The sequence below is a fragment of the Rhinolophus sinicus genome, chromosome 2 (genome assembly GCF_057876585.1).
Source record: "Rhinolophus sinicus isolate RSI-liver-muscle chromosome 2, RSI-T2T, whole genome shotgun sequence".
Classification (NCBI taxonomy): domain Eukaryota; kingdom Metazoa; phylum Chordata; class Mammalia; order Chiroptera; family Rhinolophidae; genus Rhinolophus; species Rhinolophus sinicus.
Genome location: NC_142502.1, coordinates 177,601,845 through 177,890,202, shown reverse-complemented (window position 1 = coordinate 177,890,202; position 288,358 = coordinate 177,601,845). Strand labels below are relative to the sequence as shown.

The following is a 288,358-nucleotide window of genomic DNA, read 5'->3' as shown; positions in this document are numbered from 1 at the left end:
TCCCTCCATGTTTATGGCCTGGCCTTGGAAACTGAATTTTGTAGGCCCCAGCCCTGGCCATTTCCCCCCAATCCAGCAGGAAACAGGCATCCGTTCCAGGACTCTGGAGCAAAAGGTCACTTCCTGGGCCAGGGGAATCACAGCAACACCATTCCCCAAAGCCTCAGACTACCAAAGTGTCCTCATAAACTCTAATTTTGTCCAAAGTTACTGTTTTAGGCTAAGGAAGGACTTGGGCCAGCTTTCGAGCCCTGGACAGATTTCCAGGTCTCCTGCGCAACCTTGGATCTTCCAGTGACTTGTTGGGGGGCTTTAGCGGCAAGCCCCCCCCCCCCCCCGTCTGCCAGCCTCCTACCTCCCTTTTCTTAGCTACAAAAGAAGGAAGATGATTTCAATGAGAGGGGATCAAAATTGGACTGTAGTAATCTTAGGGTTCCCATAGACACTAGAGTACTGTTGCCAAGCAAAATACTTTGCCTGGAGATGGCTTCTCTTATTGATTTTATATGTCAGACATATTAAAGGCCTGGGTATGATTTTGGGCTTGAGAAGAAAATAAAGATTTTTACTGATTCAACAACAACAACAACAACAAAAACCCTGAAAACTGCTGGATATGATTTCCACGCATTTAGAAATCTAAACTGAAATTGTGGTAGATTCTCAAAGACTAGGACTGGCAGAATTCAACGTAAGAAATAAGAATTTCCCTATTGAAAACAACAATAGCTGTAAACTATTGTTGTTTTCATGATTCTCATTATATTTCCCTGCAGCCTCCTTAGCCCAGGGCCTCACTGCCTCAAAGTCTGGAACAGGGCTCAGACCCAGGTGGTTAGGCAGCCAAAAGTGGGGGCCCTAAGGACCCCCATTTGGTGTGAGGTAGGTGTGCGAGGAAAGCCTTTTTCTTCCTTGTGACTTGTCTTCCACGCTAGGCTGTCTCTCCTGTAAGACTAACTTCTTCAGATATATCTGCAGAAGTTCTTTAAACTCTTCTTTCAAACATTTTTCTTTCTTCTCCAGTGGGTCCTGAGATGGGCAGCTGAGCTGCTTCCTGGCAGAGGATCCCAGCTGCTCGGGAGGGAGGGGACAGATTCTGGGAAGGTAGGGTGAGGGTTGGGGAGTGGCGGGTATGGGTGCTAGTGGAAACCAGAGGCGGGCACAGGAAGCTGAGCCCTGTCCCTTGGGGCCTGCGGCTACTGGAGAGATTGCTAAGCCCTGCTGGAAGAAGTTCTATTTTTCTGCTCAGACTCCTGGCATCAATCCAGGTGAGTAGCAGGGACTACTGGGATTCTGAAACAGGAACTGGGGCAAGAAGATGGAGGAGCTGTCACAGACCCAGGCTGAGTGAGGGCACAGCAGTGCCAGCCTGTCCCATACTCCCAGCAGCACTGGGACCAGGGGGATGCATCCCAAGTGGGCATTCCTGACACCACAGTGAGACGCCTGGGCTCATGTCCAGTGAGAGACATGGACCTTCGTCTCCCCAGTTGTCCTGGCCACCCAAGTCAAGCAAATGAGATTTGGGTCCTTCAAACCCAGAGAGTACTGGGATTGGAGACAGAGGCCAAAGGGGCTTTGAGACTTCTCTGCAATGTCTAACATCTTTTTTTTTTTTTTAAAGGAAAATGTATTCATTGACTTCTTGGGTAATAACAAAATAATAATAATAATAAAGTTTGTTTTAAAAATCATACTTAAAGAACTTACCGTAAAATATCAACTGTCTTGCACGAGACCCCAAACATGTTCCTTTTCAGAGATGGGGCTGGGATCACCTGCTACAGACAGCGCTCCCGACTTGCCTAATGGTTTGGTGTCAGATCTGGCTCTTTGGGCCTCAGTTTCCCCATCTGTACCACAGGGAGATGGACCCAATAGTCTCCAAAATCCTTCCAGCACTGACATCAGGTGACAAGAACCTTCACAGTGTGAGGTAGCAGACAGCCTGTCTGTCTGGGCTCCTCTGGCTCTTCTCTGCAGTGGTGAGGGCTCCCTTCAGATGCAGTGTCCTCTGAGAGAGTGGGAAGTGGTCCCAGAGCCATGGAGTGACAGCAGAACACCCCTGGGGCTCTTGGGGCAAGTGAGCTGAGCTGTTTTCCTGAGGACAGTTTGACAGGTCCCCAAAAGCCTTTGGGGTCCCCCAGCCTCAGGGCAATCAGAGCAAATGCTGTCATTGGAGCAGCTTAGTCATGTCTCTCTCCATGTTTGGGATTTAACAGCCGTGACCGGCATGTGTCATTAAGACAGAGATGCTCTGGTTAGGGCCATTGCCCCTGTGACCCTGCCCCCACACCAATCACTATGACAACAGCTCAATAGAGTCCCAAGGGCCTAAGAATCCTGCTTCCACTGAGAGTGAGGTTGGCTGAGGTCAGACAAAGAGGGATTAATAGAGCCCTGTTCTCATTAATCCACAAAGCGCCATTATTACAAGTCGCCACAGCCCTACCAGCAGATGCATCAGGCTTTCAAGTCCCTGAGAGCCCAGGACACTGAAGAGAGTGGTTCCAGCATCAGCCTCAAAGTGACCCTGAGCCCAGATCAGAAGAGGAGGAGGAAAACTAGAAACAACCCAAATGTCCAGCAGATGGTTACATAAAGTGTGGTACAGCCAAACAATAGCACAGGTTGCAGTCACTCAAATGACAATGTTGATTATACTTATTACATTAAAGTCTTCATGATACACAGAAACAAGGTCACAGAAACTGTCAAAAAGATGCCATTTTTATAAAAAAAAATCATATACATATATACACACAGTAAAAATGTAGAAGAAAATATTTCAAAATGTTAGCAGTAGTTATCTGGAAAGTGTGATCATGTGTAATAGTTTTTCTGCGTTTTCTATAATGAACATATAGAACAAAAACTTTTCTCTCGTATACCTAAAAACTTTTATTTTCTTAAAAATTGGTGCCAAGCATTAGAGGGTGGTCATTCTTTTTCCCCCTGTCATCAAACTTTAGTTAATGAAACCCATGAGAAGGCAGTTTTGGAGACTCAAGTTTTCTTGATAACAAATATTTTATTAATTCAAGGACTATTTTTTTTAAAATTTGTTTTACATTAACCAGTGTTTAAAAAAACTATTCTAAACAACTGTGCATATTCACATGCCCTCTTACAACAGAATACAATGAAAAGAATTTGCCTTTTGTCATTGTGAAGGGTCCACATTGTACTATATCATATAAAAGGCTCATGTTTGGGCTACTGGATGATAAGAAGAATTTGCGCTGCACTAAATAGCCAGAGATTATTCTACTTATTGAGTATTTAGATTTAGTATTTAGAGTGTAGACTTTATCCTGAGGGCCATTGGGAGCTATTGAAAAATTTCAAGAAGGGAAGGAAGTGAGGTGCTCGTATCTGTGTTTTTAGAAGATTACTACAACCAGGAGAATTTTATTGTGTGGCAACACTGTTGGCAGGAAGAGATGTGGGTCTGGAAACAGAAAGAAAAGGAAATTTTGCTGTGAAAAGATAGGTCAGCAGGGACATTACATATGTGACTTCTTCTAGCTGGTAAACCCAAACACATTTCCCTTCCAGAGGAGCCATAGGAGAAATTTATTTCTGGCTTCTGTGCCAGGAAAAGTAATGCCTCCCCTAAGCAATAGATATATCTTTATGTCACAGGCCTGTGAATCTTATAAAAAATTGCATTTTCCTCTTTGCTTTGGCCACTATGAAGCCCTGTATGTAGTAACTCTACATGCTGATCTTACTGTTGGTTCCAACTCAGATACATACTTTGATTTTGCCTAGAATTCTTTATTTATGGTATCCTGGTTATTATTTGAATTTTTATAAGCAACACCAACTCATTTTTGGAATGAAGTGGAGTATAATAAAGTAATGATTTAAATGTCTCAGCTTGAAAACACAACAAAAAAGAATCAATTGCTGTTTTGGTATGGGCATGGTTCTCTATGTTAAATATGTCTTTAAAAACTGGGACATCTATGACTTCCAAAAGCATAAACTACCAAAGAAAAAATGGATAAGTTGGATTCCATAAAAATTTAAAACTTTTCTGCTTCAAAGGACACTATCAAGAAAGTGACAAGATAGCTCACAATGGAGAAAATATTTGTAAATCACATACCTGATAAGGGACTTGTTTTAAAAGAATATGTGGACCTCTTATAGCTCAACAATAAAAATCCAAATGACCCAATTTAAAAATGGACAAAGGAGCTAAACAGCATTTCTCCAAAGAAGATATTCAAATGGCTAACAGGCACATGAAAAGGGGCCCACTCTCAGTAGTCACCGGGGAAATGAAACTTAAAGCCACAATGAGCTATCACTTCATATTCATGAGGATGGCTATAATAAAAAAGACAGATACTAACAAGTGCTGGAGAGGATGGGGAGAAATCCGAACCTTCATACAGGGCTGCTGGGACTGTAAAATGATGCATCTACTTTGGAAAACAGTCTGGCAGTTCCTCAGAAAGTTGAACATAGAATTACCCTATGACTCAGCAATTCTACTCATAGGTATATACCCAAGAGAAGTGAAAATATACGTCCACACAAAAACTTGCACATGAATACTCATAGCAACATTAGTCATAAAAGCCATCAGCAAATGAAAAGATAGACAAAATGTGGTACATCCATATAATGGAATAGAATTCAGCCATAAAAAGGAATGGAGTGAAAGCACTGTGCTAAGTGAAAGAAGCAAGTAACAAAAAGCCATATATTTTATCATCCCCCTTATATGAAGTGTCCAGAATGGGCAAATATATAGAGACAGACAATAGATTAATGATTGCTTAGGGCTGGGGGGAGTGAAGGGATAGGAACGATAGCTAAGGGGTGTGGGGTTTCTTAGGTGATGAGCGTGTTCTTAGGTGATAAGCGTGTTCTTAGGTGATGAGCGTGTTCTAAAACAGAGTTTGATACTGGTTGTGTAACTGTGAATATAATAAAGACTATTGACTTACATACGTTCAATTGAATTTAAAGTTAAGTGAATTTTAGGTGTACAATTTGGTGCCTTGTACAGTATGTGAATTAGATCTCAATAAATCTGTTAAACAAAAACGACTGGGAAGTCACCATGCTTGGCCCACTCAGCAGACTGAATATTAATGGGAACTCAGGTCTACGTGACAGCACAAAGACAGTTTCCAACTCCAGCCCAGCCACTTCCCAGCTGTGCAACCTCCTCAGACAAATAAATTCATCTCCCTACAATGGAGACAATGATGTGTGATGCACAGTGGGCTTATGCTGGGCCTGAGTGTCCGCACTCGTAGGAACTGAATGCGCTGCTCCCCAGAGGGCGGTCCACAGCCCCTGCCCTTCCTTGGAAGGTGCCAAACGTCCTTAATGCATGGGACTTGCATATTCTCTTTGTGGGGATTGACTAACATCGATCTGTTGTGTAACATTGATCTGTAGTTAAATAATAATTCATCAGATCTTCCTGATCTGGGAAACTCAGAGAAGGTACTGGAAAGCAGGAGTATAGCTGGGGCCACCTCTTCCATCTTTGTTTCCAGGGAGTCTGGGTCAGAGTGGGGCTGGGTCTCATTGTCTCTGGAATGGTCTGAGAGGCGGCTGTCCATCCACCTTTCAGTGGTCATTTAACTGCCTGACCCTCAGCTGAGGAATCAGAAGGTTTTTAGTCTACACCCTGCACCCTGCTTCTCTCAGCCCCTGTATAAGCCACCACACTTTTACACAAGGGGCAGCCTTGGGTCTGGAGTTCTTAGTTATAAAATCACAGAAAGTCAGTGCCAGGCCCCCTTGTGTCCAAGACAAGGAGACTGAGCCCCACAGACAGGCAGGCCAGGCCACAGTGGCCTCTCAGCCCAGTCTCTGCAGGGCTCGGGAGCAGTTACGAGCCCCTCTAGTGCTACACTCTGCTTATGGGTCACATGCGTTCCCTCACTCAGTCCCAACAACCCTGTGAGGTAGCTATGATTTCACACGTTTGCAGATGAGAACACAGACTCACCCAGCGTCACTCAGGGAGAAGCAATCTGGTATTCAAGCCCGGACTGCGAGATGCCACAGCCCGTGCTCTTTCTCCTGGACCAGTCCCCCAATTTCTCTATTTCAGAAGTCAAGCAGGTCACAGAGGAGAGACGTGTCCTCCACCCCCATCCCCCAAGGGGGACTCTGCTCCAGACTGTGGATTTCCACGGCATTCTCAGGCCTCTTCTGTTTGTGCTGCCTGCCCTCCCATTTCCCTCCACCCTCCGCCCCCGCCCCCACTCATTTCTCCCCCAAATTTGGATTCTCTGCAGCCCAGGCTCCTTGGGTCTGACCTTCTCTAAACTTGATCTTGTGAGCTTCCGTTTAAACTCCCATGCGAGAAAAGGAGAAGAATTATGGATGTTCCCAATTCTAAGCCTTGAGTCTCTCTCTCTCAGGATGCCTTTTGTTGCCAAGGAAAATGAAACAGATGTCTTGGCAACAGCTTCAAGCGTTTCCTGCCAAACCAGGGGAGAGCTTGTCTTCAGTGTAGACGCAGCCAAGAAAGACAAGTCCCAGCCCACACCATTCCCGGGAAAGACACAAACACACATGGGCTTCTGAAACCTGGGAGGCCTGTACTCCCAGCAGCCTCTCTCACCAGCACTTCAACATCAGCTGTAGAGATGAGTTGCCGCCCTTTCCCTTCTCTTGCCTCACACCTTCCATCCTCCATGGGCCCCCAGATTTCCCACCACCCCCCTGCTCCCCATTATCCAGTGACTCCGCAGCCTCTTGGCCTGGCAAGCAAGGCCACCTTCCTTGCCGGGCTTGTCCCTATCATGCCCTACGTACCCTTTTGTGTGTGTGGTCAAATACACATAACGTAAAATTTACCATTTTAACCATTTTAAAGTGTACAATCCAGTGGTGTTTAGTACATTCACAGCACTATGCAACGATCACCACCATCTACTGCCAGAACATTTCATCGCCCTGAAAGGACAACCCATACTCATTCACTCCCATGCTCCCACGCTCCCATCCCCGGGCAACCACTAACCTGCTTTCTGTCTCTGAATTTGCCTATGCTGAACATTTAATATAAATGGCATCATGCAATATGTGGCCTTTGGTGTCTGGTTTCTTTTGCTCAGTTTAATGTTGTCAAGGTTCATCCATATTGGAGCATGGTATCCGTACTTCATGTGCTGACATTCATGGCTGAATAATATTCCATTGTGTGGATGTACCACATTTTGCTTATTCATTCATCAGCTGATGGGCATTTCAGTTGTTTCTAACTTTTAGCTATTGGGAATGGTGCCAGTATGAACATTCTTCTGCAAGCTTTGTTTGAACAACTGTTTTCAATTCTGTGGGGCGTACACCTAGGAGTGGAATCGCTGGATCATATGGTAAGTCTATGATTAACTTTTTGAGGAACCACAAAATTTTTGTCCACAGCAGCTGTACCATTTTATATGCCCACAAGCAGTGTATGAGTGTTCCAATTTCTCCATATCCTCACCAACACTTGTTATTTTCCAAAGTTTTTTTATTATAGCCATGCGAGCAACTGTAAAGTGGTATCTCATTGTGGTTTTTGATTTGCATTTTTCTGATGACTAATGATGTTGGCATATTTTCATGTGCTTGTTGGCTATTTGTATATCTTCTTTGGATAAATGCCTATTCAGGTTCTCTGGGCATTTTAAAATTGGATTACTTGTTTTAGTTTATTGTTGAGTTATAAGAGTTCTTTATATATTCTAAATACTAGACCATTATCAGATATATGGTTTGCAAATACTTTCTCCCATTCTCTGAGCCTACTTTTCACTCTCTTGATGGTGTCCTTTGAAACAACATTTTTAATTTTGATGAAGTTAGTTCAATTTGTTTTTTTCTATTGCTGCTTGTGTTTTTGGTGGCTTATCTATGACTCCACTGCCAAATCCAAGGTCATGAAGATCTACCCTTATGATTTTTTCCCTAAGAGTTTTATATATTTAACTCTTTTTTTTTTTAATTTTAATTTTTTTCTCTTATTAGTTTCAGGTGTATAAAACAACATAATGATTAGACATTTACACTCCTCATAAAGTGATGACCCCAACAAGTCACCTACCCATCTGACACCATACATAGCTATTACAATACTGTTGACTATATTCCCTATGCTGTACTTTACATCCTGTGACTATCATGTATATTTAATTACAGTTGACATTCAGTATTATTTTATATTAATTTCAGGTGTACAGAGCAGTGGTAAGCATTTATATAATTTATGAAGTGATCCCACAAATCTGACACTATACATTGTTTTTACATTATTGACTATGTTCTCCATACTGCATTTCATATCTCCATGACTATTTTGTGACTACTAATTTGTACTTTCTAATTCCTTCACCTTTCTCACCCAGCCCACCAGTTCCCCTCCCATCTAGCAACCATCAGTTTGTTCTCTGTTTCTATTGATCTTGTTGGGTCATTTATTCTGTTCTTTAGATTCCACATATAAGTGAGATCATATGGTATTTGTCTTTCTCAGTCTGATTTATTTCACTTAGTATAATATCCTCTAGGTCCATCCATGCTGTTGCAAATGGTAAGATTTCATTCTTTTCATGGCAGAATAATACTCCATTGTATAAATGTACCACAATTCCTTTATCCAATCAGCTATTCCAGTTGTTTCCATGTCTTGGCTGTTGTGAATAGTGCTTCAGTAAACATAGGGGTGCATACATTTTTTCAAATTAGCATTTTGGATTTCTTTGGATAAATACCCAGGATTGGGACGGCTGGGTCATAAGGTAGTTCTATTTTTAATTTTTTGAGGAAACTCCATACTGTTTTGCATAGTGGCTGCACCAATTTGCAATCCCACCAACAGTGCACCAGGGTTCCCTTTCCTTCACATCCTCGCCAACACATCATAAAACAGTTTTCTATAAGCAGCCAGACGTTTAGAAGCCAGAGTCTTGGTAACATGATAGAAGGTAAGTAATGCTCTGTGCTGTCAAAGATCATCTTGGACTTTCACAGAGTCTATTAGAGTGGGAATTAGCTCAGGCCACTGTCTGGGACAGTCCAGTCGAGCAACTTTTGCAATCCGCACGGCCATCTGAGTTGCAATCTGGTTTACTGGTTCATTGAAGTTGGTGATCAGCCCTGCACTCAATGTAGATTTCTCCTCCTCTGAGAGAGCATGAGGTGCTATGCGTCTCCAGCAATGATCAATTCCATTTTTAAAATATAGCACAGCAAGCCACCTTACATTTATATCCAGAGCATGGTTTGTGAAAATATTCAGCAACACTGAATAGAAACCTGGCTGTGTCTCCCGTTGTTTCAACTGCTCCTCAGCTGATTTTAACACAGCGGTATCCTGACTCGTGGCCTGCATTAAGACCTGGAGAACAACAGTGCTGGCACTATTGAGATCCATGGAAACCACTTAGTTCAATCTGGAATAGCCCGGCTCTCTGGTTTCCACTCCCCAACACCAAGCGGCGTCGGTTCGGCCCGCACCCCACGCTTCCAGTCCACACGCCGCTGCCTACTTATATTTAGCTCTTATACTTAGGTCTTTGATCCATTTTGAGTTAAGTTTTGCACATGGTGTGAGGTAGGGTCCAATTCCATTCGTTTGCATGTGGATATCCCCTGTGGTACCATCTGTTGAAAAGATTATTCGTTCTGCATTGAATGATATTGGCACTTCTTTCAAAAATCTTGACCATAGATGTATGGGTTTATTTCTGGACTCTTAGTTCCTTCCACTGATCTATATGTTTATCCTTGTTCCAGTACCATACTATTTTGGTTACTATAGCTTTGTAGTAAGTTTCGAAATCAGGAAATGTGAGTCCTCTAACATTGTTCTTGTTTTTCAAAATTGATTTAGCTATTCAGGGTTCTTTGCAATTTTATGTAAATTTTAGGGTTAGCTTTCCCATTTTTGTAAAAAAAAAAATAAAAGGCATTTGGGATTGCACTGAATCTGTAGATCAATTTGGGAAGTACTGCCATCTTAACAATATTAAGTCTTCTAATCCATGAGTATAGGACTTTTTTCCCACTTATTATTTCCATCTTCTTTTATTTCTTTCAACAATGTTTCAAAGTTTGCAGTGTGTAAGCCTTTCATTTACTTGGATAAATTAATTTCTTAGTATTTTATTGGTTTTGATGCTATTGTCTATGTAATTGTTTTCTTAATTTCCTTTTTAGATTGTGTATAGAAATAAAACTAATTTTTGTGTGTTAATCTTGCATCCTTCAACTTTGCTGAATTCATTAGCTTTAATATTTTTTTGTGTGAATTCTTTAGGATTACCTACGTACAAGATCATGTCATCTGCAAATAGAGATAATTTTATTGCTTCTTTTTCAATTTGGATGCCCTTTATTTCTTTTTCTTGCTTAATTGCAGTGGCTAGAACTTCAAGTACAAGGCTGAATAGTAGTAGTGAAAGCGGCATCCTTGTCTTGTTCTTAATCTTAGGGGAAAGATTTCAGTCTCTTGGCTCTTGTTGGCTCGTCTCCCCACTGTCTCCAGGGTGTCCAGCTCCCTGCCTTTGCTCACCCTGCTGCCCAAAGGGAAGTCACTTTCCAGTCTTTGCCACGTCCTTCAGTCTCCACCTCTGTCTTCTGCATGCCAGTTGAGTTCCCCATCCTTCAAATTAAGAGTTTATTGAGGAATTCCCTGCGCCTCAGTCATGTGGTCCCACCTAGGCAGGTAGCGTCTCCTTCCCTGGCCTTTACCCTCAGTCCTGAGTATGGAGAGGGCAGGGACAAACTTCATAAATGCTGAGGTCTTGAAAAGCAACTGGTTTTCAGGAGCCTAAGAGGTCAGGCTTGCTGAGAGGAGCTATGTCTGGGTCTGCTTGGCCACTAGAAAATCAAATCACTAGTTCTTGCTGGCCTGATTGGCAGGATCCCAGAGAGAACTGATGGCCATCCAAGAAACCCGGGTGTTCTGGGGCCCCTGGCTCCTTGGGAGGTGGAGTCTGCTGACTTGGCATGGAAAACCCTATTTGTGGGCAGGACCTTTTGCTCACTTCTCTCTTAGCTGGAGGGGAATCCTGTAAGCGCCCACCTTAATGCCCATGACCCTGAGACCAGGCACCTCTGTGAAGACAATGACTTCAGCCACACAAAAAAAGTGGGCTTAGAGCATAAGTCCAGAGACAGAAGCCAGATGAGCCCAGGAACGTGAGCACCTTTGGCTAATGTGAGGTCATACTGTCACAGGAGCCCACAGCATCTCTCTGAGACCAGGCCAGAGACTGCTGAGGACCTGCCGCCAGGACTGGCACCAAACAACTCCCAGTAGAATTGGACAGTGGGATTTCTACAATCCTCCCTCAGAAATGAAGGGTCAAATGAACTCAGAGTAAATAAAAATACAGAATGCTGACAAACTAATTAATAATTTAACAATTACATGTATTCTACAAACAGAATATGTATTTTAAAATATCCATTGAACATTTATAAAAATTGGTTATGAGCTAAGCTGTAGAGAAAGATTTTTAAATTACAGAAAGTAGAACACATACAGATTCCCATGCTCAGACCATCACACTATGAGACTAGAAATAAATTACAAAGGGATAATAATAATAAATGATAAAACCTTGGAAACAAAAGCACAAACATACCAACACTACTAGAATTTAAGATACCTTTTCAGTTTTAAACAGGTAATAAAAACTACAAATTTTGATTTCTTAAAGATTAATGAGAACACTACATGATAAAATCTAAAGGAGGAGGCCAAAACTGTGCTAGAGGAAATTTTATTGCCTTAAGTGTTTTTTAAAATTAACAACAAAAAAGGGAAATAAAAACTTGATGTGATTCTAAGGAAAGAACTAAAAAGAACCAAAAAAAAACTGAAAAGGAGAAATGGATAATAAAGTTAAAATAGAAAGTAGTTAATTAGATGGAAAATATAGTGAAATAGATCTTTAAAACCAAAAACTGGTTCTTTGAAAAGATGAATAGAATAAATTTCTGACAAACCTAACCAACAAATAAGATTTTTAAAAAACCCATAGGAATGAAAATTAGACTTATAACCACAACTATGAAGACAATTTTTAAAATTATAAGAGAATATGCAACTTAAAAAATTATAACAGAATAGGCTTAGATTAGAGGAAACTAAGTGCCCTGTGCAAAGCTCTTAGCCTGTAGTGTGTCCACTCTTACGTGACCTTGGGACAAAACAAAGCCTGCCCCTTCTCTGTCCATAGCCTGCAGGAGGATGAGATTGTACTGGGAGCCAGAGGCCAGGCCTGTCCCACACCAGGACCCTGACCTGTTGCTTTATCAGGGCCTGTGAGCACTCTTGGCTCTCTGCCCCTTGAGAACAGCACTTCCTTGATCCCAGCAAGCAAAGTTCTATGCACTTTCCAACTCAAAGGGAGAGCTGGTGGAAACCTTTAGCAGGACTGAGACTTCAAAGCCTGTTTCATGGGTCCATATGGACTGCTGAGTCTCCTATGGGAAAAACTCATTCTCTTGAGGACCACTGTAGCCCAAGCCCCTGGGACTTGATGAGGCATTTGGGAGCACCCTGGGCATCACCCATGGGGAGGTGTTATGAAGACCCTCAGCTTCATTCTACGAGGGCAGAGAGGAGGGAAGACCGGGCTGGGCTGCTCTGTGGATTTGCTCAGGGCATATCACCCACCTCAGAAAGGCCGTGAGCCACCTTGCAATAAATCCTCTCCATCTCCTGTCCTATCTGGACAACACAGGACAACTACAGGGGAAGAAACAGAGAAGATGGAACTATACAGAGGAAGAAAGATAGGCTTTGGATGAACCAAGGCCAGTCAGTGTCCTGGGGCTTCCAGGCCAACTGGGGATTCTGACCCCTCCTTTCCCCAGAGGACTCTCAGGCAGGTTCTCCCCTTCATTGGGTGGTCCCCCTACCCGGCGCTTACCTACCATTTTGCCCATCCGCTGGACCAGAACCCTCTTCCACCATCAGTTGAATGTTTGGGAGCCTCAGCTGGAGCCCAGGGCACCCTGGAGACTGTAGGGGATACCCCTGAAGCTGGAGTTCGGTCTGAGGGGGCAGGGGTGGCGTCTGGGAGTGGTGAGTACTTTTGGGCTAAGGCGCCTCCTCCTTGTGGTTTTTTTGTTTTTGTTTAAATAAACTTTATACTTTAGAGCAGTTTTAAGTTCACAGCAAAATTGAACAGAAAGCGCAGAGAGTTCCCCGTCCCCACACATACACAGCCTCCCCCATTACCAACGTCCATCCCCACCAGACGGGCCATTTGTTAGAATCTATGAACCTGCACTGACACACGCCGCCCAAAGTCCATGGTTTACAGCAGGGCTCCCTCTGGGGGTTGCACATTCTATGGGTTTGGAGAAATGTATAATGACATTGTAGTATCATACAGTCCTTTCATGGCCCTAAAAATCCTCTGTTCTTCACCTATTCATCCCTCCTTCCCCGGCAACCCCTGATCTTTTCAAGGTCTCCATAGTTTTACTTTTTCCATAACATCATATATTTGGAAGCACACAGTACACGTGGCCTTTTCAGGTTACCTTCTTTCACTCAGTCATATGCAGTTCAGGTTCCTGAATGTCTTTTCATGGCTTGATAGGTCAGTTCTTTTCAGCACTGAACCATATTCCACTGTCTGGATGGGCCACAGTTTGTTGATTCTCTCACCTGTTGAAGGACAGCTGATTACTTCCCAGTTTTGGCAATGATGAATACAGCTGCTATAAGCATCTGTGTGAAGGTTTTTGTGTGGACAGTTTTAATTCACTTGGAAGTACAATGACTGGATCGTATGGTAAGAGAATGTTTAGTTTTGTACTGTGGTTCCTTTTTCAACGTCTTTATTGCGGTATACTTTATGTGCAATGAAAAGCCCCCATTTTAAGCATATAGTTCAATGATTTTTCTTTGTAGTCATGCTCACATTAGAATGTTTCTGTCCCCACAAAAAGGTTCCTCATGACCTTTGCAGTCAATCTTCCCTTCCCTCCGGCCCCTACCAACTACAGATATCATTTGTCTCTCTAGTTTTGTCTTTTCTAGAATTTAACATAAATGGAATCATGTTAGCGTAGAGTTTTTGGAATCTGGTTTTTTTCACTTAGACTGTTTTTGAGATCCATCCGTGTCCTTATTCCTATCAGAATTTTCCTTTTCATTTCTGAGTAGTATTGCACTATATGAATGAACCTATTTATCTGTTGACCACTGATGGAGAGTTGAGTGGTTTCCTTTGGTTGGGGGCAGGGGCTGTTATGAATAACGTTGCTATGAACATTTGCATATCAGTCATTGTGGGTGTGGCTTCTTTTCAAAGGGGAATGGGGGAACACCCTACCCTGCTCCCATCCATCCTTCTACCCCTAATCCTTCCCAGAGTGAACAGGGAGATGGTGAGGAAGCTGGGGAAGGCCCGAGGCCTAAAGAAGAAGTGGGATCAGTGCTGAAGCATCTCCAGACCCCCTCACTGTATGGCCACGAGGCTGCCAGAAACCTCTCTTTACTGGACCTTCCCTTCTCAGCCCCGCCGAGTCAGGCGCTCTGAACAAAAGGTCAGGGGCCAACAGAAGGAAGCATGTGTTTATTTCCTTGTCTCCAGGGCACTAGGAAAGCTGTACTTGGGGTGGACTGTGGGGTATGCTGGATGAGCTCCCTGCTGCCACGGCCCCTGGTGTTATCAGTAATCCTCATCAGAATGATGTCTTTTTCAGAGGCTCGTTTCCAGCATGTTCCATCTACCCTCCCTCCGGAATCCCTCCATGGCCCTTGCAGACCTAGGGCCCTGGTCACATCCCAGAGCCCCCAAACACCAGACCTCTCTAAGTGCCAGGGACCCTGTGTGGATCTCAACTGGTTTTGCAGGTGCCATCTCCTGTAATCCCCACCCAATGTGAGGCAGCAGAAGCAGGCTGTGCTACCCCACTTGGCAGGTGAACAGAGAAGACAAGTGGCTGGCATAAAGTGGCACAGCCTCTCATCTTACCTACAACCACCCTCCATACAGCAAGCCTCACTGGCTTCCCTGTCCACCCAAAGGTCTGGCTGTCATTCTTAGATAAAGAGAGGGAGCACTTGAATCCTGGAATTCCTCACAGTACACTAAACAAGTGAGTAACAACCCAACAGAATTTTAATTATTTACACATAATGTATACCTAGGCACCAGGTGTTGATCAAAGGACTTTACAAATGTTAACTCATATAATTACCCTAATGAAGCAGGTACAATTATCATCCCCATTTCATAGATGAGGAAACTGAGTCACTGAGAGAGTAAGTAAGTGGCCCAGGGCCACACAGCTAGGAGGCCAGAGAGTCAGAAGTTGGGCCACGCTTCTAGCCACTGCACAATGCTGCCCACAGAGTTTTCTGTTTGTTTCATTTTCCAGCCATTAATTTTAACAGTTTTATTCAGGTACAATTCAATGGTATAATTTAATTTAAAATGCACCTATTTTAAGTGTACATTTATATGACTTCAATACATTTACAGAACTACCCAACCACTACAACAAACTAATTTTAGACATTTCCATCACTCCCCAGAAGATCCTTTGTGTCCACTTGCAATCATGTTTATTTCGATTTCCAACCCAGGGCAACTACTGGTCTACTTTCTGTCTCTGCCAATTTGCCTCTTCTGGAAATTTCGTATAAATAGAATTATACAACGTGTGGTCTTTGGAGTCAGGCTTCTTTCACTTAGCTAATGTTTTTGAGGTTGATCCATGTTGCAGCACGTGTCAGTGCTTCATTCCTTTTTAGTACTGAATAATAATATTCCATTGTGTGGCCATCCCGCATTTTGTCTATCCATTCACCTGCTGATGGACGTTTTGGGTGTTTCTACTTTTGGCTATGATGAATGAAGTTGTGAGCATTTGTGTACAAGTCTTTGTGTGGACATATGTTTCCTTTTCTCTTTGGGTATAATTCTAGGAGTGGACTTGCTGGATCGTATGGTAAATTTTTGTTCAACTTTTTTCAAAACTGCAAAACATTTCCCCCCAAGATGCTGCAGAATTTTCCATTCCCGTGCCCATGGATTTTATAGTCTGTGAGGCCAGGGTTCCAATGCCAGGGCCACCCGTGCAACCAGACATAGCCTACTTAGAGTCCTAACCATCTGGGCAGTAAAATGAGGACCTTGGGGGGCAGTGGGTCGGGCTCAGCCTCTCTGCTCCTCCCGATGGTCTGTCTGAGAAATAGGTGGCCAAGACATCAGCTGTTCTACTTTCGCATCTAAAAAAAATCGCCCTCTGGGACTAGCTGCACTTCATGGGGGAAAATCAGCAAAGTGGCTATTAAATCAAAAGGAAAAACAGAAACATGCACATGGAGAAGTCAGGAGAGTTCTCACCAAGGGAAGCAAACCAACCTGAGAATGCAGAGGGGACCCCTTAAGTGCCCGGGGAGTCAGCCAGCAGCGATCATGCTCTGGAGGCTATTCCCACCGCCAGGTTTGTCAGAGCCTTTTCCAGCTCCCTCAGAGGCCCAGGGAGAGGATGACGGGTGACAGTGGGAGGGTAGCCCCAAGACCATCTGCCTGGGAAATCCATCAGACCATTCCTGAGCCAAGGCTCTGAGCAGGAGGCACTGCGGCCCCCCGAGGAAAGGCCTTCTCCAGAGCTGTGTGACCCTCTAGGAAGGAAGAAACAGCCTACTGTCAGGACGTCTCTGAGCACCACTGACCCTCCATTTTGTGCCACAGGTTGCTCTAGAGTCATTTTTAGTGATATTTGAAGTTTCACTATCTAATAAAGAGATGCAATTTTTGGTTAAGAGTTTCGACATTTCTGCCGGCAGCTGCAAATGAGAAAACTCTAACACTGGCACATGCTGGGGGTCCAACAAAGGCACTTTTCTCCCAGATCCCTCCTGACACGTTCTCTCCTCAGACAGAGTGGGAGATGACAGGGTACTGCTGAACTCTTCACAGACCCCACAGGGATGGCACAGAGGCCAAAGCTTGGACACTGCCTGCCTGAGCTTACTCCTGAAAGCCAACCACTCAGGACAGGAGGAAATTAGACCCATCTTGGGCCTGCCATTGCCCTGGTGACAGGGGATAGAGTCGCCCGGGGGTGGGGTGTCAGTCCACACCTAGGCCACATGGGGAAAGGCCTGGTGCTCCACGAGTCACATACTCAGTAATCTGGCTCCCACCATCAGTCACAAGCAATGTCCAAAGGCTGGTCCTATTGTCTGCGGCAGGGTGATTCCAGCACCTCCCAAATCTTGTAAGATAACAAGGCCACAAGACTACCTGGTACCTGATGGCGCCCAGCAGGCCCTGGAGCAGAGATAGGAGATATGCAAGTCATGGCTTTTACTCTCAAGTGACTCAGCCTTCTAGAAGGTAGAAGACCCTTAGTGACTGACCTGGGTTGAACAGTGTTCCCCCAAATTCATGCCCATCTGGGATCTGTGAATGGGAACTTATTTGGAAATAGAATCTTTGCAGATGTAATTAAGCTAAAGTGAGGTCATACACTGGATTAGGGTGGGCTCTAGTCCAATGAGTGGTATTCTCACAAGAAGAGGGAAATTTGGACACAGACCCAGAGGAGACAACTATGTGAAGATGGAGACACACAGGGAGGTGGCCATGTGAAGACAGAGGCATATTACAGTGATGTAGCTACAAGCCCTGGAACTCCAAGGATTGCCAGCAACCACCAGAAGCTGGAAGAAGCAAGGAAGTACTCTCAGAGAGAGGGTGGTTCTGCCAACACTTTGATTTCAGGCTTCTGGCCTCCAGAACTGGGAGGGAACACATTTCTGTGGTTAAAAGACACCCAGCTTGTAACACTTTATTATGGCCACTCTAGGAAATGAATTCAGTGACCAAGAGCTGGGCTTGGGTCGCATACAATACACTGTATATGCTGGCAGGTGTTAGAGGGGGAAGCAGAGAGGGCTGCATGGAGGAGGAGGTGCCTCTTTCAGTTGTGTCTGATGTTTGGGCAGGAGGCCCCCAAAACGGAACTGAAACTAAGGGCTCAGCCTGGCTCCTAGTAGATTCGGCTTTAATCATTCGTATTTTTTCATCTTTGTGTCCTCTATCATGCCTGGTACAGACACGGTATCCAGTGGGTGCTCAGGAAATGTTCACGGGCTGCGCTGGCCTGATGCCTTCCCTGTGTTCCCTGAGCCCCAGAGCAGTGCCTACTACATAGCCCTCAAACTTTCTGCTATACATTGTATTGTTCATGAACTTGTCTTGCTCCTAACAGCTTGCATTCACTTACCAAATTGTGACTGATGCCCAGTGTGATGGGGAGCTTCTAGACCAGAAGGTCCGAGCTGCATGTTTCCTGCTTCCCTCTGCCTCACCCCACCCGATTCCCCACTGTGCTCGACATGTCACAGTGCCTGTACACAGTAGGTGCCACTAGATGCTTAGTATTTTTGGATGAGCTGTGCATGTGAGGAGACAGTGTGGTTGGCCAGCTGGGGGGGAGGGAGCTAACCCAGCTTTACTGAAAAAGAGATGTCGAGGCTGCTCTCTGCTGAGCTGGCAGAGGAGCAGCAGCACCTCCAACTTGTGCGTAGGGATTCTGCTCACGGAGGCCACATGCTGAGCCCCTAATCCAGGCTCCAGGAGCTGCAGCTTTATTCTCAGTGCGACCTGACCAATGAAATGCCTGGGCTCTCGCCTGTGGCCGGAGCCATGAGAAACAAGCGGCAGAGGCCGCAGTGAGGAGAGGGACCAGTATTTGCACTCAGGCTGTGCTCACTATGCTGCACACTTAAGTCATGCTGTGCTGTACGTAGCACAACACTGGAAATCAAGGGTCAGTGCCCGGGGCTGGAGGCGAGGCTGAGCTGAAGTTGACAGCCCCTTCTGACCACCCGTCCAACAGCCTGCCACTTCCCATTAGCACCCAACTCGCTCTGGGCACAGGTCCCTCTGTGACAAACTAGAGTGACTTGACTGTCATGCAGGGTCTCAGCTCCCGCTCCCCGCACAAGAACACAGGACATGGTGAGGCCAAAAAGGAACACCCACGGAGCCATAGGTAGGGGAGTCATACCACTATGGTCTCGCTGGGGACTGGGTGGGAGACACAGGAAGCAGGAGCCACACGATCCACAATCTGCCGTCTGCTTCTCTGCCAACCAACCCCACTTGCTAGCTGCAATCCGTGCTTGCTAGCTTAGCCACGGCAGTTATATCAGTAGCTAATGGCTAACTGGTAACAGCTGATAGCCAACTAGTCACAGCTGATGGCCATCTACTACCCGAGCCAGCACCTTTCCACGTGAGGCCGAGAGCATGGAAACTGCTCTCTGGGACTCTGTCCCCTTATTAGCCCATGGAAACCCCTTCTGGCACGAAGATGACGTTAGTCTATGTGGGGGCAGAGCCCCAGAAAGTAGTTTCCAGGCTCTCGGCCTCACATAGACAGGTGCTGGCTCAGGTAGTAAATGGCCAACTGTGATTGCATGGCCGTCAGCTGTGGCTAGTTGGCCGTCAGCTGTAACCAGTGAGCCATTGGCCACAATATAACTGCTGTGGCTATGCTAGCAGGGAGAAGGAGAGAAAGAGAGAAAAATGGGGGCTAGCAAGAAGATGGCGGCTGGGCTGGCAAGTGTGGATGGCGGTTTGTGGACAGTGTGGATCCAGCCTCCAGTGAGAGTATAGTGCCGCCAGAGAGAATATAGTGGTATGACTCCCCTACCTATGGCTCCGTGGGTGTTCCTTTTTGGCCTCACCATGTCCTGCGTTATGTGGGGAGCGGGACCAGAGACCCTGCAGGCCGCCCCGCACGACAGTCTACCTGGCCTCTTCACAGGAGGCCAGGGAAGTCTCTTCACTTGGCACAGAGGCGAGGGGACGTCACAGAGACAAGCTGGACTAGAAACTAGACCCTTCCGTGTTCACAGAGCCTGAGAGCTGATTCTTCCCCTGGCCGTTTGGTCAGTCACCCCAACCGTGAGGACTCAGGGTGCTGAGTAGGGAGCGGTTTGGAGCAATCAGTTTGCCCGAAAGGCACCATCCAAAACTTGACACTGAAAGGTCCACCACTCAAATGGGGTCCTGAGTGTGGACCACATCTGGTCGGGGCAGCCAACAACCCACAGGAAGACCCAGCAGCAATCTAGTCACAGCCACCATCCAGGGGATAGGAGCTCTACTGTCCTTCTCTCTACCCAGGATATGCTCAGCTAGGCAGTTGGTGAATGAGAACTGAGCATGACCTTCCATGTCAGGTTTCCCTGGAGACTGTAGGTGTGGAGACAAAGCAACGCCTAACACTGGGTGTTAAACCACTGCACAAAGTGGGTCGACACAACACCAAGGTGGCAGCCTGGCATTAAGGCCACAATGCCCCCAAGAGTGGCTGGACTTTTGCTATCTTGTCTGCGTCCGGTGTGAGGGCTCGAGCTGTGGGGCAGTCCCCAGCTCACGTGGTCACCTGGGTTCCAGACGTCTTGCGCTGCGCTGGTCATGGGATACCAGAGCTTGGAAGGGTGGGTGCGCTCTAGCGAGCCCCCTGCCTGGGCTGGCCAGGACAGGCCCAAGGATCGGGACTTACCAGGGGGACTGGCAGGAGCCGGCTTCCTGAGAGGAACTGCTGGAAGGCAGTGGGACCCCTGCCACGGACGGCACATCCTGTCCGCGGGACTCACAAGGGCTTCAAAACAAACAGCTGCGGCTGCCCCCAATTAAACTTTTGTTTTCCTTCTATGGTGAAAGCTCCAGGCTCGTGCGCTGACTGGTCCTTCTCAGAACGATCCAGCTGCTGGTCCGTGGGAGCCAAGACCCCAATTTGAGCTTAGCTACAGAGCCAGAGCTGAGTGGTGGGGGAAGTGGGCCAGCTCCAACCACCCCCGCACGGGCCTCCCTGGCTCCCAGGGACGTCAGCTGGCAGAACCGTCTGCTCAGAACCTCAGGGTTCTGGGCACAAAACAGCATCTGGGCTCGGGCAGGAGTGTGGAGGCCAGGGCAGGTTTGTGTCCGGATAGACAGGGCCTCTGGTGTCAGAGCTGAAAGGGCCTGGACCCATCCCCACGTGGAGGAGACTGCAGGTGAAGAAGGGAAAAGTCCTCATCCCCTATAGGTCTGACTGAGCAGTTACTGACCGGATGACTCCCCCTGGGCCTGGGCGCCCGGTTCCTCTGCCTCAGTTTACACAGTGGAATTCTCCCTTTGCCCTCACCCTACTCTACTGTGCAGCAGCCTGGGAGACCAGGCAGAGCCTCCAAAGACACTGGGCCCTTCAAGGGCAGCTCCTCTCTTTGGGCCCACTGTTATAGAGATAATCCCCTCACTCCACCATCCTTAACACAGAAAAGAATGCCACCAACAAATGCTGGAATGAGTAACTGACATAGGCTTTACTGCATGACAAAGTGTCATCAATTCGCGAGGAGGTCACAGACCTGCAGTGACAAACAGCCACAGTTCAAGGAGCAGCACCTGGGACGTGCACATCCTCGCCGAGCTGTCTAGAGAGCACTGGGCCACAGTGGATGAACCCACACCAGAGGGGCAGGTTCCGTCTGTGACCCCCGCCAGAAGACCAGCCCCCCACGGGCACCAGGCACCTGCTGGCTGCACCCTCTGCTCCCACGTCACACGTTGGTGACAGGTGGTGGGGGGAGGCAGGCATCAACGGAGGGCCAGGGAACTGGCATGGGGCGCAGAGGACACAACAGGGTGGGAAAGAGCCCAGGCAGAGCTGGCCCATCACCTCACCACTCGCTCCTTCCTGCAGTCAGCAAGGGAGGGCGGCAGGGCTGGGTGGGGCATGAAGGCCTGGCAGTGAATGCAAGTGGCAGGTGCTGGTCCCTGGGGCTGAGGCTGTCCCAGAGCCAGCTCAGGGCCAGGGAGACGGGGCCCTCAAAGCTTGGGTAAGGCAGAGAAGAGGAATTCAGCTCTCAGACCCCAGAGCTGCCTCTTTCCTGTCCCCCTAGCACAGGTGGAGGGAGGCGGGGCAGCCTTTTCAGGACTGGGCAGCTGACGAGGGTGAGTGGGACGCAGGACGGATTAGACAGAGTGCTCCCACCCTGCAGGTCTTGGCACAGGTCCTGCCCAGCCCAGGTCCTGGCAGCAAGCACTTAGCCCGGGTTAGGGAGGCCTCCCCCAGGGTTGGCTGTTGGTCCCAATCAGAAAAGGGTCTGGGGTCTGAGTCCCAATTCCCTTTCCAATGCCTCTGTCAGGCAGGACAAACCAAGGAACAAGAGTGATTTTCATTAAAAACTAGGTCTGCACATGAAGAATGTATTAAAAAAGAGACATTCTTTGCTCCATTAAAATCATTCATTCACTGAGAATTTCCTGAGTACTGTGCCAGGCCCAGACCGTGTGCCAGGCGTGCGGGGTCCAGAAGTGTAAGGCACTGGCCCTGCCCTGCACAGGGTTCCTTCTCCCTGGGAAGGCCACTCCCACAGTGAAAGGCTGGCGAGCAAGTCCAGACCTGGAGCACAGGGGAGCCTGGCAGCACGCACCACTGGACAGACTAGGCCTTCGAAGCAGCAGCCGGAGAGCATTCTGTCTGGGTCCATTTGAATACAAGGGATCCTCCAGGCTGTAGGCCCGGGCAGAGCCCTGGGGGATGCTGTGGCCATTCTGCTTGGATCTGCAATGGCAGATACGGGCCCTGTGGCCAGAGGCCCAAGGGGGCCACGGTCTGTCCAGGCCTTCCCTGGGAAAGGAAGAGAGGAAGGAAGACCTGGGTTGTCAGGCCGTGCACACTACAGAGATGGAGGCTGGGCCTGAGGTCTCTAAGTTGAACAGATGGGAAAGCACCCTGCTTAGCACCTGGTAACCAAAGGCAGCTCAGGGACATCCCACCCAGCCAAGCTCTCCCAGGTACCCATTCAATATCCCTGTCCTGGGGGACCCTCCCCAAGCCTACAGGCCCCAGGAGCCATGCTGCCCAGAAACTGGTTCTACCAAACCCACCTCAGGATGGCAGCCCCTCCCTCCTGTGCTGGGGCTGGCAGAGCTGGTGGGCACAGTTTCCCTGCCCCAAGGAGCCTCCCTGGGTAACCCCTGTCTCACTGTATCCTGGGGGCTGGGCTCCTGGTTAGCAAGGTACCCCACATGCTCTCCCCTCCACTTGCATGTGGCTGAGACAAGTAGGCTCCAACTCCTATGGTGACCTCTCTGCGCCCTGCAGGGTTCCACGACCCCCAGGCCGGAGAGAAAGGAACAGGGTAGTACAGGGGTGGAGACCTGGGCTTCCACCCTCCTTCCCTGGAGGTAGAGGTCCTGGCCTGCAGGGCACAGTCCCCACTCGCTACATGCCCCACCACAGGACAGGGGCTGCTGGCCCAGGGCCAGCACAGGGGTGGGCGGGTCAGAAGAGGCTGGGAGCGGCCTGGCCAGATGTGTCGTGGTCCTGGATGTACTGCAAGATGTCCATCTCATCCATGGCTTGGATTTGCGGCTGCTGCTTCTGCTGCCCAGCCACAGCCTCAGATGGGCCCGCTCTGGGGGTAACAGCTGGCTTTCTGGGTAGCACTGGCTTAGCTGCCACTGGCGGTTTGGGCTTAGGCTGGGGCTGGGGTTTGGTCTCAGTCCTCAGGTTCAGAATCTGATCCAAGTCCTCTTCAACTCTAGGGAACCAGAGGGAGATGCCCTGAGTATGACCTCTTGCAAAACGAGCAAGGCCACCTCCCAACCCCAACCTGCCCTTCCACTACCTGCCCCAGGGAAGGAATTGAAAGACAGGCTTCCCTTCCCTGCAAGCCCGCAAAACAGTGGGGGCAGAGCCTGCCCCTCAGCAGCCTCCGGGGAGCTGCTCTGCAGATGGCCCCCGGGGAGCTGCTCTGCAGATGGCCCCCCTCGACAGACACTGGCCTCTTTAGGTGACTTTTCCTTCAATCCTCAAGAAATAACAGTAAGAGCTGCCAGATAAGGAGCCCCTGCTCTGTGCCAAGCACTTTAGACACATTATGTGGTTTGGGGGGAGCATGGCCAAATCTTTACCCTGCAGATGCAGACACTCAAGTCCCAGGAGGCCAAGGGGCCGGCCTGACATGACGCTGAGCATGTGCGTTGAAACCAGGACGTCTGACTTCAGAAGCAGAGCTCTCCTCTGACCCAGTTCAGCCAGAGCGAGAAGAAATGAGGGGCTCTGTGGTGGGGTGGGGCTGTCTCATCTGGGACACAAAGGGCAGCATGAGCACCCGTTTCCACCTGGGCTCCTGAGTCCTGGCTAGAACAGGTCCACAAGCGCCATGAAATGCTGTGTGGTGCTTCCTCTTCAAGCCATCACGTGCACAGGGTCCTGCTTCCCACTGGTTTTGCCCCGGCCATCTGGCCACAGAGCCCTTTGAAGGCAGCACCTTTGAACACGCCCCAGAGCGATGCTCTGTAGAACTCAGGTCTGCGAGTGCTGGGGTCACGGATTTAGGAAGATCCCACTGGAACTGCCCCCTTGGGACAAGCTGAGTCCTGGAGACAGCAGAGGCTCCCCGGGGGGGGACACGCTCCGCTGGGCCCTGCCACTCCCCAGGGCTGACCCTGTACCCCGCTTCCCTGTGCCTCAGTTTTTCTCCTAAACCTGTAATAACAATCCTGGCTTCTCCCAGCCGGCTGTGATGTCAGGGGCGAGGACACAGGAACATGAACAGATGCCAGGGGCCATGGGGAGATGTAAAGACAAGAAGCCGGCCTGTGACTCAGGCACGGCGGGCGCTTCGAGGGCTGTGTAATCGCCTGTGGCTGCTAACAAGGGTGCAGATGACAGCCTCCTGGGACTGCACGCCTCGGCGCCCTGAAACTGTTCCTGGAAAGAGACAGACAGCTCAGCTTCCTATAAATCGCCAAGCATGGCCTGCATTCTAGGGGGCATGAGTGACGTGATGGAGAGATGCACAGTGCCACGCACGCTCAGAGCACGGGGCGCTGCAGAAACCCCAGGCTGTGGAGTGGGGGAGGGGAGGGAGGCACATGTCCCAGCCTCTCCTTCTCCAAATGCTCGGAGAGTCCTGGACGGGGTGGGGAGGACAGGACACAGGCAGGTGGACCTGGGTTCCAATCCTGCTCTGCCACTTGGGAGCTGTGGTCTTGGGCCAGTTACCTCTCCCACACTCTCTGTTTTCTATAAAATGGATGTAACAGCACCCACCCACGGGACTGTTGTGAGGATAAAATACAATCACATGGGAAGGGCCCACATGCTGTGGGACGCACGGCAAGCGCTCCACAAGCAGTGGCTATCACTTCTGCACAAGTTCTGCCTATTGCCCTCCACGTAACAGGTAAGCCTCACTCCCTCCTCTGAAAAACCAGCAGATGGGACCCTGCTGGCGACCAGCCACTGTCCAGCACATCTGCCCTCTGCTCCTTCTGAGTGGCTGCACGTTGCCAAGAGTTAGTTGTTTTTGTTCCCAAACCTGTTTATCCCAGTTATACTTGCTCTTGCAATTATATAATTATTCTTTACATAAACAAAATGTGAGTGTGGAAGGAAAAGAAAAAGACTTAGATACACACAGTTCTCTCTTTCTAGAAACGTCTGAGCTGCTGGACCCCGCCCCCTCATCCAATCCCCACTGCTGCCTCCTGGCCAGCTCCCACCCACAGGCTCCTGCCTTCCCAGGGCCAGGATTCCCTCCCTCAAAGGCCAAGGCTGGTGAAAGATCCCATGTTGGGACAGGTCCCTGGCTCTGTCCAGGCCACTCTCGGAGCTGGCAAAGCACTGCTGGGGACAGGTGGTACCTGAACAGATCTTCAGAGGCCTCCCTGTGGCCTGCGCGGGACGTGGGCCCTCCACTCTCACAGGCGGCTGGCAGCAATAAGGGGTCATCCAGGGGGACGGCCCCACCGAGGTCAGGATCATCAAACAACTTCAGGGCTGTGGAGAGGGCAGCAGCAGAGTGATCAGAGGATGTCCTGACCCACCCTCAGCGGCCTGCAGTGTAAGGTAGAGACGCCTTGGCCCGGTCTCCGGGCCCCACTGGGAGAGAGCGAGCAAGGGACAGGCCGAGTGCAGAAGAACCCCAGGAATAGGGCGAGGTGGGGGCCAGGGACAGGAGCTGGGCGGGGCCTGCACCGTGGTGTCCCCAGCCCCTCCCCCACCTCTCTGGACTGGGCCAGTCACCAGATGGCATCACTCGGTTCAAGCCCTCGTGGTCTTTCCCCTGCTTTTAGGAGGAAAAAGCCTCTTCATGTGCCGGCCTCCCCATGACCCAAACTCAGCCCTCATTACTACACTCCAGACTTCTAATAAGCGCTTACTGAGCGCCAACCACCGGCCAGGGGCTGCTGCCTGCGGGGAGCAGTGGTGAGCTGACTCCGTTCTAAGTGCAGTCCCTGCCTTCCAGGAGCCTGGGTCTATCCCCACCCTCTCCTCATCTCCGCTGCTCAAAGCTGCCCTCGAGGAAAGGAGATCGCAGCCTCCTCACCTGGAATAGCCTTCTTCAGCAGGCCAGGCAAATGCGCTTACCTTTCAGGATCCAGCTTGAGAGGAGCCCCCACTGGACACCCACCCCAGGAAGCCTTCCCTAGTGTCCCCACAGGCACGACGTTCTGCTCAGACCTGTTACAGATTCAGGCTACCCTGTAATTGTCAGGAGATGTACTGTCTCCCTTGAGAGGTCCTGAGGCCAGATTGTGCCTACTCAGGGATATGTTCTCGAGCCCAGCACAAAGCCTGGCCCTTGGTGGGTGGTCACCAAGTGCTGGCTGGAATTAACGGGTGACATCAATTCCTGGCCTTGGACGAGGGCCTGGGCAGGGTGAGGAAAGGTCAGACTCAGGGACAAGTCCAGAAGTCCTCAGGCTGCTGAGTGTTCCCCTTTCCATTTCTGTACAGAATCCTCCGATGGGATCTATGAGGTGACATAAAACCTCCTGTCACAAACCAACCCTACAGTCGCAGGGCGTCTGGGGTCCCCGTCTGGTCACGACGATCCCAATCCACACTTCTCAAAGCAACAGAGAAAACTACCCTCCCCTTTCAACGGATGATGGGAATAACATATAGCCCCAGAATGTTCCAGGCTGTGGGAAAGGAGGCATGAGACTAGACTTCTCCAGCAGAAAAGCTCCATGAGTGAGTCTGTATCATGTCAGACTTCCAGACTGCTCACGTGTGGCAGGTCCAAAGCCACTCACAGGCGGTCGGGTCACCGAGGGGACACCACGCGTGATGAACACCCAGGGGCACTACTTACGGTCTCTGTGGAGCATGTCCTCTGCGGGGTTCTGGGGCTTCCTGCCTGGGCCAAAGAGCTCCTCGTCAGGGTCTACTTCCTCGTCAAAGATGGTGAGCCGCGGCGAGGGTCTGGGCTTCACGGCCACGTCAGGCCGTTTCTTGGGCTTCTTGGAGCTGGAGAATCACAGACAAAACTCAAGGTTAGGACGTTTCTGGACAGCCCCGCCAGCTGGCCCAGGTGGCCTGGTCAGACCCACACAAGTGCTGGGTGGGCCTGAGCTTGTGTCCAGAAGGAATTTTCCAAGGATCTGACACTGGAGGTGGTGAGACCCTGCTACTGGACTGGACAAGCCCTGTGCCCAGGAAACCACTGCTGTCGGGACGTAAGGGGGGGACAGGTGGGCGTCTGGACTACAAGGCCGACAGCCTGCATGGTCACAGGTCAGAGAACGCACTGTCCGCCCAGAGGCTGTGGGGGCGGCCTGACCTCAGCACCCCCTGGGCCCAGACGCAGAGTCACTCCACGCTCCACGCCAGTTGCAAATGGGTGTGGATGCAGTCTGAGGCTGCAAACCTCAGGGCCTGGTCCCAGGGGAGAGCACAAAGCAGCTGCGGTAAATGCTCCCTGTTTCTCCACATACATTTCCCCATCCCTTGAGTGGTGTAACCTCCATCAACCTAGAAAGCACTTCAGTCGCACTGAGCAAACCCTACGTCCTTCAGGAAGCCTCTCAGCTACTCAGAACCCCACTCAACTGTCACCCTTAAGGTGGTCCAGGTCCTGCTCTGGACCAGACACTGCTGCGGAAAACAAAAAGGGGGCAGGAGGGAAGCTTCTGGGCCGTGGGAGGGCTTCATTTCCTGGTCCGGGTGGTGGTTACGCAGGGCACACGTAAACATTCATGAGAGCTGCAGATGTGCACACGTCACTGTAAGTCACACCCCAGTAAATACACTTGGTTTTAGTTTAACAGGTGATCCAATCCCTGGGGCTGATGCCTAAATTAGCCATTTCAAGGCTCCCGCAAACCAGAATTTTTATCGGAAACAGGATTTCTGCTTTGCTTGCCTTCCTGGCAGGCAGTTCCATTGGACCAAGGTCACCGTCTGAGCTCATGCTGGCAACACTATGTGGCTAAAGTGCGCCGAGAGGCTGGTTCTACCCCCAAACATTGGCACAGATTAACCAGCAGCAGATAAAAATAGCAGCAGGACGGCCCGGCGTGTGGGAGGGGAGGGTGCCCAGAGGCGACCATTCCCACGGTCTGGATGTAGGGGCCTGGTAGGATGTCAGGCTCCCAGCTGAGATGGGGGGAAGCTACCTGCAGGAAGGTCACAGGACAGAGCACACCTGGGCGATTAGAGCCGAAGCCTCGGCCATAGGCTCTCTGTTGTTGGGCAGATTGAAGAAACTGGTTCAGAGAAGCTAGGAGTCTGCTCAAGCCCACACAGCAGGCAGGGTGACCCTGACAAGAAGTGAGGGCAGGCATGCTCACAGTCATCTACTCCTGCCACCTCCAAGTGTCGCACAAGCAGGCAGGAGACACAGGACAGGGTGGAATAACAGGCTCGACCCTGCTGTGCTTAGGGGGACTGTGGCATATTTGGGAGGCCGCAAGGGAGAGCAGAGACTCAGTGGCAGGGGCTGTGGCTGTGCCAGGAAGCCCCACGCACTCCAGTCCCTGTTCTTTCTCTGTTCCAGGCACCAGCCAGATGGGCTCACATCAGAGGCTCCCAGGGACATGCCTCCACTTTGGCACCAGCTTCAGGCCCTGCCTGTGATGCTGGGGAAGGTGACAGCAGCCTGGACTCCATCCTAACAGCAAGTGTTTTCCAGAAACTTCAGCTGTACCCCCTCACACACATTGAATTAGGGTGGCCACTCTTATTGGGCTGTTTCCCTCTTTTATTTCATTGATTAGGCAGAGTCACTTCAGCTCTACCGACCCCCGGGAAGTGGGTTCAAAGACAGGCCATGGCTCTGGAGGCAGGCCACCTGGAGATGGCCCCAGCCAAGACGTGACGGTATCAGAACCCCAGGGGCAGGTCCAGGAAGCTGTGCTTGAGTCCCCGTGCAATTGAGGATCAGTCAGGTTTGGGGGCCAGTGGACAAGCCTGGGGCCTGCCGGCTCTGCCCACTGCTGGCCCTCAATTACCTTTCGCTTGGCCCTGCTCCTGGGTCCAGCAGGGACTGCAGCAGTGAAGGACGGAGAGCCTCCAACCCAGGGAGGCAGCTCCCCAGGAGGGCAGGGCTGGGCCTTGCCACTCTGCAGCCACTGCCCGCTGGTCCACAACCCAGAAACTTAGCTGGTCCTGAAACAGCTCTTGGGAAAAGCAAACTCGCGTGCTACCCAGCAAACGGGCCCCTTGAAGCAGGGTGAGTGAGAGGCTTCCCATGGACCAGAAATCTGAGGAAGCACTGAGAAAAGGAAACCGTCTGAAGAACAAAGGAAGTGGGAGCGAACCAATGTGATTAATTATCGCTGGAGAAGCCACGCAGAGCTTTCAGTGATGTCCCTTCTTACACCTAGTTCTGGATCTGAGAGCACAGATTAGGCCGGACTTTTCTGCTATGGGAGTTTTCCTCTCAAATTGAATGAATGTTGTTTTTCTCCCTGGAGATGTTTGTGATCTGCTGTTGTCTTGAATTGAAATACAGTGAAACTATAGCACACAGGGGTGTGCCATCAGGCACCATCTGTGTGCTCCACCCCAAGCGACCCTGGGACATCCTCTATCTCCCTGACTCTTCCCTGACCATCTCCGGGGCAGACAGAATAAGCAGAAATATGGAGCTTTGATGGCTAAAAGCCCCAGGGTCCTGTCCTGGTTGGTCCCCAAACTTCAGTCTCTGGACTCAGTAGTGTGCCTGGTCCAGAGCAAATACTCAGTAAATATCAAATGAAAAAATGGATGGATGGATGATGGATGGCAGTAGAAAGGAAGGAAGGAGAAAGGAAGGACAGACAGATGAACAGATAGATGGCTAGACAGGGTGACAGTGCAGCTGTTATCCAGACTTATTTCTCCTCACCCCTCTCCCCCCCATCCCGAGAGGAGGGGAAAAGGAGTGGAGAGAGAGGGACTCTCAGCATCTGCCTGAGACATGGACCCACATTTAGAAAGCCCTCTGCCCCATCATGCCTCCTCCAGAGCTCGCTCAGTCACCTCAGCTGGTCTCTCCATCCCGCCCCTCAGCTGTTCTGTGAATCGCTAGCTCATCCATTCACTCTGAGCGCCTTCCCTGACCCAGCACCTCCCATGTGCGGGAGCCTGTGTGGGTGATGAGGGCACAGAGATGAGTAAGGCCTGCCGCTGTCCCCAGGAACGCACAGCTGAGCAGTCAGACACATAACCTGATTATTACCACACAGAACACTGATTCCAGGACAGCTGGAGCACAGAGGAGGGCTTCCTAGTGGAGGTGATGCAGCAGTGGGCCGTGACTGGGGTGGGCTAAGCGTGGAGGAGTGACTCAGGCAGAGGGGTCTGTGGGAGCATGACTTGGGTGTGACCGGGAACCCAGTCCCCGCGGAAGCTTTGCTCATGGTCCATGGAGAAACGCCCAGAGCCTGGACCGGGGGAGCAGCCCTGTGTGAGGGGGAGACGAGATCAGGGAGCAGAAGGGGCATGTCTAGGATGATGCCAGATTTCTGACCTCAGGTAGAGGGTCAGGCTTTTCATATGTGAAGGGAGTCACTCGGTCTCCAAGCCCAATTCTTCCTGTCACTCATATGTCCTGTGAGCATGGATGCAGGCTGCTCACTCGGGCTATGGTCCTGGCATCCCCACTTCCCCCCCCCCCATCAGCATCCACCAAGATGTCTGGAGGACACACTGCCCAGCTCTGCATTCCAAAGAAATGTCCAGTTTCTTCACTCAAGGCCATGGCACTGGGCCCTGGTTCCAGTTCTCTGAGCAGAGTGTGGGAAGCCCAGCCTTACAGGAAAGTGTGTTTGTACAGGAACCAGCCTGTCCCTTGGGAAGCTGAGTGACAGTCCTCAGGGACAGGGGGTCTGGAGGGTTCCCTGAGCACCAGGGGAAGAGGAGGAAGGCAGTGGGCACTGTGGGTAGGCAGGGGATGAAAAGGCCTCCCCAACAGACGGTATGAAGTCCATAAAGAACCCTTCACTGAGGTGGTACGGCCAACGCCCCTGGCAGCAGCTTCAGGGACCCTGCTCTGGGGCAGGCATCTAGGGGAGAGCGCAATAGAATAACCACTCTGTACGTGAAAAAGTTCCTCAGTGCCTGTGATAGCAAACACCTACAGAAAACACAATGCCCCCAAGCAGGGGCCAGGCAATGCCATTTACAGCACACTGACTGATGGACCAGGGAGCACAGAGTAAGAATGGATCAGTCTGGTGATTGCTAAGGAAAGACCAAGCACAAAAACTTAAACAACAACAAAAGCAAATTATGGACCGGCACACGGGACACAATCCCATTTTGCTAATAAAACACGAATACCCCAAAGTGTCTACTTTCATGACAAAAGGACTTTTAACTGTTTACAATTTTTATGTGCTAATCATATGTTATTCAAGTTATAATTAGACACGTTTCTAGCAGAGTATTTCCAGCAGAAGGCAAAACTGTTTCCGTAGAACTTCATCTTTCTCAGAACTGTGAAGTCTCTAAAATAGAAAGTTAAATACGAGAACTATGTACGACGTGCAAAGCGACTATGAGAGGGCACTAAGTGAAAAAACAGTACAAAAGGCACACGCGCTCATGTATGCAGCTACGTGGTCGCGCTGGGACCTGGACCCAGAAAAATCCCCTAAGTAGGAGAGCGGAGCGTCGGGACGGGCAGGGTAAGGGCTTTTTCTACCTTTAAGGCTTCCTAATCATGTAGTTACTCGTCTTTTCCCTAATCAAAACCAGGTTTAAAAGACAAAGAAAAGCCAGGCGAGTCCTGCTCCTGGCTTTGTGCTGCCGGCTCCCACCCTTCCAGCAGCCCTGCAGTGGAGCAACAGCGCCCTGCTGTGGCCACCGCAGGGAGGACCGACGCCAGAGCCAGAGGCAGAGCCAGAGCCAGACGGGCGCTTGGGGGTGGCGTGCGGGCACCGCTGGGACAGCACGGCTGCAGTGTCTGCAGAGGGACTGACGGCACTCAGAATGGAGAAATACACACGCAAAGCAGAGTCATTTGCAAAGAACAGAATGTTCCCCACCAAAAGACGGAGTGTGCGGTGCTGCAAGAAAGTCAACAGGCCTACCTGGGTGTCCCTGGAGAGGACAAGAAATCTGACTTCAAGGCGTGACTGCCACAGCACACCAGGCTCTGGTCGAATCCCCACTCAACTCTATCCTCGATTTCCCCATCTGTGAAATGGGATAATTCTAGGGCCCTGCCACCTCTTGGACTGCTGAAAGACTGGAATCAAGGGACAGCACGGGTGGGTGGCATCAAATCCTGACTCTGCCATCTGTATCTGCATGAATTTATATGAACTACTTGACTCCAAACTTCAGCTTCCTTAGACACAAAATGAGATCATGCCAGTCAGCTTCCTAGGGCACCACTTCCCAAACCAGACCTACAGTGGACCTGAAAAGCAATTTGGTGCATTGTGACCTTTAAGAAAAATGAAGTAGAATAGGAAATATTTGTTCACATAAATTCTAATCAGTTTGCAACACTTAATAATTTCTCAAAAAATGTTGTTATTGTTCCTGATGAGGTGACAGCACTGACTAGTGTCACACTGGTCACTAAATGAAAAACTGGCAGAGGATCTTAAGCTTTCCTAGGATTCAGGAGCGAGACCCCTGGGATGCAGGCCAGGGATGGTGTTGGGGGGCAGGTGGTCCCGGGACAGCTGACACAGCTCCCCACAATCTGCTTCTGAAACAAGTAGGAAATTCAAGGCAGCCCTTGCCATCCCTAAAGAGCATTTTCCTACCCAAAAAAGGAGCCGCTTTGCTAAGCATGTGCTTCAGCCAAAGGCTGGCACAAACTACCAAGGTCCATCTCAGCTTGGCACTGAGTCTGGCAACTCAGAACAAAAGCAGAGAGCGTGAGTTCAAACAAAGCCCCATCCTCACAAGAAAGCCCAAGAAGGGCCTGCAGGCCGTGCCTGGCTGAGGACATAACCTGGCCATCCTTGCTGCTGTTCTCTCACAGGGCCACTGACCCTACTCCAGGACAAGGCTGGCCGTGGAGAGCCGGGAGGGGCCTGATCCTGGGTGCCAGGTGCCACCGGACCCCTGGCTCCGGTCCCGTCTCCCTGAGCACCCGGGGCCCCTCCGAGGATGAATCCTCTTCCTCTCTAGGCTCGTCTCATAACCACCCTGCAGCGCAGGCAGCCATGCCATGGCCCTCATCCCCACCCTCTGTGCCCACACCTCACATCCCACCAGGGAAGGCATGTGGAGATTGGGCAGTGCTTTCAGGACTTTATTTCTCTTGTAAAGCTGCCCCTGCCTGATTTCTCATCGGCTCTGATCCCTTTCTGGAATAGGACCTGCAACACAGGCCTCCCTCACCTGCTGACTGAACTTCAGTCAGTCTCATCGTGGCACAGAGAATGTCACCCAGGGTCTGTGGTCTGAGCGATGGGGCAGAAAGATGGGTCCTTGAGAAGAGCTAAGCACCAACATTCATGTTAACTCACTTACCCTTCACGAGAGCCCCAAAGATAGGTACTATTATTACCCTATTTTTGTTTCAGAAAACTAAAGAAAAGGGGTAAATTGCCAGGGACACATGGCTGGTAAATGGCAGAGCCAGGATTGAAACCCAGGCAGCCTGGCTCCACAGTGCAGGATCTTACACTTGGTTCGAATCCCAGCAGCATTATTTGCCAGCTGTCTGATCTGAGGCAAGTTACTTGCCTCAGTTTATTTAATCTGTAAAATGGGATAAGAACAGCTGCTTGCAGGGCATCAATGAGACACAGTGTGCCAAGTACAATGCCCAGCTTGAAGTAGGTGCTCAAGAAATATTAGTTCCCACCTTGTTTCTTGCACGTTTGGGCCAAGAGGAAACAGTGAGGCCTGTGGGGTGGTTGAGCATGTCTGCTTCCCTCTCATCTCCTTCTAGTTGGGAGGTCCTGCCGAAACACCTCAGCCTATGCCCACTGCGGGGGTCCTTAGCAGCGAATGTCTGGCTCTCCAGTCTAATCTCGCCTGTAGCCCCTCCCCCAGCACAGGGTGGGCCTTGCTGTGTGGGCTCAGGAGCAGCTGTGAAGGCAGTCAGCGGGCAAGGAACGGAGAAGGAATGAAACGTGGCAGAAGCAGGACACCATCCAGAAGAGACCAAGACCACAGCTGGCTCGCCTCTTCTCCAGCCAGTGTACGTGTTTGTGCACACGCACGCGTCTCTGCTCATGTGTGCACGTGTATGCGGATACATGTAAAGGAAAACACTCCATCGGCCAGGGCACCCCAGGCTCACTATATTCCTTGCATCACACATCGTTGACACCTCATGGGTCACACGTGATTCACGGGAGCCTTACAACCACCCTGTGGGGAGGCAGGGCCAAGGTAAATACCCGTTTTACAGACAGTGACACACGACCCAGGGAGCCCCAGTCACATGCTGTATGTCACAGGCTGCCAGGGATGAGCTGCACGGAGAAGCCAGGCTGGTGGGCTGGCTGGCTGTGTTCAGGCCAGCTCTGCTAGGCTTCAGTGCAGAGACGGGGGGTGGCAGTGGGGGACCACCCTGTGACCAGGGAGGGGCAGGCGATACCTGAGCCCAGCCCCACAGATACGGGCAATGTGGAAGGTGAGCAGACAGCCGGTTCCCCGAGCATACCAGGCCATACAAGGTGATGGCCGAGAAAGACAGGGTCTTCTCAGATTCCCAGGGGGGAGGGAGGAGGTGTCCCCAGAGCCTGGACCCAGCCTGAAGGGGGCCCTCCCCAGCACGGACACCTACCGCATGATGCCCAGAGGGTCCAGTGCCTCCTCCTCTTCTGAGGACGGCCCTGTATCCTCGCTTTTCTGGCTGGGGATGAGTGGCCCTTCTGCTCGCTCCTGCTGCTGGAAGAAGTCAAACGCCTCCTCATCGTCCTCTGCCTGACTGTCTGTGTCCAGGACCGAGACATCTCTGCTGGTGAGATCTGCAGTCCCTGGGGATCTGGTGCCTGTGGAGGGAGAAGAAAGAGGGCATCTGACACCCAAGTGCCAGGGGACAGGGAGGTGCCTCACCACACCCAGGACCTAGCTTCCTGTGGAGTTCTGGGACCAGGACGCAGGTCTAAGTGGATGGGGGCAGCCAGGGCTCCAAGTGCCTCCTGTAGCCCCCCAAGGGTTAGTGGGTGCCAGCGAAGCCTACAGTGGAGCGGTTCCAAGTGGGAGCCTCTGAGCACAGCAGAGGCCGCGGCTCCTGAACGTCTAAGGCTCAGGGCCTATCAAGGCCTAGCCCTGGGCAAGGGGAGACCTCAGGGATTTGGGATAGAACCTCAGGTACCTAAGAATTCTAGCAGCTCTGGGCTGCTGACCAATTCAGCATCCTTGGAGACGTAGCGCAGAATCTCATTGAACACAGCTGTCCTTTCCCGGATGTCAGACTCTCCAACAAACAGGACCTTCCTGGGGAGTGGGGGAAGGCTGGCCAGTGGATAATGACTGCTCAGTTTCTGGTAAAACTCCTCAATCTCGCTGTACTTTTTGGAGACCTGGAATGAGAGAAATGTACAGTTTCCTGAGTGAGGAGTGAAGAGAATGCTCTCCTTGCACCCCACCCAGAGGTCCCGTGAGAGTCAGGGTATTCAGAGCCCTCGCCCAGGACCGGCTGCCCCAGGAGTGTGGCTTGGGTGTGCCGCCCTCCTGACCCTCTGCCCAGCTCCCTGCCTCAGGCTCCGTTCTTTAAGTCCCCGAGGCAAAGTTGGGCTCAGTTACAGAAGTCTTAGTGGCCCAAAGGAAAGATGCAATCATGGTACATTCTGGGCACTGTCACAGGTACAGACAGAGACATTTGATACAGAGACCCCAGACCACAGGAGCCCATGGCCACTGCTTCCGTTCTAGGCCTTCTGTGCATTACGAGATGACCTCATGGTCTGGTCAGCAGTTAGGTCATCTTCCTTTCTCAGCGTGGATCTCTGGATCATTCTCCCATGAATTAGCAGTGGGGCCAGTCCTTACAATACCCAGGTGGAGAAGAGCCAGGTATTGCACAGTTTTTCTGCTACCAGCCAGGACCTGTCTGCACACCAGGACTTCGGAGAAGCAGGCCAGAGCTCCACTGGCCATTAGAAGGTGGTCCCGGCCATCTGAGTCACCCTGGGGCAGCACTCAGCTTCCCTCCTCTCAGCCTCTCCCCAGGATTCCCAAGGCAGCTAAGGGACTGCTTGTTCACGTAGCAAGCACTTGCCGCATGTTTACTCTGCATGGGGTCACCCCAGCATGTCTCGGTCTCATGTGGGCGAGCAGCCATAGCAGTGGTTGGTGCTGTCATTGTGGTCTGTATAACCCAATGTGGGCACTCAAAGAAGACTCACTTGCTCTGCAGCACACACCCCACCAACAGCCCAGCGTCCTCCCTCGGTCCTGGTCTCCTCTGTGCTCTCCTGGTATGCCGGGCCTGTCTCCCCAACTTGTCTGTGGGAGTGAGCACGAAGACATGGATGTTGCCACTTCTGCTCCCAGGCCATGGCCATGCCCACAGCACACGCTGATGGACAGCAGGGCATCTGGATGCATTCACACGGGACCCCAGGCAATCCTGTTGTACAGCTGTGTTGGAGCACACAGTCCTGGCACACCCCTTGTGAGGGGTGAGAGTTCCAGAGGCAGGTGGCTGGCTCACTGGGAGATGTCGGGCACTGCCCATGGGGATCATCTGGGACAGGGCACTGCCGCCTGCAGCTGTCAACACAAGAGCCTGGCCCCGGAGCTTCCCTGAGAACAGCCCTCACAGAAAGGGAAGAGGGTGCCTTTAGGAAGGTGGTGCAGGCTCCCACCCAGGGTGGTCCTGAGAACTCAAGGCCAGAAGCCCCACCCAGCAGAGCCGGCCAGGTGGGGGCCGAGCGCCCTCTGCTGGCCTGACTGCTCCACGCAAGCCGGGCCCACGGAGCCACCAGGACCTGGGTTCTGGACCAGAGGAGGCTAAGGGAGAGGCACCGTGAGCTGAGGGTGGGAACTCCCATGAACTGGTGGCCCGCTGAGTCGGCAGACAGTATCACCACCCCTATCCCTCTGACATCAGTGTGTGTCTGCACCGCCAGCAGAGGTAGGGGTGTCTGCTAAACCCCAAGCAAATACCACGGCCTTTCCCAGAGGCTGGTTAACCTGTGGTTAGCAATTAAATTCACTTTATATTAAAACATGTATGTCCTTTTCAGGAGTAGGATGCAAAATGCTCATTCATTTATTTTTTAAGCTAAATCATCAATCTACAAAGAGATTCCTACAGCCCATGGGAAGTAAATGTGTTCTTTGCCCTCACCTGTGCACACACATGCACACCCCACAGGGCACGGGTGTTACTGGTTAGGAAAATTAGTGGCATTGGCCTGAAGCATGGGGGTGTTAAAGATCCTCACACACACCCTCGCATGTGAGGCTGGGCCTTTGCACAGGATGGAGCAGGCGGCCGGGGCACGCCTCGAGGGCTCCCGGAACGCTGCCTCTCCGTCATGCATCAGATGGTCCCCCTCTTCTGTTCCTGACCCTGAAAGCTTGGCTGTGTTGAGCTCCACTCTGGGTCAAGTCAGATCACCAGGCGCTGCAAGCCACCCACAGAGCAAAGCAGACCCAGAACTACCACTGGCCAGGACCTGTCTGGCATTACTCCTTGGTTCTCACCAAAAGTCAGTCTAAACAGCAAATGAAAAACATCATGCTCTTTTAGATACTTCCCACAATGTGCTGAATGTCCTTTAATGAAAGATTTGTGCCATAAGCTTTTTCTCTTTTACAATCTGGTGTCTCTTCTCAGAGGTCACCAGAGTGAGGTAATTCCCTGTTTCCCTTCCTTTCTCGGCTGCCAGGAGATGGGAACTCCCTCTGTGCAAACCTGCAGCCGGTTGCTCCTGTCTGGACTGCAGACTCTTGCTCATTTCACCTTTACCTAACAACCCTGTGGCCCGTCTCTCCTTTTACAAGAAGCCAAAGGTAAATACTAAACGAATGAGATCGTGATCTCACCCCCCGCAGCCCTTCTTGTAACTCAGTGCTCCCTGAGATCCTGACTCCATCATGCGCCCTTCTCTTCCCTCAGACTCCAGGAGGCTCCTCCTTCTCCATAACTGTCCCTGGGCTGTGATGTCCCTGGCGTTTCCCCCTCGGTCCTTCCCTCCACACTCCACGTCCATTTTCTGGGCCACTCCATCCACTCCCAGACTTTTAACATCACCTCCAAGCCAATGCCTCCCAGTCCTACCTGACCTGTCCTCACTCCATCCTCGTGTACCCATCGGTGGACACGTCACACCTGACCCTTCCCGAGACCTGCCCCTCCACCAGTGTTCTTGATTTCAGTTAGTGGAAGCAGTCAGTCAGCAAATTATGTGCATGGTGTCTCGGAACGATTGTCAGCTCTGTCCCTCGTTTCCGTACTGACTACTGCCGGCCTGCTCCTAGCGCTCACCGGGGCATTACTGTATGAGCCTTGTAACTGAGCTGCCACCCCCCTGCCTGGTTCCTTCCAATCCAACTCCACTCTCGAGCCAGACCGGCCAGTGAAAGGCAAACAGGACCATGTCACTCCCCAACTTAAAACCCCTCCTTGGCTGCAAGACAAGCAAGGTTCCCTACACACCTTCCATGACCTGGATTCTGCCCGTCTTGCCCTCATCTTCTGTCACTTCATCCAGGCTCACAGGTCCCCACACAACACCGTTTCTGCCTCCATGCCTTTCCTTAGGCTGTGACCTCTGCCAGGGACACCCTCTCCCCTTCTGCTGCCGCTTAGCTCCAGCTGCTCTTTAAAACAGCACGGTCCTCACCTCTTCCGAGAAGTCTTCCAGAACGCTTTCTCTGTGGTGGTTTAGGTGCTTCTTCTCTACACTCCCACAGACACGTGTGCTCCTGTCACTGCCTATATCTGTCTCTTTATAAGTCTCTCTCCCCATGGACTGCAAGCATCGATTTACTTGTGTACTTCCTTACTATCAGCAAGCTCTGGCACGCCCAGGCCCTGAGCGAGTGTTGAAGTGCCCACTCCCTGATGCTACTCGAACCCTGGTGGCAGGTATGCCTGCCCACGTGGACCCCTGGATCCTGGGCACCCTTGACCCCCGTCCTCCTGGCAGATTCCCCAGCTCACCAAGAACTGGACGACATCCTCAGGTCTGTGCTTGGCAGACTTGAACGCAGCCAGCCGGGTTACCACCAGGATCTGGTACTCCACGTGGCCTGACATCATCGTGCCCCGTACTTCCTGGTGCTGGGGCACGCTCAGGTCGAGGCCCGTATGGACATTCTGAACTTGCCTGTCGAAGGGAAAGAAGGCAAAGGAAGCTCAGGTTCCAATTAGCAGGCTTCTCGAGCGAAACGCAGGCAGGAACTCGGCCTGGGTGCGAGGCTGCTTCGTTGGCCAGACTCAACGGTCACGGCTCCAGGCCACCGGCCCTGCCACATGCCAGCCCCTCACAAAGCCTGGCTTCCTGGGCCTGGGACCTGTCTTTGGGTTGGTCAGGGACAAAGGGCTGTTCCCAGCAGGAAAACAGGTGAGAGCAGAGAAAGTGGGGCTGGTGGAGAATCAGACAGCTAAGTGTCTTACACAGACTCAGCACTTGAGCTCCTGCAGGGTTTGTGGGGAAAGCATCCTGGGTGCTCTGTTCACACCAAGGAAAGTGCCTGGCTCCTGTGCACACAATGCAGGCATGAAAGCCTGCCGTGAATCTCGAAGGAGCCAAAACTCCTCAGCTGACCAGAGGGTCGCAGGGCTGCTACAGAACCTGCCTGGGGTGGCGGTGGGGAGATGGAAAGGGCGCTGGATGCCAGCCAGGCACTGAGGGGCCCTTGCAAGGCACTGAGAAGGCTGCTGTCTGAGGCCCTGAGGGGATTCTCGGCAATACATTGCCGCTCTTGGAGACTTTGCAAATGCTACGTAAACACACTGAGTGATATGCAAGGCAAAGAAGTTATGGAATGTTTTCTCTGAAGTTAGGAAAAAAGCTAAATGTGATTCTCATCCTAAGTAAGGGCAAGGCAGACCCATGCATGCAACCTTACGTCACACAAACACCTATGACAGGACGTGCCAGAAATGGTATCAAGGTGAAGACCTACCAGGGGCTGGGCAGGACTTTCAGAACACAAGAAAGGCGGGGCCCTGAGGGGGAGGCAAGGGGCCGGCCAGAACTGCGCCTGGAGCAAGGCTCTTTCCCTCTCTGGAATTATATCCCAATCCATTAAATGACACCCTGTCCCCGGTACTCCTTCCAGACAGATTCCTCCTAACTCCACATTGGGCATGTGACAGTCACCAACGTGAGGCCATTTATCACCAAACGGGGAGGATAGCCACCATACGCCTATACATGAAGTGTGTATACACATTCACTGACCATACAAACCTGTGCACACGCGAACACCTCATGGGTACAAGGCACAGCGTAAGTACGAATCACTTAGGAGGCCCAGGCGGTCCTGCCTTCAGTCGGATATTAAATGAGCCCTATGTACATGTACGTGAGACAAAAACACACCACACAAATCGGCTCTCTTTTCCTTTCACCAGTAACCAACTAAGCGTCCCTGGCCTTACAGAGTGTGGACCGTGCTGCTGCTGGTGTAACACATGGGTGTTATTGTTAGGCGTGTGGGAGAGTAAAGCCAGACTAAAGGTTAAAGGTGGGTGTGACAGTAGCTGGCACCATTGCAGGCTCTGTTCTAAGGACCTCACCTGTCTAAGTCACTCGGCCTCCCGCAGCCCTACAAAAGGGCACTGCTACTTAGATTCATTTAAAGACAGGGAGACAGTAGAGACAGGCTCGGGGTCTCTGCAGGTCAGAGGCAGAGCCAGGGTTCATTCCCAGGCAGCTCCCCAAAGCTCCCCACCTCCCTGCTGACCAGGCAGAGTAGGCACCTCCTATCCGTACCAGGCACAGAGTAGGCCCTCAATAAAAATCTGCTGGATGAAGGAAGGTGGGACTCCATGTGGTGATGGAGATGGGAGGCTGGGCCTTGTGTTTGCACTGACCCTGCTGGCAGCCCCTTGGGTTTCCTGGTGCCTATGAGCAAGAAGGAACGGGCACCACAAACCTGGCCTTCCCCACCAGCACCTGCGTCTGAGAACAAGTCCTGTGCAGGTGGGGCAGTGAGGAAAGCCCCTCCCAAGCAGCCAGTATCAATCACACCCCCTCGGTCTGTGAGTTGCTGAGAAGGCTGCCTGCTGAGAGCTCTGCTCATACCTACCAATCTCAAAGCTCGTTCTTACAGAAAAGGACACCGAGGCTCAGCAAGGGGAGGTGACTTATGTGGCACTGGGCAAATGTCCGCTGCCAATGAAGAGAAGATCTACAACCTCCCTGTACCATGCAGAGACCACGCAGGTTCTCACATCAGGGTTTACATAAAGATTCCTGGTTTTCCAGACCTGAAGTAACAGGGAAGTTCAGTTACTGCTGGAAAGATAGCCGCTGAGCTGGGTAACACATTCATTTACGTAATAAAATTGGCATCTTTGCCCAAGGTTTTGTGTAGTGGGGACAAGGGTAGAGTATATGAAAATACTTGAAGTGAGTCACTTTACAGATGTTAAAAGGGGGGAAATAAGAGTAAAACCACGTCCACGCCGGTCTTTCCAGGATCCATCTTGCACTGGGTCCTTCAGGCCTGGGCCAGGGTGGGCCCACACTGCATCCTCCACTTCCCAGGGCCCCCTCCAAGGTCTTTGCTATAACTTCACTTCTCCTGAGTTACCTCTTTGAGGGCTGCCCCTCTCTCTTCCCTTCAGTGGTTAAAGTCCACTCTTCCTGCAGGGCATGACCTCATTCGCCCGCTCCCAGAACCCTGGGTACATTCCTGCACTGCCTTCCCATGGCAACCTGAACTTACTACCCCACCCAGCACCTGTGCCCGGCAGGGCTGCCCTCCTCGCAGTGTCTCTCCCTGCATGATCCGGCCTTGTCCGATTTACTGGTCTGGTCCCCAGGGCTAAGCACCGGGCCTGGAACACGGTGAACACTGAAGGGATGCAGAACTGGATTTGGGGGCCAAAAAGAAATGAACGCAGGTCGGCAGGGAAGAGGAGAAGAGGGCTCCCTTCCACAGGGTCTTGAGCTCATTACCCTCTAGGGGCCACAGTTTCCCCAGCTGTAGAACAGCGACACTCGATGCCGCCCACCTCTCCTGTACAGCGATGGGGGGCCGAGCCTAGACAAATGGTCAGAGCGCAGGGTTGGCCCGACATGGCGCGGGTCCGGGGCCGCCGCCCTCCGCCTGCTGATCCGCCCGGGCGCCGGGTCACGGCTCGCGAGCACCTGGACTCCACGTTGTGCAAGACGTGGCGCCAGGCGCGGGGGTCTGGCTCACCTGGAGGTGACGAGAACCGGTGGGGACTGCATTACGGCGGCGTCTCGGGGAGGGGCGCGACCAGTCACGGGACCACGGGCGCCGGCGTCGCCGAGTCCCCGCCCCGGGCGCTCTGCCCGCCCCCTAGTGGCCACCGCGCTGGGCCAGAGGCGAGGTGCGTTTCCAGGCCTTTCTGGAAGCCCCGCCCCCGCGGCCCTTCCACGCCCTCCCGTGCCAGACCAAGCGTCCAGGGCCCACGGAGTTCCCGCGGGGCGCGAGGAAAGCGAGGCCTTCCGGTTGGGAACCGAAAGTCTTGATCTGCGCCTGTTGTCCCGGCATCGTTAGTAAGTTTGTCCACCCTGCGCGGGCAGAGCCAAACACTAAACACAGAATTACGGTGGAGAAACACTGGCTATTTTGTTATGAATGGTGCCACCCAGGAAAATAGGAAGCGAATGTCAAAAGCCCTAATGCTCAAAAGCCGGAGCTTCCAGATGGTGTGTAGTTTATAGATTATATAGGGCAAAATCACAAGACCCTATGGGTTAGGGGGTTGGGGTCGTGCTGGGAGCTGATTGGTCAGAGGTGACGTAAAGGTAATAAGTCATTTCTTCAGCTCTTGAGGACAGTTCTGAGGTCTGTACCAGCGTCCCTCTGTCTGGTTTCTTGGGAAAGTAGCCAGGGAGTTCTACCTAGGGCTCAGAAGCTGACACGTCACTTAGCTCAAGATGTTATCTTTAGCGGTCCTAGGGCGAGATGTGGTCATCATTAGTAACGTCCCAGTGACTGTCTTAGGCTGCCTGCAGACTGCTGATTACCTAGAGGAAAGATTAGGTTTCTAAGGGTTATATCTCTATCATCTATCTATATCGGGGGTGCCAAAAAAATGTATACAAGTGGACATTTTGGTCAGTGTTACTCAAGCAGTGGTTCGCTGTAACCAGAAGTATCTGGACGCTGATGGGAACCACTTTGAGCACCTCTTGTAATTGCAGAAGTCAAACGTGACTTGTATTCATCTTTTGTTATCAGTGTATATTGAGTATTACAATTTTAACACAGTTTTACTCTTAAAATGTGTGTACATTTTTTGGCACCGTGTGTGTGTGTGTGTGTGTGTGTGTGTGTGTGTGTGTGAGAGAGAGAGAGAGAGAGAGAGAGAGAGAGAGAGAGAGAGAGAGAATGTGTGCTAGGATTTGAAGTTAAATTTTATCAAAGTCATAAGGACCCTCAGTTTCAGTAACAGTGCCTGTTTCACTCTTAGGAATTTCTGGACTGTCCTAGTTCAAAGGATAAATTATTTGGTCCCCTGCCCTGGGGGAAAGTGTGAGGGAAACAGTGCATCCAGTGCTCATGGCTCAATGGATGCTCGGAGAGATGTTAGGAGGGTCAAATGAGGTGATCTATAACCCAGCAAAGAATAAAACTATACCCCCTTGTGAGGCATCAGCTAAAGAAACAGCAACCTGACTCTAGAGGCCTCCAGTGGCTTTCCTGAAAGAGGTGAAAGGGACCTTCCCAACAAAAGCTGCTGAAAACTGTGTCTTTCCTCTCCCTTCCTAAAGAAATGTTATTCTGACAGTTGTTAAAACAGTAAGGAAGACTATTCAAGTCTATCACAACAGGAAGATAGGGCTCAACTCTGAACGCAGCAAGGACAAGTGGGGATTTTCAGCCAAGGAGCAGGGTGGGGGTCAGCGATGACAAATTATGGGAGGAGACAGCAAAGGTAGGGGGATTCTTGCTGAAGGTAGGCCAAGGACTCATATGTCAAAGGTGAGGGAGGAGGAACTTGATCAGATACCCAGGGTGATCAGATTTCAAGAAAGGGATTCTCTCTAAACTGACTTAGCAGCATTCTTACTAAGACTGGACCAGGCAGGCCAAAGAGGGAGGGGGTCGGGGGTCAAGGTCAAGGCCTAGTGAAGGAGAGAGCGCAGAGGAATCTAAAGTTTGGTCAAGGAGCGTCTTTGTCGCCCCAAACTTCCCTTTCACAGAGCTGCTAACACCCCCACCCCCTCTATTTGGTACCCGCCTCTCCAGGTACCTTCCTGGACACCTACTTTTCCTCTTTTCCTAAGGACACCCACTCCCCGAGCTGCTCCCCACCCTCAGGGAAGAGGAGGTGGGGCTTCTGCTTGACTATATTTTCCCAAAGAAGCAGTCCCCCTTCCCCATGCCCACCACCCCGGAACTCTGGTCAGCAAACTTTCCACCTCTTCGCAACCACCTGTGAAATGCTTAGCCAGGGCCTGGCACAAAGTGACATTTAATCAGTGTGACTGTTTGTGTTGCTCTAATGTGTGGCAACTATAAAAAGACAGAACACTCTTCTGTTTCTGCTGCTAGTTGGACTCCATCACAAAACTACTCTCCTCTCTCTCTCATGGCCTTTTCATTCATTCATTCATTCACTCATTCAATAATATCTACTGAGCTGGGCCTCTGTTCCAGGCCCTGTGGAGGCTCTGAAGCTTCTCAGTGAAAGGACACTCCATCCAACCCTGTGCTCTCAGAGTGTGCCCATGGACCTGCTGCCTCCAGCTTCCCCTTTCCTGTCCCCTTTTCAAGGTTCTGGCTCCTTCCTACTGCCTGGCCTACCTCTGATAGCTGCCTTGGGGCCACAGCTGGGGCCAGTTTTCCTTGAAACGGGGCTTAGCGGTAAAGGCATGCAGGATGTAGACCCTCTCATAGTAGACTCGCCTCTCCTTGGGATGAGACGTAGCGGTCATGTCACCTGCCAAGTGGCCCAGGAGAAGAAAATCTGAGACTGGAAACACACAAACCCCCTGCCCCTATTCTGTGCTCTCTCCATGGAAAACCCCTGTGACAATGGCAGAAGCTAGCGCTTAGTTCTAGGGCTTAGAACGCATGACGGGATCGTGTCCTTGAACCTCCTGCAGGAGGAGCAGAAGAGTGTCTCCTGAACCTCAACTCCACCACCACCACCACCATCACCACCACCACCACCATCATGACTAACATGGTTATTACCTGTTCTGAGTCAGATTTTCATGAAGAAATCCTACAGCAAAAAGTTTTGAAAATAGAATCAGGTTCCCCAATGTATGTCTTGAATAAATACATAGACTCATGTGCTTTATTAGATTTGTTTCAAATGTGTTTGTAGACAAGATGAGCAATAACGAATAGAAAGATGGATGTGTGAATGAATGGAGAATGGAAGCTCTGCAGGAGACCCAGCGCACTGCCTGCTCCGCCTGCCCACCTGCCTGTCTATCTGGAGGGCAAGGTTCATGGTAGCAAGCGGTCCATCTCGTTTCGATTGGCATGCCCCACTTCAGAGGAAGGCAGACAGAGTGTGGGCCTCAGTGCCCCCAGAGTCTAGCACAGTGCAGCTCCCGGGAAGGACCCACGGGATGAGCAGTCACATCGCACACTCATTTATGTAACGTACACTACTACATGCTGGGCACTAAGCACACACGGTGAATAAGGCACATCCCTGCCGTCAGTGAGCTTCTCTGCCCTTATACTTGCGGTGGGGTGGGGGTCAGAGAAGGCTTTCTAAAGGGGCCAAAGTTCAAGGTGACCCTGAAGAAATAAGAAGGACTAGGACAAAGTAGAAGGAATATCATGTATGAAGCCCGGAGACAAGAAGGATCATAGAATTCAGGGAACGAGGGGCGAAGGGAGGTCAAGGGGAAGGGACAGGCAGGAGTGCACCAGGCTAAAGGCTTCACGTTGACCCTGAGGCCAACTTGAGGCCATTGCAGGGCTGTGAACATAGGAGGGGCCCGACCAGCTATGTTGTAGACAGTGGTTTGGAGCATGTGATGCTGGAGGCAAGAAGGTGGGCAGAATTGCAGAACAATCCAGACTGGATACAATGGTGTCATGAACTAGGGTGAGGGCTCCCCAGGTTGAGATAAAGACACAGGGATAGAGAGAGCGAGAGAGACAGGAGATGGAATTGGCCAAGACCTGAAATTGAGTGAATGTGGGCGGGGCGGGGAGTTAAGATGCCACTACTAAAATGTTTGGCTCCTGTGAATGGCTGGATGGTGGTACCATTCTCTGGGGCAGGACATCTGGAGAAGGGACACACTTTTGGTGGGGTGTTGGGTTCCGTTTTGGACAGGTGGTGTCTGAGGGCCTGGGAGGTGGACTTGTCTGGATCTGTGGCTCTGACCCTCCAGGAGGCAGGCCTGGGCTGGAGACCCTGATGTGGGATCATAGGTAAGAAGCTGTTGGTGCTGAGCGAGGCTGGCCCACCGTGAGGGCCCGTGGAGAAGACAGCCCTCGAGGGCTAACGAAGCACGTATGTTCCAGGGGCAGCACAGGTGGGGGACTGTAAAGAAGGGGACTTCCACTGTTGATGAAGTTGGCAGCACGCCTGTCATCAGTGCTTTGCAAGCAAATAAGCCTCACTCCTGGCCCCAGGGTTCCTGAGTATACACCGCAGCCAAGCATGCAACTGGCTCCCCATGAAAATGACCCCGACCCTGAGAGCAATCCCATTTTCTGCCTCTGTGGGTCCCTCATGCTCCTAGGTGGCTCCAGTGGATAATTGTATACAATGCATGGAATGTGGGATCTAAATCTGATATTTTCTGCTTCCTGCCTGACTCAAGCAGCCCATTCCGTGGCTGAAGCTGCCGTAACACAAACCACATTGCAGAGCGTCCCCCTTCCCACTGCCCCGGGAGGAAAGCTCCAGGCCTCAGGGACAGTGCAGTTAGTTAGAGACACCACAGCCCGCAAGGAGTTTGATCTGAGCTCTGGCCGTGCCACACATCTACACTGCCCTTCTCTCTGGTGGGACAGGTCTTCCGGGCACTTGCTGATTTGTCTGTGCCCTCCACAGTGATGGTTTCCTTCTCCAGGGGTAATCACCCCAAGTGACCTACTGTGTCACTCAACAAACATTCCTGGGCCTAGTTCCGGGCCTGTGACCTTGCCAGGTGCTGGGGTGCAGAAAACACAGGCTGTGAAGAACAATGCTCTCGTTCTAAGAATTACTTAGAGTGAGGTATCATGATGCCTGTAACTCTTAAATGTTTCAGGAAAAATGGGGGTGGGGAATAGAGCAAACGTGGTGCCTTTAACCACCGTGCAGCGTCTCTGTGACTGAAGGGCTATGCCCCCCGCTATTGGGAGTGCTGGCAGTTCTCTGCTCAGTTCTCCCTGGGACTTGCCTTGGCTGAAGAGCGCTGCTTCACCCAATGTCAGGCCCGCCCCCTGGGATGGCCCCCATCCAGCAGACTGGTGGGGGTGATGAGTGTGGCACCATGTTCCAGAAGCTTGATTCTGAAGCAGAGGAGACAAGCAGAGGATTTTATGGAACTATTATATAGAAATAATTCATGTTCACTGTAGAAAAACTAGAAAATATGGATAGTAAAAAAAATAAAATGAAAACCACCTCTCACACTATCCCAGACATAACAATTATTAACACTTTGTTATTCCTGCCCTCCTTCATAGCCACAGTGTAACAATCACACCCAGAAAATCTGACATTGATACAATACCATTAGCTAACACGCAATCATACTCCAATCTGCCCTGTTGTCCCAATAACGTCTCTTACTTACAATTGCTTCCCCTCCTCCAATCCCACATCCTGCTCCCTATCAAAAATCAAATCGAGCGTCATGCATTGTGTTTCATACTCACACCCCTTTCGCCTCCTTTATTCTGACAGTTCCCAGCCTTTTTCTTCTCATCGTCCATGACACTGACACGGTCGTCCACGCCACTTGTGCAGGCCCCTCCTCAGCTGGGCTTTGTCTAATTACTTCTCATGGTTTGATGCAGGTTAGTATTTGGCAGGGGTGCCACACTGGTGATCACACCAGAGGACACGTGATGCCAGTGTCCCCCACGACTGGCAGTGGATCATGTGCTTAAGGTCAATTCTGTTTTTCGTATTTTTTACATGTATATTTTAAGATTTTTATGTTGTTTGACCATGGAGATTTCTCTTGGTAGTTTTTACACTGAAATCATACTTAGAAAAGTATTCCTTACCCCTATTTCCTCCAGATATATTTTCTACAATCAATTATTGGATTCGTTTATGTCGTAGGGCCATTTGGGGGGCCCTAAATACTTAGTCAAGTACCCAGTACTTGGTAAGTTCATTGGTCAATTTTATTGAACAATTCTTCCTTTCCTCCACTGGAATTGTCACCATTATTATATTTCAAACATTTTCAAACATTGTTATTTGCTTCTGGACTCTATGCTGTTGTCTTGATCTGTCAATTCTGCTTCAAGTGCTACACATGAATTTATTTATATTGATATCTGATAATAAAGCTCTCCAAGGTGGATTTATTATTTTATGATGTAAAAATGTGGGTCTGTTTTCAGACAGAGCAGAGAGAAAGGGGGATCCCTGAGGAGATAAGAGGGCTGGGATACAGAGCATGGATGGAAGGATGGTGACAGACACACACAGTGACAGTTGGACAAACGCCCATCAGTGTGGCTTGACCTTTGGTCTGAATGGCTGAGCCTGCCCCTCCCCCTCCCTCTACTCTGCCCACCCTGCCTTTCAGTATCATATATTTTGGGCATCTTTCTGTGCCAGGCACCACATCTAATTTAGTCTTACATTAGGGGAAACACAACCCATGTGAGTGTGTAGCATTATTTTGTTATTACCCTATTAAATGCCATTTTGGTCATTTCCAGTTGTCATTATTACCTCAATTTTTAAAATCCTTGTATATTTATCTTGTGTGAGTATCCCCTATAACAAATTAAATTTCTACAAGTGAAAATGCCAAGTCAAAGGGTTTCCTCTTTAAGATGTTGATGCTGTCACACTGCTCTTGGAAAATCTCTATGAACTTCCATTCCTGCCAAAGGTATATAGAATAGCCATTTGTCCGTCCTCTCACCAATAATGCATTTTATCTTCTTTGGTTTTACTCCACTGAGAGGTAAAGGAAAATGGAATCTCACTGTTCTTTTCATTTGCAATGATTTGCTGGTGGCTTCCTCCGTTACCTGATGTTTGTACTAATTCTTCAGATGTGCGTCTGCAGGAGTCAGAATCAGCATTTGGATCAGTCCTCTAACTCCATCCAAGCCAGGAAGTCTGGGAGGGCAGAACCCAGCTGGGGCACTGCCCCAAAGGAACACATTATTTAGAGGTGGATCAGATACCTAGGAGCGTGGGGAGCATTGGAGGTCACCATAACCTAGGGCCGAGTCCCCAGGGTTGTAAGTACCCTCATCTTTTGTAGGGCAGCCTCAGAGACTGTCTCCTGCAGGTCAATCTCATGGATGTCTTTGCCCTGATGTGGGACGAAAGACCTGAGGCAGCCACCCAACCGGATGACACCAGGTCCCCAGGTCAGCCCCATGATGTTCCTGCTCAACGCTCTGCTGTGTGAACCACGAGACCTTTTGATATAGTGTCCCCATCCTCAGGGGTGGCTGCAAAGGCTCATATCCTGTACTGGGGGACACACCTTCTGGTTGTTTTTCCCCTGTCAGCCCCTATTTCCCCGGAGGAGAGAGTTTGGTCTCCTATTCACTGTGTGTCTAGAAAAGAAAACTTGGGCTCCTATCTGACCAAGATTCCACATCCCATTACCATTGTAAGAGTTACCAGTTTTTATTCCAAAAGTAAGTTTTTAAAAAAAGTCTTATGTGTCCACAAAAGTTTCCAAGAAAATCTAATGGAGACATAACTCCAGAACATTCAGACAACTGATATCCATGATGGACATGTCGACAGAGGGGACATGCCTCAAAGACAGTGGTCATACAGAGGAGATTGGGTGGACAGGTTAGATTAACTAGCTTACCAACTGTTTAAACTGGGACTTACCTAGAATACAGGAAAAGCCACCTTTATTGAGCTAGGCACTGTGGTGAAGACTTTACCTGTTTTAAAGTCTCATCTGCATAGGCAGGCAGGAATCCCTGTCCCCATTTAAAGACAAGGAGATGGAGGATGACAGGTTGACTTAATCAAGGTCACATAAAACTGGTGCCCTGCAAAGGTGGTTTGGAAGCCTGATTTTTACCATGACCCTATACTGTAGTCTCTTTCCTGACCTGAGTGATGTGTGTGGTCCATGACCTTGTCCCCTCATCTCCCAGGACACCTTACAGCTCCAGGTAAACTGGTTCAACCGCAGAGGTCCCAGGGTTCCTGATACTTCTTCCAGACTGGCGGGTCTTTGTTATCCCAGCAGGCAGAAGTTCAGCCACACCGCGATACAACTGTTACAACCAGTGGCCAGCAGATGGCAGTGTCTGCCAGCCCTCTGCACTTGTCCCAAATGGAAGGGCTCCAGCGGTCCCCTGTGGAACTTCTGGGAAAGAAGCCACCCCACTTACTCCCTTCTTCTCTGTCCCCTCCTTTCCCCCATGCAACGGGCCCGCAGCCCAAGGCCAGGTCGAGCCAGTGGTGGCGCCGGGCCAGGCTGTAGCCAATCCCAGTGTGGATGCCAGAGCTGCTGCTCCAGGTAACCTGGGGTGGGGTTGGGGACGGCAGCCCTGTGTTGAGCATGCGGGATTTCTCAGAGCCCAAGGAAACCCCAGCCTGAGCATCAGACAGGGGGCACAGCCAGAATCCTGCTGGAATCTTCCCACACCTGTGGCCCAAGCAGCCCATCCCAGGGCTTTCTGGGAGAGATATTTGCAGCACCTCTCTGGCTGAGTGGAGACCAGCACCACCAGATACAGTGACTGCCAGTAGGCAGCTGCCTCTGTGAATGTCATTGCCATCTTCCCTCTCCCGCCTTCCCATGGAGACCATCCTCAGGACAAAGTCTCAGGGTAACCCTCCCTTCTATCTCTGAGTCACAAAGGCCAGGGACCATGGTGGGTCCAGGTCTAAGACAGGCCCCTGGCTAGGTCCGGGCAGTGGCCCCACCCCCACATGCCCTCCACCTCTCATAGGTGAAGCCTCAGTGGACACATGACTGTCAGCCTCACTCTGCATTTGGGGATCTAAAACCAGGAAGAGCCAAGGAACTTGAGACCCAAGGTTAGAGGAAGATTTGAATTCCGGTCTCTTGACTCTCAGGAGCATCAACCAGTCATAGCCAGGGGGCATCTGTTCTATCCTCCAAAACAGTACTTTCCTGTGGGAACCCAGAACCCCCAACAGTGGACAGGGCAGAGGCTGAATCTTCATCATGCTTCATCTACAGGGTGCCCGGGACAGAGTGGCCCTGAGACCTTCTGAGCTGCATGGAGAGCAAAAGCACAAGACCACAGGGGCCCCGCCATCCCAGATGGCTGTGATGCCAAGTAACAGGGTCCTGATCACTTCCCCTTCTCATGTGCACAATGCAGGCAGCAGAGCAGGCCATTCCTGAGGGACCCCCTTGTGCTCTTACAGTTAGATATGGGGGCGGGGTGCGTATGTGCTGGTGTCTGGATGTGGCAGGAGACACTTGTTTGAGGCTGCTTCTGGGGCCCGTCCTGGTGCCTGAAGGTCACTGCAATGTGGCTCTTGCTGGCAGAACCCAAGACTAACTGCCTAAGTGGCATCAACACAGTGTTTCAGGCTCACGTTCCCAGATGACATGTAAACTCCCACAACAAAGGTTCCTTTGAGAGATGTTGTGGCTCTCAGGAGTACAGTATAAAGAACAATCTCACATTCAGAGCTGTCAGCAGGCTGCCTGGGATAGGGAGCTCTCCGTCTTTGCAGGTGTGCAAGCGCTGCCTGGGTAGCCATTTGTTATGATGCGGGCATGGCATGGAACATTGGCCTAAATAACCTAAAAGGTTCTTTCAGTTCCTGGGATTCTGCCACCTGGATCAGAGACCTGGTGCTCAGAGAAAGCGAACAGCTTCTGTAGAGGATGGGTGAGCAGTGGTGAGCTCCAAGGGAAGATCTGGGGGTGAGAATCCCAGTCAAGAAACATGCACCGGACCCCTTGCTTCCCCCCTTCTCCCCTTTTGGAGCCCAACTCACCTCTTCTTCTGAGACACCTGGAGTCTGGAGTTCTGGGTTGGGGAGCAGTCGTCAGAGGGATGCAAAACAGTTAGGACACCAGTCCCGGGGTTTTCTCGCAGCCTTCTCAGAACTTCCTGCACCTGCCTCTGCGCCTCACCTGCAGCTGCCCAGTGACTGCTGGGGCAACACAGGGGCTGCCCCAGAGGAACTTCCCTTCAAAATGCACTTAGCAGCATGTTAGAATACAGCTTCAAGGTCTCCCCCCTGCCTGGCCCAACTACCAAGGGTTCCCAAGAGGAAGCCCCAGGCTGAGCCATGGGGCTTGACCATTTGTTGGCAACTTTATACCATCACTACCCAGAGACTGACGGCTCCTGTGGGTATGCCTTGCTGCCAGTCCCAAAGACAGGGCGGGTTAATGAAGCCCTGGTCACCTTTCCGCCCAGACCTTCCCTTGCTAATCTCGGGCCTTTCTCCTCTGCCCATCCGATGCGCCTGGGGTCGGCGAGGAGAGACCCCTCATCAGGCGTCTCCTCCTGCCCCAGTATGTCCCAACTTGTGAGTGGCTCAAAGTCTCAAGCTGAGCGGGCGCCGTGTCTCCGCAGTGGCCGGGATGGCCACGACGACCATGAGGAGGAGTTCACTTGGGTCTAAACTGCCGGTGCAGGGGAGCTGGAGAACCTAGGCCCGAGTCGCCAGGGAGCTCCCGGGCCAGGAGTCCTTAGTGGGTCAGAGTGCCGCTCACCGCGGCGAGAGTCGGAACTCACGCGACTTTGGATCCTGTGACGTGACATTGACACTGATCACCCACTCAAAGTGACCGTGACGCACCAACCCCATCTAGATTTCGAGTTTGGTAGTAAATTCAGTTTTAAAGGACGCGCCTGCCCTGCGTCGGGAGTTCGTTCCGCTCAGTCCCTCGGTCTGCCTAACAGCGGCTTGTCGGTCCACTTGACGTTCCCACTCAGGGGATATCCGGGCGGCGGATGGAGCTGAGCTGACACCTGCTGCGACCACCCTCCCCTGAGCGTACCCCTGAGACATGGCCTCGGGAACCTGCCCTTGCCGTCTACGGACCCAAGTGTCCAGTCGCCCGCGTGAGTGCACTCCGGGGCGCCACCTTTACTCGGCGCCCCCTCCACAGACACCCGGCCCCGCGCAATAACCGCGACGGGGAAAAGAAGTACAGAGGTGCCACCATGGGTCTCTTCGCCAACCGCCCTCCCGGCTTCTGGCTGCACCCCAACCTACCCGGTAGCTCGTTTCCGTTAGCCTGACCCCTAAAAGGTGGGAGAAAGGTCATCACTTTCCACGCACAGATGAACGGGGCGCCATTCCCCCTCATCAGCCCGGCGTTGCCTTCATAATTCCCGCGCTCCTTGAAGATCTGGGCTCCCGCTTAAGCGCACGTTCCGCGCCCAAACCTTTGCTCTCCGACTGTTGGTCCATGTCCATCTGTCCTTGGGTTGCCCTTCCAGCTGCTCGATCTCTTCCCGACGGGTCCCCTCCCCTGCTCTGGACGCCCGCTCCGATCTTTGGGGGCTGTGGCAGGGTGGGAACAGTTGGACGGGTGATCAAAACCGCGCCTTTGTGTCAGCCCTGCAATCCCTCGTGGCCCGGTGCACACTAGTGGCCTCTCCGCGCCTTGACCACCCGGTCGCGACACCGACGGGCGGGGCCGAGCCATGCCGCCTCCCCACCTCTGGCATCTCGGGCACTAGAGGAATAGGAGCGGGGAGGGGCGGGTGCTTCTCCGCAGGGGAGCAGGGAAGAAGCTGGGCGGGTGTGCGCAATGCCCCGGAGCCTCTAACTCAGGAGGGCGCGTTTGGCTCAGGCGCAGCATGGGCGGAGGGGTGTCGCAAGGCGGTGGGGAAGGGAGGCGGTCCCCGTTTTGTGGCGGGAGCCTCTGGCCGCTATCACTCGCTTGTCGAGAGTGGGGATGCAGCGATTCGGTGGGGGGCGGGGGGAAGAAACTCCTGCCCTGGACTCCTCGTTAGGCCAGAGTAGGGGGCGCGGCGCTGCCACTAGAGTGTTCAGCAGGGGGCGCTGCTCTTGGCGTTGGGCGGGGGTGGGGTGAGAAAGGGGGGGACGCGGCTTGCTGCGCACACTTCCCCCATTATTAAACACTATGTTCAAAAGGCGCCGGGGGACTTCCCGGAGCCACGGAGCCCGCGCCTCCCGCCCGCCTGGCCCACGGAGCCCATGGACCTGAGCGCGGCCGCCGCGCTCTGCCTCTGGCTGTTGAGCGCCTGCCGCCCCCGCGACGGGCTCGAAGCGGCCGCCGTACTGCGAGCGGCGGGGACAGGGCCGGCCGGGAGTCCTGGGGGCGGCGGCGGCAGCCGGCGGACTCTCCCCGAGGCTGCGGGCGCCTCCGCTGCCCCGGCTGCCACGGCTCCCGGGGCCCGCGCTGCGCGCCGCGCCGCTGGCTCCGGCTTCAGGAACGGATCGGTGGTGCCTCACCAGTTCATGATGTCGCTTTACCGGAGCCTGGCCGGGAGGGCTCCGGCCGGGGCAGCCGCCGCCTCCACCTCGGGCTCTGGGCGCCACGGCCGCGCGGACACAATCACCGGCTTCGCAGACCAAGCGACCCAAGGTACTCACGCCTCTACTGCGCCTGTCCATCCTGTCCAGTCCTAGGTGGAGGTCACCGCCGGAGCCGTGGCCCTGTTCCTTTCCAGTCGGGGCGAGACCCCCGTCCCAGCCTCAGGTGTTAGAAACTTCGCGGAGGCCCACGCACCTGAACCCGCTGCGCTTGGACTGTAGCGAGAGCCGCGGCAGCTCGTGGGGCCCGGCCGCAGAGGGCTGAGTTGGTCCCTCTGCGGGGTTGCTTTGGCCCTGCAGCTGGCAGGTCCCCTCGAGGAGGCAGGCTAAGTCGGAGATCCTGAGAAGCAAGAGGAGGGTGTCCTGCCGGGGGGACTGCGAGCGGTAGTGGCGGTGGCTGCTTCGTTGCAGCAATTTCGGCGGCTCCGAGTCTCATAGGGGCCATTTACATGGGGGGTAACTCAGGGGCATGTGAGATAGAGGCAGGCGTCAGACTAAAACAAATGGCCCCAGAGAGGCTGGTGGCATCACCAGGTACGAAGAGGGCCCTTCTCAGCAGGCTGCTTTAGGGTGCAGGTGTGTAGCTAGGGGTGCCTGTGCTTTGTGCTGGGTCCCCAGGAGAGCTGGAGGTTGAGGACCGGTTGTGTGGGAAGGAGAGGAGGGCCAGCGACAGTGCGGGAATGCAGGCCTCTCCCGAAACAAGCGCTCCACCTTACTCCCAGCCAGGCCCTCCAAAGGTAGGACGTGGGTGAAGCGGTGGTGATTGCTGTGTCATCTGGATTTTATTAATCTCTATTGAAGTCATTAAAGCAGACAGATAGGGAAGATTTAACTAATTTCAGGCGGAAATGCAAGTAATTTCGAGCTTAATTCTATCCAGCCAGAGATTCAGCATACAGGGAGGAGAGAAAGGAGGGCAAACGGGGCTGGAAAGCAAGTACTGCTGCAGATGGGCCCGCCTGGGAGCAGTGACCAAATCACCCACCGCTTCCAACACACATACACACACACACACACACACACACACACACACACACACGCACACACCCTACTGCTTTATTTTGGGTGCAAGGACATCCTGGGCCCAAATGGCCCTATAGTCCAGTGGGAACTTGCAAGCATCCTCTGAGGGCCTGGCATGGCCCCTGGATTGGATGCTGGGGTACTCATAGGAAGCAGCAGTCCTGGAGTACAGGCCCAGGGAAGGCCAGGCCCTATGCTACTGGTCAGGCTGCAAGGCTAGGGGAGAGCTGGAGTGTGCAGGGCCCCAGGTTGAGAAAGGCACTAGATGCTCTTTCTTTGGTTGAGTTAGGCCTACCCTAGCCTCAGCCTGAGCCAAATACTTTCCTGGGGCACTTCGCTTGGCTGGAGAGGCTAGTAAGTCCCCTCTCTGTCCTCTGGAGGGAGGGGATGCAGTGGCATCCTTGAAGCAGAGAGAGGTAACCGGGCAGCTCCCAGAAAGCGCTCTGGTTAGCAAGCAGTGCAGGGGGAGTGCTTGCCCACTGCCTCTCCTGCCTCCCTCTCCAACCTGAGCCTCAACTTGGAGCAGGGCTTCTTGAGGACCCCCGAGGCCACCGGCAGCTCCCAGACTTCAGACCTCAAGAGCCAGGGCCTGGCGTCCGTGGTTGGTGAGCAAATCTCCAATCGTGGGGGGAGTCTGCACAGTCTCTCTGCCTTTGGGGCAAAATGAAACCATATGACTCTCTTCAAAGGGAGCTCCTTATCTGCTGCTTGGTGGAATTTCAACTTTTTTTTTTTTTTTTTTTTTTTTGAGCCCCCAAAGAAAAAAGCACCCACGAGCAGAAGTAAAATCTGAAAGCCTGAGATAAGTCATAAAGGAGGGAAAGAGTAAATGCGAAGGGACGGGCTGGGTCCTGGAGGCAAGACCTCATTTGGTCCACTGTGCTCATTTCAGCAAGACAGTCACCGCTGCCACAAACCCTTCCGAGAAGGTCCCTTGCGCTTCTTTGCCACCTTCCCCCTCCATCTGAGGTCGAGGAAACACTGTGAGAATCTGAGAGCCTGTAGTTTCGGATTGCGACCAGCCGCACTCATCGCTCTGAGGCCTTGGGCTGAGCCCGGCCCCTACCTGGGCCTCAGTTCCCCTTCGGCAAAGCGAGGAAGCTGGACGAATGAGAGGATCTCTGGAGCCCTGTTGACGGGTTCCCTTTCTGGACTCGCAGGGCCCCACTCGGCCTGCATGGGAGCCCATGGCCGGCTGGAATGGCCAGCTGGGCTGGGGACGAGAGGGAGCAGAAAGAGCAGAGTTCGCAGGGGACAAGAATTTTCCGTTTCGCACAGCCGGGACTCCGCGGCTGTCCTTGGGACTCAACAGGGCGATAACGAGCAGTCCCCGTGTAGCGCGGGACCTTGGGCAAACAGTCGGCCTGGCCTGCGGGCCTTGGAAGGGACGCACAACTTCTGATGCGCCCACCGGGCCTTCTGTCCACTACCCGCCGAAAGTCTGGCCTCCGACCTAGTCCCCGCAAACCCGTGGCTCTGGGGCAGTCAGCAGAACTATAGTGGCCTTAAGTCTTGGTCTAGGCTGCGAGGATGAGCTTCCTAGCCCCGCGTCTCATCGATAAGTGAATGTCCGTGGGTTGTCGCGGTGGCGGGAATTGTGGCTCGATGAACCAAAGCCCTGGTCCCGATAGTCGGGGCAAACCCTCTCTTTCCTTTGGACCAGGATGGGATCTGCCCGGCTGGGGCCGAGAAGAGGGGTCGGGCGCCGGCTCCAACCGGCCTTAGTCCCGCAACCCGGTTCGGCCATTTGAGTTAGGAGGGCCCGCGGCGGGAGTGCAGACCTTGCTCTCAATCGACTGTTTCTCTCTTTACTTTTGCCCGTCCCCTGCAGATGAGTCGGCAGCCGAGACCGGTCAGCGCTTCCTGTTCGACTTGTCCAGCCTTTCCGACGCCGACGAGGTGGTGGGCGCGGAGCTGCGCGTGCTACGCCGCGAGTGTCGGGAGCCGGGCCCTGGCAGCGCGATTCCCCCACCGCTGCTGCTGTTGTCCACGTGTCCCGGTGCCGCCGGCGCGCCGCGGCTGCTGCACTCTCGGGCCGCCGAGCCCCTAGAGCGGGCGCGCTGGGATGTGTTTGACGTAGCGGACGCCGTCAGGCGCCACCGCCGCGAACCTCGTGCCACCCGCGCGTTCTGCCTGTTGCTGCGCGCAGTGGCTGGTCCGGCGCGGGGCCCGCTGGCACTGAGGCTGCTGGGCTTCGGCGCGCGGGGCGGAGGTGGTGCGGCGGCGGAGGAGCGCGCGCTGCTGGTCGTCTCCTCCCGGACGCAGAGGAAGGAGAGCCTGTTCCGCGAGATCCGCGCCCAGGCCCGTGCGCTCGGGGCCGCGCTTGCTGCGGAGTCACCGCCCGACCCGGGACCCGGCACTAGGTCGCCGAAGATGGTCCTCAGCGGTCGCAGGAGGCGGCGGACAGCGCTGGCCGGGGCTCGGGCGGCGCAGGGCAGCGGCGGAGGCGCCGGCCGGGGCCAAGGTCGCAGGGGCCGGAGCCGCTGTAGCCGCAAGCCGCTGCACGTGGACTTTAAGGAGCTGGGCTGGGATGACTGGATCATCGCGCCGCTGGACTACGAGGCGTACCACTGCGAGGGCGTTTGCGACTTCCCGCTGCGCTCGCACCTTGAGCCCACCAACCACGCCATCATTCAGACGCTGCTCAACTCCATGGCGCCGGAGGCGGCGCCGGCCTCCTGCTGCGTGCCCGCGCGCCTCAGCCCCATCAGCATCCTCTACATCGACGCTGCCAATAACGTGGTCTACAAGCAGTACGAGGACATGGTGGTGGAGGCCTGCGGCTGCAGGTAGCAGGCGGGCCGGACCGGCCGGGCCTGGGAGGCGGCAGCAGCGCCGCCGCCGCCGCCGCCGCCGCCGCCCCCCTGCGAGGAGCAGCCGCGCGCCGGGCCGAGCGTGGGTGCGGCGGTCGGACTCTGGCCCCGCGCCAGCACGGAGGAGGGAGAGCGCACGGTCACACTCACACCAGCACTCACTCCCACACACTCGTTCACTCTTGCACGCATTTACCGTGGACTGCGTCCGAAAGCCCTGGGAAGAGATGAGCTGCCGCTACCGAATTTCACAGCCATGTGTACTCTGCAAACAGATCACCATCGCGCCCTTTGCCCCCTTTGGGGGAGACGACGGTGTTTGTATTAATGTTACAACAGGCACTACATAGGCTAGAAACGGGTTAGAGAATTGGGGGTTCCGGAATGGGTGAACTAAAGGGGTGTTGCGTTCTAACTCACCGCTTTCTGTTTCTGATGGAGTGGGGGGCAGGGCCCGCTGGCAGGATGAGGTCACCCTGGTGCTGACTGAAGGGCTGAAATGCCCCTTCCGAAGGTGTGCGTTGCACGGAGGCGGTTCACTCTGGGAAGGAACCGCTGCAAAAGGCCTTATCTTTTCTCTGACTTTGAAAATCCACGGAGCCCCTCAATTTTGAAAGAGAACATTTGTCAGAAAGAATGCGTTATGGAGCTTCCCAGATCTCTGCAAAGGTCAGGACCACCCTTTTTCTTTATCAGTTCCAGTTAGGAATGATCTAGAAAGTGGAAAAATATTTTTCTTTTTGGGGGGAGTGAAATGGGGGAGAGGTTTTAAACTGCCAGTCTGATCTGATATGAAACAGGGTGGGGTGCATTCCGTCAGGTTCGGAAGCTCCTAAGCTGCGCAGCCCCGGGTTGTGGTAGTGTTTTGGGGGGACCAGGAGGAAGTTAGTGCAGTGGCTGGGAGTGGGGAAAGGTGGGGAGCTCTGGGTCTTCCTAGTGGTTTTCCTAAGGAGCTGCCTACGAGGCTCTTAACGGCTTGAAAGAGGCAGGAAGGCGTCCTGGGCAGCTCCTGCAGGGGACCCAGGCTTGTCTGCTGGGCTGCATGGCCCCTCCAATGGCACCCACTCAGAGTGGGCAGACATGTGCTTGTGCTTAGCTATCAAATCTGTGTTGGCTTTTACACGCTTTCACTGTGTTGTTGCTGTAATTTTTGGCAGTGTGATAGTAGCAGGGAGTGAAGCCACACAAAAGTGCTTTTGTGAGCTTTCAACTCCCCACAGCCCAGTGGTTCAGAGCAGGAGAAAAGCCCACTCCTCCCTCCTTGCTCTGTCCAGGGGCATTTGTAGCTTGGCTGCTGTGGCCCCTTCAGAAGGGCCAGGCCTCAGCGTTGGGGAACAGAGGTGGGTGGAAGTCTATCTCCCAGGCCCTGCATCTTGCCTCACAGAGGTGTGTTGATGGGAGGATTGTCTGTCCATGTAAAAGGGAGCTCGGACGTGCCAGCCTGCATAGTGTTTGGTTCATTTCCGTCTGGTAGTCCTTTGTGGCCTGTATGAATGGTTTGGAGAGGGAAGAGATGTAAGTTGGGGTACACCTGTCTGGGGCTCTGAGAGCTTCTTTGAAAACCTCTGCAGCCCTCCAGCATGCTGCTGTTTAAGGAAGGCTGTGCTGGGTGTTCTCCTGTAGGGTCCCTGAGAGGCATTCATTCTGCCCTTCTTGTCGTGGATATGAAGGGAAGGTCCACAACCAGTTACACACCTTTTAATTCTGAGGGGGTGGGGGAGGGAGGGAGGGAGGGAGAGAGGGGGGGGAGGGGGAGAGGGAGAGGGGGAGAGAGAGAGAGAGAGAGAGAGAGAGAGAGAGAGAGAGAGAGAGAGAGAGAGAGAGATACAGCTAATTTATTTAAGGGCCCCACCTGAGTGCTTTTCATGCTGTAAAATTCCCCCAAAGGAAAAGAAAACACATTTATAATGTGAATTTATATGCTGTGGCTATGTGGGTAGTTATAAATAACCAGAAAATGCAAGTCTCTTCAGGTTAAAACAAAAAAATCCCAAAGTGGCTGTAATGGTACACCTCCATCCAATTTCAGTGACTGGGCCAAGATGGTCCCCTTACATTTATGGATTTTGCCAGAGAAACCTCTCTTGCTTTTTGAAAACTATAATTTTAACAATTGCATGGTGGTTGCTCTGATACTTGTCATAATGAAGAATAAAAGTCGTAGTATTAGAAGTTTTAGAAAGGGAGTTAATGGAAAACTATAGTTAAATGTTATTTGGAAAAAATTCTAGGGTATTTAAATATCTTTGGACAAAAAACAACCATTTTGATACTTTTTTAGTGATTTGAAAATTTTTTTGGGGGAAGAAATGTCTTGATTTAGTCTGAGCTTTTTATGTCAGAAAAAAAAAATCTCCATTTTCTCCGTTTCCTTCTAATGACGTCCTCTATCAAGACAAGCGATATAGGAGTGGGTGTCCCCTGCTTGAGTCCTGGCTGCACCTGCGGTGGGGGGTGGGGGAAGGGCATTGTCTTTGGCCAGTGACAGGTCCTTCAGTGGCCCTGATGCCTCCAGTGTGTTCTTTGCTTACCAAACAAGAGGGGTACCTCCCGGATTTCCTCTGGAGCTGCGTGTAACCGCCAGGGGCCACCACCGGGGTCCTCCTCTAACGCTGCTCCGGCCTCTGGCATCTCAGAGTTCAAAGTAGGTGAGTGGAGAGGATGTGTTTCACTTTGTAAAAATGCAGCAAAAGGGCCACCACGGGTGGAGGCAGACAGGTTTTGGCTGCTGAGATGTGGTCAGACTAGCTTTGTCAAGTTGTAGAGAAGGGATTCTGCCAGCACAGCTGGTAGTCTGTCCGTCTTCTAGGCAGTGGGGAGTGGGGCCGAATCACCCAGCTGGGAGCTCCAGTCCCACTGATGGGCAAGCTGGCTGCTGGGGAGCAGGGTCAAGTGTGTCAGGGCTGTGAGTGAAGGCAGATCCCCCCACCCCCAGGTCACCAAAGTATTTCTCCTGAAGTAAACCAAAGTTTTCATTTTGTTGGGGAGATTCATGGACTGCCAGTGGAGATCATTTGAATCACTCTTCTTGCTAGAGAGGAGGGTTTGGCATCCCAGCTTGGGGAACACAGGGCAGGCCAGGTGGGGCCCCAGGGGCGCTGGTGCTGGGTCTGCCAAACACCAAGTCTGGTCACTGTTGCCGGCAGCCAGACTTTAGTATTAAGGGTGGCCGTGTCCACCACTGCCCACATGTTCCTCTGGTTGAAGTCTGGCTTTCCAAGCCAGTGGGGCCAGGTCCTCTGGAGAGGGCGGTGGGCTTTGTCCTCTTAGCTTGGGGAAGCAGGCTTGAGCGGTGCCTGTTCATTATGTACATTATCCCCTTCACTCTACTATCCTGACATTTTATTGCTAAAGTGGCATGGGAAAGAGCAGAGGTGTGGATCGGGTGACAGTGGAGTCAAGCCCATCAAACCCAGCACAGTGACCTCCCACGATGGCCTTGTGGAGGTGTCGGCGGGAGCAGGAACCTTGCTCTCAGTGCACCAGTACGGACCACCCTGTGGATGTAGTCGGAGTATAATCCAAATCCTGCAAATCATTTATCCTGTTCACAGCTTCATTCACACTCAGCAGAAAATAACTAGGGACTGCAGACCGATTTTTCTTCTTAAAGCAGGGAGAAAAACTGAATTCTTTCAGAGAGCAGCTTGTGCACAGAAAAAGTCAGACTCTTCCCTTGCTTGAATCTGATCTCCAGAAAATCCAGGGAGGAGAAGAGAAAGCACTACAGCATCTCTGGGCCACAGATGTCCTCACGGCCTTGCTGATTCTCATGAGAGCATGTCAGTGGGGGTACACAATCTTCCCTCGGCCTAGAAAACAGGGCCCTCTCAGTGGGACAGCAGGTGGGCCAGGAGGGCTGAGGCTCTGGAAGGCAGCAGTCTGTCAGAGGGAGCAAAGGGCCTTCACTGCCGTCTCAGAAAATGCCTGGATTGGGAAGGAAAGCGAGTCATCAGTTAGGAAATGTCGGGAGTGAGTGGGAAGTGACTCGATCCCCCTGAGGACTGAGCAACAGTGGGCTTCTGCGAGCCCAGCAGTGAACTGTCCCCCACCGCCCCCTGCCCCTGCCTCAGAGCTCTACAAGGCGACCCGGAGAGGCCTAGCCAAGTTGTGGGCAGTCAGCTCCCTGCCCGGAGCTTCAGCTTCTGCCCCTGTAACGTGAGCAGCTTTCCAGTCCCGTGGTTCTGGCATTCTCTTTTGTCCAAAAACACACACATAGTTGAAAGGCAGAGCAAATGTGACGTTCCTGGAAAACGCACCCTCCCGGTCCCTGTCCCAAGTGTGGCAGCTCTTGCCTGTGGGTACATGTGTGAATGTGTGTCCATTATACTCTTCGCCTCTGTTGGTGCTTCATGGATGTTGCTTTGATTTCCACCTGGGGCAAGGCCGGTGCAGGAGAGGCCAGGACCTCAGGGGGGCTCAGCTCACCAAAGCCACGACCTTTCCTGTGTCCTAGCTGAGGTGCACTGCCAACCCAGTTCGAGTTCCATGCTCACACGGCCGTGGGCAGAGCCATACTCAGGCTGAGACTGTTCTGAGACCAAGTTGGGGAAGGTTCCCACCTGCTGCTGGTGTGTGTGGGGAACAGAGAAAAGGCTGTGCCTTGTTGACAGCCCAGACAGGGACCGGAAGTGTCCCAGAGCCCCTGGATGAGGCCAGCCAGCCTGTCTAAGGGTACACTGCTCCACCAGGCCCCTGCCCTGCTGTCACCTCATGCCATGGCCCTGTCTGTACAGCTTGCCAGGGGAGTGAACCAGGGGCAGGCATCAGAAGAGCTCCTTTCTCTTCTTTCTTATGGCCTGGAAATGGTGGCAGAGGTTAACATGAAGAAACACTAGAACAGGGGAGTTCAAAAAAGATGTTATTCCTAATTTCTCAGCCAGCTTGGTCTTTTGTTCCTGGAGCCTCTGGCTATTCAGGCTCGAGTAGTTTTCTCCTGTGTGTGTGCCATTCTGGACTTTAATTTGTGCCCAGAACTGCACAAATAGTTACCTCCCAAGGAGGCTCTCGGTGAGAGGAACCACACTTCTGGCTGAATGCGTACAGGCACCTACGCGGATGTGGCTGCAGGGAGAGGGTGGAAGTTGGCCATTCATTCAGGGGCGCTCTCTGCTCGCAGGTCCAGCTTCACCAGAGCTCAGCTTCTTCCCACCCACCCTGCAATCACCTGGGCAGGTGCCGTGCCTACAGCGGGCTTGGACTTGGCCATAGAACCTTCTGGCCGGGCAGATTGGGTCACGGCAGCAGCACCAGTTACAGCACAGCAACCTAGGATGTGTGGGGTCAAAGACTGCGAGGTCACTGAAAATTGGTTTGCGTTTCCGATCATGCTTGTAGTTGTGAAGTGTACATACGCCCTGAGAGCCACGCAACCCATGCGTGGCAGTCCGTTTCCTCCTGCCTGTGCAGACGTCCCGAGCAGTCTGGCAGGCCCTTCCTGCGTCTGTGTTGGCAGAACGAAGGACTGCTTTGTCGCACACATCCCCCTCCAATGGCAAGAGTTCACGGACACTTTCTGAGAGGTGCTTCTGCAGTCAGGTGAGTGTGTTGGCAGGACAGCCTGGCGTGCTGGTGTATGGAGCACACTGCACTGTTCCTTTTGCCTGAGGAATTTCCTTCTGCAGAAACTTTATATCCTTTTTCTAAGTTCATAACGGGATGTGAAATGAGTTGTCTAGAAAAACGAGGAAAAGCTTCCGATGGTTGAATCCTCGGCGCCTTCGGGCCTGGCAGTACAGACCTTCCGGGAGGTGGCCAGCAGTTTTGCTTGTGCCTTTCTATTTCCCCCGCTTTAGAGCTATAGGCAAACAGGATTGTGGTGCGGTGGTTTTTGGAGACTTGACCTGGCAGGAAGTGGGCCAAGGGCTGTCGTCTTTGCAGAATCATCTCTGCGCTGGTCGCTGCTCCATCTGACCAGAGGTGGCAACAACCACACGCCGTTGCTGCAGCTAGAACGGGGCCAGGTGGCTGTGCCGGGCCTAGACCCCGCTCAAACACTTGGCCGTCAGAATCCAGAACCTCGGCTGAGCCTTCCGGGGCTCAGGTGTGCTTGTGGTTGACAAAAGCCAGACTCCCGGTAAGACTTACTCGTAGAAGTCCTGCTGAATTACAGGCAAACACACCCATCCAAGGCAGAGGCTGAACTTCCCTTGAGGACGCTCTTGGGGCTACAGGCTGCAAAGGGCAGCATCTAAGCCAGCAAGCAGGTGGCTCTACGCAGGTGCACAAATTGTATCTGTTGTACGGACTCTCCCACGAGCCCGGCTTCTCTCAGACCTCTCACACATGGGCAGCCCTAGCCTGGATTTTTTCAGTGGGGTGAGTCTGAAAAGCAGTGAAAAAGTGTGTCGAGGGCCTTTCCTTGTCTACATGTTTACCTCTGCATGACAGAAGACTGCTGAGGGCAGAAGAAAACACATGGGTCCGAGTTTCCCCCACAGCTCGAGCAGCAGCAGCTTGGCCAGCGCTGAGCAGGCTGCCTGAGGAAGGGGAGTGCCCAGGAGCGGGGCTTACTTCTTTGCAACGTATATTTCCTGGTCAGGACCTGTGACAGTCACAGCAAAGTCAGCCATTCAGCACTCTGTTCAGAAAAGGATGATCCAGTTGGGGAAACAAGAAAGCTTGGGGTAAAACGTGTTTTATGGCTGGGAAATATTCAAGTGCCCCAAGCCAGGAAGAGAGACTGGAAAGGGGAATTTCTCCGGCATTCTCCACTTCAGATGTCACAGGATGAATACGAGCTTCCTTAGGGTCGTTTTTTTTTTCTATTTCACTGTATAGAGTGGTGCAAACAGCTTTTATATTCTCTATGACAGAGAATCATCATTGAATGACTTCAGGTCTTTTAGCTGGAAGTATTTCACCCCAAATGAAAAGTTAATGCATTTTTTACAAGGATTAACATGCTGACCGCAGCTTGCCCTTCAGCAGATGACAACAGGGGATTCTGAAAAAATTTTTTTTTTTTTTTTTTAAATATCTAAAGCAGCAGCTCTTACCATGGTTTCTGCAGAACTCCTGCACCAGCCCCCAGCGTGGTGCCATTTGCAGAGGCCCTGGGTGGGCAGCGGCATCTGACACGATGGGTGCCCTGCCCCTTAAGGACCACATGCATTCTGACTGCAAAACTGTGATTTTAAGGAAATGGGCACAACGCAACCTGACGGTAATGCCGTCACAGCTCAATGACATGTTGTTCCTTCAGCAGCTGTAGACAAAAGGAATTAGGTTTTTTGGAGGGGGGGAGTTTACAAGTCCTTTTCATTTTGCAGTGACACTCACTACTGTATTTCAGCTTGGCTCGGGAATAAGATGGGGAAGGGGGTGAGACTTTTAAATGCTCATTTAATGCGAGCCGAAATTTCCTTTGTTGGCAGTCTTCCAGAACTGGTTTGGCCAGAGCAGAACGCCAAGGCTTGGGGGCTGGAGATGGGCCTTCTCCCTGCTGCCCAGCCTGGCCCTTTGGGCAGCAGGAGCTGACGTCGTGAATGCTGCCTGTGCCCAGGCCAGCCAGCAGGGTTCAAATCCGCGGTGTATATGTCTTCTCAAGTTTAAATAGATTGTACATATTGAAATGTAAATGAACTATAAAACAGCAATCTCTATTTTTCTTGACAGTTATATAGCAGTATATATTTGTTAAACATGCTTGTATACTCTTCATTAACCACTTTAATATTTTGTACAGATAAGTTGATTAAATATTTTATTGATAAAACTGCTCCTGACTGGTCTTTGGAGAACTACTTTTGACGTGTTGTTCGGCCTTACTGCCCTACTCCCGTGCACTGAGAACAGTCAACCACGTAGGAGCAAGGAATGACCAGGTTGAAATGGGGCTGCCCGGCAGCTCTGGGCCCATTCCTCTGACATCCCCCCTTGAAACGCCTCCAGCTGTAACATGGAGATGGCCCCCCAGGATGGGGGCCTCAGGCATGCTGCTGCTTCTCCCTGGGTCTTTGTGACTGGTGTGACACTGCATAGGACGCTGTGTGCAGCCCTTTACTGCATGAAGCCACTGCACGGCAAGGTAGAAGGTTCAGGGGACAAGAGGCCAATATGCAGTGGAAAACATTTTCTCTTTGGAAAATGAAAATGGTCACGTGTAATGAGTGAATGCTGTCACTGCAAGCACAGTTCGAGTTCAGAGGTTTTCTGTTTTCATACACAGCAGGCTGCTGTGGGACCTGTCTTACTTCAGAAGCACAAGCAGGCCCACTCTGCAGGCTGCAGTCGTGCCTCTGAAATCCAAAGCATAAGGCTCAAGCGTGGCAGCTTCCTCTGCAAGGCCGATGACGTAGTTCAGAGAAACCCACCAGGCCCTGCAGTGGAGTTGACAGGGCCCCTCTGCTCAGTACTCTTCTAGACGAGTACAAAGGTCCATGCTCAGTGACACCGCCTTGTTTTCTTCAGCATCTCTCCCAGACCGGCAGGAACTCATACCCTTGTACCATTATCTGGCTCTCACCCGACTTTTTCCTACAGAGGAAGGAGAAAGCTATTTCATCCGTTCCTTCAGTGTTTCTGGGGGAGGATTAGTGACAGAAAAGCTTGTGTAAGATGACAGGGACTTTCCCTCACAATGACTTGTTACCAGGATTACCTCCTCGGGCATACGGAGCAGGCCAGCGTGACCAGCTTTCCACAGCAATAGCCACGCATATCCACTGCGCTCCCGTGGTCCTGCAATGCATTAATGCCAGTCCCTGCGGTCACGTGTCTGGAGAGATAGATCAAGCAAGTCTGCTCCCTTTTTGCTTCTTAATTTCATTGCTACTAAATAAAGAGTCTCTTTCTTTGGAAGAGCAATTATGTTCACCTGTCAACTAACTCATTTGGTAGGTACAATAAATGTAGAAACTTTATGCCTTTGAAAAGTGTAAAGTCTTGTTATGCTTTGTTTGTAACAATCCCTGGTCAGTTCATTTTCTTATTTTCAGTCTCCACTTGACCTACCCCAGCATTCTGTGGTTAGAGGATTACACATCCATTAGAGAAGCAATAGTTACAGAGAGAAAGGAAAGTCAGGGATGGCTTTGAAAATTTCATCCTGTTTCCCAAACACGGATAGAGCACGTTAGAAGGCCCTGCCATGACTGATGCTGCAAGGAGGTGAAGACTGGCTTCTCCATGCCCCATGGCCCTGGTGTGCCCTGATGCCTGACGCCTGCTCACTTCCCAGCAGGATGAGGCAAAGACGAGCACCGCCGAGGGTGGGGCTGCCTGACCTGGTCATGGACACGCTGTGCCCCTGGGAGTCCTACGCTCTTCTGCTCAGGAGGCACAGTGACTGGGGAGAAACCCATGTGTCACACTGCATGTGTCACCAGCTTGCAGCCACGGACCGTGAGGCTGGGGGCGTCTTATCACATGCAGGTGCGTGGGCCTTCAGCAGTGGCCAGTAGGAGCAGGCCCAGATGTTCTGTGGAGCCTGGGGGGTGGGGGTGGGGGATGCAGAGGCGGGATTCTAGTCCCTCAGTGAGGGAGGGAGGCCGTGCAGGTGCGCCTGCACCCCTTGGCTGTCATGGACGCCCAGTCACAGGGTCACATTCCCCTCCCGGGGAAGAGGAATTTTCCCATAGACTTACCCAGCAAGGAAGTCTGTCCCAGTGTGGGGAGGTCAGCGCAGGCCCCTTCCCCAGAACGTCTGAGGAATGCAATGCAAAATGATCACGCAGCGCTGTCCCCAACACGTCTTGTGAACTGCTGCTGTGATCCCCACTCGGGTGCTGCAGGGGGTTGGCGCCCAGCGAATAATAACCATATTTGGGAGTTGCTGATACCCAAACTCCAGAGGTTTTCTAATCACAGAAGAACAGAAGTAACAGTTGTAGCCGGAGGGGACAAAGGATGGGCCACGAGGTGTAGTGACCTTGCTTTCCTGTAGTCCCCAGTGCCAGAAAGCAAACTGTCCACGTCCTCGAATATTTCTGACTCAGCTGTGCGCAGCTCGGCTGGGGAAATGCTGCAGAGATAAAATAGCAAGTCCGTGTCACACCTGCATTTACGTAATCAGTTCTGAGGGACGAAGAGTCCCTGACAATCTGCCGACTGAGAGAACTGTGTCTCTTGAGAGCTTCTTATTAGGTATGGTAGAAACTTTTATTAACTTAGATAACAAAAGCTATTGGCAGGCCCTGTCCTGTAAGCCCTGAGACTACAGAGATGATGAAGGCACAACTTCCATCTGCTAGGACTCGCCTTTTAGGGGAAGGAAAGAGTGTGGACGGCAGGAGAGGGAAGCAGCAGACTGGTAAAAATGTAATTCCTACAATAATGGTAAGTGTTTCAACAGAGACATAGACAGGTGACCACGAGGGCTCAGAGGGAGAGAGGAGAGGTTGGTATTTTGGGCCAAGTTTCCAGGGTGTGGGGTAGCGGCAGGGGCACTCTTAAAGCCGGAGGCTCAGAGCTCAGTGCTCCTTCAGAGCTGACAGAAATTAGTGCCCCCGCCACCCCGGGCCAGGCGGCTGTGGTCAGAGCGCTACCTGCAGCCTCAGCGCAGCCTCCCGCATGCAGGCTTTCCTCCTGGCAAGCCCCCCATCCCCCCACCCCAAACCGGTCTGTTACATCTTTCATTCTGTTAAAACGACTCAGTTGTTACCAACTATCTGCTCTTCACTTTCCTGCTACCCTAGCCCCTCCAAGGACTCCCTTCCCCAACTCTCCATGCTTCCCAGGCTGCCCGCTGTGGCCTCCAGGAGGCAGCATGAGGCCGTGGAAAGAAGAGGATGAAGGGTGGCTCTGCATTGGAATCCCAGCTGTCACTCAGTGGCTGTGAGATCTTGAGCGAGTCACTTCCCTTTGCACCTCCGTGGTAATCTGTGAAGTGAGTATAATCAAAACCTTGCAGGACTGAGGTCTACATGAGACAGTGTGAAAAAAGTGCAGAGTGATCAGGGGTTCTTTCTCTGGACTTGCTTTTCTCTCCTCCAAACGCAGCCAAGTTCTCCCTGTCCTTCTGGCACCAGGACCAGCCTTCTCCCCCTCTCCCTCCAGGAGTTGGCTCTTTACAGAACCATGGCAACCAGAACCTTCTTGGGCCTCACCAGTCTTGCTCTGGATGCGTTCGCTCTGGTGGAAGAGGACAGTCTAACCACTGTCCCACACTGACTGCCTACCTGGACCAATGTGGTCACTCACCTACATCTCTGTGGGGCACATGCTTTCCCCACAGAAGAAATCTGTCTCTTGGAAAGCGAAAGCTTTTCTGTCCTCAGCCTTCCTGCAGGAGAACTTGGGCCTTAAGGCCTCAGAGATATACTTGTTCACAAAGCACACTTAATTCCAGCAACTGATGGCTCCCTACTCCCCCCACCCCCTCAGGAAGGAGAAGCCAAGTGTATCTTCTTGTTTCCTTCAAGAGAAGGCTAGGAACAAAGGTGATGTCTGGTGTTATTTAAGAAATGCTTGGCTTCCTGCATCTTTTCTAAAAGGACTGTAAGCTCCTAGAAGTGATGTTGGAGCATCTTGGGCTGCGTGTGGGAGGTCTGCATGGCCTGGGACCAGATAGCTGGGCCAGGTGAGCAAGTATCCCCCTTGCCCCCAGAATGAACCAAAAATGCTAAGACTGCAAAAATCAAATTGCAGGCTGGGTGGAAATGCAAAAATTGAGATATCATGGAGTCTTCCACTGCACCAAAGAGAAGGGACAGGTAAAAGAAAAATAAGTTTGCTCTCCTTTTCTGTAGGTACCATATTATAGAGCAGCTACTACAAGGCAGACAGGGTGATAAATGCTACATGCATGACCTCATTGGACTCCATTAAAAACAAAAACTCTTTCCAAATCCATAGTCCCCAAACTGAAGCAAGTACTTTTGTGGATGATGAGACGGGGGTGGGGGGTGGGAGTAGGGCTGAGGGTGGTCAGGGAGGTTAAGTCTATGTAACATTACAAACCTCTTAAATGACAGACCCCGGATTTGAACCCGTTTCCATGTGCTGCTTAGAAGAAATTCACTTTCTGAAACAGAAGCAATGAGAGACAGATGCAGCAGGAGAGAGCATGGTTTTCTTTTGAATAATTATTTTCATAAATTTCAAAATCATTTCAAACTTACAAAAAAGTTGCAAGTAAAGTACGAAGGACATTTTTCTCCTCCGAACGATCTGAGAGTAAGCTGACATGCTGCCCCATCGCCCTCGGACACTTGTATCTGCAGTGTGAGCCAGGACATTCTCCTTCTTCTCTACAACATAACCGCTGAAATCAGTAAGTTATCGTATTCTTACTCCCCGCCCAACCTCTTACTCTAAGCTTATCTGCAGCCCCCATTCACGTCGTCGTGCAAATTGTCCCAGCAATGTTATTTGTAACAAAAACATCTAATCCAGAATCAGGTGTTACAATCATGTTGTCATGTCTCCTTAGTCTCCTTTAATCGGGAATTAAATGAAATTTTAATATATGTAGGGTGAAGGAAAGTCAAGCCTTTGGAGGCCACCGGCTTTCCAAGGGTTGAGTGGAGCAGCAGATGGCGAGAGCCCTGCCTTGGAAATGAGGCCACGAGAGCCACCGCTGGAGGCTGGATGTCCTCTCCGTGGCCCAGAGCAGATGAAGAACAACCGCAGGCTTTTCGCTCAGCCGTAGATAACCCCGTACGGAGCTAAATCTTTGACAAGGCCCATCCATGTGGCTGACTGGGCCATACCGGCAGAAATGCTACTGGAAAATGGGTTACATCCACTGCTTGTTAATCTTAGGCTTTAGTTTTTATTATTATGATATCTAGTAATAATTATGATTATAGCCAATTAGATATTCTCAGTCAGCTTACTTTGCTCAATGCTTTAATTTTATCATCTTTTTTCATTTTTCCAACGTTACATGTGCATTATTATTAAGCCTATCTTATAAGTGAGGACGATGAGGCGTGGAGAAGTTAGACGAAGGTGCCTGAAAACCACACAGCTTTGCCATCTGTGTGATTTTTACCTCCAGAGTTCACGTACCTTTTCATACATATGCATGGACACATTCAGTCTTTTTAATTCCTAATAAAATAAAATCAACTTCAATCTCCTGATATCTGATTCTTCCTTTTCTAAAAGAAGCATTGAGAAAGTGGGTTTTCAATTTCACACAGAGACCTGGACCAGCGCCTAACGCAGGAGAGCTGCTCAGGTTGTGCGCCTCCCCCCCCCCCCCCGCCCCGCCCCATGCAGAGACCAGGCCAGGCAAGGTCTATGAGCCAGTAAAACATTTATTTCAAAAATTATTGGTGCTTAGATGACAAATGGGAAATAAGAGCCAGTATCTTGTACTTCAGCATGTTACTTTTTATCACTTTTTAAGCTCTGAAAAACCAAAATAAGATACAATTTCATACATGTGGACTTTTGAAATACAGAGTCATGTGCAAAGTAATGCTAAAGGAAAAGCTGGGGATGCTATTCTTTATTTCAGTAGGTTTCCTTTACCCAGAACTTGCTTAAGTGCTCAAGTTAGTCACTGGGCAACTCCTACATGCAAGGCACGTCAGAGCCATGAGTCTTAGCTTCTAGCGTCAGATTTCTAGAAGGCCTTCCCGTGCAGATGCCATAAGGACTCTGCGTGTAGCCCCTGCCAACGGCCTATGTGTGTACTGGCTCCTTTCCGGGGCCTCAGCTTGGGTCTTCCCCTCGCAGCAGTCATTTGCTCGGATGCAGACGCCCTGCCAAAGGACAGTGGCTGCTTCAACTCTCACCCCGGAGCTAGCAGCATATCAGAACTGAATCTTTCATCAGGGGGTTGTAAGTTTTGAGAGGAAGGCCAACATCTTATTGTCATTAAGGAATGCCAACGCCTGAGGGATTTCCTCTAGGAGAAAAGTGAAGGTTTCTGATCCATGGTCAACCATCACTGCAGTCAATGGGATTTATTGGCTCATAGGGCCCCAGGATTGAGGCCGTCTGGGGAAGGCAGCAAACCCAAACCACTCTAGGCCAGAGAGCAAGCTTCTTCTCTGTTGAATTTACAAAATTTAATGACTTGTTTTGGTCCATTAATAAAACAATTTCTTTCCAGCTAACAAAGCTAATATAGGAATGGAGAACTCATTTTTGGTAAATCTCTAGTCACCAATTTAAAGATGTCCTTTCGAAAATTACTTACTAGAAGATTTTCAGAAGAATCATAATATAGCTAAGAACTCCATCCTCAGTGCCTAGCAGGGTAGTTGGCTCATTGCTGGTCCTCAATTGAGTTTCATTGAAAAAAAATCACAGAAGGGGCGACTGCATGGGGTAAGTACAGGCTTGATTCGGGACAGTCCAGGGCTTCCCCATCCTGTCTCTGGAGAAGACAAGCCTGCAGGGAGCTCACAAGCTGGCAGACTAAGGCTCAGCACAGACTTTGCTGTTGCCTTGTGGTAGGAGGAAGAGTCAGGATCCTTCGACAACTCTCATCCGGTTAGCTGCCCAGAGCAATGGCTGGCAGACCTCCTTCTCTGCTTAATGCAGGTAGACCACGGAATCACAGTCCTCAGGGAAGCTTCTCAGAGATGGAGACAAGCAGTGCCTCCCCTGGTGTTGGGCCTGTGCCACTGTGGCCAGATAAAAGGCCGACGTGGTTGTCTGTGACATCCTATAAGGTAGTACCAAGCCGGTCTGCAGGCTGCCCTGGCATCCAGCCCGATTCTGATGATCGCAGCCACGACTTGCACACACTTGGTCTGGGCTGGTCTTCACCTTCTGTCCTTAAGGGAGACCCAGGTCCACTGCCAAGATCACGCTTGTCACTTCCTGCTGCGGGAAAGTGAGTGTGTCCTTCTCATGATCTCACACACTTCACATGCCTGACTATACACTTAATGTTCACTGATCTCTGTTACATTTTCTAGGAATGTTTCATAATTTCTTCCCGGAGAGCCCATTCTATAATGTAACTCGATTAAAATCAACTAAACGTGGACTTCCTTTTGTCTGCAGGGATCCTGCCTACCAAAATAAACTGGATGGTGCCACTGGGTATCTTGTGCAAACATAAGAGACCTGTTTAGATCCCTGTGTTCCCTGAGTCTTGGAAAATGTGTGGTTTAACCTGTGGAATATTTCATCAGTTATATTTACTTCATTCAGCCTGGAGCCGGGGGAACTGGGTGCGGGTAGTCTTGAAGCCAAGAGGTTCTTACTGTTTCTCTTCGAATATCAAATGTTAAAATTAAACATTTACCTACTCAGTACACTACTTACTACTAAGAGGCAGGCTAGCTATTGCCTCTGTGTGCCAGCCGTCAGTCCTTGTTTCCTTCTGTCTCTGTTTCTATTTGGGACAGATCGTCCTTTAGCCAGTCAGCTACCATGTCAGCCATTTCCTGGTAAAAATGGAGGGTGAAAGCATGAGGTATTTTTTTCTCACAGAGTCGAATATCTCCTTCTGGAAAATCTTTCTTTATGTCTTCGTAGTACTCTTTTGGACACCAAGGATCTATAGTACCATAGTAAAATGTAAGCTAAAAGACAAGACAAAAACATTTTATTAGAAAACACGTGCCCCTCCCAATACAGATTTGACAACAGCAACCTGCAAGCAGCCTGCTTTCAAAGCAGCCCTTGTGCCTGGCCCTGTGACCTGGTCCCATGGCTCCCTCCAGAGAGTGGCTCTTTCAAGGCAGCGAGCCTTCATGGTTTGTGGGAGTGAACTGAGAGGCAGCTGATGGGAAAAAGCCCACGCGGGGAGAGACTTGTGTGATAGCTCACCCATGATTCACTACAGGACTCGCCAGAAAACTTGTGTACGTTGAGGTTGGGATGGACACTGGAGAGATGGTAGATGAGAATAAGGAAGAGTTATTGAGACAAAATCACTGAGTGACTGGGGACCATTCATTACACACTTAATAGTTTTCATACACCCACATGGTAGGCATATGGGACGTGTGCTGAATGCATGCAAAGATGAATTAGATAGACGAGGCTTCTCAATGTAGCAGATGAAATGTGATCAGAACCCTGTGAGTGTCTATGACATTTCTACAAATAGGCTCCATGCGCAGGAGAGCATATTGATTCAGTGGGGAGCTATTATAATCACACTTCAGGTCAGAGCAAGCAGGCTGCATGGAGACAGAATCTCCTTTGAGGCATCACTAAGATTAATCTATACCTGCTCATCACACGCACACACACACCACATGTACATGCCTATGCATATATGTATACATGTACACACACATACCTGTCTGTGTATATGCACACGGGCACATACATACATATATGTATACATATATGTATACGTGTACTTATGCACACATACATTTATGATAAATACACATATGTGTGTCTAGCTCTAGGCTGTTCTTCACTAAAAACTATGTTCTAGTGCTGAATTTCTGAAAAAAAAGGGCAACAAAAGTGAAATCTTATTCAGAGGGGTATATAGTGGTAATTTCTACAAAGAATAAGAAGTAAGTTTTAAGGACCGGTCCCTATGGCATCTGTTATCACCGAAGAAAGAGTTATGCCCGCTCCAGCCCTTAAGTTGCCAGTTAGTCACTTGTAGTTTCCATAATACACCAAATTCACTCACTCGCTCAAACTCTTGTTCATTAATCTGTGCAGCAAATACTTATGGAGCATCTACCCTGTACTGGGAATCTGGCGAAGAGATGATAAGACAGTTTCTGGTGGGGGAAGCCTGGAGGTGCTCCTACACAAGACAACGAGAGAGCCCAGATGAGGGACAGCTGGTGGGCAGCAAAGGTTCCCCAGAGAGTTGGTGCCCAAGTGGAGTCTTCAAGGTGGGGGAGTACACTGTGCAGAGCAGGCCAAGCAAAGTCAGAAGTCTGAAGGAGCATGGCCTGCTTGGGGAATTGGGAGTCATTACAGATGGCTGGAAGGTAAGACTGGTGGGCGATCAGACGGGCAAGGCAGAGAGATCAGGTCATGATCTCCTGTGCCGTCCTCAGGAGGCTGTACCTACTCTGAAGTCCACCAGAGCTAACAAAGGACTTCACATAATCAGGTCGGAATGGGAGGAAACTTTTTCCAGGTGCAGTGGTGAAGAGATTGGAGGGGATCAAATGGTAGCAGGAGGAAGATATGGGACATACGTGTTATTGCCCACGGGGTAACTGCTGTATCATCATTAAACCAATTGGCTGAATGTGAATAGGTGAAATGGCTCTGATAAAAACACTGGCCTTTATTACAATAACATTATGACTTAACCAGTATTTAAAGAGATGCTTAGCTAAAAACACTTTCAAGAGGAAACTACTTCATGTAGCACACTCCAGAGAGTTAATAACTAACAACTAAACATTGAGTTGCAGACGTATTCTGAATCACTTCATAGAGATTTTTCTGGTTGTCACCTGGAGTTTTAGTTTTGAATGATGCAAAGGATCTGGGGCATATAGATTTCTCACTAATTTATTCTTCCCATTCTCCGATTTTTGCCCACTACAACCATTTCTGGGCACTCCAAAGCCCCTAAACCCCAAATCCACTTTTCCATGGCTCTTAGCAGAGTGTACTTTGTTTCCTGGGGAACAGGAGAGCTGCGCAGTTGCCTGGTTCTTTCCTCCTGGAGTCAGTCTTTCTACAGCTCCAATATGCTTCGACCTTACAACCAGTGGGTGACTATTCTCGCCAGTTGTAGACAAAGAAGTTTCCTAGAATCTCTCAGCAACCACCCCGCTCCAGCCTCTTCTTAAAATACTGTTGGGAGTACAAGCTGTCGGCAGGCATTAGTTGCTACCAATAAGGCTATAACGTTAGTTCTCGCTAAACCACTCCCTACTCTTACCACCAAGAATCCTTTAAACTACATCCAGGAAATCGTGTATGGGCAGCCACTGTGCACAGTTGCTCCACACTTCCTCACAGTATGAAAAAGTGTTGAGAAGTCTGGAAATCCAGACTTGGGCTTGAGTCCGTCAGGTCTGTCCCTCTGCTCCAGTGCCTGAAGATACCTGGATCCTGAGAAGGGCACTCTGGGAGCCCCCACACCAGTACAAGCGACAGCGGTGAAGTCTTCTGAAAAACCCTAACACGAAAGGGTCAGCAGGAAGGAAAGCACAGCAGAAAAGACCTCCCTATAAAATCTCTCTGACAAAGAGAACGACATCAATGCAAGCACCTGCTCTTTCAGACTATGTCTAGGGAGAACTTTGCATTTACTTTTCAGTGAGGAAACTACAACTTGAAATGTCTCCAATGAGAAGTCCAGCCTGACAAGCCTCAGCACTGGGGAGATGCCATCCTTCCCTTTGTGTGTGACTCTGTCAGCCAGATTCTTGGGCACCAACTCTCTGGGGAACCTTTGCTGCCCACCAGCTGTCCCTCATCTAGGCTCTCTCGTTGTCTTGTGTAGGAGCACCTCCAGGCTTCCCCCACGAGCAATAAACAAGGATGAGGAGGGACCCTACATCTACCTTCCAGTATCAAGAGACATGGCTGGGGGCACGCACTGCCAACGGCAGGTATTAGGAACCTCAACACAAAGTGACGTAAGAGCGCAAGACAGCGCAACAGTGAGGAGGCAAGACTTGCCATTTGTTTATCTGATTTTATTTCTCGATCCTCCGTGACCAGCAACCATTTAGAGTTGGTTGTATTGGGTTAAATCTCTAAGTGCTGGTGGGATAATGTCTCTTTTTTCCCAAGTTCTTCAGGCTATATTCACTGACGGGCTCTCTATGAAAATCTTGGCTTACAAGTACAGCACGTGGTTATTTCTAATGCCTTCACATACACTGGCTCAAGATACTTCCTGCTCCCTATAGATTATTAGTCACAGGCAATAGATCTGAACAGAGGACTCTGAACCCGTAACCCTAAACAGGAAACTGAGAAAGCATGGGGTGTATGGAGGTCGTGGGGGATGGGGGGACAGGTGAAGTAGAGAGAAATAACTGAACACTAAAGCACAGTGGTTAAGAGTGGTGCTGTTATTGTGTTGATATGTACAAATGCATCACAATGAAGAATAATGATCTGATGAAAACTCGCAATAATGTGCCAGGCTCTGTGCTAAGTAAGCTCTGTGCTCACTGAGTCCTTACAATAATACTTGAGGAAGATATTTTACCCCTATTTTACAGCAGTGGACACTGAGGCTTAGAGAGACTAACTTGCTTAAGTTTAAACAATTAGTGAGTTGCAAAGCTGGGCTCTAAGTCCAGAGAGAACATTCCCAATCAGTGCCTTTTACTACAATTTATCATTAACAACGAAGGGACCTATGCCACACAAACACAAAACCTGAATACCGGGATGTCTTAAACTGGATATGAAAACTGAGTGTAACAATCAATGACAGGTACAAACTCAACTATCTTTAAAGTCTTCTCAAAGTCTCTACAGTTCTGGGGTGCTGCATGTGGTAACTGCTGTGAAAATACTGGAATTGTTAACTAAGAATCCCAGGCTATAAGCAGAAGGCTTGAATTCAAAGTTTTGTAAGAAAATAAATTAATTGCTGTAGGTTATTTCTCTCTGGCACTTGCTTTGACATGCATGAGAGTTGATAAAAAGTATACATTATCAACGTGGAAATTATTGTGTTTCCAAATCGTTGTCATGTTATGTAGTCCATTTTGCTATTAAATATGAAGTTTAATTTTCTCAGTTCTAGATTTTGATTCCCCAGGACTGTGCTTTCATTTTTCCTTGTGTGTTTTCTGCACTATAGTCTGTGTTATTTTCCTTGAACTCTTCAGGGTTCCCCTAAGGAGACATGTCCCTGCTAAAATGTCCCCGCAAATTGCTGCAGCTTGCTGCCATATAGACGCCACATTTGTCTTTTCTCATGTTTCTTTTTTCTTTTCACTTTGTGTTGCTGAAACTGACAGATTCACCAAAAATGACCCTCAACTTCTGTCTCATCTGGTACTGGTTAAGTGGCTGAAGCTCAGAAGTAAGACAGCCTTGTCCTGGTGAAGCTCCCAGAGTAGGGAAAAACATAAGCATGTACAAACTGGCCCTTCAACACAACAGGCAGAGAGGTACGGACACAGTGTAGGAGCCCAAAGCAGGAAAACCTACTTCTGCTCTGAGAGAGTCTACAAAGCTTTTTAATTATAATAGAGAATGTATAGAGAAATGATACTAGAAACCATCTTATGAACCAAGTTTATAAATTTGATTTGGCTACTAACAAAAATCACTTTTAATGATATATCAACATCTTAAGATGTTAATCATGAAAAAGACATAACGCAAAAATCTCTATCTGGTGGTGTGTGTGTGTGTGTGTGTGTGTGTAGACAAGCTAATGCTGAAATTTGTGACAACGTGGATGGACCGTGAGGGCATTATGCTAAGTGAAATAAGTCAGAAAGAGAAAGACAAAGACTCTATGATCTCACTTATATGTGGAATCTAAAAAAGGTGAACTTATAGAAACAGAACAGATTTGTGGTTGCCAGAGGCAGGGAAGGGGTGGGGAGTGGGAGGAATGGGCGAAGGTGGTCAGAAAACACAAACTTCTGGTTATAAGATGAGTAAGTCCTGGGAATGTCATGTACAGCACGGGGACTATAGTTAACAGTATTATACTGTATATTTGAAAGTTGTTAAGAGAGTAGACCTTAACAGTTCTCATCACAAGAAAACAAAATTGTAACTATGAGGGTAATGGATGTTATGGTGGTGATCATTTCACAATATATACAAATATCAAATCATTACGTTGTACACTTTAATGCACTGTTATATGCCAATTATGTCTCCATAAAACCGGGAAAAAAATCTCAATCTGAATTACTTCTCTCTATTCAACAGTCCAGTGGGACGACAGGCATTACAGAAGTCTCAGGTCTAAACAAGAAAGTTTTTCATTGTCTTAAAATTTTGTTTATTTACTTTTTCTTTTGTTAAGTTTATGGATAAACTGAATTTTAAAAGCTCCTTAGAATATAATTTACCATGTAGCCTAGTTTGGTGTAAATTAGTTCTTCTCAGTACTTAAGTGAATTGAACTTGATTCCTTCAAGTGGGCTGTGGGCAATCTGTTTCCACGATATAGTGTAGACCTGGGCAGAGTGGTAAGTGGTGTTTCTGGGGCTAGCATGTTCCGAGCGAAAGGGCTTCTCATAAAGCCTCTATGTTCCATTATGGTAAAACAATCTGTGAAATGCTGACGCTCATCATGCAGTACCATGGGGAGTACCGTGAGGCGGGGGCACTGCTAAGCGCCTGGGCCCTTGGCGTATCCGCCAAAATCGGAATCTTGGTTCTCCATCTACTAGTGCTGCTACCTTTGACCAGTGACTTAGCCTCTCTGTGCTTGTTTCCTCATCTGTAAAGTGGGGATCGAAACTGCTACCTTGTGGGCTGGTGTTGAGGATTAGAAAACAAAGCATATCTAGTACCTGACACACAGTGAGCACTTTTAAAGGGTAGTTGCTATTACAATGGGGACGATGACCAAAGGGACCTCTAGACCGAGACTATCTAACGGTGGGGGCAAAATCTGTCTAGATTCTTCCACACAATGGCAGCTGTGCCCAGGTCAAAGGAAAAGGGAGCCACATGACCTTAAATTAGTTTCTTAGAACATATATTTTCTTCTGATAAGCTGCTTTTGATATGTCAGGCTCAGAAAATATATGAGTATTAAATATTTTTCTAAGCCTAAAGCAAAGTCTTCTATACATTATTCATTATTACACACACACACACACACACACACACACACACACGCTGCATTCCACTGAAACGATAGTGGAGAAAGACACTGGATGGAAGATAAATCATCAACCAATAAACAGTGAAGAACACCCCCACCTTCACCACTATGTACACTCAGCTTATTGAGTGGATTTTCACCCACTTTTACTCACAAAGGAGGCCTGGAACCTAAGGGGCAGTGCCATTTGGGCATTCTTGATGTGTAGCTTTCAAAACAAAGCAAGGCACCAGTTTTCTGAGACTGTGAGTTCCCTTCCTGGTAGGGCTCATAGGTGAGCCCCTGGGTTCTCACAACAGCAGATATAACGCCCCTGTGATCCTGGGCTGTGGGAGGCTCCTTTGTTAGCATTTCATAAAGAGCCATAGCTCCCTCGTGCTCAATTGATAGGCTTCCCAACTAAGGTTATGGGTTGATTTCTTTAGAAGAGTGCCCTGAGCTGTCACACTGTGTGGCCGGGAACAGCCAGCCAGCACTGAGAAAGCCAAAGCACAACGCTGCATGCGCTCAGGGAGGAGATGCATTTCCTCTGCCTTACTGTGAGAAATTAAGAAAAGTTGTGTCATTCCTGCTCTCTTCACTTTTTCTTTGCTTCTCTGAAAGAGCTCCCACTTGGCCAGTTTTTTTGTTGTTGCTGTTGTTGTTTCTTTTCTTTTTTCTTTTTTTAAATCAAAGAAGCAAAAGGTCAGACATAAAGCCGCCAGTTGCTCACCAAGGAGTCATATTAGTACCCAAACACCTAGGCTTCCTATGCCCCAGCTGGACTTCCTGCCCTGCCTTCATTTCCCTATTTTCATCCCCTTCCTGCTTTCCCAGGCTCAGGGTACAGACCTCAGGTCCTCCAGTGCATTCGCCTCTGGGGAGAATCCAGAACAGGCTGGAAGGCAGCAGTGGCCCTCTGCCTCTCCCCTCCCCCCAAAGTCAGACACTTAAGCCTCCACCTTGCAACCTTAAAGGAAACCTATTCTGTAATATAAGCAGCTCTTTTCAGTTATTTAAAAATCTTATCCTCTAGGGAACAGAGAACTACCAATCACAAGTCTTTAAAGTTTCACTGCAGTCTTTCTGAGCAAACATTTTTAGGAACTTGAAGAACTGCTACAGAAAGGGAGACAGTGTAGGAAATTCATTTTCCAATTTATCTTGTTTCCTTTCTTCCTTCTATCCCAAACTGGCTCAATTACCATTCTTAAGAAAGTGAGAATTAAAATCCCCAAAGATTGAAAAAAGTGGCTGAGGATGGAGGGAGGTGCAGGCACAATCCGTGAGGACAACTGAGCCCTGTTTCCCTCTGCAGGGCCCAGGGGAACAGTGGGAATCGGCACCCCAAAGGAGGAGCAGGTCCAGCCTGGTTCCTGACTGGACCACTTCTCAGTGGTTGGAACCACCATGCATCAAAGGCTTGCAAAGTGGGGCTCTCTCCCTGCTGCGTAAGGCAAGTGTAAAGGGCCAGAACCCACGCACTCCTGGGTGGAAGGCACCGGGCCATCTGGTGACTGGCTTCGTCTCTTTCTTCCCTGGGGCTAGAGTGAGGAGCTGACCCAAAGTGTCTATTTTCCTCTGGTGAGGCAGCAGAGTGTGAGGCATTGGGAGTAAATTTATCCTCCTGTGTTTCTGTTTCTCCCTGGTATACGCGTATGCCTCAGTAAAGTGGCAGATGTGCCAGAAGGGTCTTGCTTAACCAACTTAGAGAAATGGCCAAGTCCAGCTCGTCAGAATTCGCTGCATTAGGTACTGGGCCCAAGTCCTGGTGAAGATGAAGTGCCCCTGTGGTTTCCTTCACCACTGTCCTCCACAACGTCTCCCTGTGACACCTTACACGGGGCAGTGGCTGTGAGCTAGAATGGGATTGGGGCTTCAGCGTCCTTTGGCTACATATTTAACACATCAAAATCTTTCATTACAGAATGGAAATTTCTGTGAAGTGGTGTGTGTGGGGAGGAAAAGTTAGGCAAACAGTCTTCTTAAAGTACTCAGAGACATATCTAGGATATAATTAACTTTAATAATAAAAATAATAATCACCTTTTATTGAATGCTTAGTGCATGCTAGACACTCTTATGTGGTATTTATATAAATTGTAGCATTGTATTTTTGGAACAACTGTATGAGAATAGATACTATCACTAAACCATTTTATTCATGTAAAAAGGAGGCACAGTGAGTCAAGAAGCTTAACCAAGGTCACACAAGGGAGCAGGTGGCCGGGCTGGAGTTTGAACCTCAGGCTGTGACTCTGACGACGTGTTCCCCAATGTACCCTCCCCTCCTTTCGACCACGCTCCACTGGAGAGCTCAAGGGGATGCTAACACAAGTGCCTAAAATGAGGCTCTCAAGGTCAAAATGACTGAGATAAAAACAAACCTATCAATTTCCAGGATGATTATGACATTCTGAACAGGCTTCAAATTAAACAGGCAGAACTAACACAATCAGTTTCAGACGGAGGCTTGGCGGAAAGGCAGTGCTGGTTAGCGGGCCCAGGGAGCGCTTCTTATGCTCCACTAGGCAGGGCCTGTGCATGTCTGAAGGATTTGCATGCCCGAATCCGCAAACGCTGCATGAGATTTGTCCCCAAAGGCAACATGCACCTCTGGGCTCAGGTGGGCTAAGCAGGATGGCGGGGGAGGGTTGGGGGGAGCCAGAGCAGAGGCATTTCTGTTCCTGGGACACTTTGCCCCTTTCACAAACCACACTGTCGCCTGTCCTGGGCTCTGGGGGCAGGAGTAGCACCACTCTGCAGGCAGCCCCTCCAGCACTGCCCACCTCTGTCAGAAAGCTGTGTCTCCTGGGCTTTCACTGGGAACAATTGCAGAGCCCTAGTGACTGACAGTGAAGCTCAGACCAGTCTGGCGGTAGCACACACCAGCTGTTTCCATGAGCCTAGGCCAAAGATGGTCACGGCAGTTTAGAATTTCCCTCCTCAGTGAGTTTTAAATGAAAACTTCAAGTTTCTAAATCAAACACTAATTCACTTTTCTACGAATGAGACACACATCCCCTTGCAGTTTAGAACAATGACAGAACAAGGGAAAGCTGACCTCCTATTTGCCTGAGACACACCAGGTGCCTCATGAAAGCAGAACAGACCCCAGAGGCTCCCAGGAGAACTGGGAGTGGGGTGGCGAAAATGTACAGTTGACTCTCTTACTTTGGTTTATTCCAACCTGGCTTTTGTTCCCAGCCCTTCCCCCTCCACTTCCGTCTTATTCATTACGTCCTCGCCTTCCTCCCAACCTTTAGGCTGTGCTTCCCCAGAATCAATCTTTAGATGTCTTCTCTCCTTACACGACATACTTCCTTAGGTTACTGTCATCGTGCTCATGGCTTCACATATATCCTCATCACTCTCCAATCATTCAGCCCAGACTATCTTCTAAGCTTCCTACCCACCTATCCTGCTACCTGCCAGGCATGTGCCCACTTGGAGGTCCCACAGGTATCGTAAACACAGCACCAAAATGACTCCTTTCCCAACCACCGCCCGCCGTTTGCCAGTGCTTCTCCTCCCACATTCCCTATCTTGTTACCAAATCCAGTACAGAGAAGTCACCTCAGGCTCCTCCGTCACCATCCTCTCAGGTCCCGTTAGTACTAAGGGCCTTTGCTTCTACTTCCTAAATCTTTCCAAATTCTACCTCTTCTCCATCCCCAATCCCACTACCTCAGCTCTTGTAAAGGCCTTCTAAACAGTCTCCCCACCTAAAACCTCATTCTCTTCACACATTTCCCCCCAAGTAGTCCCCCTCATTTGTCAATCTAGCCACATTCCTCGCTAGGGCTGATTGGTAGGAACTGGTGTCTCTGACCTGGCTGTTTGTTCACAGGTGGCATATGTTCTGATGGACCAGTGTCACACAGTTGTCTAATAATTCGAGTATCACCCTGATTATTACTTCCTTGCTCAAACCCTTCAATGGCTCCCCAACAACTCAAAACAATCTAGTCTCTTTAGTGTAGCCTATCAGGGCGTCTTGCTCTCAGGCCAGTGCCCAAGCCACAATATCACATGGACTAACCTTTTCTAGTGTCTCTGAAGAAGGTCTTCTTCACTTGGGGTCTATAGGTCCATGCAGGTTCATGGGTAGAAGCAGCAGTAGAGGGTGGGGGGTGGGTAATGTAAACTTGGCTAAGAAAAAGATTACATCTTTATTTTTGCTAACCTCTGTCTATGAGTTAGTCTTTCCTTCAAACCATAGTAGCATTAATAATACCTATATTTTGTCACCTGTAAAATGATGGACATTTTTTGAATCACAGTAAACTATAGATAACAAAATAATAACTTATGCTCATCATACTACAAATTTACAATAATAATTCTGATGGCTATTATATCTCATTATTTAATGTGTTAATAAAGATGCACATATTACATATGACATATTTGTCTTTAAGATATTTTGATAACTATACTTCAATATAATTGGATTTTTTTGGTAATCTCATGTACTTATTTTATGCTATTAAAAACATTATTCTGAGAAGGGGTCCATTGAGAGAGAACCAAAGAGATCTATGGCACAGTAAAGGCTTGGGGTCTATACTCGAATGGCTGCCCGTCCGCCCACTTGGGATACACTTGTCAATTGCTCACTAGGTCTCATGCACTGAGCTAGGCCCTATGCATGTCATGGTGAGAAAACACAGCTCCTTACCTCCAGGTGGGTGACAGGGGAAAGCTGACCATTTAAATAGTGTGTGATAGGTGCAATATTGATACTTGGAGCCATGGGAACCAACAGAAGGGACATCCAACCCAAACCAGGGGCTGGGGAAGGCCTCTTGGAGATGACACTGGAGCCAAGTCTTAAAGGACAGGTAGGGTTTAATCAGGTAAAGAAAGAAGACAACCATGGGGGTGGCCGGTTAGCTCAGGGTTAGAGCGTGGTGCTCTTAACAACAAGGTTGCCGGTTCGATCTCCACATGGGCCACTGTGAGCTGCGCCCTCCACAACTAGATTGAAACAACTACTTGACTTGGAGCTGATGGGTCCTGGAAAAACACACTTAAATAAATAAAAGTTAAAAAAAAACACCTTAAAAAAAACAAAAACAAAAACAAAAAAAACGACAACCATGATGCCACAGGCCGTATTATACTCTTTTGGAAACAACTATGCCTCTGATTATATTTGCTCCAGGAAAGGGAAATAACTTTATGTAGTGATGAAGGACTGCAAATAAATACAACTGACACTGTGTACAAAGTCTCTAGACCTTGGAAAGAAGGAAGAAAGGAAGGAAGACAATCAGCCCAGAAGATTTTTCAGAGTTAAAAAGGCTCATTTTCCTCCAGAAAATAAAAAGTTCTCTTTATGTGGACAACGACAATCCAGCTGTAGAAATCTGAGTGTAGAACCGAATCCTGCTGACCACGGTCTGCTCATTCTCTAGGGGAGGAGAAAGAATGCAAAAGCCATCCACGTGATGTAGTAGAGGGGTTGTTTCTAGACTAACTTTCCTGTGGCTTCCCGACTGGATGGCACAAAAATACATTTTTCAGAGCTATTTTAAATGTTGAATAACTGAGATCTATTGGGTGATCTTTAAAACAAAATGTATGGTTCAAAATGTCTTCACACTGGACAGTCCTGGATAGGTATGAAGTTTCGGAAGGCCTACATTTGGGTTGAAATGGGACAGAATATCCTTGACGGGAATATCTAAGGTAGAGACAGGTCTAGTTTTAGGAAGTGGTTTTCAAGTCTGACTAATTATCAGGGTTGTTTGGGAGGCAGGAGGCAATGACCACTGTCTTTCTACAACTACGTGCCCTTTCGAATTTCCTTATTTTCTCAAGCAGATGGGGACATATGTTGATTCAACTTTCTCCAATATTAAATTACAGCATATTTCCTCTTTTTCCATTACAGAAACAAAAAGTTGCAATAAACCTCCTGTCTCTGTACCTCATTTCACTTAGGAATTGGAATTGCATTATTCTAGTGGAGAGCTGGGAGAAATGATAATCAATTCATCGCAAGATAGTTTTGCATTATTAAACTAAACAATGCCTTGCTTTCCCAAATTCCACAAGTACATTGAATGCTATCTAAAACACAAAACCAAACCATTCCCTGTAGTTGGAAAAGTTTATTCCTCGGACTGAGTGTTAATATTAACCTTGAAACGTCTGCCATCTACTATTCTATCCCCATGTTTCTGCCATAAAAGTTTCAGTAAATGTACAGTCCTGACACACAGTTACCACGAGCAGACCTCTATCTGGGAATGATTACGCTTGCATATGGATTTAACTTAGGACGGGAATAAGTTAGCACCTTCCTTTGACCTCTTTCTGAGCACAACACACAAACGGAATCCAGGAATGATGAGTCTTTTACAGCAGCTGGCTTCCCCAGATGGTAGGATGGGCTTGGACACACGATGGGTCTCTTCAGTCAGCAAGTGTGAATTTTGGAAGCGAGCATCTGCCAGTCTTATTATTAACTGGGAGTTGAGTTGTTTTTATGAACTTCCAGCTTTGAGAACTTAAATGCATTTTTGAAATAAAATCACTTATAATTTAAGTGAAAAATAAAGTACTGTTTTTCTTGTATTTTCACATCATTCAAGAACTGGCAACAGTTGAAAGGCTGGAGAGAGAGTCCTTCTGAGCCCCCCCATTCCCCCACCACCACCACATTCAGCTAGTGAGGGTTTCCTTCTGGATCCCAAATTTCAACGTCTAGCCAATTGCTATGTGAGAAACATGATGCCCACTATGGCCACAGACACACACAGACGGGCGTTTTCACAGTCCTCTCTGGGCACGCCACCACGGATCAACATTCTGAAAACACTCTGTTAAAGAACATACACATTTCTTGCTTTAAGATAATTGTATTGGGAGATTATAGAAATGTGAATGAACACTTAGGCAAGTTTACAAATGTCTCAAAGTTTATGAAGAGATTCTAAACCCAGTAATGTAGCTAAAAGTGTCCTTGCAGATTGTAGATTCCTGGGCCCTAATCCTCAAGTCATAAAAACACACTGATTGGACCACTCAGCAGGGCTCAATTCATTGCACCCAGCAGATGTCACAGTTTAGCACTGACTGAGAAGCTCTAGATTAGCACAGTCGAACAGGAACATAAAGGTATAGATATACAATTTTAGAATTTCTAGTAGCTACATTAAAAAAAGTATAAAGGAATAGATGAAATTAGTTTTAATAATATATTTTACCTAATCCAATATATCTTGAAATATCAATTCAACATGTAATCAATATAAAAATATTAACGAAATATTTTACTTTTGCTTGGTCCTAAGTTTCTGAAATCCATGTGTATTGCACACTTCCGACACATCTCAATTCACACTAGCCACAAATAACCACATATGCAGCTCTATCCTATTTAGGATGGACAGACAGACAGACAACGGATGCTAAATATTTCAATCTTTGCCTTTCTGCACCTGTTTGAATAGAAAACTGTTCTTGGTGTCAGACCTGGACATTCCCACTCTAATGCACTGGAGGCTCACTGAGTCATAAGGTCACAGTAATGTTAGTTCTTTCCCTACGTTTTACTAACATTTTAATATAACTCACATATTCTATAAATATTATTGAGAATATTCTCTGTACAAGGCCCTGGAGGGAAGTATTGATTCTATAAATAAACCCAACAAAAATAGGTGGTAAAATATACTTAAGAAACTATGCAATCATCTTTACTTACTTTCTATGCAACTTTCAAGGACAGAATTACTTTTAACTAGAAGTAGAACTCTGTCTGAACTCTACAAAGCCCCGAGGTCTACAGATTCTAACCAATTCTAGCCTTTCATCTGCAGTACATATTTCTGCCCCTCTACCTACTTCCTCGCAGTACTGAAGTGATTACCTTAGGTAAATGTTCCTTTATGGTCTCGTTGTCTCTCTTCACGACCTCCATCATTTCTTGGCTCCCAAGGTAGGCAGCATTAACTATATTAAAAAAAAAAAAAAAAAGTCAAGCACTTAGAATATACAGAACAAACACAATTATCTGATTAGTTGTAGTACATTCCTGGTCCCCCCTTTTCTTTCAGCAGGTGCTATCTGATGTGAGATATCAGCGAGGCCAAGCCAGGCATGTGAGTCAGGCAACATGTGTTGTTTCTGGAAATGAGACCATGTCCTACAAAAGAACCTCCGTTCAGCCTCACCTGGCTTCTCAACAGCAACGTTGAGCAGTGTGACAGCCTCATGTCAGATACCAAAGCAGATGACGTGTGTAATTATACCCGATCAGTGTGTTTTTATGATTTAAGGATTAGAAGCAAAGTTTTATACATAAATCCTGTATACCAGAGAAACTTCACACAATTACTAATGTGAAACTATCCTGGCAATTTTTTAAAAAGGACACAACTAAAAAAATATGTTTATTTTAAAACAAGTTTAAAGGATCTCTAAGAGTTTTTAATGAGGGTTGTTAGTTCATTACACTGACTGCAAATTGAGCAAAGTGACCCTCACTTTCAAGATGTCAAATTACCTGGGAAAGAGAAGAAAGCCAGAGGGAACACGAATTTATGTGGCTTTATTGTGCTGGTATAAAAACTTTCATTTCATCTTTGTGCCCTGAATTCAATTTTATTGGTATTACACATTGTTGTTACTTTGCTTTCTTTTTTTGTCATCATCTGCCTGGTATATTTGTCCTTTGCTTTAGTTTCAATCTTTTGTCATTTTGTTTTAAGTATGTTTCTGGAAAGCATAAGTGGATTTCTTCAAAAATACAATTTGAAAATCTCTCTTAAATAAAAGGACCTAACATATTCACATATAAGGACAAAAAGGTATTTGGTTTGACTCGAGTCATCGTGTTTTGTATATGCTTTGCTTCTTGTTATTTCTGACTCTTCCTTCACCACCTTCAGTATGAATGATGAGTTTTCCTTCCCTACTTTAAAAAGGTTCTTTTCAATAATAGTTTCAAAGCATAAATTTCATTTTCATTGGAGTGGTTGGCCGTACCTAAAATGTAAAACTTACATTTTTTTTCTATTGCTATCTGGAACTAATCAGTATCTATCATCTCTCCACCCAAACAAGCCCTTAGCATACCTGCACTTTCCCCATGCCTTTCTCCCACTGTGAGTCCTCTTTGGCACTATAAGTAATACACTCTTATTCCAAAGGCAGCTGTCTCTGTGTCTGTCACTTTACTATACCTGATTAAAACAAATTCTGGACACATTTTAAAACAGAGAGGCAGAGCGGATGTGCTGGGAAGGATAGTGCAGTGGATTTTGGCAGGGCACAGTAGTGCAGAGGACAGAGCTGTAGGAAGGTGGTGTGGGGGGCGGGGGCTGGGAAGGAAGCTCCCGAGGTCTGCAGAGGGTTCCTCCTGAGTTCCCGCTAAGTACTGACCGACAGACACTAACATGTGCGAAACTGCCAGAAGCTGAGGAAAGAACCATCTGAAAGGACTTAAGAGGGAACAATCCCCAAACTGGGAAGAGTTACTGTTCTACCAGCCTAGTAGAAAATCTCATAATTAATGATATGTCAACTGTAGAAATCAGAGAGGCTTTTGCCTTGGTGGTGGGGTAAAAATTAGCTCTACACTAAGTGCTGTTCTGGTACCAACTAACAGAGCTTGAAAGCAAGACTAGAAAGGACCAAACTACTTCCCATAACATAACTGCGTCCCATAACAAAGCTCAAGAATATCTACATGAATACAAAAATATCCAGAATCCAACAAGGTAAAATGAACAATGTAAGGCACTGAATAAAAAGTTATCAAGCATGCAAGATAGGAAAATACAACCCAAAATGAAAAAAGTTAATCAAAACTGACCCAGAAATGACAAAGAAAATAAAATTGGTAAACATTCAAGAAATGGTGCTGGGAGAACTGGAAAAGAATGAGTTGGACCACTACCTCACACCATATACAAGAATGAATTCAATGGATTATACTACAAAATGTAACAGCCAAATCTATAAAACTCTTAGAAGGAAACATAAGAGTAAACCTTTGTGACCTTGGATCAGACAATGGTTTCTTAGATACGACACCAAAAGCACAACTGACAAAAAAAAAATAAACTGGACTTCATAAAAATTAATACCTTTTGTGCCTTAAAGAGCACCATCAAGAAAGTAAAAAGATAACCCACAGCATGGGAGAAAATCGTATATCTAATAAGGATCTAGTATCCAGAATACATAAAGAACTCTTACAACTCAACAAAAAAAGGGCAAACAACTTGATTAAAAATGAACAAAGGATTTGAATAGGCATTCTCTAAAGAAGATATATATACAAATGGGCAAGTGGAAAGATGCATAACATCATCAATCATCAGAGAAATGCAGTCAAAACCACAATGAGATACTATATCACACTTACTAGGATGGTTATAAAAAAAACACCACACAAACAAAAACCAGTGTTGACAGGATGTAGAGAAACTGTAACCCTCATACATGGCTAGTGGCATTGTAAATTGGGATAGTCACTTTGGAAAACAGTTTGGCAATTCCTCAAAAGTTACATAGTTACCATACATCCAGTAATTCCACTTGTAGGCATAAACCCAAGATAACTGAAAATAAAGGTCCATGCAAAACTGTACCTGAATGTTTACAGCAGCATTGTTCATAATAGCCCCAAAGTAGAAACAATTTGAATGTCCATCAACTGATAAATGGAAAACCAAAATGTGAAATAGCCATATGACGGAACGTTGCTGAGCAATAAAAAGTAATTTAGTACTGACACACACTACAACATGAACCAATCCTGAAAACATGATGCTATGTGAAAGAAGCAAGTCACAAAAGCCCACCTACTTACTGCATGATTCCATTTATGTGCAATGTCCATATAGGCAAGTCCACAGGGTATGTATGGGGTTTCTTTTTGAGGTGATGAAAGCATTCTAAAGTCAGATAGTTGTGATGGTTGCATTACTATGAGAATATACTAAAAACCACTGAATTGTGTGCTTTAAAAATAAGTTTTATGACATTTTAATTGTATCATAATTAACCCTTTTTAAAAATTAAAAACATCTTGAAAGTTTTATAACTATTCCATATATTCAAGTAAGAAATATTGAGCATGTTAAGTAGAATTACAGAAGATATAAAAAACACCCATATCAAATTTCTAGAGATGAAAAATATATTGGATGGGGTTAATAGCAGAGTAGACCTCATAGAAGAAAAATTAGTGAATTGAAAACACAGCAATAGAAACCATCCAAAAGGAAACATAGGGATAAAGAAATTAGAGGAAAAAAATGAGAGAACAGAATATCAGTGAACTGTGAGTGAACTTCAAAGTGGTCTCATATACCATGTAATTGGAGTCGCTGAAGGAGGAAAGCACAGAAAAAAATGTGAAGGAAGAATGGCTGAAAAACTTCCAAAATTCCTAAAAACCATAACCTACAGATCCAAGAAGCTCAAAAAGCACCAGAGCACAAGAAACATGAAGAAAATTATACCAAGGCATACAATAATCAAATTGCTTAAAATTCGCGGTAAAGACAAAATCTTAAAAGCAGGCAGAGAAAAAAGATACATACAGAGGAACCAAGATTAAAAATGACAGATTTCTTCTTGAAATAATATAACTAGAAGACAGTGGAGTAATACCTCCAAAGTAATGAAAGGAAAAAAGTAACTGTCAACCTAGAATTCTATAGCCAGTGAAGACAGCTTTCAAAAATTAAGACAAATTTTTTTTTTAGACATACAAGAGCTGAAAGAATTAGCTCTAGGTGGAACTGTACTACAAGAAATGTTAGGGGAACTACTTCAAGCAAAAATATGATACCAGCTAGAAATTGAGTCTACACAAAGAAATACAAGGCATCATAAATAGGAACAATGTGGGTAAATTTAAAATATATTTTCTCTGTTATTTATATTTCGTTATAAGAAAATTGATTACTTAAAGCAAAAACAGTAACAACATACCAAAGAAGTAAAATGTATGACAGCACTATCAAGGTGACTTCATCAGTCTACTGTACCAAACATTTAAGGAAGAAATAATATTGATTCTACATAAACTCTTCAAGAAATGACTACTATCTATCTGTCTGTCTGTCTGTCTATCTATCTATCTATGGCTGTTTGATTTTTGACAAAGGTAGCATTTCAGAGCAGTGGAAAACAGGGGGTCTGTGGTAGGCAGAATTCTAAGATGACACCAATATTCCTTGCCTTTCTATAATCCCCTCCCTTTTGAGTGTGGGTGGAATCTGTGAATGTGATGACATACTAGGTCCATGACGAGGTTCTATCACACAGTGGAAATGACTTCAAAGCAGATGATCCCGGTGGCCCTAATCTAATCACACGAGCCCTTCAGAATCTGAGTTTTCTCTGGCTGGTGGCAGAAGAGGAAGTCTGAATCACAGCACTAAAAGGATGAAATGTACCACCACTGGTTTGAACACAGCGCTTACGTGGAAAAGACCTGAGAGTAACCTCTAGGAGCTGACAGCGACCCGAGTTGATAGCCAGCAAGAAAACTGGGACCTCGGGTACAAAGCCACACGAACTGGATTCTGCCAACAATCCCAATGAGCTCAGAAGTGGGGTTTTGGACACGCACAGGTATAAGGGAAGCTTCCGAGATCCAAGCAATGGGGATTCTTGAGCTGGGTGGGAGTTCAGTGGGAGTTTACTTTAAAACATTTATGTTTGAAGCACTTTTCTGTAGTGTCGTGTTTAATTGGAAAAAGTTAAAAAATTAAAATAACTTATAAGGAATCACATTTCTAAAAGTAAGTTTTTCATCAGGAAATGTATCTTTATTCCTACTCTTTTTTTGCCTGATAATTTCTCATGTAAGTGTACTTTTTTTTGTTGTTGCTTAAAAAAAGAAAGTAGAATACCAGGTTGCCTTTCCAGTAATTGCCTCAAGGAAGCCATTTTTTTCATTCCTCAGAAATGCTCATAACACAACACAGTGGTCAGAAATAATAATACCAAATAGAAGTGTAATTTCCTAAGGGAAAAACACATTTCTTTTGGCAACGACTGTCAGGAGCGTTCCTGGAAACCCAGCAGAATTCAGAGTTTCAAGCACCACAGGGAAGGAAATATGTAGTAGCAGGAGTAATGGAAACAAAAACATGAAGGAAAGAGAATGATTTAGAAGAATGTTGTTTACTTTTGCTTCATTGCAAGTTTAAATACAGGTGCTAAGAAAAGATTCACTGAGGAGTCTGTCTATTTTATTTACTACCATTGTCTGCAATCTGCTTACAGGACTTCAACTCATGGTAGAGTGGCTGACGGTTTAAAATGGCTGAGTGAGGGCTAAAGTCAGAGAGCAGTAGGAGAGTCACGTCACACGTCAAAGGGTATCACTGGACTCCCCAAGTACACAGAAGCTACAACAGAAAGCTGTCTTTTGCTCAGCTCCACTGCCTATCTTGATGTCATTTTGTCCATCCGAAAAAAATCCCAACTCATCTATAAGTTCAATTTTGTTTATTTTCCCTTACTTATTTAGGTAAAACTGATCTCTCCTTTGTTCGTACCACTCGTGCCCTCCATCTGTTTTCATGATAGCCTTTCACGTCATCGATTACAAGTCTCCACATTTGGCTCCCTTACTATGCTGGAAGCAACATAAGGGCAGGAGCTGCATTTCATTTAGCATCATCTCCAGTGCTCATGTGAGTGCTTCATTCATGGCAGGTGTCAGTAAAGATTGTTAAATGAAACAAGTGGGAAGGGACTGAGGGAGGAGGGAGATGAGCTGGTGTGTTTTGGGGGTGAGGGGTCTGGAGAAAAAGGCTGTGGCCTTCTGTGAAATGAGCAGGGGCTGCCATCGCCATGGACACCAGAACTGGAGGCTGATGCACGCACACTGACATTGGTAAGCCCCGCTGGCAGGGACTGGAATAAGACTGAGACAAGTCATTGCCAGCAAGAGGGAGCATCTAAGAGTTCCTGATGCGACTAGCCCTAAACTAGGCCACATAATACACTGGTGACAGCAGAAAGAGAAAAAGCAGTGAGAAGTGAAAACCACAATTAATGATAAAAGAGGAGATTTTAGGGAGATGTAGGAATAGCTTTCCGAAGTAGAACTTGGGGGTGGAAAGCCAAGTTTCTGCTGTGTTGGTGGTCTGTAGATTCCCTGGTAGGATGCTCCGATGCGTTTGGCTTTGCCATTACATTGGGGACATATTGCTGTTGGTGCCAAAGCAAAAGGGATTACTGGAGATGGGCATAGTTTACTTAAGTGAATTTTAAAGGTAGGAAATCTGCCAGAGGTGGGTGTGTACACTGCAGTGTTAAAATGCGATTGTTATTCTGACCACGCATTACTTCTAGCGACTTTGATTTTCTTTAAAATGTCTGACAGTTTCTATACGTCCCAAGCATATACTGTGATGTTTACAAAGAAAAATCAATCTCTTAAAAATGCTCATTACAAGATTTCTTCGATTAGAAAAAGGGTTTGGTATATTCACCTCCATGATGGGAGGGTGGCCGGGGAGAATAGCCATTAGTAAGCGCACAAATAGATGTGAAATAGCAAAAAGTTTTATTTTAAATTCTCTTTAAAATAAAAGGGGAACCAATACTCATCATGGGAACTGAGATAGGCTCTCCTGTGGTGGGTGCATCTCGACATGCTCTGAAGGGCCTGCCATAAATACACTGCACACCCTGCTCTGAGGTGGTCTTGCCAGGGCTTGTGAAGCCCAGAGGTGCTCTGGAGGGATGTGGCTGTGGGGGATTTTAGTTATGGTGGGGAAAAGATGGAGTTAAGTGGCTAGGTTACTGGCTAACTAGTACGGATGGAGTTACCTGGCTAGGTATTTGGTGGGTGGGGTATGCTGGGGTTAAGTCCATGAAGATGAGTTCCAGGGCTGTGATGGAGTGGGGATGGATTAGATACTAGGTACCTACCCCCTCAAACCCTTATTTTCTCTTCGAGAGACATGGGACAGTCAGGGCATAGGACGTCTCCATATCCCTTACAGCTAGGGACGTTGCACAGTGCTGGCTACTAAGCTATAGGAAGAAGTTCCTGGGGGAGGAGTCCTCTTTCTAAATAAGACAAAGCCTCGTCAAGAATAAGTCCTCTGCTTTCCCCCGCTTTCCCTTCGTTCTAAATGTCAGACATGAGGCTTAGAGGGGCAGAGGTCACCATGTGATCACGAGAAGATGAGCATGAAGATAAAGATCTGTGCGCAAAGGACCAAAGAGTGGAAATCTAAAGAGCCCACATCCCTGATGGCACCACGACGACACTATTTACCCCTAGACTGTCTCCCTGTAGATTTCCTGGTGCAGGAGGAGAAGAGAGCCCCATCTGTTTAGGCCACTGTAACAATAGTTTTGTTATCTCCAGCCAAACTCAATCCTAACTGATTAAAGCAAGTAAAGATGGGGTCTTTGAACTTTCTGGTGCTTTTGATAATAGCACAGGGGTTGATGCCGTCCTTAAGCTATCAGATTCTGGTGCCTGAGTGGGGGATGATGGTGGCATCATGCCCTATATACACATACTAGGACTTCCCTGAGAGGAGGCAGAGGTAGGAGCTGACTGACAAAGAGCCTTTCCAGGGACAGCCCCTCCTAGCATGTCTTCTGACTGGTCACAAGGCTGGCAAGACGTGGCTGAATGTAGGGGAGTTAGGGAGGTGCAAGCGAAGCAGGGCTGCATGGTAGCAAAATTCTTGGGGTTGAGGACTGACTGTGAAACTGAATAGTCATGGAGACACGAGTATCCCGCACTCCAGCAGAGCTCTATGCAGACAGAGCTGCTCCAGCACAGTGAGGCTGGGCAATCGGAGAAGCACACACCAAGGGAGTTTGCCAGAAGGTGAAGCAGGACTAGGCATGCTCAGAAGCCCACCCAGATGAAGTCTTCTTACATGGGGGGAGTTCTTTGTCAGTTCTTATTTTTTTTCCAGATTATTTCCCACCTTTTCCTAATGTTGCCAAATGTGGCTTTTAACAATGTGAAAACCAGACCTAAAAAAGTAATTCTCCCACTCTAAAATTTCTGCAGAACTTAGAGAAATGTTTATTATTCATTTAATGTACATATATTATGTGTTTCTCCATAAGCCAATAATTTGGTTATTATAACCATCCACTTAGTCTGCAAACAGAGTATCTTATATATGTGACAATGAGTTCACCAAAGTGAAAAACACAACTCTAGATGTATGATTTTTTTTTTAAATACAATTTTTTAGAGCGGTGGATAATTTTAATACATATGTAATTTTCTTTAAAAAAATAGTAAAACCTTAATCAAGTCATTTAATTCTAAAAGAGATGATATTCTAGTGCCATATCTAATCACCTTTTGTCCTAAATATTAATATTGACCACACACGCAAACAAACAAACAAGAAAACCATTTCCTTCATTGCTGAATTTTAGGCTAAACTTCCACGAATCATCAAAATTGCAGTTGGCTTTTATAAATATATTTTCCTAAACTACACACATAAATGAGAGAATAGGTAACGTAGGAGTCTGGTTTTGTCTTACTCAAAAAATTATTCTGGGATTGAGTTAAACATAACATATTCTGAGCAAAAATTAGTGATTCTTTAGTGAAGCTTATGTGTCAACTCACTGAATAGTTAAGTTCCTTTCATATGACTGTACATGTTTTAAAAAGTTATTTCCATATTGATTATGGAAAGGAAAGATAATGAAAGTTTCTTTTACAAGAATGTATGCTACAAAGTAACGTAACCTACCAGGAATGCCCTTTGTCTCTGCACTATGTTTTTCTAGTTAGGTAACTGAAAGGAATTAAAACATCAATTTGGCCTAACTAACCAAAAGACCCTAGAATATTTTTTAAAGTTAATTATCTTGACCTGTGATACTGCTAAGCTGAAATATATTTGCTTTTGGCTTTGATCAGAAAATCCAATTTAGCTGTCTCAGTGAAAAGTCTATTTCTCATTAAATAGAAGAACATCTATTCTAAAGAAAATATGTAGTAGCAAACATTCCAGAATTAAAGAAAAAAAATCCATGTATTTTCTTTAAAAAGAACATTTAAAACCATCCAGTTATATAAATTGAGTGGATGAACACTGTGGTAAAGCTTGTAAAGGACGCTGATCGAATGAGGGCTACTCTTCTTTGAATGCTGGATGAGAAATGATGTTTCACTCCTCAGTCTGGTGAAGAGGCCAGTGCACAGAATCTCAGCCTACAGGAAGGGGCATGCCATCTTTGCCAAAAGGGCAACAGCACTTGAGATACTTGAATATTTTTGTTCCTTGAATTTTTCAGGCCTTACTACAACAACAACAAAATATGTGTATAAACTAAAGGATACAGAAAATCAGTTTCAATCTAGATAGGGCAGGATTTATTATCCACTACTTGGACTGGCAAACTTCCTCCATTTGTTTCCGTAAGATTTCTACTGAAGTACAGACGTTACATAATGTGCAAACATCGCAAGGCCTCCTGAAAGTCAAGCTGGCATGTGAAAGGTCATTGTCTGGATGACAGTCAAGCCACAGAGAAGCAGGTCTGCGGTGGGAATGTCTGGATGGCACAGATGTGACCACTGAGAATCTTGGACCTGTTCTCCCTTGTCCTTGACAACCCCTCTCTTTGTATAAACCTGAAAATCATGCCACCAGTTCAACTGGCTGGTTTGACTACTGATTACGCTCACCACTCATGGGATATACACTAGGGAGGAGTCCACAAATCACCTGCCAGGGCCAGTGTCATATAGGTACCGTTCTCTCTCAGCTGGGACCTTCTTCTGTTTGTAGGAAGCAAGGCAATAGGCATCACTTAAGGGATGCCAGGGAAGCCTGGGCAAAGGCAGCTTCTGTGGTAGTCGCTGCAAGAGGAGGCCAGGGTGACGCAGGAGGCAGGTGGGAAGAGGCTACGACTGAGATGCGTGGTGAAGGATCATCCTAGGGTCACTACTAGGGGACTGAACCAAGAACCCTAAGAAGAAAGAAGACAAGTAACTCTTGCCTGCTTTTCCTTTAACCACGGTTATACAGGCTGAATGGGTAATGGGAAAACAGGGACCACTGAAGTATGTGTTACTTGGCTGAGCTCAGAAGGTCGATCTAGAAGGAAGAGAAGAGAAAATCAGAGAAGGAAGGGATGTCAGAAATAGGAGGGCTATGCTCCCCAAGTTTGTCTGCAATTGGTTGCTTGGAACAGAGATGAAACAATATGGCTGAGTGTTCGGTTTGGTTTTCAGGGTCGATTTTGCACATAACCTGTTTCCCCGAAAATAAGACCTAGCCGGACAATCAGCTCTAATGCGTCTTCTGGAACAAAAATTAATATAAGACCGGGTATTGTATTATATTATATTATATTATATTATATTATATTATATTATATTATATTAAAGACCCAGTCTTATATTATAGTCAAATAAGACCGGATCTTATACTAATTTTTGCTCCAAAAGACACATTAGAGCTGACTGTCCGGCTAGGTCTTATTTTTGGGGAAACACGGTGTGTACAGAGACATAAATTTCTGTACTTCAGTATCTTCACCTGTAAAGTGGGGACAGTAACAATAACTAAACCTCATTATTTCTGAGAAATACAGGTGAAATCTTAAAACAGCTGCTGCTGCAACTGTTGTTATTCATTGAAGAGTAATTATAAATAAAATACTAGCTAGACAATTTGTGTATATTATCATATTTAATCCTAGAATAATCTTTTAAAGGGTGGGATATTATAATCTCCATCTTATAGCTTAAGAAAGTAGGATTTTACTATGTAAATCATTTATAAATGCAGTATAAATTAGAATTAACTAAAAAGATAGACTACATTTAAAAACAATGTTAAAAAAAAGTAAAGTAGCAAAAACACTCCCTGGCACATTCAGAAAATAGAATCAGCAGAGCACCAAGTGTTAGATCACCATGACTATTATTTATTACTTTTATAATTTACCCCCTCTGAAAACATTTAAGGAGGAAAAAAACAGCATGCTCTACGGGAATATGGGGTCTGGTTTCCTTGGGCTGGTTTTTGCAAAGTTTTCACACTGGACTAACAAGACACACACTGGATTCCTCTAAGGACTCCATATGTACTATGTACAAAGAATTCTTTCTCACTGTTCTGCAGTTGGAGTGGAGAATCAGCAGGATAATTTTAAAATTAAAGCTTGAAAAGCCTTCTACCTGTCATACAGAATTCCCCTCACTCTAGTCTCATTTTATTTTTAGTTGTAAACTTTTGGAAGAAAAAAACCTCAACAAATAATTCTTTGCTTGATATTAATCCACTATCTGAGATTATCCTCTGAACACTTTCTGATACAAGAATAAACCCATATATTTTGTAATGTGCTTACCAAGGCAGAACGGTTCCAACAGATTCAGGAGTGGAAAGTCACTCTGCACGTTCATCTTCTGAAGGACCACGCTGAGCAACCAGGACTTGATTTTCTCTGGACATGGTTTAAGCAGTAAGTAGCTGGAAACATAGAGAATGTACCGCAGCCAGCACAGTAACGGAGTGGCGATCCTGCCATTGGGTGACTCGGACATTCGCTCGATTGTTGGAAACAGCAGAAAGGAGCGAATTATCTACAAGAAAAAGCATATTGTGATGAGAAGTTTTCTAAGGGATAACCTACTGCTTTCTTGTTTCTTCTATATAGTACTGACAAATGACTGGGTTTCGGAATATGACTAAAGATCTGTGCAGGCTGAGAACCACCACCCACTACCTCCCACAACCAACCTGGGGAGGCTATAAGGATGGCCCTTGAATTGTTGGGGTTAATTTTCAAGGTGAGGAGGAAATCAGATTCCTAGATAATTTCTTGATTGTGAGAGCAATTCATAATCCCTTTGAAGGACTGATGAAAGTAGAAATCAATGTACCAGTTTAGTAATTATAACAACTTGATTCACTAATGATACAGAATAAAGTAGAGCTACACAAATACTCTAGTTCTAGTCAGCATTTCTTTTATTGATTATAATTGGAGATAGTTCACTCTTGAAAAGCTCCTCTATCCTTAATCTTACCAGCCCAAGATAATCTTTCACAGGGCCAAATATATTTCTAACCACCAAATTAACCTTAATAAAATGCAGGCCAGGGACAAGTGAAGGTGAAAATCTCTACTTATGTGGGAAAATGTTTAAGGACAAAAATATCATTTCAATTCAATTCATCAAAGTATCAGGAAATGTATTTTAATAGTACTCCAGAAGAAAAAAAGAACATCACTAAAATATTTTAAATTTACCATTATTTATATTAATATTTTAAAAAATATTAGGTTGGTGCAAAAGTAATCATGGTTTTTGCAATTATTTTTAATCTTTTAAAGTACAATTACTTTTGCACCAACCTAATAATATATGAAAATTTCTATGGGGGAACAAAAGTCTAAATAGTTAAGAACAATTCCTATCAATAATAGAGTAACAAACATGGAACAGATCATCAATGTTAATAACAGATTGTCGAAAACAGGAAATGAGAATGAACACAATGTTTTTCTTTTTTTCTTTACATATATGTGTACATATATATATTTAATTATAGTTGGCATTCAATACTATTTTATATTAGTTATAGGTATAGCAATGGCCAGGCATCCATATAACTTGTGAAGTGATCCCCCATCAAGTCCAGTACCCTGTTTTTTTAAAAATCTTTTAAATTAAGTACAACATACATACAGAAAAGTGTACACAATACAAATGTGATATTTAACAATTAATTTATAAAATGAGTAGCTATGTGGGTCAAGAAACAAAACATTGCCAGCCTGGCATCTTCCAATCACAACTCCTTCCTCTGCTCACATCTTAAGCTCTATCCTGACTTCCTTACTTTGCTTTATATCATACTTATCATCCCTTAATATTATAATCACTTCTTTGTTTTGCTTTACATTAATACTTTTCATCCTGCTATAGACTGAATTGTGTCTCTGCCAAATTCATTCATATGTTGAAGCCCTAACACCCAACATGACTGTATATAGAGACAGCAACTAAGTTTAAATGAGGTCACAAGGGTGGGGCCCATAGATTGGTGTCCTTATAAGCAGAGACTACAGAGAGCCTGCTCTCTCTTTCCCGGGTTGGTGAATGCACAGGGAGAAGGTGGCCATCGAAAAGCCAGAAAGAAGCCTCACCAGAAACTGACTATGCTGGCATGTTGACCTTGGACTTCCAGCCTCCAGAACTGTGAGAAAATAAATGTGAGTTTGTAAGGCACGAGTCTATGGTATTTTATGGCAGTTCAAGCAGACTAATACATATCCCTTAATACTACAGTTAATTTCTGTCTGTTAATGAACTTTATATAAATGTAATCATGCAGGGTGTTTTCGTTTTACTTTCTTCACTCAACCTTGTTTATAAGATTCTTCCATGGTGATATATATAGCAATAGCTTATTGTCTTTGCTACACAGTTTTCTATTGTATGAACATACCCCAACTTATTTACTTGACTGATAGATATATGGGTTGTTTTTAATCCAGAGAAATGAAAAATATGATGCTATGAACATTTTTTACATGTCTCCTGGTGTATGTATGCATGTATTTCTGTTGACTATATCACCTCGAAGAAGAACTACTGAGTCATATGGTATCCATATGTTCAGCTTTAGTAGATAATTCCAAATAGTTTTCCAAAGTACTTGTACCAACTTACCCCCATGCCAACAGACGTGAGAGTTCACATTGTTACGTATCCTCATGACATTTGGTGCTGGCAAATTCATTTCGACTAACCTGGCGTATAGTGGTGTTTCACTGTGGCTTTAATTTGTGTTTCTCTGATGACTAATGAAGTTGAATAGCTTTTATATGTTTATTGGATATTTTCCATATCCTCTGAAGTACTTATTGAAGTTTCTTGCACATTTTTCTGTTAGGCAACCTGCCTTTTTTCCTTATTGATTTATTTGAGATACCAGTCCTTTATCTTGCGGTAGTCCTTGGTTTGCCTCTTCAACTCTTATAATTCTTTCTCTTTTTCATAATGGGGATAAGGTCTTAAGTTTGATGCAGTTGAATTTAACAGTTTTTTTCTTTTATAGTTATTGTTCTTTGTGCCTGGTTCAAGAAATTCTTCTCCAACCTCAAATCATGAAGATATTTTTTCATTCAAGATGCTGCTTTAGAAATTAGATAATGCTCTACCTCTTATCTGTTCTACAATGTGGGTTTTAAGCCTTTGGTTGTATCGAACTTCAGTGTGAGTCTGTTCTGTGACTCTGGGTGTCAGTGATTTGCCATTCCCCTCATGTATTTACATTCCTCCTGGATGAGCACTTTCCCCATGAGGGCCAGAGAGTAAAGGTGGGACTTTGTGGACTCAGTCCCTTTGTCATCTCATACAGTCCTTTATCAATAGCAACCTGTTTGATGGCATTGCTCAAATGTTAAAGTTGATCAGGTAGCACCCGTAATTCTGCCTTCATGTCTCTGTCTCTGTCTCTGAGGACTCTTTTCTATCTAGCCATGGCATAGCCTTGTTTCTCCTTGGTCAAATCTGTCAACTAAGTGCTCAGCCATTTCCTGTAGACTTTTCCTTTGCTCTCAACAGTAACTGAGATATTTCAGTTGTTTCTTTTTTGGTTACAATAATTTGACCTCTACTAGATATCCTCCTCTGTTACATAAGGAAGAATGAACTGTTCCCCAAACACCTCTATGGCCTTGATGGTGAATAAAAGACATTCTTTGGGAGCAGGGAGCCACAGCCTTTTCAGCTATTTTTTTTTAAATGCTGGATTGGCAACAACAGATTGCAAAATGCTCATAATGTGCTTCTCGAATGAATGCAGGGTTTCAGCCAGAATACAGGAGTTGCTGCCACCTCGGCATCTTCTCAAGTACAAAGCAGAGATGCTGGATGGACTGTGCTTACTAAAAGCCTTATGAGGCATTCTGGGTACTTGTGATGAGATCACTGTCGGCTCCAGAATGTCAGGGACGATCCAGAATCCTCCAATCAGAGCTGGCTGCCTGTACCATAATGGGTTTACACAAAGGTCATATCCAGTTGACCCTTGAGCAACATGGGGCTTTGAGGTGCTCACCCTGACCCAGTCAAAAATCTGTGTGTAACTTTTGATTCTCCAAAAACTCAGTCATCCCTTGGTATACGCAGGGGATTGGTTCCAGGATCTCCATGGATACCAAAATCCATAGATGCTCAAGTCCGTTACATAAAATGGTATAGAACAGTGCATACAGTTGGCTCCCCGCATCCAACGATTCGCAACCATGGATCGAAAACAGTATTTTCGATCCATGGTTGGTTGAAATCACAGATGGGAAACCCAGGGATACGGAGGGCTGAATATATTATTATCTGTGTGTAAGTGAACCCATGCAGTTCAAACCTGTGTTGTTCAACTTCACAAAGACTCATGTAAAGGCTAAGTGATCTCTATGAAGTCTAACCAGACAAGAAAAGTCACTTAAAGGAATCATTCTCCCTGGATGCCACTTTCAATGGCAATTCTGACTCAGTGCACTTAAACATGGATACAGAAGCAATGAGATCAGCTCTGGAATCCAGGACTTTTCTGATATTGGATAGTTTTCTTCTTCCCCTTCTAGCATAACACAGGGATACATACAACATTCCTGATTTAGGAGTAGTTGTGGAGGACACAGGGTAATCAGAGTACATAGCACAAGCATCGTAACTATAGTTATCTTCAGTTGCAGTTTTCCAGTGTCTCCAGGGCTCTGGAACAGGTCTCTCCATTCTTGCATTCAATACACAGTGGGTGAGCCACTGCTCCATCTCTGCCTTTCTGTCCAAAGATATTTTTCAGGACTGCTCCCAATGGCTAAGTTCAAGTTGACTGCTGTCTCAGAGATGGGCAATATGCCCTTCAGAGTGGCAACAATTAAGAAGTCTAACAATACCAACCACTTAAAGATGTGGATCAAAAGGAACTCTTAACATGCCATTAATTATTAGACACTCCCCTTCTGTTTTTGAAAGTACAATCATTTTAGTGGGTGTCTGGAGCTCACACGGCAAGTAAATTTTTATCACATTGTTTAATGTTAGCAGTTTAACTCAGGGAGCTGGCATTTCACTTGGATACCAAGCAGCATGCTTTCAGAGTCTGGGAGGCAGAAACGATGAAAAATCTTTCAGCAACAGGAGTGGTGCTACAATTAACCACTGATTTTATACCCACAAATTCAGAGTTCTTCCCCTATTTTGGGGGTACCTCTAATATTGTGAGGTCTTTTATTACCTTAAGTGCTACCAATGCTCTACCGGACTTCAGAGATTTCAGACAGGGGTGAATTCATACGAAGCACTCTTTGGTACTGAGAGAGGAAGGCTTTCTCACTGTCCCGCGGAGGACTCCCAGCTGAAGGGCTACCTTCCCCCAGGAAGTGTTCCCTCGAGGCGAGGCCGAGAGCAGGTTTCTTGTTAGCAGCTGTGGTGGCAGCAAAGACAACGTTGAAGGAACTGACTTCTCAGTTTCATTCTCAGTTTCAGCTGAGCTTCAGTCCCACCTGGAGCTCTAGGAACGCAGTACAGTAAGGAAGCCAGGTCGGCCACAGTTCACAGTCACTGCGGGCCCTTGACAGGCAATATTCTTCAGTAATATTTCTAAGTCTTTCACATTGAGGCTCATAATCTACCTGAAATGCATTTTTATGTGTGGTGTGAAATATGGGTCTAATTTAATTTTTTTTCCATATGGAAACCCAATTGTCCCAACACTGTTCAGTGCAAAGTCTGCCCTTCCCTTGCTTTTCTGCAGTGACCTTTTGTTGTAAATCCTGTGTGAATGGGTCCTTTTCAGGGCTCACTAATCTGCTCTACTGGCCCACTTTTCTAACTCTGCTCCAAGAGCACAGTGTCTTATTGACTAAAGCTTTATAATATATTTTGGTATTTGGTAGAGTAAATTAAACCCCATCTTCTTGTTCTTCAAGAATGTCTTGAGTATTTTTGGCTCTCTGCATTTCTATAAACATTTTGGAATTGGCTAGTCAAGTTCCACAAACATCTTGTTGAGATTCTGATTGAGATTGTACTAAATTTATAAATTTATTTGAGAAATAATAGCTTTACAATATTGAGTTTTCCCATCCATGAACACAGCTATCGTTAGTCTCTAAAAATGTGTTATACGTTTTATATGTAGTCATCATGTATTTTTGTCAGATAATCAGGTAATTATTTCTTATGCTTTTGTAAATAGAATATTTAAAAATTTTCATTTTCTAAATTGTTGCTTGTATATGACATAAATGATATTTGCCTGTTGATTTTGTGTCCAGCAAACTTACTAAAGTACCTTATTAGTTCTAATAACTTGTCTGTAGATTCTTTTGGATTCCTCATATCCACAAATAGTATTTCTTCCTTTCAAATCCTTGTATCTTTTATTTCTTTTTCTTACCTTATTGAGTTAGCCAAAACATTAATATAATGCAGAATAAAAATAATTCTTGCTCCTCAACTCAAAGGAAAAATTTTCAATATAATCATCATAAGGCATGATGTACACTGAAGGTTTTCTAGAGATATACTTTTTCAGATTAAAAAATTTCCTCAATTCCTAGTTTGCTAATTGCTTTTAAAAATCACAAATGGCTGCTGAATTTTATCAAATACCTTTTCTGTACCTATTGAGATGATACATCCTTTTTATATGTGACTATATTTGGTTTCCTAATATTTTGTAGGACTTTTGCATGTTGATGAGTAAGCCTGGCCAGTAACATTCTTTCCTTATTTATTTTTTTTCTAGGTTTGGATATAAAAGTTTTGCTAGTTTGAGAAAACTTGAGTTGGAGGGTATGGTCTCCTTTTCCATTATTTAGAGGATTTTGTAAAATAATAGAAGGATTTATTCTCTAAATATTTGATAGAACTCACCAGTGAAGCCTGGAGTTTTATTTTTAGAATGTCTGGACTATTGATTGGTTCAATTTCTTTAATGGCTTAGGACTATTCAGGCTTTCTATTTCATCTTAAATCTGCTTTGATGTTATTTTTTTCTAGGGACTTGTTCATTTCATTTAAACTTCCGAATGTATTGGCATAAAGTTATTCATCATATCCTGCTATTATACGACAATCTCTGGACCAGCAGTGATGATATTACCTCTTTCATTCCTGATATTGACCAAGAGTACCTGATAGAGTAAACCTTTTATAACTATGAAGGAACTCTCATCATTTCTAGTAATGTTTTTCCCTCAGGGCTTATTTTGTTTAATATCAACATAGCTACATCAGGTTTCTTTTGGTTAGAATTTGCACGATATAACTTTTCCCATTCTTTTACTTCCTACCTTTCTATATAACCTTATATTTAGAAGATAGAATTGGGTTTTTTATCTAATCTGACAATCTTTGTGTTTTAACTAATATGACCACATACATTTTTATTTAAATAATTGCTAATATTTTAGAGCTGAATCTAAAATGTAAATCTAAAATCTTATTTTGTGCTTTTTCTTTTTTGTATCCCCTCACCCCATTTTTTTCTTCTTTCTTACCATCTTTTGCTTGAGAAAGATGTAAATGATAAAAATATAATTGACGGTAAAGACTCAATAAATTGAGTAAATTATATAAAAATAAATAAAACATGTATGATAGTAAGTCACAATAAATCATTAATAATTAAAAAATTACATGACAATTTAAGTAATAAATAATAATAAGTAATAAAATAATACTTGAGCCAAAGATGTATAATGTTAGTAAGTCTCAAGTCCTGTGGTGGGGAAGGGAAGAAATAAAATAATAAAGGAAGACTAGGAATTGCTGGAAGTGGTGGCATAGTTTTAAATAAGGTGTTTAGGAAAGGCTTTGATGAAAGATGACACTTACACAAAGGCAGTTAGGGAGGAGGCTGGATAATACTTGGAAAAAGAGTTTTCCTAGGAGAGGGCAGAGCAAGTGCAGAGGCCATAAGATAGAACCTAATTTGGTGTAAAAACAGAACAGTATTGTCAGAGTGGAGTGTGTGCTCAAGTTATGATCCCAGGAGCAACAGGGGAACAGAGGATGTAGGGTCTAATAAGACTTCTGGTTTTAGTGTGAGTAGCTGGGAAGACTTTGAAAGGGTTTGGTAACAGGAGTGACTGTGTCTGACTTCCATTTTGCTAAGATTACGCTGGTTGTATTGTGAATACTGTCCCAGAAGTATTAAACCAATGAAATAGATAAGAGAAAAAAGTGAGTTATAAATATTGGAAAACAACAGTACCAGTACTTACGGCTTACCATGATTTATAGCTTCATGTGTAAAAATAATAGCTAAATACAAATGTAGAAAGTAACGTGTAACACTTACTTAAAACTTTAAAACCCAAAGGGACATTCCTTTATTTTTCTATTGCAAAAGAGATATTCTCCCACTAAATTAATTTATCAATTCAATTCATTCAATCCCAATTAAAATACCAGAAGACCCCTATTTTGAAATGTAACCAATTATAGTGTTAATTTAGAAAATAAAATGCGCTAATAACCTAAGAATTCTGAAAAAGAACAAAAAGAGGGGAGATTAGCTCTTCTAAATATTACACATATGAAGCTACAGTAGCTAAAGCTGTATGGTATCAGAAAAGGATCATGGAGCTCAAGGGAACAAAAAAAGTCTAGAAACTACAAACCTGAATAATACATACGGGAATTAAATTCATGATAACGTATCACTGGAGAAATAGAAAGAGGTGTTCAATAAATGCAGTTGGGAAAATTAGAAAACAGAATTATCTAGAATAGCAAAACTAGAGATGACTGTCCATAATTAGGAGTGGTTACATAAATTACCATGTATCCATACAATGGAATACGATGCTACAATGAAACATTAGGTAGATTTGCATGTGCTGACATGTGGATGTCCAAACCCTGTTTCTTCTAAACTAGCTGGTTGGGATTGTGAGTAAAAGGGAGTCAGCAAGCTTCAAATGAAACATTCTAAGCCTTTGGGGTTATATGTTCTTTGGTCTTTTTATTCTGAAAGTACAAAAGTAATTTTGCTTATTTTCATGTTGCTCAACTGTGTCCTATGAGTGATACTTGGAAAATTAGATGTCACTCAATAACGTAATCTCTACTGATAGAAATTTAATCAATTCTCAATCTTATTTTCTCCTCCAGGCAACTTCTAACCATATCAGTAAGTAACCAAACGAACTACCACCGGGGATTTGGTTAAAAAACATAATTCCAGAGAATAGTGTGAGGTCAGTACATTTAATCCCAATGCCTTAAACCTTCTGCATGTATAACAGCACTTCAGATGATAAGAGACAATATTCAGAACTAAGACTTTCAGATGCTACAAATTCTTCATTAGGAAAATAAAACTATATAAAAATAAATTATGTTCTGTTGTACTCTGTTTATGAAAGCAGAAAAATATGCTAAAACACATTAAAAATATTTTAAATGGGAAAGGTAGAAATAAATGTTTTTGACCGCCCCCCCCGCCCCTCCCAATCCAGTCAACCAGAACAATCAACTAATGAAAATGACCCGTTTTCCAAGAACTCTGATAATTTAGTCCTTTGTGGTAACTCACTGCTCAATTTAGTTTCAAGTTTATTCGTTTCAAAATAAGACTTCACTGAGTTTATTAAAATGTCCTCAAAGATTTAGATAACATAAATGGTTAATACAGTTACTCTCATACTAATACATGTACCATACAGATTCCATACTAGTTATGTAACCCACAGCACATAAGGAACTTCAGACTGATCAAATCAGCTGGCAGCAAAAGGAAGCAATCCATTACTTTGTATAAATGATCCATTACTGTGACCCATGTTAAACAAAACTGCATGCAAGGGAAACACTAAAAATACATGAGCAACTAAGGGGTTACATTTGGTTGATCTATATCAATAACAAATTGAGAACTAAAGTGCACTCTGAAATCATGGGAATGTCCTGAAACAATAAGGAAGTTCTAATATGTACTCTGAATGCATCATTGCCTCTCAAAAATATAAGACTAAAGATTGTTTATCACAACGAATACTTAGTTGATGAGACTGGTTTTCCTCTTTTGCTTTTGGAGAACAACAGTTATTAGCTGATGGGTGAAACTTATACTTCAGATTTGATACGATAAGTCATAGTAATAAAAATGTCTTTTCTTCATATAGAATTCTATTGGCAAAAAAAATCACTGAGGTCAAGGAAACATACCCAATTTTATAACACAGCTGTGCAGAGAAGGTTTCCAAATCTGCGTACATGGCAAAAAACATTTTCTTATGTTACTGTCTCATTAAAGAAAGAACTTCTAGGCTGGCCAATTCATTCTACTCTAAGGAAACATTTTCATATATTTCATATTCTCATTTGAAATCTACGAGAGTCAACCTTGATAATGAAGCACAACCATGTTTTCATGAATCGTACAGGAAAGTAAATATACACATTGGGACTTCTTATACAGGGCACTTTTGGGGGGACTAGAGACAGTACTTTGATGTTTGTTTTTCCTGAATTTATTATTATTATTAATCATTTTTCTGAAAGGAAGTTAGGAAACAATTTGAAGCACAGCCATAAGGTAAGGAATACGATGTTCAGGTGTGGTTTGTTTGGAATCTGTTTCATTAAATAGGACTTTTTTTTTTTTAGAAAAACAAAGAGTAAAATCTAAAATATCATCAATTTTCCTGTTCAGATGACTTATGACATATGCACCCATTTTTCTGGGGTGCAGCAACGATGCCTATATTATGATCCATAGTACTTCAACATCCTCGAAACAACAGCATCACTGCTCCTTTCCCTGATTTTTTATTAGCTGAGCCCATCTGCTGCAGTCATGGAAGGGTGCTTCCCCACTGCACAAGTTGAAAACAAGAAACCATAGCATACAGCTTTTCCTTTTATGTGATTGCTAACATTGTTATGACATGTTAGAGAACATGCAATATAAACCAGACAGCTTTCACAGATAAAGTTGCTAGTAGTCAAAGCACAGGCCTAGAAATTATCCTAGTTTAGTTTATCTCTTCTCCCCATAAGGCCATGTTTTCCTCTCCTTAGGATAAGACTATACATAGCTTATTTAATCATATGTATGCAGTTTATAAACTGCAAATGCCATTCTATTTTAATGATCAAGAGCTTGCTTTTTGAGATCTTATATGTGGTCTTAATTTCACACATCAGTTAGACAGGAAAATGCCCCACAGTTGGGAAGTGCTTAGAATAATAGTAGTAGTGATAGCTTACTATCTTCTAGGAACTACACTAATGCATCTCATATACATTATCTCATTTAATATGCATAACAACCTTATCAAGTAAGTTTCTTCATTCCATAGATGAGAAAACAGAGGTTTAGCTGCAAAGCAACAAAGATGAAGTATGGACCCAAGCAGAGTAACTTCAGAGCTCATGCCATTAACCATTACATACACTATATACTTGTACACAAAAGAATTTCTTAGCAATCATTATTGTTTGGTGATACAATTCCCTATGGTTGAACCAATCACTACCATTATTGCTAGAGACAGGCCAATATTTACAAGTGTTTCAAAACATTCCGCTTCAGAAGTAACTAACTACAGATACTCTGAAGTAAAGTGTGAGATCCTTTAACTACTGATTACTGTAAAAAAAAAAAGTTATGCCACTTCAACGCTTTGTTTAAGATAGATGGCATTCATAAAATTGACCATTTCAGCACTTTTCATTCATGTGAATTATACTTAGACCTTCTGGGGCAGAAACTTTTCTACACTTTCATTACCTGAATGTAAGACAAGCCATTTCATGCGTTCAGTCTACACGTCAGGGTTGGTAATTACAAGGACTGCTTGCATATTTGCAGAAGTATTTATGTCACTTATGGTTACACTTAAACAATTGTAACAGTGTCAAAATTTTCCTATAACCCATTCTTCTCAAGCTTTTATCATTTTGCACACTTCACATTTATTTTATTTTTCAATTAGCAATAATCGCCTCGGATAAACCTCATTGGCTACGATACTGCCACTGTGCAAAGCTACACATTTATTTTATTTTTAATGCAAAATGCTCTTTTCCTCAGCTTAACATCTCTTGGAATCGACTTCTGTTTGAGTCTTTCATATTCAGAATCACTAAGAACTCAAAGAGAAAATAATGATGCTCACAGGCCCACTGGAGATTGTTCTTCACAAGCTGCTCTGTAGCGCAACAATCCCTTACGGAGCACCTGCTATTCTGAATTAAACGGTGTCTCCAGGTAGCCTCCGAATTCAGTGACTGGTGACAATAGCAAGCCCATCCTTGCACCTACAGCTACAAAATTCTCATGTGACTCCTATGGCTTGGGTACGATCAGCTTTCTCTTGGTTTCCCATGGCAAAGCTACACAGAATCTGAAAGGATGACTCTGCTGACTAAAAACCTGCTATCTGGAAATTTCCTCAACTTGGAGCTGGTCAGGAAGCAAAACACCCCAATTGTTTGACAATGGGATTGGGACTTTCCTAAGTTAGAAACTCTAATCTTTAAAAGGTTAAGCCAAGGGGGCGGCCAGATGGCTCGCTGGTTAGAGCGCGAGCTCTGAACAACAAGGTCCCCTGTTCGATTCCCACGTGGGCCAGTGAGCTGCGCCCTCCACAACCAGATTGAAGACAACGAGCGGCTGCTGAGCTGCCGGAGGGGCGGCCAGCAAGCTCTCAACAACAAGGTTGCCGGTTCAATTCCTGCATGGGATGGTGGGCTGCGCCCCCTGCAACTAAGACTAAAAAAACGGCAACTGGACTTGGAGCTGAGCTGTGCCCTCCCACACCGAGACTGAAGGACAATGACTTGGAGCTGATGGGGCCTGGAGGAACACACTGTTCCCCAATATTCCCCAATAAAAAAAGAACAAAAAACGCTTAAGCCAAGAATGACTGAGAGGGTAGAGTCATTCATTGCGTCTACTGGTTGTTGTTGGATCTGTTCATCCATGCATTCATTAAAGATATTTTGGCACCTACAGTACACCAGACGCTGTGGTGAGTGTGAGACAAAATGGTGAACAAGACGAAGAGTGTCTGCTTTTAGAGAACTTCAAGTCTAATGGGAGAGATATTCATACTAATGCATGACAGGTGCCATGGGGAATAAAGAGTACATTAGAAACATACAAAATGGGCACTAGACACTTCCTATTCATTGTGTGCTAGGAACCTTTGAAAGGGGTCTTGGAAAGAGAAATTGTGTGACAAACATTCACTGAGCACCTATAGCAACAAAGTGCTGATGACACAGCTTAGTTATTTGGGGAAATCAGTAAAATGATTCTTCCCCACTTAACTTCGTTGAAAGACACTGTGAAACATGTACACTTCAGTTCCATATACTAAAATACCATTTTTATACCTGTATTATGATGAGGCAAAGGAATGTATGACACATTTTCAGACTGACGCAGAGTGGTACCACGGAAAGGCCATGGCTAGAGGCACACCCTGGGTGCAGGCGAAAGCACCAGACAACGAGGCATTTCTGCCACAGAAGCTGCCCAGCAGCACTCCTAGCTCCTCAGATGTCAAAAGGCTTTCTTGTTGCCTTTGATATGGCAAGAAGCAAACCCAACTCTTAGGGTAGCTAAGACCCCACGAGATAGAGAATAAAACTTGGGAAAACAAGCAGTTAACTCTTGGCAAAGGTTAGGCCCCAATAACTGAAGGAAGTACCAGCTTTGATAATGAAACAGGTAAGGATCTTTCCTCTTTTCAGTTCAGGAAAAAATAAAGGAGTATCAAAGACGTATGTATCTTAACATATCTTCTCCCCCACAGGTCTCTGACGGGGGTGTTCCTCCTGCCACTGACACCCAGACACAGCTCCCTGGGCAGCATTCCTCCTGGTGGTACCGTGACATCTCCTATGCTCAGCAAAACCCGTTAGTCCTAGAGTCCTCCAGCTGCCTCAGTTTCCACAGAGCTCAGAGATGGCACAAGTGCCTCTGGGAAGGCCGAGACCTTCCCTAATAAATTGGACGGCATTCCTGATAGCCTGTCAACATCTCTGCCAACTCGTAAGAGCACGTGGCACATAAATACAATAGGTCACTGATTTATCAATAAAAATGCCCCCATTGTATCTGAAAGTGCTATGTGATGGGAATGGGAATCATATATTCCGTTACCAGTTCAAATTTTAGTCAGCAATGAAAAAGTTCATTGATCTCAAAAGACCTTTAGGGGTAAAGCCCATGATATATTCAACTTACTCTCAAATGGTTCAGACAGAAATACACACACACACACACACACACACACACGCACACACAAACTGTCCCTTGGTATCCACGCGACACTGGCTCTAGGACCCCCGCAGATACCAAAACCCGAAGATGCTCAGGCCCCTTATAGAATAGCGTATCTGCATATAACCCAGGCACATCCATGTACTTTAAACCATCTCTAGGTTAGTTATAGCTAATACAATGTAAGTGCTGCGTAAATAATTATCATAGTGTATTGTTTAAGGATCAACTCTCTGGAATTATTTTCCCAGATAGTTTCGATCCCTGGTGGTTGAATCCACAGATTCGGAACCCACAGGTAAGGAGGGTCAACTGTGTATATATACTTGCTCTCCCTACCCCCTCATGCGAGTGCGTGTACGTGTGCGTGAGAAAGAGAGAGTGGGAGACAGAGAGAGAGAGCAATGAGGTAAAATATTAACAACAGTAAATTTGGGTTAACTGCATATACTGTTCTATGTACTGTCCTTGTTCTTGTGACTCTTCTGTAAGTAAAATTAGTCCCAAATAAAATGTTATAAAATAAAGTGCAGTCCACCACTGCCCTCTATCCCCCAGCCATGGCACTTCCAATCCCCTTTATCTTGCTCCACTCTTTTTATAAAGGTAGTATCACCTTTGAATATATTAATTTATGCATATTTTTATGTTTATTCCCACCTCCCCTGTGCAGACTGAACTCTGCGAGGGCAGTGCCTATGCCATCACGTCCACAGCAGGTGCTCGGTGACAGCATGGCGCAGAGCAGACGGAGTGGATGGAAGTATGGCTGAGGGGCAGCGAGTCCGCCAGGACGACTGCCTCATCCTGTACCCCCAAGCGACTCCTCCTCCCCAACCCCACCTCAGGACTGGAGGCTTATTCTGGATGGAAATGGAAGGAGACAGCTTTCTGACCTGGGTACACCAGGTGGGGGGAAGGGACCACCATGAAAAGAGGGATTATGTGAAACACCAAACACTAAATGCTTATACACTCCCATGCCAACAACCGGCCTCGTATGCTGTTTCATTTTGATGGTGCTGCCCTCAGGCAGGAGATGTGGAGATTTTTGTTTGAGAAAACCAATGGCTCTAGAGAAAAACATACAGAAAAACATACATTGGGGAATACCACACACAAAAAAAAAGGTCAGGACACCTGCTCAATCACCCTACAGTGAAGCTGACTAGCTGACAAGCCTCACTCCCGCACAAAACCTCCTAGGATTTTCAGTGCTTCTTTCTTAAATATGACTAGATAACAAAAGAATGTCAGACATTTGAGGGAAGATTCATTTATAGTAGTCAGATGAACATAAACAGAACATGAGAAAAGGAATTCAGGTAAATAGAGACAATGCAAAAGTACAAAACTCCAAAAATGTGCTTTCCTCAGAGAGACAAAGAGGAGTGAGCCATGAAATAGAAAGGGTACCACAACAAGGGAACAATGACTCGGAAATGATCTCAGAAATTATTTCCTTGAAGGCTGAAATCCAAAGTTTAATTAGATGAATCCCAAAATAAAGTTGGAAAAATATCCTGTATTTCTCATCGTATACAACTAAAAGAAAAAAGAGATGGACAATGAAAAATAAATCAAGAGAATCATCTGTGAAGGTTTAAATATGAGTGAGAAAACAAGGAGAAAAAAATAAAAGAGAAGTTTTAAGTACATAAGGATGCCAATTTCCAGATTCAAAAGGATAAACAGTCCAAGAAATATCATTATAAAACTCAATAATGGGGATAAAGATTCTAAAACTGTCCAGAGGAAAAAAACAGGTCACATAAAGAATAAAAAACTCGAAATGGCACACTTCTCAATAGCAAAGCTTGAAGGACTCCAAGCTAGGCATCCGCTGGTAAAAGTAAAGATGGGGAGTGGGGATGGCAGACTAACTTACTGCAAAGCAATCTTCCTGCCAAGAACAATTAGAAAAGCTGGAAAACGCATTTTTTAAAAGTACCTTTGAAAGCCTCAAAGGCAGAGGAGATCTGACAGGCCAAAATTCGAGAAAAAGGAAACTTAGCGAGGTGTGCTGAAATAGTTATTCTTCGTTATTTAGCAGTTTGCGAGCAGCTAAGGAGGCAAGAAGCTGAGCAGAATTTCTGGTAAACTTCTCTGCCTCAAGGGTCAAAACTTGGGTGTTTGGTGCCCATTAAAGAGACAGTACCTAGGCTCTCAGGGGGAACTACTAGAGGGCTACCCCCTAGAAGTGTGATGAAAGGCACATAGCCCAGCGCTCCCAGAGGTAGCTGGGATTCAGCCTAATTCCTGACGGCACTGAAGTCATTGGTCTTTACTATAACTGCTAGAAAAAGCAAAAGTGAATCCCCCCGAGGAAGACAGGCACCTCACATTGTCCTAACAATTTTTCATATATATTGATAGGTATTCAACTAAAAAACAAACAAAAAAAAACTGGAAAAAAAATCACCAAGCTGTGATGTTTAATTTCCTGTCAGTTTGACAGGCCAGGGGGTGACCAGGTATTTGGTCAAACATCCTCTGGCTGTGCCTGTGAGGGTGGTGGATGAGACTCCCATTTGAGCTGGGAGACCAAGCAGAGCAGACTGTGCTCCCGAGTATTAGTGAGTCTCATGCACCCCATTGAAGGCCTGAATAAAACCTAAATGCTGAGAGAGAGAGAACTCCCTCGTCTGACTGCCTTGGAGCTGGGACACTGGGTTTTTCCCCTGCCTTTGGACTCAAACTGAAACATCGGCTCTTCCTAGGTCTTAAGCTTGCCTGCTTTTGTTCTAGAACTTACACCATCAGCTCTCCTGGGACTCCAGTTTACTGGCTGCTGATCATGGCACTTGTCAGTCTCCATAATTGTGTTAGCCAATTAGTTATAGTTCATCTCTTTCTATATATACAGATATCCTACTGATTCTGTTTCTCTGGAGAACCCCGACTAATGCACAAACAATTAAGGGACAATGCAACATGACCAAAAACAAACAAGAAAAACGCAGAAAAGAAATGCAACTACATGAGACTTAGATATTGGAATTATCAGACATAATCTTTACTTATTTTCAAATATGTCATCTCTGGCTTTTTATATTTTAAGAATAAAAGTAATTGTACTTTAAAAAATTATTGACAGTACAAAGGAGAATAAAGTCAAACATGAATTTTAAAGTAAGTGTGATTAACATGATCAAATTAAATGACAGGATGTAGAATTTCAGGAACTGACAATTATAAAGGTAATGAAATGGAAATTCTACAAGCAAAAAATAGAATAACTGAAATCGAGAATGCAACAGATGGGTTTAAAAGCAGTTTTTACATAGCTGAATGATGTTGAGTGAACTGGAAATGGGTCAGAAGAAAATATCTAGACTGAAGCAGGGAGAGAAAAAAGGAGTTATTGTGTGTAAATTATACCTCAATTTTAAAAAAGAAAAGCTCCAAAATTAATAGGGAGAATCAAACAAATATGCAACACCTATAATACAAGGCGGAATATACAAGAATTATGAGAAAGAGGGTTATAAGGGAAGAATGTTAAAAATGACTGGGAAGAATCAGGAAAGAGTTCACATAGGAGTTTGCATTTGAAACGATTTTAAAAGATGGACAGAAGGCATCTGTTAGGTGGTGGTGGGAAAAAGCAGAAAGGAAGTGGACAGCGATAACTAGTAATAGTTGGGGGGCAGCACTGGGTATGTATGGGGGAGGCGCAGGGACTATGAAGGAGGCAAGTTCAGGCCGTCTCTCTCAGAAGACCTTGGGGAGACTTCCTGGAGCTCCCAGAATACCAGAATCTGTCCCTAAATTTTTATGAAATCCCTTCTGAGTCAGTGTCAATCAATGTTCACATAATATTATTGAAGCCATCAGAGGCTTTCTTTTCCATAGGATACAAGAGGCTCCTAGCCTTTTCCTGAAGGTGGTAGGTTTTGGAAGAGTAAAAGGCTGAATCTCTGACACTCAATTCGGCTTACTACAGAAGCTCCCATAACTATACTGGTGAGGAGATAAAATTCTTTGTTGAAATGGAGCTTCTGGACTGTCGACAGATTTCATTCATGTGTGCTCCCTATGATATCTGTTTGGCTGACATTGGGAAATGATTTACAGTCTGGTTTCCTAGGGACAGGTTGCCAGGAAAGACGCTGGCTTCAGCCTAGCCATTCATCAATATACCTCCTTGATACCTGATAAGCTGGCTTCTTTCCAACCAAATACAATTAGTCTGAACGGGCACGATCTCAAAGTAACAGCATTTTATTCTTGGGAAGCATCTTTCATTTAGTGCCTGCGAGGCTTTTTCCACTTCAGGGAATTATTTTGTGGCCTACGTTGTATATTGTTCACAGATTTTCCATACGAGCAAGAAGGGAGAGTAAAACAGCCTCATACACTCTGGGAAATCATATTAGATTTCCTGCCTTAAAGATCATATTCATAGTTCTCATCTCCACAAACTAATGGACCTAAAAAGAATCTACTGGCTGGAATAAACAATACCACATACACACACAAAAAAACAATGTCGGAATTTTGTTCATGTGTTTCTAGTCTCTTCCATGTTATCTCTTAGCTCTGACTGCTATTCCATCCACTGAGATTCTGAATGATCTCTTCTGTGAATACCCAGTTCATTAGCATAATAAGGTCTAAATGTGGCAAGGGACAAACTATGCTTTTCAGACCTGTATCCACCCAACTGCAAGGGTATTAAAAAAGAAAACACCTCTGCCTAGCATGGGCCACTCACTCATACCCCAGAGCCTCCTACAGCTCTGGCCACTATGATCTCATGGTCCGATGTGACTGGAATACGGCTGTACTTTTTTGAATAAGGTCTGCTTCACTCTAGTAGTAGGAGTAACGATGATGCCCATCCCAACCTCTGATTCTGTTATCACATTCAAGCAACAATCAGGAGGCATGCCATCAGAAGGCACACCGATCAACCACCCAAATATTTTGGGGGCGGGGGAAAGGAGGGTTAATAAAAAGTCACAAGGAAGGCCAAAAGCCTAGCTAAGTGAGTGGATTAGGAAGAGGAGGTACGATAGGGTAAGAGGTTAGGATAGCTGCTACCGCCAGAGGCTACTACCGACTTAGGGCCACTACTGGTCTTAGGGGTGGGTTTTCCTGCAGAGAAACCATGAAAATGACATTACCCTTTGCTTTCCCTTGTATTTGTTATCTACTGCTGTGTAACAAATTATCCAAAACTCTCTCTCTCTCCTCAACCAACTTTCTGCTATTAAGTCATACAATTAAACTGCTTTTTTAGAAAAGAAAATGCATAACCATTAAATGGTTATAACAGTGAAGAAATAAACCATTAAAGAAAATTTTTGGAACAAAAAATAAATTAAAAAAATCATCCCAAACTCACTACACAAATACAACTACTATATTCATTTTGGTAATTTTATTTTCAAGCTTTTTATTTTTTTTTAATATAGTTGCATTCATATATTTTCTCTATATTTTAACATCCTTCTTAATATTCTGTAATTAATTTTTATGTATTACAATGTCTTTCGAAAATATAATTTTAATAGTTGCACATTCTATACTCAACCTTTCCTTTAGAGTTGGACATTAGGATGTTCATGATTTTTTGTTACAACAAATAATATTTCGGACATGACTGTTTCTCTATTGTGGAGATTATTTTCTTAATATAGATTCTAAAGAAAAGAATTGGTTGATTCAAAGGGTATGAACACTTTTTATAGAAATTATTTTTTTCTGACAACACATGATCATTGCAAAAACAAAGTAGAAACAATGTAGTATCCACCTACAACACACCAATGCCTCCAGTTTCCCCAGAAATCATAAGCCACTGGTGTTTACCGGTTCAGGTTTCCTAAAAATGTACACAGAAGTATACACACACAAAACTAAACTTTTCTTTTCAATATTGCAATAGAAGCAGCTCATTTTGAAAACTGTCGAGGTATACTCATCAAACATTGTTAAGTACTACTATACTCAATAAACAGACACTAAGTACTTCCATGTATGGATTTATTAAGCACTGTGTCATTGTGTTACCTACACATTTTTCAAAAGATTTTTACTAGCTAGTTCTTCTTCAGTGAATTATCTGTTCATGTCCTTTGGACCTTTATCTGAGAAGCTGTTATAGTAAGTTAACCTTTTAGCCTAGTGGCTAAGAATATAGACTTTGGAGTCAAACATACACGGGTTCAAATCGTAGCAGACACTTATAAGCTGTCTAACCCTGAGCAAGTTACTTTTGTGCTTTCTAAGTCTCAGTTTCCTAATGTATAATATGGGAATAATAATAGCCCCCTTAGAGTAGTTGAAAGGTTTAAATAAGATCCATAAATTAAACAGCTCAAATTTTCATTTTTTCTTAAATAAAAACAAAATTGAAAGGGGGTACTTCATTATCTTCTCTGGTCTAAGCATGGAAACTCAAGGGACAAATTAATTAGTTTTAAAATGACTTACATAAAATCATGAACTCTTACATCAGATTTCTCTATAACAAATGCCTTTCTTTAAACAAGTTCACATTCTGTTTTAAAAAGCTACTTGTTGAGTTATAAAAGCAATTTGTGGTACATTTCGTATGTTAAGTCTCTCTGGATACTATACTGATCTTCAAAGGCACATTTATTTTTTTCTCCTACCTTCCTAAAATTTACAACTATATTAACTTCCATAATTGGAAAGAAAAACTTTTAAAGTAAGATCTTGCAAACCAACTGTAAAAATACATTTTTGAAAACAAAGAAAATCTGATATGGACTGTATTAGATGATATCAAAGAATTACCATTAATTTTGTTGGTGTGATAATGACACAGTTATATCGAAAAGGTCCTTTTTTGAAGATGCACAATGAAGTATTTAAGGGTAAACTATCATGAGGGCTACAATTTACCTGAAAGTATTTAAGAAAAAAAATGAGTTAAAGATAAAAGATTAGTAGCTATATTAATCTGGATAACGGGTATTTGAAGATTCATTATACAATTATTTTTATTTTTGTTTGAAATTCTTCATAATAAAGATTTAAAATGATCAGTTGAAAAAAAAGGTGTCTCTTTTTCCTTTCCATCTATATTAGCCTAGCTAGCGATATTCATACATCACTGAGATGGGCTGCACCTGAATATACCCTTAAAGTGCTTGAAAAACCTCTCCCAGGATGTGCCTGTTTCCCACCCTTACAACAAGCTGAGGTACCCGTGATTCACTGAAGGCCCACTTACAACCGACTTGTGACTTCCGTCACCACAAGAATATTCTGAAAATTTGTTACAATGTCACATACACAACTACTTCAGTGCCTAACGAGACAATAATACAGACACTGGAGTCTGCTGGAAATCAGAAGGCCACTGCAAAACAGAACGCTGAGAGCTTGCATACAAAAGAGCAGGGCTTAAATCAGCTTCCACTGACAGACCTCTGCTACCTGGCTGCTTAAATCTTGGAACTTAAGACTTCAAAGAAATGAGAATGAAATATATGGTCCCATGCCAGGTTTGACTGTGATAATTCAAGGAAATGAGAAAACACATCTTGGCAGTGCTGTGTTCCTGAACAAGCTGAGTATCAGCACCTTCACTCACGGGGGTTGCTGCTCTTTTGGATACGGTCAGAAGTGGAAAGAGCTAGAATACATTAAATACGGAAAAGATCCTTCCCTTGAGAACCTCATTAGTATTCCTCCCCCTCCAAGGGATGATATGAGAAGACAGACAGACCTGACATGTTATGAAAGAACCAAGGACAGGTTTAATTGTCCAGAGCATCTCAAAACATTCTACGTTCCAAGCTTTTGGAAAGCTTAGGTTGGCTGTTCTCAAACTTCAGCATGCGCCAGAATCACCCAGAGCACTTGTTAAAACACTGATTGGTGATCCCAGACCTAAAGTTTGGGATTCAGTAGGTCTGGATGGGGCCTAATCATCTGCATTTCTAACAAGATCCCAAGTGATGCTGATGCTGCTTTGAGAACTACTGGCTTAGATAACTGAGTGAGTGCCTAGTGTCATCTATTATATTCTAGTCCTGGGCCAGGAAGAGGTGATGATAAAATGTGTTTAGGCAGTAAGTGCAAGGTTTTCTCTGGCCAGCAGCCACTTCACTTCATTTGCCATACCTGTCGCTTTAAACACATCTCACTAACTCCCAATATACTGGACCTTTGAGAGGATGAGGGGAATTTTCCATATCTAACAGTCTCATGGATACACAAATATTAAAATGGTTCAATATTTAAATCTGAAAAGTGTTCAGAAATTCTCAGATGAAATGCATTAGATAAAGTACTAAGTATTAACATGCATGAAGAATGTTCTATTATAAACCCCTGTTTTCACTTTCTTACAGCCTTCCAAAAAATTAGTCCTTTGTGGTGAAATTTTCCATGCTTGGTTTCAGCCCAAAGGTGATTTTTTTTTTTTTTTTTGCAAAGTTTGAGAAAAATATATTAAATCGGTTTTGAGTTATGAAAAGATGAAAAAAGCCCACACAATTTTTCCACTTTGAAAGCAATTTCAGGATTTTTAAAAACACGCAGATAACTAAAAATGGCTGAAGTTGAAAAGTTGAAACTTTCCATGTGTCTGGTTTTCAGCAAGGTAGTCTCTTGGGTAGTTCAGGAAAGATAAAGTGTGCGCACACACATAAACAGATAAATATATATTTAAATAAATGCCTAAGTGATTGAGAAAACAGCATTTTATCATACTCAGTACAAGCTCTCCTCAGAGTAGGGGATTTATTGTTCTCTGAAATGGAGAATCTTTCACAAACCAAAGTATGTTTAGTTGCTGATTGCCTGATCCCTGTGGTTTTCACACACCAGGGTCACATGGACGCAACGGTGGAACAACTATGCACTGTATTTGCAGAATCCTCCAGTTCCCTTCACACTCTAATCTTCCCTTCTGCCCCAGCTCAATTCTAGGATTCTGATCACTGTCTCCCGAGTTCAATTTCTGCCCTTGGCCCATGCCTCAATACCAGCTCCCTTTTCTTCTCTGCTCTGGAACACTCACTCACATGTTCGCCTTTGTCCCAATTCTCTCTGAATTCCCCCGGAAGCATTCACTTGCTTCCAACTAAAGCTCCCCCCACCTGCCCCCTTGTGTATTTGAAGAACTCAAGTATCAAAAACACAACAGTAGAAATCTTATGTTTAGGTCAAACAGGTTCTGGTAGCTGTCAAGGTAACTTACTCTAGCCATCTATAATTATAACCTTCCTAACTAGTTCCCCTGGAAAGCAGATAATGGGAAAGTTAGAAAACAGAACTCAGAGTCCTAGTTCTACCACTGATTAGCTAACTGACATATGGGTTAGACACATAACTGTTTGGAACTTTGGTCTCCTAATCTGTAAAATGGGGAAACTCAGGTTGTCATTTAACAACATGTGAACATGTTTTGTAAATTTCAAATGAATGATGGGTATAACTGTTAGTAATGATAATATATCAATTTAAAAAATTGCTTTAGGTTTCTAGACTCAAATGAAGAACCAAGTATAACACACAAAAACACTTTTGCAAGGAAGGATGCAAAGATTAAGAAAAAGTCAATTTTCCTAGTTTTCAAATGTGCAGGCTTAAAAGACAAAATAGAAGGAAACCTGCTCCAACAAATGTTCCAATTTCTCTATCATTTTCAATCTCTCTCCTCTCTCTCTCTCTCTCTCTCTCTCTCTCTCTCTCTCTCTCTCTCTCTCTCTCTCTGCTATTCCCCTCAGCATATGTTAAATTCTTTCCCACTTATAGGACAAAAATGTTCTCTTGACCAGTTTCTTGTTATCATCCTGTCTTCTCCCCTTCACTGGCCAACTCCTGGGTCACTATCCATTTATCACCTAATTTCCTGCAACCTCCTCCCATTATTTCACTAAAAAATGTTCTCTTCCAGGCCTTCGATCCCATTACAAATACCCGGAGCCTTAAATTCCCTTTCTCTTTAACCTTTGTTACATTCAACTCTGTTACCTCGTTTCAGTTATCTACTGGACATAACATACCATCTCTGAACTTATGGTTTAAAACCACAATGGTTATTCTGTCTGATTCTGTGGGGTCCAGAATTCAAACAGGGATCAGCTGGATTTCTGCTCCATGTGGCATGGGCTGAGTCATTACCTTGGCTGCATTCAGCAGGGTGGAAGGTCCAAGATTTTGCTCATGTCTGGTGCATCATGATCCCCCTATGTGGCTAGCCTGGGCTTGCTCACAGCATGATGGCCTCAGGTAGCTGGACTTCTTACATGGCAGCTGACTTCCAAGAGGGAGGAAAGAGAAGCCTCCAGTACCCTGATGGCCTTGGCTTGGAAGCACCAGACCATCACTTCTACCATATCCCATCGGTGAAACCTAGTCACACGCCCAGCCCAAGTTTGAAGGGGAAGGCAATGACACTTTACCTCTTGAGAGAGGAATGACAAAGACTCTGTGGCCATCTTTAATGTACCACATAGCTATACCTTTCTTGACATTTCCCTTCTCTTAGTTTCTGTGGCATATTGGCATATTCTCATCGAGGTTAATGGCTTTCGATTTTTTTCACCTTGACCCACAGAAAGATATAAATTCTACATCTAACCTAGGATATCAACACACACTCATAAAAAATGAAACAAATGTTTAAAAATACATACCTTTATTAAAATACAATACATTTTAATATTTCCTATTCTATTTTACTCTATTTTATTATATATATTTTTTCAAACGCTGTCTTATTGTTCACAAACATATGCTTTCCTTCTCTGAAGAGGATATTTGGCAGCCTCACTGATGGCAGACTTGGTCATGTAACTTCCTCTGCCCAGTGCAGTGTGAGGAGTGACAATGTCACTTCCAGGCAGAGGTTTTAGAATGCAGTGTGTGGTTCACTATTTCCTTTTTATCCTCTACCGCAAAACTGGAATATTCCAGATAGAAGTTACTCCATCAATCTGGATTCTGGAATAAGAATGCATGGAGAGACCTATATGGGGGCAGTCTACTCTCAAAAGACTTGTACCATGAACAATAAACAAATCTTTGTTGTTAAAAGCCACTGACACTGTGTTACTAGTGTCCTCAGTCTATCCTATCTTGACTGAACCACTGGTTGAAACCTACTGAAGTGATTTCAGGATCCAATAATGGACTGCAGGCAATAGTCTTGAAAATTATTATACCTTTTACCTCTTTCTCGTCTTTATCCTCTTTGCCCAAATAAAGTCATTCCCCTAATGTACATCTATGACCTGTTTCTTTTCTCTCTGAACTATTTCCCTTTGCAAATCACATGCACTGTCTTATTATTTCTCACCTGGACTAGGAAACCCCCCTATCGCTCCATTGTCCACTTTATACTCTACACTCTCTCCCCATTTCATTCCTCTTTTCACTAAGAGATTAATCCACCTGATGCAGGACTGTTATCATCAGATGTCCTTCAGTGGCTCCGTGCTGCTCAGGAAACAGAGTCCAAAGCTCCTAGTCCAAACTTTCTTGTCCCTGCATTCTATCCACCTATGTTCTCATATCCCCCTTGCTCCCTTCCTCCACACTGTGCTGCGTCTACCTCAGACCACTCACTGCTCTCTCCATGTACCCAGTGATAAAAACCATGTCTCTCTTTTTATACCGTTTCCACTGCTTACACTGTATAGCAACCCCTTACCACCAACACATCAAATTCTCTGCTTGTAAATCCTGACTCACCCTTCTCTGTTCAAATACCAGCTTTTCCATGAAGCTTTTTTTTGACCTTCCCAGTTAGAAGCCACCTCTCTCTTCAAAACACTTAGAGCCTATAGTACTTCCTCATTTGCCTTCCATTTCTTATCACATAATTTAGGGACAGGATTCTGACAACAGCTATTTTGACAAATGAGTTCTCTCTTATTCTCCCCCCCTCCCCAGATTACCTCGACTGTTGAACACAACTTAGTGATGTTATCGGAATGTTTCTCACTAGCATGTCTACCTTTGCAGACATGAAGGTTCATCAGAATAGTGCACGTGCTACACAAAGAGTCTCAATAATCTCACAGTTGGTAGGATATTTGAATTGGTATTTTTCCCTAATGTAGATGAGATGTACTCCTGAATCGACATCTGCATGATGTCACATGCTGTTCTAACCTTTTCAGTAAAGGTTCTCAGCTATACTTGTGGTATACTTTGAGTATCTAAAATCTGAGTATCTAAAAGCACCGCTGGGGATCCAAAAAGAAACGAAAGAGAAAAAGGCTCTGAATAATAACAAATCCATGTACTTAATTTTGTCAATTTTACTCTCATGTCTTCATTTAAGACCTGTTCATTCTTACTTGAGACGAAATTCTAACGTGGTTATCTGTTTTCTCTACCCACAGCAAATCAGTAGCAATGAATTATAAGTAGAAAACTATAAAATAAACAGACAAGAATTTTTTTAAAAAAGCATGATCATTTCAGATTGTATTTTACTGTAGTATAATAACACTATCAAAATGATATTTTTGAATCACTAATTCCTCTATAATTAGTATGCATGTTGAAGAAGGCAGATAAGTAAATAATATAGTATATTAGACAATTTTTATCCAACTGGATAAAATAGTCTGGTGCTTAAAGGAGTGAGTTTAAGTAATCTGGAAATTTCATTTAGAGTGAAGATATTTTTGCCAGCCAGAAAGACAAAGGAAGCTCTATGTTATTGTGCATTTTCCCCAAAGGAAGGCCAAATAATATTAAAAAATTAAGTCTTGGAGGATCTGATATCTCTGGGAGGAGAGGAAGTGTTATCATCAAACACTATATACATTTTTAGAGGAAAAAAAAGTTAAATTACTTGACGCTAACCTCATGACTTGGTGCAAAGCCCAATTAAGAATCAAGGGCTTTAAAGCCCCAACCTTGAACTTTATGCAGACTATTTCTTGGCATAATCAGATGACACACTTTAATATACAGAGGATTAATATTGAGAGAGAATATTCTCGACAGTGGGGGTAAGACTGCTACATTTTTGTTCCCATGTTACTCCCCGCCACTCTGCCCAAATTGTTAAGAACAGCATTCTGGGGTCTCTTATTCCTTGAGCTGACACATAATGAGTCACATGAGTATACTCCAGGAACATCTGTAGGCTTTGCTTTATCCAAAGGTTGAAAGAGCCATCAAATACCTTCTTAGACTCTCTTTCTACCCATAGCTAATATAACTGTACCCCACCCCTGGATTCAGACAGAGCCAAGGCTGAGTCCTGGCAGGCACTTTTCTCTCAGTTCCCATCTATAAAATGAAACATGGACTAGGTTGTCTCTAAAGCCCATCTCATTCCTAAGGTCCTATGAGTCTAACATTGTGCTTATTATTGTTAAGTCATGACAGCTACTATTTAACAGTCAATCAATTACCTATTTTCTCAGGTTTCTTTTTAAATTCTTTATTCTGGACATTACTGTCAAGATATATAAAGAATTCCTATAATTCTATGGACCGAATTTGCTTAAAGAAAAAAATTTTAATACCAGATTTTTAAAAGAGCCAATTTTTTTAGTGTATTAAAATATAGGTCAGACAATATGTCTAAAATATGCAATAAGTCTCTTTAAATGATTTTAAGACCAAAGTTTCCTATAATTAGTTACAAAAATATTGTAAAGAACTGAACCAAAATGAAACCAAATAAACCAGCTACTAAACTACACATATGTCCTTAAAATCTTATGGGAGTCAAATATTCCAGTAAAAATAACAGAAGAGATGGAAACACAAGTTTCTTATTATCACACTTCATATGTTATAAAACATAACAGCTAACTTATTTTTGGCAAAATGATTAGGGATTGCAACACTCTGGCTTACACAAACTTATTTGATTGTCAACTGCATCTTAAATGGAGCGTGTCATGCTACCTTCAGGCATGCCGGCACCGTGCCGTCTTAGAGTGGCCTAGAGACACTGAAATGTCAACACTTCAGCAGGGATCATACCACCAATACGAACGGGGCCAGGTGTTTAAAGAGGGGTGGGGGGACTTCAACAATGTAGTTAATTGAAACCAGATAAAGCTTTAGAATCATAAAAAAAAAAAAATCATACAGATGTTCACGCTCCTCCCTGGGTGACCTCTATGGACAATTTATTGCACACGTTACAATTTATTGCACACGTTATTTTCTAAAATACACCCTTTTTAAGAAAACACAGTTTCACGTGTCTCTCTGAAAACTCTATAATCACAGTATGAGTTATGTCTCCACAACACACACTAGGTTAAGCTCATGTTTTATCTTTCTTTTCCCATTTTATCACTATTCCTACAAGGGCAAGAGCACCTGAAAGCCAGGCAATAATTAGAAAGTTACAAAGCTGAAGAAGAAGTAAGAAGCTACGTTAACCTCATGAGGCATGGCCCTTCTTTCCCAAAGACATTGTGAACACAGCCTAAAAAGAGAGATGGGTGTATGTTGAAAACCTGTTTTCAAAGATGTGCAAGAGAAACAATACATTACATGCAGAATGGAGATGGAGCGAACAAAAACCCCAAAACAGATCTGTGATTAAGTTAATAAACTCTGAAGGATTCAGAAAATAATACACACACACACACACACACACACACACACACACACACACACGGAGATTTATGATAGGAATTGGCGCATGCTATTATGGAGGCGGAAAAGTCCTACAAGGTGTCATCTGCAAGCTGGGAAGTAGGAAAGCCAGTGGTATAATTCAGTCCAGGGCCAAAGGCCTGAGTACTGGGGGTGCCATTGGTTAAGTCCTGGAGTCTGAGGCCTGAGAATGTCCAAGGGCAGAAGGTGGATGTCTTAGCTCAGGAAGAGAGAGAATTCACCCTCCCAATGAGTGTCTGTTCCATTTGGGTCCCGCAATGGATTGGATGATGCTGGACCACAAAAGTGAGGGCGGACCTTCTTTTCTCAGTCTACTGATTCGAATGCAAATCTCTGGAAATGTCCTCACAGACACACACAGAAGTGAGGTTTTACCAGCTATCTAGGTATCCCTTAGCCCAGTCAAGTTGATACATAAAATTAGCCATCACAAACAGTAACACTATTATTCTTTCAAAAATGCAAGTACTCTTTCTTTAAATGTTTTTAGAGCTTTTAAAACACCTGGAACAACTAATAGCCAAAATTACATTTCATATCAGTTTTCTACATTTTATTTGACAGGACCAAGTCACTTCCTACACTGGGAAATAAGTTATATACACACATACCTATCTATATGCTTGATTGTATGTCACCCAAGTGAAATCTAACTGTAGTAGTGGTGGGACGAGCAGCGTCTGACACAGCCCTCAGTGACCCTCCCCTCTTAGTATTCATGCTGTAGTGTAAATCTGCTCCTCGTGGTATTAAAAATCATACCCAGGGAGGCTACAGTTGTACTTTTCCCAACAGCAGTTAGAAGTGTGCCAAGCTGGTGGGAAAGGAACAAATTCCTAGTAGTTCCCAGACTCCAATGAAGATATTTTATCACATGGAATGAGTAAAGTCAAACTCCTAGGAGACAGAGATTCCATGAAGGAATCCCTTCCTATGGTGCGTTCAGATTATCAGGTTCAATAGCACCCCCCCATGCTCCCACACATGCTGTCCTTACATAGGACAGTAGTTATCTCATCTATGGCTTAGTCTGCCTCCTCCATTAGACCTCAAAGACTGTCTTATTTACTGGGATGTCCTCATCACACAGCACATAACATAGCACAGTGCCTGATGTGTAGCAGGCATTTAATATGTTTAATATGTTTGCTGAACGAAGAAATATTTATGTTGTGACTCGCATCCACCCAATGGGTTATTTTAATGGAATGTATTAGTGAAAATATGAGTTTTCGTTTTGTTTTAAAGTCTCTTATAGTGGCTTTCCTGGGCACTTTAAGTAGGTCTTTGTGCCTCCAGTGCCTCTAGCACATAGTGGCACCTAATAAGTATTTGTGAGTGAATGAATGAATGAATGAATGTCACAAAAAGGCCGCTGAGCTATAGAACTAATAGGAATCCATACTTAGGACTAAATAAAGATTTAGTGTTCCATAAAGATAGCTGTTTACCTATCAATGATGATGATGATAATAGCTTTTCTTCCTTTTGAAAAGAGGCATGAAGATTTGAAGAATACTCTCCCAAAAAAGACAGAGTATTGTCTAGGTCTTAGCTAGTGACTGCTCTTAAATATTCTTTTATAAAAGACAACAAGTTAAGTTATATAACTTAAGAAATCCAAATAACTTTAGATTAAACATTGGAAAATTCCTCCCTCCTTCAGCATTATTTTTTGAGACTTTATGGAAATTGCATAAACGTAAGAGTCACACTGGCCCACAGTAATATGCAGAAAAGGATAAAGGCAGCTACCAAGTATTCTTTCTCCGTTCAATTTGTTAATTAAACAAGAGACAAAAAGCAAAGGAAAGCTGAGGGGATTTGTGCAAGCGCAACAGTCACCTTCCGAGACGAGACAAGAAGTACTTACTGGGAGCTCAGGGGCGCGCTTCAGAATCTGAAGGGCAACATAGCAGCCGATTGAATGGCCGATGACCACCAGTTTCATTTCCTTTGGCACATGAGTTCTCAGGAAAGCGAGCTTGTGTTCTACTTGACCATGGAGTCCATAGATGTCCTTAATTTCTTGAGCATTTGGATCTAAAAGCAAAAATATGAACATGTTTTCACTCAATGAGTGAAAGTCAATAAATTCACGAGGAAAAATATCTTGAGAAACAGTAACAACAGTAGTAGTTACCATTTATTTAAAACCTACAATGCCCTCTTAGCTACAGTGTTAGGCACTTTATTTAAATTATATCAACCAATCCTCACAAGAATCTAGAAAGGAAGTATTATTATCTTCACTTTACAGATGAAAACCCCAAAGCTCACAGACATTAGGAGATAGACTGACAGTCACACACCTATTAAGTGGGAGGCGGAGATTCAAACCCAGGTCTCTCTGTCCTCAAAGCCCATGAACTTTCAAATATTCCATGAACTGCTTTAGATTGAAATAAGGTTCTAAAATATTATGTTTCAGATTAAAGAACATTACAATTCAAATGATGATTCAAACGAATATTTCAGAGATAGATCTGGCTTTACCTCTGGAACTGCTCTGTAGATTTCCAAGATAAACAAACTACTTGTTAATGTTTGCTGAAGTAATGAGATTAATAGAAAATTACAATGTGCTATCTAGACATTATTTTATTAACAAAAACTAGAGGTTAAAAGACTATCTATATACTTGACTATATATTTTTATGTATATATTTTTATGCCTATTATTATTTTAACATACTCTGAAAAACTCTAGGAATCATTAACTTATTCTTCATAAAATACAGTAAAACACTACATTCAATTGCATCAAAATCAGAAGAATGATAATATGGAAATGATTTATACCACTCATTCTATAGGGAAAATGTACTCCAAGTTACAATCAACTAAGTACATTTGGAAAACGATGTTTCTAAGTTGAGAACCACTTGAATAGATAGATATTAATGCAATTCACCATCTCCTAATCAACATATGGTCCTGAATATGAATGATACGGACGGTTTCCTTTTAGAACCTGACCCTATTTTTTAGACCCATCTCTATGAATTCACTTTACAGCTCACTTACTGATTCTGGAGTTTATTTCAAAAGGTACATACCGTATAATCTGTCCCTAAATAGTTCATAGACGAATTAAGTAATACCAGTATTTCACATTTACTTTTCATCTAGTTCAAATTGGTTGACGCAGTTATTAAAAGTTTGTCAATTTTGGATCAAAATATTATGCATCGCTTATAGCTTCAGCACACAGGTAAATCTGATAACTAGTATTTTCTTCCATTTCATATAAACTAAATTGGCTACTTCGACAAAAAACAGTGACTAATTGGCCCATGGTAATATTGAAAATATAGATATAAATACAATATACTCCCCTTGTCTTAAAGGAGTTCACAGTCTAATAAGAGGAAACAGAAATAGATAAAAACACAGTTATAAAATACCAAAGTAAGAGTATCTCAAGTGTTTCCTTGAGAAAAGAACAGGGTTTTATTGGATCACAATAGAAAGGTAATGACCCCTTGGATTCATAAAGACTGTGCCTTTCTCCAAGTAACGCAAGGTAAATACCTAGGAAATTGTCTTTACTACAACGCACTTGACTATAAATACCGGGGGAGCCAAAAAAATGTATAAAAGTGGACACTTTGGTCAACATTGCTCAAGAAGTAGTTTGCCATAATCAGAAGTATGTGGACGCTGATGGGAACCACTTTGAGCATCTCTTGTAATTGCAGAAGTCAAACATGACTTGTGTTTATCTTTTGTTATGGTATATATTGAGTATTATAATTAATACAGTTTTCCTTTCTTAAAATGTGTATACATTTTTTGGCACCCTCTGTATATAACTTTACATATTTGAATGCAGTCACAATAGTCTAAATTTAAGAATAAATATTTAGCTATATACACATACGTATGTGTACCTACACATTGAATATAGATGTATAAGTTTGTAAATCACCTATGACCACAGAACTAATAAGTGGAAAGGTCAGCGCTTCATGAGACTTTTGTTAGGACTGAGTCTGTAGGAAGTAATGCTCTAAATCTCACACCAGAATTTTCTCAACTCTCCCATCCTGCCCCTATTATTCCTCCAAAGCCATAGCTTAATAATAACTTTGAATGAACAACTTACATGTAGAGAGTGAAAGGCTGAAAATAGCACTTCATATTTTAAAGAATGCTTTGAGCAAGATGGATATACAGTTTACACTTTAAAGTTTTAAGAACACACAAAACAATATCACATGTTCACCATTTCATATACGTAACTAAAAATACAAAAAGAGACATGACATTTACTTTAAATTCATGATAGAACTGGAGATAGAATACAGAAGATAGAACTTTTTCTGTATTGTTTTATTTCATTTATTTTCTTAACAAAAATATGCAATTATGACAAAGTGTTAACAATCAACAGGGTAGTGAATCACAGAATCTGGACTGTTATGTACTTGTACTTTTCTATAGCTTGAAAAAAATTCTCAAAATAAAAGCCACACTTTTAATTAAGAATGCTTTGACATGCTATTCCTGGCTGTGTTACATCGATTTCATGGGGAAAACCACCATCCCCTTCTTCATCACTCCCAATGGAGTACAAAAGCTCCAAAGGACTTTACCTGGGTTCACGCTACACACCAGTGACGCATGGATGAGGACCTCTCCAATTGCTTATGCTTACTTAACTCACTGATCCAAAGGTCTCCTTTTCACCACTGTCCCCTGAGTTTACTACGCTGATGTGAAAGTACACACTCATAATTTCAGTCTCAACCATCCCCAGCTTCCTAAGCATTTTGCAAGCTCCCTCTGTCTACACACTGGTGCGACTCTGTTAGCCTTCAAGGTATGCAACAGTTACAAGGGCTACCTTCCTTAGAAAACAAACGGAAACCTTTGGAAACCCCAAGAGTGTCTTATAGAATAGTTTTTGGTGATTATTCTCTAAATGGATTTGGCTAAGAATTTCAATGGGGGAAAATATGGAGGCAGGGAGAGCGAGAGAGATTGATTCAGCAAGGAGAACATAAGGCAAATAATAAAAGCAAAGGACATAAAAGTGTGACGTGTAATTTTGGACACAGCTATTTGTGTGGCTGTTTCTGGGGCTGTCTGTGGCTATACGGGGAGGTGGAACAAATAAGGTGAGAAAGGAAGGTTGAGACTAGACGAGGAGGCCAGTGAACGTCACCAAGGAGTCAGGACTCCGTTGTATGAGCTGAGAAGATACCCCAGGATCGCAAAGGGAGGGGCAGCCATCTGGTCTGCGTCACAGGACATTCGTGGCAGTGCCACCCTCCCCAGTCCTGCTACGCTTCCTATTTCCATCTTCCTTGAGACTAATAATTTGCCTGATTCGTAACTTCTTTCCTAGGTCTCCCTTTCGTTTTTCTGTCTCTTCCCACCTACTTAAAGACCTCCTGGTTTATTTCTCGTGACTGTGAGCCCCGAGACTTGACTGACTGTCCCCACCTTGGGCTCCTCCAGCCATTCCGCTTCATCTGCATGTTCCCCTGCCAAGCACAGTCCTGACAAGAAAGCTCTACTGGGTTTGCTCGCTCTTTCAGTTTGAAGTATTGGAATGTTAGTGGTTTATTGTTTCTTTGGATAAGCATGACCCAAATTCATCATTAGTTGAAAGATTGTGTAACTTTTAGATAATGTTTTATCAGCTGAAACTAAACCACTATGATTTCCAGCTTTTATGTTATACTTTTGAAACAAATGACTTGAAATAGTTGATAATGAATCTGCCATCAAGGAAGCTGACTACATGGTAAATCAAAGCCAGAAAGAGTTTATACTTCTAATTCCTCAAATTTTCTTTTCACACTTTTTTTTTAATCACCCCCTTCTGACATTGGTGAACATCTGTTCTCCCAATTATACTCAATTTATGACGGTGATAATGTGGTGCAACGAGAATATTATTTCCAACTGTTCATAATTTAACATGTGCTAATATAAAGCAAAACATTCTTTCAACATTTGATGTGTAGTTATAGCTTATGTCCTTTCTCTCAATGATTACATATTTTTCACACCATATTTTGCACGTCAGAAAACCTGTACTTTAGAATAATAATCTTCGATGATGAATAATATATCTGTCCTTCCTATCCAAAGCAATCTACTCTAGTAGCATGCATTTGCAAACATAACTTTCAATATGTAAAACAGATGGAAGCAGGACGGTCCTGGCGGAATGGGGGTGCCAGTGAGGCCCAGAGCCCACCTGCCCCTTCACAGAAACTTTGGGATACTCAGAACGCAGATGGAAAGTCACTAACCTAAAAGTCGGCACCCCTGTTTCTATGTATACGTCTGCAGCACCACACACAACAACCTAGGAGGTTGTCAATAAAGGCTTGATGATGACGACTGGCCCTTTCAACCCCTCTAGAAACCGCAGCTTCCTTTGGCCTTGTGGTGGCCCTTTGGGCTAATGCCTCTAGATGGCACTGTTCTCATTAGGTAGCATAGGGCCCAGGCTCTAATTACTAAGTTATTAACTCAATAGTACAGAAGCAGCCCAAGCGATAAGCATGCTCAAGATCAAATTATAAACAACAAGATGTCAATTTAAGCCAAGAATTAAAGACATTTCCCAGAAATTTGGACACAACAGATACTTTCTACCGGTTTTCCTCACCAGTGTTTACTGGTGAAGATCCACGGCAGTGGTTCTGAAAATGTGGTCCCAGGATCAGCCACATCCACATGACCTAGGAACTTGTTAGAAATGCAAATACTCAGGTCCCACCTCACATGAACTGAATCAACAACTCAGAGGGTGGCACCCAGTAATTGTGTCTTAATAAATCACAGCAGGGGATTCTGAAGCGTGCTCCACTCTGAGAACCCCTGCTCTAGGGTTACCCTTCGATTGTCTATTTTCACCTTTTAAAGATGCTTTTCAGGTTCTGTTCAAATGTCTGCTTTATTGAGCCTAAAATTATCTTTGGGCATATATGAAGAAGCAACTTAAAACAATAAAAATGTGTCTTTTAAAATATTTCACAGCAAAGCAAGTATTTGCTACACATTTTATTCACTTTCAGACACATTTCAATATGATGGTTGTTGAAATAGATGTTTTTAGTCAAGGCAATAAAATCTGAATATTCAGTTTCATGTCACTACTGCTCTGAAACTTGTTCACTGCTAGGTAATCAATATTTACTTGAATTTTCAAAGTATACCCTAGTCTTTTAGCAAAGCGTAAAAGGCTGTCAACTAAATTGCATTCATAGAGGGACACACACATACACGTGTAGAGAACAAAAGACACTCTGAAGGAGGCACTGGGAAGTATTTATGCAAGCATTTGCAATGAGTTGTACTGTTTCATCTACACTTCATTTACCCTGCAAAGGGTCACAGACTAGGGTATCACCTGTGTCCGTGGAAGGGCTAACATGAGAATTCGCTCAGAGAGTAACTAAACCTGAAAACGTGGTCTCATTAGCACTTTGCACTAGCCACCTGAGATGACCAAACAACAGCACTAGAGCACTCACTGAACTAAGTAACAAATGTGCTGGCTTCTTGTCTAGGTTCTGCCACTCTCTAGCAGGTTATTTAGCTCTGTGGGGCCTTACTTACTCCTTCCTTGAAAAATAAGGGTTCAAGGTGGGATTTCATGTAGACACGTTTAGCTCTAAGATTCTATAATTCTGTTTTCTTCCTTTTAAAACTCCCCCCCCCCAGTAGTGGAATCTTTCTAACATACACAAAAGTACAAAGATTAGCATAATAAACCCCCATGTACCGATTGTCCACTTTGTACAATTATTTTTTTTCTCCAGCTTTATTGAGGTATGGTATTACAACGTGACTGCTTTTAAAAGTGTACAATGTGATGATTTAATAAACATATACTTGTACATTGTAAAATGATTACCACAATCAAGTTGACACATCATCACCGCATACAATGTAGTGTGTCTGACATTAAGCTTTTGATGGACAAGGTATCCATTTCAAAAGACATCCATCTTGAATAAACATACTGCCAGCTGCATGTCACAGCATTAGCAAAACAACCAGATAAAGAACTAGGTTACCTCCACCCATGAAGATCCCTTTCAAAAAGACTTGGGTAACCTAGATAGCTGACTACTTGAGTGACCCATTTCTCCGTTCCTCTGCCCTACTTTCAGTTCTTATACTTTAGCCAAAAAAAGAGTGAACTCTTGAAACCCTAAACACTCCACCCTCAAAGCTGATAAAGGTAAAGCCCCAGGTCCACTCTCTCACTTTCTCTTCCTCTCCCCCTCCCCCATGTAGCCTTCAGAAACTATAATAAATCTCGTTTCTCAAAGTTCTCTGATGGCTTCTTGCTGAAGTACGTCCTGCAATCTATAACTAGAACCACAAGAGCCATCCCATCCATCAGTAGGGGTGCTGGGGGTGGGGAGAGTGTCTGTGGAGCTCCCTACCAGTGATGTGTGCCCAGGTGAGAGCGCTACTGTAACAGGCTCGGGACCCAGGAACAGACACTTTCTGTTGTTGTAATGGTGAGAACACTTAAGATCTGCTGTCTTAGCAAATTTCAATTACCTAATAGAGTATTATTAACTATCACCACCATGCTGTATATTAGACCCCCAGAACTTACCTTATAACTGAGTTAGTACCTTTGACTAATATCTTCCCATTCCCCCGACCCCCCAGCTCCTGGCAACCACAGTTCTACTCTCTGGTTCTATGAGTTTGACTTTTTTGGATTCTACATATAAGTGAGATCATACAATATTAGTATTTCTGTGTCTGGCTTATTTCACTTAGCATAATATCCTCCAGGTTCATCCATGCTGTTGCAAATGGCAGGATTTCCTTCTATTTATGACTGAGTAATATTCCACTGTATATATAAATGAGAATTAAGAGGAGGGGTCAAGAGCCAGGGACTTAAGATGTTCTCAGTAAGATGACACATGAAGAGTCTCATTTATGGCTTCAGGAGGGAAAAGAACAGAGGACCAAATTCCATACTAAATACACAACCAAAGAGTATCTACTCTGTGTGCACAAGGGTGATTTTGTTTTGTGCAATAAGTACAGAAGGTGCCAAACAAATGTATACACATTTTAAGAAAGGAAAAACTATTAAAATTACGCTGATGGTAACTACTTTGAGCACCTCTTGTAATTGCAGAAGACAAACGTGACTTGTATTCATCTTTTTTAATCAGTATATATTGAGTATTACAATTTTAATACAGTTTTTTTCCTTTCTTAAAATGTGTATAGATTTTCTGGCATCCTCTGTATAATGTGGTCTTGACCCTATTCCAGTTAATAGCCAGAAAAAAAGATATGGATAAAAATAGGAATCACTTCTTTTTAATTGTTACCCACTTCTTCAAATAAACGAATTCTTACAAATTTAGCATACCTGCAGATGTTCATAAATGTGACAAGAAATTCTACTTAGAACAGAAACTTTTCCTCTGCTACTCAACAGAATCAAGCTTCAAGGGACTGGCTTCTAAAAAACGGTCAGGTAATACTTTTGAGAATGGACCAATGGCAGATACTAAAGAACAAATATTTAGTAAAAATGTTAAGAGGTAACTTGTATGTTTTACTATTGCTCAGGTGCAATGTCATATGTACACACTGACCTATTCTTGTGATCAGATTTGTAATGTAAATATATAACATTCCATTTATAACTTTTATAGACTGTTTATATCCCCTAAAATTCCAGTTGAGCCCTTAACCCCCAATGTCATGGTATTTGGAGATGAGGCCTTTGGGAGGTAATTAAGGTTGGAGGAGGTCATGAGGGTGGGGCCCTCACGATGGGATTAGTGCCCTTATAAGAAGAGACGGCAGATAGGTTGGTAGCTCTCTCTCTGTCATGTGAGGACAGAAAGAGAAGGTGACTATCTCAATCCAGGAAGTGGGCTCTCACCAGAACCTGACCACGCTGAAACCCTGACCTTGGACTTACAGGCTGCAGACTGTGAGAAAATAAATTCCTGTTACTTAAGCTACCTCATCTATAGTTTTGTTATGGCAGTCTGAGCTGACTAATACAATGATAAAAAGTAAAATCTAAATATCAACTTATGTTTAAATTCTACTATTTATTTCTCTATTAACACATTTTATTTTTTAGAATGGTTCTAGATTTATAGAAAATGTGAGCAGATTAGTAGAGCGAGTTCCCCTGTCACCAGCCCCTTTCCCCCTCCCTACCCACACATGGTCTCCCTTAGCATCAGATGCTCCGTAAGTACAAGATGCTGGTGCCATACGAGAGGCACAGCAGAAGAGGAGCAAACTAGGCAATGAAGCCATAGCCACCTCTCTCCTAGTCAAATTAACTAAGGGGCACCCATAGGGCAAACGGCCCTTGAATGGAATGCTTCCAGAGAAGTTTGTATCTATAGATATAGATATATAGATATAGATTTACATGTATTTTACACATATAGATATAGACATGTATTTTTCCCCTCTATTTTTATTTTTTAGAAGAGTGAACATGCTGGAATTCTCTTAAGTTAAAAGCAGATAATTTGCATCTTCGTGCTCCGACTTCCTCCATTTAAAGGCTTCCAGCAGTCTACTACGCGGAGCCCTAGCTCTCTCCCGTTTCAAGCTTCCTCCCAAAGTCCCGTGCCTAGCAGTAGCATACCCACTGGATCTCTCTCCTGGCTATGTTTCTCCTGCTGCCTGTCACATCTCTGCACCCACCTCCACCCCTCAAAACCAAATTCTACTCAACTACCCATCTACCCATCAAAACCCATCTACTCCAAACAGTCTTCTGAAAACCATACTGAGTTCTCTCCATTGTTTACTCCTCAAATACCCACATGATCAGCAGGCCTGTGTATCACTGCATCATTCTCTAAATATGACAGTGAGAGCTTTAAAGTAAGAAACATGGCTTATAATACTTCTTCTCCACCAGCCCTCTTAGTAAACCCTGAAACTGTACTGCATGATCAATCAATATACAGTTGATTACTAGTTGGTAAATAGAGAAGGCAAGTCCTAGACAAAATGTATGATCTGCCCAAATTTTTACAGAGCATTACCTGCAGATGGATGAGAATGATTCTAATAATACTAAAATCATCAAAAGGTGACATCTCGGGCCAAGGCCATAAGCAGAGGTTTCTACTGGTGCAAGTCTTACACTTAGCAGGCTTTCTAGAAACATGAACACTCACTCTGTAAAGGAAAGCAGGTGTTGATAAAGACATACCATCCAACGTTGTAAGAATCTTCTTGTCTTTGGGGACCAAAGCATGCCCAGCATGACTGATAATCCAAACTGGAAAGCGTCTGTTTATTAAAGAGTACAAAGCCTTTGCAAATGTCACATAAAAGGCAGGAAAACCTGGGTTACCTAAGAAAAGAAACATAGACCTCAGGTTAACCAAAGCAATGAACTCACAGAAGATGATGTGCGGACTGAAAAGGATTTATTTCTCCTCAACAAATCTAGTAACATTTACACAGACACTTCAATTTTAATGTCCTTTATACCTTAAGTCTGGGAATAATCATTTAGAAAATTTCTGCCCCCACTTTGTTCTCCAATTGGTTCAAATAAATTCTTCCCCTTTCTTCAACTTAATAAATGGAACCACTAATTATAAAGCAAATACTCAAGTCCTAACACCAGCAACCATTCTTGGTTTCTCCATTTTTCACATCCAGTTCACTAATAAGTCCTGTCAAATTTGCATCTACAATACATCTCATCTTTGTCAACTTCTCTCCGTAGTATTATCACTTCTCTCTGGGTTTTCTGAACAGCCTCCTGACGGGTCTTCTATCCACTCTTGTCCCCTTGGAATCCATCCTTTAGAGTACCCAGAGCAGTATCTCCTAACCTCAAACCAAATCACAGCAGTACCCTACCTAACCACCTCTCAGTGACTTCCCATTGTCATTGAAGAGTCTAAAAGCATTAACACTGCCTGTAAAGCTCTTTGGGATTTGACTATTGGCAATTGCCAAGCTGCATGAAAACAAATTAGTGTAAGAATCATTCACAAGGAGAACTTGAAGGATTCTACTAAGTGTTTCCTTGTCATTCATCATAAGTATTTGTATTGTAAACAGATGTATAGTTTGATCTTTTGGGGAAAAGACTACAGTGGATTTTTCTTGTATATGCACAGAGGGATTTTTGACATGGGTTTGCTATAGAGAAACAGAATGAATAAATGCTCTTTTTTATTTTTTTCTAAAAGAGTCAATCTGATACATCTTTAGGGAGAAAAGACAATTAAATGGGGTTTTCATCTTGCGATGATCATCTGTGATACTGTCTTTATAGATACAAGGCCATTTCCATCAATATCTGTTTCTCCAATCAATTTATCTACTTCTTTATACTATTAGGTTTTCTTCTCTTTGCAGTTACATGACATATTTTCCTGCACTGATGTCACCTCTGCCATCCTTGTCAAGTTTCACCGATTTCTTCTTCACTGGCCGTATCTTTTAGCAATGCAGGAAAGTGGACTAGAGCATAGACTCTGGAGCCAGATTGCCTGGGTCGGAATCCTGGCTTTGCCACTTACTAAGTGTGGGACCTTTGGCAAGTTATTTAACCTCTCTGGGCCTTGGTTTCTGTGTCCATCAAATGAGGATAATAAACATACCTCGTGTGAGAACTAAATGAATTCATACATGTAAAGTACTTAAACACTGCTCGCTACGTAAGTGCTGTATAAATGTTAGCTATTCAACTTGTCATCACTGTCTAGCCATGATGACAATACATGATGGCATTATCATTCATATTATTATTTTGCTTCTGTTGCATTCTGACCTAATGACCCTAGTCCCAAGTTCCTTTCTGTGATGGTGCTGGTGTCATCTTTGTTAAATAGGGTGAAAACTTCCTCAAATGCAGTAATATGCTCTTTGCTCAGCTGACCGACTACCGTGCAGCTAGAGGAGAAAGAAGGGCGGACGGGTGCATCAGCACAAGAGCTGTAGATGTGGATGACACTGTTTCATGTTTTACATTTAAATCTTTAGTAAGTGTGGAATATTTTTGAGGATAAAGTACAAAGTAGCAATCCAACTTCTTTCCAAGTGATTAGCCAAGTGTCCCAAGTACATTTATTATATAATCCATTCTTTCTGCATTGATTTGAAATGTCTTCTGATCCAATAGTGCATTCTTACATTAGCTTGCTAATTCTGATTCCAAAATAATTCCACTTATTTTTTCCTTTTCTCTCTGCCAGCACCATACTGTCTTGATTACTACATTGTGTTTTTAACTGGCAGGGAAAAAAAATCCTTTTCCTTTATTTTTTTTTCCCCTAAATTTTCTCGGTTGGTCTCATAACCTTTAGAATTATTTTCACCAGTTTCAATTTTTAAAAATCTCTTCAGAATTCAGATTGAAACTTTATCTCATTAATACATTAATTTAGAAAGATTTGATATTTCTTACATTACTGAGTATAACCTTCTTGGCCTGTGTTGTCTCATGTTCAAATGTTTTGTGTCTCTCAGCCAAGTTCTATTGTTTTCTTTACATGGCTAGAAAATAACAACAGCCAACATTTTTAAGTTCTATAACTTATTACACGCCAGGCAGCATTTAAGAGCTTTACATATATTAACTCATTTAATCCTCACATGAAGTAGTACTATTATTATTTCCATTTTACGGATGAAGAGACTGTAGAAAGTTTATGTAACTTGCCCAAGGTCACACAGATGATAAGTGCTCAAAAAATATTGGATGACTGAAAGAATATACAAAAGAAAACAGTAATACTGAATTTAAAGAACACAAATTACCTGGCAGAGGATGTTCTGCATACCCGGTTTTAGTTAACCTTACAGCAGCTCTAAAAAGTAGTCGGCATTACCATTCGGGGAATGAATGGACGGCCACTTGCACCAACACTTACCACAGAGTAGGTGCTGAACAAATGGTAGCTATTATTACCATAATTATCATATTTTCCATTTTTTATTGAATCAATCGGACATGTAACATTCTGTAAGTTTAAGGTGTACAGCATGTTAAAACCTATCTACCGTTAAGGAGAATCCATAACTACTACATAATTTAGATGCAATAGGACATATAAAACCAACAAATACTAGATAATACAATTGCTATAACACAAAATTTTCTCCATATCTCTGAGTTTCCCCCATAATGACTATAAGATCTTAAGCATCTGATTCACTGATGATAATGCCAACTACTCCAAGTTCATTCGTTCTAGTCAATACTACAGCTTCTTTGGCATATTCTTTTCATTATCAATTATTCATTGACCACTTACTATGTGGAAGTCACTGTGTTAGGCACAAGATAGAGAAGGGCCTTCCTGTAATTTATATTCCAGCAGGAGAATATGTACACAGAACTAAATAAGATAACCCCAGAGTGTGCTAACTTCTATGAAGGAGCATGTGATAGAGAAGGGAAGAGATTACGATGGCCTGAGAAAAATGTCTGAGGAAGTGGCATTCAGCTAAGACTCAAAAGGTGAGAACAAATCAACTTTTGAAAGATTTGGGGGAAGAGCATATTGGGGCAGGAGAAGGACAGATGCAAAGATCCTCACCCAATAAAGAGCTTGGCTCTTGAAGAGCCAGAAGAGTCCACGATGGCCAGCAACATGAATTTCCAACTTGTAACAGAGACAGCAATGGAAAATGTAATGCAAAATGTTTAAGTGTCATTGTGTACTTAGTCACTTAAATGTTATGGCTTATGTTACACTTTATGAACCATGAACTAAACTTCCTGGCTAGGAAGCCACAAAGAAAATTAGAAGGGGTTTGTTTATACAGCTAAAACCATATATATCTCCAGGTGTAGGGATGTTTGAAAACATTCCAATACAGTAATGCAAGTAAAACATTTTATCAAAGGCTATCAACATGTACTGTAAACATATGCTTGAACTTATATATATAGTCAAGAGCCCAAGCAACATGTAACAAACAGGCTGTGGTAATTATCTCTAGACCCCAATTGTCAATCAACTCTTACTATTCAACATCGCACACTTATGCCTTCCAATTAATCTTACAGGGGACAAAAACTTCCATATATCAAGTTAATGTGGCACAGCATCTCTATGGAAGGTTGTCACGTGGACAGAACTTTGGGCTTGTCCACGGAGCCTGGTCAGCTCCCTCTCCAATCACCAAAGTCACAACACAAGACACATCACATGGTTCCATTATCCCCATATGACCACCTGAGAATTACAGTGATTCAATATGTTCTATAGTGAGCTCTCAACTTGCCTCCCTTTGTTCATTTCACTACTTAAAGTCCAAGATTATTGCTACTTAACAGAAATTCTACAACAAAGATTCACTGCAAAAGATGAAACTAAAAGTTCCTCAAGGTGTGGATTCCAATAAATCACTCCTGATTATTAACACTAATTTTAAAGTGATGAATTAATTTTGCTAGCTACAAAAGCAAAGTGATTGAAAACGAAATATTATGTTGGTCTGCCAGAGATGGATTAAACATGTCGATAGTGGTTTCACAATCCTTGAAATACTGTCATCCTAATTTTCCCCATAGTATAAGTAGACTAGACTCTAAAAGAAAATACAATTCAAATCCCACAAACAACGAGCAGCACTAGCCTATAGCTCTCATGAACAACTCTAAGCAAAAGGGCCCAGGGCAGGAATGAGAACAGACGGGCAAACATAAAAGAACAATAGGACACTAAATGTGATCTGCAAATGTCAAAGCACTGCGAAATAATGAGACAATAAAACAACAAATGTTTTAAGCTTCCCTTTTTCCGTATCTTAAACCTGGCTCTCCCCTATGGTGGACTCTCTTCCTTTCAAGCCTCTGCCGTGGAGACCTCCCTATTTTCTAACACCTCATGTACCTCAATGAGAGCAAAGACTTTTACAGCACAGTATTCCTAGTAGCCCCTAGTATAATAAGTGAGTGAACAAACACCTCTGATGGAAAGTAGAGGGAGCTGTGTGCTCCACCTAACCAGTTCCCCTTATTACAACAACCTCTGCACTCTAAGCCTAAAGCCATCTACTTCCATCATCAACTTTTTATTCATTCTCGCAGATTCCCTGAAAACTTTGATCCTTAAATGACAGTTTTACTTGCCATCCCACGACTTAGGTGATTTCAAAATCTGGATGGACTGACTCAGCCAACACCTTTATCCCATAAATCAACGAATTCTGAAAGGCACGCCCTAGATCAGTGGTGTGCATGTCACAATCCCTGTTGGGCTTGTGAAACAGAGATTGCCCCACCCACAAAGTTTCTGTTCAGAAGGTCTGGGATGAGACCCAAGAACTTGCATTTCTAACAAGTTCTCAGATGACACTTCTGGTCTCGACACCAACTTGAAGAACCACAGGCCTAAATCGTTTCATTACCCAGAAATGGTTAACAATCAAAGCATCCTAACTCTGACAGCTCTTCTCCGGCTCCGTCTTCTGTCCTTTTAGACCTCACTCCCAGTCACAGCACCGCTCACAAACTAGCTACTCATTTTTGGTCGGTAACTCCTTCCATCCTGCATATATGCTATTCTCAACACTGACCACTTTCCAAGGCCCCAATCCACCCTCTGCCATCCTTACTCTCAACAGATCACCTCAACTAATTAACAGAGAAAACAGAGCTGGGAGGCAGAACTACTTCATTCCCTCTGACACAACTTCACACTGCTCCGTTTCAGTTACCCACTTCACCTCCTCACTCTAACCTCAGAAGGGATAGCCCTTCTCCAGTCCAACATACTGTTTCTACTTATTTTCTCAATCCTATACTCTGCCATGGCTGCCAAATCTCTGCTCCATCAAATAACACTTGTCATGCCTATAATTTCAAACTCTCCCTCACTAATGGCAGAGCATATGTATTTTTAATTTCAGTAGATTCCAACAGAGTGCTTTCCAAAAAGACTGTTATATTGTGGCAGAAGATTGGAGGTTTACTTCCAGAAGAGGTTAATTCAAAGGGAGATTTTGGATCAGGAATCTTAGGCCAGCTGAGAACAGAAGCACTATACTAAGGTTAAATTAAAGTGTTAATGAAACACTGAGACTCACACTCCTTTCCCTTGTTCAGCTCAAACATTAGCAGACAGACTTCCACTCCTTAAACAGGATATCAGAAAATTCCTTCCTGGGAAAACTGAACAATTCAAGAAATAACTACAGATACTGAAAGGTGGAAATCCTCCAATGAAATGCTGGGTCCCTACCCAATCACCCCAAGCTGAGGATTACCTAGGGTAACCAACTATCCTGTCTTGCCCAGGAAGATCGTGGTTTTAGTATCAAAAGTCATGTGTCCTGGAAAACCTCTCAGACCAGGATGGGGGTATCACCCTAGGCACACCTGTGGATAAGCCCCCCTCCCCTAAAATTAAGCAAATAAAAGAGACAATTATTAACCCAGAGAAAACAAACAAAAATATACAAGAAAAGAAATATAATCATAATACCCATAGGCTTAGCTATATAACATATAATATGATACGTACTGACAGCTTCATTTTATTTATTTATTTATTTATTTATTTATTTATTATTATTTTTATTGGGGAAGGGGAACAGGACTTTATTGGGGAACAGTGTATACTTTCAGGACTTTTTTCCAAGTCAAGTTGTTGTCCTTTCAATCTTAGTTGTGGAGGGTGCAGCTCAGCTCCAGGTCCAGTTGCCATTGCTCGTTGTAGGGGGCGCAGCCCACCATCCCTTGCGGGAGTAGAACCGGCAACCTTGTGGTTGAGAGGACACGCTCCAACCAACTGAGCCATCTGGGAGCTCAGCGGCAGCTCACCTCAAGGTGCCGTGTTCAATCTTAGTTGCAGGGGGCAGAGCCCCCCATCCCTTGCGGGACTTGAGGGATTGAACTGGCAATCTTGTGGTTGAGAGCCCACTGGCGCATGTGGGAATCGAACCGGCAGCCTTCGGAGTTAGGAGCATGGAGCTCTAACCGCCTGAGCCACCGGGCCTGCCCTGACAGCTTCATTTTTAATCTCTAAGGCTGATATGTGTGTGTGTGTATATATATATATATATATATATATATATATATATATATATATATATATATATATCAGGTAGGTATAGGTATTTGAAACACCTTTTGAATTGTAATTTTAATTTATAATTTTTTGAATTATAATTTATAATTCAAAAAGTGTTTTGAATACCTATACCTACCTCCTATATATCAAGCATTTACCCCTAACATTCTATTAACATTGATCCAGTAAAAGTCACAAGTGATCCAGTGGCCAAATCCCAGAATAAACATTCTACAGTAAACTTATAATCATCTTGAAAAAGAGACAAAAAAATTTAGAAAACTATTCTAAAAATTACAAAATTTAAAAAAGCATATTACAAAATTATATGTCTGATATGTTTCCAATTGCTATTATATATGTGTGTGTCTGTATGTATGTATGTATATATATATATATATATGTATGACAACATAATATATATATACAATATAAATGCATAGAAGAAAAACAAAAAGCCCAGCCACTAAACTATTAAGGGTGGTTGTTATCAATGGTTTAAGTGATTTTATTTCCTTCCATAGGTTTTTCATATTTATTAAAAATTTTTTTGAAATCAGACGTTGTTATAGGTATCTGTATAGTCTCCTCATCCAGATTTTTAAACTTACCAGTAATAATGAAAATAAGCAGCTTCGGCCTGTTGGCACTTTGATCATTCAAGAGGTCGGTCCAGGGCCCACATTTGAGAACCTGGGTTTCAACTCCACAACATAAAATGAATTCCTCATGCACGGGAATTTCTTCCTTGATTTCTGAGTCCATTTCTAAATAAGGGGAGAAAAACAATATCAAGCGTCACTAAAATGTAAAACCTTGAGCCAAAGACAATAGTCAAGAATAAAAAAGGCAAATTTCAACATACTGAGAAGGAATGCCACAAGGTCATATGGGACATAGATGACTATTCAGCTCTTCTGGATTATAGGATTGTGAAAAACAAAGCAAACCACAAGAGTAGGGAGGAACAGGGAGGCGGGTCTTTGGTGAAATACATGACTGCAGAGGAGTGTGAATCAAAATCAGATTAGCCTTCCCACAACTCTCCTCTCCAGTCTAAACTGACGATTACAATGGGTAACTTCCACTTTCCCTCTGCTGGAATTCGCTTCGAGTTATGTGCTCTACCAGTGAGACAATCCCCCACCTTCACTGGTGAAGACTGGGGAAAATATAGAGGTCTGGCCCTTATACTCTCCCAGATAGAACTGCAAAGAGCGTCGGTGAGCTTGATGGTCTCAGTGTTTCCCTCCTTTAATCCTCTCATCCCAAATTCTGTAAGCATGCTGTACGCATTATTAAAGCACTACATTATTACATTATGAACTGGGTAGGTGGAAAACAACAGGATGAGACAACATCATGAACAATTTCCTGAATCATCAAGATTCCACAAGGTACGTGGAAAAACGCAGTCCCAAATGATTTATATCACTCCTCCCTCTCCGCTTCTGCCTTCCCTATGTCTACCAGCAAGACTGTTGCGCAAACATCCCGTGGTCTTTCTATGCTCTTCAACTATCCCCCATTCATTCATAGCCCTCCAGAGTCCAGATTCCAAGTACCCTTAGAGCTTTTTCTGCTCTTACCACTTTGCGATCCAGTCTGTCCTGTCCTTGAATTTCCTCAGTGTCCTTATGCTGTTCTGCTCCTATCACTTTGCTAAACTTTCATTCCCCGACCACTTCTGGAATGCTTTGCCCACTTGTGCCAATTTAGTGCCCCTGTTCCAATTCATTCTTCATTGCCTTCTCTGGAAAAATGGATCTGGGCCTTTTAAATATGTGCCCTCTGCCAGCTGACATGATGTGAAACTTTGTCAGAAGAGTGCCCTGGAGACACTGCAGAGGAAGGGGGTTTCTTTTGGGGTTTCTATGTATCTCACAGCAGGTTTCTGAAGCAATTCATTTTTTTAACCCCCTCTGCCGCTCAGGCTGTGAAGTCTTGCTAGTGCAGTGATTTCCAACTGCAGACAATATGTGTCCAGAAAACATATGGCGATCCCTGGGAATAGTTTCCTTTGTCACAGCTAGGGGAGACCTGGCATGTAGTGAGTAGGGGCCAGGGATGCTGGTAAACATCCTACAGTGCGCCGGACAGCCCCCCACAACAAAGAATCATCTAGGGCAAAAGGTCAATAGTGCCAAGGTTGAAGAAAAACCAAACCAAACCAAACCTGCTCGAGTGCCAGGTGCCTACAGAGCACAGCTTTCTCCAGCATTTGGCTGCCACACACCTCCTTTCCCCAGCTCTTTACTCAGGAAGCAGCAGCCGTGTAGCACGAGTTCCACGCAGTGTAGCCTTGCGCCCCAGACCAGGTAGCTGCCCCCTAAACCCTCTGCTTAGCCCACACGCACACACTGGAGGCAGTGCCACGCTGGCCTAAAGAGCCAATCCCCGGCTCTTTGCCCCATACAGTAGCCTGGAACTGCCCTGGCCAGTAGGGCTGGGGGTTGCTACAGAGGGAGGTCTCTGCAAATCCTACTGCAGCAGTACCCATAGCAGTGTCCTACCTTCCTCAGTACCCACCTACCCGCCTCAACTCACCTGCACCCCGAGGGTGATTACTGTGGCCCTTCCAACACAGACACAACACATCTGCAGCTGCGCCGTGATTCACCGCACACCCTCCCACCGGTGTGGGTTCACCTGCTGACAAAGGGACTGCGCATCAGCTGGGGCCCAGAAACCTACCAGATTTCTCTTATCATCCAGCGGGCTGCAACCACACTTTCTTCAATGAGATCTAAACCCACGTTCTCAGTTTGTCCTTCCTTGGGTACTTCCTCGCAGCCCTACCGTACCTTTTAGATGTCTCATTGTACAGTACCTTTATGGCTCCTTTCCTACCATGACTTAATCATGCTTTCTGTTAAACTATTTCAGTGACTGTGTTTCTGTCTCCTTGCTACACTGACATTTCCCCATGTGTCTATCAAATATTTCTCTTCGAATCTTTCCCATCTTAGACTCAGCACAAATCCTACTTCCTACTTGAGGTCTTCCCTGAGCACCCCAAGTAAGGAAATCTCTTTCTCTAAACTCATAGCACCCACCTTTCTCATAAGGTAGCCAGGTAAGCATTCCCTAGTAATCTCCACACTTGTTTCTTCATGCCATGCATGCCACACTGTCACAGCACAACTGTCAAGAATTCACTGCAGACACCACCTGTCCCTCCCCTGACTGAACACCTTAAGGCAATGGTGGCGAGGATATAGTGAAACGGGAGACTCCATACATTGCAGGTAATAATGAAACAGCCTTTACAAAGCAACCCGGCAGAACAGGACAATTTGATGCAGTCAATTTTGGGATCAATTCTGAAAGGGATACTGTGTATAGAAGAATGAGTGCATAGAATGCTCCGTATAACATGGAAGAGCTGAAGAAGCTAAATGGCCATTAATGGAAGAACGGTTAAGTAAATATGATAGATCGTTACATTGCCACTAAAATGATATGTATGACTCAACATTAAGGAAATGATTAAATAAATTATAATTCAATCTTATCATGATCCACTCTTATGTTCCATCAAAACTGCTCAGCTCTGCTAAACAGGTATAATTTATCCATCTGCTTTCTAACATTTCTAAAATCTCACTTCTCTATTCTGATGTGATGTTGCCTCTTCCATTTTCTTCATTTATACCTTTATATTAATTTTACTGTCATTTTAGTAGACTTAGGAAGGGACAAGAAACAAATATATATATATATATATATATATATATATATATATATATATATATTATTCATATATATTTATATATTTCAACCTCCATGCGTAACCAAAAGTCCAAAATGGATTTTCTTAAAGCTACTTAGAAAATAAAAGATTCTCACTTAGAAAGTGGGGATTCCTCTCCATTCAAAGTATATCGACTGACTAAATAAATAAAAGTATCATCTCACCTTTTCCTGATTTTTGGTTCACTAATAAATGTAACTATGACACAGTCTCCACAACTATCACAAAACACAGTATATTTACAAAGACCATATGACATTTATAAAGTGTTAGAAACAATATTAAATTTAGCCATTAGACACAGTATTAAATTAGAGAACTAACAGAGAAGACGCTGGATAACCTTAATACTTGCACCAGAAGAGAATCAGTTATTAACTATATTCAATTCAATTCACAAATACTTAACTTAGCAGATGACATCTTGGAGTTTGATTAGCCACAAAATTAATGAGAAATCATATATATATGAAACTCAAGCATAGTCTATAAAAATTGGACAACAAACAAAACAGGAAATCTAAAACACCACCTCAATTAAACACAACTAAGAAACTTGGAGTTAATGTATGTATTTATAAAATATCTTTTTATTTAACTTTCACTGAATTCCACATAGCCAAATAAAACAGAAAGGAAAACTTAAAGTGGGAGAATTCAAATTATTCATTACCTAAGAATCCAAGGTAATTCAGTCCGCAAACAAGTGTCAGATGAACAAGGGACGATGTGTTCTAATGACATATTAAAGGCTGATGGCCCTGACTTCAGCCACAGCCCACAAGCAATCTTTAAAGAAATCAGTTTTGATAAGCAGCCAAGACTGAGGCTGGATAAAAATCAAGTGTGGATAAAATTTGCACAACGAGGCAAGCCTTACTTATGAAACTACAAGTATTCATCTGCTCATATTAATGAGTTTCTAATTTTACTTAGTAAAATATTTTTTTTCCCAATTAAATCTTATACAAACCTAGATATGAAACAAAAAAGCAGCACTTGCTCAGAATAAATTTTAGAGGCTCAAATTTATAATATTTATTTATTATAAAGTCAGCCACACAAGGAAATAAACTGAAAAAATGTAAAATAATATACCACACAAATACTAATCAAAGGAAATACGGTGTAGCTATACTGAAATCAGATTTAAAAAGTAAACTTGAAAGTAAGAAGTATATGAGAGAGAAACAGGGACATTTCATAATGACAAGAAGTCAAAGAAAACTTGAATAACAAAGTCAGAACCACCTTGTTTCAGAAATCAACCCTACAGCCTGACTTCTCTGTCACCATACAGAGCACCATTACTTTCCCAGTCACCTAACTCAAACGCTTCTTTGACAGCTCCTGCTGTATTCTAGGGGAACACCCACAGGCAAGAAAAAAGGAAGCCAGCAAAAGAATGAAAAGGAACAATGAGAAATGGGCATGAACTAAGACACATGAAGTGAGGTAACCTAGAAGGGAATTCTTCGAGAAAGTTAGGGGTTGGTAATGAAAGGTTTAAAATGCATAAATGTCACAGAGCAAGAAAACTGAGTCATTAGTAAGAACTCACATTTTAAGAGTATTTTCTATAAGTTAGGCACTGTGCTAAACACATTATAAATACTATATACCATTTAATCAGACAATAATCCTCCGAGATGGGGATTGTTATCTCCTCCCTCGGTCCCCAACAGAACGCCTGAGGAGAAACTTGATTGAAAGCCATTAGGAATCTGCCTAAGGTCACACATTGGAATGTGGTAGAGCCAGAATTTGAATCCAGATGTCTGAATGAAACCAGAGCTCATGTTCTTGGTTTTAAATGTTTTACTTACATACATAGTTTCACTTAAATGAACAAATGAGATATACACATAAGCGAGTTTTTAAAATGGTCTACTATTTTTCTTAATTTTTTTGCGTACCTCATCACTATCTCTCTTTACCTCCATGCATATCACTAAATCCACGTTATTAACTCAGTATCAACTCTTCCATTTTTCTATAATCACATACAAATATACATAAGCATTTACATACATTTTAATAAATATGAGTGGTCAGTGACTGATAGGTAGGAACATATTATACATACTTCCATGCATTTTGCTTTTATATTTAGTAACACATTAAAATCCTGCCAAGTCAAATAGTATAACTTTAATTCACTATTTTTAATGGTTCTATAATGTGGATACACCATAATTCATATGGCCATCTCCCTGTTGACAGGCACTCTTATTATTTCCGTGTTTTGGAACAATGTTGCAATAAGTACTCTTAAATCCCCATGTTCTTACATGTATCCATATACACCAGTTCTTTTGTTTCAAATGGCCAGATTCCCAAATGTGGAATTACTGTGTTGAATTTTAATAGGAATTGCCAGATTGCTTTCCAAAAAGAGTGTAAAAATCACATTTCCTCTAGCAATCTAGGAAGTTATCTTTCCCCTTACATCCTACCATCAATAAGTGGTACCATTAATTTTCATATTTGTACTGTTCGGGTATAAACTGTCTCACTCTTTATTTTGCATTTCTTTGACTACTAGTATATTTAAACATCTTTTCATGTTTGCTGGTCTTTGGGATTTTCTTTTCTGTGAATTGTCTAGTCATATCTTTTGCCTGGGTTCTAAGTGCGTTATTGATCTTTTTCTTATTGGTTTGTAAGAGAACTTTGTACACTGCTATTAACCCTTTTCTGGGCTCCTATACTTTACCTATAGCTTCCTAGATGTTTAATTTTTATGATTCTAATTTTTACATTTAAACCTTTAATCCATCTAGGTAAGGATCCAAATGTTTCCTTTCAGATAGATCTACTTGTGCTAATACCATTTAATTAAAAAAAAAATCTATGCCCACTGATTTAAAATACAATCTTTTTCATATGTTAAATTTTCATACTGTTGGGAAAGAGCTTCTTCAGCATAGTGCTATGCTGTCAGTGAATATGGCAGTTGGGTCCATGGTTAATTTTCTTTTTTTAAATTAAAGTTTATTGGGGTAACAACTGTTAGTAAAGTTACATAGATTTCAGGTGTACAATTCTGTCTTACATCATCTATAACTCCCACTGTGTGTTCACCACCCAGAGTCAGTTCTCCTTCCATCACCATATATTTGATCCCCCTTACCCTCATCTACCAACCCCCTGCCCCCTTACCCTCTGGTAACCACTAAACTATTGTCTGTGTCTATGAGTTTCTGTTTCTCATTTGTTTGTCTTGTTCTTTTATTGTTTTTGGTTTACATACCACATATCAGTGAAATCATATGGTTCTCTGCTTTTTCTGTCTGACTTATTTCACTTAGCATTATAATCTCAAGATCCATCCATGTTGTCACAAATGGTCCTATTTCATCTTTTCTTACCGCTGAATAGTATTCCATTGTGTATATATACCACAACTTCTTTATCCATTCATCTATTGAAGGACATTTTGGTTGTTTCCATGTCTTGGCCACTGTAAATAAAGATGCAATGAACATTGCAGCACATGTATCTTTATGGATAAATGTTTTCAGATTTTTTGGGTAGATACCCAGGAGAGGGATTGCTGAGTCATACGATAATTCTATTCGCAATTTTTTGAGGAACCTCCACACTGCCTTCCATAGCAGCTGCACCAGTCTGCATTCCCACCAACAGTGTATGAGGGTTCCTTTTTCTCCACAGCCTCTCCAACACTTGTTACTATTTGTCTTGATGATGATAGCCATTCTAACTGGGGTGAGGTGGTATCTCATTGTGGTTTTTATTTGCATTTTTCTGATGGTTAGTGATGTTGAGCATTTTTTCATATGTCTATTTGCCATTTGTATGTCCTCTTTGGAGAAATGTCTCTTCAGGTCCTCGGCCCATTTTTCAATTGGGTTGTTTGGTTTTTTTGCTGTTGAGTTGCATGAGTTCCTTGTATATTTTGGATATTAGCCCCTTATCGGAGGCACTGTTTGCAAAAATCTTCTCCCATTCAGTTGGCTGCCTCTTTATTTTGTTGATGGTTTCTCTCACTGTGCAGAAGCTTTTAAGTTTCATATAGTCCCATTCGTTTATTTTAGCTTTTACTTCCCTTGCCTTTGGAGTCAAATTCATAAAATGCTCTTTGGACCCAAGGTCCATAAGTTTAGTACCTATGTTTTCTTCTATGCAGTTTATTGTTTCCATGGTTAATTTTTAATTGGTAAGTATAGAAATCAAACTGATAAAACCAAGAGTCAATATTATCTAAATCTCAAGTATGGCCATTGAAAATTACCTGTTCTACTTAAAATTGTCAGTGTTATTCAAGTGAAAAAGGAAGAAAGGAATGAGCTTTCCGAATCTGGAGCTATATCACAAAATTCCTATAAAAGTTTTAATGAGCAAATATAAATTTTCAAGTTCATTTTTGATTCCTGGTTTCTTTTTTCTAGAGTTTCAAAATTCCCATCCCACACATCATAGTCAAACTTTAGAAAACTAATAACAAAGGAAAAAAAAATCTTAAAAGCAGCCAGAGAGAAATGACGTATTACCTATAGGGGAACAATGATTCAGGTGTCAGCAAATTTCTCATCAGAAACTATGGAAGCGAGAAAGAAGTGGCACATTTTTCAAGTGCGGAAACAAAAGAACTGTCAACCTCGAATTTCATATCAAACAAAACTATCCTTCAGAAATGAAGGGGAAACAAAGATATTCTCTGATGAAGAAAAACTAAAGGAATTTGTTACTAGGAGATCTATCCTTAGGAAGTTCTCCTAAAGGCAGTTCTCCAAATGGAAAGGAAGTAAGTGAATAAGGTTTAACCTCAGTACAGGAAGAACAATGGAATGGGTAAAAGTAGTGGTAAATATAATGAATTATCCTTCTCCTCATGAGTTTCTTAAATCATATTTGGTGGCTGAAGCAAAAATTATGGCATCATTTGATGTGGTGTTCAATGTACGTAGAGGAAATATGATAAATATATTTTAAAAAGTGGAGAGGGTAAAAGGACTTAATGTAAGTAACGTTTCTAGACTTCATTTCAGGTAGCAAAATGTCAATACAAGTAGGTTATATGGTAAGTTATGTATGTATATTATTATACCTAGGGCAACCACTAAAAAAAGGGTACTAAGCAATAATATACTCAAAAACACTATAAATAAGTCAAATGAAATTCTAAAAAATATTCAAGTAACCTGTAAGAGGGCAAGAAGAAAAGAATGAAAAAGTGAAAAACAGAGGAAACAAACAGAGAACAACTATCGTGTTTCCCTGAAAATAAGACCTAGCCGGGCAATCAGCTCTAATGTGTCTTTTGGAGCAAAAATTAATATAAGACCCAGTCTTATTTTACTATAAGACTAGGTCTCATATAACATGATATAATATAATATAATATAATACCGGGTCTTATGTTAATTTTTGCTCCAAAAGACGCATTACAGCTGATTGTCCAGCTAGGTCTTATTTTCGGGGAAACACGGTAATAAAATGGCTGTCTTTAGCCCTAATATATCAATAATTGCTTTAAATATAAATAGTCTAAATATACCAATTAAAAGGCAGAGATTGATAGAATGGATTTAAAAAGAAACATGACCCAACTATACATTGTCTAGAAGAAAGTCACTTCAGACATAACAATATTGTTATAATAGGGTTAAAATAAAAGAATGGAAAAAGATAAGGTGGGGGGATGATACAAGAAGGTAAAGGGAGTCAAATATATGGTGATGGAAGGAGAACTGACTCTGGGTGGTGAATACACAATGTGATATACAGATGATGTATTATAGAATTGTATACTTGAAACCTATATACTTTTATTAACCAATATCACACCAATAAATTTAATAAATAATAATAATAAAGTAAAAGAATGGAAAATGATATATCATGCTAATACTATTTTTTTAAAGAAAGATTGACTATATTACTATCAAATAAAATAGATTTCAGAGCAAAGAAAATTACTGTACAAAGTATATTTTATAATGATAAAAAGATCAATCCACCAAGAAGACATCCTAAATGTACATGCACCAGAGATTCAAAATACATGAAGCAAAAACCAATTGGCCTGAAAGGAAAAACAGAAAACTCCACGATTATGGTTGGAAAATCCCAGCAATAAAAATAACTACTAGACAAGCAACCAACAACATATAGAAGAACTGAAGGACACCATTAACCAACAAGATATAATTGACATATCTAGAACACTCATCCCAACAGTAGCAGAAGACACAATTTTTTTCAAGTATCCATGGGACGGTCACCAAGGTGCACTATATCCTGGGTCATGAAACAAATGTAAATGTAAAAGAATTAAAATCATATATCTTATGTCTTCTGACCATTATGGGAAAACTAGCAATCAATAATATAAAGACAACAGGTAAATCTCCAAACACATGGAAACTACAGTACATACTTCTAAGTAATGATGGACCAAGGAGGATGTTTCAGAGGAAATTTTAAACATATATAGAACTCAATGAAAATTAAAATACAAAATATCAAAATTTGTGGGATGCAACAAAAGCAATGCTGAAAGGGGAGTTTATAACACTATATGCTTACATTAGAAATGAGAAAAGGTCTCAAATCAATAATCAAGAAACTAGAAAAAGAAGAGCAAAATTAACCCAAAGCAAGCAGAAGGAAGAAAATGATAAATACCAGAGCAAAAATCAAAATTGAAAATACAGAAAAATCAACTAAATCGATATTTCTTTTAAAAAGGTCAATAAAATCAATAAACTTCCATTAAAAAAATAAAGAGAAGATGTAAATGACTAATATCAGGAATGAAATAGAGGCTATCACTAAAGACTGTACACCATCACCCTAATACCAAAACCACGCAAAGACAGTAAAAAAAGAACACTCTCATAGCTATACTTGAACAAAATATAAGCAAACAGTATTCAGCAATGTATTAAAAAGACTTATATCCCACAATCAAATGGGATGTAGTCCAAGTATGTTCAATATTCAAAAATCGATCAATATAATCCATCTCATGGTGCTCCAAGAAGAAAAATCATATGATCATATGAATTAACTAAACACAAACCAACTCACCCTGCAGTTGTACTCTTGGCCACTTATCCCAGAGAAATAAAAACATGCTCACACAAAAAGCTTCATACAAAGGTTCATAGCAATTCCACTGTAACAGCCCATAATTGAACACAACCCAAACGTCCTTCAACCAGTGAATGATTAAACAAACTGTCACAGCCATACTATAGACTACTACTCGGCAATGAAAAGGAACTACTGACTCATGTAACAATTTGGATGGATCTCCAAAGAGTTATGCTAAGTGAAGAAAGTCTTAAATAGGTACCTACAGTATGAATATATTTACACTACACTTTTGAAATAGACAAAATTATAGAGATGGAGAACAGAGTAGTGGTTGCCCAGGAGTTAGGGATTGGGGTAGGAGATGGCTGTCATTATACAGCATGAAGGAACCCTGTGGTGATGGAACAGTTCTGTATTTTGAATATACTGGTAATTATACAAAGCTATAGACCTGTACACACACATAAACAAGTGCTTGTAAAACTGGTGAATTCTCAATAAACTCTGTGGATCATATCAATGTCAATTTCCTCACTTCAAAAGTGTACGGTACTTATGAAAGATGTTACCCTTGGGGGAGGTTAGGTACATGAGGACCTCCTTGGTTTTTTTGCAACTTCCTATGAATCTATAATAATTTCAAAAGTTTTTTTTTTAACCCTAATAACACATTTATTTATTTAACTGCAACTTGTGTTAAGTGGAATGAAAGAGAAAAACTGGGAATTTTACCGCATAGCCCTATATAAGCTTCAAGATACTGAAGTCATCATGTAAAACAGATGCATAAACAGAACTTTTTAACATCTGTATCCACCCATTAAAGTAATATCAATTTCATCTTTCTCCAGAATAACATGTCAGAGGAAGTAACCACCTGCTATATCCTGACTTGATGATAATCTCACTAATTGCAACAAAACTACCTCCTTTTTCTGTAGTTCTTTCATTTGTGAAGTACATTTTCATCCGTCTCATCTTGCCTTAATAACACTGCAAAATAGGCAGTATGATTAATGGAGCAAGAAATTGAAGGTCAGTATTTTTATATTATTTGTCCAAGGTTATAGGGCCTTAAAATGGTAAAATCAATTCTATCGTCTTCTGACTCCTGCTCATAGTATTTTCCAGTCACATACTACTCTGAAATTGTATGCAATAGTATAGAATCTGAAAAGTAAACTACATAATATTGTAGAGTGGAGATGGATACGATGCACTTTACCTCAAGATTCGCAGAAGGATCAGCCTCCTCCCCACACACCTCTCCCAAATCTGTTACACTGGGTAGCCTTGAAAATTGACTCTTCTACCAATCTCTGTCTGACCTTGACACTCCCCTAACCATACGTTTGAGGTTCAGCAGTAGTTACTTTACTAATTGTCTATGGCACCAAGGTTAAAACGGAGCTTTAACAGTCTCTTGCTGCATTAATAAAGGGTCATGAGACTAGTAATTTTACAACTTTTTTTACAACTTTTACATTTTGTCTAACTTTGCTTTTTAATGACACCATACTAATCTCCAGTGAGAGTCTTCTCAAATCCGTGCAACTGGGTCAGAAGAGCAAGCTTATATGATGAATATAAAATCCATCACTAACCACTGAGGAAATATCAGAACTAAAGCACATACTATACTCATGATGAACGTGCTGAATTATCTTGACCTGAAAAAGGAACAGTTTTTTTTTTCATAACTCCTTTGCTGCTCCTAAACCTATGAGTCAAGGAACAAAGTGTCCCATCTGCATCTGTCTTGTGCAGAAAAATTAAAAACCCAAGGGTGAGAGTTTCCAGTTAAGGCGCCGAGGATAAATGAAAAGCAGTCTGAGTACTGCGCGCTGCAAAGACCATCAAGAGAGCCGTGAAGTGGATGGGTGGTTCTCTAACAGTTGACCTTTGAATGCTTATTGTGTGTAAACCACTGTTCTCAATGTTAAATGAATTGTCTCAGTTAATAAAATAACCTTATCAAGGGGACACTAAGGTACCCCCGTTGTACTGATGAGAAAAACTGACGCACGACTAGGTTCCGTAAAATAAAATATCAAGACGCACAGTAATTGTAGAGGCAACAGAAAAGCCCCATCGGTTTCCCCAAAATGCTGCACCCTAAATTCGAGAGAGCAAGCTCCGTTTTAACCTTGGCGCCATAGGGAATTATTAAAGTAACTACTGCTGAACCTCAAACACATGGTTAGGGGAGTGTCAAGTTCAGAGATTGGCCCAAGGGTCAATTTTCAAGGGCACCCGGTGTAGCAAAGGTGGACGAGGTGTGGGGGAGGCGGCTGCTCCTTCTGAGAACGCTGAGTCCAAACCTAGCGAGCGCGTACAGACTCGCTGACGGACACGTGGGGAAACAGAAACCCACGGAGGAAGAGTGAGTTGCCCAGGGCTAGTTAGAGGCTTAGCTGGTAACAAACGCAACTCTTTGGAAAACCCGCTCAGAGTCTGGCCTCTGCTAGTCCCTTCTTCCCGGCCAGGTGCCTAACGTCCGGGCTCCTACTCCCGAAAGGGGCCGCAATTCAGTTGCATAAATGGTACGTTCCCGCGCTCAGAGGAGCGATCGCTGCGCCAACAGTGAAAGGGGATCCCGGCCAAGTGCCTCCGGATCCCGGAGCGGTCTCAGCGCTGTTACTGACGCCCGTGCGGGCCGTCGGCCAAGGGCGGCGCCGGCTCTGCGAGGATCCGGAGAGAGCAAGGACTCCGGCTCTCGCGTACCTGCTCGGCGGTCCTTGCGCTCGCGAAGCCACCCGAGCGCGGCAGGCAGAACCTCACCTGTCAGCCAGGCAGGCAGCGGGCTCTAGCGTGACGGTCCTCGGGAGGCGTCACCGGGCCCGGAAGTCCCGGGCCCTCTGACGTCACACGGCCGCGCCGCGCGCAGCCTACGCCTTTAGGACGCGCGGCGCGCGGGCGGCGGGAAGATGCTCGCCCCTAGTTTGGGGCCTGCGGTCCCGATCCGGGAGGCCGCCGGGAGGGTATAACTGTGCTGGAACTTTCTCTTCCCTTTCATTTGAATTTCGTCCCTCTCTTATTTCAGTCATCCTTGATATACTTCCGGTTTTCCTGCCCCCCCGTTCTCCATTCCCCCCTCCTTTTTTTTCCTCTGCCCATTTTTCTCTTTCTCCTTTACTGGTTGCATCTCTTCCTTTACCCACACACACAGGGAAGTTGATTCTCAGTTGCCTTTGTTTATTACCATTAATGCAGCCAGCCTCTGCTACTCCGCACTTTAGCCAAATGCTGACGACGTCTGTTCCGGACGTGTTTTGAACTTACCACCTGAGGACAAAAGTCACATCCGTTTTGTGAACTGTTGCATCCTCAGCGCCTGGCACATAGCAGGTGATCAGTATATATATATATATATGTCCAAAAATGCAGTACTGCAGATGACATAGTTTTATAGCCAGGGGGAGAAGCAGACACGTAGACCAGCAAACCATCAGTGCATCTCACCTACGCTTAGAAAGGAAGACGTGTTCCTTTCGTATATAACATCTCTGTGGTAGGTACCACCATCCAATCACGTGTTGGAAGTAGACTGGTCATGAAATGATTTCAGGGGACTGGCAACCACACGCAGCACATGTAGGGAGGAAGTTGCAGTGGAAATAGTGTCAGAGCCTCTGCCCTCTCATGGGCAACATCATTGACGAGGAATAGAGGCAAAATGGTTGCATTTCTGATATGGCCCAAATCAACTAGGCAGGGATCCTTGAAGACAACTAGAAACTGCCACAGTTGTCGGGGACCATTTAGTGAAGGAAAAGAGAGTAGTTGAGGACACTTTTCAGAAGAGGTGGAGGGCCCACAATAGCAGTGAGAATGAGAGAGAAATGGGTAACGCTTAGATTTTTATGATAGGAAAGAATGTTTCTAGTGGATATTATGAGATAGTTAGGAAGACTTGGACTTGTTGATAAAATATGTTCCCACCTTCTTATTATTTCATTACACAGAAAGTTGAAACTCTGGGTTTAGACACCCTTTGAAGTACGATATGTAGATTGAAGATTATGTAAAAAGGAACAGGAGGAAGAAGAAGAAAAAACAGTAAAGAAATAAGAAAAATAATACTTTTAAGACTTTCAAGGTGATTCACCATGTACTATAATGTAACTGCAACTTCAAATATTTTGTTTTAATCTATCAATGTGATTCATTAATCCCCCAATGGAACCATACCATAAAGAAGCTTTTAGTGGCATTGCAGGATACAATGAAGATGAGGATAAGATGGGAGATTTTGTTCAACTATCTTTGTAAATTAAAAACAAAGTAGAGATTGGGACTAGCTACAGATGAATATTCCTTTGGCGTATAGTATGTTCCCATTTTATTGTATTCCTCAGAAACGAATTGCTCTGTTCAACGAGGTTTTTGTGAGCTAACCATACTGCTACAGTACTTTTACACATCATTCCTTCTTATTTTTTAATGGAGACTTTATATTCTCCAGTAAAATAAGAATGGAATTTTTCATAAATCGAAGTATCTTTCCATATCATCCATGTATCCAACTCTTGTAGGTTGAATAATGGCCTCCAAAGGGAACCATATCCTAATTTTTGGAACCTGTGAATATGCTACGTTACATGATAGAAAGGACTTTGTAGATGTGCTAAGGATCTTGAGATTGGAAGATTATCCTGGATTATCCAGAAAAGCCCAATGTAATCACAAGGGTCCATATAAAAGGGAAGCAGGAGGGCCAGAATAAGAGACAATAATGTGACAATGAAAGCAGAGGGAAAGAAAAAAATATGATGGTGAAGCAACAGTCATAGTCCCAGTGAGACTGGGAGATGCTATGCTGCTGTTTTGAAGATGGAGGAAGGGGCCACAAGCCAAGGAATATAGGCAGCCAGCCAATTGCTGGAGAATGCAAGGAAATGGATTCTCCCATAGACCTTCCAGAAGGAACACAGACCTGTTACCACCGTGACTTTAGCCCAGTGAAGCTGATTTTGGAGTTCTGACCTCCAAAACTGTAAGGTAATAAATTTGTATCATTTTAAGTCAGTAAATTTTTGGTAATTTGTTGTAGCAGCAATTGGAAACTGATATAACGACTAAAAACAAAACAAAACAAAAAAAAAAACCAGACCGTTTCTGTTTTACAAACAAGTGAATAATATTGGCTAAGTAGATTCCAAGTTTCAGAATTCTAGCTGTTGTCAAAATACTATGACTTCTCTTCCTTCCACCAATAATGACAGAAGCCCATTTTCTCCTGCATTGTATTTCTGTTCTGCTATTTGCTGAATATTCCTGTTTGATGTGACTTTTTGACAAGTAGTTAATCTTGACTGAAAGCTCATTGACTCAACTTATTTATGTTTTCCTCTAATGTTTAGCTTTCTTTGGACTTACCATGTGTATGAGTTTTTAAAGTTTTTTATAGTTTAAAAATGCATTATGTTGTGACCTTAAAAATTGCAAAGCAATTCTGTTCTCAACCCAAACTGATCATACTAATATATTTGTTTTGTATGCTCATGAGCAGCCTTAATGAGGACCCAGCCAACGATTTAACTCTCTGAATTATCCAATAGAGATATTGCTTTCCACGATACTGGGTACCACACAGCAAAGGAACTGAAATATCTGCTGTTCTGTTTCTCTGATATTGTGATTTTTCTGTTCAACTTTTGTTTTCTTAGATTTAGATACTTTTAAAAGACTCTCGTGCTTGCCTATCTTTTCATAGTGTAGTTCTTAAAAACCAAAATGTAGTCATATCATTAGCATAGAGTTCAAATCCATTCTTAGATCCCATTTTCATTCATGGTTTTCTTCAGAAATCTTAACTGAAATTGACAGAGTTAAATAAAAATTCAAAAGAAATGTTGAATTTCCAATATTATTAAATATCAACTTTTAGTTCTGGCATCATCCATTTTTGTGACATTTCAGAAAGTTCACGGAATCCCATTCATTTTTCCTTTTTTCTTTTTTTGTTTTGTTTTATTCTTATACCCCCCAGATGGTAAAACTGAGATATCTACCCTAAAGAGCATCTTGAGGGATTGAGTGGATCTATGAACTTTTGGCTACCCACATCTGGCCCTCTCCCTATGTTTGGGAAAATGCCCCACATGATAAGTCTTAACAACATTCTAAGCATTGCACTAGGCTGGGTTCAAGATAAATAACCCCTTGTATTCAAGGGGATGAGGTCATCCCACATAAAACTGTCCTGATATTGTAGATGTACTCATCAAGTGCCATATCGAATAGCATACTGTTAAGAGTCAGAAGAAAGGCGATTTAGAGACCTATAAATTGGGTAAGGAGAGCTTTTGACTGAAAGGGGTTCTTGAGTCCTGCCTTAAAATATTGCTAGTGCTTGCATAAAGAAGAAAGAAACTGGCATTCTAAATGAGGAGATCAATTTAACAAAATGTATAAAATAGTTTGAAATGGTATGATCCAGTGGGGAAAAGTTGACTCCAGTTTCTACTCTGCATAATCAAGACTAAATAACACTTTTACCTCAAATATTCTCACTAGGGTTGTGCACAAGTACTGAAGAATTGCTCTGAGCTTCTTCATGTCTATTTCAGCATCCTTTTCCAAACTTCTGTGCCCTTACATATCCCATGCTCTCTACCTAGAATGTTATTTTCTTTCCTGGTAACCCTACCCCGTTAGCTCAAAGAATTCCTACACAAGTTTCAACACTCAAATATGTCACATTATCCTAACTTTTCTGGGCAGAATTAGGCTCCTGGTCTTGCACGATAACTTAAACCTGTCTATAACCTAACACTTATTACCTCTACAGTATGTTCACTTGAGTGGTTTTTGTTTTTCTGCTGGAACGTTTACAATTCCAGACATCATATTATTTTAACCTTAAATAATTCAGTATGAATCTCTAACAGATAACGACTTTTATAAGAAGAACAACAATACCATTATCACACCTCACAAAACTAACAGTAACTCTTTAATATCTTTTAATAGCCAATTCATGTTCAATTTCTCTAAAATAGATTTAGCTGAGTGCATCGTCATGTTTTCAGTCTGGGGCTTCTAGGGCAACATTAAGTGTTTGCATTTTATCACTGGAGTACCGTAATGTCATTTCATCTCATTGCAGAGCTTCTGCTGGTGTGTTTTAGACAAAACAGCAAGGACACAATTTAAAATGGAAAATAAAATGTAGGTAAAATAAAATTTCAGCCTTGACCATGACTCACAGCATTGCCTTGGATTTATTAGAGAATGTACTCTTTTGAGCCAGTTCATAGCCTTCTGGGGGGCAAAATCCATCTTGTCCATCAGTAGTCCCAGAAGGACACACAAAGTACAGTTCTTGGTAGGGATAGGAGCTTCCTAGGGATAGGAGCAGGACTCTTCTCATGGGCCTCTCTTGAGGGAGACAGACTATTGGCTAATGGTCAAACCAAATAAATTTTTAAGAAACCAACAAGCTGGGATATATTTTTTGCTCCTATTATTTCTTTCCCTGGTGAAGGACCTCAATTAGTTTAACATTCCTGGCCTCAACAACCCTAACCTTACTATGCCTTGCGGGGTTGGGGTCAGGGGGAGTAGAGTGACTTAGTTGATTTTTAAATTTTGGAAGAATAAACTATGCATGCTTCACTCATCTCTGCTTCTTGGAGCTAGCTTCCCACAGGGAGTAGGAGGTCTTTGCTCCTCTATGATATAACCTGGGCAAGTCTTCACCCTGTAGAACATTGCATCTGACTAAGTGGGTAGGACTTAGGGGTTCATTTTGCAGGCCCTTTTGACTCTCATACTAGCCATGGACCCTAATACAGCCTTTATCAAAAATCAAAATGTGTTTTTGCTCTCCATATGCTCTATTCCTAGTCTTATTTCTCAGTTTTTACAGAACCTCGATGGAAATAAAGGGTCTGTTTTCAGGGTCTCCTCAAATACAAATAACCATAAAATATTATGTGACTAAGCTGCTATACTCTACTGACTAATCTTTTATATAGAGTTTTATATTGATATTCATAAGTGGGATTAATTTGTGGCTTTCTTCTAATGTTTTTGTTACCAATACTAAACTATCTTCATAAATAATTTAGAGGTTTAATTTCTTTTTATTTTCTATGCTCTAGAACAATTTAAATAGTGTTGGAACTATCAATAATTTATATTTTCCTAAAAATTATCCTCTTAATTCACGTTCTCAAATTTATTTGCTTACAGTTGAGCAAAGTAGTCACTTATGAATCTTTCAGTTTCCTTTGTATTTGTGGTTATTCCGTTATTTCCAACTTTGTACTTTTGTGGTATCTTCCGTTTCCCCACTTGATCAGATGACTTTTTGGATTTAGCAGTTCTTGGATTTGCATAATAGTTTTACATGTTTTTCTTCTTAAATTCATTATTGAATTTTTTATTTATTTATGATTCTTCCCTTGACATTTCCTTGATATTTTTTTCCTAACTTGAGTCTTATAAATAGAAATTTTCCAGCTATGAGTTTTCCTCTTTTGCTTTGTTTGTATTTCATGTTTCTGATGTTCTGATGAGTAGGGTCATTTGATAATAAGCAAGCCAATTTGCCCAGTTGAGAGATCTGTTGTCCTGTGAAAGAGATAATTGAATGATCTATTGTTTGGATAAATATGTTTTCAGAAAGTCTCTTAAGCAACAGAGTTACTTCCAATAATTTCCTGCCCTTCTCACTGAGAGATGTATTTTTGTGCTACATTGATATCAGGCTTGGCCATGTGGCTAGTTTTGGACGAGGAAATGGTAATAGATGGCCCATTGTGGGATTCCACCACTGCGGAATTCTGTTATTCCTCTTTCCTCTCTGCTCCAAGATCAGTATGTTCCATATCGGGGTTGTTCCTTTGTCCAGGGTCCCAGAATGAAGAAGATGTGGATTAGAGGTGGAACCAACCATTACAGGACATGTAATGTGAGCAAGAAATTAATTTTTGTTGTAAACTGATGAGATTTTGGGGGGGTTGTTTATTATTGCAGCATAAGATAGCAAAACTGATATAGCATGTATTGAATAAATAAATATAATATGTATATACTATATTCCCTTATATGTACCTTTATATACTACATTATATTTGTATATACATATTATATGTAAAACATATCATGAATAAGTCAATATGATATAGTAACATCTTTTGAACAAATAATGTATATTTTATGGGACTTGAGATGTAATTTTTGCTAATTATTACAAAAAATTTTAGTTGTATCTTTGTTTCTTTTTACACATTGTGGTCATAATCAAGATTTGTTTGGTGCCGAGTATTTGGTCAAAAACGTTCCTCCATTACAACTTTGTTTCTTTGAGAAAATCTCATTGCTCTATATCCATCAGCTTTGGGACATGGTTCTAAACATTTACCAATATGTTTGCAATGTTTTGAATTCTGATTTTGTTGCTCCTTAAAACCAGTAGAAATGACCTGTAATCATAGTGACATAACAGATCTTTACAAATGTTGTCGGTTACAGAAGAAATTATAGTCTCTTGTAACCATCAGATGTACAAACAATATGAGATATGAAGATTGTTTTAAAAAATTCTTCTAAATAGGGAAAATAAAATATTCTAATTTTTTTCTTGAAAACATAGTCATGAAGTCAAATAATAAAGATTCATGCATTTTAAGATTTGTGCCTCTGATTAAGAAGTAATTGCTTACATAGCAATTACTTTAATATTATATCTTAAAGAACACTATTGGTAGAGCTAAGCAAAAACACGAGATGCCAAAAATATTTGAAAATAGTATTTGTAGTTCAATACCCCTTGCCTTACATTGTCATTATTTTATGTGGCAAAGCTGGCATAAGTGAAAATTTGGTTAATTGTCTAATTTTGTTCTTATAAACTCTAATTCTCTATATGTTAGAACAAATCTGAGTTTTAGTATGCTAATCTCTGAGTAATCAAATATGCTAGGGAAAAATAATATGCCGAGGAACTGCAACTACGGACCATATGATTTGCATTATTAGTACTTTCCATGTAATAATTCTACACATTGTTATCATTAGCAACACTATTTCAATCATGAATATCACCAAGTTCAGAAGAAATCATTTCTGAATTGTCTCTATTAGGCCATGATCAAGAGGAAAAAAATACAAGACCGAGTTTTCCTTTAGTGTTGTATCTGACATTTTTAAATAGACTCATTTTCTGTGGTTTCATGTAACCTATTACATTTGTCACTGGATGGCAAGGAGGCCTGTCTCTCATTAGCACTTCCGCTAGTACTTGAGAAAAATATCCTGGAAGAAAAAAGATTCAATTTTCCTCCCCCGATTTGGAGGCATTTGATTTTTTTGAGAATTTCAGTGAATATCATCTCTAATTTTAGTTGAATACCCTTCACCATATGATGTTTCGAGATATAACTAACATACTATCCGCCTAGAAATATGTTTCTCTTTGATCCTAAAAATGGCTTTTGATTAAAAAATTGGCTCTCCATTATGTTAAGAGTGAGATAGGATTTAAGTGGCGCTGGGGGAGACTGATCTGTAAAAGACAGAACAAAAGAATAAATCAGAATTAAATCCGTTACGTTTTTATCCACCTCAATTTTTTTTCTCTCCTTTATGTGTATCCGAGCCCCAATATTCCCTGAAAAGTTCCGCAGATTTGGAATGTGTTTATATTGAATCTCTCTCTCTCTCTCTCTCTCTCTCTCTCTCTCTCTCTCTCTCTCGCTCTCTCTCTCTCTCTCTCTCTCTCTCTCTCTCTCTTCTCTGTCTTTGCAAAGACGTTTTGGAAAATGTTTTTAGCCCAGTTATTTGCTTTGGTCCCTTCCTTTTTCTTCCATTACCAGAGATGTCCTTAGCATCTGTTAGTGACTCTTTATTGGGATGAGCCATTTAAAATGAGACAGAATTCTCCTTGCACCATTCACTAGTGAATATTTCCTAATGTAAGTGCTGAATGATTTTTCTGTTGTGAAAATCAGACTGTGTCACTTCCATGCTTAAAACTTCTCATTGGCTCCCTCTTAAAACTCACACTCCTCTACCCAGCATACAAGGTCTTCATGACCTGGCCCTAATTTTCCATTCTGGCCTCAACCCCCCCCCCCCCCCCCGCCCCTTCCAGGAGTCTAAACTATCTTGAGATTCTATACAAGCTATATTCTGATCCCTCTGTCTTTGTACATCCTATTTGTGTGGCCTGGGATGTTCTTCATTAACCAGGGAGGCTAATTAATTCTTTTTGTTCATTTTGTTTTAGCTCAAATGCTAAACCTTTTCTGTGAAATCTTTCCTGCCAGCCTCAGGCATCCTCCAGAGTCCCCACTCTACTTTGTACACACCTGCTGAAGCAGAGATGGCTAATTTACTGCCAATCCAATAACCATTCTCCCCTCCTTCCCTCATAAAAGATTCCTGATTTTATTTGGAGTGGCAGTGTGCCCATTTCCCAAACTTCTTGTGATCAAGTGATCAATCTATGGCCAATGAAATACAAGTAGATTCTGAGTAGGACTTCCAAGAAATCTTTCCAAAGAAGAACAGATAGCTGGCACTGGCCCTTTCTTTCTTTATATGTGGACTGGAATGTGGGTGTGTTGGCTGGAGCTCCAGCATCCATCTTGGACCATGAGGCTCCCCTAGATGGTGGATTAGAGATGGTGGGGCAGAAAGAAGGAAAAATCTGAGATTGACGCTGTGAGGCTGCCTTAACAGCCTTGGACTATGTACCTCTGAACTTCTTTTACTTGAGAGATAGAGGTTTATTTATTGTGCTTAACCTGCCATTACCTAGATTTTCTCTTACATTCTAATATTGGCTAACATATCCATTTTAACAATTACCAAAATGTATAATATTGGTCTATTTTCAAATGTATCTTTCCCACTGTATTATTTCCCAGTAGGAGAGCTGGGGTTACCATGTTGTAATATAAAGTAATATAAGTATCATACTGAGTCCTGCCAGGGCATGACTCTTGGATTGGTGGTAAGGTGAGGTTAGCATAGGGTCTTCCCAAAAATTCATTCTTGGTGCCTATTATATAGGTAAGAGGCAAACATAAGGTCAGAACAACTGAAAGGAGAACTCAGTTGATAAAAGAAATACCTGGGCGTTTCTCACCCTTTCTGAACCTGAATGATGACAAGACTATGTTTGTATAAGGACACTTTCAGTAAGGGGTGTTCAAGTTTGCCTTTTTCTTCCTGGATAAATATGGGGACCTAAACTGACTGGCACATAGTAGATCACAAAGTGACAATGAGTAAGTCATAGCTTATAAGTCAATTTATTCTAGAGATGTGCTGCTCTCTGTGTATTGTAAGTGTTTAGTCACATCTAAGCCTTATTCAGGAGAGCCAGGGCCAGAGCCTGTTTCTGTCTTGGGCCTGAGGGTATGGAGAGTCCTTCTAAAATCAGCATGGTGATAACTACGAGGACCAACCAAAGACCACAAGAGTAAGGGAGAACTCAAGAGGAAAGTGAGGAAAGAGTGAGTCAGGGGCCAGCCACCTTTTGCACCAGGATTGCATGCTTCCAATGCAAGATCCTCCATTAAGGAATACTAAATTTTTCTGCAGTTATGAACACGTATGATGTTAGTTCTAGAAGGGCACATAGAGGTCATTTAGCCCAACCGTCTCATTTTACAGATATGGAACTGAGATCCACAGAGGTTGCATGAACTCACCTGTCAGTGGCAGAGCCAATTCAATGTTCTTTCCACTGTGCGATATCAATACCAGCTTATTGAACAAATCAATTTTCAATGAAGTAAAATACATTTAAAATTTGTGTGTTTGTGAATTTTTATGGAGGAGAAATCTTGTTCTTTTTTTTAAAAAATCAAATTTACAAGGGCATCCATGAACTATGGCATGAATAAATGTTGGGAGGATGGCAGTTTTCATGGTACCTTCACCTGTTTTCCAAGTTCCTGTGAATGGAATTCCAATAAGTAAGTCCCTCCCACCCCAACTCCATCGACCCACTGGTTTTCTCCTGAAGGAAAGCAGCTTTTATTCCCACTGAAAACTTTTTTTGATATATCAGCTTACTCGTACTTAAGGCTTTGATGAGAAAATACCTTTACTATGGTAGGTGCTCAGTTCAGAGGCGTCTGGATTTTCTGTATCTGATTCTACCTGAATAGAGATGAAAGTTTGTTTTTATCACCATGGGTTGCATTAAAGGGCCCGGTGCTCTTCAGTCAATTCTGATATTTTGTTGTTCTTCATAAGTGTCTGCTCAGTTCAGGGTGACAGTTTGCACCTGAAAATCCTCTCATTCACTATTATTTCTGACTTTGTTGATTCTGAATATTATGTTCGTTTCCAAAGTGATGCTTTTTCTTTACTTATTTGATGTTTTATGCATCATGCTTCCTTTACTCAGACAAAGTAGTTAACACAAGAAAATTTCCAAATGTTAACAACATTGACTGAATGAATAAACAACAGCATTTTGAAAGAAAGGTATTGACTCTTAAGTGCCGCTCCAGGTAGAGAAGCCAAGTCGCTGCTCGTCTTGACTGGGTCGTTCGAATCTCAGATCTGCTCCATGACTTTGAAATAACGTTTGTGGTATGATGCTGATGAAATAATAGCTAATCCAGTTTTGTTTCTGGTGTGTCCTTCTGGCCCTTCTCCCACCCAGTCACGTGGGCATTCCACGTTCCATGCAGCAAGGTAAGAAAGAGCAGAAAACAGAAAGAAGGCAATCCTTGCTTTTGTGTTTCAAGACTCTAAGCCTCAATGAAAAGGGAGGAAGTCAGTGACTGGACTCTAGACTGGAAGGCTACGTGGTGCGACAAAGCTTGGGGATGCCCCTTAGGCTGGGAGTCTTGAAAGAGAAAGGCAGAGGATACGAATAATTGGGAAAGACTTTGGTGGAACAGGGATGCGCCTGGAAAGGAAGAGATGGCACGGCACCTGGAGGTCATTTGCTATCCCATTTGAACAAGCAGCCAAGGTGTTCACTGCCCACAAGCCATAAAGGAGCAAGCCAGTGCACACAGGCAATGAGTCTCTTTTTGAGTATCCCCTGGGTTGAGGAGCTAGGCCACTTGCTCTTGGGTTAGCTTCTTAATACGAAATTCCTTTGCAGTGGTCAACATGGCACCCATGGCCCCTTAATAGAAGTAGTGATGACCTTCTCTTCAGAGCTTTTGATTGGGCTCTACCCAGCCACACTCTGTGGAAACACCTCTGACTTGATGTCCTAGGACATCCATAATTCCTCTGAAGGAAGGCCATGTTTTGGTCTGTAACTCCCATGGTGAGTGAGAGCAAAAGTCTTGTGACCTTGGCTTTAGGGTGAACTGAACAGAATCAGCTCAAGATCCCTACCACATCTTGGACCGTGGTAAAGCATACCTCAGTTGTCTGACTGTGTTGGGAAGTTTTTAGGGAGTTGCAAATAGGAGTCTGGGTTGTTGTTTGCAAGGCTGAGTGGCAGAAAGAAAGGTCCTAGACGCAGGCGGTTGAAAGTCAAGCTGTCATAAGTTGGCAGGGGGAGGGTGGTCACCTGTGCCCACCCATAGCACTTTCGTGGGGCATCAGCTTTAACTGCCCCTTTTTTCATTCTGTGGGCCACGGCTGATCTAACTAGACACCACCCCTGCTTTCTTTTCTCCCATTATACTTAGAGCGTTACTCATGGGAAAGTTATCCAAGACATGGCAACGGGCAAAAGACATTGATGTGTGTCCTTTCCATGGCGTGCTGGATGTCCCCTAGTGTACACTTGGGCTGTTGTCTGGTTGTAGACAGGTGTACTCCTTTCACTGGTTTTCTGGGGACTTCCTGTAGGACTGAAGGTAACTTGTAAAAAACTGATGTAGCACATGTGATCATTGTCTAATACATAGTAACTAATACAAATGGAAATTGTCTGGTAGAGGTAAAATTGATTTCTTTCTGTAGAAAAGAAAAACCTAAACATTAATATCTTGTTGAGCTTTACAATGTTAATCAGTTTTACATCTATTAGCAAATCGATTTCAGCCTTCAAAAGGTATTTCAGAAATACCAACTCCATGTGTATGTATTTATTATACGTATATATTTGAACAATGCATATTCAAATTTTCGTTTGAGCTTGTCTTAATATCTTACTGTTCCCTTACTAATTAATAATTTGAGTAAAATAAAATGAATAAAATCTTTGACTTACATTCATTTTGGATTTGCGTGAGTCTTATTTTAACATTTTGAACTTACACTTTAAGAGGATAACTTCTTGAGATGACGCTGACTTCTTGAGATGATTCTCTGACAGTTTTCTCCTTGTTTACCTCATTTAGAAGTTGCATTCTATTCTAGAAAACAAAATTCTTTCCATTGCTCTAAGTAATCATAACATTAGATGTAAACGAAAAGGAATGTGGTTCAGCACTGGGAGTACTAACTTCTCTTAATCATGGGACATTTTTGTTCAATAAAATGACTACCCTGGTTGGTTTAGTCTTGAAGAACAAGGTGTACTTGTAAACCAAATCAAACATTTTGTCCAGATTCTTATGTACAGAGCGGCTGCACATTAGCAAATGTTGATGGAATTAACATTATTATGAGAACAGACAAAAACCATCACTTCCTTCTTGCTATAATTATTGCTGAGCTGAGCACCATAAACCACATTGGAGTTTTTTTCAGATATGATGAAACAGGGATCATCCAGGATAGAAAAATAGTGATAAGCCAAGTATTGGTGATTATGAGGATTGAAATGGTCAAGAAATGAGGAAAGGTTTTACTGCTTGGGCAGACAATTATAAAGGGAGCAGTGGAAGGTAAGACAAATTAAAGCCTTTGACATTTGTTTCGGTTTCTTTGTTTTAGGTGTTCCCCCTCGCTCCCCACTTAGTTCTTAGGAATGCTTGCTGATTTAATTTGCTTTTTGAATGTGTAGGATAATGATATACTTTTAAAAGTGAAAGAAGTTTCAATCCCTTTCATTTACATTCCATTCTCCCTACTCCGAACTAGAGACAGACTTTATTGTTTTCTGGTTAATCTATCCTGTATTTCTTTTTTGTAATGATAAATAGATATGCTTTCTTATTTTCCTTTCATGCTTTCACAAAGGTAGTCTAACATAAATACTCTTTAGCGCTCTGCTTTTTTCATTTAATAATATCTCCTAGAAGTAACTCCACAATAGCCTACAGATCAGTCTTATTCTTTTTCACAGCTGTATAGTACTCCATTGTGTGTCTGCACCATCATTCATTCAACCAGTCTCCTATGCTTGAATATTTAGGTAGTTTCCAAAATGTTTAAACTATAAATGATGCTACCATGAATAGCTTTGGGCATATGAATTTTTTTATTGTTGGAGTTGTATCCTCTAGGTAAATTTCTAGCAAGGGGATTGCTGGGTTGAAAATCAAGGACATACGTAGTTTTGTTAGATATTACCAAATTTCCCTCCATATGGGGTTTTTCCCATTTTGCAGTTCCACCATCACTGTATGAAACTATTTCCCACAGCCTTGCTAACAGAGTAAGTTGTCACACTTGCATTTTTTTCAACATTATTCTGGAGTCCTAGCCACTTTATTTTTTTTTAAGGTTTTTATAATTTTTATAAAAGTATAGTTAGCATTCAATATTATGTGAGTTTCAGGTGCACATAATAGTTATTCAACATTTATATACCTAAAGCAGTGATCACCATGACAAGTCCAGCAGCCATCTGACACTGTAGTATGCTATCACAATATTATTGACTATATTCCCCATGCTGTACATTATATCCCCATGACTTATTTGTTTTTTTACCTGGAAATGTTGACCAATTGATTATATTCCCTATGCTTTATTTTACATCCTCATGATAATTTTGTAACTACCAATTTGCATTTCTTAATTCCTTCACCTTTTTTTACCCTACCCCCAACCCCTCTCCCATCTATCACCCTGATAAATCTAGTACCCATCTGATACCATATGTAGCTATTACAATATTATTGACTATAACCCTTATGCTGCACCCTACATCCCCATGACTACTGTGTAACAACCAATTTGTACTTCTTAATCCCTTCCCCCTTTTCACCCACCACCCAACCCCCCTCCTATCTTGTAACCATCAAAATGTTCTTTGTATCTATAAGTCTGTTTCTGTTTTGTTTATTTTGCTCTTCAGATTCCACATATAAGTGAAATTACATTGCATCTGTCTTTCACTGTCTGACATACTCCACTCAGCACAATACCCTCCAGGTCGATCCATGCTGCCACAGATGGCAAGAACCCAGTCCCTTCTCTGGCTGAGCAATATTCCATTGTACATATGTACCACCTCCTCTTTATCCATTCTTCTATCGAAGGACACCCAGGCTGCCTCCACATGTTGGCCATTGTAAACAATACTGCAATGAACATATGGATGCACATATCCCCTTGAAGTAGTGTTTTGGGTTTCTTTGGATAAATACCCAGAAGTGGGATTGCTGGGTCCTTCTTTGTCTCTTGTTATAGCCTTTGTTTTAAAGTTGATTTTGTCTGGTATAAGTATTGCTACCCTAGCTTTTTTTGTTTGTTTTTTAATTTCCATTTCTCGAAATATCTTTTTCCATCCTTTTACTTTCCATCTATGTGTGTCTTTCAATCTGAAGTGATTCTCTTGTAGGCAGCACATGTAGAGGTTTTATTTTCTTATCCATTCAGCACTTCTATGTCTTTTGATTGGAACATTTAATCCACTTACACTGAAAGCAATTGTTGATAGACATGTAGCTATTGTCATTTTATTATTCATAATTTTGATCTTTTTTTCCCCATGTTAAAGAGGTCCCTTTAACATTCCTTGCAATATTGGTTTGGTGGTGATGCACTCCTTTAGCTTTTTCTTGTCTGGGAAGCTCTTTGTCCTTCAATTCTAAATGATAGCTTTGCTGTGTAGAGTAATCTTGGTTGTAAGTCCTTGCTTTTCATCACATTGAATATTTTATTCCAATCCCTTCTGGCCTACAAAGTTTCTGTTGCTAAATCAGCTGACAATTTTATGGGAGCTGTCTTATAGGTTACTAGTTGCCTTTCTCTTGCTGCTTTTAGGATTCTCTCTTTGTCTTTTTTTTCCTTTAACATTTTAATTATACTGTGTCTTGCTGTGGGCCTGTTGGATTCACCTTGTTTGCGACTCTCTGTGCTTCCTGGACTTGTATGTCTGTTTCCTTCCCCAGGTTGGGAAAGTTTTCAGTCATTGTTTCTTCAAATAGGATCTCAATCCCTTGCTTTCTCTTTTCTCCTTCTGGTACCCCTATGATGTGAATGTTGTTATGCTTGGTGTTGTCCCAGAGGTCTCTTAAATTATCCTAATTTTTTAAAAATTCTTTTTGCTGTTTCAATTGGGTGTTTTCTGCTACCTTTTCTTCCAAATTACTGGTTTAATACTCTGCTTCATTTAGTCTGCTAATGATTCCTTCTAGTGTGTTCTTCATTTCAGTTATTGTATCCTTCACTTCTGACGGGTTCTTTTTTATGGTTTCTATGTCCTTTTTTATGCTTGCTATTTCTTTGTCAAAGTTCTCACTAAGTTCCTTGAGCATCCTTATAACCATTGTTTTGAACTCTGTATCTGGTAGGTTGCTTGCCTCCATTTTATTTAGTTCTTTTTCTGAAGTTTTCTCCTGTTCTTTCATTTGGGATACATTTCTTTGTTTCCTCATTTTGGGTGCCTCTCTGTGTTTGTTTCTATGTATTAGGTAGGGCTGCTATGTCTCCCAGTCTTGCCAGGTGGCCTTATGTAGTAGGGGTCCTCTGGGGCTCAGTGGCACCTGGTTACCTGAGCCAGGTGCTCCAGGAGTGTCCCTTCTGTGGATTGTGTGTGTCCTCCTGTTTATAGTTGAGCCTTGATTGCTCTTGGCATGTCAATGGGTGGTATTAACCCTCAGGTTGACTGGCTGTGGGGTTTGGCCACACCCACAGTTTATGGGCTGCTGTGCCGTGGGCTTGCCTTATGGAGCAGGATTCGCCCAAGTGGGCTCTGGTGCCTGTTGAGACTGCCCTTTGTATGTGCTGGCTTGTGGAGCTAATTGGGCAGTGCTCTGTTGTGGTCCGAAGCCAACCTCCAAGGTTGTTAGTGCTGGGGCCTTTTGGGAGGGGCTCCAGTGCAGGCCAAGGTTAGCCACTGCCTGTGACCAGCCGGGGATTACCTTATAGGAGCTATAAAGCAATCCATGGTTGCTGCTGCCTGTGCTGTACCTGGAGGTACATGGGAGAGGCCACGCTGAGAACCGAGGATGGCTGCCACCAGTACCGGGTCTGGGGTAGCTCTGCAAAAATCCAGGACACTCTGAGACCAGCTGTGACCTGCCGGCTCCCATAAGTTTCACTGATAAAGCCTCTGGTGGTGCAAGTTGGGTGAGGTGAGTTCTCAGCAGCGTGGAGCAATGGAGCTCACCAGGCCAATCAGGTTCAGTTTGGACCTGTGGGGGCGGACTCAACACAGGGAAAATGGCGCCCGCCTGTTGGCTGCACCGGAAGACAGCCCCACCCAGGGAAAATGGGGACTGTCCCTCCAGTCCTCACCCCGAAGTTACACAACCCTCCCTATATGTCTCTGATGCCTCCAGAGTCACCGTCCCTCTGCCGCAGCCTAGGGTGAGTGTCTGCGCGGGCCTTTTAAGAGGACGTCTGGGTTTCCTGCAGCTTTCCATCCTACCCAGATGGTCTGAATTCCCACTGTTTCACAGCTAGATGTTGTGGGGGCTCCTCTTTCTGGCACCAGCACTCTGGGCTGGGGAGCCCAGTGTAGGGCTTGGGTCCCTCGCTCCTCTTGGGGGAACCTCCATGCCTGAGATATCCCTCCTGATTTTCAACCTCCACACAGAGGTTTGGGACCAGCCTGTTTCGCGTCTCTAACTCTCCTACCAATCTCAACATGGCGTCTTTATATCTTTAGTTACAAAACTTCTGTTCAGCTAGACTTCAAATGGTTCTCCAGGTTGATTGTTCTATAATTTAGTTGTAATTTTAATGCGTTCATGGGATGAGACAAGCACAGCGTTTATCTCCTCCGCCATCTTGGATCCCCATCCTCCACACTTGCTTTTTTGCCAATCTATTGCCTAAAAAATGGTATTTCAGTGTAGTGTTAACTTGCATTTGTCTTATTACGAGTGAGGATAAACATCTTTTCATATGCTTTAGGGCCATTTTTGTATCTCTTTTTGTGGATTGTCTGTGTTTTGCCGAGTTTTATAAGGGCAATGGTAAAGCACGTGGTCTTTTTTTTCTCCTCAAATTTAAAACTTCTTTAGAATTAGAGATATTAGCTCTTTATCTGTAATGCTTGTTACAAATATTTTCTCCTAGTTTTATTGCCTCTGGATTTTGAGTTACAGTAATGAAGTTTTTTTTCTACATTGAAGTTAAAGTGGAACTCACCTGTGTTTTGTTCTAGTACTTACGTGGTTTCATTAAGCTGACTTTGGTATTCATTTAATTCCCATTTTTTTCTTCTTCTGAAGATTCTTTACCTTTTTGTCAAGTTAGTTACTAATTTTTAAAAAGAACTGAAAATATTTTATCCAGCAATTACAGTGGTGTTTACCAGGAGGGTCATTCAGATCACTGAGTCAAACATGATGGAAACAGAAGTACGCTAACCTCTTCAGCCCTTGAAGAAGACAATATAGTTTAGCTACCCAGTTCCTAAACCCATAGTCTTACAACATGTCAATACTTTTGGTAACTTGCTTTTGGCTTATCATACTTGTTTCTTTTAAAGCTCTTAAAAAAGAAAATGGTGCATTCTAACTTTTTCTAAAAGCTTCTTTCTCTGTTTGCTTACTATACAATAAAATATAGGTTACTTAGCTGAATCCATACATTTTTAAAGGAAAGACCTTAAACAAAGGCAAACTTAATTTGAAAATATGGTGCTTGAATTCTTTACATGATTAGCAAATGTTAAGACAATTCAAAATGTCCTCAACATATGAGCCCAAATAGAGCATAATATTCAGAATTAAAAATAATTGTTTGAGAAGTGAAATCCAAAGAATATTATTAAGTTAGAATTGTTTAAGTAGTCCTTATCAATGCACAAATGTATTTCATTAGATTATCAACTTTTAGACAGTACCTATACTACTTTCTCTGTGACCTAGAATTAACAAGACATAGTAGTCCACATTCATTATATATACATAGCTGTTATATATATATATATATATATATATATATATATATATATATATATATATATATATAGTGCCAGGATTTCACATAGTAGTATTTCCATTTATTAGCAATATTACAGAAGAAACAAAACTTAGATTTTGGGAAAATCTCTCTTTTTAGTCTCAATATATGTTCCTGGACCAAACCTAGTGCAACTGTTGTTCCTGGCAGTTGGAGATTTTGAATTCAACTCCACAGACATTTCTCTGAGCACTTTTATATATAACTGCAAAATATTTTACTACAGGTTCCAACCAAGAAAAGCTTAGTTTTCTATCAATTGATTTTTGGGTCTCCTATGCTCCAAACTTCATCATAAATTCTCTTATATTCTGGATTTGGTAAAAGGTTTTAGATGAGCTGTTGGTTCAAAGAGAAAAGTGCTAGAATTTTTACCAGACCAAACATAACCTTCCCTGCCAAAGGCACACTTTGAAAATCATTGTGATTCTTAATGATGAAGTGTGGGAATCTGAAAAGAAGCGTTGCTTAAAAAAGAAAAAGAAAAAATTTCCCCACAACATCCTCCTAAAATTGACAACCTATAAAGCGTGCTGCTCCTTCATTTCCTCCTTGACTCACTTCCTTGTTCCCAGCAGCTGTGTGGTCTCTGCAGCTAGCAGCACGCAGAGTGCTTAATCAGCAGAGAGGGACAGAAAGAACAGTCCACAGCAATAGACAGGACATGAGGACATGGTGGCAGATTTCTTCGATCAGAAGTGGTGTCAATGATGATCTGATCCTATATTGTTTAAATACATTTTAATATGGAATAAAACCCATGAAAGTCTTTTGTTCCCAGGTGAGAAAGTTGTCTTCATAATGGGCTGTAAATACTGCAGGAAGCTCAGGCAGCCGTCAGATTATTATTAAATTAATTCTAACAATGGGAACTATTTGAGGGCCAAAATTATGGATAATATCAAAGGAAACTCAGTACATCAAAACTACATAGTATTTCCTGTGAAATATCTCCGGAACATTTTAAGCTCCCTTTCTTTGCTGTGGCTCATGGTGGGTTTTGGATGGCTTTCACAGACGTGGCTCCTGTCTGAAGCTCACAGCAGTCTTGTGAGACAAGTGGCTTAGAAAGTGTCTGTGTCCTTGGAAGGGAGAGAAAGCTGAACCTTTGAAGGGTTAACGGGCCTTCGTAAGGTTTTCAGCATTTTTGGCATTTCATCCAGTGCTCTTTCCTATTACAACATGGGAAGAAAATAAGACTTAAAGCACAGGAAGAAAGAAAAAGGGAAATGAGTTTAATTTCATAGGTTGTTACAAATGATAGGTTTATATTAAAAATCTTTTTAAATGTAATAAGTTTGATGAACATCGGAACAGATTTCTTGGGGGAGGGATGCCTTAATTTTTAAAAAATTCAAATATAAAGTGAAAGTAAGCTTTGTGGAATGACAAAGCCCTTGGGGGGAATAAATGGTAACATTGTCTCTACTGGTTAGGTGGGTCATTTTCACCTTACTGGAGAGACCCTTAGCATATCTCCCCACATGCAGTGAAATCACCAGTCCTTTCAGACTTTGCTGGGAGTTCTCCTACAAGAGGCATTTCTCTCTCTCTCTTTTTCTGGTGATAACGAACTTGGTTTTTATTGAGCTGAGGTTTTATAAAGGAGGAAAACCTTTTTAGAGGTTTTATTAAAACGAGGCATATTACCCTTATTGTAGAGATGAGTAGCAATTAAAAAACCAGAATAAAGGCAAAGATAAAGAGAAAAATTGAACTTTTTTAAAAAATAAAAAGCATAAGCACCCTACATACTAAAATTGTACACATCAAGTATTGGTCTGATCTTATACCAATCTATTTACAATTAAAATCACCATGGTTTTCTTACCTAGGTTAAACACGCCCAAAAAATTGTTATTCAAAGTATATGCTCCTTTAAAATAAACTCTTAAGAGAGCTCAAATCCTCAACAAACAAAAAGACCTTTTACCAACCACAGATTATTATGATAAAGCCAAATTTATTTAAGAAAAAACAGATTTGAACACTTCTTTTTTTCCAGTTGACAAACTTTGAGAGATGTTGCTATTCAATGTGGCACACATATTAACAAAACCTTTTCGCTGACAGGGCATTATATTGAAATACCCTCACATACCTCAACCTCCATATATAAAAATACTCCTTTGGCATTAATGCTACTGTATCCTCTTGAATTTAGATTCAATTATCAGCAAACCTAAATTAAATGTAGCCACAACTTTAAAATAGTTGCATTAAAAAGAGAAGTAGTTAAAGGTCTCAGAAACATGACCTGTTATAATGACCAGTTATATCTAACATGCTATAGGAAGTTTAACACTATTTTAAACATTACACTTAAACTAATAAACAGTTTCATTTTGCCATTGAAATTAATAATGGTGCTTCACATCTAAATAGGTGTGGAGGTTTATTTCCCAACTGCAAACTGCCTAAGTGCCTCCTTCCTCCACTTTCCCATCTCATATTAGCAGATTCTCAGGGGTACAGTGATCATGTGGTAAACCCCACATTGGAACCAACCTTGAAAAGGCTCCAAATTAAATATCCTCAGCAGCTTTATTCCAGTCATAGTACAAAGGAATCAGGTTATCACACCGGATTTTTCAAATTTGCAGATGGTTCTTAATTTGCCTGTTTGCTAGGAAAGATGAGAGGAAAACTGTCATCCACCATAATTAAAGTAACAGTGACCTGGAAAGCACTATATCATAAAGCAACATTTCACCAGTTGGTCTCATTGCTGATGTTTAAGTGACATCAGTAAATCTTTCACATTAGTAAAATGTAAGTTGAAATTTTCTCTAAAAGAGTGAAAATAGACACAGTTCTCTCAGGCACAGATAGAATGGCTTTTCCTTACACCCTGCACATTGGGGGAGAAGAGATAATTATTAACCTACATTGGGAATAGCTATACTTGATTCATTGCATTTTCTGGCCCAGTATCCATGTATTTGGGGGCACAGTTAGTTCTGAAAAGTTCCAAGCAGCGTAGGGAGAACAATTAAGGTATTATATAGTACTGACCATCTAAGCCTGGACATGAAAACAACTTCAGTATGGAGACATTTCAAAATACCTCTGCAGCAAGAGGACAAGAGATTTCAACTGAGTATCCATTGAAGATCAGAGATCTGATTGCATTGACTGAATTGTTGCCTAGTCTTCCAGAAGGATGCCTGCCACCAATGTGCTCGAAGGCACCAAAACTTAGTGTGAATGTAAATAAAGAGCTCAACATCTGGGGATGGGGAAAGCAATAATGAAACACAGTTTGCCAGTCTCTAATCCTTTTGACTAAATATTAACTGATCAAAGAATTAAGGTCAGAATAGAAGCAAGCCTCAAATGCTGCTCTGTCCAGTTTGCATTTTAAAAAGCTCAAGTTTTATAACTTATTGATGATTTCTGGAAATTACATTTGATTTGTTTTTATAAAAACTCTGTATTCACAAGGTGCTTGGTGCTGTTCACAGAGGCCCTGTTCTATTTACAGTCCAAGTTATTTAAATACAGCCTCACCGAGTTGCTGGGTATTCTAAAATAAATGGCTATCCATTTCTTAACTGCCCCTCAAATTGGAAATTGTAATTACATGAGGCTCGAAGGCTAGCTCTGTGTGTTTTATTGATTATTTCTGTTACTCTTCATCACAGATGGAATTTTTCGCTGGGAATTCCTCAGAACTAAATCCATTCGTCCAGAATTCAGAGCAGTGAAAATAAATTTCACGCCATTGAGTAGGAAACAAAAAGAAAAAGGAGCGGGAGGGACCTGGGCACCAGCCAGGAGGGCCAGCTCAACTGGTGCTGGATTTTGCAAAGGTTGGCTCGTTATAACCTGTACAACATAGTCCTTTGGGATCTTTAGCTCTTTTAACTTCATTTTGTCAGTGAGAGGTCTGCCGGAAAACAACCACCGCTGAGCACTCCTTCTGCCAGGCCGGGCTGCCTCTTCAGGTGGCGTTACTATTAATATACCTGTGCACAGACCACGAGTTTGAGGTCTTTGCCCGTGGAAAGGCACAAACGGAGCTGACATTCGTATCCAGAATTGGGAGGTGGCTCAGGGACACCCAGAGTCTTTGTGTCGCCCTTTTCCTCTGTCATATTGCTTGGTGGTGCCAAGCAATAGAGTGGACGCTGGTATGCGTTTCCCAGGTCCTCGTGGCACTCTGTAAGAGCACCGCGTGGTAATGTGACGTTTGCACCATCGGTGATCGCTTGTGCCAGTTCACGATCGCTGGTCTCAAAAGCATGTGCTGCAGCCTTCAGGGATCTCAAATCTCTTCATGGCCTTCAAAAGCTGGCGCAGTGTCTCAAAACTTATCCCTCTGGTTGAGCAGTTGTCCATCCGTCATGGGATAATCACTTTTCCGTTGGGGTTTCTCCTTTTTCAAAGGCTGGTTACGACCTAAGGCAACTCCAGTGCCCTCTGAGTTCTCGTTGAGGCTGCCGGAGGAGTCGTGCGGGGCGCGCACACACACACCCCCCCTGGGGACCCCCAGCACGTTGTCCTCCACTCCCGGCGCTGGTCCCGGGCCCACCGCCGCCTCAGTCTCCTCAGGTGCTGCGGAGCTGGGGACAAGCGCGGAGGTCCACTCGCAGGCCCCGGCCCAGCCTCCAACCCCCTCGCCGCGCCACCCACCGCCTTGGCTAGGCCCCTTCCTCCGCGCCCACTTCTACCGCAGCCCCTGGGCCGCCCCCCTGCGGGCCGGGCCTACGCGCCTCCCTCGCCTCTGGCTCTGATCTGTCAGGCCTGGAGTGACACATCTCCCTCGCACAGAAGCGCCCGCCTCACCCCGCCACAGCCCCGCACGCCCGCGTCTCAGAGAGCCCTGCACCCTCCTGCGCCGCCCCGCCACCCAGCCCCAGCGGCCCCCGCCCCACGGCGCCCCCTCGAGGAGACATGTCTCCTCCTTACTTTGCACCAAGTGGCTTGGTGGCAGTGCTCTGGATAGCCAGTGCGGGTTTCTGCTTACCAGGACATTTTAGAAACCTCCCTCTGGGGCTTCAGTTGCAGGCCAGGGGAGAGGAGATGTTGAGAATAAGAGAAGGACTAGATGGGACTCAGGAGGCCTCATTGGCTGGTATCATTGTCTGAAAATTTCCTGACTCAGATCCTGGCCCAACACCATCATACACTGTGGGGTAGAAATCACTTTCCAAGGCTCAGATCGAGAATGCATTTTTATTCTTGGAGAGAAAACGAACGGGTAGAAGAAGTTTCCTAGGGCTGCAAATGACAGTCCTTTGCATGGCTGTGCTTTCTGCCTCTTGCCAGACACGCTAGGGCTTGTGAGTCTTGAATTGTAGAATAAAATCCCCATTCTTGTGTCTTGGCTCCTAAAAATTACTCTAGAAATGCAGTCTCTCGTTCATTTGGTTACATATGTACAAAATGCTTAAAGCACATGTGTGAACGGCAGTTAACTACAACAGCAATTAAATCAGCACTTCAAAAAATGGTTTCGGATAGTAAATCTCTTGAATCTTGATGAGGTGATTAAACCATATTCCAAGGAGTCCTTTGCAAATCCCACTTGAATTTCATAGCATGATGATCTGTGTTAACAGAGCTGTTAAAATGCAAGTTACTAAGAGTGAAGCCTGGTGAGAGAAGCTATGCCAAGTTGAGGCACTCTTTCTTTGGGTCCCTCAAAGTTCAAAGAGCTTTGCATTTCCCCTGTGGCTGGGGCTGGGCCTGGGGCTGGGGCTGGGGATGGAGCCAGGGCCAGTGTTGACACATAAAGCAAGCTCTTTTAGATCACAGAAGGGGCTTTAGGAAGCTAAGTGTAAACCTAATAATGGTTGGAAGAAATCTTATTTACAATAAATCAAGACTTATCAGTACAAATTTGACCAAGTTATTGAATTCCTTTCTTGAGCAACCTCATACTCATTCCCTCCCACCCCATGTCTGTACCCTCTCTGAATTCTGCTGGCTGTAAAGTGTGTGCATTGATGCACACACTTAGGTCTACAACCTCGTCTAACGGTTCATCCCATTTACAAAAGTCACTTTTCAAAATTCAGCCCTCCTGAGGCCTTTGTGAGGCAGAGAAGAGGATGGAAAGAAAGGTGCCTTGCCATAAAGGTCTGTCTTCAGGCATCTTTCCAGGCTCTCATTCACTGTCCACACTGGCTGACAGAAAGGTCTTCCCTAGGCACAAATCCAGTCATGTCACCCTCTTTTAAACGCCTTCTGGGGTATCACTCCAGCTTTATCTCCCACCTTTTCAAGCAGTCTACACTCACGCCCTCTTGTATCTTGTCATCTTTGCTCCCACTGGCCCCTGGTGCCTGGAAAAAACACAAACCAAAACATCCCCCAAAATATCTATTTAGCTTTCAGGGTTCTGTTTTTGTATCTTTTCTTTTGTAAAGACCTCCGTGATCTTCCACCTACACTCCCACTTGTAAGACAGAATTTGTCTTAGTCTTCTGTGTGTGCCCACAGAACACAGTGCTTACAGATTGTTACAGCTAAATATTCACACCCATGCGTGCACACACACACACACACACACATTTTAACTGTAGGTTAAGCTTCTTGTGGGGTAAGCCATATCTTCTTCCCACATATTAGGCAACACTGGCTCTTAGGAAATGAATTAATCAATTAAATGAACAAACGCGACAGTCCTAGAAGAACCACAAGGTTTCTGGTTATCTGAGAATTCTCTTTATGGAAGACAAAGTTACGAGTATTCCAAGTTCCAAGGAGTTTCATTTCCCCCTGACTCCTTAAGTAGAGAATAAACACAAAAATGTTGAGGGCAGGAAAGAGCCAATGGGGAGGCATGGGAGTTGCAGACACCTCAAAAGCTGAGGTCGCTATAAAGCTGGACTGTTCAGCTTTGTGATGCTTTGGGTGACATCATTTTATTCTCTTCAAGGAGAAACAACAAGTAAAGCCAGTACGTATCTGGCACATAGTTGATGCTCAACAACTATGTCCCTATCTCTGAAGAAGTGCAGTCTACCTGCTCCTTCAATTATCATTCCGTTACTCAACTAACGTTTATTGAGTACCTGCTCCTTTGCCAGGACTGTGCGCGGCTCTGGAGATAAGATGGGCTAATGGTGGGCACAATGCATTGACTTCGCAAAGCAGGCCATCCAGCAGCAAATATTAGTGCTCCCCAAGGACCCACCTTGCCTCTGTTCCTTTCTGTACATTCTTCCTGGGAGATACCATTTATTTTTGTGGTTTCAACTCTGCTCTAAAAGCTGACACTTTCCTGCCTATCCCAGATCTCTCTCCTGAGTTCCAGATTTGTATGTCCAATGCCAATTGGTCATCTCCCCCGCATGTCTCCAAAGCACCTCAAATACATGTCCATCATCTATCCCACTATCTTCCCCCAAAAGCTCAATTTCCTTTTCCTGACCATGTCATCAGCCGCTACTCCAAATCCTGGAACCATGAACTTCAATGAGTGTTTGAATGCTTCTCTGGGACCTTGCACTGGGAGAATATTTTGATATAGATTGTCCAGTCTTTGGCTTTTTCTTCTTCTTCATACCAACACTTTACCACTACGTCCCCATATCCAACCTGACTTCAATCTGATCAATTTGATGGCTACGAAGTTTCTTTTTCCCCTCCTCTTCCTCTCTGCAGCTGGTGTCCTAATTAAAGTTTTCAAAACCTCTCACACCTCTCACTTTTATTATTGGAATCCATCCAGAATAAAGTCCACACCCAGCTCACCATCCCAAATCTACACGTTCTGACTCTGTCCCAATTGCTTAGCTTCCCCTGCTTCTATACCCCACCCCAGAAGCTCAATCTCCAGCAACACTCACTTTTTTTTTTTTTTTTTTTTAAATAGGCCTTTCTCTTACATGATGTCTTGCTCAAGTGTTCCATTTTCTTGGAGGGCTTTTCTCTCTCTCTCTCTCTCTCTCTCGCTCTCTCTCTCTCTCTCTCTCTTGCTCACTGTCTCTCTCTCTGTCTCTCTCTCTCTTTATTGGGGAACAGTGTGTTTTTCCAGGACCAATCAGCTCCAGGTCAAGTCGTTGTTTTCTGTGTGGTTGTGGGAGGGCGCAGCTCACTGGCCCATGTGGGAACCGAACCAGTGACATTGGTATTATGAACACTGCACTCTAACCAACTGAGCCAACTGGCTGCCCACCGGCAGCTCAGCTCCAAGCTCAAGCCATTGTTTCTCACTGGGGAGGGCCTCTCTCTTGTTCTAAACTTTGTGAAATCCTACTCAGCCTTAAAGGTCCAGCGCTACCCCCATCTCTCCAGTCTTCCCGTATCTCCTTTTCATCTCCGCCTCTCCGATACTTCCAGAGTACTTGCTTTGTATCATGATGGTCACAGCCGCCCCAGAAAAACTTAGTGTGAAGTGCTGGAAGGAGCAGGCGCTATCTGGTCTGTCTGATTCCACTTCTAATTTAAAATAGGGCAATGCCTCATTGATCAGAATCCCCATGATCTTGGATTATTACACGCTGAATCTGTGAATGGAGAACATCCCAAACGAATGCACCTCGGGCAGCTTTGCTGCTTGATTTAGCTAAAAGGGAAAAAGTTATTTGGAACGCAGAAGTGTCCTGTGAAAACAAAACAAAGCAACACCTTGGACTAAGTGTAGTAAGATCACTGCAGGAGTTTAAAGGGAAAGGCCAGGGAGCCGCTAACTAGGTTAAGGAGGTTTAGCTGGAGAGGATAATAACATGAGATGACCACAGCCGTGATATCATCAGGGCAGGTCCCTAAACTCTTGTCACATCAATTTTTGGGGTGCATTAGGTAATCGCCCAACTTTGCTATAGCTGGTGTGAAATAAAGTAACTTGGCCAAGATTTCTGTGAAAAACATGATGGCACGGAGACATTAGTGACCGTGGGTGGTGGTAGAACTTTATCTGGAATCCGATGATGTTTCATCCAGGGTAAAGTTCGACAGACTGAGAAAGCTAAGAAAGTAGAGCATCATTTGGACCAAAAGAAAAACAACTACAACAAAAACTTTACATTTTGTCAGTTACATTTTACCTCTTGAATTTCATGGAAAGCCAGTTCAAAACTTTGATTTTCTAGTAAAGCAGCGCTGTATACTACTAAGTAATAATGACGTTTGAAGTCATGTATATGATGGGAGATAAAACCATCCCCTAAACTAGTGGTGCCATTGAAACAGGCCAATGTTTCTCCGTTGGGGACGTTATGTTATTTAGTTATGAGGACAGGTGATAGCTGCTCTGTGTAGGCGTCCCTACCTCCCACTGCCACTGTCTGCGCAGTCCGTCCCTCCTCTCGCAGTGTGTATCCGTTACAGCATTTCCCATGTTGTATTGAAGTGTTTTTTCTTTGTTTGTTCCCCTCTAGTCTGAGGGCTCCATAGGGATTCTCAGGCCCTTCCTTCAATGTGTTTGCATTTTGCCTGACAATGAAACCCTCAGTTTTGTTTTTCCTTTTTATAATTCCCTTTCCTTAGTGAAGCCAGAGAGCAGAATAAGAACCAGAGAAAGAATTTCTAGACATTTTAACTGGAGTCCTCCCAGTCCAGAAAGGAAGGAGAGGAAATGTAGACGTCAGACAAAAGAAAGCCTGCTGGTGCTTCCTGAAGGGACAGGGGCCTGCTGTGTACCTTTCTGAGGAAGGAAGAGGCTGACTGCACGATTATAGGTCAGGGTGTAATGAGAGAGAGGTGCTCAGAACTATGAACTGAGTCAAACTGTACAGCTCTGGGGGCCAGGAGACTGGAGGGGAGAAAGGGTAAAGCCTTGCCCAACGTGGAGAACAGGATTCCCCTCCTGGGTTGTCAGGCTGGCTGCCCGTTAGTGTCAGCAGAAGAGGGGCTGCGTAGGTAAGGAAGAGCCTGAGATGCACTGCAAGGGTTCTGCTCCACCCCCAGCCCCGCCAGCAGTACCTCTACTGAAGAGATCAGGCTTGGTGTCTACAGCCCTGTGTTTCTTGCAGGCACCACCAGCAGGCAGCTGGGGCACCTGGAGTTCTGAGTGTGTCTCCCCATCATCTTACTGGCTATTAGAAATCCCTTGCTCTCCTAGTCTTAGGAGATTTGAAAGCCAATGAAGCAAACGAAGGGGCAACACTTTGTATTAGCATGTCTGACACCCCACCCTTAGCCCTTCACTCCATTGAGCTAAAGCCTTTGTTAAAAGGTAGCTCTGCCTGGCAGGGGTCAGACATTAATTATCAGTCATTAAGTTTTTGACTCTTTCCTGAGTGACCCTATCTGAGAATGGAGTTTAGAGGGACGTTAGAAAGAAATGAGACCTGAGGTCTAGATGCCTGATGGAGCTTGTCAGGCGCCAGGGAGAGGGATTCCACTGTTTGTCTGAAAGACGAGTAAGGGAAAGCAGAAGAGGAAGACCAGAGACGCTGGGGAGCATGGTATTGGAAAGGCAGACAGAAAGGAGCAGACTCCCACCCCCACCCGCCCCCACGGGCCTTGCTGGCCTTGGTAACTGGGCTGGCCTTGGCCGGAAATAGATAGATGGAGCCAGAGACCCCAGCTTTCTGCCTGACCTGGGAGCCCCGCCCAGGCAATGGGTCTGGGAGCTGGGACAAAACTTGAGGCTATAATGGCCTTTCTCTCCACTGAGAGCATGAGTCAAGCTCATAAAGAGAGCTGGCAGAGAGGGGACTGTGCCAGAGAAAACAGGCAAGCAAAATAGGACTTCACCCAAGATTTCAGGCTGAGAAAATGAACACAGGAACATGGATTTCTTTCTGAAATTGGAGCTTGCCTACAAATGGCAAGACATGCAAAGGCTCTATTGGGGAAATAGATTATACGGCGAAAACTATTCCTTTTAAAATCAGTGTTAGTCTTCAGTGCACCTTGTTGTATCTCCCGAAACAAGCAGCCCTGAAAACAGGGTTTCTCAACTTCAGCAACTGTTGACATTTTGCACCAGATAACTCTTTCATGTGGGGGGGCTGTCCTGTGCATCTTAGGATGTTTAGCAGCATCCCTGGTGTGGGGACAGAGCCCCAAAGTGCAATTTCCAGGCTCTCGGCCTCACGTGGAAAGGTGCTGGCTCAGATAGTAAATGGCCATCAACTGTGATTGGATGACCATCAGCTGTGGCTAGTTGTTCGTCAGTTGTAACCAGTGAGCCATTGGCCACTAATATAACTGCCGTGGCTATGCTAGCAGAAAATGGGGGCTAGCAAGAAGATGGTAGCTGAGCTAGCAAGAGCAGATTGCAGTTAGCACGTGAGGTTGGTTGGCAGAGAAGCAGACAGCGGGTTGCAGATAGTGTGGCTCCTGCTTCCTGTGTCTCCAACCTAGCCGCCAGCGAGAATATAGTGGTGTGACTCCCCTACCTATGGCTCCGTGGGTGTTCCTTTTTGGCCTCACCATGTCCTGTGTTCTTATGTGGGGAGCAGGAGCAGAGACCCCGCCGGCCGCCCCGCATGACACCTGGTCTCTACCATTAGATGCCAGTAGCACCTTCTCCCCAGCGTGACAAAAATATTTCCAGACATCTCTAGATGTGCCATGGGGGTTCAAACTCTCTCCTATGTGAGAACCACTGGCTTCAATGTTCTAAAGGAGGCTGTTTCTTTCTTACTTTGTTCAACTATTTCCTTATCTCAATTTTTCTTTTTTCATCACTGGACTCAGTTTATAAACCCTGCTTTACATAATTAATTAATTTGTTCATTCATTAGACCAAGTTTGCTTCTCACCAAGGTGGTGATGGTAATAAGAAATGACATTTTTGAAGTTCAAATGAGACAGTGTTTGAGCAAAGGGTAGATGAACCGTGTCTCAATTAGCAGCATAGTGATCACATTTGCAAAATTATTCATGGAAGCAGTACAGAGTGCTTCACTAAATTGCTGACTTAGGAGTCAGAAGACCCGTAGTCTCGTCTCTGCCCACCTGTGTGAGCTCTGGTAGCTCAGCCTCTCTAAAGCCTTAAGTCCAAATGGGCTTAACATGGTCGTGTGCCGTACACCTACACAGGTATCGTCATTTAGTATTTCCACTTTTATGAATCAAAAAGCACATATCAAAAATTCTCCACTGGGAAGCTTTCGGTTGGATAGTTTGGCTTGGTCTAAATAGTAATACCACGTGAATTGCATCAAACACAGGTGGGGTTCATTTGTGAGAGTAAACCCCCCACATAAGTATGAAAAAACAAAGAAACAGTAAAACAGAGATAAAACAATCTCAAAAGGGATCAATTTGATGAATAACTGCATAAATGTTTATTAGAAACATGAAAATAAAACAGAAATACCTTTAGCAAGTGGCTCAACCAGTAGAACACTTAGAACAATACCATACTTTACAAGAGGCTGCAGTGACTTCATAGAAAATGCTCTAAAAGTTAAACATTAAAAAAAAAAAGGTAGATGAAAGTTGCATATGGTAAATAGACCCCTGAGCAAGTTGGCTACGTGCAAATTCACTTTGGAGGGATTGATTTTAGGCCAACTGGCTTTAGTTAAATTGCTTTCTTAGAAAACCGCTCTGGTGACTCTGGGGCTAGGTCAGTTTTTGGATTAAAAAGAAAAAATAGTAGGCAGATGCAGGAAAAATAAAATAGGCAATGTTAAAGGACAGGTTTCTGCCCAAAGGTTATAACCCAGCGGGCCTGGCTCTTGATGGATGACAAGTCCAAGGTTGATGGTCAGTGGGGGACCCCTTAGCTAAGAGCCTTCCCCAAGCAGCCTCCTCACCCTGTACTGACAGCTCCTGCCCGACTTTGTTTTTCCTCACAGTACTCTTCTGGTCCTGAGTTATGTATTTATTTGTTTGTTTGCGTATTGTCTGTCTCCTGAAACATGCACACACAAGTACACACACACACACACACAAGCACACACACATATGGACACATGTATGTAAACTCTTTAGTCACTACTGCCTTCTCCAGGGCTTGTCCTTCCTACCCCTTCAGAAGGTGTAGGTGATAAGTATCATTTATTCGTTTATTTAGCATCCCATGCTGGGCCTCTCACACCCTCCCTGGTCCCTGACAACAGCTCTGCCAGGCGGAGATCACATCACACCTTCAAGCAACTCGCAGATACAGTAAAGTGGGTTAAACAGATTCACACCAAATCTTTTTTTTTCTTTTTCATATGAAGAATCTGATGTGTAGAGTGGTTCAAAAGCACGCGTAAGATCACACAGCTAATAATTAGCCAGCTGGTATTTAAAGCAAGGTTGTTTAACTGAAATCTTTCCCAAATGCCGTACTGCCCCAGAGAGCAATGGGCAGCAGGCAAAGAAAGGTCTTTCTGTTCCAAAATGTCCTTCGACTTCCACAGGACCCCTATGGGCTTGAGTCTGGTCCATGCTTGGGTGCAGAACAGAGCCCTGGGAGGTCATCCTGTTCAAGGGACTTGCCTGGCCGAGGGGGGAGCCAACTGCCCAGGGTCACCAGCTCTGGACTCCAGTAGCTTTTGGAAGTGATGCTAGACTAACTTTCCACTAGAAGTATAACGTGAGCCACAATTAATTAAGAATTGTCTAGTAGCCACATTTTATAAAAGGAAACAGAAACAATTTTAATCATATATTATATTTAACCCAATATATCCAAAATATTATCATTTTAACATGCAATCAGTATAAAAATTAGTAGATGTTAAATTAATTAAAATACACTAAAATTCAAAATTCAGTTCCTTACTTGCTCTGGTCACATTTCAAGTGCTTTGTAGTCACATGTGGCTGGTGATGGCGGTGAAGGAGGGCATGGTGCTAGAGGAACATGAGGTGTTGGTGGCAGTTAGGAGGAGCTCCCTTGTGTGTCTTTATCTGTAATTGCTCGTCTAGAATCCTGGAGCCTCTGGCATGGCAGCTCTGGGGCTCAGAGTGCTTACACAGAGGCTCAGTGTCCAGACAACAGGGCAGAAGCTGCATGACTTGAGTGACCTGGCCCCAAAAGTCCCATTGGGGCACTTCTGCTGTGTTGTCCATAAACAAAGTTTGACTGGAATGTAGCCTTGCTCACTGCTTTCCATGTTGCCTGTGACTTCTTTTGCATGACAGTGGGAGAATTGAGTGATTGCGATGCAATATTTACTATCTGGTCCTCGACAGGAAATGTTTGCTGACCCCTGCTGTAAAATACCAACATTTTGGATGGGGTGGTATGGACTCTTGTTTTCAAAGGGCAGAGTAAAAATTAAGATGATGTTATCTTTTTGCCTTGGAAATCACCTCAAAGCAACACAGAGAACAAGAATCAGACATATAGACTCTATCTTCAACAAAAAAGGAAACATCTATAACCTTGAACCACAACCTAGGAGGGAATACAGTGGAGATCAAACAGGGGCCATGCGAGAAACCAAAATGTGATTCTTGTATCTGGATGTCTCAGAGAAACCTAGCAGTTCTCCAAAGTGAATGACCCATCCTGAGGGGTAAAATCAACCATTCCTTGAAACAATGGGGATGTCATGAGCAGAGTGATGTAAGAGCGCCCTTGAGCTTGCTTTGACACCAAGGATAGGCGGGGATGACAGGGCTGTATCACATAGACCCTGCCATATTATAAGAAGGGTGTAGGAGAGAGAAGCTGTGTTGAGAGCAGCATGCCTTAATCTCTACTGGCTGGGAGAAAAGAAAAGCTAAAAATTTACACGCACAACTCTTTATTCCTTTGGAGGTATATTAGTTTCCTAGGGCTGTCATAATAAATTTCCACAAACTTGGCAACTTAACAGAAATTTATTCTATTACATGAGTTCATGAGTTCAAAATCAAGGTGTTAGCAGGGCTATGATCCCTCTGAAGTCTGTAGGGGAGACTCCTTCCTTGCTGTGTCTTAATTCTAGTCTCTGCCTTTACCTTCACATGACTTTCTTCCCTGAGTCTCCATGTCTGTGTGTCTCAAATTTTTCTCTCCTTTCTCTAATATGAACACTAGTCATTGGACTTAGGATGCACCCTAAACCCGGGATAATATATTGAGATTCTTTCCTTAGCCAGGTCTGCAAAGACCCTATTTCCAATGAGGTCACATTCACAGTACCAGGAGTTCAAACGTGGACATACCTTTTGGGGGATACAATTCAGCCCAGGACAGAGGGCATAGTGGTTTTACAACATGGCCCCAAGTTCTTTAACACTCCTTCCATGGAGAGGGGATGATGGCTTCCCCCTATGAATTTGGGTGACCTACCCATTAAATAATAACTACTGATTCCTCTCTTTCCCTAGACCCTGGTAAACTTTGATCTACTTTCTGCCGCTATGAATTTGCCCATTCTAGATATTTCATATAAGTGTAGTCGTAGAATACATTTCTTTTTGTGTCTGGCTAATTACACTCAGCATAATGTTTTCAAGGTCCATCCACCTTTAGCATGTATCACAACTTCATTCTTTTTTATGCTGAACAATATTTTTTTGTATGTACGAGTATATATATATATATATATATATATATATATATATATATATATACTTGTACCTTTTGATTATTATAAATAATGCTACTATAAACATTGGCATATAAGTATCTACTTGAGTTCCTGTTTGCAATTCTTTTGGGTGTATACCTATGAGTGGAATTGATGGATCAAATATAATAATTTCTAAGGAACCAACAAACTGTTTTCTAGAGTTTCCACCAACAATGCACAAAGATTCCAATTTCTCTAAATCCTCACCAACACCTGTTATTTTCTGTTTCATTATTTTTTAAATTATAGAAATTTAAGTAAGTATATCATTGTGATTTTGATTTGCATTTCCCTAATGATGTAGAGTATCTTTTCATGTCCTTATTGGCTATTTGTATATCTTTAGAGAAATGTCTATTCAAGTCCTATGCCCATTTTAAATTTCAGTTTGTCTTTTTGTTGTTGAGTTCTAGAAGTTCTTTATAAATTCTGGATATTAAGCTCTTATCAGATATATGATTTACAAATATTTTCTCCCATTCTGTGGGTTGTCTTTTCACTCTGTTGACCATGTTATTTGACGAACAAAAGTTTTTCATTTCACTGAAGTCCAATACATCTATTTTATTCCTTTGGGTGATTGTGCGAGCATTGGTTTTGATTTTTAGAGAGATTATTTGTTGATGTTAGGTAAGCAGGGTGGGTTGTACTGAACATTTAGAACTTTGGTCATGACTAGACCAGACTAGAAAAACTTGTTTATGGGGCTGTTTATGGACCCACAACACAGACGTTCACTCTGGATGGCAGAGGAGTTGTGAAAGAGAGTCCAGATGTCCCCTTTGTCTCATCTAGGAATGTTTCTTGGGACCATTAGTCTTTCAGTGAGTCTCAAATGGCCTCAGTTTATCTAAGTGGCTGACTCAGTTATGGGGGAAAATGATATGCTGTCTGTTTTAAATCCCTTTTGAGACTCCCTCTTATCCTGTACTATATACTTTCTCAGTGATACTTGTGCACAGAGAAAATGAACAATGACTAGTTTCTGTTTTACTTTTCACCAATTAAATTTAATATTCATTATCTTATCAATTTCAATCACACCTGCTATTTTCTGTGTCATCAAGAGGATATCATCTGAGTTGTATAAATAATGATGTCTTTTCAGCTGAATTGTCCTCAATAGTCTAAGGCCTAACGATGCATAATATCCCCAGTTTTACAGTTTCTTCCCCTAGAGATAACTTTTGTTTCTTTTATTTTTTTCCATTTCTGAAGGGCACAATAAGCTTGGGCGATAAGGGATAGCAGGTGTATGTATGTGTATGTGTGTGTGTGTGTGTGAGTGTGAGTGTGTGTGTGAGTGAGTGTGAGTGTGTGAGTGTGTATATGTGTATGAGTGTGTGTGAGTGTGTGAGTGTGCGTGTGCACGCGTGCACATTTATATAAAAGTATTTGACTTTGTGGATGCCGGTGAATTCTCCAAGTACCCCAGAAACACAGAAAGTCATTTTTGCTCTTTCCAGACTTCAAATATAATTTCTTGCCATGTTTAGGAAGCAAAATCACAAAGAACACCCAATAACCTACGGAAAGATTTTGGGGGCCATTTCCAACTACTCTTTCTTTCAGAGTAGATTCTGTGAAAACTCCTCATACAGTGACTTAATCAGTATCAATGTTTAAAGACACACTTGACACGAGCCTTATGATTTCACTGCATTCATATTCCCATGCAAGTGCTATCAATGTGGAAGAAGTGATCTGAAAGAGAAGAATTTGGAAAATATTTAAATAAGCCATTAGTCCTGCCAACTCAACACCAGGGCATCTTGACCGCACATTTGGAACTACAAGAAACAAGTCATAAACCCCTGAACTCTGGGAATGATTACATCTGGCATGAGAAGAGGAAGGGTGGGGCCCGTGAAGCCAGCCACGGCAGATCCTCTGGGGTGCGCTTCCAGCCTTCCTGGGAGGAAGATAAACGGAGTCAAGGAGTCTGTGCAGCAATTGAACAACAGGAAGAGAAGGGCAAAGGTCATAAGAAAGGGTAACAAGCAAACGCAAAAGAATGGGTCCAGAACTAAAACCCTGCCAAGGACAGCTTCGTGCAGGTGGAGTACGATGAAAGAGAAAGAATAAGGAGGAGTAGAGCTTTTCTTCCTAGAGCCTCCCAGCTAAACATGAACATGGATGTGAATAACGAGCGGGAGAACATCCTTCAAATTCCTCTGCAACAGACTCTCCTTAGTGGGGCCGTGACACAATTCCCTCTTATGAGAATTGTAGCCATTTATTTCTCTTGAATCTGTGTGACAAAGGGAGATGCAGAATGTTGGAGTGGTCCCTTCTCCCCATTTTGTGGAAGGAGACACCACAACTTTAGGGTAGTGAAACCCTCAGAGCAGAGATATTGGTGTTCTAAGGAAAGGGCTCGAACAAAAGAAGCCACGTGAAATCTAAGTGTATAGGTGAGCATGCGAGTATATAGGCATCCCTGGGAATGCCTATAAATTCTTTTTTTTTTTTTTTTTTTGACTCTGATAAGTGTTAGAGAAATACGTATCCTTCCATGGAACCACATGTGTGCTGCTCAGGCGAACCACCATTGGCTTGCGTTCCCCAACAACCTACAGAGAAGAGAGTGCAGCATCCATCTGTGTTTTCCCCCTCTCTCCCTGCTCCCACCCCAACCCTGGAGGAGGTAGGAGAGGGTGGCTATGAGAGTATCTGAAAACCAGACTATACGCTCTTTCCATTTCTTTCTCTTTGATCTTATACACTTCTTCTAAAACAAGCTTTAGTGTATATTTCTTTTACTGTGAATTTGCATGTTTATAACTTTTGTCCATTTTAATTGTTTGAATTTCTTATTGATTTGTGAGAGCTCTTCATATATATTAATACAATTGGCCCTTTCTTGTGTGTGAGTGTGCATGTGCGCATGTGTGTGTGTTTAAAGTTTGAGAGAGACACATGGGCTTCAAAAGTGCAGATACTGGATTTCCAATCAAGATGGTAGAATAGGTAAATGCTGTGCTCACCTCCTCTCAGGATCACATCCATTACAACTAAACTACAGAACTACAGCACATTGAGAATCGCCTAAAGTCTAGCTGAACTGAAGCCCTGCAATTATGGAAATACAAAAGAAGAAGCCACCTTGAGACTGGTTCACAAAACCCAAACAAGCAGTATCTGGCTTTGGCGTGTCCCGTACCTCTGGTTGAGCAGCCCTGGCACTAGTGACAGCCTACCTCAGTTTGAAGATTGGCCTCTTGAGGAATCTCCAAGCCCACTGTGGGTGGTGGCCATCTGAGAATTGCTTTGTGGTTCATGCCATGTGGCTCTGGGCAGGGGATAGGCTGTGGTTAAACTTGGCCTGCAGCAGGTCCCCTCCCAGGAGGCCACAGGGCTGGCACACCTGGTGGTCAGCTTTGGATCAGGCCAGAGCATCACCCAGCTGCCTCCAAGAATGACACACCCAAAGAGCAGACTGGGTAGTCACCAGAGCTCCACTAAAGTGAACCCTTCCCTGTAGGGTCAACCCCTGCACCACAACTCCTCCACTGTAGTCAGAGCCAGTCCTCACAACAAATCAGCCTGAGGGTCAATCCCTTACATTGATGTGTAAACAGCAAGCAAGGCTCAACTACAACAGGAGGGCACACACAACCCACACAAAGGACACACTTGTAGCACCTGGCTTTGGTGACCAGGAAGTCTGCACCATTGGGTCCCACAGGACACCTAATGCATAAAGCCACTCTACTAAGACCGGGAGACATAGCATCTCTACCTAATATGTAGAAACAAACACAGGGAGGCAGCCAAAGTGGGGAGACAAAGGAACATGTCCCAAACGAAAGAACAGAACAAAGTTCCAGAAGAAGAACAAAACTAAATGGAGACAAGCAATCTACCAGATGCGGAGTTCAAAACACTGGTTATAAGGATGCTCAGTGATCTCAGGGAGAACTTCAACAAAGAGATAGGAAACATAAAAATGGAGATAGAAAACATAAAAAAGAACCAGTCAGAAATAAAGAATACAATAACGGAAATAAAGAATACATTCCAGGGAATCAACAGTAGATTCGATGAAGCAGAGGACTGAATTAGTGATTTAGAAGATTAGGTAGCAGAAAATACCCAATCAGAACAACAAAAAGAAAAAAGAATCCAAAAAAATGAGAACAGTTTAAGAGGCTTCTGGGACAGTATCAAGTGTACCACCATTTGCATCATAGGAGTCCCAGAAAGAGAAGAGAGAGAGCGAGGAATTGAGAATCTATTTGAAGAAATGATGAGAAAATATTTCTCTAACCTGGAGAAGGAAACAGATATACAATCCCAGGAAGTGCAGAGTCCCCCAAAAGATGAACCCAAACATTCCCAAGACACATCAATAATAAAAATGCCAAAGGAAAAGATGAAAGAATTTTAAAAGCAGCAAGAGAAAAGCAGTTAGTTACCTACAAGGGAGCTTCTATAAGACTGTCAGTTGATTTCTCAAAAGAAACTTGTCAGGCCAGAAGAGATTGGCACAAAATATTCAACGTGAGGAAAAGCAAGGACCTACAACCAAGATTACACTACCTAGCAAAGCTATCATTTAGAATCAGGGAACAGATAAAGAGCTTCTCAGACAAGAGAAAGTTAAATGAGTTTATCACCACCAAATCAATATTACAAGGAATGCAGGAATATTTCTTCTTTAAGAAGAAGAAGAAAACAGAAGATCAAAAATATGAATAATAAAATGACAATAATAACATTATTAACAACTTAAATGTAAATAAATACTCTAATTATAAAACAGGGTGGCTGAATGGATAAGAACACAAGACCCTTACATATGCTGCCTATAAGAGACTCACTTCAGATCAAAAGGCACCCATAGACTGAAAGCAAAGGGATGGAAGAAAGATATGAAAATAGAAACAAACAAACAAACAAACAAAAAAGCTGAGGTAGCAATACTTATACCAGACAAAATAGACTTTAAACCAAAGACTATAATAAGAGACAAAGAAGGACTCAGTAATCCCACTTCTGGTATTTATCTGAAGAAAAGCAAAATGCTACTTCGAAGGGATGAATGCAAACATATGTTCATTGCAGCATTGTTTATAATGGCCAAGATGTGAAGGCAGCCTGGGTGTCTGTCGATGGATGAGTGGATAAGGAAGATGTGATAAATATATGCAATGGAATATTGCTCGGCCATGGAAGGGAATGGGTGCTTGCCATCTGCGGTAGCATGGATGGACCTGGAGGGTGTTGTACTGAGCATAGTATGTCAGACAGAGAAGGACAGATGCAATGTGATTTCACTTACATGTGGACTTTAAAGAACAAAACAAACAAACAAAACAGAAATAAATTCACAGATACAGAGAACATTTTGATGGTTGCCAGATGTGAGGGGGTTAGGGGGAGAGTGAAAAAGGAAAGGGATTAAGAAGTACAGATTGGTTGTCACACAGTAGTTATTGAGGATGTAGGGTACAGCATAAAGCATATAGTCAATAATATTGTAGTAACTATGTATGGTGTCAGATGGGTGTGATATTTATTGGGGTGATAGGAGGGGTTGGGGGCAAGGTGAAAAAGATGAAGAGATTAAGAAGTACAGATTGGTCATTGCAAAATAGTCATGGGGATGTAAAGTAAAACCTAGAGAATATAGTCAATGATATGGTAATAACTATGCATAGTGCCAGGTGGGTACGAGCCTACTCAGGGGAATCACTTCTTAAATTATATGAATGTCTAAACACTATGCTTTGCACCTGAAATTAATACAAAATAATATTGAATGTCAAAAGAAATCAAGTATAAACAAAGTAGAGATGTGATAAACAGATAAATAAACACACGTGCTGGCCAAAAAAAAAAGAAAAACAGATGCAGATACTACTGCTCATTGGGCATCACTTCTGTGCGTCATTAGCATCCTGTAAATACCACGGATGCATGATAAGCATCCCAAACTGAGTGGAGGATTGGGAGCAAGTGGAAGTTAAATAGGTACCACCACCAAGTGGCTAAAGATCTCATGAGTATTTAGTGCCTACTTAGTCCTTCCATCCATTCCAGTCTTAAGTTTACTACACGTGGGCTCTACTTCCTTTTTGCCTAATGTTTCTCACATGATACCTATTTCTATACTTAGTTTCATCTACCTTCCTTATTTATTTGTTTCTCTAAATATTTTTTATTGTAGAATTGAATATTCTTTTTGAAACATCACAAACATTCATTACTTTCCCCAAGGCAGTTTGCAAAACATTTGGGATGCGATATACTCGTAGGAGGCACACTAGGTACAACTAAAAGGTTTCTTTCTTAAACTGAGCTTTGCCTCCCAATCTTGACCAGGTCTTTTGTTTTGGGCCCCAGAGAGCCTGGCTGGAGAAACCAGCAGCATTCCTTCCCATCACGGTCCAGGAAAACCCGCATGTCAAGGTACCAAGACAATTCGTATGTTCTGACAGCAAGATGGGGGCTCCTCCGAGGCCATTCTGGCGTAAGCCTCACGGAAAGTGTGATTGTGCACAAATTGCAGCACATCTGTGAATGGTGCCAGATTCTTAGCATACGCCTGCACTCTTGAGGTGTTGGTGGGGTGGATGGTGGCACCCCTACTCAGTTAATTCTGTACAAATCAAAACTGTAATAGGATCAAAATTAGAAACATAAACAAATCCCATCTTCCAACATTTGTGACATCCCATATAATTAATGGACAAAAGTGAAAACTTAAATTGCCCTCATAAAATGAAAATAGTGGAATAAACTTTATTCCTCCCTCTTAATAGGAATGATCAGGCTTTTATTTTACAGGGAAATGGGGGATCAAAGGCATGAGGGACCCGTTATTTCATGTCAAAGCAATGTTTTATTGGGGTTTCATGAATTAAAATAGATCAAGGTCTTTTCAAAGTTCGGAAACAAACGGGAATAAATTTAGGAAGAGGATGTAGCATGGAAGGGAAGTTAAAATACTAACAGTTCTATGCTTCAAATCATAGGTCTTTGCCCATCCTCCAACTTTTGTGTTTAATAGAAAAGCAGAGATGAATCGTTTTCATTAGCTAAGCATATTCTAATGTTCTATTAGCTAAATGGAAATCTTATTATAGTCCCTGGTGGAATAATTTAAGCTAGTATTCTTTATGTGGCTCTGCATGTACATATCTAACTTCAGAGTTTTAACCAAGATCCAAATCAAACAAAATTAGTTAATTTCATCTTTCAGTAAGACATTGTTCAACTAACACACAGGTGTACGCTTTGGAAAGAAGCCAGCCAGAAAATGCTTGAAATTGATGACAGAGAAATTACCAGACTTTACTAAAGACCATAGGCTAGAGTTTTAATTACTTAAAGCACCATTTATTCAAACAGCCGAGAGGGGTTTAATCTCAGCTGAAAGTGTTTGGGTAGGTCCCATGTTAGTTTCACCTTATTCTAGAATCTAAATCTTGTGGTTTTTTTCTACCCTATTGCTCTTTGGGTCTTGCCAATAAACACAAAGTTCTCATGAATTGAAATATGGGCAAACAAGAAATACTCACTCATTGTCTCGATACTTTTGATCCATTTGTCTAAAGCATTTAGGATGAACAATACTCACGCCTCTTTGTTCTGCAAAGAGAGCTGAAAATCTCCAAAGATTAGATTTTCTTGCAGAGCTTCCAATAATAATACTTGATTATACAAGAAATTGATGTAGTAATAGTTTCAGATAATAATAATAATGCTTAGCTCTGAAGCATTTGTCATCTTCAAAGTGTTTTAACTGTTTAATCCTCATAAAACCCCTGTGAAGTGAGGAAGTCAGCAAGCAGTACATCATTCTCACTGTTCCTAGTCTTGAACTCAAACCACTGAAGCGTGTTTGCTTCCTCCTGAATCACTTGGATCCAGCTGGGGTAGATGAATTGTGAAAAATGTTTCTTTCACCATTTCATTGTGTCTCACATAAACCATGAAGCTGGCAGAGAGCCGCTGTGTTCTTTTATTCTTATTTTGTTACATTATAAACATTAGCTCAATTATCTTAATGTCACAAAAATATCTGTAATAAAACTGAAACACAACCAAAGGCCTCTGCCTTCTAATTCTGGAACACTAGATTTGGAAGTATCCTTAGTTGTTATGGAAAGTCCCTTTGCTTGAAAGATAGTCTAGAAATCAGGGGAACTTTGAAGACTTAAAAGCATTTAAACTTCCACCAGAAGAAAGAGTTTGAAATTTCCAACAAAATTATGCAGATGTAAGAGGAAAATACTTAAATATTTTTCATAAACTGGAGTTATTTCTTGATTTTTAACATCAATTTGAGAAAAGGGTTATAGAATGCACGCCTTGCTCCTCAAGCCTGCTACTCCTGACTCTGAGTTTAAAGCTCTAGTTGAGCTTTGGTTTAGAGCATCCCAAGGACTATCAGTTGGGATAGGACAGGCTTTCCCGAGCCCGGAGGGCAAGGATCTATCTGTGTGCCAAGGGGGGTTGGTGTCCACCCTGTTCATTTCTGCTGACATCTTTATTCCAGCTGTCTCCTAAGCACATCAAGTAGGTACATGTATCTGCTAAGAGAATCCTCACACTGGTCCCTGGAGCCATCCTCTAGGAGCAGGAAAGAGAGAACTCAGTGAAGGAGAGCGGGAAGACCATATGCTTTGGAACCAGGGCATCCTGGGTTGGAAGCCCGGGTCCGGGGGCACTCACAGCCTCTGGAAAGCCCAAGTGGAAAGTGGTCGTCTCAAACTTTCCTCTGGAGTCTGCTATGAGGCCAAAGGGATTTCTCCATGAGAAGTTTGTCAAGTCTTTGAACTTGATAGACAAGCCCCCATCCTGCTCGGAGCTCCCTGGCCACACACCCCTGGCTCTCTATCAGACAGAAATCTGAGACGCATTCCCAGTGTGAAAACCGTCTCTAAGGGGTCCTCAGACTTCAATCTCTTCAGGGGTCTTGTGTTTAAAGCAAGTGCACGTGAGAATTCAATAAATATATTGTATTGAACGAATGAACATTTCTCATAGGGAATTGTTCCACAAAGAGGGACTTTTAGCACAGGAGGCCTTGCTGGGGCCTCTGAGAGCACGTGGGGAAGTAAGGAGGGTCAGGAGTGGTCAACTCTCAACTCCAGAGCTCCAGCCACAAGGCACATTGGATCTGCCAAGGAGCCCTGGGAATGTGGCCATAGTTCCCGAGGAGAACCCTGGAGTGGGGCGTTTACGTTCCTTTTCCCAGGGCCTTATTGCTGCTGCTGGTTGAACCCAAACCAAGATTGTGGCTCTTGTTCCCTTGCATTTCTTTTTTCCTTTGCTCCTCTATTGGGCTAACACAGCTGTCTGCAGTCTGACTAACTAGGGTGACCGTGAGCCAGGCCCAGCCTACTCCCCCAAACACGCCCTTATGTCCTCCCTTAGGGTAGGCCCCTTAGCTTCTCGCTGTTTCTTGGGTTTTCTGTCCCTCAGAGTCCTGCCCAAGGTCTGGGGTTTGAACCGTGTTCAGACACCAGGAAGCAGAGGGTAGGAGCCCATGGCTGCAGGTCTGAAGAGCTTTAATTAGAGGCTTCTCCAGACCACCCGCCTGTCAGCCTCTCCAAGCTCCTGCTGTCTGCATCCCAGAAGGGTCCTCACCGCCGTGGGTGGCAAACCACAGCAGGATGCCTGAAGGTAGGCAAGTGGGCCTGAGGAGGCCCTCAGACCTCAGCTGCTTTTAATCCTATAAAACTGGAACTTAATATATGAGCCAAGAAAGATAAAAAAAGGCTTTCGCACTGCATCAGTGTTCCATGTTGGACTCCAGATCCCATTGGGTCACATTCAACTACAATAATAGTGATGATGATAACGTAATAGCAGCAATCACAACAACCACATGGTGATAAAAGTGAAAAAGCAGAAACCAAAGGGAGAATCCCAACCCTTGTCTGTGGCTGCCTGGTGTGTGTGTGTTTTCCTTGTTGATTAAACATGAAGCCCAAGTAATGAGGCTGTGACTACAGGGCCTCCTGGTCCCAGCAGCTCTGCTGGAGGCGCTGCCAGTGCTATTGCTGGGTCATCCTCAGGCCTGGGTCTGGTTGCCCAAAGCCGAGGCTGACAGTCCCATCGAAATTCCGTTGACTTCTCCCCAGCTCAGTTAGCCTGAGGTTCCTGGAGACCCTGGCCTAGAGGGCCCAGGACCATTTGTCCAGGTTTCCTCCTGCGAAGACTTGGGCAGCTGGAGTCAGGATGACGAATTCACACCCGAGACCAAGTACCCAAGAGTAGACAGAACACTCATCAGAAAAAGCATTTTCTCATTCCCTTTTGCTACTTAATAAACACGGTACAAAAAATATGGGACCTTTCACGTCTGTCTAGGTGAAAACCTTCTCTAGACACACAGCAGCAGAACAGAGCTTGTCCACCACACCGTACACAGGCTGCCTCCCTGTGGCCGCCTCACAGCCCAGGCTTCCTTCTTACCTCCCCCCAGTCCTCTGAGCCAGCATCTCCCCTCCACACCCTCGTCTCTTCTTCTCTGGCTTCAGAGGATGTGGTGGGGCCTCTTCTTTTCCAAGGCCAGTCCCTCTACTTTGACCTTGGCTTCATTTCCCCATTTTCCCTTCTTTGGAACCATCCAATCTTCTGTCACGTATTTTTAACAGCTCCTTCCACTTGGCCTATGAAAGTGCTCAAGTCACTCTTGTCTTAAAACAAAACAAATCCATTTCATCATATTTCTTCAATCTCCATCCTCTCTTCTTTCCTTACCTCCCATTCACACTCTACCCTTTCTGCTTTTGCTACTTTATTTGTGTGTGTGGGTGGTAAAATATACATAACATAAACTTTACCATTTTACGTGTACCCTTCAGTAGCATTAAATAAATTCCCATTGTTGTATAACCATCACCACCACCAGTCCCTCTCTGATTCATTGTAATCTCGCCGTCACCTACATCACTGCAGCAACACTACTCTTGCTGAACTCATTAACAGCCTCCCAGTTGCTAAATCCAGTGGATACCCATTCAGGTCTTGTCTAACTGACCTCTCTGAGGCATGCGACAGTCTTTGAGGCAGTCTTTTGGAATGACTGCTGCCTCACGTTGTGGTCTTTCCAGCCTCTCATTCCCTCCACCCATCTGGCCACACCCACTCTCCATCGGGGTCCTCTTCCTCGGCCTTAGGTGTGGCAGCTCCTTGGGATTCCACCCTAGCTTTCTGTGCTACATGCCTGCTACATGACGCTACATGTCTGTTATCTTTTAGTGCTTTGGCCAGGTCCCTCCAGTGAAAGACATAATGGGGCTGTGGGGACAGAGTCCCAGAGAGCAGTTTCCAGGCTCTTGGCCTCACGTGGAAAGGTGCTGGCTCAGTTATTAAATGGCCATCAGCTGTGATCAGACGGCCATTCACTGGGGCTGGGTGGCCATCAGCTGTAACCAGTTAGCCATTAGCCACTAATATAACTGCCATGGCCACGCTAGGGGGTTGGTTGGTGGTTGGTTGGCAGAGAAGCAGACGGCAGATTGCGCATTTGTGGAGCCTGCTTCCTGTGTCTCCAACCCAGCCGCCAGCGAGACTATAGTGGTATGAACCCCCCATCCATAGCTCCATTGGTGTTCCTTTCTGGCCTCACCATATCCTGTTTTCTTGGGTGGGGAGCGGGACCAGAGACCCCACACGACAGGGGCACCCCTGTTCTGAAGCTGCATGTCCTAAGCCCAAGGCCTATCACAGTTGAGAAAGGTCTCAGAGAATATTATGCAACACCCCCTACCCCAAAGGAACTTCTCCAGTAGCTGCAGGTAACTGAAGTGTGTCTGGTGGGTAGAGGAACTGAACAAGTTGGAAGATTTGGTGATTACAGTACAGACAAGAGATAAGTTAATTTCGTAGTTCTTATGAAGCAAAGAAGAAATCCCCAACTAACTACAGGCCAAACAGGTGGCCTGCATATGTAGGAAAATATATTGTCCTTCCATCTTTGTACCACCCTCAAGACTCTCCCTGATTTCTATAAGTAGAACCTCTGTTCTCCAGCTGCCAGCTATTTAGAAGAAAGAAGCAGTGAATCACTGTGTTCAGGGATGGGCAGTGTGAAAGAGAAGGTTTTCTTTCCCAGGGGAAAGAAAAGAGGTCCAAGGACAGGCATGGGCAAGGGCAGCAGTTGATGAAAGGCCCACAGGGATCCACTTGCTTCTTTTCTAAATTGAACAACAAGTGACATTAACACAGCCATCCAATGACCAGGTAGGTACATACAAACCCTGTCACACAATGGGAGCTTGGAAATCTTTGTAGAATGAGCAGGACCTGGCTAACTCAGGGCCTGGTGACTGCAGAACCAGCAATAGCCTGGCTAATCCAATGCCAGAACACCGTGGCTATAATCAGCTAGCCCTGGGAGTAGCTGTTGGTATCGTAGGGGAGGATTTTTGAGGGTTTAATATAATTGTAAACTGTTGTATGGTCAGTTCCCATGGGCAACAGGAAAACAAAAACCCCTGGGAATGATTGGTGATCCTCTTCACCTTCACCTTCAGGTAAACACCTTCACCTTCTGTCTCTGAACAATTTCTGTTTATCTTTCAAGATGCAACTACTCTGTGAGGTCTTCCCATCCCTGACAGAATGAATTTCACAGCCCCTTTTCTGTGCTCCCGTCCTATGCCCTTAGGCAATACAATTTTTTTACATGTGTCACAATCACCTACTAACCCCTCTGTCTCATCCATTGGACTGCATACTCCCTGAAGGCAGAGCATCTACTTCTCATTGTTTCTAGGACATACAGAGTCCTCAGGAAATTTTGGATAAATGAATGAGTAATGGATGAATGAATAAAGATTTGAGGTGACTAGTTCTCAGAGCCAGACTGGGAAATCATTCCCTAACAATGGACGCACATTGTTGGGTGTTTGTGAAGCCTTAGATGGTTAAGGAGCATCAGAAAATTACGAAGCAAGACAGACATTGGAATTTTGTAAGCCGGGCCTCTGAGATTGAGCACGTGTTATTTCACCAAAGGTTTCATGTGAAATATCAGGATGACACAAAATATTGGCACTCACTGGGTGAAGACCTCTTTCCAGTGTATGGCCCAGACTCACCTGAGCTTTGATGTAGACAGGCAAGCTTGTACTTGTTTTGTTCTGTGTTGTTCTGAATAATTTCACTACTTTTCTTCTCCCTAAGAGACTGATCGACTTACGGAGAACATCTCTGATAAAGGAGTTCTTGTAACCAAATGAATTCATTAATTCACTAAAGAACATTTAAAAAGTGGTTGCAGGTCTTTGACAATGACTACGGCCCATGTTGGTTCACTTAGCCTGGGTTAGGCCATTACTTGGTCTGCTATAGAGCCCAGGATTGCCGATGTAACAACCCCTCCATCATACCAAAGGGTCTGAGTGTTGGCCCATGGACAGAACAAACATTAGCCCTTTCTATTGATAGCAAACCAGTTATTTTTATACTTTTAAGAAGCCCCTTGTCTAACTCTATGATGACAGGGAAGTTGGACCATTTTCTACCTAAAAGATGGTGTCCCCAGCCAAGGGGAGAAGACATTTAAGTTCTATATGTGCTGGGACAAAATGAGGAAAGGATTGAGGGAGAAGAAGACAAAAATTCTCACTGAAGGGAAACCCTGTCATCCTGGCTCTGAGAGCTGAAGTTTTGCCTGGAGTGGAGGAAGAAAATAGACCCCAGCTCCCTCAAGTCTGGTGGGCTGCTTAGCACCCCAAGTTGGAAGATCTAGGGCTGGAACATCCTCACTGCTTTTGTGTTATTTCATTAGGCTGTTGACAAATAAACACATGGAAACAATCCACAACCAGGCACTGATTACATTTCCTTCAAAGGCATGGCAGGCCCTATGTCTTCTGTGAAAAATTATCTTAATCCCTCATTGACATCTAACCCACCCTCGCATTTTCCAAAATGTCTTAGTCATGCTTTTCAGAGGGGTCTGACAGCTGTTCCTTCTACATGACTTTGCACACAGCGTCCGCCTCTCTCTTTTCTTCTACCCGGGATTAACTCAAGGCAGAAGGACAGCTGAGGTGGCCTCCAGCATCATCATCTGTGCCATAGATGCCACCCGCTTTGTGGTGGCCCATCCAGTAGCCCCACCCTTCGGGAGCCATTTCTTCAGAGGCAGAGTTAGTTCTCTTTTATTGGTTGTGTGTGCAAGATGAGAACCTTCTCAGTCAGATTGTAAACACTTAGGATATCAATTTCTATATCTTGCATCCTCCCTAACATTCTGCTGGCCACACAATGGGCCTCAGCCTCTGTCTTTTTGTTCATTGATTGAGGGTCTAGCAGCCTTTGTTGTATATAATGAACCAATTTCTTCTATGCATTTAGAATGATACGAGTTATGTACCATCCTTGGGAGAATAGGAAAATGGCCACTATAATAATTGTTCTGTGTTCTGTGGTTCAGATGAGCAATGCTGGCTGAGAAAGATATGAACAGCTTGGATGAGCATAGCAGAAGGGGAACTCGCAAGAAGTGATCAACTTCAATATTTATTCTGAAGGTAGAGTCAATTCTGAAACTGGTTAACTGGAGATAGTGTCAGATCCCATAGGTTAAAGGCTCAGTCCTACAAGACTGCCCCCCACGCCTTCAGAAATCAGTCACAAGTCCAGGTTGTTACCTGAGCTTCTGAACAACTGGCTATAAATGGGAGGCTCCAACAACCCCTCCTTGGGCTTGATTAATTTGCTAGAATGGCTTACAGAGCTCAGAGAACATTTTACTTACTAGATCAATGGCTTATTATAAAAGGACATAACTCAGGAACAGCTGAATAGAAGAGATGCGTAGGGCAAGGTCTGGGAAAAGGATGCAGAGACACGATGGCTGAAGCAGAGGGGAGAGAGAGCTGAGGTCAGAGTGGCAACGGGGAGCCAGAGTATGTAGGAAGGGCCTTGAGGCCATTATAAGGAATTTGGATTCTACTCTGATGTGAAGAACGAGTGGGGATTTTGAGCAGATGAATGGCACAGTATGACTTGGGTTGTAATGGAGTCACTCTGGCTGCTGTGTAGAGGCTGCAACACAGAATTTGAAGGGACAAAGAATAGCACCAGAGCTTTTCAGAGAAAACTCCAAGTCCTTCCTCTGGTCTGAAAGGTCCTGAATGATCTGTCTCATGCAGTTCTCCCACCCATGTCTTATCACTTCACTCCTGTTTAACTTTGCTCTAGCGACACTGGTTATTGCCAGGGCCCAGAGATTTGCACCTGCTTTTCCGTCTCCCGGGAACACTTTTCCTGCAAATGTTCACATGGCTCACTCTCTTCCTTTGGATCTTTGTTCAAATGTTGATTTATCAGCACGACTTCCTTTAACCGTGTTATATGAAACCACTACTGTCTCCCTTTCACTCTTCATCTCTGTGCCCTACGTTGTGCTTCTTCAGGGCCCCATCACCACCCAATGTATTACATGCTTATTTGTTATCTCTCTGGCAATGGGTATTGAGTTATGCCACGTCCCCCCTTAAGCCTCCAAGATGGAGAGGAAGAGAGAAAGAAATAATTCCTCAGAGAGGAAAACTTGTCTTACCCGTTTTCTTGAAACTTCCTCCCCAGGAAGCCCCTCCTTATGGAAACCTCCTCTTTAGCTTTATAGGTTGTGAAATTCTAGGGTAGCCAGGGGGTTGAGGGAAAGTATGCAGGAAGTAGAAGAGCTGGGTATAAAAGAGGCTAATTAGTTTTTTATTGGTCTCAGAAAGTCATTGTATTAGAGCAACCTTCCCTAACTTGTATAACAAATGGTCTTACAGACTCAACTGCTTAACCCGTTACAGGTTCATTTCTTGCTCACATAGTCTGATGGGGATCAGATGGCTTTTCTTGCCCATTCTCTTCCCTGCAATAACTCAGGGATCCTAGCTCCTCTCATCTTACGATGTTGCCATCTTAAATATGTGAAAAGGGAGAACCCTGGTGGAGGCAAAACAGCCAGCCCTGAACTGCCTTAACCCAGAAGTGACACATGTCAATTCTGCTCATATCCAGTGGACAAATTCAATCATATGCCTCCGCCTGACTGTGGAGAAGGCTGGGAAATGTCATCTTCCTGCGTGTTCTGAAAGAGGAAAATGAAATAGTATCTGGCAAGCACAGTGTTGTTTCTCTGCCACAGTTGCCTTGAGAATGGTGATGGGCTCCTCTCAGGGCCTACTGAGGAGTGAACTGGAGGTGAGGGAACAAGTTGTTGGCTGCATAGGACAGGTTCTTGAGGGAAACTGGTAAATGGAGAGCCCTTTGTTCATCTGAAGATGAAATTGGTGGACTGTGGCCCAGATAACCTCTCCCTTGGAATCAAACCATCTCTCTGGCATATGAGTCCCAGAGAGCTTCAAACTCAAGTCCTCACTGATATGTGCCTTGCTGGGCATTTCCTTGGCAGTGTCTGGAGCTCTGGGGCCATGGGACCAGTGCCTCTCAGAGCTGATGCTGCAACGCTCCTCAAATAGTTCAATCCCATAGTATGAACAGCAGCCTAGAGTCAGGTTAATTTGGCGACTTGCACAGAAATTTCCACTGGGTCATTGTGAGTGGGGGCAGGAGGTGTTTCTTGGAGGTTTATCATTCCACATGTGTTTACTCAGGCTTTCCTGTAAGAGAAAATACCTCCCCAACCTGACAGTCTGTTTAGGCACAGGCCCCGATACATGGTGTACTAGTTAAAATGTCCAATGTGGAAAGTATTATAACAGCTATGTAACCACCTCTGATTAAAAGCAGCTATTGCTTCAGATATGATCTGGGTTACCAGAAAATTGGGCATGTGCAAGGGCTGGTTTAATGCCTTTTTTCTTTTCTTTCCTCTTGTTTATCATTTTATAACCTTGGGAGGTGAATTCTAGACTTCTGTGGCCCCCATAGAGTGTCCCATCGCATTGACATTGCGTAAGCACAGCTACATGGACACATGAAAACCATATATGGTAGTAAGTAAGCTTTTGAGCATTGAAGTTTTTGAATGTTTCATTCTCAAGCTTTGTCTCATTACCTTAGAGGTGGAGATCCCTTTAACAAAAGCAACAAACCAAAGCAAACTCAGTATTCTGATGACCTTGGCATTGTGTACTCAGAGTTCCTTAACAACCCATGATTATTGAGTAAGGGAACATGCCCTCCTGCAGGTTCCTTTGTAATATCCAAACAAACAAACAGACAAACAGGAGCGTGTAGCCGGGTTCCCACTTAGGGTCACGCAGTTTGTGTGAAGCATAAAGGTGCAGCCCTTCTGCTTGCCTTCCCTGCTCTCTGGTCCTGGGCTGAGTCAGCCTAGAGGATGGGACATCTTTTTGTCATTCTAAAGGGCCCTTTAGCCCAGAAGCGCTCCACAGTGTGTCTGCCTCCAGATGGCTCTCAGGCTTCTTTAATGTCACCCAAGGAGACGAGACCAGAGGTGGAGGAATTTCTCCCCAAATGCAATTTTCCCCAAGTTCCTGACCTCCTCCATTTACTTTTAGCTTCTTCGGTGATCTTCATGCCTGCACGTACTCAGTACACATGAAGGGTTCTCCCCACACCCACACCCTATAAGAATGTGATGTATGAGTATAGCATGATAACATTTGTGACACTAATTTATGTGGGTTTTTTCCCCTCTACAGTTAAATATCTTCTCCTTCCCTCTCCACTCAGCCAGTGTAAACCAGCAGGCTGTTCTGTGCTCTGTCCTTCAGGAAAGGGATGGGGAAAGTAGGAAGCAGAGAAAACAAAGAGTTGTCTTGACATGTGTTTCCAGAAGCTGATGCTCTTAGGGGAGCAGCGAGGACTCCGTGTATAATGGAGGGACCCCCAGGATGGGAGGGACACCCTGAGTGAGAGCAGAGATTCCCATTCCTGTCCCCCTGAGAGAAGCAGGGTTGGAAGACAGCTCTGTGGTTTACCTGTTGTTAATTCTGTCTGCAAGGATTTTCCTGCCCCAATATGACATCAAATGAATCCTGTGTCCTCACGGGTAGCACAGGACAGCTAAGAGGACTGCCAGATCTAAGGGGTCTATGCCTGGAATGAGGGGTGTTCTGAGGACCTGTGTGGACTGAAAACTGATGACGAGATGGGACAATGGGCATTTTGAGAATGTCTGCATGGGCACGATGCTGCCGCCCACCCAGTCCTTTAGCTTCCCAGAGACACGATCTTCGGGAAAGCAGAGGTGCCTGAGATTAAGCTTCTGCCACCCCAATAGAGCGGGACTCAAATAAACAAAGTTATAGGAAAGCAGGTGAAACTGCACGCCTCAGTGGTGAGCAGGAATTCAAACCTGCCATGAGATCTGTATAAACCAGATCTTCTCACCTTCCCCACTACTACCCGTCTCTTCACTCCCATCTCTCTACCTTCCTTTCTGTATTTCTATCATGCACCCACATTCTGTGAAAGAAACCAAGGAGTGCTGTGGGGCTGCTGGGTGGGGGGTGAGGGTGAGGGGCTATGGGGCTGAGCCCAGACATTACTGAACATAAAACTAATTTGAGGAAGAGCATCTAGGAGTGTCAGCTCAGTACAGGTTTTCTCATATTCCTGTAGCCTGTGGCCAGAACAAGATGTGGGCTCATGTTTTAACATCGAGCAAGTTCTCTGGCCCCTGGTATCTCAGGTAGCCATCCGTGGTTTTTCATTCTTTCCTTCTCTGTTGGTTCTTTATTCTCAGTCTGTAAACATGTCCAAGTTTCTCTTATCCTAAACAAACAAACAAAGCTCCACAAAAATAAAGAAGAACCCAAGAGCCCTCCTTTTGCATTCTGACTGCTTTAATTAACATTTAATCTCCTTTCTCCCCTCTCATTGCAGTGTTTTCAAGGATGGCTAATACCCCCCATTTCTTCACTTGCCAAGAATTTCTTAATACATAGCAGTCTGGCTTTTACCACGCCACTACCACCACTCTTGCTAAGGTCACCATTAACTTTCTTATTTTCAAAACCAATGAACAACCATTCGTCTTTATCGTACTAGACTTTTCCGCTGCATTTGATAATGTTCCTCATTCCCTCATTCATTCCCTGTTTCATTCGTGACACCTCATTCTCTTTATTGTCCTGGGACCTCTTTGCTTTTTCCTTCTTCAATGTTCCTCATGAGCCCAACTTCCTGAATTCTTTCGTTTCCTAGAGTTCTGTCTCAGACTGCCTTCTCTTCTGACAATAAATACACATTCTGGGCAACCCCATCTGATAGTTTTGGCTGCCACCTATACTGATGGCTTTTTTTTTTTGTCTCCAGCCCATACTTTTCAGAACTTTCAACTTTAATTGCCAGCTGGACATTTCTATTTCAATTTTCCGTAGGCGTCTTGTTGTCAACATAAGCAAATTTTCATTATTCATGTAAGTCAGCCTCTTATCGGTCGTTGGATATATTATTAATCCTTTCTCACTGGACAAGTTCATCTTCTCTATTGCAGACAAAATGTTTCTTCTTTTTTCAAGCGAGGCCTTTATTTGTATTACTATTTGTTGCTTTTTAAAATTGTGGTAAATACGCATACCATAAAATTCACCATCTTAACCATTTTTAAGTGCAGTGGTATTAACTGCATTCACTTTGTTGTGCAACCATCACCAACAGCCATTTCTCCAACATTCAACTGAGACCCTAACTTGTAATAGAGGCTCAATATGTGTTTCATGAATAAATGACAGATATGACAAAATTCCTCTAGAGCAGCTGTTCTCAGACACTTTGGTCTCAGGAGCCCTTTACACACTTCAAAATTTTGAGAACCCCAAGGGCTTTTATTTATTTTATTTATTACTACCTACCATATTAGAATTAAAACTGAGAAGTAAAAATTACTAATTCACTAAAAATGCCAATCATAAACTACATATTATTAAAAAGAGCATATTTTTATGAAAAATAATTCTATTTTCCAAAACAGTAAGTGAGAAGAGTGGCATTGTCTTACATTTTTGCAAATCCTTTTTAAATATGGCTGATGGAAGACTTCTCAAGTCTCATATCTATTTTTACATTCAGACTATTGAGTTCTATTATTCTGGTTGAAATGAATGAAGAAAATTCAGCCTCACACAGACATATGGTTGGGAAAGGGAGGAGTATTTTAATAGCTTTTCCATATATTTTTGGATACTTTTCTGTGATTCTACAGCAAAACTCAACCAGTGGTAGTTTCTTAAAAGCTATAACAACATGGAATCTGAAATCACAGTAATAAACTTTTTATACTCTGTTGTATTCTATTGGGCTACGTTGCCATTTGAAGAGAATTTTTACACGTGCAAAGTTTTATAACATACTACATCAGTCATTTGGAAACCACTGGTTCAGAGTTAAGCCGGTCTTCCAAATGTTGACTGAGACATTTCATTGTACAATATCAAAAAATCACATTCATTAATATCACCACCCATCTTATCAGGAAGTTTCAAGTATTGGAAAGCTTTCAAGTTCATAATGGCAGATACATAGTGGCAGATACAAATGTATAATTTTAATTTAAAATCTTGAATTCTATTAGTAGTAACAAAACTGTTAGTTCTTTTTGAAATGACAAGCTCACTTCTTTCATTTTCAAGAAAATATCTGCCAAGTACCCAAGTCTGAATAACCATAGTCAGTTTTCACATCAAGTAAAAGTTGTGCTCTCTATGAGAAAAAGAAAAGACTTACTCAGTTCGCAACTCAAACAACAGTACAAGTGCTTTTTCTTGAGTCAACGATGGTACTTCACTACACAGCAAAAGTCCTAGAGGAATACTTCCCATTTCATCAATGAAATACTGAAAAAAATCAGCTTTAATAGAATTAATAATTTTACTGCTTCATCAAAAACATCCTTTTTACAGCATATTTTATTTAGCTCAATATATCCAAAATATTATTGCAACATATAATTGGTATAAAATAATTATTGAGATATTTTACATTCTTTTCTTATGCTAAGTCTTTGAAATATTGTGTATGTTTTACACTCATAGCACTTCTCAGTTCAGACTAGACACAGTGTGCAATAGCCACATAGGGCTACTGTATTAGCACAAGAGTAGAGCTTTTCAAGAACATTCTTATTCAAAGCTGTTTTTCACCCCCTGTGAGTGTGAGTGGGTGAAGAATACGATGGCTGCTGGCACATTTACCAATACCTGCATTCACGTTAAGTTGTCAGCAGTCTACTGCCCTGTCAATACAAATGTCAACATAGCAAAAATCAACTACTGTCTTGGTATTATTATGAAAATTGTCTTGAAAGCCCTTGGGGACACCAGAGCTCCAAGGACCACACTTTGGGAACTGCTGGGTAGAATGAAGTAGCATCAGTAGGATTGGACTCTGGTCATTGGCGGTGTCATTGTGCTGCCTCTGTGAGGGAAACATAACCTGGAACTACATATTTCAATAATAACGTACACCTCCATTCATTTCGGTCACATCTAAGTCTGAGTTATGTCCGTGATTCTGTAGAAAAGAAATTAACTGGGTCACTTTCTGAGAGCAGCCTTGAGAGTTGATTTCAAAGCTGGTTTTGTTTTGTGGAGTATCCATCTGCACATCTTGCTGTTGAAATACCATAGATCTTGTCGGTGGCTCAGGGAACAATTAGGAGCACGGCTGCAGCTTCCACATCAAATCAGGAAGGAGGACAAATGTTTGGCAGCCCCCTTGCCAGTGAGATCGGCTGATAGCTTGTGGGTCAGTGGAAGGTGTCCTGAGGGAAATGTGGGCCACGTGGATGGGGCAGGCTGGAGACTCTCCAGCTCCCGTCTGAATCAGTAGTAGAACTGTTCTTGCCTCAGTTTCCACAAGGAGTCAACACAGAGGAGGTTGTGGTTGCTGCCTGCACTGCCCTTGTCCAGGGCTTCATGCTTCCAGGTTCTTCTCATCCATTGTGCCCTCTGATTTTTCACCCAGTTGTGAGAGAGAAGCCAGGCAAAACCTATGTCATTTGTCACAAGACAGAGGCTCAGAAGAAAAGTGCCTTGCCCAAGGCCACATGGGAGATCTAGGAGGTTTCCCTAGGTCACAGTGGTGTATGTGGGACTGGAATTTAGACTTCTTCCAGATATCAGGTCTCAGAAGGTTCTCTCCACCATTGCCACTGTGGCAAGTATGCATGCTCTGAGGGATGATGCTTAGCCCACTACAGGGTGTGTGTGTGTGTGTGTGTGTGTGTGTGTGTGTGTGTGTGTGTGAGAGAGAGAGCGAGAGCGAGAGCGAGAGCGAGAGCGAGAGCGCGAGAGAGAGAGAGAGCTGTTACTCTTTAGGTCTACACAGAAAGACTTCTTCTGGGGTCTTGGAAGGCTCCCCAGCTCAGCATACTCCTTGGCACGTCTGGAAGAGGTAGATGGAGACAGGGGTCCACTTATCTCTGGCTAGGGGGCTCCCTTAATAGAAAAGCTGGCTTCGATTTGGGGATGCTAGGAATGTGGGTACAGCAGGCTGATCTTGGTTTCCTGCTGGGTTGCAGACGGGTGGTATGACAGCTGAGAGGGTGTGCAGAAGGTGCAGGTAGGTCCCACGCTTCTTTTGCTACCACTTCCCGCCAAATCACAGTGGTAAGGGCTGGGGATCGTATTATATCTGCAGTGGCTGATCTCAGCCTGCCCCTGTCGAAACTTCTGTCTGAAAAGTCCTGACATCTTTGAAGTTTCATGATTATTACCTGACTTATTATATTTTATTGGGTGCCCAGGTCTTCACATTGCTCCCTGTGGACTCCGACAGGTAACACTAACATTTTTCTTGGGGAAAGTGTCTGAGTGACAGAGCAGACACGTTTTTAGCCATGCTATGGCCCCTCAGCTGACCACCTCCTTGCCCTGCTGGTCACGCACACAGCAGCCTGCTCCACCATCCAAGCGGCTTAGCTCAGCCATTAAACTGTTTGAAGTTTTATTTCCCTCTATTCTTGCTATCTCAATGGGCAATCGCTCTCAGGACATTTTTTTTTTTTTTTAAACAAATAGCATTTTCTGTTCTGCTGAGAACACAGGCCGCTGGCCTGCAGCCTGGTTGTATTTGAGAATCAAGCCCGTCCCTCCCCCAGTCATCGGAACTTCATTCTTTCCCACTCCTTGTTTTTTTTTATTTTTTTAATTTAATAATAATATTTATTCCTGAGGGTCTCCAGTGTGCAGACCTGAGGTGCACACATGCCCCAGTTCATGTCACATGACCATCAAAGTTTGTCTTCTGTTTAAGGTTTATCCCATTTCTATTTGATCCTCTCGCTCCCCAGGAACCAACTTACTTTGTAAGGCTTGATATGCCATGTGCTGCCTTCACATCTCTAAGGCACACAGGACCCCAAAGTACGAGCTGTGAGTCCCTCTGCTCTCACCAGATATGTCCCCACTGAGTGAGAAAGGCTCGCCTCCTCGCTAGTTCCCCTACCAGCAGGACCATCTGCACCCCACCTGATCCTCACTCAAGTGGGTTTCACCTCCCTGCCAGCCTGTGGAATTATTTAAATAAGCCCATCACATCCCTCTTGCGGGAACCAGGGCACCCCGCCCTCCTGGTACCGTAACACCTGCCTCCCACAGCCCCTTCTGGCTCACTCTGCTCCTGGGTACAGCCCTGAGTGGCTCTGCATGATGGGTAGTGTCCTCCTGCCTCAGACTGGGAATACATGTGACCAATAGCTCAGTCTCATCTGTGCAGTGCCAGAGGAACCCTCCTTCACCAATGGACTGAATAGTAGGTGATGGGAACAGCATTCCAGGGTTCTAATACATGCACTTCCAAACCATCTTCTACAGTTTTGTTTAGACATGTATAGCCACTCAAAATACCTGTTGTGTTTTACTTTGCATTAGGTGTGGCACTATAAATCTCACTGTTCTTACTGTAGCACTCTTTCTCTGTGCCTGCCACATCCCTTTGTCACTCGCTGTTTATTGCACCTCCTGGGACTTTTTGAGGGCTCTCTGTGGAAGAGTGGGTGGGGCAGGCTGGGAGTGCAGGTCTCCTTGTCCACAGGGGCAGCCTTTACCCAACAATCGTGGTCGTAATACCCGGCTTCCCTACCAGTCAGGCATGCTCTAGGCAGTTCCCCTGAGGATGGCACCCCAGCTGCCCACAGAGCTACCCCTCTCATTAACCAGCTCTTTCTTTCCTTCCCTCCCCTTCCCTCCCCTTCCATGTCTCACTTCCCCTCTTGCCCACCTGTGCTTTCTGTGATCATGACCCCAGTGACTAATTGCCCTCAAATCCTTGTCTTAGATTCTGCTTGTTTTTCACTCCACATTGTGTTTGAGAACTCCACCTGTTGCTACATGTAACTACATCCAGTTGCATGGAATCCCAACATGGACATTCACTACATGCCACACTTCCACTTCCCTGGTGACAGTCAGCTCTGCTGTCCATAACTGGCCTGCCACCCTCTCTCCTCTCTCCACGTGGATGGGTGAGACGGGGGAGTGAGGGTCTGGGCGGGGGGACTGCTGAGGTTTAGGGAGGATGCACACTACATGTCACTAAGTATTGTCAGGTTTCTCTCTACAGCGGCTGTGTCAGTTTATTTTCCCACCAGCAACATGTGAAAGTTGACTTTCCCCCATGTTGCAGGCTGGGTTCTCCAGAAGCAGGCAGCATGATAGACTCTGATGAGCAAGGAGAGATGTACTAGGGATCGTCACCTATGAAGGAAGGAGGAAGAAGTAAGATTGGGTAGAGGAAGAAGTCAAACTGGGACACAGGCAAGATGAAGCCTCAGAAAGTCTCGAGGACCCCGTGAGAAGCTCTAGAGCAGGGGTGTCCAAACTTTTTTCGACGTTTTTCACCAAGGGCCATATGCGGTAAAACACACAAACAGCCGGGCCACTCACTCGGGGTGAAGTACGTATTGCCTCACCTGGTGTATTTAAGTAAACTAAATATATTTTTGGAATTTGCTGCGGGCCAATTAAAAATGGATTACGGGCTGCAGTTGGCCCGCGGGCCGCAGTTTGGACACCCCTGCTCTAGAGTACCGCCTGTCAGTCCTGCCCTGGGCTGAAATGCAGGCCTTTGTCTCCCACTTTTCCCACTGCAGCTGAGGCTGACCTTGAACGAAGCTGTCTGCTGAAGGCACTCCTTGCAGCTCAGCAGCATGTCCTTCCTTGAATGGGGAGTCTGGACACACATCTCCCTGCCAATGGGACATGTGAAAATGGTACCTAATTGCTATTTTGATTTGCATTTCCTGGATTTCTGGTGAGCTTGAAAATGTCTTTTTGTGCTGATTAGTAAAGCTGCTACTCAGCCAGTAGGAACCAGATATTAAAATAGCAATTGTCTGAGCCCCCAAATATTCCCTCTTACCTGACCCAGCCAACACAGCCGTGGCTGGGACCCCCAGACCTCCCCATAATCCTGTATGCACACAGGTGCCTCACACCCCTGGGGGCCTCCATGACCCTGCCTCAGTGATTTAGACAGACTGTTCTGATTGTTTAGTGCCTGTGCCATATCCACTAACTGCTCCAAAAATCACCCTGAGAATGAGCTATTGTGCTTCCCTTTCTGTGACTTGCCTATTTATAACTTTCTCTCATCTTTCTGTGGGGTTTCTAAACCTAATCCAGGGGGACACTGTTTCCAGGTGTTAGGGATTTGATAGTGGTAAGTGTGGGGTGACAGGCAGGGAGGGAGGGAGAGTCTGGGCTGGTAGCGCCCTAGACTAGCACCCTGCAAGAATCAGCAGGTCTTCAGGCCAGGACCTAGAAGAGGGTCAGGCTGAGGAGAACGGGGGTCCCTTGGACACAGAAGAGCAGGGGCTGGCCCCTGGGTTTACTAGGAGCCTGTGTAATCAGTGACATTCCTCAAGAAGTCCCCCTGAGCTCCTCCTAGTCTGTGGGATGCATGGGGAGGGGCTGCCCTGCCACTGCCTGTAATCCCGCTCAACACACCCGCCTTTATTACTCTGGCCTTGTCCTACCAACCATGGCCTGCTCCCGGCTCTCTCCCGAATGCCTACTCTTCACACTGAATCCTGAGTAGCCCTGATTTCTAAAACACAAATCTGGACACATTGCATGAATCTTTAAAACCCTTTTAAAGCCCCTCTTTTTTATTAATATTTTGCTATTCAGGGAGTATCACTGGTTGGGGTCCTTTTAGCTTTATACGATGGATAAAAATACAAATGCTCCTCACCAAAGGAGGAAGTTATATGTAGTTTAGTTGTTTAGAATGGTGAGCTTTTAGGTATAAGCATTTAAAAAGCATAAAAAGGAATTCTTATATTACTAAAATTGTTTTTGGATTATAGTACTCTGAAATGCTGGCATTCATTGTTTTATATTTTGAATGTCCATGGTTCTGGACCTGAACTTTTTTTCCCCCCCAAATCTGCCAAGAATACAAGGAAGGGCTTAAAATAAAAAATAAAATAAAAATGAAACTAAAGAAGAAGCTCCTCATCGCCTAGACCATAAAATGCCTTAGCCCAGCGCTCTAGCTCCTCCCTAAGCTCCCCAAACTCTCATCCTGTGCAGCACAGCCGTCTTCCTCACCCCTCCCCTGCCTATCTATCCTCTGTCTCTTCTCCATCCCCAGAATAGTTCTAGAGCTTCCATGGCCCTGTACCTTTGCTCATGGGGCTCCTTTTGCCTCGAATGCCTTCTCATTCTTCCCTTAGGGGACAGTTCCCCTGTGAGGCTTTCTTGAGTCCTAGTGGTTCCCCCATTGGGCTTTCCCAATGAGTGGGGCCTGAAATCAAAGTTAAGGAATGAAGCAGGTGAACAAGAAGGGTATCCCAGGCAGAGGGAACAGCATAGGCAAAAGCCTGGGGTGGGAGGCAGCGTGGAGGATTTGTGTATAGGCAGGCAGTAACTCAAGGGGGCTGAAGAGAAGAGAGGGTGCTGCGTATGTGCTGGGGGGACGATGGGAGGGTGGCCAGGAATGAGACCAAAGACATAGGTCGGGACCTTGTAGTTGAAGTGTGACCTACCTCTGGCAGTGGAGAGCCTCGGGTGGGTTAGACAGGCCGAAGCTTAGTCAGCTCTTGGTTGGATTTCATCAGTCTCATCTTGTGGTTCTGCTCAGCAGCTTACCCCGCTGGGGCCCTTCTCCAGACTCTTGCATCCTGGTGAGCCCCCACTGGCCACTGGGTGGAGGGATTGGTCTTCTCGGCTCCTGGAAACAGGCTGCTTTGCTAAGAGTATTGCTGCAAGGGTCCCGGGACTTCTGGTTTTAACATAGCTGAATACAGGGCAAGCCTAGACTTGCTTCTGAGGCTTCAAGCCCCTGTTAAAGTTGTACCTTGTCTGAGTGGAACGGTCTCTGGGGGCCAAGGAGTGGGCATGGAAACCCCACAAGCTCAACATTTAAGCTAAGGCCAACTGCCTTTTGTGTTTCTACCAGATGTTTTGATTGCTTTCATGGCTTTCCAAACGCTGGCGTTAACCAGGAGGGTATAGGTGCCACCAGGATGGAGAAAAAGGGGACAGTGCCCAGCCTGAGCCAAAAGACCTCCTTAGGGGAAGAGCCGGTGCTAAAGGGGCCCCACAGAAGCCTGTGTTTTCATTACTAAGCAACTTTAGGAGGAGTGTGTTTGGGGAAAGAAAGATGGTGGGGTAATAAGTCTGTAATAATGGCTGCCATGTGGAGGGAAGGCAATGTTACCCAGCTCAGAACTAGAAAACATGGTTTATATTTTCAACAGTTGGAGAAAGAAATGAAAACTGAATATTTGCTGCACCTGTGAAAACATATTTGATCATGATGGCAAGTCCAGGATTCTTAGTGCGGGATTCATATTTCATAACTCGTGTTCAAACAAGAAAAATGATTATAATGTTAAGTATTTCCTGAGTTTATTTTGATGGATGACAGAATAAGTACTGTATCTTTCACTCATTAAAATACAGATTGGTGTAATTTAATAAATGAACTTAATACACAGATGTTCCAGGCTGTTTTAGCAGGGTGTATATTAATCAACTTCTTTATATATGATCCTCTTTTATATTTTTTAAAGAAACTTGCAGGAGCCAAGAATTTATTAGATTTGCATGCTCTAGGACGAGTATCCAATGTCAGGTACATGCAAGAGTGTATTAAGATGAAACGGAGCCAGAGTCTGCAGAATGGCCAGGCCGCCCCCAGGGTCGTCCCCAGGCTCCCGGCTGGCTCTCTGGGTTGTCTCAGAGCCCCCACTCCTGCATCAGATCTTGGGTCTCTGCTGAGTTTGCTTGCTTCTGCCACTGACTCAGGGCCACTCAGGGGTGCCTCTGCAGACCCATGTGGGAGGAGGGGTTCTTGGGCACTTTGGTGGCTCAGACTGGATAGTGGCTCTGCCTGGGGAAGAGGCCTGCAGCTCATGGGGGTCACTGGGGCCCTTCTCAGGTTCCCTGCTCTTCCCCAGTGGCCTGTCAAACAAATGTCACTGTCCCTTTTCTCCCTTTCTCTCGGCAGCATGCTGGGGGTGTGCTTTGTTCTATCTGTGCTGGTTTCACATGAGGGAAGCTTGTCTTGCTAACAAGACTAAACTGGAGATGGGAGCTGTGCCTTCTCCAGCCTCCCCCGCCCAACCTGTCCTCAGTGAAGCTGGCTGGCCTGTGCCTAATCAATGTGTCAGAGTCATGTCCTGACTCCCAACTGATGAGGCTTTGAAAGGGGACACAGAAACCCTGGCTTGGCCAGTCTAAAGGGTATTATTGGTTGCGAGGAGGAGGCAGCGTGAGGGCGCAGTGCTAACTTACCTGTCGGGTGAAAGGCAGAGAAAGCATGAGAGTAGAGAATCCTCTTCTCTCCTTTGCAAATCCTGTTTAAAAGTGATATGGGGTTCCAGGAAATTGCCTCTCTGGCTGGCATTTGTGCTGGGGAGGGCTGGGGGAAGTGTCTCAGGTCAGGTAGCTCATTTTTGCAGCCGGCTCTGTCCACACACAGCACAGTTTCTCTCAAAGAACCTTGCACACTCGCAGGAGTTCCGGAACTACAGTTATATGGCTCGATGCATCGCACTGGATAAGGACCCCTGCAGGGCCAGGGCCACATGTCATCTATGTCATTCAGGTACCTCTCCTGTCATTAGAATTTACCCCGACCCTCCATTCCCTCCTCCCATCCCCCAGGTAGATAGCCAGTGCTTGTTGGTTTGTATGGCACACATGAGGTCAGCCTGCCACCCAGAACACTGGCACTGGTGTCCCTCCAGGTCCCCCCAAGGAAGGGTGCTCCCTGGCAGCTGCAGGCTGAGCCGGCCCATTCCCCCTCCAGCCCCTCTGTGCCCCTTTGTGGCTCATCAATCACACGGCAGGTCCTGCGGGTGGGTAGTGGCTCTGCTGTCACATGCCTGTTTGCAATAAGCTCTGGCCATAATCATTAATCATTCATTGAGGCTGTGGTTAGCGGCCCTCGGTCAAGTGAATGGTTTCAAGTTTTCCAGGCTAAGTGCCTCTCCAGCAAGCATCGTCCTTAGCCCTTTTATGTGCAGCCATTTGATGTTCTGTGTCTGCCGGGCTGGCCACCAAGGCCAGGCTTTGTTTTGGAGGGTTGGTCTGAAAGCTCCCCTCAGGGCCGGTGGAAGACAATTCTGGGCCCCAACTCCATGTCCGCACAGGAAACAGAGCTTGGAGGATGAGTGTGTCTTGAGCATTCTGCCAGGCCTTGGGGATCTCAGAGAAGGAGAAGGCACCCATGCTTTCCTCAGTCCCTCGTTCAGGGACAGAGCTCTTGCAAGACAGTTGGCCAGCAAAACGGAATTTATTTGGGTTAGGAGGACTGGAGCAGGCCTTTGTGTGCGTCTCCCGTGAGAAGAGAAGCTCAGAGGCTGGGCAGTGGGTGCAGGAGAGCACTGAGGGGTTCATAGGAGCCGAGGCGGCAGGTGGGGGTAGCGCTGTGTGTAGCACTGTTGTGAGGTCCTACCGTGTAGTCTGAGCCAGGCCATCAATGCAGACTGAAGCCACTGGATAATGACATGGAATAGAAACAGTGGCAGCAATGAAAATCTTTTTTTCTTCTGGGAGAAATGTGAGAAAAACTAACTTTACATTTAATCTGTAAATGACAGTGTTTTCTGCAATTTACTAATATGGTCGTAGTCAGGAGTTCTTGAGTTCCTTGAAAAGATGCATAATACACAGGAGTGGGATGGAACTGGGAAAAATGGGACAAGAGTTCAGTTGGGTTCAGCAAACCCTTCCTGACCTCTTAGGTGCTAGGGCCTCGGCCAAGGGAGAGAAAATGTCCTGAAAATGCAGAGACAGAAGGGTTAGAACACTCGACACCAAGGGCCACACTCCACTCTTCAGCACCAAGGGTAGGGATTCCAGTGTCTGGAGCCACAGGGGCAGGGGCTGGGGGCTGGGGTGGGGGGGTGTTGGCCCCATTGAAATGCGAAGTCCACATTTCATTTCAGTCAGATGTTGCTGAGGCTGATACTTCAGCCTCTGTTTCAGTATCTTTCCCAGAAAATATTTCTTGCCAAGAAACATATCTACTGCGTTTTCATCCACTGAGGCCCTACTTTGAACAAATAATAGAGCTCTCGGTGTTCAGAGTCAAGAGACATTGAATCTGGGTGAGGGGATCAGGAATGGCTGCATAGAGCAGGTGGGGTTTGGCAGGGTCTGGAAGCACAAGAACAAGTTCTGCAGGCAGATGGATGACACGGGGCCATAAAGGTACAGAGGATGGTCTGCATGGCTGCTGGCCAGGGTCCTTGTGGCACAATAATGGGAGACGAGGCTGAGAGGCGAGGTGGCGGGAAGCCTGGCATGCCAAGTCTGTAGCACTGGGGAGCCGTGTTCTGCTTCCAGATCACCACCCTGCCTGCTTCGTTCCTGTGCCATGCACACCTCTCATTCCTGACACACAAGATGTTCTCTGCCACCTGAACAGCTGTGCTCCTAAAACATTTCTCTCTCTGCTTCTCTCACACTCTCTCCCCCACCCGGGAACCTTTTCCTCTCTTTGCCTCCTGGAGAATTTCTCTTCATCTCTCAAGATGCTGCTTAAATGCTGGCTCCTCCATGCAGCCTTGCCTGATTGCCATGCTAGGCACGGATTATCCCACCCTGGGGAGCTGGGGTAACGCTGTGTGCAGTGCTGTTGTGAGGCCCTACTGTGTGGTCTGAGGTGGGCCATAAATGCAGACGGAAGCCATTGGATAATGGCATGGAATGAAACAGTGGCAGTCACCACCCTCTGGGAGCTGGTCTGGGTGTGGGGGCTGAGGAAGATCTGAGACCTGCTTCTGCCACGCACTGTCTGGGCAACCACCTTGATTTCCCCATCTGTAAGAGGGGAAAACATTGCAATGAGTTTTGAGTGGCAACAAATGGAAGAAATCAAATGATGTGTGCCTTGCCTGCTGCAGAGCCTGGGCCAGAGTAGACGCTCAGACAAGGTTAGGCTCCTTCCGGCTGTGTGACTGCCTTCTGTACCTGTCACTGGCAGCCATTTATAGGTCAGCCTCTGCAACTAGGCTGTGAGCCCCGAGGGGTAGATCCCCTGTGTCTGGTACCCGCCACGTCTTGCACAGTAAGTGGCAACCTATTTCAGCAGAATTCCTTCACCGTGGAGAAGGAGCAAAGCTGTTCAGGGCAGTTTGTTGATGTGGGAATCAAGTTTGTTTGTTTGTTTTTCTTATGAATGTTTTGATTAAGCCGGAAACTTCCTGAAGTCATACAATTCTCCTATCCCCAGAGAAGGATTTGAATAAAGTATCCTCTTGCTGGAAGGAAAATTAGAGATAATTAGCCCAGTGGTTTTCAAAATTTGTGAAGGACTGGGACCGTTTTTTTTTTTTTCCCAAATGAAATTTTATATGCAAGCTTAAGCTCCATAAGCAGACAAAGCATTATTTATGAATATGTTGATAAATCACATCGAGAAATGTATTTATTATATAATTTTAAGCTTGTAACGAATAAGTAAAAGAAATCACCTTGACAAATGCATTTATTTTATCATTTCAAGCTTATAACAAATACAAAAGCACAATGAGATTATTTGGATGGGGACAAAAATGAGAAATGAGGCATTCTGGTGATCCCTAATTCACTTCCGTATTTCATTTTATTTTCGCAGTCTAGAGAAAATCTTCCTTCACAGTGATGAGCAGGTCCAAATGATTACTGCTTTGTAATGGTTTGTCCTATAGCCCCAGTGCCCTTCCATTACCTGGACAAGTGGCAGGACGAGCTCTGTTTTGAGTCTTTCACAAACACAAGCTCACTTGGTCGCGTACGTTATTGTCAGTCCACACAGTGTTAAAAATGGCCCTCCCATCTATCTTACTTTTAAGTTCACACTTTTATCACAGCTAAATATATATATATATAAATTTTTTTTAATGTAAAACTTTAAAGTAAAACATTTCTGAAACCCATAAAGTAACTCCTTGGGTCTCTAGAGCCCAGAGTGTGTGATATGAAATCACTGATTGAGGCAACAGATGAGTAAACTGAGGCCTGGGATGTGACAAGGACACATCAAGGCCACACAGAGAATCAGTGGTGGGCTGGGGTGAGAACCTGGGCCTCCTGCATCCCACCCCAAGGCTCTTTCATCTCTATTCTCTATCTCTCTTTCCTCCTTTGTATTAGTGAAACAGTAGTTTTTGTTGTTATTTGTTTTTTAATATGTCAGATACCCCAACTCTATAGTTTGATTTATATTTGAGTCCTTGGATTCCGGTGGTGAGCATGAAACAGGCTGCTCACTGGATTTAGTACTAGTACAACCCGGAAATCTCTCTCTGTGTCTTCCCTTCCCACCAAGAGAATTCTGCCCTGGTGACAGATCACTGAAATGGAATTGGCCAGCCGGGCCTATATAGTAATGATGATTTTATGTTTGTTCATCTGTCAGACAAGTAAAAGGCAAAGCTGGTAATTTGTGCTAACTAAGCTCTTTCATTATAAGAACTCAAGGGAAAGGGTGGGGAACAAAACATTTTTTTTTTGCACAGCTGTCCTGGATTCTGAGGATGATTGGTGTAGTTAAGGAGAAATTCTAATCATGTGGAAGCGTATGGAAAAGTTTAAGGCAAAGATGATGGGTCATTTTCCAAGTGTTCGGGTTAGATATCAAGAGCTGTGCAGCTTCCTTTCCCAACTCCTGCTTTTCCTGGCTAGACCGATCCCACATTGGGCCTCCTTCGTGCTGCAGTTGTGGCCTCTGTGAATTCCCAGCTCACAGGTGGCCCCTCCCAGTAAGGCACAGTGAGGTAGTGAGTGTCACGGAGGGACCCCAAACTTTCCGCTCATCACTCAAGAAGTCAAGAAAAAGCCTCTCTTTGGAGTGTGTTGGATGTTCACTCACAGCTGCTACAGTCTCTTCAACCTCTTACTCTTGACCTCAGGTTCTGATTGGCAGGTGCTCAGCATCCAATTCCAGGCAGCATTGTAAAGGTGACCCCTCTTGCCTTAAGGCAGCCCTCTCTGGGATTATTCGTACCTGCAGGGAGAACAGACTGATGGTCCCCATCGGAGTCCTCTGTCTCCAGGCATCCTTTCTCCACCTGCTCATCCAAGCAGGCTTAAAACCCTTTCCAGGAGACAGAGACTCCCCTGCCTTGGCTGGAACTGAAGTTAGGGGTGATCATGCCCCAGAAGAGGGAGCTAAGGGTCTGATTGTCATGCTGGGTAAGTGGCTGGTATTGCCTCTTCCTTGAGAGCAGCCATTTCTATAGAGTACGGAAAGCACGAGGGCCCTGATCGCCAGAATTGTACAACAGGATCACTGAGAAAAGAGGAAGTAACCAAGGGAAGTTTGAGGTCTTTAGACAGACTAGGCCTCCTGATCTATTTTGCCCCAGGAAAAAGCAGGCGAAGAAAGAGCCCAATGCTTTGGGGGCATTTTGAGACTGTTTCCTGCCCCTTGGGACAAGGATAACCCTAGGTCAGACCACCCTTAACTAATAAGGGTGATGTTAATTCTTCAACTTTTCACAGATATCCTCTCTTTGTAAAAAGGCTTTGAGCTGAGCATTCTTAGCAAATTTCAGACAGGATTTGAGTCACATACACAGAAAGTGATTTACCTTTACACCTTGAAGAACACATCTGTTAGGCAAAGCAAAATTCTAATTGGGCCTCAAAAGGAATTTAAAAAAAGGTTTTTTATTCTTGTTAGAGAATAAGGCATTTCTTCCATATAAACAGTCTTTGCTAATCTCAGCGATGTTGCATTTGTCTCATAGATGCAGGGACCTGTAGAGGAAGAGGGTGAGAGGAATGTCAGCATATTGGTCTTCAGCATGGGCAACCCATGTGACCTTGTTTCAGTTGGTCCAGTATGGCTAAAGCGACAACTTGGTAGCATACTAGAACCGAACTTAAAGGAAAATGTCATCCTCTGAAACCAACGTGTATCATTATGGCTACTGCTGATCACAACTGTGAATGACAAGCCCCCTTCTCACTCCTCACACCACCCCTGAATTTCCTTGGCTAATTACAAACATCTCTGTATGGCCAAGTCTCTCAGGCATTTGGGGACAGGGAAAGCTGACTGCCTCTTCCTTTATTGGATTCAAACTCTCTTTCTGAGGAGGTTGTACGTGAAGAGTTAAAGGCAAGCCTGACAAAATAAACTGGGATCAAAATGTTTGCCAGTGAGTCTTTAAAAAAAAGAACTGCTCTTTCTCTTGGAGCCTTGGTTGACCCTTGTGTGTGAGGGGGTGGAATTGTCCCCAGGAAATGTCATAAACCTCAGAGGAAGCTGTTGACAAGATTCCAGCAAATTGGTTTTTGTTTATGTTCTGCAGGCAGAGAGTAACAGATGGACTTTGACAAACCTCGGGCGGATGAATATAATCTTCAAAAGGTAGGTTTCTTACTTTTTGTTTTTGCTTGGGTGGCATTACAAGCCCATGCTGTGGTGTTTCTGGGCACCAAAGTGGGGTCCTGATTTGACGGCCATTTATAAGAAATTATAAAGAGCAGCTGACTAGAGTCAGGAGCCCTGTGTGTCTAGGCAAGTCACATAACCTTTCATTTATGGTTTTCTCCATTGTAAATAGGGGGGTCACAAAAAAGCCCTATCTACGTACATCTCTGAGCTTTTGTGAAAACTGGATAGGACACTGAAGGTGTGAAACACTTAGCAAGTAAATCAGAGGCATCAACAGGAACTCTGCAGGGATAGAACAGAGAGGGCGCCTGGAGAGGGCTGTGGTAGCACAGGGCTCACCTGAGGAAGCAAAGGTGAGTGGAGGAACAATTGTGTTGACTCCAGAGAGCAAAGACATTTTTTGAGACTCCGGACATATGCTGTCTTCACTTGGAGGTCCACTCCTTTCTATTCCAGCCTCAGAGGTCTTCTGGTCTAACAGGAACAAAGAGCAGTTGTGGAGTTGGACCAAGTGTATCAATATCCTCAGAATTCCCTGAGCACGTGACCAGAGGAAACACCTCCTCCCCCAACTGGGTAAGGCCTTGTGCATTGAACACAAAGCACAGCCTACCCATCCCTGCAGTCTTTGCTGCCCAGTCTGCCTATGGTGCTGGGGCAGCGGATGCTGCAATGTATACAGTGAGGACAGCAGGAGTGGGCTCCACCAAATGAAGCACAAATGGCAGTAGTCCAGAAATATGTGGCAACTTTTGAAGGGGGTTTGTCTCTTCATTGACAGTTCAAAGAAAATCATGAAAGCTGCTGAATCCTGTGTCGTCTGGGCACAGAACCCAGGGAAGCACTAGTCTTCAGTGTTCAACTGGCTTGGCCGTGACCTAGGATCATAACAACCAACCTCTCATGGGCCATCTGAGCAGAGGCTGAGGAGCCCCTGAAACCCAAGTCTGGGCTGATTTCAGGGCCATTTGTATTTTTGAGATCCCTGAAATTGCTGGGCCGGGTATCTGGTGAATGAAGGTGCCCAGCATCAACCCTTTCCTCTCCCCACTACCACTCAAAAGAATCCAGGACTCTGGTCCAGTTATCTCCCCAACAGAGGGCAGACCTGGAGCTCTCCAAGGTGCTGACAGCCAAGGCCAACTCCCCCAGAGGGCACATTACACTTCAAATGTGCCTTGCAGCCCACTCAGGTCACTTGGAGGACCTTCTTTGCCTCCATTTTTGTGACCAGGAGGACTCTCTGATGAGCTGGAGTGGAAAAATATGGAGCTTAGGCCCTCCAGATTGGTGTGGGAACGTTGACCAAAGGCTTTGAGCACACCTGAGAATGTAAGAATGATGAACGCCCAAGATGCCTGGAGGAAACTGGCTCAGGAAATACCTTGGAAGTAACCACCCTTGAGTCATATTTTTCCACACCACTATATTCTCTAATCACCTCTGAGAAGTAGAAAAATGCTTATTTTTGGTGAAAGTCTAAACATGAGGAGGCATCGTTTTGATGGACAGTGGGTGTGGCCAGTGAAACCAATTAGAGCCTGTTTGAATCGTTAGGCCAGAGACAAGTATTGAATTAGGACAGTGATTTTCTCAATGGGAAAATCCTGAGGCTACATCTGCAAGACTTAGTGATTATTGGATATGGGGGTCGGGGAGGAGAGGAATTATCATCGACTCTCAAATTACAGGCTTGGGAAACTGGGTCATGGAAATGCCATTCGCCAGGAGAAGTAGCAGAATTTTTCTTTTGGTGAGAGGAGGATGATAAGTTGTGTTTATACATGTTGAATGTAAGGTGTCAGTGGTACTTCCAGATAGGTTGCCCAGTAGGACTTGGGTACATTGTTCTGGAGTTCAGCAGAGAGGTCAAAGCCAGTGACAGAGATTTAGGAATCATCCAAGAAGAGGACATGGCTTAAGAGATGGAATAAGATTAAACCAACCAGGGAATGTGTGTAGAGTAAGAGGGGAGGACCGGGAATAGAACTTTGGTGGAATGCCTCCATTTTCTGGGTATGCTGAGGTGGAGGTGCTAAGTGCATCTTCCACAGGGCTGTCATCATCCACTCACAGATCACTTCATCACCAACCTCACATGATGCCAATCACTTCTTTCCCACTTGCTTCTGACATACAGACAGTCATGTGCCGCATAAGGACGTTTTGGTCAATGTCAGACCACATACACAACGTGGTCCCATAAGATGATAACGGAGCTGAATGTCCAGTAAGAAATGGAAGGATGTGTGGTTCAGGAGGATTTTTTTCCCTTTGATGGGAGCAATATCTGCGGGACTTGGCAATAGACTCCCTCCCACTCACAGCACCTCAATTTTGAGCACACAGATTACAACTCGATTAGTCAGCCACTGACCTGTTTCAGCACGGGGGAGCCTGTCCCCGCAGTGCCACGTGTTCACAGGGCGCTGCAGCCCTCCCAGGTCCAGCATGGTGGTCTTCAGATTAAACTGCTGTAAATTCTTTGTTGAGGACCTGAGATCCTGCACAAGGGCACAGGTCCACTGGAGCAACCTTAACAAGGATTAAGTGCCACGGCCACTTTAGTAAAAGCTTTCTGTGGTGGTGGGGAGCCAGCCTGTCCCTGTACTTTGGGAATATTTTCAGGTTGTAATGAGGTAAAGCATAGATACGTTTTATTTCTTCCATCATTTCCATGTCAGAGAGAGTCCTTTGTGCCAGACAGGATCGATGGAATCAAAAACAAACTTCCAAAATCAAAATATTAAGTCCTCAATTCTACATCCTCTCCATATTAAACACCCTCCTTTTTTATGAACACCACAAAGTTTCTTACTCTGTCCACTGCTCCAACATGGGATAGCCATGAATTGTTGGCAAAAAGTTCAGGTCGTCTAACTTTCTCACACAGCCTTTTCAGTACTTCCAAATAGTAAACTTGGTTAACTGTTTGTCCAGTTGGTACAAATTCATAATGAATAATCCCCCTGATATAAAAAAAAATGTTAGCAGCATTGTTGCAACAAGTTTGCGAACTTAATTTTAATCCTCATACATCATAGTTATTCAACAGTACCCACCTGGCACCGTACAGAGTTATTACCACATTGTTGATTATATTCCCTATGCTAAAGAAATGATCACGATGATAAGCCCAGCAACCATCTGACATTGTACCATACTATTGAATATTATTGACTATGTTTTCTACACTGTATGTTACACCCTCAAGACTTATTTGTTTTATATTTGGAAATTTGAACCTCTTATTCTTTATCTTTCCCCATTTTAAATTTTTCAATGAGAGTAGATATTCAATATTATTTTACATTAGTTTCAGGTGTACAGCATAGTGGTTAGACACTTAATGTAATTTAGAAGTGATCCCCCTAGCTAGTACCACCTGGCACTATACATAGTCTTACCATATTATTGATTGTATTCCCATACTTTACATCCCCATGACTATTTTGCAACTACCAATTGTATTTCTTAATTCCTTCACCTTTTTCACCCTGCCCCCAACCCCCTTCCCATCTATCAACCCAATAGATCTAGTACCCATCGGACACAATACATAGCAATTACAGTATTATTGACTATATTCCTTATGCTATACCCTACATCCCCATGAGTACTGCATAACAACCAATTTGTACTTCTTAATCCCTTCCCCTCTTCACCCAACACCAACCCCTCTTCCATCTGGCAACCATCAAAATGTTCTCTGTATCTATGAATTTGTTTCTGTTTTATTTTTAAAATTTTGTTCTTTAGATTCCACTTATAAGTGAAATAATATGACATTTGGCTTTTGCTGTCTGACTTACCACAGTCAGCACAATATCTTCTAGGTCCATCCAGGTTGTTACAAATGACAAGATTTCATTCCTTTTTACTGCTGAGTAATATTCCATTGTATATATGCACCACCTCTTTTTTATCCATTCATCCATTCAGGGACACCCAGGTTGTCTTCATGTCTTGTCTGTTGTAAATGCTGCTGCAATGAACATACGGATGAGCATGTACCCTTGAAGTAGCATATTGGGTTTGTTTGGATAAATACCCAGAAGTGGGATTACTGGGTCCTTCTTTGTCTCTTGTTATAGCCTTTGTTTTAAAGTCTATTTTTTTCTGGTATAAGTATTGCTACTCCAGATTTTGTTTGTTTGTTTCCATTTTCATGAAATAACATTTTCCATTCCTTTACTTTCAGTCTGTGTGTGCCTTTCAATCTGAAGGGAGTCTCTTATAGGCAGCATATATAAGGGTCTTGTTTTCTTATCCATTCAGACACTCTGTCCTTTGATTGGAGCATTTAATCCATTTCCATCGAAAGTTATTGTTGATAGGTATGTAGTTATTGTCATTTTATTATTAAGATTATATATATATATATATATAATCTTAAAGAAGTCCTTCTAAGATTCCTTGTAATAATTGTTTGGTGGTAATACTGGTTCCTTTCATTTTTTCTTGTCTGGGAAGCTCTTTATCTGTCCTTCTAAGGACAGTTGCCATTAGTGCTGACTTAGGGCTGCTCAGCCAGAGGTATGGGACATGCTCAAGCCAGACGCTGCGTGTCTGGGTTCTGAGAGCCTTTGAGAGACCCGAGGAGAGTCTGCAGCTTGAGCCAAGGCAGGTGGTTTGTATGAAAAAGCAACTGCAAATGGCTTGAGTGTGCCCGGAAGTTGGGTGGGGTGGGGCCTGGAATCACCAGGGCATGCTGACTGAACGGCATTAGTCGGCTTGATGGACACTCTGACATGGCGGCTGCCTGTGTCTGCATGCTGGGAAGTGGGAGGGCTCAACAAAGAAACAATGGCTTCCACCTGCTGCTTCATCCAGGAGAAAGCTGCTGCTCCAGACCCTGTCCTGAACCCAGACAACTCAGTTCCCTACCATATGTCCCTGCCACCTCTCCAGCTGCTGCCCCATTGCTGGAGCTCAGAGCCAGTGATTCCGACAGTGGGTAAGGCTGTGTGTGACACCTTTAAGAGGAGTGCCTGGGACTTCAGCTGCCCTCTGTCTCACTCAGTCGCAATCTCTGCTGGTTTTCATAGCTAGAAATTGTGGGACTTCTCTCCATGGCACTGAAACCCTGGACTGGGGAGGGGTTGGGACCCCGCGCTCATTCCAGGATGACCCCCACAGCTGATATATCCCTTCTGATTTTTTAATGGTCACACGTGGGTGTGGGACCAACCCATTCCATGTCTCTGCCCCTCGTACCTATCTTGAGGTGGCTTCTTCTGCATGTCCTGAGTTGTAGGGCTTCATTTCAGCAAGGTGTTAGGCAATTCTGGTTGTTTTGTAATTTAGTTGTAATTTTGATGTGGTCGTGAGAGAAGGTGAGGACAGCGTTTACCTACTGCACCATCGTGACTGGAACTTTTCCCGTTTCTTATCTTTTATACTATGTTTTTACTGCACCTTTTCTGTTTACATACGTTTAGATACACAAATACTTATGATTGTGTTACAATTGCATACAGTATTCAGTATAGTAACATGCTGTATAGGTTTTATCCTAGGAGCAATAGGCTAGACCATAGTGTGTGCAGTAGGCTACACCATCCAGGATCATGTAAGTGCACTCTGTGATGTTTTCACAATGATGAAATCGCCGAACAGCACATTTCTCAAAATGTATCCCCATCTTTAAATGATGCATGACTGGATATAGGTATAGGTTATATAGACATAAATATCTATCTATCTATCTATCTATCTATCTATCTATCTATCTATCTATCCATCCATCTACATAATGTGATTGGCTAATGTGATTATGGTGATTGGTAAGTTCAAAATCTTCAAGGTTGACCAAATTTGGGAGGGGGCGGTACCCAGGGAAGAGCCAGGGCAGTCTGGAGTCCAAAGGCAGTCGGGAAGCAGAATTCTTTCTTTCTTGGGGGATGTTAATCTTTTTTTTCCTCTTATGTCCCTCCACTGATTGAAAGAGGCCCACCCCATTATGGAGGGTAGTTTGCTTTATTCAGACTACTGATTTAAATGTTAATGTCATCTAAAAACTACCTTTACAGCAACATCTAAACTAGTGTTTCATTAAACATCTGGGACTGTGGTCTAGTCAAGTTGATACATAAAATTAATCATCATAAGACGGGACATCCAGTGGGAGCTTTACACCCCGATCCAGATGAGGGTAAATAAAGAATAACCTATCCTTTCCTAGTTGCCTTAACAGCCCAGATGCCCCTTCTTTCTCACCAAGCACATGCACTCGGTATGGAGGCACAGGGTTGTTGGTGTCCTTCTCAGAAATTGTTCCATATTACTCTGCAATCACGCTTGCTCATTCCAACCTGATCATTCTGGATTCTCCAACCTAATTCTCATTTCAGCCCCCCTTTCCTCTGATACCCCATTTTGGACACTCTTCTTTATTTTCTACCTGGAGATTCTCCCTCACAGTTGATTCTGGTGTTTGATATATTGGACCTTCCAGCAGCAGGCAATGGGAGTTTCAGCTCCCACTCTGTTCCATCCAGCCTCACAGGTATAAGAAGGTTATAAGACAAAAAAATTCTCATTTCCATTTCAAAGTTGGAAAACGTGAGATGGAGAGGAATTAAATTACTTGTCCAAAACATCTTTCAGAGAAAATCTAGTGCTGCCAACAATGGGGTTTTCTGCATAGTCACACCATTCCCCATCTGTGTTGAAATCCGTGGTGCATTTTTCAAGCTTAGTGTCCAAGACATCTCCAGCCTAATAAGAATAAGGTGCCCTGGGCTGGTTCCCAGCCAGGGCGGGAGTGAGCAGATACGCATTCCTTTGAAGCCGGTTTCAGATTCTGGAATGCTTTCCTGGAAACCACACAGTCTCAGGAGAGATTCATCACCTCCCGATGTTGCCTTAGGACTGGGTCAGGACAGGGGCCCAGGAGCCCTGAATGAGACAGTGTCTGCCCAGATTAGCAGCTTCCTGTGTGGTGACTGCAGGATTTACTCAGAGCTAGCCTGGGCAGATCTGGCTGAGATTCAGAGCGAGCCCCCACCTCATGTCTCTCTCCATCCTCCTCTCTCCGCATCACTGTGCGTACTCCCTTACAAAGCACGAGGGTGGAGATTTCATCCCTGGGTATCAGGACAGAATGCCCAGGGCCAGAGTCACAAGCAGAGATGCTCTTCTCTGGGCATGGACCTGGAGATATTCTCCTGTCCAGGAGCTGGGAAGAGGGTTTAGCTGCCCTGCTATATAATGACAGTGGGATGTCTTAGGAAGTCAGCTGTGGAAGCATTCATGTGAGCACTGGACAAGGAGTCAGGGACTTTGAGACCATGTCCCGATGATTCCACTCCCTTTCTGGTGACCTCAGGCAAGTCATAAAGTCGAGAATAGTGATGCCAGATGTGCCCTCAGGGATCATCTTTTTATTCCTCTCACTTTAGAGGTGGGGAGGCTCAAGACGTCATAGCATTGGCTTAAGGTCTCAGACTGAGGTGGTATCAGCACGAGAACTCAAAACTGTGTCCTGACCAATCCATTTGCCATTATTGCCTTGGTCCTTCCTTAATTTCTCTGGAACTCAGATTTTCCTCACCTGTCAAATGAGGACCAGTACCATCTGCCTCTCAGGAACATTGTAAAGATCAAATGCAATCATGGATAGAAAAAGCTTCTAAAAAGGTGAAAGTGTTGGGTTCTCAGGGGATTCCTGGATCCCAGGAGTGGCACCTACCTACCTGTCCTGATCTGGGTATATTTGCCTTCCCACACCTGACAGAGCCCAGCAAGGATGTAGGTGTGAATTCCAGGGCAAGGGATGGTGCCCAGCTGGAACCCACGAGTGTGTCATAACTGGTGTTAAAATACTGAGATGCTTGCTACGCCAGTCTCCCTGAGTGCCCTTCTGCCACCGTGGTCCCTCCCTTCAGTTGCTGCTGGACCGTCTCACAATCCAGAAATTAAAGGTTAAACATCTGGCACAGAGGAGGTCTTGAGGACCTTGCTCTAGCCCTATTGACAGTCAGCATCCATTCTGATTGGCCAGTGTTCATACCATACCATACATGTTGGTAATTTATTGATATGCAGCAAGCCACTCTGAAACCTAGTGGCTTAAAACAACAATTTCTTATTATCCGTCACAGTTCTGTGGGTTGACTGGGGTCAGCTGGGAGGTTCCCCTGGAGGTCTCTCCCGTGACTACAGTCAGATGGTGGTTGGAGCTGACCTTACCTGAAGGTTCAGCTGGGCTGCACATCTAACCTGGTTCATTTCTGTGGCTGGCAGTTGATGCTGGCAGCCAACTGGGAGCTCAGTGGGGCTGTCAACTCAAGTGGGACCCCTGCATTTGGCCTTTCCAAGTGGCCTGAGCTTCTCACAGCAGGGTGGCTGATGTTTCGGAGGGAGCATCCCCAGAGACAGCATAGCATGCCCAAGGCCGGAAGGAGAAGCAACCTAGTGCCACCTCCACTACAGTCTACTTGTCAAAGCTGGCAAGGGTCCTCCTAGATTCAAGGGGGCGAAAGAGTGCCTAGATCACATGGCAGAAAAGCACGTGAGCGGGAGATATTGTTGCATTCATCTTTGGAAAATATAGTCTGCCTCAATCACTGTGGGAAAAACTCGCCAGGCTGGCCCTCGGTCTGTCTGATGTCCCTCTGACCTACCTTTTATAGCCCTTTCTCTTTCCTAGGCAGGGCTCCATGAGTTGAATGGGAGAAGCCCCTCTCCGCTCAGGAACTCTCTCTCCTCTGTCCTCCAAGAGAGAAAAGAGCTACCAGCACTTCTTCGCTCTCTCACACCAGAGCCCTCCGCAGGTACTTTTGACCAGAGTTGCACCAACAACACCATTGGACTCCATTTTCTGGTTAACCCAGAGGGTGATATTGACCTAAGAGTATGAAAGAGGCCAGTGTGAAATCTCATGCTCGTGGTGTGTGTTGGGGAACCAGGGGTGTGCCATGGCGGGAAGCACTGCTGTCAGAGGTCTGTGGGCAGACTTTGGCCCCTGCCGGAGACATGAGTTCTGAGATGGTAACTGAACACAGCGGTTGTGTCGTGGAGGAGTCATGCGAAAGCGCTTTGCCTCCCCTGACCAAGTCTAAGCACCATTTCCTGGCATTAAACCGTCACAGCTGTAGACAGGCTCGTGTCTACCTGAGTTGGATTCTGGGTCTGTACAGTTGCTCTTGCTGCTCAGAAAGGCTGTACTTGGTGTCACCTTCCACCGCCATTACGATCTACCGTGTTCCACTTGCCTGGTTTCCTTCCTTCACTGTGAAGTGTGGGTACATCTGCAGGCCATGTCTCTGCCATGTACTTCCTAGCAGTTCTCCTTGTCAAACCTTTGCCAAGCCATCTTATGGAGAAGAATTTGTATGACCTTCCATTCCACTGAGGAAAAAAACAAGTGGCTTAGTCCCGCTCCCTTCCAACCAACCCCCGATGTGCTTTTTAACTGAGGGCAAAAATCTGTTATTCATAAAGAAAAACAAAGGATGATAAATTATAGAACCTTGTAAAATATATTAACATGAATCCACACTTTTCTTCTGGGTAATTGAATTTAGAGTGACATCGGCCAGACTCTGCTGCTTATGCAGGAATGCCAGTCTCCCTGGGTTGTGTTTCATTCTTTTAGTGTGATCCCACGAAGGCGTAGTTAAGTCCGAGGGCCTCCATTGTCTCTAGGCCAGCACGTGTTGTAATCTTGTCCACAATTTCATGACTCGCTCTGAATTAGGAGCTTCATTAAAATGATATGTCTCTCTCCGTGCTGTAAGTGACAAGTGACCTTCTAAGCAAATGCGGCCTCATTAGATGACAGGAAAGAATTAAATGTCAGGAGGCAGGATGGTAAGGTTTTGATATTTATGAAGGTCAAATGAAGGGTGAGTAATGTAACAGAGTATCCCACTTAAAGTCAGGCCAGTGTTCCCAGGAACTACTGTGGGGGCTACTCTTTGGTGCTGTAGGAAATGGGTCTTCTGTCGACTTTGCTGGCATTGCAAGATTGTGGGCTATCCATGTTGCATGAAGCCACTGCCATATTTTAATTATAATTGGAAGCCTGGTTGGGAAGAAACTGGAAAATGTCCAGAAATAACTTGTTTCTGCCAACTGTCATAATCTTCCACTCCAACCAATTATTCACTTGGCTAGTTGGAGTTTTGCCAAAGAAGAGGTCTCAGGAGACAGGCAGCTTTGCTCATCTGCGAATCCCTGTGATCTGGCTCTGCTGGCCTTCCTGTCTTTGCAGACCTTGTCTTTATCTCTTAGAGTAAGAGAAGTCTGGTTTCCAAAGCCACGCTCAGTGCAGTTCATCGGCTTGGCACTGCTCAGTGGGGTGAGGAAGGCACTTACGGCTGTAAGAGGTGGCATCCTGCGGTCAGCGTGACCCTGAGATCTGGAGGCAGGTGGAGCAGGAGACAGTTGGTGGGGGGTGGAGATGCTGCGACTCACTGGGGTGGTCCATTCCAGGTCCAAGAAGTTTGTCTCCTTGGGTCCCCAGCATCTCGGGGATTCAGGGACACCTTGTAGAAGTAGGTTTGGCACAAGAGTACCCAGTCAAAGGAATAAACAGTGGACACGTTTTAGCCTGTGTTCCATTTCCCAAGCTTTGATGCCAGACTGCATCCACTTGGGGGAGGGCTCGGCAAACAATAGCCTGTGAGTCAAGTCAGGTCCACTGCCTGGTTTTATAAACAAGAATGTTTTGGAACACTGCCACACCCATTTGTTGATGTGTCATCTGTGGTAGCTTTTGTGTGACAGTGGAAGAGCTGAGTAGTTGTGACAGAGACCTTATAGCCTGCAAATCCTAAAATATTTACCATCTGGCCCTTGATAGAGAAAGTTTGCAGACCACTGATGTAGAGGTGAGGCACCTTTTTCTAATTTGCAGACGGCTCTGTCTGCCAAACCAAAGTTGCATCTGAAAGATAGGGGCTGTCTTTTTCTAATTTGCACAAAGGTGCCTTATAGGCTAGCAAGGAGCAGATCCCATCATGCCTCTGAGAGTGGGAGCTTGGAGGAGCCACGGCTTACACACGGCGCCTCACCCCAGTCCGCTGCAGGCTATTGGTGGCCTCCAGAGCTGGGCTGGGAGTAGAACACCACAGACTTATTGCTCTGAGAGGCTGTTTGGGGAGTATGGGGCTGGTTGTAGCAGCTCCCAGAGGTAAAACAAATGCTTTCCTTGTTCTTTTTCCAAATAACCGTAAAAGAGAAGGTTTGTTTTTAGATCTTTGTTGCTGGCCACTCCATAAAGAAACGCAAACCCTCTCATGAGTTATCATCAACCACTTGTTTACACAGCAGGGCTGATTGACACGGTTTATTTTTCTGTGGTTTTTATTCTAATCTAAAGTGAAACATGAACTAGAGAATTCATGGAGTTCCCTTCACCTTTTGCAGCCCAGAACCTGCAAAGGAGGTGACTTGTTTTCACTTGTGTGGATATTATATTCCCCACATGGATCTGGTCTCACCCCGTGAAAGATTTTCAGCTATACCTGAAAACCTGCAGGGTCCCTTGTCCTCCCCAGGGAATCTATGAGCAAAGCAGGACCAGTGATTGGTAGCACATAACGCTGGAGGGGAACTCAGAGTTGTCTTATCTTTTGTCACCTCTGGAGTCCCTTCACTGAGCATGTGGGAATCAGCCCCCGTGAGACCCAGCAATTTTCCCAAGGCCTCGCAGAACTGCGTGGTATCTTCTCTGGTCAACCACCAGGGGGCAGGATTTGGGGTTGAGGCAGAGGCCCCTCGTGGCAGGAAAGCGTGTCCATGGTGGTCCAGATCCCAGGGAACGAGGGCCTGGTGGGAACGGTCATGTCAACAATTTCAGCATGTCCAATACGCGATTGCTCGCAAAACTCTTGTCATTCCTGATCGCATACTCCTCCCCACCCTGCTGGGCGGCTGATACCATTTCCCCACATCCATTAGCTATTATGTAGAGTTTGGACATAATCTCAAAAAAACCTGGCTATGATAAATACATCTGGTGGTCTGCACAGGTTAAAGGGACAATACAATGGGTGCTTTTTACTTTTTTTTTGATAAAAGCAAACCAATAACAAACAAACAAACAAAAAAACCTCTGTCCTTGTTAACCGTGCAACAGCTCTACTTTTTAAAAGTTGGCTACACAAGATGAGAATGAAAGTGGCCAGGATAAAGGAAAGGTCATGGGGACAGAGCTGAGGGATCTGAGGTGGGGGCAGCGAGAATCAGGGACGAGGAGGCCGCCCCGCAATGAGAATGCCACAGGCGGCACATCGCGTGGGACACAGAGCCGGAGCTGCCAGGCTCCGCTCTGCTCTGCTCTGGAGGAGAGAGACTGCAAGATGGGCAGGATCCCAATCCCCTCGGGCCACTTCTAGGGGCCACAGCCACTCCTGCCAGATCCCAACGAGACGTGCGCCTCAGTTCCCTTCTGTCTGGCCTTGTGCTTCCGGCCTAGTGGAGGTTGTGGGAGCCCTAGAATTTGCTCTGGGTGTTTTATACAGGACATATGCAACCCCAAGTTCTGTTTGGAGCCTGTCACCCTCATGGCTGCATGCCATACTGATCCCCTGCCCCCGTATCTGCTCACACATCCCCATACGTACACACGTGGCATTACTCAGTATATCCGGCCACTCAGTATTGGCTACGGAATCTTCTGCGGGGAGGTGGTTGGCTCTGTTTCACTTAACATCTTCCTTATAAGCAGGACACACCAAATAGCCTTACTCAGCAAGTGAATTAACTCCCCCAAAGTAAGCTGGGGTGCAGCACTGCTCTTACGAACGCTGGGCTCAGTATGTATGTGTGCTTGTGTATGTGGGCATGTGTACATCTGTGTGACCTCCCCGTGACAGCTTTGTTGGCCCTCTCTGTCTTCACTGAGGGCACGTGTATGCAACGAGCAGCATGAGACATTTCAACTGAAATGAGGCAAGGGGTGAGGTCTGGGAGACAGTGGGAACGTTGGGACATGTCCCCGAAGCTATCTCTTGTTCTATGAGTCTCAGGTTTGGGAAAGACTCTCCTTTATTTGGGGAGGTTTGGCTAAGCTGCTTCCCTGCCCAGTGACAGGGGAAGGATTTGATGGTCTGTAAAGGCCTAGAAGAGAACAGCTAAAGTCCTTTACATGCAGGCTGTCCATGGAATCAACAATGAGAGGAAAGCAAGCCCTGTCCTAAGCAGCTCAGGCCCAGACTGCCAGTCAGAAGCAGTTCTGGAAGGAAGCTTTGCCTTTGCGAGGAGAGTGGTTGATTGTGCCCTGAGCAGCCCTTCCCTGTGCCTCTCCCTCTCCCTGGGTGGTGGGTGAACCATCTAACTTTGGTGGAGGTTACTTTAGTCCGGGATCCAAAGCCCCAGAGCTGCAGTTTCTAGAGTCCAACAGACAGGATTGTAATTCTGTTGCTTCTTCTAAGGAAAGAACCCAGTCCTTGGGTTGTATCAGCTGGAAGAAGGAGTCATTTCTGCTGAAGTCAGAGCCAGGCCTTCTGAGGGTGCCGCCGGGTGCTGGGAGAGCCAGGTGTGAGCACTGGTGCATGATGGGAGAGATCGAAATGAACTGCAACGTTTCGGAGTGCGTGCAAAGGTTTCTTAGGTACTGGAGTTCTGCGCCATGGAGATTAGGTTAGCCGTGCAAGGCACAGATGTTCACGTGAATCCAAATCTTATCCTGAGTCAGACAGTTTTGCACAATAAACTTGTCCATTCCTCCCTCTGCACACATGCTGCTGACTTCCCCATGTTTCCATTCCTCCAAAATGCAGTTTCGCACATTCCCATGCCCCCAGCATGGCTTCTTCTACCTCCCTCCCTCCCCAGGCCTCTTCTTTTTCGGGCAGTCATCCCTGCACCTCCCAAGTCAGAACCCTCACCCTCTGAGAGTCTGGAGGGTGGGTCTGTCTTTGCCAGGTCGATGGCCAGCAAGGGAAATAGCCCAGCTTTGCTTCCAGACTTTTCCTACAGACGATCTCCTCTCTCCTAAGGAACCAAAATCTGTAATGTCGGCCAGTTTTAGGGAAAAAGAGATTTATACCCAAGAGCTTAACCAGGGATGTTGGGGCCAACGAAAGTGAGGCCCGTGTACGATCGAGACGCCTTATCAGGAGGGTGACAATGACTGTGGCCACTGCGTGCCCACCGTGTGGTGTGATGCAGGCCCCAGGTGCTTGATGGATGAGTCTCTGCTCTTCCCAACTTCCCACGGCCTTCTATCTTGCCTTGAGTGGAATGGAATGTTTTAGGTCCCAGGGCTACATCTTTGTTAAAATCATTAGCATTTTAAATAAATGATTTATGCCAACAACACTTCATCTGTTCCCTTAAATGACCTGAGGCCATGACCACAGTCACTTTTTACTTCTGCTTCCCTTTGGCCTCTGAGATTTTTGGGGGGCTGGAAAGAGTTTCCTGACACTTAGGGGCTTTTGAGCACCAATTACAAATCAAGAAGGGAAGTTTTGGAGGGATGGTGCATCTATGTCCCCAGGGACCATATGAACAGTTTTTAATTTTTGATACTTAGATTGCATTTCCTTGTGCTATTGAATATCATCAAACAGTTTTGAGAACAAGAGAGCAAGAGCAAGAGCATATCAGTCTCTCTCCACTTAATGTGAAGTTTTCCCTTCTTTCTTTGGTTTCAGTGTCTGCTGCCTCTGAGTAATCAAGAGACATCTGACTGATAAAAAATATTTCTCCCCAGAGCCCAGAAGCATGAGTTCAAGGATGGCCTTTGCCAAGAGTCCATAATTGCATAATGGCTGACATGTGTGACAAGCACTTAGTGGTCTCACTGACAGAAGACCCCCCCAACCCCCCATCAGTCCAAGGAAGATGGAAAAGACTTAATGTGACCAACACTCACTTGGATCCTCATTCAGAGTATGGGAGGCACCAGGACGTATGGCCTGGAGAAAGGATGCTTTGGGGGGACTAGTCACGGTCGTCAAATTGCTCTAAGGGAAGAAGGACAGGAAATAGACTGTGTGACCCCAGAGTGCAGGGGTAGGACTTACAAGATGGGAGACTTGCAAAGGGGCAAATCTGAGGCCAACAGAAGGCAGGACTTTCTAACAAGCAAAAAGCAGTGTTGCCTCCAGTCCTGGGGAAAAACAGGAGAGGGCAGGGGAATACTCACCAGCAATGTTGCTAAAGAGTGTTCCTATAATGCATGAGACCTGAGAAGCCAAATGCACAATAAGAGCATGCAATCTGGTGGTCCTAATAAAATCACCCAAAACAAAACAAAATCCCAAACAAACCAAAACCCAAGCCACAGTAAAGACATGGTCTTAAAAAATGCTGAAATTGCTCATCTGTAGTGCAAAAATCATAAAACGGGAGGACGGAGGAAAGAATGGTATAAACTTAGAACTTTACAAGACATTTGGTTATCATGTATCTTATAAAAGAAGTGATGGTGGTTCATCCAAAGTTAGAGTGAAACCAGCCATCTTGGTCAGCACTTGATCCTCTTCTTCAGCTCAAAAAAGAATAGCCCCTCCTCGGACAAGTTCAAGCCAGTCCTGATGTGTTTAGGGGAAGGGTCCACAGGGCAGGTCCCTCTGGCAGAGGAAGATGGCTGGCTCAGCGTCCCTCCATATCTACTATCCATGCACAGCCCATTCCCGATAAGTATGATGGCAGCCAGGCAAAAGAAGGCCGCCCAGTGCCTCATTGCATGGCAAACCTCAAAGGCCTGCCTGATGTCCTCCATCACCTCATCCCACCCCCACCACATGTCCCCTCATCTCTGAGATAGTGCTGGTTGCTGGGTTGCAGTCCCACCCTTTTGCTGCTGCACAAAGGGCACACTCAGGCACCCCCACAATAAAAGCAACTCGAAGGAAGACCAGCTGTACTTATAAACAAATATCCCAAGCACATTAATCTGCTAAAGATTTTTATGAGGGGAAGCATAAAATTTCAAATAAAGGGCTAATGGGAAATATGTCCGAAATGTTGGAACTGGTGATGCTCTACAGTAGGGAACTGCCCGGATAGATCCATAAAACAAAATGTAACTAACAACTGATTCGGTTTTAAGACCCCAGCCCGCTCACTCCCACACCTAAGTTGTATATTTTATCTGAAGGGCTGTTTCATGTTCCAGAATCAGCTCTGTTTGCAAGTGAGCTGTCACAATTTTATGGCCTCGACTTTAAAGAGCAGGACATTTCTTTCCCGGAGAAGAAGGCTAATAGGAGGTAAAATGCAGGGATTATGGGCTCTCCCACAATCCAGGCTAGCAGATGCTCCTCTCTTCTGTAATCAAAATGAATGTTTTCTTTGGACCCAGCTTGGAAGGCCCCTTAAAACATCCCAGGAACAGGAGACATGTGCCAGGCCAGATAACAGATTGGAAGCAGACGGTGAGGAGAGCAGGTGTGCAGCTCTTTGGGGTACCTGCTGCTGTTCCCCTCCAGGACAGGGAATTTAAGAAATGACAAGGTGATTTTCCTTTTTTAAATGAAAAATGGGAGATGGCATATAGTTAGCATTGCTCCCTGCCCTGCCCTTCACCTCCGTGAACCATCTGCTTTCTTCCCCCTGCAGGAGCTGTGTGGAGCTCTGCTTTGCATTCTTTTCCGCTTTACTTTGTGCCAGGCCACTCTGGGCCGGAGGGGAGGACACCCCTAAATAAGAACCTTTGGAGCAGTGGGCAGAGCTTGGATTGGGGAATTAGAACGGGTTCAAATCCCTACTCAGTCACTTAACAGCATTGTGGGACCTCAGGCAAGTCACTCACTTCCTATTTTCTCATTGGGAAAAAAAGGAAAAAAAAAAAGACACCATCACAGGTGCATTGTGGGCACTACATGGTGGCCCCAGTGAAAGCACCTGTTTGAGCAGGGTCCGACTGCCAGGCGTCACAGTTAACTATTGATCATGAACAAATACTTTCCCCTACCCTGAGCTCCAGTTTTTTCTCACCTGTAAAATGCAGATAATAACCCCTTCCAGGGTTGTTGAGAAGTTTAGAGGAAATACACACAGAAGTGCTTAGCAGAGTACCTGCCACACAGCAGGCACTCAAGGCATCTTTACTACCATTGCTAGTATTTAAGCAGGGATCGTGCCACTTGGCAGACAGTCTAACTCAATCAAAAGTCCAAGAAAAGCAAAACTAGCCCTGCATATCCTGTTCCCCTTGCTTATCCTCTTGTTTAATTTCAATTTCAGCCCGTCTCTGGTCCTTGATTGCTTCTCACTCTCAGACCAGCCCGTACACTTGGAGCCTATCCTGTGCGCTTGCTTTGCCAAGCTGGTGACGTTCAATACTGTCTAGGGATTTGGTTTGGAAACCACCCCAACCCCACCCCGCACCCCACCTCACCATGCTGTTTCAGCTGCTGGATGTCTTAGACAGGACTTCCTGTGCTGACTCTCGCCCCTGCATCCCAAACACCAGCTCTGGGCTGCCCCACCTCCCTCAGGTGGGTCAGCTTCAACCCCCATGAGAAGAATTGTGGGTGCGGAATTAGTTCATCCTAGATCTTTCCCTTCCAATCGTGCTTTGGGGGGCCAAACACTACCTTCATCACCTGCTGTACTCACTCCAGTGTGACAGCAAAACAGAATAAAATAAACACAAAACAAACACACTTGCTAACAGCAATGGCAAGAAAGGCAGCATTGCAGATAGTGTCAGTGGTGTCAAGTGTATGCCACAGTCCCAGGATATGGTCTTGGTGGGTCACCCCTCCTCTAGGCTGAAATCATGTGATCTCTCCTCTTTGCCCACACGGCCTGCCTCATGCTGCCTGTGTGGCTCTTCCGTTCTTCTTGATTTTCTTTGGTGCCATCTCCCAAGTGAGACTGCATTTGTGGAAGATGGATACCATGGCTGTAAACAACTTGTTCCCCCATATCTCCCATCACGGGGCAGAACCTTAATAAAGACTAAAATAAAGGAGCCCACGCCACATGGACAGGCCATGCTGGAGGTGTTCAGTTGAGGTCCCAGTTTCTTCAAGAGCTAGACGTGTGAGGGAGGAAGCCTCAGGACTTCCTCTCCAGCCGCTGGCCAGCCACCATCGGGTAAGGGGCCTGGATGAGAACCAGAGAGCTGAGCCCAGCAACCCCTGGAAACACGAGAAATAATAATAATTAATAATAAACAAGAATAATAATAAAATCTGTTCATGATTTAATGCCATTGGGTGGGGGTGACTTGTTAAGCAGAAATATTGGTACCGAGATCACTGACCACTTACGTCTCTTTTGGCTCTTGGTACGGTCATGAGAGCCATAAGCTATGCCCCTTGGAGAGGCTGAAAGCGCCGCCACCACCAGCTCGTGGTGGGCGGTGGCTCCAGGCGGCAGCACAATCCTGCCTGACCTGCAGGGTAGACCTCAGGACTGCCAGGGACCTTGGGCTATGGGATTCCTCTGGCTGGACCCTTTGCCTGGGGAGCTGTTGGCGGCCTGGCCCTTGGGAATTGATCCACCCTTCCTTCTCCAGCAGAGCTGGGAAGACATCCAGGGCCAGCTGTATGCTTTGGAAAGCTACTTCTCTGGAGCCTCGGCTCTCTCTCCTGGGCAGAAGTATAAGATTAACCTCCAGTTTTACACCCTGAAACTCCAAGTACCATACAAGGTTCAGTGTTTTTCAGGTGCAAGTTCTTTATTTGGCTTTTAGCAAGATGAGTACAATAACAAACTCAAATATGCGGGTCCTTAGGGGGCAAATCTGGGAACCACAAGAGTAAAGGGGTTTCCAGTTACCCTCTGGCTTGCGCTGAAAGTCCTCACGCTCCCTGAAGAATGGGTGGGAAGGCTCAGGCTACGCAATGTCTGGGAATGGAGACTTGGAAGAGAGGACTGAGGTTCCCCAGAATTACAATACATGCCTTTAGTGAGCGAGCAGGTGGTCAGACCGAAAGGAAGGGGGGGAGGGCTGTAACGAGGATGTGCGGTAAGCACGGTTCACTCTCTCAAGATGCGTTCTCAGCAGCAGTACTCATCTACTAGCCCTGCTATGGACTGAGTGTGTCCCCCTGAAATCTGTCATTGGAAGCCCTAAATCCCCAATATGTTGGCATTTGTAGACGGAGATAGTCAGGTTTATAGGAGGTCATATGGGAGCCCCCAGGATAGGTGAGTGCCCTTATAAGAAAAGTAAGAGACCAGAACCCTCTCTTCCTGCCATGTGAGGACCCAGCAATGTGGGGGTCATCTGCAAACCAGAAAGAGGGTTTGACACCAAGTCTTCCCAGACGTGAAATCTGCCAGAACCTAGGTCTTGAACTTACCAGCTTCCAGAACTGTGAGATAACTATTTGTTGGTTAAGCCACTCAGTTTATGGTATTTTGTTATTGTAGCCTGCGCTGACTAAGAAAAACCCTAAGAGCCTATTATTCACTTTGTTTTGTGGGCCTGGATGAACCCAAGTCGATTATCTCCTTCAGCCTGGGCCTCTTACAAGTGAAGACCCCCATGGCTTGGGAACTTGCCCAAGGTCACACAGCTGTGTGGAGTGCCCTCCACTACATGGGTGGCCTGCCACAGCAAGGCCTTGGCTTTCAAATCTGAAAGGCATTGGCTTTTACTGGTCACTGTCCATTTACATTGAGGAAAGTAGAGAACAGAGACAATTATCCAGTGAATCCACCAAGCAAACCCTTTGAGAAAAGAGGGAATTTCTTGGCAGGAATTGCTTCTCTATGGGGATTGGAAATTCCTGATGTGTGCTCAGGATTCCGGGTCACTTTGTAGAGATACAGCCAAAGACATAATTAAGTCTCCTCCTTTTCCCTGTATAATAGAGCCCAGTTCCCTTGCAGCAATTGAATTCACAAGAAGCCCAACTTCAGTGACTCTGCAGACAAACTACTTAAGTTCAAGTGCTGACTGTGCTACTACTAGGCTGTGTGACCTTAGGTAAGCTACTTAACCTCTCTGAACCTCAGTTTTCTCACCTGTAAAATGAATAATAGTAGTACCTCCCTCATGGGATTGTTGTAAGAACTTTTATTTCACTCTAGTTCTATCTTAGAGAAATTACTGGTTATGACTGGCAGTGCTATTGATTGTCATTATTTTTATCTGAACTTTAGTTTTTATTGTAGCTAGGCTTGGGGAGCGTATAGCCTGCAGAGGTTACATGATATTGTGTTTCATTTGGGCAGCATTTGGTGATTAATAACAATTTGAATTTGAATGTGTTTGAGGGGGTACACACTCTTCACCTTGCCACAATCTTCACCCCTAATATTTCAGACATTTATGCCATTAGCTATGCCCCTGTAGGACCTTGGATTTGTAATTTACAATCTATTAGGAAGATAAATTGGACAGATGAGGACATAGTATTCAAGGATACAAGGCTCTCTGGTAAGGAAGGTGATGAATGAAGTCAGTGAAGCCATTTTCAGAGTACACCAGGGTATCAATAAGACCACAACCCTTCCTCTTCTCCTGCTGCTGTACCCATGCCTGTGGTACAAGTGATGGATGCCAGAAAAATGTAAAACAGCGACTGCTCATGAATACTTAAATGTATGCACCAATATTTCAATCCTAGTCTGAAGGCTGGGAAAAACCAATGTCCCAGCTCTAGCAGTGGGGTGGGAGGAGTTCCCTCTTACTCAATAAAGCATCAACCTTTCTGTTCTATTCATAAGACCTTCGACTGATTAGACGAGGCCCACCCACACAGGGGAGAGCAATCTGCTTTACTCAGTCCACTGATTCAAATGTTAATATCATCCAGAAACACCCTCACATACACACCCAGACTAATGTTTGGACAAATGTCAGGTACGCCATGAACCAGCAAGTTGATACATAAAATCAGCCTCACACATACGCTCTCAGATGCACTGCCAGTGTGGAAATGTACCAGCCCAGTATTGTGGACAGTGTATGCTGTGTGGCTTCTTCCACAGCCACACTGATTCCTTGGCAGCACTGGCTAGTCCTGCTCCTGAGAAGGGCTGAGCATTGTGACATTTACTGTTTGGGGGCAGTTGTTAGCTCTCGGAGTAGAGCTCTGTGACAGAGGCTTCCCACTGATAAATGGCCCACAGTGAACAATTTCTCTTTGCTGTGGTTTCCTCACAGAATGATTTTCTCCAGATTTTAGTGGGATGGAAGGGCAATTTCAACACCTGTCACAGTAGCTGGGAAGTGGAGGCTGTGCGCTTAAAGGCCCTTTGTCTTCCTTCCCAGTTCGGAAACCTACTCAGAGCAGTGGGCATGCATTTCCTTGTCCTCAGACACGTCCATCTCTACTGTAAGAATTTAACAGGCCCAGCCTTTCAGTTGGCAAGATTTTGTCCTCATGTTTGATCTCTCTTTTGTACTTATGTCTCCCGTGTGTTTATATTGGCCTCTGGCTGCTCAAACCCCACCATCTTTTTTTTTTTAAAGTGGCTACTTCTTCTTCTTCTTCTTCTTCTTCTTCTTTTTTTTAATTTTATTGGGGAAGGGGAACAGGACTTTATTGGGGAACAGTGTGTACTTCCAGGCCTTTTTTCCAAGTCAAGTTGTCCTTTCAATCTTAGTTGTGGAGGGTGCTGTTCAGCTTCAAGTTGTTGTTGTTTCAGTCTTAGTTTTGGAGGGCGCAGCTCAGTTCCAGGTCCAGTTGCTGTTGCTAGTTGCAGGGGGCACAGCCCCCCCATCCCTTGCGGGAGTCGAACTGGCAAACTTGTGGTTGAGAGGACATGCTCTAACCAACTGAGCCATCTGGGAGCTCAGCTCAAGGTGCCGTGTTCAATCTTAGTTGCAGGGGGCGGAGCCCACCATCCCTTGTGGGACTCGAGGAATTGAACTGGCAACCTTGTGGTTGAGAGCCCACTGGCCCATGTGGAAATCGAACCAGCAGCCTTCGGAGTTAGGAGCATGGAGCTCTAACTGCCTGAGCCACTGGGCCGGCCCCAAACCCCACCATCTTGATGGCCAAAGAGGCCTGCTTCATTCTGGGGTCCAACATTAAGAGGCCCATTTTTTAAAGCACTTTCTTCAAAGGCTCTATCAGTAATAAAGCTGATTTTGGGGTCCTCATTTGCCTATTCCTGCGTCTATTACAAGTTGGCTTGGAATTGTGGTAGGAAAAGAGATGCTACTGATTAGCTCCCTCAAACTCCAAATGAGTTTTGTAAGGATTAAGGAAGTTAATCTTTTACCTGTGACATGAGTTCCAAATATTTTCTCTAAGCTTTCATTTATCTTTTCATTTGTTGTTTGGTGTTTTTCTTCTTTATATAGAAATACTATTCAAATTGATCAATGTCATATTTTATAGATACTGAGGTTTTGTGTCATGCTTAAAAAGGCCTTTCCCCTTCTGGATTATAAAATATGTTTTCCTCAGATAGATACCTGCTTTCATTTTTTATTTTTAATCCTTGTGAGGTACTACCTGATATGGCATGATACCAGGAGCTGGATTGGCCTCAAGGAAATGGGACTTTGAGAAGGGGGGAAAGAAGGAGAGAACACAGGGTCCTGTGCCTGATCTTGGGTGGGTGCTGTTTGGTATGCGTGGTCATGGGTCAGATGTAGGTCTCTAGAATTGCCTGAGCACTTAAGCAACCACAGCTGGGAGGAGGAAGAGCTGCAGTAGCCCCTCTTCTGGGGCCCCAAAAGGGGTTTTCTCAGCCCACTCTGTGAGTTGGGTGGCAGCAGGATTGGAGCCCGGATCTCCTAACCACAAGGGCTGGTTTTTTGGATTTACTGGTCCAAGCCCAGCTTGGTTCTGGTTGAACCAGAATGGTCAGGGGACAACAGGCCGAGCTCTGAGGCTGATAGTCCCAGGGTCCCCTCACTCTGAGCCCGCATTGCACGTTCCAGAGGTCTGCTGCTCAGCCTGGGCCTAGCTGAGCTCAGATCCTGCTCTGGATTTCAGGTCTGCTGGGATGACCAGAGAACCAAAGTCTGCAAGCATGGCCTTTGAGAAGAAAGTGGTGATTTGCCTCCTTTTCTCTGACTAAAATCAACAACAGGCTGCAAACGTGGGATCACTTAGAGACCAAAGTCTTTCTGCCTCGGGTACTTGTTACTCTGAGTTCCTTTCACATGTTATAAAGGAACATGCCTTTGGGGGAGCAGGGCCGGCCTCCTGCTTTTCTCTCGTCAGCCCCTCATGACCCAGCAGCCTGAATATTACGCGATGGGCATCTCAGTATCATCCCACCTGTCTACTGGCAGCCCCTCCTTTTCCCCACTAACCCATCCTTGAATAATAAAACCTTCCCTAACTTTTTGTATTTCATAAGCATAATTAAGCACTGAGAAGTTCTTTGGTCCTTCTCTGATTCTTTTTATATGAATTAAGGTGGGTCTGGATGAATGTGACTATGCCTTATTATAGAGGTTTGTGTGTTGTATGGTTAAATTTTATATATTAAATCTTGTACTATCTCTTCTATCAGTGATGTGGTTAATTCTACGTGATCTTTGGTTGCTGTTTCTTCCGAGCTACCTTCCCTTCCTGCTCAGAGAGCCCTGAAAGGCCTCCATTAGAGCTGTCGTAGGTAGTTGCACAGGTTGTACACTGTACAACTTCAAGGGGTTCCATTGATTTTATAGTCTATTGGCTCAAAGGCACCCCTGGACTTGAGGACTCCTTCCATTGTGAAGGCACAATTTACATAGGCAATTCTAATTCCTTAGTATAATTAATGACTCATATGCTATATCCCAGAGCCACATGGAAATGTTTCTTGGGTTACCTGCTGTTTTGGATTATCCATGCTTAACTCTTCCATTAATGTTTGTAGTGGAGAACTGTTCCCACTCTTTTAGTTGAGCTGAATCAAAGGGATAAGAGGAAAATGTCAGATTAAACTGATACACTAAGGTATGAGTGACTAACACACCACCGGAGCCCTGGAGAAATTGGGGAAGGCTATTTCATTTCAGATAAGGAAGATTTCAGTTGGAAAATCACCAGTAGGTGGTCAGAGGGGCAGAACTTTTGTCAGGGTAGGAGAAGGGCTATGTAAGGCCCTTGCTGTCTGCTGTGGCCCTAGGACCGATCCACTCAGCAGCCTACAGGCTGAGCAGAGGCTTTTTGCAGTGGGCGTTTTCAGTATTTTGTCTGTTTGGGAAATTAGCTTGCTTATGTGTCAGTTTCCCACCTCCTGCCTCAGCAGCAAGAGAGGCCTGAGAATTGTTCTTTGTGGCCCTCACTGCTGGGGATTGCAGATATATGACTTAAAGCCAGCCGACCAAATGCACCCATTCCGAACTGGAGCACGAGATGCCAAGAAGCAGGTGCCATGTAGAATTCCTCCTGGCAGAGGGGGAAGCACCCAGGGTCCAAGGCCAGTGTCCAGTGACAGCAGGGATTGAGAAGTGTGTCCAGCCGCAGGGTGGTAGCCTGGTCTGGCACACTCTGCCTTGCCATCCTCAGATCCAGCCTACTTCCTGTTCCCACGTCTCCATATTTCCTGTGGATTCTGCAAGCTGCCTGGTGTCCTTCCTAAAAATCCCATTTCTGCTCACCAGAGTTGGCTTCTGTTATTCGCAACCCTGAAACCTGAGCGATATCCCGCCTGATCACCAAGGCCTGAAGTCTTAGTGAAGTCAGAGTGGTTCTCCCTGGCAAGCAGTACTGTGCTGATAAACTATGTCCTTAGGGGGAGAAAACACCCCTGGTTTGTGGCATTTGGCATTTGCTGATTTCCATGGTATAAATATGCCCACCACGGTCGATTTCAAAATGCCAACCTTTAAACATCTGACTAGCAAGATTCCGGAGTATTTAGCAATCGGCTGTCATGAGCCAGGATGGGCCGATTTCAGCACAGCTCTGCTAAGTCTTAGAACAATGCCGTCAGAGTGTGGCTTTGATGGCCAAGGTGACAGGTTTGGCACACTTGGGCTGGGTGGAAGGTAAGGAGGGCAGTGGTGAGGCGTGGTTGGTCCCTGAACTGGGGCAGAGACTGAGGCACGACCCCCTCTGGCCAGGAAGAGCCCTTTTCCTCTCTAGATAGGGAAGACGGCTGTCTTGGCTTTTACCCTAAACATTGGCTGACTACTAAATAGGATACTGTGACTTTGGGCCAGCTGCTTCCTCCAATTGGGCATCAGTTTTTCCAAACAAAAAATGGGGTGCCACTTGCCATGGGAATGCCAGGAAGCTCTTTGTAGTTTTGAGAGTTGAGGTATGTGAGCTCCATAGGGACAATTTCAAACTTCTGTGGCTGTGGCTGAGGGATTGAGTCTCAGGAGAGGCTTCTGGCTTTGCATACTCTGCAGCATCTGCGTGATGCACGCCTGCTGTGTGTGCTGGGCCTGCTGCGTGTATCTGTGTGTGTTGTGTATGATGTGGTGGAACCAAGCCCTGGGGACATCCAGCCCAGGGTGGCTCCAGGCATATGTCTTGGATTACTCGTACTCAGCGGGTGAGCAGACGACAGAATTCTGTTTGAAAGGCTATAAAGAGGATTTGAATGTTTAATGAGTAAAGAATGGACAAAACATGCTACAAGAAATCCACAAAATGTCACTGGCATGGGCTGGCCTGCTCCCTCTGGCATGTGTTGACAGCATTTTGTAAATAGCCTGATTAATCTGTGTCCTCTTGTGACATATAAATCCATAATTTGCATTTAGGTTTTTTCCTGGGACTTAACGTGTTGGCCAGTTGCAGAGAGAAACAGAGGGGACACTGCATGACTTCCTGGCCTCACATCAGAAAAGCCCTGTAAATAGCTCATTGGCCTCCGAGAGCCACTGGTCTCCACACACCAGCAAAGGTTGCCTGACCTACAGGTTCTTGAACACTTGGCGCTTCTGCCCTGCTGGGTCCCAGCCAGCATTATTGCACAGCCTAGAATTAAGGTCGAGTGCGAAACTCCAAAGGTCTTGGGCAATGCCACCTGCCCTACTGGCGGGACTAGGTCCACGCAAGTGCCTGTTCCCTTCACCTGTCAGGGCATTTTCTCACCAATGAGCCCTAAAACGTCTGCATACATACTGGGGTCCTCAGTACCAATGTCCTACATTTACGGACCTTGTTAATCCAAGACTCTATTTTATATTAAGTTTTCCCAAAAAGGGACTGTAGTTCAGCTCACATTTGCTTGTTGCCACCAGATGTTTCTAGCATTCTTGGCTCAGGCCTCCCCTGGCATCTGTCAGATCTTGAAGATAATGGCAGTGTGGTGATGCCCAAAGGGTTAAATGGCCTGCTGTCACCACTTGGCCCCAAACTGCTCTGTGAAGGTTGCTTCTGGAGTCCTCAGTGCCTGAAGCTCCCCCAGGCCCCCAGGGCGCTGCTGCCCTCGTGGGAAGAGCAGTGTCAGACAAAGCTCGGGCACTGTTTGGAAACCAGGTCTCTTTGTCAGCAGACACATCACTTACTGTTTCTCCACCTCTTGCCCGACCCTGTTGCTGAGAACTGTGGGTATCTGCATTGTGCAGGGAATTAGGAGGGGACCCCTGACCTGTCCCCCTTGTCTGGAAGAAATGGGCAAAATTCCATTTAAGATATAAAGCGGAGAAGGGAAGTCTGTGCTCAAAACATGCCTTTGTGGGGGAGGAAATTTCCCAAATCGTTCTCCTTTCCCCATAAAAAGCCCACTACAGGAATAGTCTAGCCTTTCGCTTAGCCTTGAATCAAGGTGACATCATCCGAAATGACTATTAGTCTGAAGTTAGAGTTTTGAAGGCCTAAAAATAATCCTCTTTCCCCCAAAATAAACATTGCACATTCTCTACCATAGGAGAAGAGGATTATAGACATGGGGTCCTCAGAAGGGAGGCTCCTTTCCTGGAGCCAAGATGATAGGTCAGGACAGGGAGGCCCCAGGGCTCTTGCCACGTTTCAGAAGGGCAGGGACAGGACATCACCCAGGAGGTCATCTTCCATTTGAATGCTTCAAGTGTTTGGTCACAGACCTTGGTGGGAGGGGCGGCAATGTGAGCCCCAGGGATTGCCATCTCTTTAGATTTCTGTGCCACTTGGGACTCCCAAAGTAATTGGCTCGATTGTGGCAGGCAATTGCTCATGGTGTTAAGCAGGGTTCTGAAGTTCTTTTTCCCACAGGACCAGAGGGAAGATGGGTCCCGCCAGGACAGAAAGACTCCATGCATTTCTGCCATTTGAGCCTTTGTGGATGATTCCCAGCAAAGGTTGGTGCGGGGCCAGGCAAGGAACACAGACTTGGGTGGGATCCGGCTGCTCCTGGATCCTTGAGGCTGCTTGAGAATGACCCGGAAAACCCAGTGAGGGAAGTGTGGAGAGGCTCTCTTCCGCTTCAGGACCAGATCACCCCAGAGCCTCAGATAGTTTCCCAGAAGCACGTGTTCTTTGGGGGCAGGGAAGATTCAAGGGAAGAGGATTTCCCTTGATCCTGGAGGGCACCTTGCATTTTGATGGGACATTTGACATGGGGACATAGTATAGTGGCAAAAAAATACCTTGTGAAGTACTTGGCTTTTCCGTTTTTCTTGTAATGACTAAGGAATGTGGGTAATAGTGCTCCTTTGTGCGCAGGCTCAGGGCTAGCCGGGGCTTGGGGGCTGTGTAATAGGCAGGGGTCTGAGTCACATATATTATTTGGCAAAACATGACAACACAGGAAAAAAAAAATCCAGAGATTTTATATATGGAAGGGGCTGCATCCAAAAGTCCCCAATAACAAACTATTGCATCTAAATATCTTGCTTTAGGCTTTGGATTCCCAGCAGCCCGGGGTGAGTCTGGCTGAGAGGCTGCCTCCTAATGGCCCTGCTCACTCGGCCTATTATTACCAGTCAGGTGCCCAGAGCCCCAGCATTCCGACCGCCCACCCCACAACCCCTCCTGCAGGCCTGGCACAGAACAGGTGCTCAGTGATTATTTTCTGGATGGTTTAAAGCTACGTGTCTGCATCTGCCAGGTCAAGCATAGGTGTGAGTACCTGCTGTCTGCCTGACATTTTCCAGCTCTTGGGATTCTGGGCCCCAAACTGCCATCTCTGCTTAGCTTCAGGGAGGGCTGTGTGGAGGAGGGAGCATTTGAGGTGGGCCTTGACGGTTATGTAAGAGCTGAATTCATGCTTCTGTGGGGGCGAGGGAGCAGGGAGCTACTGTATCTGAGCTGCATTTGAGTTTCCAAATAATTTCATGTGTGTTTGACTCGAAAGCACAGGAACCTGTGACTGGTACACAGAGGGGACTCAGTAATTGTGATGAGGACGAAGACAGGCCATACGTCAGCACCCTGGGGCTGTGGGGCCCTGCTCCCTGGGGAGTTCCTTCCAGCAACTCCACTGGAGCCGGAAGGCACAGGTGATTGTGCAGGAGGCCAAAGCCAGGACCTCCCTCAGAAGGCCTGGAACGGGTTGGCACGTGTGCCATGCCACTAGTGCCCATGTCGCCGGCCCTCATGTGGGGATTTGTCACGCGTGGCAGCATGGGGCATCCACAGCCCTGGGGAGAAGGGCCCCAGTGAAAGGGGAGGTTTGACACCCTCCACTCTGATCTGAACACAGGTTTTTAATTTCCCTGTAATTTGCCCTTTATCCCTCCCTCTGGGCTGGCTTCCCTGTCATTTCATTTCCTGCAGTATTCTCATCTTACAGCAGAGGTGAAGAGAGTTGACCTCTTCTTGCCCCAAAGCTGAATAAAATACAGAACAGATTTTTGTGTGAATAAAAATAGGCTTGAATACCACCAGCCCATCACTTCGGCCTCCACTCAGCCCATCTGGCCTTGTTCTCTACCACCCACCAGCCCACAGCACAGGGCCGCAGAGAGGGAGCTGGGTCGGAGCCCGAGGGGAAGGTGGCAGGAAGGAGGTGAGGGGGCAGGACGCTGGTGGCGTTTGGACAACTTTAACCTCTCCCGTGAGGGATGGCTGTGGGGACGGAAACCTCCTCATAGGTTGCCCTTGCCAGGAGACCAAGGAGGAAAGATTGAAATGTCAACACCTGGTGGGAACGAAATTTCTGTCTGGAACATTTGGGAGAATTCCAAGAGGGATGCAACTGGAGCCCCTACTAGCAGAGTGGAAGGGATTGTGGCTTTAGAGCCAGACAGACATGTCTGTCTGCTCCTCGCTTTTCTGCGGTTGGCTGTGTGATCTTAGGCAAGGCACTTAATCTCTGCAAACCTCAGTTTCCTCATCTGTCACATGGAAAAGGTAAACATGTAGACTCTGTGTGGCAATCATGAAGGAAATCATGTAGATTTGGCTGTGAGAATGAAATTAAGCAGGATGTGGCTTAGAAAAGGTGAACACTGACCTATGTGTGCTTCTTGTCCTTGCGGTCTCAGCTTAGAGGTCAGAGGGGCTGTCTCTGACACACCCCCTCCTTGTTTAATGCACCAGCTCTGGGCCATTGAGGGCTGCATTCTCTGCAGACCCTGTTGTTTCCTTGTTTCTTTGTTTATGAGTTTGCTCTCTGGCTCCTCCTAGAAGAACGGCCTGTGACAGCAGGGATCCAGTAGCCGACCATTCTGGCATAGAATGGGCACTCCACTGTGGGTTATTAAGTAAATGGATGCAAAAATGGCAGCTATTATTTTTATTGTGTCAGGGTAACTTTTAAACATATTAACTTGTTTTTATCCCCATAAATCAACATACTAATTTATGTGTTTTCCGTTTTCCATCCCCTTTTTAAGCAGTTAGCAGGCTATGTGCTCTGTTGCCTGGGGAGAGGTTTGTGGCTAAAAGCAGACGTTGTCCCTAAGATACTATCCTTCCTGAATTTTGTTTCCAAAAGTCTGAAACCATTGAAAAGATTATGTTAGTGGCTGGAGGGGTTGAGAAGACAGAAACGGAGGGAGGAGAGACAGAGAGATATAGGTAGATCAAGATAGAAAGAGAGGGAGAAGAAAAGGGAGAGAGAGGGAGAGGAAAGGGGGATGAAAAAGAGAGACAAAGAGAGGCAGAGACATTCTGGAGGAAACATAAAGAAAGAGGGAAATAATCTCATCCCAGCCCTCAAGTCCAGAGGGAAATTTCTGGAAACTGGATGGGGCAGGAGGAAGATCTAGGGTTGTGGGAATAGCAGTGGATGCCCACGTACCCCCTGAGACAGCATCCTAAGGAAGTGGCCAGCACTCAGAGGAGGTGGCTGTGGGGTGCCTTAGGAAGCAGGACCTGGGCCTCAGGGTTTCCCAGTGACAGCAGTGACACTAGAGCAGCAGTGTGGGCCAGCTTCTGGGAGAAGCTGGTCAGGACGGGTGACTGATGACCACAGGGGCCTCCCTGGCTCCCCGAGGCCATTTATACCTCAGGAGACAGCATAGCCCTAGGATGACTGAAGGTAAATGTGGCTGGCTCAGCATCAGAGCTCAATTTTTCACCTTCCTCCATACTGTTTATTCTCTGAGTCCTTTGAAAGGCCTGATGATGCATCCTGTGCTTGGAGAAAAGCAGGGGCGGGGGGGCGGCATGTGTGAGCAGTGCCATTCCTAGTCTTAGATATGACAGGAACATACTGTCATATACTCACTGTCACATACCCCTATACTCACTGTCATTCCTGGGCCCAGGGCTTCATGAGTGATGAAGGTCAGAGGAGAGTATGTGTCTGGTATACAAGAAAGGTCATGATACTTTATTTTCCTACAGCACAATTAAATATAGTACAAGGACCCCTTGTAAATAGTTGACATATAGTATCTGTCACTTTTCATGGCTTCCTCTGCCAGAAGCTCAGGGCTTTGTAATCTAGGACAAACATGGGAGGGCTTGGGACATCAGAAGTGAGCAGCGGTTGCCACAGTGGTGGCTTCTGACCCAGAACCAGACATTCACCAGAGGGTGGCCAGCTCCTGTGTCAGCTGCAGGCCTGCTCTGCCATGAACTCCCAGGGCAGGCTTGGGCCCTGATGCTCCTTTTCCATGTATCTGGCTATGTGTGGAGTAGGTCAGGTCCCTTCCATCCTCCAGCCTCAGGATTTAACTCCGTTCGGGCAGTCTACTTCCTTCTGCCCCTCCAACAACCAGCTTCCAATTTCTTCCCTGCTAGACAAACTACATAATCCTCCTTGTGGACTTGGCTTTCAAGAGAATGTCACGTTCGTCTCACTGGCTGGTCTCCTCTTGCTCTGAAATAGAAGAGATGTCAACAGAGTACAGGCGCCAAAGGAAAGGACCAAAATCCGTGTCAGCTTCCTGTTGCTGTTGTAACAAATCACCACAAGTTGGTGGTTTAAGACAACACAAAAATATTACCTTACGGTTCTGTAGAAGTTTGACAGTGGGCTAAAGTTAAGGTGTCGGCAGGGCTGTGTTATGTTCGGAGGCCCTAGGGGTGAATCCATTCCCTTCCTTTTCTACCTCCCAGAGGCCACCTGCGTTCCTTGTCTCATGGCCCCTTCCTCCATTTTCAAGGCCAATAGCGTAGACTCCCTCTGACCTGCTCACAAAGAAATGACGTTAGGTTTGAATAACAGACAGGTGAGCCAACAAATGTAATATTACATGGTAAGTGAAGAGTGGGTGCAGGGAGGGAGCAGAGTGGGAGTTGGAGGCTCTACCAGGCCTTGGCTTAACTCCTCCACTGACTGGAAAACCTGAAGGCAGGACCTGGGTCTAACTCATGTGCTGGCTGGGTTTCCCTTGGAACTTAGCTTCCCTTGGAGCTAAGTTCATTGCTTTGCACCCCATAGACACCCAGTAAATATCATTTCCAATGAATGGATTCAACTACTTCAGAGTCATTTTTCTCTTTAGGGCCACAGTTGCTGAGCTGCGATGTGATGGGAGTAAGGGACGGGGCCACCATCTTCAGGGCTGAGCCCTGGCCCTGGGTTTGGAGGATTTTCTTTATTGTGATGCATTTTCCTCCATCAGAGGTCAATACCAGGATTGAAGCTGGAAGCTTTACATCCCATTGTGAGCCATCACCAGGAAGCCCCCCCCCCCCCATATCAAAGACCTAAATTTGGGAACCGCCCCTGAGTTCAAGTGGGACTTCAGGGTCACTGGGGGTTGCTCAGTGATAGGTGTCTCATCCTTTGAATATCTTCATAAAATAGTATGCTGGGATCAAAAGGATGGAATTGAGCAAGTGAAATACTGGGAAGAGTGTCAGGGTTGGGGGTGGGGGGCTGCCACCTGAGTCTGGGAGCTGGTCGGTTGGCTGCAGGAGGGAGCATCCTGGGACTCTGCCTGTGGGCTCCGGCTCTGAGATTCTGGTCTTTGGTCCAAAACTTCCCCTTGCAGCTTCCACCTGGTAAGACCCTAGGCTGTGAGCATCTTCTGCTTTCTGGCCTCAGATGGTCCTCCTTTATTCCTATCTTTTCCTTCACACAGAGTTTCAAAATGGGGACCTTATATGGGTTCTAAGACCCACAGGCTGCTGGGCAAAGCTGATAACAGGGATATCTGAAGCCAGAAAGCCCCTCCTAACAGGGCAGGCTATAAAGACAGGACTGAATCTCAGGGATGACTGTTTTCTGAGGGAATGAATGAAGGAATGACAGACAAAGTGAAGCTGAATGGTGAATTAAGGTTTCCGTTGGTACTTCCCCTAGACCATGATCTCCCTTTTAGACTGGAGAAGCTGTTTCCTTAGTGCCCACTAAGCTCTGGCAGGAGCTGGGAAGTACTGGGACAGCAGCACGTGAGACTAGACTATCCTCTGTTCCTTCAATGGCCATTCTCCAGGCTGCTCTTCCAGTCAGGCCTGACAACCAATTAGTGGATTGTGAAATCAATGTAGTGGATGGAGACGCAGCCAGCATTAAAAAGAAAAAAGATATGCAATCAAGTACATTTGAAATTATCAAAGTGTATGTCAGGAATAAGGGTACTACTTTGTGAAAATGTGTTTCACTTTTGTGTATGACATATAGTATATTATACGGGGTTGCAATGTGCAATGCGTTTCCTTCCAGGGGTCAAGGTAAGCAAGATTAGAGCATCCCAGGAATCTCTGGGGCATCCGATGCCCCGTGGAAGGAGATGCTGCAGCTCTGACCAGGCAACTCATCAACTATAAATACAGATGCATGAACCACACAAAAAGTTCCTTTCCTGAGACCTTGGGGGCAAGTGGAGGAGCACCGGTTGGGAGATGGGAGGCCAGGGTTCTGAGCCTGGATCTTTCCAGACCTAACTGTGAGTCGTGGGTGCATTGCTACCCCTTTTCAGACCTCAGTTTTTTCCTCTCTCAAATGGGTAGTTCCATTGTGTCTGTGTGCACTGCTGTCCTCTGGTGGTGAGCTCTGTAACTGACTTCCAATTTGGGTTTGTTGATTGGCAAGTGGCTGTCCAGATTCTGTTTTTTGTGAAAAGGGACAAGGTGAGTGTCACTCCCAGGTGGAGGGTATAGAACCCCCCCCATGTGTGTTGTGAGGTCTCCTCAAAGGCCGCCACTGCTCACATACTCTGACTGAATCAATACTTTCATGTGATAGTGTACAGTAGAGACCTTCAACTCAAAGACCCATTTATCAATGAATATTGGGTAACTCTTTCAAAGAGAAAGAGTTACCCAATATTCATTGTGTGTGAAATTTGTGTGAAATTTGGCTACGGGAGGCTTCAGGCCGTGGAATTAAGGTAGCAGCCTTTTCCAGCCTCATCAGATGCTGGCTTTCCAGAGTGTGGGTGTTCATTGTGGGGACACCGCCTGGGGCAGTGCCAGGTTGAAGGTCAATACTTCTGGGTGGCAACTGAGAGGCCTGAGTCCCAAGATGGTGATGTTTCTTCTTGACCTTTGGCCACAGCCTTCTCCTTCCACGAAGCCATCATTACCACATGTTAGCAATGCGGAGTGAGACCAAGGGCCAAGGCTTCCTCCCAGAGGCTCCCCTTTGTAGCCAAAGGTGTGATGAAAGCTGCCGGCTTTGGGGCACTTGGCTGGATGCCAGGTGTCTGGGTGCGTCTTCTGGGTCTGAACTGTAGTTATTGAAGGTGCTGAGAATGAGATCAGATGATTAGGACACAGAGCTTATTTTTCTCTCCACTTCCCTCAATCTCTTCCCTTTTTGACGGTTATCAGCACATATTTGCATCTCCAGTTAAGGCTCTACTTAAATTCCCTTCAGTCTTTGACTCCACCTCTTGCAAGAAAAGTGATTTTCAAAACTATTTCTTACTTAAACAGCCTGTTGCATTGTTCTCAAATTTATTTTTAGTAAATTAAAAGAGGATTGAATGTTCCCAGTATTGTCTGTGGTTTGAAAAAGGTCAGTCGTAGGCAGGAGTACTGCATCTTCACTGCCCACCCCCACCCCCAACTCACCACAACCAGAGTAAAAAGCTGGGATCGTTGCATCCAATAGGTGCTTAATAATTGTTAAGTAAAAGGTCGAATGGACGAATGAATGGGTGGAAATGATGACACTTCAGGTGACTCTTCTGAGCTAGCAAGTCGCAGAACTGCGTGAAGCATTGGACGTGTGAACCCCACTGTTACATGACAGGACAGGTGGCCTGGAGCCAAGTCAGGGTATTTAATCCATGAGGCTGAAAGACCCAAGTAAACATTTGGCAAAATGAAGTCAAAGCACTTTTCAAAAACAATCATTTAGATTATTAAACCGCTATCTTATGGGGGCCTGAAACAGGAGTGTTTTATTTTTAAACAATTCACTTCCCTTCTGACTTCAGGAATTCCCAAGATGGTTTGGTTTTGAGGACATTACCAGTCAACCGCAGCCAAGAAGCGATTAGCAAATGCCTGCTCCATAGACATGGGTCTGACTTCTGGGCTGAGTTCAAAGCACAGTTCTTAGTTTAATAATAATACAGGATTAGCTTTCCTTTAAAAACGTCCCATACTGGAACCATTTTGAAGAAAACACGGAAATATCTATGGAAGTTTGGGGGCACAAATGAAGACTTTGAGAAAACATTAAATGCATGTTTAAGTTCTTGGTCTATCCTCTCGTAATGAACCTTGCAGAAAATGTCCCACCCTTATTCTCTTGATGGGAAGTGGTGGTTGTTTCTAATGGGATGAATAAAGCAGGGCTTTACTTCCTCCCACCACCAATCAACATGCTGAAAGTTGGTTGCAGTGCCCGTGGAACCAGGGAGAAGGAGTGGCATGGGACAGCTTTGCATGTCATTTGTTGCCATGTCATTGGAAGGAATCTGATTAAAGGTTTGGAAGAAACACTAGAATTCTAAAGAGAAATTTAGATCTGCATTTCCCAAAGCTATGGACAAGCATTGCTGGTAGCATGTGAAAATATTTTAGCCAAGACTTGGATAAATACTTCATTCTAATGGCACATATTAATGTTAATACATATTAAAAAGATATACGACTAATACATCTTACCTATGATTTCATGAATATTTTAAGAAAAGATTAGAGAAGCTGTTTAAGCAAAAACTACTGTGTTTCCCTGAAAATAAGACCTAGCTCTACAATCAGCTCTAATGCGTCTTTTGGAGCAAAAATTAATATAAGACCTGGTATATATTATATTATATTATATTATTATATTATATTATATTATATTATATTATATTATATTATATTATATTATATTATACTCGGTCTTATATAATATTATATAAGACCCTGATTATATTATATTATATTATATTATATTATATTATATTATATTATATTATATTATATTATATTAACCCGGTTTTATATTATAGTAAAATAAGACTGGCTCTTATATTAATTTTTTCTCCTAAAGATGCGTTAGAGCTGACTGTCTGGCTAGGTCAGGCTACCAATGTTTTTGGGGAAACATGGTGAAAGAAAGAAAGAAAGAAAGAAAGAAAGAAAGAAAGAAAGAAAGAAAGAAGGAAGGAAGGAAGGAAGGAAGGAAGGAAGGAAGGAAGGAAGGAAGGAAGGAAGGAAGGAAGGAAGGAAGGAAGGGAAAAGAAAGCATGCTAATTTAAAGAAAACTAATAATAGTAAAAGTTGTGAGGCTGGTACCTGAACAATGATGTTTGGGGAACAGATCTGAAGGGGACATTATGTTTTGCAGTACTCATAGGAGCAAGACTCAGATTCTGGAGCATCATTTGGAACAAAGATCCAGGACCTACCATCTACCTGGGGGAAGGCGCAGGTACTGTGCTGTGTTAGAGGGCATCACCATTCTCTTCAGGTGTGGGGGCCTTTCTAGATCAAGTCTCTGTGGATCCACCCATGAAGACCCCCTGCAGGCAGTGATGTCTGCTCAGGAGAGTGGACCTTCTCTCAGACCGAGCCTGGACCTCAGAGGGAAGCTGATAGTTCCAAAGCCTTCCTCTCTGTCCACCTGTCAGGGATGTCATTGTTTGGCCCTTGGAGAACCTTCTACCAGGGCCATCATACCTCACAGTGCATCTGAGCAGAGACCCAACTAACAGGTATGTCTTCTGTACACTCAGGCCCTTCTACCCGATGGGTAAGTAAGCTGACATATGAGCCCCCATTGCATCTCCTTCAGGATAAAGACGAGAGGAATGTGCTCTGCCTTGACTCACTTTCCTGTCTTGGTGATAGACAAGTGTCTTGGGAGGGCACTTGAGAAGACAGCTTAATTGTCGAGGTGCCTTTTCTGTGGAACTTCAGTCTTGACTAGAGAATCTACTTCTGAACCTGGCTTTGCTCAGGACCCTGGCTCTCTCAGAGAAGGAACTTGAAAAGTGCCCAGAGCTGGTGCTGGGGATGCCATTTGGTGGTCTGGGACTTGCTGATTGCTTTCTCTGTCACAAAGCCTTTGATTTCCACCGGCTCATGTGTACACATGTGGGTATTCTTGGTGGCCTGACCATTGAGCATAATTAAAAGAAATGATTGGCTTTCTCTTGATGCAAACATCTGGTTTTACTTGAAACAAGATGACTTAGCTGTTTCAGAAACATTCTTGTAACCCTGGATTCACATTTTCTTCTTAAAATATATATTTTCTCTGTTAGGGCAGCATGTTAATGTAAACACTCCGGGTAACTGACAACCGACAGTTTCAGAAGTATGTGGGGCTCCAAGCACCAGAGGAACCGCAAGAATGATTGCGTTTTTGATTTGATCACTGGAAATCTGTTTCAACAGTCACTCTGATTTAAACAATTACTCTGATTTATACTCCAAACGCTGTAATTTGCAGAAAATGTAACCATGTGAGGACATTTTTGTAGAGTATGTCTTGGCAACTTTGTTTTGTTGTGATGTCATTCCCTTTGGCTTCAAGGAAGCATTCAGGAACTCGGAGAAGGAAAACAGGGTCCTTCTTTCTGATGCACTTTCCTGACTGGTGGGGGATATGTTCTCAAGCCTCAGCACTCCTACTCCCTACGGCCAGCTCTGCAGGACTAACAATGACATCCAGGAGAGAAATGAGGCCCAAACTTTCCTGAAGGTCAAAGAATTAAGGACCAGGAGTAGGTTGGCAGGTTGTGTTGCCACCTCTACTGTCTACAGTTAGGGAGGCGGTGGGCAGCCTGCCCTGGCACCGCGTTCATTCTTCAAAGCCCAGCTGGACAGAGCTGGAAGACTGATAGGATAAGGCTTAACCTCTCTATTGCCCGGAAAGGAAGATCCAGAGAGATAGAGAACACTGCCCAGGTTCCAGAACAAGTGTCAGAGCCAAGGCATGGATCAGGTGCTTGGACTTCTGATTCGTTGCAAGATTGAAATGTAGGCATGGAATTACAAGTTGGTCTCATTTTATGTGCAGAGAGTGTGTCTCAGTAAAATGAGAATAAAAAGTCATACATAAAAAAACAAGTCAGCAGTCCATGTTTTGTAGGGTGCAGCTTAAGAGAGCTAGTGTTCAGAGTATTAGCTGTTTATACTCCTCACCTCCACACTCCCACCTCCCATCCAGTTACTCCAGCCGGGTCAGTGCTGCTGGGGAAAGCTGTGGAGGGCAATTCCCTGTGGCCTGGCTCTGTCTGATGGCTTGGTGACAGCTCAACTCTTACAGGCATTAAAGGCTGTTTCTTACATGAAGTAGCATCATGCCTGTGGGGATAGCATCGGGATCCATAATGGTGGTTGGATGCCTGGCCTCGCTAACCACATCTTCCTAGACCATCTGTTATGGATTGTGTCTTCTCCAATTCATATATTGAAGATCTAATCCCCAATGTAATGATATTTGGAGGTGGGGCTCTTGGGAAGTGATTAGGTTCAGATGAGGTCATGAGGGTGGAGCCTCACGATGGGATTAGTGCCCTTAGAAGAAGAGGAAGAATCTCTCTCTCTCTCTCTCTCTCTCTCTCTCTCTCTCTCTCTCTCTCTCTCTCTCTCTCTGATATAGCAGAAGGTGGTTGCCTGCAAACCAGGAAGAGTCCTCACCAGAGCCTGACCATATTATGACTAAGTTTACTTTGGTGTGGTTGCTGCCATGTTGGTAGAAGAGTAGACTTTGACATGAAATGAACCCAGAATCCCAATTGAGAAACAGGACCAAAGACTCTTCCTTCTGGCTTTCCCTCCAGTTGTCCAACATATCGGAGCCTCCCACCTCACCCGTTTCTTCTGCATGTTCCCCCTTCTCCTCATAACCTCTCACTGGAAGGGGTGAACGTCTAGCTTTTCTTCACCTACATACTTTCCTCCTCAGCAAATCTCACGGCCTGTCTACACTGCAGAAAAAACCCTACAATCTGAATTTCTTCAATTGATGCATGGTTCTCTCTCAAATTCATACTTATCTCCTGCCTGGATTTCTACTGAAAACATACCATGTGAAATAAAGATGATGTATTAGTGAATGATACACTTGAAACCTATGTAATTTTACTAATCATTGTCACCCCAATAAATTTTAGTTAAAAAAAATGAAAGAAAGCAACCCGAAAAAAACTTTCAGATTTGCATAACTAATTGCCTTCTTCATCTTTATACTTGGATGTCTAAAAAGAATCTCAACATTAATGTAGTCAAATGAGGACCATTTGGCTGCATTGCCCCCCATATGTATCTTGGTGAACAGCACTGCCATTGACTCAGTTGCCCAGGCCAAAAAATTTAAGAGTCATCCTTGACTCTTTTTTCTCTCACACCCACATCCAATCCATCAGCAAATTCCATTGGCTCTAACTTCAAAATAGATCTTGGACCCAAAACACTTCTCATTATCTTCAGTTACCAGCAGCATCTAGGCTACCATCTCTCTCACTTGGACCAGCGCTATAGCCTCCTAACGTGGAATCCTACTTCTGTTTGTGTCCCCATAGAGCAGAGGTTCTCATCTGTGGATGATTTTGCCCCCCAGTGGACATTTGGCAATGTTCAAAAACATTATTAGTTGTCACTACTGGGAGGGGTGTGTTTTGGCATATAGTGCATGGAAGTCAGGGATGCTGCCAAAACTTCTACAAGACACAGGCCAGCTCCCACCCACAACAAAGAATTGTCTTTGTCAGTAGAACCAAGGTTGAGAAAATGTCAGTAGTACCAAGGTTGAGAAACCCTGTAGCTAGAGTGATGTTTCGAAAGCATAAATTAGATCATGTCACTCCCATACTTAAAACAATATTGCTTTCTGATGCAATAAGAAGGAAATATAAATGATTTACTCGATTCTTTAAGGACCTATAGAAACTGCTCTCTGCAAAGCTCTCCCATTTCCTATTTCTCCATTCTGCTCACTCACAGTGCTTTACCAGCAATGGTCCTTTGTCTTTCTCCTGTTTTCTAAACTTGTTCCTGTCTCATGGCCTTTGTACTTGCTGTTCTCCTGCTTAGAACAGTGTTCTCTAGATCTTCGCTTGGTTGCTATCTCATCTCTCTGGTCTCAGGTTAAAAGTTACCTGCTCAATGAGTCCTTCCTGACCTCTCTCAGGAAAACAGGCCCTCTGCTCACCCCTGCAAAACACACATAACACACATCACATTATCCAGTTTTATCTTCTTTATAGCACTTACCAGTGCCTAATATTATCTTACTTTTGTTTGTCTATTTGTTGTCTGCCTCTTTTCTCGAAGTTTCTTGAGGATAATACAGTTCTTTTGGAGGAGTACAGAGAAGAGGCTCAATAAATATCGCCGCTTGCCTGCCTGCCTGTCTGCTTGATTGATTGTCACTACGTTGAATAGAAGCTAAAGTGATTTAGAACATCCTTTCTCTCTGGTCAATGCCTCGCTTTCAGGCCTATTGTCTTACTGTGAAATCGTATTTCAATAATATGAGCTGAATATTAACTCTTTCTCTACGCATTCCTGCTATAACAATATTAGTCACCCCCACCCTATCCCACCCAACCGATATATACCTTAGCTGGTTAATGAATAGGTCATCTATAGGGAAATGCAAAAGAGAAAAAAATTTAATTAATAGTTTAAAAAATATTACTCTGTGACATATATAAATAAAGTGTTCAATTTATTATTAACCCCCCCCCCCGCTTCTTCCAGGAGGCAAACCCCATCTTCCCTTCTCTTCTCCCAGAGGGAAACAGGACGTGTCCTAGCTAGCTGCCCTGTTTACACTGGCCCCAGGAACGGAGCATTGGTCAGCTGGCCCTTTTCCTATAACACAGTCATTACCTAAGGCTGTTCCTACATTGGTGAAAAGAATTTGTTTCCTTGCAAATTAGTAGAGGAAGATAAATGCAAAAGTGCTGGATTGTCAGACGCCATCTCACATAACAGGCTCTTCTTTGCTGGGGCAAAGCAGCCTGAGGTTTCACCGACACCGTAGGCAAGGTTGTGGGGATGTGTTTTGGGGTATGAGTGTGTACTGTGATGAGTGTGTATGCACACGTGTGCACATGTGTATCTGTGCCTGAGACAACCCAGAGGTGAAAGATCAAGAATTGGGAAAGGATTTTGTGTATCAGCTCAAGAAAAGGTGTGGGGACAAGCACATTCTCATTTCACTTGGACTGATAGCATTAGGGTAGGTAGCAGCTATTTGTAACATTTATCATTTATTTGCAAATGACCTGGGTTTAAATCCCTTTATTAGTTTGCTTTGGAAAAGATATTTAATTCTTTCTGAGCCTGATCTGTAAATTGTGGCTGATGGTCCAACAAGTACCAAAAGCTTAGTCTCTGCCATGATAAGACACCTCCTCCCTCCTCTCACCTTGCTGTCTAAGAAGATCTGCCATCCTTGCCTGATAGTTCTGGGGTCTTTATAACTCAGATTAAGGGTGTGAGTGAAGGGAAAACATGGAGGCTTATAGGATTTCTGTGGTAGGTGGCAGGGTGCTACTGGCTCAAGTATAAGGATGGAGTCAGAAGGCGGATGGGGAGTGGGAGATGGAACCTGTGCAGCTCAGCTGTGAGCAGTTTTCTTGCCTGATAGGGATGAGGGGAGAGAGAGAAAAAGGACTTGGGGGCATCTTAGCATGTGAGACATGATAAGAGAAGGGAATAGGGAACGATGATCTTTGAAAAGCTTCTCTGTGTGTTAGGCTGGTGCTGCCACCTCAGTACTTCCCCCAAGGGACCACAGCGCTGGTTGAGTCTGCTCTTCTATCACTTTGATGACTCCATGGAGGTGCCTTTGAAAAGGACATCACGCGGAGACAGTCCTGTCACCAGAGTGGAACCAGAAAACAGACTTTATTCAAATTAGAGCCGATTTCCGTTGTTGTTGTGAGGATTAAATGTGCATTAAATATGATTTTTGTGGGTAAATCTTCAGCACAAAGTTTGGTAAATAGAAGCACTAAGTAAAATGAAGCTACAATTAGCGTGCTAGTCACTGTCTTATCTCTCAAAAGACTGACATGACTCTGAAGGATTCACAGCCTTTTTTATTTAGCACTGACCGTTTGCTACTCTTGCTTGGTGTGGATTTTCAGCAGGTGCTGAAGTATAAAAACACTTTTTTTTTTTTTTGAAGTGACTTAAATCACAACTATTTGACTCACCATTCTGCGGGTCAGCAATTGGGCTAGGATTGCCTGGGTAGACCAGGCTTGGGTGGTTTTGGTTGGGCTGTCTCATCTCTGGTGAGCTTCCAGGTTCGCTGGAGGCTGATGGGTCTAAAATGGCGCACTAGGCTGGCTTGTCTTGGTTCCATGTGGTCTCTCATCCTCTAGCAGGCAAAGCTAGACTTTATTACTTAGTGGTGGTGACAAGGTCCCAGGAAAGCCTGTGGAAGTGTGTAAAACAGTTAAGGCCCAGGCTTGGAACTTGCATAATGTCCTGTTTTCTGAGTCCTGTTATCCAAACCAAATGACCAAGTCAAAGACATAGATTCCACCTCTTGATGGGACGAGCTGCAAAGAATTGTGGCAATTTTTGCAGTTGACCACAGGTGTCCCCTGTGCTTTTGTTAGCTTTAAGGATTTGCTTTCAGCCCTTTGAAGTTCATCAGATCATTGTAAAAGGGAAATCTGAGAAGAACCCCAGTGTTGGAGAATTATAAGGAATGCTTTTTTTTTTTAACTTGCAAGAAGTTTCAACCCCTCTCCCTCCCACCAAGAATTGATGGACTTCCACAGTCTAGTGTTTGAAAAATTATGTAATAACTAAAAGCTACTACATATTTAAGAGAGTTTTGAAATAAATTTGTATCTTTTAATCATAGGAGCATCAATATGCATTAAAGAAGTAGTTAAAGTTTATATGAAGTAAGACATATTAAAGCTGAAGGCATTGCTTAATGTGCAAACAGTCTCATGGGTCCCTTATAATAGTCTGAGATATGATAAAAATCCAGGCCTAAAGGGTGAGGACCACTGTTCTACATGAAATAAGTAACTGGTCGCATGTTATTCCATTCTGACCTCCTCTGACTCCATGGACTATGCACTTATGTGTAGTGACCCTGTATTGAGAAAGCACACTACAAGCTTTCCTAGGCCTTTTATAGCCACTCACCCAACCCCCAAACTATCTTTCCCTCAAGTCTGTCAGTGAGGTCTGAAGTTCCGCCATGAAGAAATCACCTCCCAAGGTCATGTTTCCCAGGGCTAACATGCAGTTCCCCTGGGAGGGGGTACCACGCAGCAGTGTGTGCCTCCATCGGTGGCTTGCTCTGCAGTTCTGGCAGTAGAGTGGGGCAGGTGGGAGCAGCCCTGCTCAGCTACTAAACAGTGGTGAATGTTGGAAGTCCTCTTCTCTCTTCTGGACTTATATTTTCTTGATGAAGAAAGTGGGAATTTGACAGGGCCTTTTAGGCAGGTCAGGATTGAAATGGGTGGCAAGGAAATGGTGGGCTTTCCCGCCCAGGCATAAATAAAAACCAGTTCTCATCTTTTTGTTCTTATCCAGCCCCTTCCCTTTGTGTCAGGACCTGATCTCCCAGCGATGCTACCATCACCTTCTCAGTTGGAAAAACCTTGACTTTAAGAGTCAGTGTCTTCTCTGGCTGGTGCATTCCTGCTTCACATTTGGGTTTTGACAGAGGGCTTAATGCACTGGGAACCTGTAACTCTAGCATAAGGGCATCCTAATGAGGGACTAGTCACTCTGTCGTTGGAGCCTCCTGGCACATGCAGAGAGAAGATGGGGCAAGAGACCAAGGAAGGAGGAGGGAGGAGAGAAAGAGAGAGCTGGGTTTTGGTTTCTGGGGCTTTCTCTTTCTTAGCTGGGCTTTTTTGAGGCCTACCTATGTTTCTGCCCTTTGACACCATGAGATCCTTCATTACCTTCCAATCCATCTCCTTTTGACTTATGCCAATTTGAGTGGCATTCTTCACTAGCAATCTTGAGAGCATTGATTGACTCACACCGATTTCACAAATGAAGACACATCCACCTGCATTTGTCTGTGGTGGGGGCTGGCAGCTTCAGTGTTTAAGTCAACATAAAGTCTGGTACAGGAGAGCTATGCATTAAATAGATAATTACAGTGTAGTATGAAAAGTGCAATACAAAAATGCCTTTATGGAAGTCAGATTAGTGAAGAGAAGGGGGAAGGTGAATAGAAAGGGAGGTGCCATGAAAGCTGGGTTTTGAAGGATTATTAGAAGTTCAACAGGTGCAGCAAGACCAAAGATGAGGAGATGTAGAATAGACATTTGCAGGGCTTCGAGATATCAGAGTTTGGGATTGCTCTGGCGTAGAGTGAGAACAGATGAGGCCAGGACACGGAGGATATCGCACATACTATGCAGGGCTGCTCAGAGAACCTTTCCAAGCTTGTCCATGGCTCTTGGCTGTTGAATTGTGGACATCTGAACAGGTGTAATTTCATTTTTCATATTTTTAGCAAAGGTACACTGATAAACAGTGTTGGCTTCTGAGCTGATAAAAGAACATCGCCAATTTATAAAACAGAATCCTTTAAAACATTCCTACCAAATGTTCTCCACACTGAACTCAAGGAGGATTTCGAAACTGAAATCTTGGTGGAAGCAGGTCTGCTTAAGGAATGGTTTCCATGCCCGCCTTGTCTCCCTGCTGCCCACAGCCAGCCCTTGCTCTGTAAGCAGAGACAGATGTTTGGAAACAAGAATGGGAAATGGTACAAACGTTCCTGTGTTAGAGCACTGCCATCATCCAACTCTGTGAGTGTGTCTGGCTTGCTGTCACATGTGTAGGGCAGCGGTGGAGACATGCGCTGCGGTCCGCAAAATGGCTCTGCCCCGATAACCAACCACACTTCCCAATCACACTCAGTTCGGAAGACGCTCACAGAGAACACAGGGAAATGGATCCTGTCCAGCCCGCCTCAGGGTCCCACTTCCAATGCCACCCCTGGTAGCCAAGCTCATGCTAGCATCACTTGTGATAGAAAATTGGAGCAGCCTGGAACTCTCATTTTTCCAAGTAGGATGTAAAAGAAACTTTAACATTTCCTCCAAAAAATGTATGTCAGGGTTCACGTTTCCTCCGGAGGGGCTGCTTTGGCTGAGGACTCCCTATTTCAAGCCTGATTTAATCCAGGAAGTGCCTGGGAATCAGGCAATGCCAACAACAGCCAGCAAGCTCAAAAGCTCGTCTAAATGGTTTGTCTGCAGCTACTCTTGTACTCTTTAAATCAGGAGGTCTGTCCACAGGTAGTTCCTGAATGCTTACTTTCTCCCAGTGTCCATATATCCATGTCCTTGCTGCCACCACCTCCCCCACCACTGCCTGCATCACGCTCCCCACCCTCAGTAGGGTTGTCATTACCATGAGTGCCATGAGCCCTCACTCTGGGGCTGTCCCATCTTGAGAAGGCTAATAAACCTGGAGGGCACATTGTCTGCACGTCTGCCATCTGTCCCCTACCCTTGTCCTCCGGCAACTATAGAAGCAGCAGAGATGGGCCTAGCAGCTCCCTTTAGTATAAGATAGAATGAGCTTCTATAACCTGTCTCTCTGCGTGGGGGCTGTAGGGCAGGGAGCTACACAGCTCATCTTGCAAATAGGAGAGATTAACCAGCAGTATATGCTATGCAGCAGCTTCTGATTGGAGTGTCATGAGTATGGAAGTCACGTTTTCTGGGTTAATAAGATAGGGGTTTTGAATTTCAGCTTTCTTGGAAAATTTGGGACGTTAGGGTACTGAGGAGGGGGACTAGAAAAGTGAGTCCTGTTCCCCCAGAAGACCCAGGTGGCTGGAAGCTGACATGTGACATCTCAGCCTTTGGATTTGAGTAGGTTCCTGGTGGCAGGTGCTCCAGAGAATATTCAGAGGAGGCCCTGGAAATGACTCCCACTGTCCTGTTGGAAATAAAGATGTTCATTTTATAGCTCTTGAGCCTTGTCCAGGGAGATGGTGAGGTTGGGTCCCTCCAAAGCAGTGGTTCTCAGCTAAGGTGATTTTACTCCCCAGGGATTTGACAATGTCTGGAGATATTTTTGGTTGTCATTGCCAGACGGAAGGTGCTATTGCCATTAAGTAGCTAGAGACCAGGGATGCTACTAAATCTCCTAGAATGCACAGGACGACGAAGAATTATCCAGCCTGAAATGTCTATAGTACCAAAGGAGAAACCCTGATTTGAGATTAAGATCCAGAGAAACTGCAGTGACCAAAGTCTAGGCTTGATGAAAGGTGAGACTGGCATAAGCAGTAGGGTTACTTCAGCAAAGGCAGGTGCAAGAGACACCTCAAGTGTATGTTGAATGAGTGAGAGGGATACCCAGACGTTGTATTTGATTCATGACATGTGGAAGGACACCAAGGTGACAAACCCTTGAGATGGGGAGTATGAAGAGAACAGGACCTTAGCTAGATTTGGTGACTAGTATTTGGGGGATGGTGAGAAAATCAATTTTGAGTTTGCTGAGCTTGACACTCTTGGAACAGGCCAGCCAAGCTCACCAAGGTGCAGAAGTTGCAGGTATGACATACAAGGGCAGGTTCTCCAGGATGGACACCTGGGACAGGCAGGCTCCTTGGGATGCAGAGGGTAAGACCCTTTGGAGAAAAGGTGACACAATGATTACTCACTGGGATGGGAGAGAGAAACAGTCTTCTTGGTTTCCTCCAATCTTGTCCCAGGAAACTGGTCCCAAAATCCTTAAGAGGCTGTTGAAATAGAGCCAGTTTGCTTTGGGAGCCCCTACAAGAGCTTCATTCATCGAGGTCGTCTGACGTTTGGCTGGAAGCTGAGCTCATAGTTAGGAAAGCCCAGGTTTCAAGGCCAATTCAGAGGCAAGAGGGTAACCACAGGGAAGAAGTCCAAGAAGCATACTGGAGGAAAGAGCTGGCCAAGTCTACAACTATAAAGGAGAGCATGTGAGCCCCTGGGCCCAAGGAGAGGAGGGAACAGTCTTAGGGCTTCAAATCCCAGCAACTTTCCAGGATGGATACCCAGGGTCAAAGGTCACAAGGATTGTTCTCTACAGCCTGTATTCCCCAAGACCAAGGAAACTTGAAAGCAAGATAAAGCCTATGACCTTCCAAAAATGGTCCAGGGGGAACTTTGTCCTTTACCCAAATAATCCAGTTTAACTCAGAAAACATGTTCAGGCCTGAACTGATATCCTGGAAGAAAAAAGATACCCCCCTTCTCCCACCTAAACTCCACAATGAGAAGCTGCTTGTCCCATGGAAAAGGCATTCGATTCAGGCAATAATAACGAGGGCAGAACAGGTGGCAGCCATTCCACTGGCCTGGGAGTTCATGGGCCGCCAGCTCAGAAGCACCTGCAGAGATACCAGCCCCATCTCCTCTCCGGTTTGGGCTCTGTGGATGCAGAGGAAGCTGGAAAGAAACCGTGGCTGGATATGCCTGCTGGTCATAATGAATGTATCTGGAGGGTGAAAATGAATTATTAATTGAGATCCATAACAAATTTCTGTGTGTTATTATTTTTTTTAAAGATTTTTATTAAAAATATAGCTAACATACAGTATTGTATTATATTAGTTTCAGGCATATACCATAGTTATTTAACATTTATATACCTAAAGCAGTGATCACCATGACAAGTCCAGCAACCATCTGACTGTACCACGCTATCACAATATTATTGACTATATTCCCTGTGCTGTACATTACATCCCCATGACTTATTTGTTTTATACCTGGAAATTTGGACCTCTTTATTCCCCTTCACTTTCCCCCCCTTTTGAAAATTTATCAATTACAGTTGACATTTAGTATTATTTTACATTGATTTCCAGTGTACAGCATAGTGGTTAGACATTTATATAATTCAAGAAGTGATACCCCTGACTAGTCTAGTACCCACCTTTGTAACTTCCAATTTGTATTTCTTAATCCCTTCACTTTTTCCACCCTGCTCCCAACCCGCCTCCCATCTATCACCCTGATAAATCTAGTACCCATCTGACACTATACATAGTTATTATACAATATTATTAACTATATCCCTTGTGCTATACCCTACATCCCCATAATTACTTTGTAACAATCAATTTGTACTCCTTGATCCCTTCCCCTTCTTTTACCCACACCCCAAACCCCCTCCCATCTGACAACCATCAAAATATTTTCTGTAGCTATGAATTTGTTTCTGTTTTGTTTGTTAATTTTGTTCTTAGATTCCACCTATAAGTGAAATCACATTGCATCTTTTTCTGTCTGACACTCCACTCAGCCCAATACCCTCCAGGTCCATCCAGGCTACCACAGATGGCAAGAACCCATTCTCTTCCATGGCTGAGCAATATTCCATTGTATATATGTACCAGCTCCTCTTTATCCATTCATCCATTGATGGACACCCAGGCTGCCTCCACATCTTGGTAAACAATGCTGCAACACACAATGTAAACAATGCTGCAACACACAATGTAAACAATGCTGCAACACACAATGTAAACAATGCTGCAACACACAATGTAAACAATGCTGCAACACACAATGTAAACAATGCTGCAACACACAATGTAAACAATGCTGCAACGCACAATGTAAACAATGCTGCAATGCACAATGTAAACAATGCTGCAATGCACATATGGATGCACATGTCCTACTTGAAGTATGGTTTTGGGTTTCTTTGGATAAATACCCTGAAGTGGGATTACTGGGTCCTTCATTGTCCCTTCTTATCGCCTTTGTTTTAAAGTCTATTTTGTCTGGTATAAGTATTGTTACCCCAGCTTTTTCAATTTTTTGTATTTTTTTAAATTTCCATTTTCATGAAATCTCTTTTTCCATCTCTTTACTTTCTGTCTGTGTGTGTCTTTCAATCTAAAGTGAGTCTCTTGTAGGCAGTATATGTAAGGGTCTTGTTTTCTTATCCAATCAGCTCTCCTATGTCTTTTGATTAGAGCATTTAATCCGTTTACATTGAAAGTAATTGTTGATAGACATGTAGTTATTGCCATTTTATTATTCATAATTTTTTTTTTCATCTTAAAGAAGTCCCTCTAAAATTCCTTGTAATACTGGTTTGATGGTGAGGAACTCCTTTAGCTCTTTTTCTTGTCTGGGAAGCTCTTTAATCTGTCCTTCAATTTTAAATGATAGCCTTGCTGAGTAGAGTAGTGTTGGTTGTAGGTCCTTGCTTTTCATCACATTGACTATTTCCTGCCAATCCCTTCTGGCCTGCAAAGTTTCTGTTGAGGAATCAGCTGACGGTCTTTTTTTTTTTAAATTAAATTTATTGGGGTGACAAATTATATAGGTTTCAAATGTACAATTCTATACTACATCATCTATCTATCACATGGTATGCTCACCACCCAGAGTCAGTTCTGCTTCCATCACCACCTATTTGACCCCTTTACCCTCTTCTCCCACTCCCCTTTCCCGCTTATCCTCTGGTAACCACTAAACTGTTGTCTGTGTCTATGAATTTTTGTTTCTTTGTTTGTCTTGTTCATTTGTTGCTTTCAGTTTTATATCCCACGTATGAGTGAAATCATATGATTCTCAGCTTTTTCTGTCTGATTTATTTCATTTAACATAATAATCTCAAGGTCCATCTATTTTGTCGCAAATGGCAGTATTTCATCTTTCCTTATGGCAGAGTAGTGTTCCATTGTGTATATATACTACGTCTTTATCCAATTATCTATCAAAGGACACTTTTGTTTTTTCTTGTCTTGGCCACTGTAAGTAATGCTGCAATGAACATTCGAGTACATATATCTTTATGGATCAGTGTTTTCAGATTTTTGGGGTAGATACCCAGGAGAGGGATTGCTGGGTCATATGGTAATTCTATTCTTGAGTTTTTGAGGAACCTCCACACTGCCTTCCATAGCGGCTGCACAAATCTACATTCCCACCAACAGTGTATGAGGGTTCCTTTTTCTCCACAGCCTCTCCAACACTTACTTGCCTTGTTGATGATAGCCATTCTAACAGGTGTATTGACCAGAGGGCTATGTTCAATATAGAATTTCTGATTTTCCTGAAAAAGTAGCTTTTGGATGTGAAAGTAGCATATCATCAGTGGTCTGCGTTTTCACTTTCATACTGTTTTCCCTTCCCCCTTGTGAGGCAGTAACCAGCCACATAGCACGTTTCCCTGAAAATAAGACCTAGCCAGACCATCAGCTCGAATGTGTCTTTTGGAGCGAAAATTAATATAAGACTTGGTATTATATTATAGTATATCTGGTCTTATATTATATTAAAATAAGACCAGGTCTTATATTAATTTTTGCTCCAAAAGATGCATTAGAGCTGATGGTCCAGCTACGTCTTATTTTTGAGGAAACACTGTACCTCCTCTCAGCCCACTCCATGCCCATCCTGTTCTTGTACCAGAGCTGAGAGAATTCTGTTGAGGCAGAAACATGGTACTCAAGCTGCCCTGTTTTCCTGGCCATCCAGAGGCCCCTACCTGTGGAACACAGCTTCAAACTTTCTGGAAGAAGGACAAAAAGGAAATCTGATTTGCTGAGAATCTTAGAATCACTATGGCCAAAATAAATGCTTGTTGTCATGGTGACAAACTGCAGACAGGATCCTCTTGGCATGGGGTGGCCAACAGAGGGATGGATGGAGAGTCCATAAGCATTGCCTCTAGCGATTAGGAGCATATCTTTGGAGTTAGACTTGGGTTCACAGCTCTGCTGTATCTCCTACTAGCTGTGTGTCTTTGGGCCATTTGCTTAACCTCACTGAGCCTTAGTTTTCTCATTTGTAAAATGGGGATAATACCAACTTCAGAGGTTAGTGAGGATTAAATGAGACAGCACAGGCAAAATGCTTCTCTCAGTGACTGCTGTCTAGTATGTACTTGAAAAGCATTGGCTTTATTAGTATCAACATTGTCGGTGCTATGTTTACACTCTGCCTGATTTGTAAAGGCTGCTGTAGGCAATGCATTGAGGCAGGGAAAGCTCACTACATGCTTTAAATAGCATCTGGGAAGAATCCATCACGTTTTGGAGATGCCAGCCAAAGAACATCTTATTTCCAGCCAAGCACCTTGTTTGTCCAGCTACAGAGTATGGCCTATTTATCTGAGACAAAGTCACCCCATCCCCATTTTTCATATTTACTTCTCAAGAAGTACAGCCAGAGGAGGAAATTAAGTTGTGGCTTGGTTGCAGCCCAAGATGCAGACGTTTTCCTTTTTGATAGGCGCATCTGCCCTTCCAGTGGCCCCGTGAAACATGCAGGAACTGAGACTCACTTACGGTCATTGGAGGAACTGATACCCTTTGAAAGAGAGTTGAGAGTAATGCACATGTCACGTGATATCTGCTATGCACAGCATAGAAGGAACAAACCAATTAACCGATGGAATGTGGAGCATCTAGGGGAAATGCAGGGGCATAGAAAGGCCAAGAAAAGCAACAAAGTGGGTCCCCATGAGGACAGAACTCAGCTGCTGATGCTAAATTTGGTCAGAACTAGACTTAGTGGCTTCGAATGGCTCTGGGTCATCCTCCTAAGTTCTCAGAATCCTTATTTTCTTTCTAGAATGGGTACATCCCTCTGTGAACTAGTAAGTTTCTACATTAGGACCCAAACACCAAGCCCTATTCCTTCTTTTTTGGATTTGCTGTTCTGGAGACAGAGGCAGGAATGCAGTTTCCAGGCTCTTGGCCTCATGTGGAAAGGTGCTGGCTCAGGTAGTAAACGGCCATCAACTGTGATCAGATGACCATCAGCTGTAACCAGTGAGCCGTTGGCTACTCTTATAACTGCCCTGGCTACGCTAGCAGCAGATGGTGGCTGAACTAGCAAGCGTGGATTGCAGTTAGCACGGCAGATTGCAGTTAGCAAGGGGTTGGTTGGTTGTTGGTTGGCAGAGAAGCTGCCAGCGGATTGCGGATCATGTGGCTCCTGCTTCCTGTGTCTCCAACCCAGCCGCCAGCGAGACTATAGTGGTATGACTCCCCTATCTATGGCTCTGTTGGGGGTTCCTTTTTGGCCTTGTCATATCCTGCATTCTTGTGTGGGGAGCGGGAGCTGAGACCCTGCATGATAGCTGTCATGCTGCCTTCTGTGGGAGGTGTGTCTGGATCTGCCTTGTTTGTTCAATTACCAGCTCAAACTGAGGTCGCTAAGTCTTATCCAGCTTTGAACCCCAAGGGATACTCTTCTATCTGCCACATGAGGTCAGAGTAAATTTTCAGTGGGTGCCTAGTGCACCAAGTGAAGGATCTTTGGGAAAGTGGGCAGTCATCGACTAGGAATGTCCACTGTGGACAAGTCACACTCAGATAGGCTAATCAGGGACTAGTGCACAGTAAGTGATTTAGAAATGTGTATAAAGTGAATTGCCAAGTGAAGAGTGACTAGAATAGACAGCTGCTGTGTCATCCTGAAAGTTACATAGGCAGTTTGTTGTAGAGTATGGACTAGAACGCTATCTTTTGATTGGCAGCTCTGAATTCTTTCTCCACGTGTCATTAGTTCTTGCCCCTGGTTCAAATCATGGAGGCTGTGGGAAATCACCAACAAAAGTGGGAGAGAGAATCTGCTAACGGCCAAAGTTCTTTCTCCAGCTCCTGCTTGATTTGGTCAGAAACGGAGGCACCTGAAGCCAGTCTGGGAAATAGACCTCAGCTGAAAAGAGACAGATTAGACCGGGGGACTCCTGGCTTCTCTACTATTCATAGCATTTGATGCAAGTTTCAACAGTGAATTGTTAGTCACATGTAGGCTCCATCTAGAAATCATTTGTTAATCAATGAGGGTGCTTTTTTTTTTGGTATGTGCAATCACATCTGGAAATGATCTAGCCCCAAAAATTGATGCTCAGGAAGATGATTAAAAAATTCTGATTGTGCCCAAATGAGTATGGAAATGCTTAATAATGAGCTGGGGTCTAGGGATGCCTGGGAGGCACATTTTTGAATCCTCATGGTCTGGGCTCCACTTGGGGCAAAGGGACCAACGAGAGCATTCGGGAGGTGCTGGTTTCCTTTGTTTCCCAGTCTGGTGTGGGCAAGCACTGTCCTGCTCTCCTGTTTCGCTGCTCACTCTTCTCCTGCTTTTCTGGACCGAGTTGCCATTGCTTCATTGGCAAAGACATCACCTGTCTTGTTTCCCAGCATGGAGGGAAAGCAGGGAAGAGAACGTGGTGGTGACAGTGCTGGCATCTCACAGAAAGAACACGAGGATCCTGGGACTTGGGGATTACCCTCCATGTCACCCTTGGAGAGGTTATGTGATCTAAATCTTTTTGAGCCTCTGATCCCACGTGACTTGCACAAGGTCACAGAACAGGCCAGCCGGCGCAGGGCTGCTAACTGGACCTGTGCCCAGCAGAAGCCTGCATGGAGTGAGCTAGGTCCTGTCAACCAGCAGAGGAGTGCAAATGTGGGGCGGAAAAGAGAGGGTGTTGTGCAGCCCGGGTCGCTGACCTGGGGACTTTGCTATATGTGGTGTTGGTGGAAAGGGCCTGACTGGGCCCTCTGACCTCCCATTTCCCCATTTCTTCCTTGTGAGTCTAGGGAACATGACTGCTTGCGTGGTTCTGCGGCCTGAGAAAAGGGGTCCTGGCCCCGCTTCTCAGCCAGCACAGTAGCCTCATCAGTAGCCCCGACTGGGCTCTAATTACTTCAGCACTTTCTTCCAGGGAGGCAGCTCTCCAGGACCCTTGGAGATTTTCTGCCTTTTGGCCTCTCTCTGAAGAAACTAAGGAAACTGAAGATTAGAAGGAGGTGGAGACTTTCCCAAGATTTCATGAGACTGGGGCAGAGCTAGGACTGGAAATAGAATCCTGCCCATGTCCCAGTTCCATCATTTCCTGATATTCTTCTCTTTGCCCCATGATGAATGGACATTTTTCTTACGCCCCTGACATCTGATCAATTTAGTGGTGCCTGACTTTTTCACCTTCCAAAAAGCTATTATTGCCCAGGCAATTATTATGGCAGACATAATTGAATAAAAAGCTAGAGAAGTAGGAGGAAACTGCCATATACAGAGAGAGCTGAGGCCACAGAAACAACCAGTGCCTTTGGAAGGGAAAGGAAGCAACGACCACTCCTGTCAGGAGATGGTGGGGCACTGACCCCTCAGCCCAGGTTTACGTTTAGTTCTGCATGTTTCCTATGAATCTGAGTTCTCACTGGCCCCACGATGCTTGTCTTCTTGACTGGGCTGGAGATCCAGAGCTTTCCTTGCATGGTATGAACATAACATGGTGAGAAGCCTAAGAAGGGGAGATGTAAAAACAGATAAAAAACAAAACCAAACCCCCAAACCCCAACTTGGTTCCTGTCACTCATTAGACAATGATGCTGCTGACGATCACAGAGGTGATTCCTCTGCAAGCAGACAGGTAAAAGCCAAGTGACCACCTTGTTCTGGGCACTGAGATCAGAGCACAGAGTTCAGGCTTCAGTCCAGCTGTCATTTCAATGGACGTGCTTTAGGCTTTGCAAACCCTTGGTGCTACTGAGTGGGCTGAATTTTTCTAAGTATGTTTTCTGGGGTAAATGATACCAAGGTGAGTCCAAGCACCATTTTGTTCTTGTCTTTTTCATCCTCTTGTGCTCCCGATGGGGAAGGCGAGAGAGCACTAGTGCAATTGCCCAGCAGGCTGCATGGTGTCTTCCTCCTACTGGCCGTGCCTGAGGCTCTCTAGTGTCCAGCTGGTTGTCTGGGGCAGGGACTGCAGAGACGGAACATAGAGGGCCCCTGGACTGCAAGGTTGGGTGGCGAGACCAGGGGAGATGACCCTCATTCTACAGAGGACTTGTGGGCCCAGAGTAGTTCCAGATCTGCTGTGGCACTCTGGTCCTCCCTCCAGTGAGGGACGCACAGTCAGCTTAACACCCACAGCTTGGGCAACACTCTGTAAATTCCTGTCTCGGACTGAGCATTTTTAGCACCATTTGAGCTTGAGCTCAGTATTGAAAGTTGGCTTGGAGCCAATCGTGGGACTTCCCTTGCACCTTGAGGTTGTGTCTAAAGTACCAGTCTCCTCCAGGTAGGGACAGCCGGTGTGCACATGTTGCCTCCTCTTGCCGGAGTGGCGGCAGGTGCAAAGGGACGATGGAGGTGAGAGGCAGGGATGCTTTAAGTCAACTCCCTGGGGACAGGAGCTCTTCGGCAAACCAGCTGCCTGCCTTGACCCTTTCAGCTGATGTTGACCTGGAGCTTGGTGGCTCGAGCAGAGAGATGATAGGTGGCAGGGAAAGGAGATGGACAGGACACATGGGGGTGCGAGAAAGGGTCTGAAACAGTGGCCCTGCCTTTGTTGAACTGATTCTGCTGGAGGCAAATGCAATCAGTATGCATATGGGATCATTACTGTGTACCTGATTCTGCACTGGGGTGAAGATGTTAGGGGAGGTGACGCTTGCACATAGGGAGAGGTGCCGGTCTCTTTCAGGCTCTCGGCAGGCAGGTGGCCCCAGGCGAGAGTGGCTTGGTTCAGTGGCTGTAGCTCTGCTGAATGACTCTAAGCACAGAAATTGGGTTGGAAGGCTCTCAAACAGCCCTGTTGGTCTTGGTCATCAGGCCCTTTGCGTTCCATTCGTCAGTGTCACCTCTGAAATTCCCCAGGGCCTTTCTGCATGGAATGAAACAGAGGTGCCACATGTGTGGCTGGAAGCGCATTTCCCCATCAATCAGGACCCCAGGCCTGCGGGAGTTCTTTGGTTGAGGTGGGTTTTATTTCAGGGGCATCTTACTAAAGTGAGACATTCCCTGGAGAAACTCAGGCCCCGGGGCCTGTGCTGGGAGGGAGTGCCTTCTCCGCAGAAACTTGTTGCTGTGGCCACCACGCTCAGGCACTGCAGCCCTTCCCTCAGAGGCTCAGCTGCTCCCCTGGCCATGAGAGATTAGAGGTCGCTGGAAGTTACCCTGATAAAAGTCCAAGCTGGAAGGGACAGGAGAGGTTCTGAGACCCAAATACCTCATAGAACAGAAGGGATGTCTGTGGTCCCAATAGAAGTCACAGAGGCCAATAGCTGACAGGCTACTGAGGCTTTGGAGGCAGAGCTGCCACAGGCAGAATCATTGGCACTTGTTTTGTTCTCTCCTAGAAGAGCATCTGACACAGAGCAGGTGCTCAATGAAAGTCTGTTGAATGAAAGAGTCTGGCCCATCTCTATTCCTAGGCTATTTCAGTGCTGTGACACTGGCTGGAGTAGGAGGCAGGGAGCTGAGGGAGGCCCCCCCCATCTGTGCTCAGGCCAGGGTGTGTCGGGTGACCTGCACAAGAGTTCGTCTGGAAGCAAAGTGCTGTGACACACTCTTGTGAGGATTTCTATAACTGCTCCAGGAAGGCCACCCTCCCTGGGCATCCCTAAGCACCCCACGGACAGCAATAGGCCAAGTGAGGAACTCCGTGGCTCAGGCACCGCAGCTGGTGCCGAGCTGGGGCTCCCATGGAGCCGGCAGAACCAAAGCCTCCTCATCTCCTTCCTGACTAGAGGCTGAACACGTGGACTTACCAGGAACTCAGAGGCAATTGAGTCTGCCTGCTTGTGACCGGGCTATGTCTCTTCTAGTTGAGATGACATCTGTCAAGCAGAGCACCTGTGTGTGCTGGGTGCTGCAGGCTAGGTTGACAAACAACTTGCTCTTGTCCCCTTTCTCAAGGATCTGCCGTCTGACCGTTGCCTCTGAGCTCCTCTCTCTGCTTCCATGGCTCAGGTGGCGAAGCCCTGGGTTTCGAGGGAGCAGCCAAGGCTACCACGAACCAGGAAAGAGAGAACTTCAGAAGCGGAGGCTGGCAGTGAGCCTGGAATGGTGTCTCTCCGGTAGCTGCTAGGAGGCACTGGTCATGTGTGTTCATGCATGTGTACATTCGTGCCGGGGTTTGTGTGTGTGCATGCACATGCCTGGTGTCTTTATACAGGTGGTAAAAGGTGAGCTGAGGCACATTAAACATTTTAAGAGTTTATTTGAGCATGTGAAGAGCTTGGGGAAGCCACTATGTACCTATTACTTCAATGTATTTTAAAATTTTAATAGCTGGTATGGCCTTCCTTGTGCCAGTGGGACAGCAGCTCTGTTGTCACCAAAAATTAACTTGGGTGAGAAATGAGGGCAATCTGTTTAGGCTAAGGTGAGTTAGATTTTTCAATAAAGGGCGTATCAGGATCAGATTTCCATGTTAGAAAGCGTACTCTGTTGGCTCTAGACAAGTTACCTCATCCCCCTGTAAAACTGGGACGACCATACGCACCCTTCTGTAAAGTTGGTGCAAAGATGAAGAGGGCTTGCACCCAAGCAGTGTGCCTCGCACGGGACATTGTTGCTGTTATTGGTCATCCTTTGCCGTATACGTACGGCACAGTGCATGTTTCCAGGTATGGTTTTGGCGATCACACAGGTCTGGGTTTTAAGCCCAGTTTGCTGTTTACAAGTTGTAAAAGTGAAGCTATTCAACCTCTCTGAACTTCAGTGTCCCCATCTGCAAAATAAAGGCCACAGGATGTTATTAAGGGTTTGTTGTCATACTATTAATATTGCCTTACACACAGGAAGTAATCTATACATGAGTCTTCTTCTTGTGGATGATGAGGATGACGATGATGATGGTAACAGGAAGGGTCCCTGTGCAGTCTGTCAGAAACTGGAGGCCTTTAGAAGTCACCTGGCTCCACCGTTCACCAGTACAGCTGTGACTGCTATGGTCTGGAGATACGTAACATGGGACGGACCTCAGGCCTCCCTGCATTGAGGGCCCCACGGAGGCATGAGAAGGCCAGTGCACCTCCAGCTGGCTCTGTCACCTGAGAATCCTCCTCTCCACATTATAAGGCTTGTGTAGATGCTGCCTTTGAGTTACTGGTGGAGGCAGAAATTCAGTCAAGTCAAGGCCTCCCAGTACCCTAGGTAACAAATGTTATAGAAACTTACTGCTTCTTTGGAGATGGTGAGGGAGGTAGAAGCTGATGGCCCACTGGTTCTCAGGGAATAGCAGGTTTCCAAAGTCAGATCATCAGATAATAAAAATAGCAATTACTTATATAGCATTTACATTGTGTCAGACACTATTCAGAGCAACTGACATGTACTAATGTCTATAATTTTCACAAGAACCACTGAGTTAGATACAGTAGCCCCCTCCCACCCCCCTGCCTTATCTGCGGTTTTGCTTTCTGTGGTTTCAGTTACCTCTGTCAACTGTGGTCTGAAACTATTAAATGAAAAATTTCAGAAACAAACAATTCATAAGTTTTAAGCTGTGCGGCATTCTGAGTAGCATGAAATCTTGCACTGTCCCATGTGGGACATGAGTTGTCCCTTTGTCCAGTGTATCCACCCTGTATAAGTTACCTGCCCTTTCGTCACTTAGTAGCCATTTAGGTTACCAGATGGACTGTAGCTGTGTCACAGTGCTTGTGTTCAAGTCACCCTGATTTTACTACATAATGGCCCCAAAGTGCAAGAGTAGTGATGCTGGCAACTGGATGTGCCAAAGGGAAGCTGTGAAGTGTATGTATGTATAAGAAATAACATAGTACATGCAGGGTTCAGTCCTGTCTGAGGATTCAGGCATCCACTGGGGGTCTTGGAACATATCCCCTACAGATAAGGGGGGACCACTGTATTATTATTATCCCAATTTTGCGTATGACCAAATGGAGGTACAGAATAGCCCAGTGATCTCACAAGGCCACCCACTGGCTCACGAGGGAGCTGGAATTAGATCCAGGAGGCCTGTTCTCTCTGTGTCCCCTGTTGGAGGATGGGACCAAAGCACAAAGCTCTTTCTTTCCCTTTGGGGAGATCTGGGCTGAATGCTGGAAATTATAAGCGTAGACATTCCCGGCAAGGGGAAGCCCTGTGGCTTGTAGCAGGGCTGGGCAGCTCAGAAAGGCAGCTCGCTCTGCATTCCATGGCGTCCACGTGCAGTTGCTTGGAAGCCTCTGGGGAGCCTCATTAATCTTGATGTGGCCCCTCATGGGGACCAGCCCCACTTTGCCCTGCTTCTCCTCTCTGACTTGCTGAATTCTCACCCAGGAAGGGAACATGGCTTTTGCTTGGAGGGTGGGCTTCTGGCATCCCCAAAGTGTGTAGTTGGGACCAACTCTGCCCCAATGTTGATCCACAAGGTTTTGCTGTGTCCCTGCCAGGGTCCTGGATTCAGTGGGCTCAGAGGGGATGAGATGTGTGAAGCCCAGGCCTGGACAAGGGGAGTGCACAGGTCACATGGCCAGGAGAAGAGAGCCCTGAGGGCACAAGTGCTGGGGGGCAGGAGTGGGCTCTGGGAGTTGGGGAACTGGGTCAGAGAAGGCTTCCGAAAGATGGGGGGCTCTAGGAGGTGGGCAGACAAGATGTGGAATGTCATTGAGTAAGGGGAGGGTTGGGGGTTGCTGGCAAAGCCCTAAGGGCCACATTTGCTGAACCCCATTTCTCATGTGTGGGGAGGGCTGAGGCCCAGCTCCTGGTGCTGGGCCACAGAGACCCTGTGCAGCCTTATCGATTCATCCCTGTGTACTTCTCACCCTGGCCCCTCTGTACACCCCATGGGGCAGGCCCCCAAAGCACATGGTAGGCACAAAAGAACTAATACAGTAAGGAACTGTAAGGAACAAAAGGAAGGGAACAAGAGCACTAAGGACAAGTAACTAGGTGTTCCCCACCCTGCACTTAGTGCCCCAGCAGAGCCCAGAAGCGCTGGCCAAGCTGCGAGGACTGAGGTGAGGCCTTCAGCTCACCTAAGCTGTGTGTCTCCTCAGCCCCACAGTGTCCGGATTCCTGTCTGGGGGAAGCGGAACAGCTCTGGTGGCCTGCATCCTCCTCCAGGGTCCCATCTGCCGCCCAAGGCCCTGGTCTGAGGTCCTGGGGAGCCCTCCGCACCCTTCCCTCCCACACCATCCCAGCAGGAAGGAGTAGGGGGGGATGCAGGGCTGTGCCAGCAGGAGGTCTCAGCCCTGCCAGGTGCCCCTCAGCCTTCAGCTTCCCGGGGGGGGGCACCTCAGCCCAGCCTTGGCTTAAAGAGACCTCAAAGTAAACACAGTGGCATTTCCTGGGAGCTAGACCAAGGAATTAAGAAGTCTCTGCCCTCTTTCTCAAGGAAAGACCACAGAAACTTCAGGACCCCTCTCTCCCCTTCCTCTCCAAAATAGGTGAGTCTCGAAGGAATTTGAATATCCTGAAGAATTTGAAGTTTGATTTTCGATCTGTGGGCTGCTGGGAAAAACCAGTGGAGAGTTTCTGTCCCAGGGTGGTGGGCGTCCCCCGACCTGCCCCCTGAGCAGGCCCCAGTCAGACACGATGGCCCTGCCCCAGCCAGGCTGTGGCAGGGGAGGAAAGTGGCTACATTCTCAGGAGTCCTCAGGGCTTGAAACTTAACCTCTCCTGGGGCTGTTTTATATTCTCACCTCTAGCTTTATATTTTGTTCAGAACCGATCACATTAT

General features: G+C 44.8%; 3 protein-coding genes, 1 long non-coding RNA gene and 2 pseudogenes across 7 annotated transcripts; 2 read left to right on the top strand and 4 right to left on the bottom strand.

The window, feature by feature from the left end:
• Window positions 1–21,318: 21,318 nt before the first annotated feature.
• Window positions 21,319–42,705, bottom strand: HS1BP3 (HCLS1 binding protein 3). Its single transcript, XM_019756132.3, has 7 exons — window positions 42,553–42,705; window positions 39,338–39,503; window positions 35,537–35,744; window positions 35,003–35,210; window positions 27,131–27,285; window positions 25,674–25,809; window positions 21,319–23,563 (listed from the first exon to the last, which is right to left on the bottom strand). Exons 1-7 carry the CDS (start codon window positions 42,582–42,584, stop codon window positions 23,305–23,307), a joined length of 1,164 nt encoding a protein of 387 aa, XP_019611691.3. The 5' UTR covers window positions 42,585–42,705; the 3' UTR covers window positions 21,319–23,304.
• An 11,833-nt stretch (window positions 42,706–54,538) lies between these two features.
• On the top strand, window positions 54,539–58,839 carry GDF7 (growth differentiation factor 7). Its single transcript, XM_019756336.3, has 2 exons — window positions 54,539–55,022; window positions 57,825–58,839. Exons 1-2 carry the CDS (start codon window positions 54,632–54,634, stop codon window positions 58,784–58,786), a joined length of 1,353 nt encoding a protein of 450 aa, XP_019611895.3. The 5' UTR covers window positions 54,539–54,631; the 3' UTR covers window positions 58,787–58,839.
• A 13,154-nt stretch (window positions 58,840–71,993) lies between these two features.
• On the bottom strand, window positions 71,994–160,445 carry LDAH (lipid droplet associated hydrolase). Of its 4 annotated transcripts, none has more exons than XM_074331739.2 (7): window positions 160,325–160,445; window positions 146,915–147,070; window positions 139,469–139,612; window positions 130,136–130,305; window positions 99,752–99,986; window positions 88,284–88,366; window positions 71,994–74,240 (listed from the first exon to the last, which is right to left on the bottom strand). In XM_074331739.2, exons 2-7 carry the CDS (start codon window positions 147,066–147,068, stop codon window positions 74,022–74,024), a joined length of 1,005 nt encoding a protein of 334 aa, XP_074187840.1. In that variant the 5' UTR covers window positions 147,069–147,070; window positions 160,325–160,445; the 3' UTR covers window positions 71,994–74,021. The 4 variants fall into 4 exon arrangements, with proteins under 4 accessions (XP_074187840.1, XP_074187839.1, XP_019612244.2 ...); XM_074331738.2 differs by lacking the exon at window positions 160,325–160,445 and adding an exon at window positions 159,904–160,027; XM_019756685.3 differs by lacking the exon at window positions 160,325–160,445 and adding an exon at window positions 159,847–159,991.
• LOC141572021 (U4 spliceosomal RNA) lies at window positions 111,349–111,428 on the bottom strand (annotated as a pseudogene).
• Window positions 160,446–160,573: 128 nt separating the features above from the next.
• On the top strand, window positions 160,574–264,685 carry LOC141571510 (uncharacterized). Its single transcript, XR_012496264.2, has 4 exons — window positions 160,574–166,042; window positions 228,391–228,449; window positions 237,130–237,253; window positions 264,303–264,685. It is a non-coding gene; the product is annotated as an uncharacterized LOC141571510 (long non-coding RNA).
• LOC109455613 (ubiquitin domain-containing protein 2 pseudogene) lies at window positions 180,150–186,751 on the bottom strand (annotated as a pseudogene).
• Window positions 264,686–288,358: the final 23,673 nt, after the last annotated feature.

Bases quoted from the DNA above. Each gene is read 5' to 3' on its own strand.
- LDAH (XM_074331739.2), bottom strand. From the start codon at position 147,068: ATGGACTCAGAAATCAAGGAAGAAATTCCCGTGCATGAGGAATTCATT. The intron at 139,613-146,914 runs GTAAGTTTAAAA...TTCTTTTCTTAG, and splicing joins GCTTATTTTCATTATTACTG to GTAACCCAGGTTTTCCTGCC. The intron at 130,306-139,468 runs GTATGTCTTTAT...TTTTGCTTTTAG, and splicing joins GATTCTTACAACGTTGGATG to ATCCAAATGCTCAAGAAATT.
- GDF7 (XM_019756336.3), top strand. From the start codon at position 54,632: ATGGACCTGAGCGCGGCCGCCGCGCTCTGCCTCTGGCTGTTGAGCGCC. The intron at 55,023-57,824 runs GTACTCACGCCT...CGTCCCCTGCAG, and splicing joins CGCAGACCAAGCGACCCAAG to ATGAGTCGGCAGCCGAGACC.
- HS1BP3 (XM_019756132.3), bottom strand. From the start codon at position 42,584: ATGCAGTCCCCACCGGTTCTCGTCACCTCCAG. The intron at 35,211-35,536 runs GTACCTGAGGTT...CTCCCTCCACAG, and splicing joins AGAGCTGCTAGAATTCTTAG to GCACCAGATCCCCAGGGACT. The intron at 27,286-35,002 runs GTAGGTGTCCGT...GTGATTCTCCAG, and splicing joins GACCCTCTGGGCATCATGCG to CTCCAAGAAGCCCAAGAAAC.